At 54.5% G+C, this 229,474-nt stretch overlaps 72 protein-coding genes across 72 annotated transcripts; 40 read left to right on the forward strand and 32 right to left on the reverse strand.

Moving 5' to 3' along the window:
• Nucleotides 1–2,762: 2,762 nt before the first annotated feature.
• MAM_07693 (uncharacterized protein) lies at nucleotides 2,763–3,254 on the reverse strand (the record flags this gene model as incomplete). The annotated part of the gene is made up of 1 exon (XM_040826491.1): nucleotides 2,763–3,254. The coding sequence occupies one exon, from the start codon at nucleotides 3,252–3,254 to the stop codon at nucleotides 2,763–2,765; it is 492 nt and encodes a 163-aa protein (XP_040675443.1).
• A 4,787-nt stretch (nucleotides 3,255–8,041) lies between these two features.
• Nucleotides 8,042–9,536, forward strand: MAM_07694 (dimethylallyl tryptophan synthase GliD1; the record flags this gene model as incomplete). The annotated part of the gene is made up of 3 exons (XM_040826492.1): nucleotides 8,042–8,227; nucleotides 8,296–8,834; nucleotides 8,900–9,536. 3 exons carry the CDS (start codon nucleotides 8,042–8,044, stop codon nucleotides 9,534–9,536), a joined length of 1,362 nt encoding a protein of 453 aa, XP_040675444.1.
• Nucleotides 9,537–9,840: 304 nt separating this feature from the next.
• On the reverse strand, nucleotides 9,841–14,308 carry MAM_07695 (Beta-ketoacyl synthase; the record flags this gene model as incomplete). The annotated part of the gene is made up of 2 exons (XM_040826493.1): nucleotides 9,841–14,123; nucleotides 14,194–14,308. 2 exons carry the CDS (start codon nucleotides 14,306–14,308, stop codon nucleotides 9,841–9,843), a joined length of 4,398 nt encoding a protein of 1,465 aa, XP_040675445.1.
• Nucleotides 14,309–15,695: 1,387 nt separating this feature from the next.
• On the forward strand, nucleotides 15,696–16,872 carry MAM_07696 (polyketide synthase; the record flags this gene model as incomplete). Its single annotated transcript, XM_040826494.1, has 2 exons — nucleotides 15,696–16,733; nucleotides 16,783–16,872. 2 exons carry the CDS (start codon nucleotides 15,696–15,698, stop codon nucleotides 16,870–16,872), a joined length of 1,128 nt encoding a protein of 375 aa, XP_040675446.1.
• Nucleotides 16,873–18,218: 1,346 nt separating this feature from the next.
• MAM_07697 (uncharacterized protein) lies at nucleotides 18,219–19,563 on the forward strand (the record flags this gene model as incomplete). Its single annotated transcript, XM_040826495.1, has 2 exons — nucleotides 18,219–18,556; nucleotides 18,639–19,563. The coding sequence occupies 2 exons, from the start codon at nucleotides 18,219–18,221 to the stop codon at nucleotides 19,561–19,563; spliced, it is 1,263 nt and encodes a 420-aa protein (XP_040675447.1).
• Nucleotides 19,564–20,138: 575 nt separating this feature from the next.
• Nucleotides 20,139–21,631, forward strand: MAM_07698 (Aromatic-ring hydroxylase-like protein; the record flags this gene model as incomplete). Its single annotated transcript, XM_040826496.1, has 5 exons — nucleotides 20,139–20,225; nucleotides 20,288–20,934; nucleotides 20,994–21,125; nucleotides 21,208–21,307; nucleotides 21,371–21,631. The coding sequence occupies 5 exons, from the start codon at nucleotides 20,139–20,141 to the stop codon at nucleotides 21,629–21,631; spliced, it is 1,227 nt and encodes a 408-aa protein (XP_040675448.1).
• A 1,092-nt stretch (nucleotides 21,632–22,723) lies between these two features.
• Nucleotides 22,724–28,238, forward strand: MAM_07699 (Beta-ketoacyl synthase; the record flags this gene model as incomplete). The annotated part of the gene is made up of 6 exons (XM_040826497.1): nucleotides 22,724–23,025; nucleotides 23,094–23,379; nucleotides 23,450–24,067; nucleotides 24,134–25,081; nucleotides 25,138–25,347; nucleotides 25,410–28,238. The coding sequence occupies 6 exons, from the start codon at nucleotides 22,724–22,726 to the stop codon at nucleotides 28,236–28,238; spliced, it is 5,193 nt and encodes a 1,730-aa protein (XP_040675449.1).
• A 1,402-nt stretch (nucleotides 28,239–29,640) lies between these two features.
• MAM_07700 (uncharacterized protein) lies at nucleotides 29,641–31,149 on the reverse strand (the record flags this gene model as incomplete). Its single annotated transcript, XM_040826498.1, has 3 exons — nucleotides 29,641–30,613; nucleotides 30,685–30,918; nucleotides 30,968–31,149. The coding sequence occupies 3 exons, from the start codon at nucleotides 31,147–31,149 to the stop codon at nucleotides 29,641–29,643; spliced, it is 1,389 nt and encodes a 462-aa protein (XP_040675450.1).
• Nucleotides 31,150–31,779: 630 nt separating this feature from the next.
• MAM_07701 (uncharacterized protein) lies at nucleotides 31,780–33,419 on the reverse strand (the record flags this gene model as incomplete). Its single annotated transcript, XM_040826499.1, has 3 exons — nucleotides 31,780–32,676; nucleotides 32,758–33,003; nucleotides 33,084–33,419. The coding sequence occupies 3 exons, from the start codon at nucleotides 33,417–33,419 to the stop codon at nucleotides 31,780–31,782; spliced, it is 1,479 nt and encodes a 492-aa protein (XP_040675451.1).
• A 1,322-nt stretch (nucleotides 33,420–34,741) lies between these two features.
• Nucleotides 34,742–37,111, reverse strand: MAM_07702 (heme oxygenase-like, multi-helical; the record flags this gene model as incomplete). The annotated part of the gene is made up of 1 exon (XM_040826500.1): nucleotides 34,742–37,111. One exon carries the CDS (start codon nucleotides 37,109–37,111, stop codon nucleotides 34,742–34,744), a length of 2,370 nt encoding a protein of 789 aa, XP_040675452.1.
• An 874-nt stretch (nucleotides 37,112–37,985) lies between these two features.
• MAM_07703 (oxidoreductase, 2OG-Fe(II) oxygenase family) lies at nucleotides 37,986–38,992 on the forward strand (the record flags this gene model as incomplete). The annotated part of the gene is made up of 3 exons (XM_040826501.1): nucleotides 37,986–38,242; nucleotides 38,324–38,357; nucleotides 38,480–38,992. The coding sequence occupies 3 exons, from the start codon at nucleotides 37,986–37,988 to the stop codon at nucleotides 38,990–38,992; spliced, it is 804 nt and encodes a 267-aa protein (XP_040675453.1).
• A 647-nt stretch (nucleotides 38,993–39,639) lies between these two features.
• MAM_07704 (aspartate-tRNA ligase) lies at nucleotides 39,640–41,598 on the reverse strand (the record flags this gene model as incomplete). The annotated part of the gene is made up of 4 exons (XM_040826502.1): nucleotides 39,640–40,066; nucleotides 40,193–40,467; nucleotides 40,535–41,179; nucleotides 41,236–41,598. The coding sequence occupies 4 exons, from the start codon at nucleotides 41,596–41,598 to the stop codon at nucleotides 39,640–39,642; spliced, it is 1,710 nt and encodes a 569-aa protein (XP_040675454.1).
• A 1,442-nt stretch (nucleotides 41,599–43,040) lies between these two features.
• On the reverse strand, nucleotides 43,041–46,816 carry MAM_07705 (serine/threonine-protein kinase SRPK2; the record flags this gene model as incomplete). The annotated part of the gene is made up of 5 exons (XM_040826503.1): nucleotides 43,041–43,481; nucleotides 43,593–43,845; nucleotides 43,899–43,968; nucleotides 44,044–44,828; nucleotides 46,629–46,816. 5 exons carry the CDS (start codon nucleotides 46,814–46,816, stop codon nucleotides 43,041–43,043), a joined length of 1,737 nt encoding a protein of 578 aa, XP_040675455.1.
• Nucleotides 46,817–48,144: 1,328 nt separating this feature from the next.
• Nucleotides 48,145–49,562, reverse strand: MAM_07706 (transcription factor IWS1; the record flags this gene model as incomplete). Its single annotated transcript, XM_040826504.1, has 3 exons — nucleotides 48,145–48,415; nucleotides 48,493–48,971; nucleotides 49,032–49,562. 3 exons carry the CDS (start codon nucleotides 49,560–49,562, stop codon nucleotides 48,145–48,147), a joined length of 1,281 nt encoding a protein of 426 aa, XP_040675456.1.
• Nucleotides 49,563–49,996: 434 nt separating this feature from the next.
• Nucleotides 49,997–51,550, forward strand: MAM_07707 (Nucleus export protein Brr6; the record flags this gene model as incomplete). Its single annotated transcript, XM_040826505.1, has 3 exons — nucleotides 49,997–50,105; nucleotides 50,196–51,160; nucleotides 51,212–51,550. The coding sequence occupies 3 exons, from the start codon at nucleotides 49,997–49,999 to the stop codon at nucleotides 51,548–51,550; spliced, it is 1,413 nt and encodes a 470-aa protein (XP_040675457.1).
• A 1,501-nt stretch (nucleotides 51,551–53,051) lies between these two features.
• Nucleotides 53,052–55,744, forward strand: MAM_07708 (uncharacterized protein; the record flags this gene model as incomplete). The annotated part of the gene is made up of 5 exons (XM_040826506.1): nucleotides 53,052–53,291; nucleotides 53,385–54,496; nucleotides 54,555–54,673; nucleotides 54,738–54,972; nucleotides 55,033–55,744. The coding sequence occupies 5 exons, from the start codon at nucleotides 53,052–53,054 to the stop codon at nucleotides 55,742–55,744; spliced, it is 2,418 nt and encodes an 805-aa protein (XP_040675458.1).
• A 563-nt stretch (nucleotides 55,745–56,307) lies between these two features.
• MAM_07709 (Peroxisome membrane protein, Pex16) lies at nucleotides 56,308–57,593 on the forward strand (the record flags this gene model as incomplete). The annotated part of the gene is made up of 2 exons (XM_040826507.1): nucleotides 56,308–56,476; nucleotides 56,563–57,593. 2 exons carry the CDS (start codon nucleotides 56,308–56,310, stop codon nucleotides 57,591–57,593), a joined length of 1,200 nt encoding a protein of 399 aa, XP_040675459.1.
• Nucleotides 57,594–67,210: 9,617 nt separating this feature from the next.
• On the forward strand, nucleotides 67,211–69,175 carry MAM_07710 (Zinc finger, C2H2-like protein; the record flags this gene model as incomplete). The annotated part of the gene is made up of 1 exon (XM_040826508.1): nucleotides 67,211–69,175. The coding sequence occupies one exon, from the start codon at nucleotides 67,211–67,213 to the stop codon at nucleotides 69,173–69,175; it is 1,965 nt and encodes a 654-aa protein (XP_040675460.1).
• Nucleotides 69,176–70,991: 1,816 nt separating this feature from the next.
• MAM_07711 (uncharacterized protein) lies at nucleotides 70,992–71,549 on the reverse strand (the record flags this gene model as incomplete). Its single annotated transcript, XM_040826509.1, has 1 exon — nucleotides 70,992–71,549. One exon carries the CDS (start codon nucleotides 71,547–71,549, stop codon nucleotides 70,992–70,994), a length of 558 nt encoding a protein of 185 aa, XP_040675461.1.
• Nucleotides 71,550–72,817: 1,268 nt separating this feature from the next.
• MAM_07712 (uncharacterized protein) lies at nucleotides 72,818–73,369 on the reverse strand (the record flags this gene model as incomplete). The annotated part of the gene is made up of 1 exon (XM_040826510.1): nucleotides 72,818–73,369. The coding sequence occupies one exon, from the start codon at nucleotides 73,367–73,369 to the stop codon at nucleotides 72,818–72,820; it is 552 nt and encodes a 183-aa protein (XP_040675462.1).
• Nucleotides 73,370–74,591: 1,222 nt separating this feature from the next.
• Nucleotides 74,592–76,832, forward strand: MAM_07713 (transcription factor SPT8; the record flags this gene model as incomplete). Its single annotated transcript, XM_040826511.1, has 2 exons — nucleotides 74,592–76,516; nucleotides 76,604–76,832. 2 exons carry the CDS (start codon nucleotides 74,592–74,594, stop codon nucleotides 76,830–76,832), a joined length of 2,154 nt encoding a protein of 717 aa, XP_040675463.1.
• A 3,902-nt stretch (nucleotides 76,833–80,734) lies between these two features.
• On the forward strand, nucleotides 80,735–81,349 carry MAM_07714 (uncharacterized protein; the record flags this gene model as incomplete). The annotated part of the gene is made up of 2 exons (XM_040826512.1): nucleotides 80,735–80,858; nucleotides 81,186–81,349. 2 exons carry the CDS (start codon nucleotides 80,735–80,737, stop codon nucleotides 81,347–81,349), a joined length of 288 nt encoding a protein of 95 aa, XP_040675464.1.
• A 2,131-nt stretch (nucleotides 81,350–83,480) lies between these two features.
• On the reverse strand, nucleotides 83,481–86,613 carry MAM_07715 (uncharacterized protein; the record flags this gene model as incomplete). The annotated part of the gene is made up of 3 exons (XM_040826513.1): nucleotides 83,481–85,809; nucleotides 85,860–86,221; nucleotides 86,287–86,613. The coding sequence occupies 3 exons, from the start codon at nucleotides 86,611–86,613 to the stop codon at nucleotides 83,481–83,483; spliced, it is 3,018 nt and encodes a 1,005-aa protein (XP_040675465.1).
• A 1,682-nt stretch (nucleotides 86,614–88,295) lies between these two features.
• MAM_07716 (C6 zinc finger domain protein) lies at nucleotides 88,296–90,752 on the reverse strand (the record flags this gene model as incomplete). Its single annotated transcript, XM_040826514.1, has 2 exons — nucleotides 88,296–90,255; nucleotides 90,697–90,752. 2 exons carry the CDS (start codon nucleotides 90,750–90,752, stop codon nucleotides 88,296–88,298), a joined length of 2,016 nt encoding a protein of 671 aa, XP_040675466.1.
• Nucleotides 90,753–92,858: 2,106 nt separating this feature from the next.
• Nucleotides 92,859–94,081, forward strand: MAM_07717 (transcription factor TFIID complex subunit Taf111; the record flags this gene model as incomplete). The annotated part of the gene is made up of 3 exons (XM_040826515.1): nucleotides 92,859–93,700; nucleotides 93,779–93,969; nucleotides 94,038–94,081. The coding sequence occupies 3 exons, from the start codon at nucleotides 92,859–92,861 to the stop codon at nucleotides 94,079–94,081; spliced, it is 1,077 nt and encodes a 358-aa protein (XP_040675467.1).
• Nucleotides 94,082–96,450: 2,369 nt separating this feature from the next.
• Nucleotides 96,451–98,662, forward strand: MAM_07718 (Glycoside hydrolase, superfamily; the record flags this gene model as incomplete). The annotated part of the gene is made up of 2 exons (XM_040826516.1): nucleotides 96,451–97,399; nucleotides 97,467–98,662. 2 exons carry the CDS (start codon nucleotides 96,451–96,453, stop codon nucleotides 98,660–98,662), a joined length of 2,145 nt encoding a protein of 714 aa, XP_040675468.1.
• A 698-nt stretch (nucleotides 98,663–99,360) lies between these two features.
• Nucleotides 99,361–100,372, reverse strand: MAM_07719 (uncharacterized protein; the record flags this gene model as incomplete). The annotated part of the gene is made up of 3 exons (XM_040826517.1): nucleotides 99,361–99,577; nucleotides 99,669–99,906; nucleotides 100,033–100,372. The coding sequence occupies 3 exons, from the start codon at nucleotides 100,370–100,372 to the stop codon at nucleotides 99,361–99,363; spliced, it is 795 nt and encodes a 264-aa protein (XP_040675469.1).
• Nucleotides 100,373–101,887: 1,515 nt separating this feature from the next.
• MAM_07720 (uncharacterized protein) lies at nucleotides 101,888–102,723 on the forward strand (the record flags this gene model as incomplete). Its single annotated transcript, XM_040826518.1, has 3 exons — nucleotides 101,888–102,023; nucleotides 102,110–102,438; nucleotides 102,499–102,723. 3 exons carry the CDS (start codon nucleotides 101,888–101,890, stop codon nucleotides 102,721–102,723), a joined length of 690 nt encoding a protein of 229 aa, XP_040675470.1.
• Nucleotides 102,724–103,066: 343 nt separating this feature from the next.
• MAM_07721 (phospholipase A-2-activating protein) lies at nucleotides 103,067–105,543 on the reverse strand (the record flags this gene model as incomplete). The annotated part of the gene is made up of 3 exons (XM_040826519.1): nucleotides 103,067–103,842; nucleotides 103,914–105,399; nucleotides 105,493–105,543. The coding sequence occupies 3 exons, from the start codon at nucleotides 105,541–105,543 to the stop codon at nucleotides 103,067–103,069; spliced, it is 2,313 nt and encodes a 770-aa protein (XP_040675471.1).
• Nucleotides 105,544–106,857: 1,314 nt separating this feature from the next.
• MAM_07722 (WD domain containing protein) lies at nucleotides 106,858–108,082 on the forward strand (the record flags this gene model as incomplete). The annotated part of the gene is made up of 4 exons (XM_040826520.1): nucleotides 106,858–106,984; nucleotides 107,043–107,082; nucleotides 107,144–107,239; nucleotides 107,299–108,082. 4 exons carry the CDS (start codon nucleotides 106,858–106,860, stop codon nucleotides 108,080–108,082), a joined length of 1,047 nt encoding a protein of 348 aa, XP_040675472.1.
• Nucleotides 108,083–109,599: 1,517 nt separating this feature from the next.
• MAM_07723 (secreted aspartic proteinase precursor) lies at nucleotides 109,600–110,930 on the forward strand (the record flags this gene model as incomplete). Its single annotated transcript, XM_040826521.1, has 2 exons — nucleotides 109,600–110,308; nucleotides 110,437–110,930. The coding sequence occupies 2 exons, from the start codon at nucleotides 109,600–109,602 to the stop codon at nucleotides 110,928–110,930; spliced, it is 1,203 nt and encodes a 400-aa protein (XP_040675473.1).
• An 899-nt stretch (nucleotides 110,931–111,829) lies between these two features.
• Nucleotides 111,830–112,234, reverse strand: MAM_07724 (uncharacterized protein; the record flags this gene model as incomplete). Its single annotated transcript, XM_040826522.1, has 1 exon — nucleotides 111,830–112,234. The coding sequence occupies one exon, from the start codon at nucleotides 112,232–112,234 to the stop codon at nucleotides 111,830–111,832; it is 405 nt and encodes a 134-aa protein (XP_040675474.1).
• A 91-nt stretch (nucleotides 112,235–112,325) lies between these two features.
• On the reverse strand, nucleotides 112,326–114,429 carry MAM_07725 (uncharacterized protein; the record flags this gene model as incomplete). The annotated part of the gene is made up of 2 exons (XM_040826523.1): nucleotides 112,326–114,170; nucleotides 114,232–114,429. The coding sequence occupies 2 exons, from the start codon at nucleotides 114,427–114,429 to the stop codon at nucleotides 112,326–112,328; spliced, it is 2,043 nt and encodes a 680-aa protein (XP_040675475.1).
• Nucleotides 114,430–115,126: 697 nt separating this feature from the next.
• On the forward strand, nucleotides 115,127–115,984 carry MAM_07726 (uncharacterized protein; the record flags this gene model as incomplete). The annotated part of the gene is made up of 1 exon (XM_040826524.1): nucleotides 115,127–115,984. The coding sequence occupies one exon, from the start codon at nucleotides 115,127–115,129 to the stop codon at nucleotides 115,982–115,984; it is 858 nt and encodes a 285-aa protein (XP_040675476.1).
• Nucleotides 115,985–117,852: 1,868 nt separating this feature from the next.
• Nucleotides 117,853–118,677, reverse strand: MAM_07727 (Protein kinase-like domain protein; the record flags this gene model as incomplete). Its single annotated transcript, XM_040826525.1, has 2 exons — nucleotides 117,853–117,933; nucleotides 118,111–118,677. 2 exons carry the CDS (start codon nucleotides 118,675–118,677, stop codon nucleotides 117,853–117,855), a joined length of 648 nt encoding a protein of 215 aa, XP_040675477.1.
• A 2,060-nt stretch (nucleotides 118,678–120,737) lies between these two features.
• Nucleotides 120,738–121,206, reverse strand: MAM_07728 (protein kinase-like protein; the record flags this gene model as incomplete). Its single annotated transcript, XM_040826526.1, has 2 exons — nucleotides 120,738–120,976; nucleotides 121,017–121,206. 2 exons carry the CDS (start codon nucleotides 121,204–121,206, stop codon nucleotides 120,738–120,740), a joined length of 429 nt encoding a protein of 142 aa, XP_040675478.1.
• Nucleotides 121,207–123,951: 2,745 nt separating this feature from the next.
• Nucleotides 123,952–127,573, forward strand: MAM_07729 (protein-tyrosine phosphatase; the record flags this gene model as incomplete). Its single annotated transcript, XM_040826527.1, has 9 exons — nucleotides 123,952–124,735; nucleotides 124,795–125,340; nucleotides 125,403–125,846; nucleotides 125,910–125,999; nucleotides 126,081–126,374; nucleotides 126,490–126,611; nucleotides 126,662–126,690; nucleotides 126,746–127,241; nucleotides 127,298–127,573. The coding sequence occupies 9 exons, from the start codon at nucleotides 123,952–123,954 to the stop codon at nucleotides 127,571–127,573; spliced, it is 3,081 nt and encodes a 1,026-aa protein (XP_040675479.1).
• Nucleotides 127,574–128,748: 1,175 nt separating this feature from the next.
• On the reverse strand, nucleotides 128,749–130,958 carry MAM_07730 (uncharacterized protein; the record flags this gene model as incomplete). Its single annotated transcript, XM_040826528.1, has 4 exons — nucleotides 128,749–128,897; nucleotides 128,965–129,420; nucleotides 129,481–130,017; nucleotides 130,085–130,958. The coding sequence occupies 4 exons, from the start codon at nucleotides 130,956–130,958 to the stop codon at nucleotides 128,749–128,751; spliced, it is 2,016 nt and encodes a 671-aa protein (XP_040675480.1).
• A 4,630-nt stretch (nucleotides 130,959–135,588) lies between these two features.
• Nucleotides 135,589–137,166, forward strand: MAM_07731 (uncharacterized protein; the record flags this gene model as incomplete). The annotated part of the gene is made up of 7 exons (XM_040826529.1): nucleotides 135,589–135,741; nucleotides 135,817–135,844; nucleotides 135,903–136,074; nucleotides 136,139–136,275; nucleotides 136,340–136,403; nucleotides 136,498–136,765; nucleotides 136,840–137,166. 7 exons carry the CDS (start codon nucleotides 135,589–135,591, stop codon nucleotides 137,164–137,166), a joined length of 1,149 nt encoding a protein of 382 aa, XP_040675481.1.
• Nucleotides 137,167–137,411: 245 nt separating this feature from the next.
• MAM_07732 (amidase) lies at nucleotides 137,412–137,852 on the reverse strand (the record flags this gene model as incomplete). The annotated part of the gene is made up of 1 exon (XM_040826530.1): nucleotides 137,412–137,852. The coding sequence occupies one exon, from the start codon at nucleotides 137,850–137,852 to the stop codon at nucleotides 137,412–137,414; it is 441 nt and encodes a 146-aa protein (XP_040675482.1).
• A 902-nt stretch (nucleotides 137,853–138,754) lies between these two features.
• On the forward strand, nucleotides 138,755–140,284 carry MAM_07733 (uncharacterized protein; the record flags this gene model as incomplete). Its single annotated transcript, XM_040826531.1, has 3 exons — nucleotides 138,755–139,096; nucleotides 139,154–140,033; nucleotides 140,133–140,284. 3 exons carry the CDS (start codon nucleotides 138,755–138,757, stop codon nucleotides 140,282–140,284), a joined length of 1,374 nt encoding a protein of 457 aa, XP_040675483.1.
• A 719-nt stretch (nucleotides 140,285–141,003) lies between these two features.
• Nucleotides 141,004–142,389, reverse strand: MAM_07734 (epoxide hydrolase 1; the record flags this gene model as incomplete). The annotated part of the gene is made up of 3 exons (XM_040826532.1): nucleotides 141,004–141,692; nucleotides 141,775–141,924; nucleotides 142,065–142,389. 3 exons carry the CDS (start codon nucleotides 142,387–142,389, stop codon nucleotides 141,004–141,006), a joined length of 1,164 nt encoding a protein of 387 aa, XP_040675484.1.
• A 1,113-nt stretch (nucleotides 142,390–143,502) lies between these two features.
• On the forward strand, nucleotides 143,503–145,252 carry MAM_07735 (C6 zinc finger domain protein; the record flags this gene model as incomplete). Its single annotated transcript, XM_040826533.1, has 4 exons — nucleotides 143,503–143,556; nucleotides 143,658–144,215; nucleotides 144,271–144,402; nucleotides 144,527–145,252. The coding sequence occupies 4 exons, from the start codon at nucleotides 143,503–143,505 to the stop codon at nucleotides 145,250–145,252; spliced, it is 1,470 nt and encodes a 489-aa protein (XP_040675485.1).
• A 582-nt stretch (nucleotides 145,253–145,834) lies between these two features.
• On the reverse strand, nucleotides 145,835–146,074 carry MAM_07736 (uncharacterized protein; the record flags this gene model as incomplete). Its single annotated transcript, XM_040826534.1, has 1 exon — nucleotides 145,835–146,074. One exon carries the CDS (start codon nucleotides 146,072–146,074, stop codon nucleotides 145,835–145,837), a length of 240 nt encoding a protein of 79 aa, XP_040675486.1.
• Nucleotides 146,075–146,247: 173 nt separating this feature from the next.
• On the reverse strand, nucleotides 146,248–146,892 carry MAM_07737 (NAD(P)-binding domain protein; the record flags this gene model as incomplete). Its single annotated transcript, XM_040826535.1, has 1 exon — nucleotides 146,248–146,892. One exon carries the CDS (start codon nucleotides 146,890–146,892, stop codon nucleotides 146,248–146,250), a length of 645 nt encoding a protein of 214 aa, XP_040675487.1.
• Nucleotides 146,893–147,553: 661 nt separating this feature from the next.
• Nucleotides 147,554–148,395, forward strand: MAM_07738 (Chloroperoxidase; the record flags this gene model as incomplete). Its single annotated transcript, XM_040826536.1, has 2 exons — nucleotides 147,554–147,702; nucleotides 147,786–148,395. 2 exons carry the CDS (start codon nucleotides 147,554–147,556, stop codon nucleotides 148,393–148,395), a joined length of 759 nt encoding a protein of 252 aa, XP_040675488.1.
• Nucleotides 148,396–149,655: 1,260 nt separating this feature from the next.
• Nucleotides 149,656–151,453, forward strand: MAM_07739 (MFS phospholipid transporter Git1; the record flags this gene model as incomplete). The annotated part of the gene is made up of 5 exons (XM_040826537.1): nucleotides 149,656–149,811; nucleotides 149,899–150,187; nucleotides 150,249–150,383; nucleotides 150,474–150,700; nucleotides 150,773–151,453. 5 exons carry the CDS (start codon nucleotides 149,656–149,658, stop codon nucleotides 151,451–151,453), a joined length of 1,488 nt encoding a protein of 495 aa, XP_040675489.1.
• Nucleotides 151,454–151,828: 375 nt separating this feature from the next.
• On the reverse strand, nucleotides 151,829–153,835 carry MAM_07740 (flavin-containing monooxygenase; the record flags this gene model as incomplete). The annotated part of the gene is made up of 2 exons (XM_040826538.1): nucleotides 151,829–153,105; nucleotides 153,166–153,835. The coding sequence occupies 2 exons, from the start codon at nucleotides 153,833–153,835 to the stop codon at nucleotides 151,829–151,831; spliced, it is 1,947 nt and encodes a 648-aa protein (XP_040675490.1).
• A 2,133-nt stretch (nucleotides 153,836–155,968) lies between these two features.
• MAM_07741 (sterol 24-C-methyltransferase) lies at nucleotides 155,969–157,278 on the reverse strand (the record flags this gene model as incomplete). The annotated part of the gene is made up of 4 exons (XM_040826539.1): nucleotides 155,969–156,544; nucleotides 156,609–156,930; nucleotides 157,010–157,023; nucleotides 157,081–157,278. The coding sequence occupies 4 exons, from the start codon at nucleotides 157,276–157,278 to the stop codon at nucleotides 155,969–155,971; spliced, it is 1,110 nt and encodes a 369-aa protein (XP_040675491.1).
• A 583-nt stretch (nucleotides 157,279–157,861) lies between these two features.
• Nucleotides 157,862–159,055, forward strand: MAM_07742 (pre-mRNA splicing factor slt11; the record flags this gene model as incomplete). Its single annotated transcript, XM_040826540.1, has 2 exons — nucleotides 157,862–157,999; nucleotides 158,063–159,055. The coding sequence occupies 2 exons, from the start codon at nucleotides 157,862–157,864 to the stop codon at nucleotides 159,053–159,055; spliced, it is 1,131 nt and encodes a 376-aa protein (XP_040675492.1).
• A 183-nt stretch (nucleotides 159,056–159,238) lies between these two features.
• MAM_07743 (mitochondrial complex I protein Fmp36) lies at nucleotides 159,239–159,908 on the reverse strand (the record flags this gene model as incomplete). Its single annotated transcript, XM_040826541.1, has 3 exons — nucleotides 159,239–159,384; nucleotides 159,442–159,624; nucleotides 159,677–159,908. 3 exons carry the CDS (start codon nucleotides 159,906–159,908, stop codon nucleotides 159,239–159,241), a joined length of 561 nt encoding a protein of 186 aa, XP_040675493.1.
• A 74-nt stretch (nucleotides 159,909–159,982) lies between these two features.
• Nucleotides 159,983–161,385, forward strand: MAM_07744 (Heat shock protein DnaJ; the record flags this gene model as incomplete). Its single annotated transcript, XM_040826542.1, has 2 exons — nucleotides 159,983–160,279; nucleotides 160,342–161,385. The coding sequence occupies 2 exons, from the start codon at nucleotides 159,983–159,985 to the stop codon at nucleotides 161,383–161,385; spliced, it is 1,341 nt and encodes a 446-aa protein (XP_040675494.1).
• Nucleotides 161,386–163,764: 2,379 nt separating this feature from the next.
• On the forward strand, nucleotides 163,765–167,568 carry MAM_07745 (ATPase-like, ATP-binding domain protein; the record flags this gene model as incomplete). Its single annotated transcript, XM_040826543.1, has 3 exons — nucleotides 163,765–163,814; nucleotides 163,885–166,776; nucleotides 166,851–167,568. The coding sequence occupies 3 exons, from the start codon at nucleotides 163,765–163,767 to the stop codon at nucleotides 167,566–167,568; spliced, it is 3,660 nt and encodes a 1,219-aa protein (XP_040675495.1).
• A 1,601-nt stretch (nucleotides 167,569–169,169) lies between these two features.
• On the forward strand, nucleotides 169,170–170,346 carry MAM_07746 (glycosyltransferase family 8 protein; the record flags this gene model as incomplete). Its single annotated transcript, XM_040826544.1, has 2 exons — nucleotides 169,170–169,569; nucleotides 169,697–170,346. 2 exons carry the CDS (start codon nucleotides 169,170–169,172, stop codon nucleotides 170,344–170,346), a joined length of 1,050 nt encoding a protein of 349 aa, XP_040675496.1.
• Nucleotides 170,347–171,131: 785 nt separating this feature from the next.
• MAM_07747 (multidrug resistance protein 1) lies at nucleotides 171,132–173,403 on the reverse strand (the record flags this gene model as incomplete). The annotated part of the gene is made up of 6 exons (XM_040826545.1): nucleotides 171,132–171,446; nucleotides 171,529–171,665; nucleotides 171,720–172,505; nucleotides 172,707–172,876; nucleotides 173,043–173,275; nucleotides 173,374–173,403. 6 exons carry the CDS (start codon nucleotides 173,401–173,403, stop codon nucleotides 171,132–171,134), a joined length of 1,671 nt encoding a protein of 556 aa, XP_040675497.1.
• A 1,978-nt stretch (nucleotides 173,404–175,381) lies between these two features.
• MAM_07748 (fungal specific transcription factor domain protein) lies at nucleotides 175,382–177,697 on the forward strand (the record flags this gene model as incomplete). The annotated part of the gene is made up of 5 exons (XM_040826546.1): nucleotides 175,382–175,946; nucleotides 176,078–176,376; nucleotides 176,438–177,135; nucleotides 177,192–177,614; nucleotides 177,652–177,697. 5 exons carry the CDS (start codon nucleotides 175,382–175,384, stop codon nucleotides 177,695–177,697), a joined length of 2,031 nt encoding a protein of 676 aa, XP_040675498.1.
• Nucleotides 177,698–178,043: 346 nt separating this feature from the next.
• Nucleotides 178,044–178,577, reverse strand: MAM_07749 (C2H2 type zinc finger containing protein; the record flags this gene model as incomplete). The annotated part of the gene is made up of 2 exons (XM_040826547.1): nucleotides 178,044–178,514; nucleotides 178,569–178,577. The coding sequence occupies 2 exons, from the start codon at nucleotides 178,575–178,577 to the stop codon at nucleotides 178,044–178,046; spliced, it is 480 nt and encodes a 159-aa protein (XP_040675499.1).
• Nucleotides 178,578–178,982: 405 nt separating this feature from the next.
• On the forward strand, nucleotides 178,983–180,103 carry MAM_07750 (N2,N2-dimethylguanosine tRNA methyltransferase; the record flags this gene model as incomplete). The annotated part of the gene is made up of 2 exons (XM_040826548.1): nucleotides 178,983–179,232; nucleotides 179,295–180,103. The coding sequence occupies 2 exons, from the start codon at nucleotides 178,983–178,985 to the stop codon at nucleotides 180,101–180,103; spliced, it is 1,059 nt and encodes a 352-aa protein (XP_040675500.1).
• Nucleotides 180,104–182,320: 2,217 nt separating this feature from the next.
• On the forward strand, nucleotides 182,321–184,147 carry MAM_07751 (F-box domain containing protein; the record flags this gene model as incomplete). Its single annotated transcript, XM_040826549.1, has 1 exon — nucleotides 182,321–184,147. One exon carries the CDS (start codon nucleotides 182,321–182,323, stop codon nucleotides 184,145–184,147), a length of 1,827 nt encoding a protein of 608 aa, XP_040675501.1.
• Nucleotides 184,148–185,818: 1,671 nt separating this feature from the next.
• On the reverse strand, nucleotides 185,819–186,025 carry MAM_07752 (uncharacterized protein; the record flags this gene model as incomplete). Its single annotated transcript, XM_040826550.1, has 1 exon — nucleotides 185,819–186,025. The coding sequence occupies one exon, from the start codon at nucleotides 186,023–186,025 to the stop codon at nucleotides 185,819–185,821; it is 207 nt and encodes a 68-aa protein (XP_040675502.1).
• Nucleotides 186,026–191,705: 5,680 nt separating this feature from the next.
• MAM_07753 (SWIRM domain-containing protein) lies at nucleotides 191,706–192,800 on the forward strand (the record flags this gene model as incomplete). The annotated part of the gene is made up of 1 exon (XM_040826551.1): nucleotides 191,706–192,800. The coding sequence occupies one exon, from the start codon at nucleotides 191,706–191,708 to the stop codon at nucleotides 192,798–192,800; it is 1,095 nt and encodes a 364-aa protein (XP_040675503.1).
• Nucleotides 192,801–194,604: 1,804 nt separating this feature from the next.
• Nucleotides 194,605–199,000, reverse strand: MAM_07754 (grip; the record flags this gene model as incomplete). The annotated part of the gene is made up of 5 exons (XM_040826552.1): nucleotides 194,605–194,950; nucleotides 195,394–195,441; nucleotides 195,526–198,349; nucleotides 198,409–198,895; nucleotides 198,992–199,000. The coding sequence occupies 5 exons, from the start codon at nucleotides 198,998–199,000 to the stop codon at nucleotides 194,605–194,607; spliced, it is 3,714 nt and encodes a 1,237-aa protein (XP_040675504.1).
• Nucleotides 199,001–199,318: 318 nt separating this feature from the next.
• MAM_07755 (uncharacterized protein) lies at nucleotides 199,319–200,881 on the forward strand (the record flags this gene model as incomplete). The annotated part of the gene is made up of 6 exons (XM_040826553.1): nucleotides 199,319–199,381; nucleotides 199,454–199,563; nucleotides 199,622–199,673; nucleotides 199,800–200,035; nucleotides 200,098–200,644; nucleotides 200,705–200,881. The coding sequence occupies 6 exons, from the start codon at nucleotides 199,319–199,321 to the stop codon at nucleotides 200,879–200,881; spliced, it is 1,185 nt and encodes a 394-aa protein (XP_040675505.1).
• A 1,768-nt stretch (nucleotides 200,882–202,649) lies between these two features.
• On the forward strand, nucleotides 202,650–204,122 carry MAM_07756 (uncharacterized protein; the record flags this gene model as incomplete). Its single annotated transcript, XM_040826554.1, has 1 exon — nucleotides 202,650–204,122. The coding sequence occupies one exon, from the start codon at nucleotides 202,650–202,652 to the stop codon at nucleotides 204,120–204,122; it is 1,473 nt and encodes a 490-aa protein (XP_040675506.1).
• Nucleotides 204,123–204,696: 574 nt separating this feature from the next.
• Nucleotides 204,697–205,184, forward strand: MAM_07757 (glyoxalase family protein; the record flags this gene model as incomplete). Its single annotated transcript, XM_040826555.1, has 2 exons — nucleotides 204,697–204,937; nucleotides 205,021–205,184. 2 exons carry the CDS (start codon nucleotides 204,697–204,699, stop codon nucleotides 205,182–205,184), a joined length of 405 nt encoding a protein of 134 aa, XP_040675507.1.
• A 549-nt stretch (nucleotides 205,185–205,733) lies between these two features.
• Nucleotides 205,734–206,729, reverse strand: MAM_07758 (Epoxide hydrolase-like protein; the record flags this gene model as incomplete). The annotated part of the gene is made up of 1 exon (XM_040826556.1): nucleotides 205,734–206,729. One exon carries the CDS (start codon nucleotides 206,727–206,729, stop codon nucleotides 205,734–205,736), a length of 996 nt encoding a protein of 331 aa, XP_040675508.1.
• Nucleotides 206,730–207,204: 475 nt separating this feature from the next.
• Nucleotides 207,205–207,560, forward strand: MAM_07759 (protein transport protein SEC61 gamma subunit-like protein; the record flags this gene model as incomplete). The annotated part of the gene is made up of 3 exons (XM_040826557.1): nucleotides 207,205–207,313; nucleotides 207,358–207,444; nucleotides 207,520–207,560. The coding sequence occupies 3 exons, from the start codon at nucleotides 207,205–207,207 to the stop codon at nucleotides 207,558–207,560; spliced, it is 237 nt and encodes a 78-aa protein (XP_040675509.1).
• A 766-nt stretch (nucleotides 207,561–208,326) lies between these two features.
• MAM_07760 (Amidase, hydantoinase/carbamoylase) lies at nucleotides 208,327–209,952 on the forward strand (the record flags this gene model as incomplete). Its single annotated transcript, XM_040826558.1, has 4 exons — nucleotides 208,327–208,502; nucleotides 208,572–208,889; nucleotides 208,977–209,804; nucleotides 209,880–209,952. 4 exons carry the CDS (start codon nucleotides 208,327–208,329, stop codon nucleotides 209,950–209,952), a joined length of 1,395 nt encoding a protein of 464 aa, XP_040675510.1.
• Nucleotides 209,953–210,557: 605 nt separating this feature from the next.
• On the reverse strand, nucleotides 210,558–211,476 carry MAM_07761 (uncharacterized protein; the record flags this gene model as incomplete). The annotated part of the gene is made up of 3 exons (XM_040826559.1): nucleotides 210,558–210,917; nucleotides 210,974–211,340; nucleotides 211,421–211,476. The coding sequence occupies 3 exons, from the start codon at nucleotides 211,474–211,476 to the stop codon at nucleotides 210,558–210,560; spliced, it is 783 nt and encodes a 260-aa protein (XP_040675511.1).
• A 700-nt stretch (nucleotides 211,477–212,176) lies between these two features.
• Nucleotides 212,177–213,906, forward strand: MAM_07762 (FAD binding domain protein; the record flags this gene model as incomplete). Its single annotated transcript, XM_040826560.1, has 2 exons — nucleotides 212,177–212,661; nucleotides 212,721–213,906. 2 exons carry the CDS (start codon nucleotides 212,177–212,179, stop codon nucleotides 213,904–213,906), a joined length of 1,671 nt encoding a protein of 556 aa, XP_040675512.1.
• Nucleotides 213,907–214,386: 480 nt separating this feature from the next.
• Nucleotides 214,387–216,294, forward strand: MAM_07763 (IQ calmodulin-binding motif protein; the record flags this gene model as incomplete). Its single annotated transcript, XM_040826561.1, has 1 exon — nucleotides 214,387–216,294. One exon carries the CDS (start codon nucleotides 214,387–214,389, stop codon nucleotides 216,292–216,294), a length of 1,908 nt encoding a protein of 635 aa, XP_040675513.1.
• Nucleotides 216,295–219,166: 2,872 nt separating this feature from the next.
• Nucleotides 219,167–220,951, forward strand: MAM_07764 (zinc carboxypeptidase A 1 precursor; the record flags this gene model as incomplete). Its single annotated transcript, XM_040826562.1, has 1 exon — nucleotides 219,167–220,951. One exon carries the CDS (start codon nucleotides 219,167–219,169, stop codon nucleotides 220,949–220,951), a length of 1,785 nt encoding a protein of 594 aa, XP_040675514.1.
• Nucleotides 220,952–229,474: the final 8,523 nt, after the last annotated feature.

Raw genomic sequence — 229,474 nt, forward strand, 5'->3', positions numbered from 1 at the left:
AAAGCAAATATATTAGCTATAGAGAGTTGCCTCTCTATAAAGCGCATTAACTAGAGTATAAGTTAGCTTCTACTAGTTAGCGTATTTATAGTGCAACTCTGCCTGCTCTGCCTACTGCTTGCGTAGTATTTGCTTAACATTCTAAGCTATAGTAGCTTAGCTCTAGAAAAAACTTACTAGTATCTGCTAGTTTAGAGGCAGTATATACCTGCAGCAGGTAGGCATTAATGCGCTAGTAAGCGCTAGTGCCTACAAATTAGTGCTAGTAGCTGCACTACTAGAAGATAAATTAAGCAGTATATATAAGAAATAAATAGAACTAGAAGTAATATAGGCTTGCTCTAATAATATATTGAATTTTTTAGTAGCAGAATTAAACTATATAGAAAATTTAGTATATATACTAAAGCTCTTACTTAACTTTTTGTATATAGTAGATATAATATACTTGCTAGCATTTGCAATTTACTACACCTTCTTCTATTAGCAGTATAGCTTAAAGTTTAAAGTATAAAGGTGCGCCTTCTAGACGCACCTCTTATAGGTTTTACAGCACTACTTACAGGCTGTAGTAGAGCTAGAGATGCAACTAGTAGAGCTAGTATTAATAAGCTTACGCTAATATAGTGTATATATTTCTAGAACTTTCTCTCTATTAAAGAGGTTATTATTATTAGAGTTGCCTTTTATAGCATACTTGCCTATATAGTAGGCGTTATAGTATAGCAGCAGGGGCAGTAAGGGCAGGGGAGGGGGCGCGCTAGCAGCAGACTCTTTAAAACTAAATTAAGTGCGTAGTATATACTATATTATGCTTAGAATAGCAGGAGCAATATAGAAGTAATATAGAAAAAGAAGGCAGGTATAGCAGCAGTAATCTTTAGAAATAAGAATTTTTAGTAGCACAAAAAGAGTATTAGTAATGCTTATTAAGAGGAAAATAATAAGAATAAGCAGTATAAAGTTGCTAAACTATTTGCAAAGCAGAAGTGCATTAAGTATATACTACACGCAAAAAACATAGAGTAGAGACGTACAGTTGCTAGGGGGATTTACACTATACATCTGTCCCTACTATATAGCAGCAATACAGACAAACCTACTAGAAGGAGAGTATATAATAGAATAGACTTAAGCTGTAGGGGCTTAAGTAGGTATAAGGCACTATATTAGTGCCTTATTAAGTATGCTTTAGATGCATATTAGACCTATATATATATAATAGGAGGAAAAGAGGGGATAGAGAGCTTCTCCTTTCCCTCTTTTCTCTCCTTAAGTTTATAGTTAATACTAGTAACGCTTACACGCAGTAGCCTGTAAGGCTAGTCCTTAATAGTATATACTATTAACAGCAAAAAACTACAGTAAGAGTAATATAAAAATTAAGAGAATAACTATTATATATAAAAGTAGTAGTATAATTTTCTATTAAGATAGTAGTAAGCTAGAAATAATAAGTAGATAAGAAAGTAGTAATTTTTTAAGAAAAATAAATTTTCTATAATAATAAAAATAGTATTAGTTATTAAATAGCATCTAGTAAGTAAGCTATTTATAAAGTAGAGGTATATTAAATATATACTATAAATAAAAATAAGAGGCTAAAGTATATAGTTACTAAGGTAAATAAACTCTATATACTTACCTCTATAATCTAGTCCTACTATACGTTAAGTTCTTACTACTTATAACTATATATATATAAGAGCCTTTAGATATAAAAGTATATAATAGTCTTAAAGCTTATAGCTTAAGTATATATAAAACACTATATAAGTGCTTTATTAAATACTTTTTAGATCTATATTCAAAACCTATATTTTTTATATAATAGCATAATAAAGAGAGATAGAGAACTTCTCCTTTTCTTCCTTCTCTCTTTCTAAGTTTATAGTAAATATTAGTAACGCTTATGTGTAGTTGCCTGTAAGGCTAGTCTTTAGCTAGTCTTTAACAACTACACAGCTATACTGTAATATTATAATTTAGTATAACTTGTATAGTATAGTTAAGTCTATATACTAGTTATTAGTAGTTCTAAACTCGTCTAAAATGGATTGTTTAAACCATGGCACGTATACTTCCTTCGCATACACTGTGATTCGTCTCAACCCTGCTGCAGCCTTGCAAATGTCGAGGTTATTCTCTGTAGTCCCAAAACGATAATCCTCCCAACTAATAGTCTTTAATTGTTCGCGCGTTGATAGAGTAAATGCCCACGAATGGCCTTGGACAACAATACCTATAAGGAAGGGAAGTTTAGAAAGATTTTTATCGGCTCGCTCTTCTAACGTGACTAAATCCTCGTCAGGGTTACCACGTTGCAGCGCCGCAAGGACCGCCCATCGCAAGAACGCCCATTGCGCAGCATGCCAAGTGCCCATCTGCAGTTTTGCGTCTGGCCTGCCCCCCCTCTTCTTCACTTCGATACCCACTACTATTATCTGAAGCTGTAGTGCCGCAAAATCCGTGTGGTTAACGGTCAGTGTTGGTGCACGTCTGGAAAGCTCTCGCAGTGCCTGTGCGTAGCTGGTATCCTCGCTGGTATTATAGTAGATGCATTTGTCGATCATGTTAGCTCTCCCAGATTTCGGGAGCCATCTTTGATGTGGTCGAGCAGTTTGGCTAGTTCTTTGTTGGTAAGCATGCGCAGGGTTGTGAGGAAAGTCAACATACCACGAGGTGAAATCGAATTGCTGTCCTTTGTCCGTGTATGAGTTCCGGAATACAGCTTCTAACAGTCGGTGGTGGACTTCCTCACCCTAAGCCGCCTCCTCGTGTTCAGATTCATGGCATTTCTTAGCCCACTCACGCACCAAAATAATAGCCTCCGGAGAAGGAATACAGCAAGGCAAGTCACATAAAGAATCTGCTCTAAAAGAGAATCGCCACGCGTGAGCAGTCGGCCCGCTGATCGATAGGCCGTTCGTAATGGAGATACGCAGATCTTCTGGAAGGATCTCGATACCATTACCGATGTCGCGAAGGTCAGAAAACAGATCAATGACCGCAGGAATAGGTGGCTCATCAATCTGAAGCTGCCTGAACTCAAGGCCACATTCATCGAGGCGCAGCGCCATGAGTTGTCTCTTGAGGGGCGAAGGCGAACGCGATTGGAGTGAGGCTTGGCTACTGGAGGAAGTAGAGCAAGCTCTCGCAGTGCGCCGCGGAGGAGGCTGAGTGAGTTCAACATCTTCGCTCTGTCTAAGCTGGCGAGGTCGCTTTCTCGGGGTTGTTACGTCGGCGTCGTCCATATTATATGGTGTTGTGGGAGGCGTCAGTTGCTTGTCTGCTTTCCGTTTCCTTGCTCCAGTCGACCATGCTGCGGGAGCGGGGTTTGGTGGCTCTGGTGGATGTTCAAATAACTCTGGCAGATCCAGAAGCCATGAACAGATGTTTCCTACCGAGAACTCGGCCATACTGTAGTTGTCCTCAGGGCTACTCTTGTATGTTGGAAGGGAAGATAGCTAGCGTTAAGCGAACAAGGTTTACAAATTTAATATTTGTCCTCTAACGTGCAAAATAGACATCTTGTTTCCGTGGCAACGCAACACTATCCTAGCAAGGCGGACACGCTTAGCGGAGACAACGTCTTAATACATCTAAATGCCTAGAATTCTATTAATAGTACATAAAAAAATACAAATAATATATTACGGTATAACTAGAAGTTTGCTTCTTCTTCTCTAGATAGCACTAATAATACCCTCTTACTAATAAGTGTGCAAATCGCACTATTAGGACACAACTTTCTCTACTTTTTAGTTGCCGCACCAACCTAAGCATGCTCCTTAGATGTTGTCTAGGTATTTATCTATTCTGTGTCGGGAAGAGAATCGGATACTATTAGAGTTATTCTGCGGTTAATTTTCTTTGCGTTAGTTAAAGCGCAATGTTGCTAGTTATGTCTAAATAAGTACAGCTTAGCACGAGTAGCGGCGTCCTGCTCTTCTAGCCTTTCCCCTTCGTCAGTGACAAAGCCTTGCATTGCTTAAATTTTTAGGCTCTTGTAGGACTCCTCCGGCACAGCGCTGCTAATAACAAGCTCGCACTAAGTGTCTAGGGCTAGTATTACTACTCGAAAGAGTGCAACTAGTCCTTGCCAGTACTATAGGTGTTAATTATTAAGCGTAACTATGAAAGTAATTGCCAGGCCTTTTAATCTCTACGCTGCATGAAAGAGGGCAACCACGCAGAGCGATGCATAAAGTGTAATTTATGCTTTGTTTAGGCAGTGTTTTTCATCTTTCGTTAATCCTAGCCGCATAATTTAAGTTGGCTGCAGTATTGCTATACGTAAATATATTAATGCGTCGATTAGGCGCTAGTATCAGTAAGTATTCTCGGATAATCTAGGCGTTTGTACTGTAAAATATAAAGCTATTAGCGGGATCTAAAAAGAAACGTAGGACTAGGAGGCTGAGAATACTATTCACTGAAGTCTACAAGTTGCTGCTGAGTATTTAGACGCGCATTGCGGAATATTTTCTTGAACAGAGAGTGGTGGACGTCACAGGTCTAATCGTCTTCGTCGTGATTCTTCTCGAGGCAGCGACGCGCGCGTTCTGCAATTTCCAACACCTCCTCAGGGGTAAGTTTACTGCCATGAATCTCCGACATAGCGAAGATATTCATGTCAAGGTCGTGGCTACGTCTAAATATCTCAAACTTAGCCGGATCTAACGCTGGCGACAGGATTCCTTGCAGCGACTGATCTGTCGGATCCTTAGCAATGCCGTCTCAATTGCTGAGGGGAGATTTCGAGTCTCAAGACCGCTAAGTTGTCGCGGGAGAATTACTTCTTCGTAGACCTGTAGGGAGGAAAACTTGCGGCGGGCTCATAATGCTTGTGAGCTAGATCGGATACTCGTGGATGATTTCATAGGTGACGCAGAATCTGTTCTTGAAGGTCCGGGTCGCATTGAAATCGTCGCTATTGGTGTCCGGTCTGCATCATCCTGTCTTCTCCTCTTCGTTGGAGTCGATAACTCATCCATGGAACTGGGATCTGGTGAGAGAGGGTGACTTCGCTTGTAAAGTTGCGACTAAGCTGATGGAATGTCAAGGAGACATTTAACTTCAGCTTGAGAGGAAACAACTGCAGCAATCCACCTATAGATGTCCACTATAATAATTCGGCAATGCGCTTAGTAGATATCTTGTGGTCCTGAACGAAAAAAAGCGTCGAGCGCGCTGCAATTGTGCAGCGTCTTAATGCAGACAGTACGTTGCCCAGGAGACCGCAGAGGCATGCCGGAAGATATTAGGGCCCACTTCACGTGCAGACCTCAACGCCAACTTCATGAAGCTACTCACAAGAGTTATGTATTAGGCAGCCACGCTCGCAGAGCTCTAAAAAGCCCCTTAGAGCCCCGTCTAATAATGCCCTGAATCGCCGCTAGGCAGCCCGTCAATTATGTCAGGGCTGCGATATGTGTAATATAGCTCTTCGTAGCTTAGACTTCACAGGACTTCTATTACAGTAGAAATTAAGTGTGAAATTAAGTATCTTTTATTTTCTCTATACACTACTAGAGTCTTCGCACAAAAGAAGAGACAGACCTTACCCCGCAGGTCTTATTATTAGAGTAGGAGACAAACTTTCTATCTATCTTTCGTCTAGCTTAATTAATTAGTCACTACATACTTGTGAGCGTATTCCGTTATTTTATCTTATCCTCTTGCTCTGTCACAATACCTTACACTTACTACTTAGACGCCAATACTACCTGACTCTTTTAGTCTGGGAGAATTCTAGTCCTAGGGAATTAACTTAACGATAATCTTTTTAACAGACTGTATAATTCTCTTTGTTATACTAGAGTGCTATTGTATTTCGAGAGTTATCTGCAATAAGCAGAATTAGCTAGAGTTTACGGCAACTAGGCAGGGAGGCAGCGCTTTGAGCGTCTAGTTGCTCTAGGACATAAAATTAAAGTAAAAAAAAATTTCTTAAGCTACTTCGCTAGCAAACTCAACACTTTCTTGAAAGCTATTTAAAGAGCGTGGTATTAGAAATGTTATTATTTTAATAAGCTGTCCTTACAGACCTCTCGCTGCATAAATTAAACTTCCCTTCTTCTATCTGCCGCTCAGCTCCTACCTGCTCAAAGTCGATTGCTGGAGGCTGCGAATAACTGTTTGATTTCTTAACAGAAATAGTCGCTAAGACGCAGGTATAAGAAATCGCTGCATGCATACTAGTAAAGGCAATAGACTTGTTGTTTAGTAGCCTTTTTCTAGCACTAGTTCCCCTTACAGGCAGCGCTGCTATATGCGCAGGTAATATATTTTCCTTATTTCTTGCGTGAACTATAACAACAGCCCTAGAATGTTTTATTAGTATCTTTTACTCTTGCATTTTAGAAACTAGTTAATTACTATAAGACCTTCTTATAAAGAATAAGTCATTGTCTAATTGCAAATACAATTACGCTGTAGGGAAATGCAAAGTGTAAAGACACCTTGCAGAGGATATATATTAGGAATGAAATAAGACTACTCTACAGGCAGTCTCTGCTTCGCAATATTCCACGTTCTTGTGATGGACTGACTTTAAGAGCTATTGCGGGTGCTAGCCACAGTTATCCCGGTAGTGTTCCGGACCTCCCTAGCTGCCGGTAGCGCTGACCGTTGAGCCAAAAGAGTACTCAACGTAATGAACGAGCTGCCCTAGGCTCGCTCATCTAGCACGATGTAGGTGGTCAACGAAGAGGTAGGGTATGTTATCTACTGTATTGCATCTATTAAGGTTGAGCGCAGCTCTAGACTTAAACACTTTCTTTTTGCTTTCTTTGTCCTCGAAATTCTTCTCTTGTAATAATACACAAGTAAGTTAAGTTAATACTTAAAGCACATGTATAACTAATACATTATGTTAGGAGAAATAGATATTGTAATGTAATGTTACACGGACATAAGTAGCACAAGAGCTATAGTCACTAGACTTAGGGCAGTGCTGTGGCCGCAAAGACGTTTTAGGAAACTCAAGTTGTTGTATACTCAAATAAGCCGCGTAATGTTCAAAGCCCTTATCCGACACTGCTGTAATAAAAGCCCTTATTACACGTACCTTTCTAGTCTGCAGAAATTAAGATAGGCTGCAAGTATAAAGGCTTCGAAATGCCGACTTAAATAGCGCAAAAGTATCATATAGTGTCTTGCAGGCTAAGCATCGACGATTTCCACGCCGTAATTCTATCATCACAAATAGACCTTGCTTCTAGAACGGCTACCGCCGAATTGGAGTCCAACTTAGTAGGTCAAGGATTAATTATCTATATATCTTTTATCTTAAGGAGCTAATAGGGATAGAGAGCTATTCAACTTAGCTCTACAAAACATTAATGCTATAGTTACAGTTTTTAACGAGATCCCCGTGCTCCCAAATTTCTATAGATGCAGAAACCTTCTGCTACAAGTCCCTTGTTTATCGCCCTTGCGTAGCTATGTGAACAGCCGTAGTGCAACTATTAGATGAACATAGTTAGAGAACAGATTTCTTATAGCGAAATAGAGCCCTTTCGGCATTAAGCTATATAAGGTATAGCTATTATCGACTACGATATATAACTGCTAGTAAACGCAATGTACTAAATGAGAAAAGCAGGGACAGATTGAAAAATTACGCTTGGATACATATCGTAGGATACACAAAAGAGTCAACTTGAGCTAATATCAGCCACAAAACCTAGAAGGATCACTACCGCATGAATATAAACGTGCGTTCTAGCTCATGTTTGCCTCTAGGAATGCAGTATTTTGGGTTGGACCGCAGGTAGACTGGACCTGGAAGGTTTAAAGTTCAGCTTTGCCTAACGCTCGAGAGTTAGTGGGGATAAAGTCAAGGCCAGTGCGCCGCGCTAAAGGTCGCAGCAATGTATTGACTAGGCCATAGCGCGATTCGTATCATGTATATATGGCGTTAAACGTCAACTACTTCCTGGCTAGGTTGTTTGTCCTTGACAAGTTACATTCTAGTGACTCTGATTCTAGATTCGTTAAGCTATTTCTTGACATTTTGACCAGCTATCCTTTAGCGATGGCTCAAAACCTATTGCAAGATTCCAAGGCTTGGGGATCTTTATCAAAGCTGCTGCCACCTCGCAACTCCGATGAAGACTTCTGGTGGAAAAAGACGGGGCCGCATCTAGCGGCAATGCTAGAAGCCGCTCAATATTCTCCGGAAAGGCAGTACGATGCGCTGTTATTTCATTATCATTGGATTGTCAGTTGCTAGTGCTGCAATGAAGGAAGCGTTCCAGGTCGATAAATGTAATACTAACAGAATTCCAGGTACCATACTTAGGCAAAGCCCTTGATACATTCAGCGAAAGGCAGTGGTCCTCTGTGTTGGGGGTTGAAGGCTTGCCAATAGAGTATTCCTGGAAATGGAACAGCGCTACGAAGAAGCCAGAAGTTCGATACGGTGTTGAGCCTATTGGCCGCTTCAGTGGCACCGAGCTAGACCCGTTAAACCACGATGCAACGCGTGAGCTTCTACATCGGCTTAAGGTTGCGATACCGTCACTCGATACTAGTATGGTGGATCACTTTGTATCGACCTTTTACGATGCCAATAGGTTCGAATATGCCCAGCAAACTAAAGCAGGTGTACCTACCTCGACAACATTAATGATAGCTGTCGAATTCAAGGGCGTACAACCAATGTTGAAAACATACATTCTTCCGCGCAAGTTGGGTCAGACCCTCGGACGCATTCCTATGTCTTTGTTTAAAGACAGTTTAAGTATATTGGACTTCAAAAGTGCAGCTCAGCAATCTGTGTACGATTTTCTGGAGTCGAATACAGAAGGAAGATTGCTAAATGTATTGTAAGTGTGCAGATCCTTAGAGATTGACTAACTTGCTCGTTCCCCTATTAACTTAGATGTAACAGCCTAGTAGCCGTAGACAATGTCGCTCCAGTCGAGTCACGGCTCAAGCTCTATTGTCACACGCCACGTACCAATTTCAAGTCTGTACGGGAAATAATGACTCTTGGCGGACGTATTGACGTCCCGGAAGCCAAGTTCCAAGATTTAAAAACTCTAATTGCTTCGGCGACGGGGTTGACTCCGGACTTCGCCGAAGATGCAGAAATACCACTCCGGGCCCAGCACAAGAATGTCGAGGTTGCATTTGCTGATATGCCGATATTGCTGCATGGTATGATGTATTATTTTGATATTGGCGCTAGGGGTACACTTCCAGACGTCAAACTCTATCTTCTGGTAAGGAATTACGGACCTGGCGATAACAGCTTAGCCGATGGTATTACGGCTTGGATGAAGCAGCATGGCAGAGGCCAATACTGTGAAGGCTATGTCTCTATGGTCCACGAACTTTGCGAGAAGAAACAGCTCGACGGGAGCAGATCGATACAAACTTATATCAGCTGCATGTTTAAGAAGGACGGCGAGCTCGAGATAACTTCATATCTAGCCCCCGAAATTCTGGCGGAGACGGAAGGCACTTTGCAACAGAAAGACATCGCTATTAGAACAAGATCAACACTGCGCCGAGGTAGTAATTAACCGAAACGCCGTTCGATGAGAATCTGGCAAATCAAAAAAAGCTATGGAACCCCGTTTTGATAACAATGCATGTATATACATTTGGGTACGCTATATAGGACAGAATGGCAGAATACCCGAGACAAATTATAGTTTCCAGACACACATTAATGTCAACATGAATGCAGCTAGACGAAGCCTGGAGGAGAAAAGCTCTTTCTATTGAATATAAATTAATGTCCAAACGCGTCGAAAGCGGATGCACAGAGTATAGCGAATTTCCCGCCCAAGATGGAGTAGAATCTCCCGAAGAATTAAGCCAAACTCAACTAGTCAACTTGACCAAAGTAGATATAGACGCAATCTTCTCGCACAAAGCTGTGACGGGCTCATTGGACAGAAGATCGAACACTGTCAGCTTCGCGTCGAGCGTCTTGATCGTCCACTTGACAGTTTCCACAGCCACCAAAGAATCAACCCCGTAAGAGTGGAGTGGCTTGGATGGATCGATGTCCAGAAGGGCGATCTGAAGGGTTCGTGCCACGCGCTCGAGGAGCGCAGCCTGAATGGCGGCGACTGCTTCAGCTACCGACTGAGCTTGAGAGAGCTGCGTTCGGACAGAGACCTCGCCGGCACTGCCATCGCCAGCGTCCGATGTGGACGACGACGCAACGTCCGAGTCGCGTGGCTGCGCAAGGATCGAGAACCGGGGGTCATCGAAGTAGAACGGTGTGCTTATGCCCGCTGCCTGGGCGGACCGGCATGTGGCCAGGCGGCCAACATGATTATTCAGTGTCGCGGCACGAGCGAGGTTTGGGACATCCCCTTGCTCGGCGAGACGGCCAACATATGTCTGCAGCTGCTCCCCGGCTAGCAAATCGGCTGCCGGTTTCCGTTCGACGCGGAAGCCGATGGGTCGAGTCTCTGACGACGCCGCTGCTGCCGGGGTTATGCGACCGCCGGAAACGTCAGCCCAACGGAGCCCCTTGATCTGCACAACTACCCTACTACTCTCGTCATCCAGCATGTCAATGTCGGAGACGAGCTCCCGGGGGTCATGGAGGGAGGACTGCGGGACTCCGTGAAGCAGAGCGCCTAGACTGTTTGGTATTTCTGCTGCAATGACTACCTCGTCAATTTTACTTGGGACCATGGGCCCCAGAAGCAAAGAGTCTTCGAGCGCAGCAAACGCAAGTTGGAACACAGCATCCAGCGTTCCTGGATGAATTAAACGAGGGTGGCTCTCATGTGCCGGTGGTACCAGGCGGACAGTGCCAATACACTGGCCCTCGCCTGTCTTTCGAATCTCTGTCATGTTTGCAAAGGTTGTCCCATAGTCAGGACCGAGAGGTGCAAGACGTGAGTAGAGTTTGCCCAATTCGACTGATTGCCGGCACGATGAGTCTGTTTTCTTGTACCCATCACGAACCATGTCCGACTCCAAGGTACGTCCGCTGTCCACAAACGGGTCTGCGTCAATTTCATACTCGATCATGATCAGGCCAGCGCAATTCTGACGCAAGACACCTCCTTCAATAGATGAGCTGACGGTGAACTCCATCCAGGGCGATTGGCTGCTAGCCGCTGGGAGGGGTAACGTCCTGAGTCGCAAAATTGCCTCGGTTGTGCTGTCCTCGGTCACCATCAACGCATCGTCGAAGTGTACACCTGTCACTCGGAGGGCGCTCATTTTCCGATTTTCGTTTGCTTTATTTGACGCAGCTTCAATGGCCATAGTCAAAAATACGGTGCTGGGATACAGAATAGACCCCTGAATCTGATGGTCCCGGATCCAGGGCGAGTCCTGCAGCGTCACCACGCCACGCCAACATCTCTCGCTGCCGCATGTAGTGAGACGCGAATTTCTAAGCAGTGGCAGGTGGGCGTGCCTGCGCAGCCGGTAGTCTTTGGAGAGACGGTTCTTGGCCCTGGATCTGGCAGAGCAGTTCCAGAGGCATGGGGGCAGATCCATGAGCAGACTCGGTGGCAGATCGGTGTCGAGGTTTACGTGACCTATTTCAACGGGGACATTCGAGAGGACAAGCTCGCCAGCCAACGTCAAAGCCGACTTGACGCCTCCTCCGCGTCCGCGAGATATGACACACATGTACTTGACCGCGGACACACCCTGAGCATGTAGTATCTCCTGGACGGGTCCCTTGAGCGCAGGGTGTGGTCCGATCTCGACGAGCACATCCACTGCTGGCCTGTCCTCGTGGGAAATGAGGCTCGAGACGGCTTCGGAGAAGCGTACCAGGGAGACCAGGTTGCGCACCCAGTAGGCAGCACCGAGTTCCGCAGCTTCGATTACGCCGCCCAAGACGCTCGAGTGCATGGCACGTCCCTTGCGCGCTTGGAGCGGCTCAAGTTGCTTTAGAAGCTCAGCGTATGCAGTAGAAAGCGACTCCATGTGGTGACAATGATATGCCACATTCACCTGCAGCTTGCGACCAAACACGCCGGCCCGCTGCACCATTGAAAGAAGTTCGTCATTGCCCTCTTCGTCACCAGATGCCGTGACACTCGTCGGCGAGTTAATGCAGGCGACGACGACCTTTCCCCGGGTCAGCTGCGCCAGCCATTCCTCTACCCTCCCACGGGAAGCCCCTATGGCCAACATGGCTCCTCGCTGATCCTGCTGTGATTGCCGCATCTCTGAGGACAGGATTCCGCGGTAGTAGGCAACCCTGAGGCCGTCGTGCTTGGTCAGGGCCCCCAAGCAGTAAGCAGCAGCGATTTCGCCGCTCGAGTGCCCGACTACACGCGTGGGAGATATATTCCAATCCTCCAGCAAGTCGACGACGGCAATCTGAAGCACAGTACAGAGGGTCTGGCTGTAGGCTGCCTCGGCGAGACGGGACGCGGTCTGCGGCTTTGCCAGCTCGTCAACGGCAGACCAGCTACAGCCGAGGGCCTCGCGCAGGAAACGATCAGATTCCTCGACGCTTTGGCGGAACACTGGGTAAACCATGAGATCAAGTCCCATGCGAGCCCAGTGCGCACCTTGTCCGGTAAATACGAAGCCGAGTCGAAGGGATGTCGCCGCACCGCGGACCTCGGGAGTCGCCCATGCCCTTTCGCCGTGCTTGAGCACATTGAGCAGCTCCTCTAGAGTGGAGGCCACAGCGTATGTCCGCCAATTGATATGAGAACGTCGGCTCGCGAGAGCAAAGGCTATCTTTTGGAGATGTACAGCACTGTCCCTCGAGTCCTCTGGCCATGACTTTAGGCGCTGGCTGAGATGCTGCGCCAACGACGCGCGCAGTCGCCCCAGGCCCTCACGATTGCTTGCCTGGAACAGAAATAACCGCGGCGGGTTTACTTTCGGTTCTTCTCTGTAGGCTGCCGAGGTTGAAAGCCTCTGGGGTTGAGGCCGTATGCGGGTGTAGTGGTGGCCTCTCAGGTTCCGTGCCTCGAGATAGTGGGCTGCGTCGTCCAGGATCAGATGTGCATTTGTACCGCCATATCCGAAGCCATGGGTACTGATCCGACGCAGACCTTCGGCTGGCCAAGGTGCTTTTGTTGTTGGGACTTTGAGATGCCATTCTTCGCAGCGGACCTTGGGTTTGACATCGCAGGCACATTGCGTCGGTGGTATCACCCCCGTTTCCAAGATGTAGACACTCTTGATGAGCGAGGCCAGCCCAGCGCAAGTTGCAAGATGTCCCACGCTAGACTTAATCGATCCAACCAGAAGCTTGTCTGATGCCACCCGGCGCGGGCTGAATGCACGCGCGATGCCTTCCATCTCAGGCGCGTCGCCCAACGAGATGGGAGCCCCGTGAGCCTCGACATAGCGCGTCTCGGCAAGGGAAAGACCTGCACTGTGGTACGTTTCCACAATGAGGGAGGTTTGTGCCTCCACATCGGGGGTGGTAAATTCCTTTGTATGGCCATCTCGATTGCATCCGCTGCCGCGGATCACGGCGCGGATTGGATCAGCGTCGCGGACGGCGTCAGCAACGCGTTTCAAGATGACAACGCCAACACCATCACCTCTGGAGTAGCCGCCCCTTGACTCGTCCAAGCTTTTGCGCTTGTCCTTGGGGGCTAGGGCCTGTCGGTTGTGGCAGCATAGAAACATGTCAGGGTTCAGCAGCAGGTTAGTGCCGCCCACAATAGCAATCTCCGACTCGCCGCTCCAGAGGCTTTGGCAAGCGAGATGACAGGCTACTAGACTAGACGAGTAGGTCGCATTGGTAGTAACGCTGGGCCCGCGGAGGTCGAAAAACCACGAGATGTGGTCAGAGGTTGGCGTGTTGCTAGCGCCTGTGAGGTTGTAGAGAGGTACCGTCTCGGCATGGTGGTGCGGCATTTGGCGGTAATCACTCGTGACACTCCCAATAAAAACGCCGGTTCGGGAGCCAGCGAGCTGGCCGACCTCAAGGCCTGCGCTTTCTATGGACTCGTACGTCGCTTCCATGATGATCCGTTGCTGGAGATCCATGGACTCGGCCTCGGCGTTGGAGAGGTTGCAAAAGCTAGCATCGAGTGAGGCAACATGTCGTTTTGTAGTGTGTCCTCCGGGGATCAAGTCGATGTTGATCTCCTTGTCATAACTGTGGACAGCATGCGTCGCCGACCCATCGATGTCCTCGGAGTATAAAGCTGTGTCTTCTTAGTGTTGCTCTGACGTGGGCAGTGATGAAGTCTCTTCCAAAGGACAGTGGGTACATACTGCGCCCATTGCAGATGAAGTCCCAAAATTGGTCTGCTGTATCTGCTCCGCACGGGAAGTGGCACGATATCCCGATGACGGCGACGTCGTGCCTTTTTGGTGCTGGAGCTCGCATGGTGCAGGCCGTGTATCAAGGCTCAATGGTGTGAGGACTGCAGCAGTTTCGTCTCAATGCGAACATACACCAATAAGGGGCTCAAGCTCGAGCTAGAGCTACATGAGGCCCAAGGTAGGAAAGATTTCATCAATAATGATAGTCTAAAGGACAACGAAACCTGTTGCGTCTCACCGACGGGCAAAGAAAAACAGGAGACAAGCGTGACGTAGGCAATCACGGCTGCCCTGGACTAAGCATCAAAATAGTCCAGTCCATTTGCGGTACTTGCGTCGCTTGGATTAAGCACGGTCGGGCCTCGACGGTGGCGTTTGATGGTTGATGGCACAGGCCGGATTGACGGCGAAGGCGCTCCCGGAGGCGCGACTTCAGTTCACCCGGTGGCACCGGTTCCTCCGCAGTCACGGTCCGAATTTAGAACAGCATAGTACCGGCCACGTGGATTGCTCAGGGCGCAGCAACTTTTTGCTAGGTGCGCAGGATCCCCACTACGCTCTGATTTTAGGCTGTTGGGCCTGCTGCTAAGCTCTATAGTATATTCTAGGTATAAACATATAGCAGCTTTACTTAATACTAAAAAGCTTTAATAAAAATTAATAGATTTTTTAATAAGGCTATAAGCTGTATAAATCTTTTAGTAGGTAGTAGTATTTTTCCTTCTTTGATATTATATATTATGATAGCTAATAAAAGCTTCTAAAATTCCTTAAATTTACCTCTAAATTTACCGCTCTTAGTCTAGAAGTATATATATTAAGTAAAAACACTAGAAATTATATATTTAAGTAATTTAAAGCCTACTTAAAGTAGTGCTACTAAGAAATTTATACAATTATATAACTACCTTTATATTTTATTAAGTGCATTTATTGCTTATATATTTATACCTAGAATATACTATGGGGCCTGGCAGCAGGACTGACCGCCTAAAAATCAGGTCGTGGTGGGGATCCTGCGCACCTAGCAAAAAGCGCCCCAGGCAATTTCACCCGGCCACGATGCCTCCAGCGCCGGTGCGTCAAACGCAGCTGAAACCTGATACAGTAATATTGTCGTCGGCTCAAGCTGAGAGTTCAGGTCGCCCAGCAGCAGGTGTGCGCGCATAAAACTTGGGCCGACCGCTCAGGGCACCGTCGCCGTCCTGAAACCGGGCTGAAATCCATCATCGGGCGAAAACTGGGTGCCGGAGTTTGTCTCATCACGCTCAGAACATGGAGGCTGGAGCTTGTGGCAGAAGATGTGCTGGTCGGCTTTTGGGAAAGCAAATGCATTCATTTTACCACGGACATAAATAATGTCAGCAACATGTGCTCGACCCGACTTTGACAGCGCACATATTCTATTACCGTCCCATCACCCTCGAGATAATTCAACAATATTGTTCGTCATGAGTGTCACTCTGTGGCAAGATGCGCTTGAAATCATTGCGCAGGAGAGCGGACTGGAGCCCGCAGAGATCCTCGAGACGGACGACATGGAGTTTGCCAGGCTTGGTGTCGACAGTATTCTCGCCACGGCTATTTTGTCGCATCTCCGAGGGCCTCGAGGAGAGGCTCTTCCACAAGACATCTTCAACCAAAAGCCCACCGTTGGTGCTCTGCGTCGTTTCTACGAGACGTCAATTCACCTCACCATTGCTCCCACCCTTACGCCAGCACCAACAACTAAGCTGGATCGCAAGGCAACTCCTGTTCCCCTTTCCATACTTCTGCAAAATGACCCGGTCTCGAGCCGCCATACCGTATTTCTCTTGCCAGATGGCAGCGGCTCTGCCATGGCGTACGCAAACCTCACGTTAATCCACCCAGAAGTTTGCGTCGTCGGGATGAACAGCCCATACCTACGTGAGGCCGGCTCATACCGTTGCTCCGTTGAAGATCTAGCTGCCAAGTGGGTCCTCGAAATCTACCGCCGGCAACCACAGGGACCTTACAGCGTCGGTGGATGGTCCGCCGGGGGGTACTACTCGTACGAAGTCGCCAAACGTCTGCTACAGGATGGACACGCCGTGGACAGGTTGATTCTGATAGACTCACCGTCCCGAAACATCTTTGAGCCTCTGTCTATGGAAGTCGTCAATTACCTCTCGTCTCGAAATCTCATGGGCAACTGGGGCTCACGGGAGGTGCCACAATGGCTTGTCGAGCATTTCCGCTTCACGCTGGCTGCCGTGGGTAACTACAGCCCGCGACCAATCGACTCGGCCGGGGGGATGGAGACGTACATCATCTGGAGTCGCGACGGCGTGTTAGATCAAGACGAGTTGGCCAAGTGTGGTCTCGATCTGAGCGTCAAAGTATCCAGGTTTGTGCTGCAAGGCAAGGACAATCTGGGGCCGAATGGATGGGAAGAACTGGTGCCTAGCAAGAAGATTGCTATTGGAACTCAGTCTGGGACGCATTTAACAATGATGAATGATCCTCATGTAAGTATTGATGGATGTGCAAGCATACATTTTCACTAATCAAAGGCAGATGTCGCAGATGAGCCATCTTTTGCGTGATGCGGTCGTTGGCATCACCCCTGGCCGACAATCACATTGGCAGCGAGTCATCAAGGCATAAGACAGGCACTTGTGTCAGATGTATAACGTCGCGTCTTTTGCTCCAAGCCCTGACATCACGCACCGTCGTGATCCAGCCCTTGCTGTACATTTTTAATATGTGAATAGAAGAATAACTATAGAGGGCAATTAATTAGAGTTGTAGATATATCCACGGGAGCACGCATTGGGCTGATGATAAAGTATTAGAATATCAAATGAGACACACGACTTAACACGGCATTGGGTTATTCAGTAATCGCCAGCGGAGTGTATGTGGATACAATTGTACAGAATACATTTCTGTCCGATGCCTCGCTACTATATTATGACAATTTTCTTCCAGGCATTCCCTGCCGATGCTATAAAACTCTGCAAAGGACGTTGGAGAAAGTTGCAGTGATGCTCCTGGGTATGCTGTAATTGACAGCAGATAATTGCAACATCGGCTTTAGAGAGTTGCCCGTAATATATCTACAATGGCATGAGGGGAAGCGCAGAATTTCGCGAGTAAAAGCCTGATGCACAAAAAGAAAACTCGATGAAGCGTTTTTAGGAAAAATTTAGCTTTCAAAATAAGTTGGGAGTTGCTCTACATGGTTGTTTTGTTGTTATTCATGTAGCGGATAAATCCCCAAGTCGGTGAGAGCCGAGTAGTCGCGATGAAAGGTAGCGGATTCCGCAACAACTTAAGGCCCCCTAAGCTCTGGCGCCTTGAATTGCCGTTTATGTCTAAGCCTTAGCCCCGCCCGCAGAGGCCATCGTGATATCAGTATGGGTCGCACGCACAGGTTGTCCTGGTCCCTGGACTCCTGGCCCTCAGGTACGAATTGAACAACCTAGGATCGCCCCACCGTCCCAACTTTACTCCGTACATGGTAGTTACTCCGTATGAAGTACGTATACTATTCGTAGTCCAAGGGAGATGGAGTAGGGCCGCTGAACCCGGCCAAAGAGTCCGGTCGCCTGTCCGTGCACCAACCACACTCATCAATGCGTCCGTCCCGTCCGAGAGCCGCAGTCCAGTAGTACATCTAACATATAACGTGTCATCCAAGTCCCGTTAAAGTTTACACTACAATGCCCTGGTTTGGACTTTAAAGCACATGGAAAACCCAATTATTTAGTTACCTGTTTAGGTCGGCAGTTCAGGTATACCGTATACATATACCACCTGCCACTCAGACCGTACATGATAAAGAATATAGTAAAGTACAACCTTGGCAAGCAAGATCGCTATTTTTATTTCTCTGAAAAGCTCCATTGCTCGGTAGGGCATGGCTGACCACAACCTATAACGGCATCTCCTCGAGCTGTAAGGCAACAAAAAAAACACTATTGTCAAACTTAGCGGCATCACTACACATGATGAACGCCCAAGTCCTGCCCAGCGAGCTGGTCCTCGCTGGGAGGCAGATGGGCAAGCCGACGGCCCAGATGAAGAGACTACTAGGGGGATTTCCGACGCCCATGCCCGACGCTCCCGTCTCGGTCATGTTTCTCCTCTTGTTCTGCGTGGGCGGCTTCTTGCACATGAACATGTACAAGGCCAACAGCAAGCGGGGTCATAAATTCCTCATCTCGGGTCTGATGTTCGACTTTTGCATGGTCCGAGTCGTCACCTTCATTTTCCGCATCCTCTGGGCCTATATCGGCCTCCACACGTCTGGTGTTGTTCTAGTTGGCATCATGGTCCAAAACGGCGGGTAAGTCCCTCCACTGGTTCAATGACATGGTATGCGCTTGCATGTCATTCACTCGGCTCGCAGCTGACGCCAAACATTTCAGAGCCGTAGTCATCTCTGCCATCAACCTATTTTTTGTCCAGCGCCTCATTCGAGCTATGCATCCTTCTATCGGCTGGCACCCTGCATTCAGTCAGACATCGCTCTTGCTGATCTGGTCCTGCCCGGCTGTTACAATGATGAATCTTATTGCCGGGTGCATCAACGCCTTGGTACCAACGCAGGAGAAGGGGGCTGAGACGGTGCTGAAAATAGGCGGTTGCTGGAACATGATGCTTGCGGTCACGCCTCTGGTCTGGCTGTTCATGGCGAGCGCCAAGCCAGGTCCGACCCCTGAAAACTTTGGTGTTGGCGATTTTCGCGCCAAAGCAAGCTTGCTTGTCTTTGGTGCGTCGCTCATGACGGTTGGAGCAGCTGTGAGGCTCGCTGTGTTCTTCAACCAGGGCGGCCCCGATAGGTTGTTCAGCAAAGCCACGCTCTACATTACTCAGTTTGTGTTTGAGCTGCTGATTGTCTTTGTGTATGCTTTTTTCCGCATCGATCAAATCTACCACATTCCCAACGGGTCCAGTGGACCAGGAGACTACTCTGCAAATTCATGCCCCGTGCGTAGATGGACGCCGGAAGAGATCGAGAGAGAGGTTGGGAAGCTTGGTATCCGCTACGAGATCCTGACATCACGGAGAAGCAATAAGATGGCACCGGTGTTTGCGTTGTTGTATCCATCCTCTAACGGAGGACCTTTCCAAACAGTCGCGAATAGTGAGAAGGAATTACCAGGAGTGCCTCGGGAATACGAGAATAGAAGTCTCCCTCAAAGACCCCGAAGAGTGAGTCGGTTGGACATCTTTACTGGTAATGCTTACCCTGAGCAGCTTCTCCGATCAAAGAGAACCGCGAAGTACATGGAGATGACTCCAACTGTATCTTATTCACACCATGATTATGATCAGCGTCAATATGTGTAACTGAATCGTGAATAGAGAAACGGTACAGCGTCTCTGCTTTCAACACTAGATAAATGTTTTAATAGAACTTGACGTGGTCTTAGTCATTCACTCGAAATACTGGATTGAGAAACACATGGGCTCATTTAGGGACTCAATGTTTGCGGCATCGCGAACACGACGGCGAGACTGACAAAGGCAAGTTACACTATGCGCCCTGGCTCTGACATTTATTGCCGTCCACACGATATTCCAGGGACCCTTCAAGGCCAACCCAATGTGGCAATGCCCACATTTGCATATGGCCATGATGGGTCGCGCTGCTGTGTGTCTGAGCCTTCAAATGTATTGGCAAAGCTCATCTGTGAAGCGTCCTCTTTTTTTCGGAATAAAAAGAGTCCGAAAGGAACACCAACTCTCCGCCCGGACACAGAGGGAAACTTGGGAAGAAACAGCCACTGGCACATCAGAGTCAGGTGACGAGTACATTATAGGCTGCCAAAAAAAAAGAAAAGAAAGAAAGAAAGAAAGAAAGTAGAAAAACTCAGAAAACCCTAACCTATACACTGAGCCTTTGCATTATACCAGGCCATACCATGCCGCTGGACATTGCCATTATCGGCGCAGGGATTGCCGGCTTGACTGCCGCTGTCTCCCTCAGTCGCGTGGGACACCGGGTTCAGGTGCGTGACCATGTGGTTCCGGGCTTGAGATGATGGGAGCTGACTCGTTTCATCACGGGCAGATCTATGAGGCCTCGGCTTTCTCTGGGGAGATTGGTGCCGCCTTGACCCTGACGCCGAATGGAATCAAGGTGCTTCAGCATCTTGGCTTTGACTTCAAACGGGCTAGGACTGTCCAAATAGTCGACTGGGACATCGTGAGTGGCATCGACCTCACCAGGATTTCCCGTCAAGATCTCAGCGCTGCAGCCGATACGTTTGGCGCCCCGCTCTTGGCTGTTCACCGGGTAGACTTGCACAAGGAACTCATGAGGTTGGCCAGCGTCGCTGAAGTTAGGGGGCCAGAAACGGGGCAAGAAATTGAGGGCATCGTGATTCACCTCGCCTCGCCAGTGACGAGGGTCGACGGCCAACAAGGGCGAATCGAGTTTGCTGATGGAACGGTGAAGCATGCCCATCTCATCGTGGGCGCCGACGGGCTGCGTTCTGCTGTGCGCGATGCAGTGACCGGAGGCCCTGACGTTGCCGAGCCCATCAACCTGATCTCGACGGGCCATGGCGCCTTTCGCTTTCTGATCACAACCGAAGAGCTGCATGCAACTGCATACGGACGCAAGCTGTTGAAGTGGAAAACCGCCGGTGCGTGCTTGCTAGCTGACACCAAGCTCGTGGACAAGGAGCGGCACATCATGTGGTATTCCTGCAGAGAGTATGTCCTCGACGAGCTCGTCACTTGTTCGGCGCAGATGCTAATTGCGATGAGTTCAGCGGAACTGTTCAAAATTTTGTAGGGATCCATCCGTCTCTAGACACGTCGGAATTAGATGCCGCTGCAGATGTGCAAGCTCAGATGTTACAACAGTTTGGGCATTTTGATTCAGACATTGTCCAACTCCTCAGGTAACTTGCTCTTCTATCCAGCGACCCCCCCTCTCCCGCGCCATCAACACTCACTGAGAAATTTACCATGACTTGACTCTAGGGACGTCAAAGGTACCAAGTGCTGGCCACTCTTCTCGATGACACCACTATCGTCCTGGACGTTTGGGAAAGCCGTCTTGATAGGCGATGCTGCTCATCCAGTAAGGGACAGCTTTTGATTCACAGCTATATTCCACGTCTCTGACCGCGGACCCCCGTCTCAGATGCTTCCATTCGGCGGACAGGGCGCCAACCAAGCCATCGAGGACGGCGGAGTTCTGGGCAGTGTCCTTGCCGGAGTCGAATATGCCGCAGAGCTTCCTAAGCGCCTGGATCTCTTCAACAGCCTGCGGGTGCGACGCGCCTCGCGGGTTCAGATTCTGTCCAGCGTCCGCGCAAACAAAGAGTATCTTGTACAAGACCAGATCCGTCATTACATGGAGCCAGGAATGCCACGCAAGTATAACGCCATCCCCGTAACCTGAAGCAGCAGCCCCTAACATGAGGATACAATCTAGTGCCCAACTCATTCTCTGGCCGGCTTCTTCACGACTATCAGTTGGTCACTCATGTTCATGATGCGCGCTTTGGAATGCCACTAATCCGCCCAACTTTCCAGATACGATGCATTAACGCACTGCGAGGAAGAACTTTTCAAGTTGAAGAAGGCAGAAACCATTCGTTGACGCCATTTTGCCTAGGAGGGCATGTGCTCCTTGGTGGCCTTGTCTGGCCTGGGCAGTGGCAACGGCACGACCACAAAGTCTTTGCACATACGCCCAAGGCACGTCTTGGTAGAATAGAAGCACAATATCTTGTCAGCTTTCTGCGTCACGGGCAACTCATCGAGAACTGCAATGACCCTTTTCCCCTTTTCAGCCTGCAGGCAAGACAAAAACACCACCCACACCGTAGCCTCTTGAATCACCTGAGTCACGCTCGGACAGTATCCACAGGATTCCGCTCCTTCATGGAAGCTTGCACGTAAAAAAAAAAAAAAACCACAAAACCAAAAAACCAAAAAACCAAAAAACCCAGAAAAAAACGGGGACTGGCGTGATAAAGTTTCATGGCCTGTGGTACTCTACCACCGTGATTTACACGTGGTGTTCTGTGCCGACTATAGATAGGCCTCGGCATTGCACAAACGGCAGCGCAGCCCCCAAAAAACAAGATCCTCACGGAGAAAAAGGCACAGACCGGCCCAGACTAGACGTTGGCGTTGTTCCGCAGTGTCACCACAGACCCTTTCGCTTCCGGAACAGCGATGAAATTGGCTAGGAGCCGTCTTGGAGGGAGGATCAAGAGCTATTAGCAGCAGGCCTCGTGGAGTTGCCAGTTTGGTATCCGCCTGACCTTAATTGCACGGTAGCCAGGACATCTCGTCTAGATAGCTTTCCGTGCGTGGATGGGATATTAATAAACTACAGCTTAGGATTTTGGGTCTGATATGATACTCGCTTTTCTCTACCACTCCCTGTGTGCACATCCCCTCAGACGTCACCACTTTCCAGACACTGACTACGATATAGACGGTCTTGGCGGCAGTTCTCTCTTCACATCCCGTAGACTCAATCATGGAACTTGGTGTGACCAAGATACTCCTCTTTGGGGACCAAACGGTGGAGAAGCTTCCAGCCATCCGGCGACTGGTGAGCCATGCCTCGTCCTCACGGCTCGTGCAGCGGTTTCTGCGAGAGGCTTGCGATGCGGTACAGCTCGAAGTCGGCAAATTGCCTGCGCACTCGGAGGAACGTCGCAACATTGGGAACTTCGATAGCATTCTACGATTAGCCGAAGACAACTCCCGACTGAAGGAGCCTAGCGAGATCGTTGCGACCGTGTTGATGAATATCGTCCGTATAGGAGAGCTCCTACTGTACGGTTGCACAGCACCGCCATTCTCACGTGCGGCGACTTGACAGCGGCTGACGGTGCTCAAACTAGATACGCCGAGCAAGACGTTACGGTTCTCGCCTCGGAAAGTAGTCGCAACTGCATTCTAGGATTCAGCACTGGCGAGCTGGCTGCCGCCGTGGCTGCGGTCGCGCAGGACACCAACGAGCTCGTCGGGCTCGGAGTCGAGGCGACGCACATTGTTTTTCGCATGGCGCTGGAACTATTCCACCGGTCTGTAATGGTTGATCGCACCAATGGCCCCTGGGCAAGGACGGTGCTGGGTATTTCGGCTGATCGCGTGCGCAAAATCCTGGTAGAGTTTCACGAGAGCCATGTAAGTCATTGGAACCCCCCAAATTTCCGCGCAAGAAGCCTTGCTGATAAACGTTTGATGGCGCGTACAGTCAATTCCTCGCGTGCGACGGGCATGTGTTGGTTTCCTTTCAGATAGCTGGCTAACAGTCTTTGGCCCTCCGACGACGCTGCAACAACTTTTTGAATGGTCAGCCGAGCTGGAAGACGCTCCGCATATCGAAACCGACGCCTGCATGGGCGTACATATGGAGACGTTGCCGGAGCTTGATCTGGGTCGGATTCTTGGCTCATCAGCATGGCTAAACCGTGCCCCAGGGCGCACCACCACCATCGTCTCCCCCTATACGTGCCAGCCTCGGCGGCAGCAAACACTGCGAGGTCTCCTGGAGGAAATATTGATGGATGTTGGTCAGAGGACGTTGCACTTGGCGGCCGCCACCGATGCGATTCTGGACCTCGCTCGGACAGACAAGCTGCGTGTTGTTATGCCCGGCTACACGAGCCATGACGTCCATCTCCTGAAATCACTGCAAAGACGTGGCATAGAGTATTCGGTCATGTCGCACGGTGACCACTTGGCATCAAAGCCGGCCCGAGAGGGCTCAGGCCGTGTTGCCATTGTTGGCATGTCTGGCAGGTTCCCAGGGAGCAGCGATGTTGACACCTTTTGGGAGGGGCTTTTGCAGGGCAAAAGACATGTTCAAGAGGTTAGACCTTAAGCCTCAAACTGCCACCCCCTGTCTATGGTCATGTGTCTCACTCGTTCATGGCAGATTCCGAGTACTCGATTTGACCTGGAACAATGGTACGATGCCACGGGGAAGCAAAAGAACTCGACAATGGCACGGACAGGAGCTTTCCTCGACAGGCCAGGCATGTTCGACAACCGGCTGTTCCACATGTCACCCAGGGAAGCCATGCAGACAGATGTCCAGCACCGGCTGCTCATGACAACCAGCTACGAGGCCTTGGAGATGGCAGGATACTTCCCCGACGGCACGCCCTCGACAAACAGGGACCGCGTTGGCTCCTACTTTGGCCAGACGACGGACGATTGGCGAGAACTGGCCTTTCAACAAGGAGAAGACATCTACTTCACCACCGGAAGCAACCGCGCCTTTGGACCGGGCAGGTTACAACACCATTTTCAATGGGGAGGTCCGTCTTACAGCGTTGACTCGGCTTGCTCCTCGAGCGTCGCAGCCGTCGGCCTGGCGTGCTCGGCGCTTCTCGGCCGCGAATGCGACATGGCCCTGGCTGGTGGAGGATCCCTCCTTCTTTCGCCATCGTGGTTCTCGGGCTTGAGCCGTGGTGGTTTCTTGTCCACTCACGGTGGTTGTCAGACATTCCACGACGACGCCGACGGCTACGTCCGTGGAGAGGGTGTCGGAGTTGTTGTCCTCAAACGGTTGGAAGACGCGCTGGACGACCAAGACAACATCCTGGGCGTTATTCGCGGCTCTGGACGCAACTACAGCAGTGACGCTTCTTCCATAATGCACCCCTCTGTAAAAGCTCAGCAACAGCTGTATCGCGACGTTCTGGAGAGCAGCGGCGTGGATGCCAACAGCATCTCGTACGTGGAGATGCATGGAACAGGTACGCAGGCCGGCGACTTTACCGAGATGTCTTCCGTCTTGTCGGTATTTGCGGAAAAGCGAGGCCCGGACAATCCCCTCGTTGTCGGAGCCGTAAAGGCCAGTATTGGCCATGGGGAAGCAGTAAGTCACCGAAGGAGAGGTGTGTTCCGAATGACGTCTGTGCTAATACCGCCCAGGCGGCCGGTGTTTGCGCTCTTATCAAGACCTTGATGATGCTTCAGTCTCGTCGGATCCCCCCTCAGCCCGAGCTCCCCGGTCCTGTCAACCATCGCTTTCCCAACCTGGGAGCCCGCAATGTACATATTGCGGCACGCAACATGAGACTCGAGGCCAGTCCAGTGGCCGAGGGAACACTGCGCGTGTTCCTCAACAGCTTCGATGCCTCGGTAAGACTAGAGCGCCAGGTTGACGCAGACTGCGGCACATGGGCTGACGTGACAAATTGCAGGGAGGAAACTCGTGCTTACTGCTCGAGGAAGCACCGCCACGGGCCGTAAAGGATGCAGACCCTCGATGCCATCACGTCGTGACGCTCTCGGCCCGCTCCCAGAAGTCGCTCATTGGCATCAAGGAGAGGTACTTGGCCTATCTACGCCGGAATCCGGGCATCAAGCTTGCCGATTTGGTCTACACGACAAATGCTCGACGCACGCATGGACCGTTGCGGTATGCCGTCGCTGCATCCTCAGTGGACGAGGTCATGCAAGGTGTAGAGGCGGACCTCACCCGGGGGGGGACACCAGGACATGTTGGGGAAACACCAGCGGTGGTATTCATATTCACAGGCCAGGGCTCCCAGTATTCCGGCATGGGGTCGCACCTGTGGAAGACGTGGGCCGCATTCCGCAACAAGCTTCATGACTATCAAACCATGGCCAGCGCGCAAGGGCTCCCCCATTTCCTGGACCTCATCACGGAGAACAGCGCATCCTCGCAGCAGCCAGGTTCGGATGCCGTGAAAGTGCAGTTGGCCATCCTATGCCTGGAGCTGGCGTTGGCCGAGCTTTGGCGATCCTGGGGCGTCCGGCCCGCGACGGTCTTGGGCCACAGCCTAGGCGAATACGCGGCCCTGTGTGTTGCCGGAGTGCTGACGGTGAGCGATGCTATCTACGTCGTGGCCAAGAGAGCGCAGATCATGGCCGAGGCTCTGACGCCACACAAGTACGGCATGTTGGCCATGAACCTGAGCGTTGATGATGCGCGGGAAGTGCTCTCCTCTGGGAAGCACGTCTCGTGTGCGGTGGCTTGCATCAACGCCCCCAGGATGACGGTGGTGAGCGGCCCGCGGTTGGAGCTAGAAGAGCTTCAGAATCAGCTCAAGTCGGACGGAACGCGATGCACTTACCTGCCTGTTCCCTACGGCTTCCACTCCAGCCAGCTGGATCCAATCTTGGCTCAGTTCGAGGCTGCCTGTCAGGGCGTCAACTTTTCCACGCCGCATCTCCCCATCGTCTCTTCGCTTTTGGCCACGTCGGTCCGGGGAGACGGGACATTCTCCCCCGGCTATCTGGCGCGGCAGGCGCGCGAACCTGTCGACTTTGTCGGAGCACTGGCCGCGGTGCAGGAGCAGAGGTTTCCCTCCCCGGTGTTCCTTGAGATTGGGCCCGATCCCGTGTGCTCGGGCCTCGTGAATGCCTCGCTAGGTGCCGATGGCACCAAAGTGCGCTGTCTGGCTTCTATGCATCGAGAAAAGGACAATTGGGCCTCGATATCGTCGAGCTTGAGAGATGTCTACGTGGCAGGCGTCGCCATCGACTGGCCAGCCTATCACCGCGAGTTCAAATCCTCGGTATCCTTGCTTGACCTTCCAAAGTACTCGTTCGAGGAGAAGGAGTTCTGGGCGCCGTTCCCTGGCCGAAGCTCAAGGGCCATTGGAGAGGCCGAGGCCGACCAGGGCCAACCGCACGTCGTCAAACCGTCTGTACAGGGGTATTTCACGACGACTCTGCAACGAGTCGTCAAGGAGACAGTCCAGTCCGACGGATGCTCGGTCACGTTTACGTCGGATCTGACAGACCAGGACTTGCGCACCGCTGTGCGAGGTCATGTCGTGGCCGGCGCCGAGATTTGCTCCAGCAGCATTCTCCTGGACATGGCACTCTCTGCGGCCCAGTATGTCTATGCAAAGCAGACCTCCGGCCAGAGCCTGCCGTTTCCACTGACGGTGCGTAACTGCTGCTTCCACCGGGCCGTTGTCTTTGCCGAGAAAGCCGCGCAGACGGTGGAAGTTAGTGTCAATCTGGCCTCCTCGTCCAAGACTGCGGATGTCCAGTACCGCTGCCGCACGTCGGGCGAGTCTTACGAGGTCGGGACCTGCCAAGTCGTCCCGGGGCCGGCGGGCAAACCGGCCCAAGCCGGGTTCCTCGCCCGGTCCCGGATGGCGGCTCTCAAGGCGTCGGCAAGCCACCGGCTGGGCAGGCGCGCCGTCTACCGTCTATTCGACAACATTGTACGTTATTCTGAAGAGTACAAGGGGCTGGACAATGTCCACCTGTCCGAGGACATGCAAGACGCCATGGCGGAAATCAACATGGCACAGGCCTCGGCTGCAGGCGGCCATTACCTCCACCACCCATTTTTGCTCGACTCTATTGTCCATCTGTCCGGCTTCTTGCTGAACAACGGACTCCGCTACTCGGACGAATGGGCTTGCCTCTGCACTGGTTTCGAGGAGTGGCACTTGCTCAAGCCGCTGGATCCCGCCAACGTGTACACCGGGTATACCTTTATGGAAGAGTCCTCGTCGACGCGCAATCTGGTCACTGGCGATGTGTACGTCTATCATGGGGACGACTTGGTCTCGGTGCTGGCGGGCCTGCAATTCCAAAAGATGAAGAGGACGGCGCTCACCCATCTGCTGCGTCCGCCAACGGTCCGCAACGCGGCCAACGAGGCAAGCTCATATGTGCCTGCGGCGCCCCAAACCAAAGCAAAGGCGTGGCCAGCTCAACCCATCGCTACGATTCATCAGGTCAACAACGTAGCGGGCCCGGAGGTGCCTGCCCCTCCGACCCCGGCAAGCATGAACGGTGGCGGGCAACCCGGCCTGGTCGATGCGCTGTTTGCCATCGTTGCACGCGAGGTTGGCGTTGAGCGGAGCGACTTGAACGGCGACATGAGCCTGGAAGACTTGGGTGTCGACTCCCTGATGGCCGTCGCAATCATTTCGGCCGTGCAACAAGAAACTGGCGTGGAATTGCCGGCCGCCTTTTTCCTCGATAACCCTACAACGACGGCAGTGACGGAGGCAGCAGGACGGTTGAGCGCCTGTTGCTAGGTCTTGGGAGTCGTAAGGTCTTGGGAGTCGTGGTAAATGAAGGAGACGAGCAAGGAAACAGCGGCAAATAGAAAAGGGAACCATGTCAGCTTCAAAACTGCAACTTAACGTAAGAAGTATAGTGTTTTTTTTTTTTTTGAAAAAAAAAAGAACTTAACAAGTAAAGCGTTTTTTCTCCTGGGTTTATAGCAGCCCATTCATGTTTCCCACTAAGCGTGTTAGATATATAATGACAGAATTTCTTGGTAACATAAACCTATTTGCCTTCACAACACGCCGTCATTATCATCAAACACCACAGTTTAGAGATTATTTCGCTATCAGCAACCAGAGTCTCCAGCTGATCATCCCGTCTGATTACATCTCGTCTGATTAATCGGGTCATGATTCTGTTCTGGTTATTTGTATGCGTGTTTTGCCCCATCATAGAGCATAGATTGCTCCTTGTCTGTCTTCAAATTGTCTTTCAGCTGCCGCCTGGTAACTATGCCATCATCGCGGCCTTGCCTCACTCTTCACACGGGCTCAGGCTTGCTCCGGAATTGCGTGTTGCTCGTTCGCATTAATCAGAAGACGAATACGCCGTTGAAACGTTTTCTTCGGTTTGTACGGAATGAAGGCGTCGAATAAACAACTTGTCGTCAGGCATTTTCCCCTCGTAGGAGCCTTGAGGGCGTCAAGGTGAGACTGCGACACAGCACACGAGAAGAGATGCATATGTGAATTATCTTCTGGGTCGGAGAACAATACGCAGGACTACAGCCCAACACGTTAGGTCTAGAGGTTAAACGACGTCATGTTGGAAACACCCGCCAGCTGGTAACTATAATTTGTACGCAGTCTAGAAGTCCGTTTGAACAAAATAATTGTAGGCCGTTATCGGAGCAACGTCGCTTCCCACCGAAAGTTGATCCCGCTAAGGTCTCAGTCTAAAAGGCAACGGCCCAGTGGCCTTTTTAAGTTGTACTTGAGAACTTCTATGATGACGCTTTGGACGTACAAAATGGTTGGCTTGCACGATCCCGACCGTGCATTGCAATTGTGTCAAGACAGCCATGCCGCTTGCTATATGGTCCTTGTCACACGGGGAGGCCACCTCAACCACCGAGGTCGGCCAGCGACGGCATATGGTCGCGAGATCACGACTCACGATAGAAGTCCGAGCTCGCGAGCCCAGCTCAAGGACATCGTACATGTCTCGGGTATTCACGGTACACTTCTGTCTCATGACAAGAGCTTGTCTGAGGGCTTGGAGCAAGTGCAGCTTGATTCGCATGTAACACACTTTGGTATGAAAGGTCCTCGGTCCTCGGTTTTCTAAAGTGTCCTTCGAGCCACACGCTTCTATACATGCAATTTGTTTTGCGGCACGCAAGAGTAGAACTTGTGTGGGTGGTCTAGTCTAAGTATTGTAGCGATCTATAAACTTGATGACTTTTCTTCCGGTAGAACTTCGCTCGAAACCGTCTAGATTCTCGACAAGAACAAGTCGAAATCGGTGTTCGTTGGCGGAATACGCATGCACAAAGGTTCTAATTTGCTCCGCGAGGTCTTGCTCCGGCAGAAGCTTCGCGCTTGGTGGAGAGCGCAGCAGCCGAACCTCGAGGGACGACTCCAAAGATGGCTCCAGTTTGTCCAAGATGATCTGCCACTGGAGGACGCCACATTCCTCAGCATTGAGCAAAGCCGTCAGGCCTGCAAAATCAAGGTACTCGCCATCCCATTCGAAGCTGAAGCGGCGGTCTCGGCCTTGGAAGCGAAGGACGCGCAAGAACGGCCAGTATTCCTCGGGCAGCAAGGGTCGTGCCGTGACGGGAAGGGGATGAAGAGATCCGATGTCACCTGTATCATAGCGCACCAGGGGATGGCGCAGGCGCGACAGCGATGTTTGAACGACGGTGCCATTCTGCCCCTCGGGCACGGGAGCAGGGTCGGAGCCATCGTCTTGGGATGAAGCGGAAACGATCTCGACCAGCATGGCGCGGGTGTCAAAGATGAAGTTTGCTTCACCCGTGTGCGTCTCCTCTCCTGTAAGGTCCGGGTTGCTCAGCGCCCAGGGACCTGCTTCAGCGCTGCCCAAAATGGAGCATATCTTGACATTGTTGCCAAGAACAGCTTTAATGTGTGCTCTCTGGGCGGCAGTAAGCACCTCCGAGGTGTAGATTATCTTGTCCAGCCTCAACAGAGCGCGTGTTTCCTCTGGGAGGGCCGATACCTTGTGGATAATCTGGGCCACCTGGCTGCTGTCGCCAGTCAGGACGTTGATGTGGTACTTGATCAGCAGACGAATGATGTCTTCGGGCGACATGTGGTTTCCGGCGCTGAGGACAGAGGCCCCGGCGTTCTCCAGAATCTCCAGCACAAGATCTAGGGATCTAAATCGAGTGTCAGCAATCACACGACCGGCTTGGCTTGGCTTGACTGGTCGATGCAGGCACCGACGGACCTGTAGAGCTCACCGGCACAGTGAGTGGTGAGGATCCAGTCTCCATGCTTGACTACTCCGGTAGCTCGAAGAAGGCGGCCGAACTGGGCCCTGTGTCTGCGGTTCTCATGCACATCGGTGGCGAAGAACAAGGGCTTTGATCCAAACCCGCCTCCCGTGATGCTCGCATAGACACTGTGACGGTACGTGTTTTGGGGGCTCGGATCGTTGACGAGACGCTCAATAGTGACGTAGCTGACGAGTCAGGTCCGGACTAGTCCTGCAGTTCGATGGAGCTTCTTACAGGTCTTTCTTCCGGAGCAGAGGCTGCAATCTTGGGCTTGCAACTGCCGGCTGCTCCCTTGACTGCTGCAAGATTTTCTGGATGGTCTCGGAGTCCGGTGGATACTGAACGTCTCGGTCATAGAAGGGATGGAATTTGGACACGACCAGTACATCGTTCAGTGTGTAGTTGTCAGGAGCCATATTGTGACGATGGTGTCGAGCAAAGATTTATGCAAGAGGCCGTGCTCGTGCTGATGGATGTCGTGGTCCGGGCCAGGCCAGGCCAGAGCTCGGCGGGCAGGGAAGGTCTGTTATGTGCAGAAGCAGTTTGCCATTACGGAGTACGTGCTGCCCAGCTCGGTTTTGGCATCTTTCCCCAAGCTTCTTGTGGTGGAGAGTCTCGGCGGTTAACTCAAAGCAGCGTAAGCTGCAGACTGCAGCTGCACTTGCGGAGGATGAATGCAGCCACGGGATCACTGTAATGCAAGGTGCAAGGCCGGGTTCAAGTGAGGATGGGAGGCATGCCAGGTAAGTTTCTGCCGTGTCTTGGTTGGCAAGCTTTCCACGGCCATTCACTTGATGGGAGGGATGCTGGAGCTACCCTTGGACGGCCCAACCAGCCAAGACGACCGTCACTGGGTAGATGACATGGATACAGACACTCCGCAGAGACGTGGAAATCGAAACCATCAAACGACACCCTACTGAGGTTCCGAGAGACAGAGAGAGCTTGGAGACTGTAGACGTTGGGGGGCGGCGGCATGATTAATGAGATCGGTACGACCGCAACATTGTCCCCATCTCGGCAAGGTGACACGGGAATGGGCAATTTTAGTCTCGACGTACAACAGAACACAGCCACGAGCCGCCGCTACTTATGGCGCAGATGCGGTCAGCGCTGGTTCGCCATATCCCGAGGCCAACAAGCGTTCCGTGTACGACGTGAAATGTCCCGACGAGAGCGTACCGCACCCTTGCGCCGGAGCTGTCCAATACCATGTCGTACAACCGAGGTGTAATGCGCCGCTGTACGACATACGCAGCTTCAGTCGCTAGGCCAGGACTCTTCATGCGCTCCAAGGTATCAATCCACTTGTCCACGGAAATGCTATCCCCGAATAGAATGCCAACTCCCTTGCCACCACGGATGGGCTTCAGGATATACTGATGCCTTATTGCGGGAGAGCTCTGCGACTCTAGGAGAAGCTGTCGCAGCTCCGCCGAGCCGGCCAAGATTGTCTTCGCAATTCCCCTGTCGAGCACGTCTGCTTGGGCCTGGGAAAGCACGTTTCGCGCCACCAGCGGCCCAAGTTCCTCCCTCACGATGCCCAGCATGCGCTTGTCGTGGACCAACAAAAGCGTCCTCATGTCGTTGAAGCAAAGCAGACAGACTTGACGAAGCATGTCGGGCTCCAGCGCCAGCAGCTCACGCTGGTGTAGCTCCAGGCCCAGCTGCAAGATCTCCTCGACCAGCTCGCCCTGGTGCGTTTTCAGGGCGCAAGATGAATTGCGGACGTCGGGTCTGACGACGCAGTAGAGCTTCTGCCGACCCTTGTTGTCTGGGTCAGGCAGCAGCCTGAGGTCCGCGGGCGTCGTCAGCCGCGGTCGTACCCCGAATCGGCGCTGGAAGTCATGAATCATCATGTGAATATCCATTCCCTTTTCGTCGCCCTTGAGAAGGTGGAGGGGGACGTCGATTCGAAAGAGCTTGAACAGGCCCTCGAAAACCTGTGGCACGTCAGATCGGAAGCTCGAGCATGGCCGGAGACGAAGGAGGCAACGAGACTTTTTGCCGTCGCGGACACGTACTCTCGCTGGGCTCGTCGCAGCAACAAGCCCGTGGGCCTTGACGCCCATGTCGTCGAGGGCCTGCTGCCCGTACGCCTGGTGCATAAAGCCGTTGAAGCTGAAGCGGGCGTTGATCTCGGTGATGCGAAAGTTTTCAACCGGCGCGCCATGCTCACAGCCATTCTCGACCATGAAGTCTGGCCTCCACGCGCCGCGGCATTTCGAGTACTGCTGCAGGTTTCCTTGCAGGGCCTGGTCTTGGAGCCACTGCTCAACAGCAACATGACACGGTTAGCCGTCGACGCTTGCTGCGCTCCTCCGTGACTTGACGGACGTCTCTTGCTCACCCGTAAAAGGTCTTCCTCGTTGCGGCTCAGGGGCATGCGGTCGGGAAATCGCCTCTCGCCGTCGGTCCACCACCGCTCGACAATGTCGGTAATGGCCGTGGTCAGAGCCTCGTGCAGCTCCGCCAGTTGCGTCTGGTGGTGTTTGGTGATGAGGATTGGCCGGGGACAGGAGGCCTTGTGAGAAGACTTTGGCCACAAGTGAGCAGGACAGCTATTGACGAGACTGGCCTGTAGGGCGTCATGTTCCCGCGTATAGATGTCCTTGTCGGCGTGGTGGTGAGCGACCGGCACGTAGCCTTCGCACCCCAGCCCAACATGGATTTGCTGCATTTGCATTGTACGCAACGGCACTCGGGACGACCGCTTTGGATGTAAGCGAGACTGTGTTTGGAATGGGACAGAGCGCAGTCCAGTCCGAAGGCAATGGTCAGCTAAATGCGCACTCACCTACAGAGAGAGAGAGTACACGCCTTGCACATGCGAGCGAACAATGTCCGGCCAAGGCCCGGTGCTGCTTCCGTCGTTGAGTCGCATGGAAATATCGAGTACTCTGGACTCGGTCCTCCGTGGCCAACCCCCCTTCCCCCCCTGGCCCCCGTCTTCTGCATGTCATTCTCGATTCTGATGCGCGGATGGCAAAATGGAGTCGTGCCCGTTGACCGCTATTCCTGCGGCTGAAGAATTTCGAGACATTATTGGCGACAAGTTCAGCTGTTTCCTCGCACGGGAGCTGGAACTGTGGTTGACGGGTCGTGTTTTGCATTCCAACCTGGCCAGTATTCTTCTTTTGTACTCGGCATGCATGCGGGAGGTTCATAAGAACTCCGCCTTGTTGGTTGTCCTGGGTAGTACGCGTACGGAGCACCGGCGTGTCACCGTTGATGGGTTTCATTGCCAAAGTCTAGACACGCCCGCCTGAGCTTGCAGCAAGCATGACTCAGGTGCGTCTGGCTGTGCCATGCATACTCCCGTAGACGTGGGTGGCGGCGTGACACTCTGCCAAAACATGAAACATGGGAACCAAATCTAACCAACAGGCGCAATATCCGGCGTTTATTTGAGGCACCCGCATGTATATCCAAGCCAGGCAAGGTCGAGTGGCCAATAATTTACTCCCCTTGCCGTATGAGATGTTACTTGATCGTACATCGCTCCACATGGCCCCAGAAGACACGGGAAACCTCGTCCTTGTACAGCAAATTGCTTTGAGCATCTCTGGCGAGGGCAGATATGCAGTGTCAGGTACAGTCATCCAGGCAGCCTACCTATCGGAAGCCTCTCGTCCCTGTTTGTACAGGGCCGCGAGACCCTCTTCCATCTGTGTATGCATGGACTATAGTAATATGGTCGTGCCCCGTACATGGCTCCGAAGGTGCTCCGGCAGCCAGATTTGTCCAAAAGCACATCTGTGCCGCCAAGTCAGGGAGCTGAGCCGAAAAAAGGGGGTGTTGCCGCGCATGTCTCTGAAGCTGTACCGAGTGTGTCCGTACAGAGTAATCCACGACTTGCTGGCATCTTCACACGCGATGGTGTCGTGTTCATCACGTCGCACGGACGGCAAAGAATGCACGTACTGTACTTGAACTACATGTCCTGTCCACGGGGGACATGATTTGCGTGACGGCGAGCTCGCGGCGCATCGTGAGACAAGGGAATGCTCATGGTCCATCAGCCGTGACGACACTTCCCTTGGACGAACTCGTCGTCGTCTCCTCGTTTAGATAGACACATTCTTGTATGGCACCCATGCCGAGCCGAAATCCCCTCTCCAAGTTTCGGTACTGTGCGCCGTCCGTGGCCCGTAGCTCCTCGGCACACACCTCCAGACTCATCTTCTCCCTGGCCAAGATGGCGTCCAACGCGAGACGGGTCTCGGGGCCCAGCAGCCCAGGGGTCCTCCCGACGGCGCTCTTGAACTTGACAAAGGCCAGGGCCAGGCCCAACAAGAGGCCTAGGTTCTCAATGGGCCGGACGCTGCATCTCAGCATGTCGCTCGCCAATCTGGCGCTCGCCTCACCCTGGCCCTGGCTGGCGGCTAGGCGGAGGACGTCTTGGAGAGACGCAGGTTCGGCATGGGCGCACCGGTCCATGTGACTGATCAGTTCCAGGCCGACGTCAACCAGGCTGGTGCGCGTGTGCCGCTTCAGTTCGTCCATGCCCGCCACAATGTCGGTTTCCCTCTCGAAGCCAGCCTGGGCCCGGAGGAGACGCAGGATGCTGGCGTGGAGCGGGCACGCCGTCCGCGAGGGCACGTTGATGGTGTTTTCCAACAGGCCAATGTGCGCGAACCAGAGGGCGACCGTGTCTGGCAGCCGATCCTTCGACGGCGGCTTCAAGGGCTCCTGCGTTTTCCACGGCTCGGCGCCAAGGGCAGCAGGGTCCCGAGACGCTGCGTTGGCGGTGCTGGCCGCGTCGCCGCGTGTGGAAGACGGTAACATGACGGGATGATGACAAGCGGGGTCTCGGAGCTCCCCCACGGCGTCCGGCGAGGCGACTGGCCGTCGTTGAGAGAAGCTCCAATACAGCGACGGCGACGGCGACGCCTTCTCGTCGGGCCCCAGGGCGTCGATCCACGAGCAGAGCGTCGCCACCTCGTTGTTGGTAAAGGCGCCAAACATGCGCCCTCCCCACGACAGCTCCCGCACGAGGAGGCTTTTGCTGCTTGCCCCGGCAACCACCCACGGCCTGGCTCGGCCGAGGGCATCCAGGAGTTCGCGTTGGCGGTGCTGATGGCGACTGGCCGGCTTCCACTCGTCTGGGTCCAGCCACTCGGATAGGCTGCGAGTCCCGATGCGAACCTTGCTTTGGCAGTGAAATTGCTGCGACACCAAGGCCTTTGCCCTGAAGATTTCCATCACCCGCGTGCTCAGGGCGGCGGCGTCGGGCAGGACCCTCGGCACTGAGGGCTTCGCCGAGGCGGCACGGCCTTGCTGGCCCCCGCAGGGATGGCTTCCTTGTGTCTGAGACAAAATGTATCCTATCTGGACGCGCCTCCATGCCTGCTCGGCGGCCGCCTGGCCCTCGGTAGCGAGCACCATGTCCACGTACCGCGTGGCGGCGTGCGTGGCCATGGCCGTGTGTCCCGAGTCGGCATTGTCTATGGCAATGTGGATGAGAAAGTAGTACGGGTCGATGCCCAGGCCCTTGAGCTCGTGAGCCGCCTGCATCGTGTTCACCGTGACCATCTCAAAGTGCATGTTGTAGCCGAGAATCTCGGGCAGAAACTCCTTGGGGAACAGCGATATGAGGAGCTGGGCCACGGCCGCCTCCCACGCCCCGTGGTTTTCCATTCCGTCCCATTCGGCGAGGTTGATAAAGTCGGCGCTGTGGCCCTCCGGGAGCGGGCGGCCGACGTCCTCGAGGAGTTTGCGGTAGAGGTGCACGTGGTGCTTGGACAGGTCGCCGTCGCCGAGCTCCTCTGACAGAACCTGCCAGGCATCCTTTGTGACGCCGCGGAGGGCAAAGGGGGTCGTGATCTTGTGTATGTGGCCGAGCCAGGCGCCGTCGACAAACTTGACGGGCGCGTGCTGGACGAGCCATGCTCTGGCGGCCTCGACGCTTCCAAACAGCTCGGGGCCGTGTCCCTGCCTCCGTCGCTCCAGGTAGCCGGCCCATTGCGCCAGGATGTCGATGCGTACGTCCTCGAGGAAGCTCCAGATGCGCCCGGCATCGTACCGGTCGATGCCGAGGATGCCGTCGTGTGGCGTTTTCAGGGCCGCGGATAGTCCCTGGGAAAACATGGCCAGGAGCTCGTCTCGCGCTGCTTCGAGAATGTCCGGGTGGTCCTCGAGATGCTGCAGCCGAAAGAACATGTCGCGGTACCATTGTGTCGGTTTGCCGCGGCGGGTGCCCGGCCCGAACCTCTTCGCATCCTCGGAACGGACAGGTTGCGTGTTGATGGCCGACGCGAGAATGGCCCTTTTCCGGGTCCGTCTCAAGCAGTATATCGCGGCCGGAAGCAGGACAGCCAGGGGAAGGACGAAATGGCAGTGCAATATGACAAAGGCGTCTGGCAAGTTCATGTTCATACTGACGGACGGTTGTGGCGGAGAAGCCTTGGGGAGAGAGCCCGGATTGGGACTCCCAATCTGGACTTTGGTATCACGGGGATTATTGTAGTACCTCGAGAAAGAAGGCCTGCGGCTTGGAACTTGGAAGCATGTTGTTTGTTGCGTCGCCCGTCGCAGCTTGAAAAGCAATTACTACTCCGCACGGTAAACCTTGGTTTGCGTCGTGTCATACAAGGTCCCTCTCGACAGCTCCATGGTGTGTATGCCATTGCACGACAAGGGAAGACCGCCAATGTGGCTAGGCTGTACTCCGTAACCAGTGCTTCTTCGTTGTCTCGTCTCGGCTTCGTCTCCCAATGGCAGTTGATCCATCTTCATTCGCAGCGAACCGCGCCGTTGGGGAGCGGCGATTTTGTCTCGAAACGGCGGCAGCCCTTTGGGCCAGCTGCATAATGCCGTCTGTGCCGTCCCATCGGTCAAACTGGTCTGCTTACTTTCGGTCTTCTCCCCACCCGGGCTGTCTCCAAGGTAGTTCCAGCGTAGCGTCGACGGGTATGTCACCCAGAGCAGCATGAAGATGCGAGGAGGGAATACGTCTGCAGCAAGCATTGCCGGACAAGCCCATCCACCGAGGTGAAGGCGAAGGCGGGGTGAGGTTATGAGCATGTCCCTGGCCGTGCTTGTAAACCAAGACGATTATTCCCTTCTGCCTTGCCTCTCTCTCTCTCTCTCGCTCTCTCGCTCTCTCGCTCTCTCGCTCTCTCGGTGTTGGCTCCCTTTTTTGTTGTTGTCTTTGATAAAAAAATTTTCCTACTTTCCAGTGTTTCGGCTCCTCTGTGTAATTCCAATCTCGTTTTGCCGTCATCCGGGTATTGTTGCCCAAATCGCCATCATGTCTTCCAACAACAAGATGGCCTCCCTGGCCGTGGTTGACTACGAAGCCCTCGCAAACAAAGACGCCGGTGAGATCCAGCGGCTCGTGACGGCCTGCCAAACGGTGGGCATGTTCTACCTGAACCTCGGGAGTTCCAACATGAGCACCGTCCTCGAGGACGTACCAGCCATCTTCCATACCGGGCATGCCTTCTTCAATCTTCCGCGAAATGGCGAGGAAAAGACGCAAAGCGCCCGCGAGGGCATGGAGCGAGGGTATGCAACAAAGCAGAGAAGGGTTTCCACGCGCAGGCCCAGTCACTAACCGTTTGTTTTGTGCTTTTGGAAAAAACGCAGTTACCACGCCGGCAAGGGGTTCGAATATTACGAGGTGAGTGTGCCCTGCCCCTGGTACAGACAAAGGCACAGACACAGAGCTGCCCCGCGACTGCTGCCGTCTTTAATCCTTTTTTATTTTATTTTATTTTTTCGGTTCTGCTAATCCCGTGGCAGATTCCACGGGACGAGTACCAAGGCGGCAAATGGCTCTTGCCGGCCACGTTCGAGCCGGAAAAGGAGCGCATCACGCGCACCATGGATTGCTTCCACCGGGCCATCCAGACGGTCATTGCCGAGCTGTCTGCCGCCGTGGGCATCAGCATCCCCGAGATAAGCGACGACGCCGCCATGCCCAGCGACACGGCTCTCAAGCTGCTGTACAAGCCCCCGATGCATGAGGCAGGCCATGTTATTCACCCCTGGCACACCGATTTCGGCCTCGCTACCCTGCTGTGGTACGACGAGGTGACGACGCAGATTCCAGTCTACGACAAGGAGGGGAAGCAGACGGATGACTGGGAGACGGTTCCGGTCGTCGATGGAGCTGTGCTTGTCAACATCGCGGATGAGCTCGCGGCCAGGTCGGGCGGACGCCTGCACTCGACGGTGCACCGCGTCGTAGCGCCCCCGGGACCCAAGAGGGTGAGGAACGGCATGATCTATCTTCTCCGGCCGTACAAGGCTTGAGCAGCCTTGCCGGTACATGTACGCGCTGCGGGCCTGGGAAGCGCAGAGTAGATGGATGTGAGTGTCAGCCTGCGAGGTACTACACGTAAATGCACTGCAACTGCACTAGACTGAACATGCGGCCTCTTGCTCCCACGCCCGGGTCGTCCGGACGCTGTGCTCTGTACTCTGCCAGTTGGGGTCGAGCAATTAAGCTTTTGGTCGAGGATATACGCGGATGGAGTCGTAGGCCGATCCGGATCGTGGAGGAAGGGTGTGCCCTTTAGATTTCCGTGCCTGTCTCACCATGCGCACTTTGTCTACGGCTCAACCGCCAAGGAAACGTGTCGTGTCGGCTATTCAGGGATCCATCATTCCTCGCCACGTACTGGTAGTAGTAATGACATGTGCCGGACGGCTTTTTGGGCCGGGGGGGCCCTGCGCTGTCTGACTGTCCATCTATAACAGGGAGCACTCGGTTGGCGTGGGCCTTGCCAACCAAAGACTGACGCACGTCACCACGGTCTGTAGACGCCAAGCAAGTGCTTGCAGTGGCAGATGAAGCCGGCAATCGAACCAAAAACGAGAGTGTATAAGACTTGTCCAACGGCGTGCTAGAGTACGTAACGTGCCTCGACGGGCTTTCCTCCCGTTTTCCCACGGGCACCCTACGGCGTCAACGTATTCACGTCCCTCGGGAACAGCGTCACTTCGCGGACGTCATCCAACCCCAGGAATCCCTGCAGCAGCCTGTTGACGCCCAGTCCGCAGCCGCCGTGTCGCGGCATGCCCGTCTTGAAGGCAGCAAGGTACGGCTGCCACTTGTCGGCGTCGGGGTCCATGGGCGGGCCACATATGCCGGCACGCATGGCCTCGCGCAACTCGTCGTATGAGTTGATGCGCTGGCTGCCGGAGCAGACCTCTCGCCCGCCGACAATCGTGTCCCACGTGTTGGAGAGCCCCGGCGCATCCGGGCTGGCCTGCGAGTTGAACTGGCGCATGGACGCGGGATACCGCTCAATGGTGAAGACGTCTGTGTTTCCAAGACGGCTGGACTCGAGAAAGTGCCGGCCAAGGGCGGCTTCCTCTTGATCGCTGTGTTTTTGAGACGAGGCATCCCATCAGCAAGCAAACTGCGACTGGGGTTGTTTCCCGGGGGGAGGATGGGGGGATGGCACCGGGTGCGTGCATATCACGACGACAGCGCGATGCGATACTCACGTGAAATTCTTGCCGTCGTCCGATTCGAGACCAAGCTCCTCCCTCAGAATGCGCTTGGCCTCGAGAAAGGTGACGCGCGGGACTTTGCCGTGCTCATCCAGACCGATCCGGAAGGGCCTGGCACCGGGATAGACGTCTTTGACAACTTGGACGAGCTGCCCGTACGGTCTGCGCTCCTGCAGAGCCCCAAATACAAATAGCAGCATGGACTCGACCAAGTCGACCACCTCGTGGTAGTCGTCCTCGAAAGTCATGGCAATGTCCAAGACGGTGAACTAGAGCATGTGCCGTGTCAACCAATGCAGACGGGTTGGGGTTTGGGGTTGGGGTTTATGTACCTACCTCAGTCATGTGCCTCATAGACTTGCTAGACTTGACCTCGGCGCGGAACACGGGGCCAATCTCAAAGACACGCTGCATGTCCATGGACAGAGCCATCTGCTTGTGATGCTGCGAGCTCTGGGCCAGCCAGGCATCCTTACCAAAGTAGGGCAGGTGAAAGTACTCGTTGTCGCCGGGGATGGTGGCGGTTATGATACGCGGTGTATGGATCCAATGGAAGCCGTTGGAGCAGAGGAACTCGACAATGAGCTGGCACATGGCGGAATGAAGCTTAAACATGGCCCCGGAAGCGGCACGCCGCACGTCGAGGATGCGGTGACTGAGCCGTGCCTCGAGCCCAAGGCTGTGGGAGCGGCATGGAGGAAGGTTTGGAGACGCGTAGGCGATGACATCCAGGTTCGTAACACAGACACGGCCCGATTGAACATGGCCCGTCACTCTGATGATGGATTCGGGCGTCAAGTCGCGCGCCCTGTTCCACACCGCCTCTGGAATGGCCGTAGCGTCAACAAAAGCTTGCAATGCCCTCTCTCCAAGTCGAAGCTCCAAGAGCCGCTGCTCGGGGCTGTTGGCTTCTAGGACCGAGTTGACCCTGGCATCAAAGGTCACCGTGGAACCTTTGCAGCCGTCGAGCGTGAATCCGTCCTAGTCGGCGAGTTGAGGAACTCTCTCTCCGTGGGAGGATGGGAGCAACGACTTACCATGCTCTTTGCCGTCATGGCGGCACCGTTTTCAGACGAGGGCATAGCGCGTGTGGGAATTGGGGGGTCAGAGTCGGTTGCGATTGACTGTCCAGGCAGGGCCTTTGTGCGTGCGGGAGCGGTGTCGACGACGACGATGGCGACACTGGCGTAGGCAAGACTCGAAGAGGTTGTCGAGCGTGATGCGAGGGCGGTCGGCGGACTGGCCGGTGTTTTTCTCTTCTTGGACAGACAGACACCTCCAGCCGGCGCCAAGGGGAGCGGCTCGCTCGGGATAGTTTTTGGAGGCTCATGATCCTTGGAGCGAGATCCGGATTCCGGACCGGCGGTCCTTTGGACTGTGCCATGTGGACTGTGGAACATCGGCCAAGAGGGTGAGGGAGGAGTGAGTGAATCAAGTCCCAAGTCCCAAGCCGGCACGCACATGCACATGCACATGCACATGCGCTGAGACCTCAGACATGTGTGCCGATGGATGGACTGAGTCGTTGGGTATCCTCGCATCCAAGCCCAAGCCCAAGCTCTAGCCCAAGCAACGTGTTCCGTAAATGGAAGCTGCAGCCAGCCACGCACTTGTCAACCTTTTGGCTCATGCACCCCCGCCAATAACTTGACTACTGGTTGCTTGCAAACCTGCACGGTGCGTCTGCACAAACTACAAAAGTACAAGATGGCCTACTCCGTACCAAGTACGTACGTACTCCGTAGATTAGATCAATAACCCATCTGCAAGTCTACACTAGCAAATCTGGGGTCGCAGCTGTTGCGTGTCATTTGACGTGACCCAAATTACACACATAGTTTTGCGCATTCACACTTGAGCAAAGGATGGATACGTTCACCATATACAGACCTTTGCAATGACCAATAGAGCAGCAATGCGCCAAGTGGATGAAATACACGCCCAGCTTTGTAGACGCATAAATCAACACGGCACAAGAGCTTTTGGTTGAACAAGAAAGGTTCCAACGAGCTCTCTAGCTCGACCGGCAGATGGGAACAATCAGTTGTCTCGGGCATCCCGCTTTGCAACGCTAATCGTCTCGCTCTGCAATGCCACTGCAGAATCCTGCTGCGGATCCCGACTCCACAGACACAGTTGCCATCAAAAAGGCTGTGTGAGCCTGCATCTGGAAACCGCCAGGTTTGGTAGAGTGGCCGAGCTGGACAAGCCAAGCCATGTCTACAAAGCAATTCGGGGCATTCGGATGGGGGGACACGAGTCCAATATTCTCCCTGGCATGGTTCGAACTTCGTGTAGATGACACATACCCTACACAGAGAGTTGAGACACGCTCTTGAGTGCTTCGTGACCAGCAATCATCAGTCCACAATCACTCCGGGAAACACGCACGCGCAAAATCTTCCAGAAACGTCATGCATGGTCTATCTATTCCAGCTCAGTTACGCAAACCCATGTATTCATAACATCCTTTCCCCCCCCCTCTCTCTTTACTCCCCTTCTGCTGCTCCCATCATCATCATCATCATCATCATCATCATGTACCACATCGACATGTCTTGACATTTCTCTTCTTGCAGCACTCATTTCTCTCCAGGATTTCTGCTCATTGCCCCTGCTCCACTCTGCCGACAATTGCCTACACCGTGGCCATCACCATAAGAACAACAAGAAATCTGATCCAATAAATGCGCACGTCCGTCACCCTCTATACCAACCAACCCAGGCACGGCATGCTGCTGCTACTGGATGGAGAGAATGCTACTGCCAGGGCAGCAAAAATGGCGGCCGTGGTTCGTGTTTGGCTGCCAACGCCGCCCCAATTCGTCATCTTGTCAGCCCCTCATCGCTTCCTCACTTCCGTGGCCCATCCCTCGATGCCTTCCCCCCGCCCACCTACTTCCAGCCCGTCAATCTTCAAGCCCTTCATGCCGGGGGTGTCTTCCAGCCAGTTGTGGCCGGCCATGCCTCCCGCGTTGGCTCTCTTCTCCGGGATCAACTCTAGCATGGGCAACAGGAATCCCGAGATCCTCTTCGCCTCTTCCTCCTTAAAGTGGTACTTCTCTCGAAGCACGTCTGGCAAGGCCCAGTGTCGTAGTCGATGGATGTTCCGGAGCTCGCCTTTGCGGTTGAAGATTTCTTGACTCCACTTGCCGCTGAGGCAGAGTGACCGAGGGAATGGTCCCAGCAACTCAATGATTTGCGCAATGTGGTCGTCGTCCTTGCCGTACTTGGTGCCGGATTGCGGATCAAACAGATAATCGCCCGTGATGAGCTCAAACACCTGCGGCCGCCTGGTTAGCACCTTTTGTTGAGGCAGCAGCAGCAACACGTACCACCGCCGCCGCGGTCCAAGTAAGCCTAGGAGTCGGGGAGTCAGTGAGCGGGTGCTTACCATGGCAGCCATGCTCCAAACATCAGTGCTGGCCCCCCACTTCGCGCCAAGTATGACCTCTGGCGATCGATATTGCCTGGTCTGAATGTCGTTGGTGAAGTGGTGGTTCACCCAGCATGCGTTACCCAAGTCGGCAATTTTAACACTGATGACATCGTGGGCGTCCTCGGCCTTGCGCTTCTCGCCTGCTGAGGCTGAAGGCCCACTCGCCTTATCGAGGGAGATTCCCGACACCTCTCGGGTGAGAATATCTCTGCAGAAGGAGTCAGCAATGCCGTCACACCCCGGGGGCTCGCTGTCACGTACGCCGTCTTTTCTCTCTGCTTTTGCGATTCGTCCGTTGACTTGGGGGATTGCTCGTTATCTTTGCTCGCAGCTACACGAGCCGGCATTGTTAGCTCACTTTTGTCGCAAAACCATTGACCTCGACATGTTGAGGTGTTAAAGTTACCTTGGTCCAGAACGCTCCCGACACTCGGTGCTGATGCCCCAGGAAACAGATTTGAGTGGTTAAAGGTGGAGTTCAGGGGTGAGGGTAGTGGCTGGCTGCCTGTGATGAGCGTCCTACGTCTCCTCCTCCCGTTGCGGTTATTCTCCTTGTCTGCGGGCTCGTTCTTGACCACCTTCTTGACAATCTGCTCGACGTCGCCAATTTCGATGAGAACGTTTTCGGGCTTCAGGTCGGTGTGGATAATGCCGCATTCCCGGTGCAGGTAGTCAAGACCCATCAAGACCTGCTTGGTGATTTGCTTGACCAGAGGCATGGGGATGCCCCTGTGGCACCACCTCTTGATCAGACCCAGCAAGTTCTCGCCGAGCACCTCGAAGACCATGCACACATGAGTGCCATTGGGGCCCTTGTGTTCGAAAGAATCGAGAAGACTGACCACGTGCTTGCGGCCGGGGTGGTCGGGATTGGCTTGGACAATTCGGTTGAGAAGCTTGATTTCGTCGATGGCGGTTTCGGTGTAGTGGGCGGCCGAGCGAACAACCTTTAGGGCAACGTGCTTGCCATTGGTGTTGTCGCGCGACAGCCAAACGGTTGAGAAGTGGCCCCAGCCGAGCTTGCGAACGACGGTGTACTTTCCGTCCTTGAACTTTTCGCCCACCTGGACGGGATGGTAGCCGCCCTTGCAGTAGTCCTCGGAGTCTTCCTCATCGGCGGTGTTTTCGGCAGGGTCGTCGACCGACGATGACGATGGCGAGGCGGGTGCGCCGGCGGACAATTGATGTGATCTGTACCAGGAATGATCAATGCAGGATTAGCACAAGGTCGCAAGTGGGCGTGGTTGCCGCAGTGGCCACGAACACGGCGGACTCGGCGTGGGCAACAAGACGAAGGAGGCGGTGCCGTCATGGACGATGGGGATGGCGGGATGGCGGGTTGGCCGGGGAAGGGAGAGGGTTAGGGAGGGGGAGACAGACGGGGGCGGGTTGGTTGTGGTCTTGTAGAGGGGCCAAGTCGCATGTGCGAGAAGAAGCATGGACGAAGCCTTGCCAAAGAAACAGACGGGCAAGAATAAGGCATGATGCGCATGGGAAACTGGTCCAGAGCCGTGGCAGGGGAAGAAGGGGCGGTCAGCAAGAGGCGGCAGAGGGGCAGCAGAACCTTGACTTGAGGAAGCTCATCTCGAGACCATTGTGTACAGTCGCGCGAAGACAGCGACCGCAGCAGAAGTGGTGTGCGGCGGGGAGAGTTTGGAGGCAGACGGTTGTGCAGGACGGAAATGGCTACACAGCAGGACCTCGCCGTCCAGCTTGACGAAAGGAGCCGGTGGCAAAGTGCGACGTCGGGCAAGCTCCTTGGGGGAAGAGGATGCGAGATGGCGACGCAGCCCGAGTTCGAGACGAGGGGAGAGAGAGAGATGGAGAGGGAAAGAGAGAGAGATGGAGAGGGAAAGGGAGAGGGAGAGAGCGGGAGGGAGAGCACTCGAGGGCACGACGTCTTGGGTGAAGTCGAGTGTGATGGGTGATGGGTGATGGATGATGGGTGACGCGTGATGGGGTCAGTCAACTGGTCTGGCTGGCTGGCTGGCTGGTCGACTGCGACCTGCGACCTGCGACCTGGCGACCGCGACTGGCGGCTGGCGGCTGGTTCCAGAGGGGCTGCCCCGGGGCGGGCATCGAACGCTTTTTCCCTCTTTCCTGTCGAGCGAGGCACTTGTTGGGGGGCCCAGGGGGCTGCTGGGGCGGGCCGGGGCACCACCAAGCACAGGCAGGCACCCAGTCTCTCTGCCCTCTATTCCGTACTCCGTACCAGAATGCAACTTTGTCGAGAGACTTGCTGCTGGTCTGCTGGCTGCATTCGGCCCAGGCGCGAGGCTGCACGCACACAGTCACAGTGCTGCGGCTCACGAGCAAATGTCAGATGCTCAAACGTCCCAGACTCCCGAGTCCCAGCAGCGTGCCATCCCTCAACCCAGCCACTGTCGAGTCCCATGTTGCGAGCTGCTGCTCCGTCTGCTAGGGCCCATGCGCTCAAGTGCCGCCGCCCTGCACGCTGCGCCCAACGTCCCAGCCTCTGCCTGCTTTGCCCGTCGAGCACGTCCCGCGAACCACGTCGAGCGGCATGCAGCTTTGGGAGCTCGACGGAAGAATAAACTTCTTGCTGCCCATGCCGAGTGCATGCATGCTCTCACTTGAGCCGTCAATGTTCGCCGCAGGAACGTAGCGCGGTTCCGGCTGCGGCGGGAACTGCATGACGCCAGCAGCGCGTAGTTGGTCGTCCAGTCGTCCAGGCTGTGCAACATGTCTGTCCTGGTCATCAAGCCAAGAGAAGAGGGACGAGGCGGTTTTTTTTTTCAATGGTCTTCTTGTCTTCTCTTTGCTCTAATTTCTCCTTTTTTCTTCTTTTTTCTTCTTGTTGATTTTTTACTTAGGTGCAACAAAAGATTGTAAATGGCTCGCAGATTGCTCAATTTTAAAAAAGGACTAGTCCACACCTGTGGAAAAGGGAAAAAAAAAAGAAACCAAATCAAGCAAAAGGGGGCAGGATAGCTTCAGACAAAAAGAAATAGCAACGGCATCTATACGCACCCAATCGTAGCGTCTTTTGGGCTCGGCTGCGCTTGCCCAGCTGGCGGCGATTTGCTCTCGGTAGTGATGATGGGCTTGAGAATGTCCTTCTTGCGCTTTCTGGCCAGCGTGTCAGCTCCGTTGGAGCCCGTGTTGTCGGGCTCTCCAAGGGGAGGCTTCTCGGACTCGGGCGGCTGATGACCGTTCATCTTTGTCGCCTCTGCCTTTTGGCCACGTCTATGATGTCGTCGTCGGTGCTACGTCGCAGTCGGGTGATGTGTCGCCAGGTCGAGGCCGGAAGGCCTGATGGCTCCGCGGCTGGGATTGGTCGCGCACAAGGCCACAGGCGCAAAGCTGCCAAGTCTGCGATTCGGTGCTGAGATGAGAAATGTAGGCCGAATCAATCGTATGCTGGTCATGGACAGTCTGCCGTAGACAGACGTGGCGACCACGGCGGCGGCGGCGGCGGCGGCGGCGGCGACGGGTTGTGTTGAAGACGGCGAGGGCGGATTCAAGTGACGCGCTCAACCGCGGGGGGAAAGAGGCTCAAACGAGAAAATAGTCAGTTATCGGCGGATGGTGTCGGCGTCGCAAGCCCTTTCTGTCTCTTGGTTCGCTTTGCGCCAAAGTGTTTGTCTGCCAGGCGGGACGCGGAGACTGGAATCTGGAATCTGCCTTGGTTGATCGGGGGCCCAACTCGACTGCCATCACAGAACAGAAAACAACATTGAACCGACCGGTTGGCCCGGCTCATCGATATGGTGGGACTGAGACTGGGACAGTTGTTGGGCTAGAAAATGCTCCCGAGCTAGCAGTAACTAACTAGTTACTCCGTAGTTAATATCCTACTTAAGAATGTCTGCGAGTCCGACGGATGCCCCCGGGCCAATGGGGCCTGGCACCTGGCACCTGGCTCAGCTACTTGGTGGTCCGTACTAGTCCAACGTTCAAATGTTTTGCATTCAACGCTGCGTCGCGGCCTGGACGTCTAAGTACCTACTAACGTTACAACCTCCCGCAGCACCTTGACGCACCTGCCTTTGAGGAGGCCCCTTTGACTCGTGCACTCACTTTGTCGAGAAGTAGCCCCACACCAAACCGCATCTGGTGCCTCCGGTGCTTGACGTCACCTGCCAGCCATCGGCCAGTCAAGAGCCAACATTCATGCACATTGCTGCCTCAAGCATCAAAAACCGCCGCTTCCTCCAGCACACCAAGAGATCCCCTCTGTTCCTACTTGGGTGTACCTAAGGTTTCCTTGTTTTTCTTTTTATCTTTTTTTTTTTTTTTAGTTGGCCGTATTTTATCGTATAAAAAAAAAAACTGCCAAGTTCGTCCAAGTCAATTGCATCTACAACCACCAGCTCCAGTCTTGAATTGCCTTGCCTTATTTTGCTTACATACGGAGTACCTAAACCCTAAACTCCTAGTGAATCCAGTCCAACCCCAATCATCTGCAAATCAGCAAGAAGAGAGCAAACATGGCAACCTCGCCGCTCAAGCTCCCGCTCCACCAAACCGCAACATTGGCCTAGCTTCAGCCCCTCTTCTTGGTCTTTTGCGTCATCTTTCTGAACGCTTCCATGCCGCCCGCGCCAAGCGGCCTGTGTTCTGAGCCCCTGGTGCCGTCAAACGTGCTTTTTGGCGCAATGGTGTAGCTCTGCGGAAGACTCGTCATGCGCGCTCGGTTGCTAGACCCAACTGGTGCCAGCATACGCTCGCGCTGGGCATCACGCGCCGACATGGCTGGCCGTTGCGTGAGACTGAATTGCGATCCAATCTTTTGCCGTTGTGCCAGTTTGGCGGCCCTAAAATCGTCATGTCAGCCTGTCATTCACCCCCCCAGCCACCACAACGTAGCAAACAAGTACAGCCTCTCACGTACTGGTAGTCGTAGTCGCGACTTTCAATCTGTCGCTTCTTGTAATCATCAGTTCGTTTCAGAATAGGTCGACTCCATTCTCCCAGCAGCCTCTCGGCCATTCGCTTGATGCTGGGTTCTGGCTTCTTGCTACGCGTGTAAAATAGTACCACTTTTCCGATTCCGCTACTGAGAAGCGCTTCCTTTTCAATGTTCAGCTTGGTCATGGCTGTAAAGAGGTCTCGCTGAATGTTGTATGCCGGCAGAGATCCATCATTGAGCGGCTCAAGAAAGAACTTGACATGTTGCAAAAAATTGGTATCCGGGTCTAGGACGGCATGTTGCACGTTGTTTCGGTTCAGAATAGCGTTGACCTCGGGAAGGAGTTTCAGCTTGTGAATGGCAGGTTCATTGGACTCCCGCGCCTCGTTGTCGGCTCGGCATGCTCGCTCCATCTTGAGCTTCAGGTCGGCAAGCTGATCATCAATCTCATCTTCCAAGTCCTGCGGCAGTCCGTTAGTCTCAAGGTACGCACACAACTACTTCCTCACCGCCTGGCTTACAATCTCGTCTTTGCGCCGACGTTTTGTTGTTCCGCTCTTCTTGATAGCTGCATCCAAAGCTCGGTCGATGGCTCTCTTCCTTCGCTCTTCCGGACTCAACTCCTCCTCATTCTCAGGCTCAGGAGTACCAGGCTTTGCTCGCCGTCTCTCCCCTTCGCCAGTGCGTCTTGCTCGTCGTGATGCCTTTCCATCGACCTCTGATCCATCTTCCATCGCAACATCATCATCGCGGTCTCGTCTCTTCTTCTCACGACGGCCCTCTCGAGATTTCTTGGGAGCATCTCCAGCTACACGCTTTCGCTTGGTAGCCTTGAGAGTGCGCGCAATATCTTCGTCGATATCCACTGGCCGGTCCTCGATGTTGGCCGTCTCTGGATCGTAGTCTTCGAACTCGTTTTCGTCGATTTCCGAGAGCGCGTCCGAGTCTCTGTCTGAATCAGCTGCCGCAACCTCATCTTGGAACTCCGCCTCCTTTCCATCATCAACTGCATCGTTTGCCGCCAAATCAGCGGGCGACTCGCGGTCAGACATGCCGAGGTGTAGATGTTGCCCAGGAAAGAGAATGCCTCAAGTCGAAATGAAAAGCCCAGGTAAGGCGTGCGGCAGGCTCAAAACCCGAGCTGGAAAGCGTGCACTATCGGCGTGACAACAAAGAACACGATGATTTCGATAGACGCGGCTAGCAGAGGCACCCTACTTCGCGAAAGTCGGTTTCTCCTCGTTGCCCCCGACGAATACTTTGAATGCTCTAGGAAGATCAAGCTCAGGGTTTCAATAAGGGCCCTGGCCTGCTGACATAATGGCCCCATTTTTAACATTCTAACTAGCCACCGCATGAGACCCACTCAATGTGTTGTTTACTTCCGCTCACGAGACGTCGACGTCCACGGTTTGACTTGGTGATGCTCGCATCGTGGTCCTTCACGGCACCTAATAGCCCCTTCGTCTACTCATATTCCACGAGCATGGACGCCAGATCGTTTGAGGGCCCTATGGACTGGGAATATCAGGACAACGGCCCTCTAGACCCAACCAGCCCTTTTGCGCAAGCTGCCAAGAATATACAACGGAGCGGTAGGTTTCCATACCTCTATTGCCCTTGCTTGCGAAAAAACTGTTGATGGCCGCAATTCCTTGCACTATCCATCTAACACAGCAGCCCAGCTGTCGGATCACCGTTCAAAACAGCCCGACCCCCGAATCCCTTCGCGCACCCTCAGTCACCATCAAAATCGCAGTTCAGCCTTCCTCAAACATCTCAGTTTACGCCCCAGCTGTCGTCGAGAAATACAGCGCCCCCATTCCGAAACCCCGCGTTTACAACTCCTAGAAAGCCCGTCGATGAAGTCGTCTTTTCCGAGGCATCTGGTGCGGAGGACAGCCCGGCAGCCGCAGAGGTTTCGGACTATCCAAACGACACCCCAGAGGTAGACCGTAAAGCCGACGTCTCCATGGGCGCAACTATCACGCCCCTCAAAATTGACAAGTCTTCTCGCTATGGAAAGTCCAGTTCCAAGAAGCACCTTTCAGGGAAGGGAGAAATTCGAGCGCATCGCGACCTCAATGTGTCGATGCGAAAACGGAAACGGCACAACTTGGACAAGGATGTCGGCAGCATTGCTCGGCACAGTGGCTATGAAGACGACTCCTGCGACTCGGGTTCGGACTCGGACGCTGTTGGCGGCGCTCGGAGGTCCAGAAGTCGCTCAAAGGGCAAGGGAGATTCCCGCGGGGGAAGGGGATATTTCGAGTCCCTCTTCTACGCACTCAACAAGTACCCCAATACTCCAGATCACATGCAAAGATGGATGCAACTTGGCGCCAACGTCTTTCTGGTTTCTGTGTTGACGTATGTCAGCTGGTCCGTCGTGAGCACCATTCGGACGGATATCTCCAACGCCAACATGGCGGCGCACCAAAAGATAGTCAGCTCAATGGACGCTTGCCGCCACGACTACACAATCAACGACTGTGCAAACAACAACAAACCGGCTTTGAGCAAGCCATGCAGCGAGTGGTATGAGTGCATGATGCAAGATCCCGACGCCATCATGAGGGTCAAGGTTACCGCAAAACAAGTAGCCGAAATAATCAACGAGTTTACCGAAACGATGCATCTCAAAGCATGGGTATGCTGGCTATCTGGACCGTGATCGAAGGCGAAGACTAACATGGATTAGGGCGTCATTGTGGCCATCATAGCGATATGCTCGACGGTCAACTTCAGGGCATTCAGTCGGTCACACGGACACAGGGGAATGCACCCTACGCCATCTCAACCAGCAGGAGACGTGCAGGACAATGTCAGGTCTCCCGGGATTACACCCGGCTACATGCTCGTCCCGGTACAGACGCCGAGGATGCAGCGGCAGGCATTGTTGGATGAGGGAACCGACACAGACAATTCCCCCATCAACATGAAACCCTATCACACGCCGGCAGGGCGGCGAAGCCCTAGCAAAGTGAACAGTCAATCAAGTCCCATCAAGTATGGACTAGGTCCAAGCAAGGGATATTAACGACGCGAAAGCCTAGCGCTTGAAGTATGCTGTAGGCCGTTGGAGATTGTAAGATGGATTCAGGCCTCGGTATTAGGTATTTAATTGGCTACGCTGGGCTAGCACACAGAGTGACGGCACGGCATGGCTTGGAATCGAAATTGAACAGTGTCTGACACCAAGAAACCAGTAATTCCAAGTGACTGTATTCATGCCAGGTTGGGTTCTCTCCGCCGAATTATCATTTATATGCCAAGCTGCGGCTGACGCAGAAATAGTAGTGCGGCACCTGGCAGCCGTGTGGCAAGTGGGCCACCAGCCACCTGCCCCGACCCCCAGTTGCACTTTCCGTTCTCGCTAGCTGGGCGCCTACACTTGAGGCGGAGAGTCGAGACGACGGCCGAGTGGCGTTGCGGAAATCTCGTTGGCCCAACCTCACACAAAGCGTCGAGTCTTGAAGATTTTGGGGCCCTCGTGGGCAGCCGTATGGCCAGGCCTACATTGGTCGTTGTTCATTTCGTTGTTGCTAAGCCGATTCAAGAGTCGTCTAGAGTTGCCACGTTGGCACCCATCCGAGGCACTCTCTTTTCTCCCACGGCGGTTTCTTCAAGTTTGCTCGGTAGCAATGCGACCATGGACCATTGAATTTGCGACAGCGCCTTGTTGGGCCCTTGGCCACCCGGCCTGTCCACGGTCCACGGTCCATGTTTGCCAATCAACGGCGCAAAAACACAGAAGGCCGGGCGCCAGGGGCTTCAAAGTCGACCAGGGTGCAACGGAGCGGGAATTATCGATAGAGGCTCGATTCCCATGATTCATTCCCGTGGAGCCCGCCGTTGCGGCAAATAGCCAATGTTGCCACAGCGTTGAATGTCCATTCCCGACAAGGCGGTCCCCACGCTGACTTTCTCTGGTTCTTGGCTGGCGCCCGCAGCTTGCCAGCTCAAACCACCGATAACAATCGACAGAGCTGAAATCGCCGAGCGACCCCTGCACCGCTCAAATCGCCGCTCAGCTCAAAGCCTTCGTCCGCTCCTCCCCATCCGAACAGTCATAGCCGTGGGACATACGAAATCGATCCCGATGCCGTTTCCAGTGCCTCGTTGCTGACCATTGTCTGGCGAGGCCTGCGCAAATCCACGCTTGCTGCTTCACTCCCAGTCGCCCATCGTTGCTGTTTCTTCCCCGCGCGCCATGTCCTTGAATGTATTACCTATGCGAGGCGCCTCAACACCAAAATATATATCTGGTTATTTCGGATTGTCCACGTGGGATAAAGCCTTACTCTACGGTAGAGCCCAGGACAGGTTGATTTACTTCTCATTCCCTCATTGCACTGCATCCGGCGCCCCGCGACATCGGGGTGTCGCCTCGCTTGCAAACCAGAGAGAGCCTGGATCCAGCCCGGCATCACTGCTTGGGCTGTTTGTCGTGGCTTCTTGCAGAACCGCCTCGGCGCTGAATACGGGAACCCAGCCCTCGACAACCCACCTCGTGCGGTTTATATTCCAGGCCAAGAATCATGGACGGGGACAGCAGTAGCCATACCCCGTCGGGTCCGAGCCAGCCCAGTTCGGGCAGCACGCCTCAGGGAACCACTGGCACGCAGTCCACCCAGTCGCAGAACCTTCCTACGCCCGCCGCGTCGTCCTCGTCGTCCGTAAAGCCACAGTCTAGCAGCACGCAGAATTCGAAGCGGAGGAGAGGTCTTGGCGTGGTCACCCCGAATGCCTGCACGGAATGCCGAAAGAAGAGAGCAAAGGTGTGTACACGTCGCTCGTCTCTCACCTTGAAGCTTTGGTCTATGCAAGCTGTTTCGTAAGCCATACTGACACGTCCGTTCCCATTTTCATAGTGCGACGGCCTGAGGCCGTGTGGGCGTTGCAAGGCTCAAAAAGATGTCGAATGCGTATACGAAATTCCCGTCCGCCAATCCAAAGAAAATCTTCGGACCGAGATTGAGGGTCTCCGCCTTCGCCAGCGGTCCAGCGATCAGGTTTTTGCTGCTCTCGTCAGACCAGATGCATGGGAGGAGGTACTGCGGCGGCTTCGCGGCGGCCAGTCCGTTGAGAACATATCCGACTGGCTAGGCACAGTATTGGCTTCCGATCTCAGCGGCGATAATGTCATGGGCTCAGCTTCGGGCTCGGGGTTCGGGGCCGGCCCTTCCCACAGCATAGGCCAGCTGTCCCTGGGAGTCGATACAGAGGTAGCTAAGCAACCCAGTGTGCGAGGCGACGTGCAGCAGAACAGCCCGTGGACAATAAGCCAAGCAGACTCGACGAGAAGCAGCTCGTACCCGGACGCCATGAACTGGACCTCGGACAATGCCTCAGGACCTCCACAGACAAGAGTGGGCTCGTGGGCGGAAAGCATGCCACTGGACCACATGTCTGGTTCTGCCATGCCCAGATATAGAGGTCTTGAACAAATTCTGTCCTTCATGGATGAGTCAGAAATGAAGGCACCAGCTCAGTCTTGGACGAGCATCACTGGCGACATAAATCTAGTCCAACACCTCCTCGCCTTGTACTTTTGCTGGGAATACCCCACATTCGCATCGCTAAGTAAAGAACACTTCCTACAGGACTTTCAAGACGGACGCCACAGATACTGCTCCCCCATTCTCGTCAATGCTCTCCTGGCTCTGGGGTGTCGATTCTCGACACACCCCATGACGCGGGCGAATCCCAACGATCCGTACACTTCAGGTGACCATTTCTTCAAAGAGTCCCAAAGACTGTCCAATCAAGAAACGGACCACCATACCTTGACTACAATTCAGGCTCTCGGCATAATGTCCATTCGAGAGGCGAGCTGTGGCCGGGATTCAGAAAGCTGGTACTACGCTGGACAGAGCATACGCCTGGCTGTGGAGGTCGGGCTGCACCGAATTCAGGACGGTTTGGATGAGGATGAGTTGGCCGTTCAGGCGGCCACATTCTGGGGGGCTTTTGCTCTCGACCAGTAAGTGAAGACTCGTGTTTTGAGCCCAGATTTTACGCCGGTACTGATGTCCTGGTAGTGCCTGGTCCCTGGCGACGGGATCACTACCTCAATTCTCTTGCTTCCCACACCTGCCACCCAAGCCCGGTATCATCGGCAACATCGAGGCTTCGTTGTGGGTTCCGTACACAGATGACGGTGCGTTGGCCCCCGGTGATGCAGGTTGAAGTTCCTAAAAGAAATTGCTAACTCAACTGCACAGGAGCACCGCTCCAACGGTCCTGCGAACAGCCCTCAAACGTGCGGTCCGTATACAAGTGCTTTTGCGAGCTCAGCGAGTTGGTGCACCAGTCACTGTACATCCTGCACTCTCCAGGGAAGCCATTGACAGCCAGGGAACTGTTGAAGATTTACACGCAATATCTCAATTGGTACGATAGAATTCCAGAGGTGTTGCGGCTGGGTCACAACTTTACCCCGGCCGTCTTGTTTGCCCAGTGAGTCATGCTTTTTGTATGTTTGGTGGCTTTGGGATCTTGGGTGCTAACGTGTCCCAGCATGTATTATCATTTCGCGATTCTTCTTATATTTCGTCCCTTGATCAAACTTCGCATCATTGGGTCGAAGATTCTTCCAAAGGACGTCTGTTCCCAGGCAGCCGACGCCATTCAGGGCCTTCTCACGTCATACTCACAATTGTATACTCTTCGGCGCACACCTTCCTTTGTGCCATATTTCGTGCTCACCGCCTCGATAATGCACCTCGCCATTGGTGCGTCGGGCGCGCTCGACGTCAACCCGGGCAAGGTCACGCCTGAAGATATTAAGAAGGCAGTCAAGGTTGACTCTCGTGTCTCAGAAGCACTCAAGAAGGGCATCGCCGATCTGACGGAGATGGCGCCCTGTCACCACTTCGCAGAACAGGCACTCAACATCCTCCGGTATCTTGCAAAGAAGTGGAACATTGAGGTGGATTTCGATAACAACAACCTGACGCCGGAGGATTACGACCGGTTGGTGCGGCCATACACAAGCAGTCTGAACTTTTTCGCCCCCAATGTCGGCGTAGAGGACTTTATCTGCGATTGGGGCTCAGGCAACCGGCTGGTGGCAAATGAGCAGGGTCGACTGGTGGAAAAGGCGGCCGAGAGCCTGGAGAACCCGTTGTTTTGGCCGTTCCCAATGCAAGGCCGGCCAATGTTGCCGACTGGGAAGGAGTTGGAGCAGGTGGGATTTGCCATGTTGAACCAGGGTACGGACTATAGGTAGGTCGAGCCAGGTGGGAGCTTGTAGGTACCTTCATTGTAAACGGATAGTGGGATTTTTGCACTGTATATCATGATTCTCCACGATGAATGAGCAGAGGATGGCGCTGGATGCTGGGCATCATGGCAGTAAGTGTGGTGAACGCTTGGAGTTGGGAGGGCAGACTGTCTGCGTGGCTGATAGAAAGTCATTTGATGGCCGAACCGGTCATGGTCACGCTTCGACGTTGCAACATGTCGCCAGACCTGGCGGTACATTTTGAATTCAGTCACACATGTCAAGTAGTAATATCTTCCTCCATCTAACCCCCACGGCCAACGCCGCCGTTCATCCCGACGTTGGCAACTCAGGTGCAGGGTAGGCGAGTGGCCGACGCACTCCTGACGTACCTCGGCTCGGGTTCCCATCAACGTCAGCGTCCTCGGGCACAGACATACACCCGCACACACACACACACAAACACACACGCACGCACGCACGCACGCACATAGGCAGACGTCGCGTACCGTCGTCCCTCCATCGAGCCAGACGACGGCGGCATCATCCCAAGAAGAAAAATAAGCAGCATGCCTGCCGCCGCAGCGCCAGCGGCACAGAGACCGCGGCCCAGCGTCGGCCAGATCCTCTCGATGCCGCCGCAGTGGCTAGCCATGTACGACGACTTCATCACCAAGAATGCCGGCCAGGTATCGCAGATTGAGAGCGCCCTGCGAAGCCTGACGTACATTATCCCTGGTGCGTACCGCCGCTTGCTGTTCAATACCGGCGCGCGCGCGCGCACACACACCCCAAGTCAACGTTACTAAAACCCTAGGCCCCAGGCCGCTTCCGCGACGCCGAAATCGCCTCGGAATCCATACACTCGTTTGTGCAGCTCCTCTCGCTATACCACGACAATTTGCTCTCGCGGCCCGTGTCGCAGCTCCCCGTGCCGCCGCCACTGCGGAACGCGCACGCCCGCTACACGCGCTTCTGGTCGCACAAGAGCAAGCTGTACCGCCGCATCGCCATGGTGCTCCAGATGGTGGTCTACACGGAGCTGCTGTGCGAAATGACGGCCAAGAGGAGGGGCGGGGAGCGCGCGCGGTGGAAAGTCGTGGTGCTGATAGAGGGCATCAAGGCCGCCTGCAGGCTGCTCCTGCTGCGGGTGACGCGGTCGCGGCCGCTGGTGACGCCCGTGCTGCCCGAGAGAGAGGCCATGCCCGAGGATGAGGGCGAGCAGCAGCAGCAGCAGCAGAAGCAGGAGGAGGAGGACGAAGAGGACGAAGAGGACGGAGGGGACGAAACGCGGCACGAGAGCAAGGCCCGGCTGCCGCCGCACGGCCTCTCCGCAGCAATGGACGTGAAGCGCCCCCACGAGCGGGAGTGGAAGATGCCCCGGACGGGCATGAGTCTGCCGTCGCTGCCGGACCCCGGCGACATCAGCTCGTACCTGCTGGGCCGCGTGCTCTCCGCCGACGACATCAAGCCGGCGGCGAAGCTGCTCAACCGGCTGCAGGGGGCGTCGCGCGCCGCCGAGGTGCTGCATGTCCTGGCGCCGCTGGTGTACGCCGTCGCCCTCGCGCGCAGCGGCAGCAAGACGTCGTGGGCGCCGTGGGCCGTCGGGCTGGCCGTCGAGTGCGCCGCGCGCCAGCTCCGCGACACGAGCCTGCGCACGACGGCGCTCGAGAGGGACGAGTGGCAGAGGCGCGGATGGGCCATGGCCTGGTGGGCTATGAGGGGCGCCTTTTACCACAATGTCACGGCCGGCGTCGTCGGTGCCGTCACCAGGCGCATGCCCGGCTTCGTGGCCGGCATCTTGGACGACTACGAGTACTTGTGGGAGAATTACTACTTCAGCACCAGTGCCTAGGGGGGTCTGCCGACTGCCCTGTTGGACGTGGTGTTGTCTTGTTCCGCGGGATGAAGTGGATTGCTACGAGCAAGACGTGTATTATTTCCGCATGTCTGTCTATTACGACTAACATGTGAGGGGCGTATGAGTATGACCGCGGTGTACTTGGCTCTGTGTGTTTTCGCGGGATGCATTGTCGTCCCCGTTTCGGTTTCCGAGGCGGTTAGAGGCAGCTGCTGGAGAAGTGGGAAAGAGGGACCATATGAATCATGAGGTTAGAAGGAGCGTTTCAAGATGGTGGCATCATCGGATGGGACTCTTGTGCTGGGCTGTACTTGTACGCACAGCAGTCCCAAGGAATGCATGACGGCCCGGATGCGCATGTGAGGCCTGTTGTGTCCATGTACGCAGTTTAGCTGGACAGTCCCCCGATATGAACAGGACAGAGGTTCTACTTGGAACTTCCATGCCCGCCATGTTTGGGCGCATACGTCCATGGAATGCCATGTCAAACCCAAGAGCAAGGCTTTTTGTAAACATGTTCTGTTCCACCACAGGATCACGCTTCCCGTGTCTCGTCGCCGAGGAAGCTTGACTGGAGAGCTCAACACTGAGGGTGTGATACGCGACTGAGCCCGCGACTGCCGTCAAACTCGTCGCCTTGGGAGACTCGCATTCTCTCTCCTCGAGGACAGGGAGGGCCGAAGAGTAAATGTCCGATGCTGTCGGGGCCCCCAGTCCAGCTCAGCCTCAACTCTCTTCCGCCGCCGTCTTCATGCACAGGAGGATATGCGCAAGCCTGACATGGATGCCAATATCTCACTCTCGGTGCCACCATAGAACCCGCATGGTGCAAAAGTGCCTCTCTGATCCACAGACGTACATACGAGTCGTTTCATCCCAATCGCCCTCCCGCGGGTACGCGGTACGATGTGCATGTCAAGGGCATTGTCGGAATCAATTGCATCCAGCCCAATTCGACACGGGCACAGCCACCACGATTCATGCTGCGTACAAGGTTCAGATCCGGAGGGAGGAAGACTGTAGAGATAAAAAAAAACCACTGCTATTCCGCTGACAGGACTCAAAGATAGTAAGTAGCACGATAGTAGACGGGGAGCAGAGGAGCCGAGGCATCAAGATATCCAGGTGGCGGTGCTGTGCCGAAACAGGCTTGTTATCTAGGGTTTTCATTTCGGAAACAAGTGGCTTGCAGGCGTGTTTTGGGTGATTCGATGCGATTTGCCGCCGGGGCTCGTCATCTTTCTCGACAGACAGACAGCAGGAGCAACGAACGGGGGCAACGCGTCCGGGTTCCTGGATGGCTGTCGTGTTGACTTTCCGTCCTCGGCAAGCAACTAACTAGACTGGTCATGCTCTGACACCCTGGGTGGTACTATGTATGACGATAAAAAACTACTCCATGCACTCGCTGCATGATCAACAAGAGTTTGTGCAGTACTCCGTACGGTGGCAGCCAAGCCAGTTGCTCGCAGGCTGGACCTGGACCTGGACCTGGACCCGCGTTTCACTTCCAGATTTAGTCCTAAATATGGATGAACTAAAGATGGATCGCCGCCCAGGGGGGGCAGGCCAAGGATTTTGGCAGCATGGCAGGCCCAAGGCTGCGAGAGGGGGAAAAAAAAAGTCAAACCAAGAAAACGTGAGAGTCATGTGAGGAACATTCCTTGCATATCGGCGCTCGACGCGACGGCGACATCTCTCAAGGCGTACGTACGTAGCTCAAGCGACTTGATAACAGGCCCCGGAGACGTTGAGTGAATCAAGTTCCACGATTCCAGCGCACTCTCGGCTAACGGGCCGAGGCGTGCGGTAAGGAAACCGAATAGACCATAGAAGTCGGCAATAATCACATGGAGGGGAGGAAAAAAGAAAGAAACGTTTCGAAGCTCCGCAGCGGGAATTGTGGTGTGCTTGTGTCGTGCCTAAAAAAAGCCGAGAGACATGATGCTACTAGTTGTAGTTGGACTCGGGAAGTCGGTATGCAAAAAACGTGAACCACGCGAGCTGAAAGGCGGCCAAGCCAACGGTTGCGTCGTGACTCGCCCTCACTGATGACTTGTTACGTTCCCAGAAAGGGACCAGCGTCCCAGTTTTGACAGGTCATTTGACAACCTGAAATAACAGCCCGGGTGTGTCTCTCGCGAGCTGCGGTGCCATAATGCAACACGAGCATGGCAATACTACTCCGTACTCCGTACTCCGTACTGGTATGATACAGCCATCAACCGTTATATTTGGACACAGTTGCCGCAGTCAAGGTCAGACAAATCGCCCAGCACAAGATGAGGCCTAAGATGATTGTCAGTGGTCACAACCGGCCCAGGACGAACCATTGAGGCCAACGGGGCACCAGTCCATACAAGCCAACAAGGAGCCACATGTCAAAGGGAAGCGCGAAAGAGCAGAGATGAGCCAAAGATCAATACTTGTTCATGGCTTCTTGCAGAGCCCATAACATGGACGGAAACCGGCCCGAGCAGGGAGTGGACCTTGCAGGGGCCGCAGCGAACCGGTCTGTCTCGCAAGTAACCTATTCGTTTGTTGTTTGTTATGCTCGCCATTGGTGGCCGAATCATCTTCCCATCGGCTTCGATATAATACATAGCGGCCTGGCAAAACTGCAAATCAGGCGACATTCTATGGCTGTTCCTTAATAGGCGACAGAGTGTTGGCGTCGAGGCTTTCTCCAACGTAGGTATGAAGGGCATTGTAGAAGCCAAACCGCGCCTCGCAGCAGAAGGGCGTGGGCGGTGCACTGCAGACACAGTCAACCATGGGAGTGGCATTGATCAAGAGAGGTCCTTGGTGAGTCCGACTTGAGCCTCGACAGATTGCCTCTTCGCCCGCTCCGTCGCATGTGCTCGTGCGATTGCGGTTCGAAAAGTCAAGAGAAGCACAGTCGCTGATGATGTTGTCATCATTCGTTGATGTTTTGATAGCTGTGCAATGTCGCCAATCAACAAACTCTTTTTCAATGACACCAGACAATGTCGGGCGGCCGAAATTTCCCATGGACGAAAAAAGAAAACAGGATATGGATGAGATCTGGCCATGGGATCAGACTCCAGTAGCTGTTTCGTGAGGCGAGAAGAACAGGAAATCGCAAGGTAATAACAAGGAACATCCATGTGAGCTCGGTTGGTAGCACGGCCCAGGAGGCTGATGTTTAGGCCCTTGCCCTTTGCAGGTTACAGCCCCAGTGGCGAGCAGTGGTCCAGCAGTACAAGTCGGGAAAAATATAACCTCATTGCATGGAGTGGATCGTGGTGCCCAAGACAGAGGCTCTGTCAACCGGTAGGTGCTCTCGAGTCTCCAGCCACTAACGAAAAGGGTCCAAATTCCAGACAAGGGACCCAGCCATGGCGGCAGCGGCGTGTCAGCCAGCTTCATGAAATTGACGCGAAACGTTGCATGGTGACGTGACGGTCAAATTTAAACATTGGCAAAAACAAGATCCGTCGAGGGGAGTGGGCTTGGTAGTCAGTGCTTTGGCAGCCGGGCCAGCAACATCCGAAGAATTTGCACATTCGCTACGCCTCGTGCCTCGCAAATAGTCAGCATTTTAAGCTTTGGTCTAGTTGCTCTAGTACAGCGCCTTACTTACAGTACTATTGCCATTGGATGAACCTGCCGGATATGAGAGAAGTTCTCCAGTCTCCAAATGCAATTTTACACGGTCGTGATGTGTTCGGGCGCAAAGCTCAAAACACGAACCAAAGTCTGTCGTGCTGATGCTGTTCGAAGCTTTTTCGCTGCGAGTGCCAAGGGTTTTTGGACTTCCAAGGCATTGGTCAACTTGGGAGAGCAAGCGAATCGCTGGGCCCAAGCTGAAAGGTGTGCCCTATCACTAGCCCGTTCATGTTTGTAAACCGAAGCTGTCTTGGCAACCACAAAGAGCTGACCTAGGTAGGATTATTTAGCTAACCTGCTCATGTGCAGTCCTCCAAATTGGCGAAAAAGGTTATGTGGCCTCCTTTTCTCAACTAGGAAAACTTAGCAGCCAACTCATTGACATGGCAAGTTTAAAATCACGCGAGTTTTGCTTTCGGAACCCGGTGGTTACTAGTGGCCCGAGCTGTCCAGTTTTTGCTAGACGTGTTGCGATAACCACTGGGGCTGAACTGAAGCAGTGGATGGCGATGGTGGGTGACGAAGGGCGTGTATGTACATGACGTCGGTGCATGATTGTGAACGCAAATGAGGCCCTAGTATTTTCCGTTAGGGGAACCGTTTGACGTACCGAGACGTATGACTTTTGCCTTTGACGGTTTGACGGCACGGTTGGATCGTGGCATCGGAAGCCGCCTGCCGGGACAGTTTACCGCTCCCGTCCAGATGGTTTCAGGTACAAGTGCATCTTGCATCTTCTGCAGACGGGGTCGTCTCGCAAAACTCGGTACAAACGGGTTACCAAACGGTGGGCTGGGTGAGTTGGTTGGGCCCATGCAACAACGGCCGCACGACAGACTTGCACCCAAAACATGGCACTTCGAGATATGCTCGTGCTGGCTATTGGCAGGGGCTGCAGAAGCCGTTGGCCCCAGAAAGTCGCCCGGGCCTGATGCCATTGCGCCTTGACCTAGTCCGCACGTACTTTCAAGCATGTACACCTTACACATGCATCCCTCTCAGAGTGCCAAGTTTCCGATGCCTGGCGATAGTGGCTAACGAAACGCAATGGATCCAAGGATGCAGGTACACACCCGTCCACGCACTTACCAATAAATGTATTGCTGATCGTTCTTGGTGCCTTACTCCGTAATTAGTAGCGATTTTTCGGGGGCGAGACAAAGGCGGAAATACCTGGATCAGATCATAAGCTCCGCCCTCGCATGGAGGAAAGAGAGAGCTGTGTGGGGAGGCGAGCCAAGCACTCGGTAGTCCGCCATAACGTACGAATATGGGTGCCTGTTACTCCGGATTTTGCTCCCCGACATTCATTGCAGACGTCTCTGCAGAAACCACATCTTTGGCGTGGCGATTACGATCGGAGCTATCGAAGACGCCGTCTCTCGGCTTTTGGGGACCGGGCGGCTGTTCAGTCAAGAGGGTGAGGTTCGATTCCTTGGCCCATTGGCATTAGCGGCGGATCGAGGTCATGGCAACAGGCTGGAAGAGGTTTAGAGATATGGACATCGGGCAGCCATTCACCAATGCACCAGCGGCCGCCGCCAGAGGAGAGGAGTTGGGTTCAAAATCGCTGTAACAACAACCCGTTATGCGTCTAGCCGCCCGCCCGGACCCTGATCATGACACAAACACCTAGGGAGGTTTATCTGCACCTATTCGGAGTACCGACACGTCAGCCGCCAGTGTGTCCAACCTGTTGTTGACATGACGCTTTCCAGCTAGCCATATTCAACTGTTGTGACAGAAAGCCCCGAGTCACGGACCTGAATTGCTTTCGAGCCATGGTTATGACGGCAACTGCAACTGCACAAAAACAAGATTGGCTTCTGTGTCCAAAGATGCCCTTCATTCCCTTCATCCTGCAGGGAATCGCTGCGCTCCATCTTGAACACATTGCCGACGGTAATGAAGCACGGACCAAAGTTTTGCAGCGCTGCTGTTGCAAATCGAACGAGCTGTTCGCCCGGCGTGCTCCGTACTCCAGGCATGACGAACTGATGGACAAACCAGCATGGTAATATGAGAGCCATTCTTAAAAGCCGTCAGTGGTGCCGAAAAGGCACTTTAGACTTGGCGGGTCGAGCGATCGTCGGGTGTTGCTGTTTTGGCCCGACTTCGGTGTGTTGCTGCTGGTGGAGGCAAAAAGCGAGTTTCGACGCCGATGTGAAGTAGAGAGCGCCATGACCAGTCGAATCTAGCGATGCAAATGCAATTGTGTCACCGTCCACATCTAGATGATGAAGGCGCAATTTTTTCTTCTTCTCCATCGTTCAGCTGAAGTGCCGAGGTCAATTAGCAAAAGGCAATCGCGAGCGCGGCCGTCTCTGCAGTTGCCCAGGACATTCATTCATCCAGTGTCCCGACTCCCGACCCCCAACCAGGAAAGAGCGCCTCGACCGAACGTGACTGGGAAAGTAGTTAAGTGCAACCCTGGGCAGGCAACGGCGAGGCAAGTCTTGACTCCATCTTGAATCTCGCACCATACATTATCCGCTTGAATCATCCCTCACACGCGCAACGCATGGCCGACACTGACATTGGATCCCGTGCTCTGCGTGCTCTGCACTCCCCGTATTGTTCAGTAAGGCAACCGGCCTCTTTAGTGCCACCACATTTTCCCCCCTCTCGTCCCTGTCCCATGTGTGCCAGGGTCATAGCGACGAATACGCGACGTCATGTTTGGGGAGTTTGACTTCATGCCGAACTGCGGGCAACATTGCATGGGCAGAGGGGTCTGGGGCTACGCTACGTGGATCACCAACATCAGCACTCCGTCCTGCTACCAACTACGCCTTGAACTCCGTATTGGTCCGAAACTTTTGGTCGTCAAGGACGTCGTCTACATAGCACTAACCGCCAACTGCACTCAAGCGTATCCAGTTGTCGCAGCACCGCAATCTTACTCCCGGATGCAAACTACATCCATGCGTCAAAAGCTTATCTTGTAAAGCCTCTCAGCGTCTGATCATCTCTCCACTGTCTACCAGGCCCAACTAATCTTTTGTGTGGAAGAGTCGCCATCAAGTATCTACAATACTTCACTTCCCAGTTACACCACACATGTTTCTAATTATGGTCCGTAGCAGGTGGCGGAGAGGCACAATTTGGCGACGGCCGTGCCTGCGCCGCTTATGCCACGCTTCTCCGCTTCGTCAACACTCAATCAAATTCTATCACGAGCTCAGACAATCCCGTTCGCAAGCCGCTTACGCCAACACACGTGATGCACGATAAACCTCGCATCACCGGTACCTACAGTACTCGGCAAATGAGGAGGTGATAAATATTCGGCCCCATTCAAGCCTTGGGACGTCGGCGGAGCACACCACAGCAGGGCTGGCTCAGCCCGGACAGCGAGTCAAAGAGTCGCACTCACTCACTACCGCATGCTCAGCTTTCTAATGCAATGCAATTCAATACAATATGTGTTCCATCTTCTGGCAGTTGTAACCCTCCACACCAGCGGGAGGTTCCTGGGGTGTTTGGATGCGGAATCGGCCGTCGTTGGCCAGTCCGCAGGAGGATAGGATCTCCGTCCCCCAATTCGTGTGGGCAGCTTACCATTGCGAGTTGGGAGATCTGATGGGCCAAGGGGGATCAATTGATGTGCCAGGCCTTGACAGGGTTGGCCCCAATGCGCCCCTTCCGGCATCCACTGGTTCTCGCTGTCCACTGCCCCTGGTGGCTGGACTCTCGCGGCGATGCTTCCCGAGGCACCATCTCGAAGAAACATGCAAGCCAACTGGGGGTGGCGGTCCGCGCTGTTCCAATCTGGGACTACTCCGTCCACGCTGCTGGCGCTGATGCTGCTCATGCTCATGCTGCTCATTCCTGCGATTGAGTTGCTGATGCTGGCTGGCTTTAAGCAGGACATGACATGCAACCATCCAGCCATCCATCCGTCCATCCAACCATCCAACCAACCAACCAGTCGATCCCCACACATGCTCGTCAGGCACCGGAACGAGAGTTGGGAGCCAAGGGGGATGGGCCATTCAAGCTGGGGGATCCATGACGCCTTTCATGACCAAACCAAGGCTTCGCATGGACCCGACCTCATCAGAGAAGGTCTCATGCGGCGCCTACAACAGCAAAATTGCCCGTCTTTCCCACCGAGTACTAGTAGTAGTTATATACTACCGAGTACTCCGTACAGCGTATGTGCAGCATGCATGGAGTACTCAGTAATCTGCTTCCATTTCCATCCATATCATATTGCACAATACTACAATATTGTGCAGACGGTATTGCTGGAGGACCGGGGATCCATGACCCCTGCTCGCCATGCCCGTGTCGGCCATGCATACGTAGAGGATGGGCCACGACCGAAACAACGGAGCCATGACAAACGCTCCACCGACGCAGGCACAGGTTCGCTCTCACTGCTCAGCACGGCCAAACGCTCCTCAATTGAGTCTGCGCAAGGCCTTTTCTCTCTACATGAAACTTCTCACCCGTGTTCTCCGACCAGCAACTGCCATTCTGCGCCTTGGGACTCCCTTCTCACCATCCTCTTTGTCGACTTGCTGGCCCCCACACACCCCTGGGACCTGTTGTTTCCATGGCCTGCCTGCTGTCCCACACCAGCCCCCGTTTGTTGCTGATGGTGGTGACCTGGAGGTGGTTGTTGGGTGTGGTGGCCTTCTCTCGGTCCTGCGGCACAACAGTGCACACCAAACGCTGGGACCCTTTCCTCCGTCCTTGCGCAATTTCCCCCATGTGCAACAAGTCTGTTGGTCCAAGGACACAACCACCGGGGGGGAAAGTCGCCTGAAGCCAAGATGGCGATGTTGCTGCTGCTGCTACTGTCCGACTGGCGACGATGGGACAGAATACGCATCGCGTCTGGTACGGAACACTCCGAATATTGGCGCAAGGAAACCTGAAGTCCCGGATTCCCCTTTCACATAATACCACCAGGTGAGCCAGCTCTTCACAGGGCCGTATTCTGTGCCACAGCTGCCCACAATTTTATCAGCACAAAATACAGTAAACCATGTCTATAACGATCCTGTATCTTAGCGATATCATCTAAGGTTTTTCCCTAGTCCTAGTAAATCGTTAATAGTCGCGTTACTGACGATATCGTTGACTTTTTGCTTAGTCACTATGCATTTTATCGTTATAAGGCCCTACTTTTTAGGCTGAATTTTCTTATAGTGGGGTTAGGTGGGGCTGGGTTTCCTAATAATGGGGCAAATTTCGCTAATAATCCCTTAATATATACTTTTACTAGTAATTTCTAAGGGGAGGTACAACCCCACAATAGTCGCATCTTAGCGATAGTCGCTATATTACGATGAAAAAAGGCTCACGAAGGTTATCGTTATAGAGGTGGTTTACTGTACCGTACATTACACGACCGATGGAGTTTCTGCACAGTACGGAGTGTCCAGTAACCGACTCATCTGTATCGGTGTCTCCTTTGCCTGTTCGTCTTGTTCTTCTAGTCCTTTCTGGCGACCTGGCCCAGGGAACTGCTCAGGGCAGGGTCTATCAATGCGCAGCAGCAAGTGGACAAGTCAACTACTAGTGCTACCCCCTTTTACACCCCCCGTACTAATAATAATAATACACATGTACGTACTAATACGCGCGGGGACTCCCCTTTAGGAACTTGTCAGAGTACGGAGTACATGATGACAGGGTATCTGGCACGCACGGAGTCTTGCTCGACAAGAACCTGGGTCTTTTTTTTTATACTAATAACCTAATACCAGTACTAGCACTCTGAACTCCGTACATCTCCGTACCCATACCACTTGGACAGGATCGTCCTGCTTGGGGTTTTAAAGTTATCCCCTCCTCCTCGCCGTCGAGGTCTGACTACCCTTTCACTCTGTCCAGACACCACTACGATCAACGACTAAATACGCCGTCTGGTTGCACTCGAGACTGTCCTTCAACGCTCGTCGTTGTCGTAGAGGTGCCTCGTCACCCTCACCCGTCATCGTCTATTACCCTCGATGTGAGCATACACCATGGACAAGAGTCAGAATCACCAGCTCCAGCAGCCGCTCTCGTTACAGTCGACGGCCTCGTCGCCGTCGGCCGACGCCTCTCCACAGGATGTGCTTGCCGAGGCTCGCAAGAACCTCCAGGTCTTGATCGATTCTGGCTTCTCCAAGGACATGCTCCATCAATGGGTTGACGATAGCCTGTCGCTACAGCATTCTGGTTTACCAACTTCAACACTCGCTTCAAGTCTGTCGCTACCAGCAACTCCAACGATAACATCTCCAACAACGTCACTCGCTCCCCAGCGTGATCCCCCACCGCCTCCTCCTCAATGCCCCCCGCCACCACCTCCATCTACCGTTCCTTCCAGCCGAACGCCAGCGCCCCCCATGATAGCCTCCTCGACGCCGTCCAGCATTGCCTCTGGCGAAATCAAGGCGGAATCCTTGGCCGACGACATGTCCCGAAACTGGTCTTCCGCGCCCACGCTTGCCTCCAACACGAGAACGATAATGACGAACCTGGACCAGTCGACCGGGTCTCACCTGGCCAACATTGAACCTCACATCTTCTTCGCTGCCCCCTCCCCAGCGTTTTCTCACCGGCCCAGGATTTCGATTTCTTCTGTCAGCTCCGGTTCCTCAGGACATGCATCAATCTGGTCAACCAACTCGGCCCACTCGGCATTGTCATGGCAATCTGGTGCATCTGGGCGATCCGCCTGCCCAATGCCATTGGCGCCTCCGCACGTCAACATGGGAATGATGCATGGCGGCCCAGTCTCGCCCCTCAACGGCGGGAGTGCAGGCAGCGGTAGCAGTGGCAGCGTCAACAAGCAAAACATTTACTGGTGTACGTCCTGTGAGACTAGCTTCAAGCGAAAGTATGACTGGAAGAGACACGAAGACGAGTTTCATGAACGGTGGAGAAAATACCCCTGTCCGGAACCGGGCTGCAACAGGAGCTTCTGGGGATCAAACTCTTTCAACCAACATCACAAGCAGTGCCACGGCTGCAAGACTTGCCCCCACGCCGAAAAGGTAGTCAAGTTTCTGCGCAAACGCAAGTACTGGGCGTGCGGCTTTTGTTCTGCCCTGCATCCCGCCAGGGAACGGCACGTCGAACATGTTGCCCGCCACTTCGAATCTGGACTGTCCAAGGGTGACTGGATGCACTCTCGGGTCATCTATGGCCTTCTTCACCAGCCGCTCATTCGCGAAGCCTGGGATACCGTTGTGGACGGGAAGCGATCCGACTATGATGGCAGGCGGCCTCAGTTTAGTTGGCATCCAAGCAAGACGGGTCGAGCTCAGGGCTTTCTAGAGAAGGAGAGCCCCGGCCAGCTTCAGGATCTCCTCGAGTTCTTTTCCGGGGACGAGAGCGAGGCGAATTGGGTCGTTGGCATCGCCTACGAACTGGCGGATATTGTCATGGGCGCACCTCCCGCTCCCACTCCTCCGCCGCCACCGTTTGCCAGCGGCACGGCTTCCATGGTACCTCCTCAGCAGCGCCCTCCGCCCTTCGTCGCTCTTGCCTCGGCGGCCCATCAACCGACACCAATGCTGCAACCGACGAGCCCCAGTAACCAGAATGCCTTTGCTCCGTCTTTTCAACAAGGCGCTGTGTTCCTTCCCTCGCAACCGTTTGCCCCGGCTAACCGACCTTCTCCCGACTCCTCCAACCAATCCCCTCTGGCTACATCGCAGTCCCCTCTGGGGCCCGGTAGCTCGCCAATGGAGGGGCACGCTCGTGATATGCGGCAGTCAACCTCAAACTCGAGCCAATCTATCAGGGACTCCATGATGGAGTACGAATATTCCACAGCGGGCGGTTCATACGATGGCTGGCCACCTAATTTCGCGAGCCCTGTGTCGAGCAGTCCGGCATCGCAACATCACGCTCCCCCTGCCCCCCCTGACTGGAATGTAATACAGTACTTCGGCAATGACACACAAGCGGCATCTGCAGGAAACAACAGCAACTGCTGACGAAGCGAGCAGTACGCGAGGCGGACCAACCTCGGTACTTGATACTATTCATGGGGCAGCAACTCTGCTCATGTCTTGACCACATGGTCTACAACAGTAATTCTTTTTGTTGAAGTCCTTAATCTTGTTATCCTTGCATTATCCGCAAAGCATGTCGACGCGGCTCTGCAAGAAATGCCGATATTTCATGCAAAAGTTAACAAACTGCCCATCTCATCTATACAGCTGCGCACACATTATACTCCGATTCGGGCGACTTAATGATAATACTTAGGGCGTGATGGCAGGCCACGTTTCCCACAATTAGCTGCGGCAAACCAACTACTTTCTTGCCCTTAATTGTGCAGACCATGCACGTGGGAAGAGCGACTTTCTCTTGTCTCCTTGTCTTTAGTCTGCTTCTTGTTCATTATTGGCAGAGCAGTACGCAACAGTTGCCGCCTTTTGCTCACCTCGTTATGGACATGTGCTGTCTTTTTTTTTTTCCCTCCTTTTAGTTTGATTCCTGTGTCAACGCAAAAAACATTGATTACATGTTGTACGGCGTTGGGGGACCCGGCAGGTTCCTTGGTTATTAATTTTGAACCCCTTCAGACGCTTTAGAAAGGGCTGGCTCGGACGAGGTGAAAGGCATTCGGGATGGACGCGCCTGTGCCAAAGTTTGGAAATGGGCGGCATTCTTGGTGGTAATTAAACTCTGTGTAGGATATGAATAGGGAATGCGAATGTTATAGAGGACAAGGTCTGACTGAAATTGAGCAGCGAGAAAAGCTTCAACTTAGCTCTTGTATATGACGACGTTTCAGGCATGCGATGCGACGTGTATGACGTGGTGGCTGTATGTACGACGTTTTCAAGGACATGAATGGATGAAAAGGTAACTCGCGGGAATGCTACTGGTTACATGTGGACAAGAACAATGTTCCGAGGAGGGTCATGTTCGAATGTCTCGTTTCTTGAAAGAAAACATGCATGTCATGCAGGGCTCGATGCCGGCGCCGCACGTGGTTGTTGACGTGCAGGCTGCATGTTGCACGTTTGTACGTAGTAGTCGTCGACAAGGCAAGATTGAATTGAGACACGGAACAACGGTACGGAACCTTTGAACCCCGGCACAAGGAAGAGACAAGAGACAAGTTTGAAACCAATCCGACCTCCATCTGCTTCCGTAGGTTTTCTCGAGACACTGGTGAATGGCGAAGCTCGCGGCTGCAAACTCTGGGACCACTTCGGGGCCGGACTGGCCCGTTTGCCTCCTCGGCAGCGCGCACGAAATAAGACGAACGTGACGTTTTGCTTCAAGCTACAGAGAGCGGCCTTGGACGCCGCTGTGAAGGGCGTACTTGAGACGGGTCTGGAGGTTGGTCTTGTCCGATAAACTTGCGTGGACTGTCGACTGTGTCATGCCTCGACTCTCGACTCTCGACATTCAGCTCGCTTTGATGAGTGACACGGCTGCTACAATGCCGCCGAGTGGCCCATACAAGTTGGCGTGAATACCTAGGCAACAAGAGGCAAGAGACAGTCACAGCCATGACGTAGTCACACGCCGATGGATATCCATCCCAGCCTGAAGACATGTAACTCGGACCAAGGCCGCCCGTACGGGTCTGGATTCACCTGCAGATGACGAGGAGCGGCGTGGTTGCAACCTGCAGAACCTGTAGTTTCTTGATTCATCGAGTAGAGATGTACGTACAACAAACAGACACGAACGGATACAACACTTGACATTGGCAAGATCCCCCCCCAAGTTCCACGCGCCCCGTGGTCCAAGATAGTGCATGCTCGGCCAGGCGCGGCAGACAGATTTTAACTAAGGCCTGCTGGCATGATGCTTCTCCTTCCGCTTCCCCTTCTTCTCGCCCGACACTTTCCTCTCACCAGACTTGCCAGCCTGCTTCTCCGGTTCTTTATTCTCTTCCTCGGGCAACAACCGCTCCGCCCACTCGGACACTTGAGCCTCTGCCAACTTGCCACTCTCCGCGACGCGGGTCCAGGGCGAAACGTGAATGTATTCGTAGACCTCGCCGGGGGCAAACGGCCCCTGAGCCAACACCCGCTGACGCGCCCGCTGGTCCTCGAGCTGGGCACGCTGTCTCGCCAGCTTGTCTCCTTGTATCCGCAGCTTGTCTTCTCGTTTTCGCAGCTCCTTGTTGTACGCCAGCCGTTCCGCGGGCGGCAACACCTTGAAACAGGCGCCGCTCCTGGCCTCGCCCAGCTGCTGTAGCTTCTCGTGTTGAGCGGCCAGGTCCTGCAAAGCACCATCATGGTGCCCGCCATCCTCGTCCCCTCGCCGCAGCTGGCCAGACGGCGACGGCGACGACGAGCGGTGCTCGCTAGACTTGGCCTTGTGCTTGTGTTTACCGGGCATCGTGAAAGTCAAGAGCGTCCAGAGCGTCGGGCAGATAGGATTTCGTCCGTCTTCCTCTGGCGGCCATCAGGCACGGTATTGGTTTTGGTTTTGGGTGTCGTGTCGTCGGCGGCCTCGCTTGCTCGCCTCGGGCACGACAGCACCTTTATATGTCCTCGACGCGCTTCCCTCTTCCCTCCGCCCCCTCTCCTCGCTGCTTGGTTTCGAGAGCGATCGCGAATCATTCGTATGGCTGTTTCATGCGGCTTTGCCAACACCACGGTGACGTGACTAACACGCCGAGCGAACCCGGCGGGCGAGCGTGGCCACGGCCAACCAAGTGATGGAGCTTCCCGGCCAGGCGGTGACACTGCCTTGGCATGACAGCCTTGTGAAGACATGTCCGACTTGTGCGTGCGTGCGTGCGTGCGTGTATCTGTGTGTGTTGTAAACACACGGTTCGGTCGTCCGTGGGACGAGGGGAAGAGAGCACGTACACTCGGGCTCACTCATATACCGCCTATTCGTCGTCTTTGCGCTTGTGCTTGTTCCGTGGTTACTTGCGTAGCTTGCTTTGCTGCTGCTCTCCTTGTATACTGTTTCTGGGACTGCTTCTCTCCCGGTCCCGGGCGTGGTTTGTCTGTCTGCCTGCCTGCCTGCCTGCCTGCCTGCTTTGCTGTCTCTGCTGCCCAACGGCAGAGGCAAGCAAGCAAGAGCCATGTGGACAGCTGTCCATGCCGTTGCTGCTCTTGTTGTCGTGCCGGTTTTTCGATTGGCCGCTCGCTTTTATCAGATCCCACGTGGCCCTGGTCCGTTCTCTGGTGGTCCCGAGGCCGGGCGACGAGGGCATCTGCTGGAAGGGGCGTGGGAAGCGGCTGTGCCGTCTGGGAAATTCACATGCAACCCTCTTTTCTTTTCTTTTCTTTTCTTTTCTTTTCCTTTCCTTTTTTTGGCGTCGTGGCATGTGGACCATGGGTGTTGTCTCTTCCGATGCGTCATGGATCTATTCAAAGCTAACGAGTGTGCTTCCGTGCCACGACCCTGCGGCTCCGTGGCGAGGCTATATATACCCTTGAAAAACATTGCGTGCTGTTTTCCGTCATGTGCAGCGCGGTTTCTTCCCGTTTCCCTTGGGGCCCTGCTCCCCCTCCCTTCGCCCCAAGCCTTGACATGATTCTGCTCGTCGACGTCATCTAGTCTCTCGTGTGTTTACAATTTTGCTGTTCTCCTGGCTCTCCCCGCCCCTCCCCGTCGCACGATGCACGTCTTTCTCTCCCCAGCCCCCCTCGCTAGTCCCTCTTGTCGTTCTCGTCAACTTCCTCTCCGTCCGTGCTCCCGTCGCTCTCGTCAACATGCTCTCCGTCCGTGCCGCCGTCGCTCTCGTCAACCTCTTCGCTCTTGTTCCCGTCCTCTGGTGGCGGAAGAAGACGTTTTGGTACAGAGTGGTGTTTGGCAGTTGAAATACCTTTTTTTTTCAAATTCGCCTTTAAAGTTCGGTAATCTTCCTTGGCCTTTTCGTATGCTTCACGTCGCTTCTTTTGCGTTCTTGCAGAGTTGAGCCTGAAAAGGGGCTCCTGCAACACCTTCTTCAAGCGACGGCGTTTGTTGCGCGCCTCTGAGAGCGCTTTTTCTTGATCGGTGGCGGCCGAGGCAATCATGTCCAGTATGGACGATGAAGGCTTGTGGCGGCTTGACTTGTCCGGCTTGCTCGACTTGTCCGGCTTGTCCGACTTGTCCGGCTTGCTCGACTTGCTCGACTTGCTCGACTTGTCCGGCTTGTCCGACTTTCCCGGCTTGCTCGACTTTTCCGGCTTGCTCGACTTGGATGTTTTTTGAGGCATTCTTGAAGGATCGAGGGACTGCTAGCACTTTGGGATCGGGGGCATCTTTTGCCTGATAGTCGGTTTGGTGACGGCGTCTGCCGTGGAGGGTGCCGTTGCCAGCTTTATATGCGCTGGAATGCATCATGCCGACTGACAGCAGTGTTTGTGAATTACTTTCGTCTGGTTGTTGCGTCAGGCTTGGCCAGGCGTTGTTCACGGGACAATGGCGAAAAAGACTACCTTGTAATTGACGCATTGCATTACCAGGTGCTAGTTCCAAGTCTGGGTGCTGTGCGACGCGTTGTCTGTTCGTCTCGGTCACGTTGATAGCAAGTCCAGGCGGGCGTCGAGTTGCGCGCGACGCCATCGAGCGGCATTTTTGTTGCTCCTTGACCAGAGGATCCGTACACGCGTCAATCGTGACATGTCTATTTGAAGGACCCGTGCAAAGAGGCACACGGATGACCAGTCAATATGCTGTTCATGGAGCCCGTCATTCCTCCACAAGTCTCGTTGAACGGCAGCGGGACTCGTGCCGTCCACCCAGGCATGATGGCACTGAAAGGACTCCTTTGCCGCACACGTCAACTACTCGACGGAAGTGTAGGAAGCCAATGCATGGTCCATGGGCTGAGGGGCAGCCACGGTAAGACTTGGTTGAGATGTGAAAGGGCATGCAGAGTGGTGACTTATCAACGAAGACAAGAACAATATTTGGACCAAGGATTGATTATTCAGCGACTGCACATTTTCTATTGGAGTCTGCCACTTTGTTGCCCATTGATTGGTCCTTGTCTCGGGGCCGGCATGTACCTCGGAGGGTGTCTAGACTCGGTTACTCACTATCACGGATCATGCTGTAAGTGGACCAATTTAGATTAAGTGTGTACTTGCGCAACTTGTTCATCGACGGATGCATGCAGTCTGCAGGCAACTACAAGATACTTCTCTCTGCAGAAAGAGCACGCCATGCAATGTTGTTCCTCCGACTCGATCGAAGCGATTGTACTTGCGCAGGGCACCGATCCACGCTTTCATGCAGGCGTGCCGCGGAGAGACTGAGAGAGGGTTTGGGTCGTCTTGCTGTCAAGAGCGGTACTCGCATCAAAGGACGCAATAATTGCCCAACAGGCCGAGGGACAAGCCGTGATTCTCGATTCCTACGAGCCAGGACGCTGTGTCTGCACGCGCCGTCGCCCCGACCGAGCAGCGCCCGAGCCAGTGTATTTGCGCTGCAGCCATGGATGAGGAGGACCGGTTCTCGGCGAGCTCTCCCGAGTCGGACCGGCCCAACGAGCCGGACGAGGTGATTGAGGATGCCGAGGACGGAGACAACGATGCCGAGCAGGACGATGACAACAACGACGACGACGACGAGAACAATGACGACGAAATCGAGAACAATGACGGAGGCGACGACGCCACTCAAAACGCGACTGCGAGTGCGAGTGCCGATGGCGACGACGACGGCGGCAATGGCAACACGGCCTCCAACGTCGATGCCAATGCCGATGGCCACGTCAATGCCAACGGGGAATCGGGTGTCAAATCCAGCAAATCCGCCACGCCGACACCTTCCGCTGCCCGGCTACGCCTCCGGCCCTCTCTGCGGCAAGAGGCAATCACAGCGCGACTCTACGACATCGTCCCAACAATGGCCGCGCCTCAGTCGACGAGCATCAATGCCATGGCCATCACGCCCGACCTGCGCTACTGGATAACGGGCGGTTCAGATGGCTACATCCGAAAATACGACGGACCCGGCACCATCAACGGCAAGCTGGCCTTGACCGTGGCCCAGAAGCACTCGTTTGTTGACAGTGTCACCAAAGCCGGCATCTTGATGTCGTACTGGGAAAACGAGGAGCCAGCCGCCCCAGGACGGGGGGACCACGACCACAACCTGTCACCCGTCTACTCGCTGGCCGTCCACTCGCGAGCTCTCTGGCTCCTCTCCGGCCTCGAATTCGGCGGCATCAACCTACAGAGTGTCCGGCACGACGAGGGCAAGAAGATTGCGTGTTTGCAGAGGCACACCAACGCCGTCAGCTCGCTGATGCTGGCGCCAGACGAGAAGAGCGTGCTGAGCGGCGGCTGGGACAAGAACATCTTTGACTGGGACTTGAACACGGGCCAGACCACCCGCAGCTTCGACGGCTCAGGCGGCCAGATCTCCTCCATCGAGCTGCGGCCCGCGAGCGGTGACCCCGTCCCCGTCGAAGCAGACGAGCCCATCCAATCAACCACCGTGTCGACGAACAATGGCGTCCCGCTCGTCAACGGCGTCTTCAAGGACGAGTCTGGAGCGCTCGATGCCGGGGGAGCCGACCAGTTTGCCGTCTCGGCCAGAGACGCCGCCGCCTCGCCCGTGAACGAGAGTCTTTTCGGGGGCAGTGACGCGGGCAGCTTGTTCGGGGAGACGGCGGGTGAGCAGCCGTTTGGCAATGACGACGATAGCTTTGGTGCCAACATGGACATGATGCCCAGCCACGAGGGAGGCATGGACCACTCGGCCGACTTTGCCATGACCGACTTGGGCACCGCCGCCAAGGAACCGGATACCAAGACGGAGGACGGACCGGCTTGGCAAACCCAGACCCAGGACTCGAGTCCGTCACACGGCGTCATGCACGTCGACAGGGACAAGCCATCGGCCGACGCCCCTGCCAAGACTGAGGAGCCGGCGGCCACACAACGCAGTCAGTCACAGCCTCTCAAGACGGAAGATGATGCAAAGGACGTGGCAACGTTGGCCCAGGACAAAGAATCACTCAAGAAGTCGCAATCACCCGCATGGACAGGCCCCCCGGCAGTCTACCACCACCAGCAGCAGCAGCAGCAGCAGCAATTCGATCAGTCACAGGTATCGGCAACCACCTTTCTCTCGTCCGCGATTGACGGCACAATTAGGATTTGGGATCGCCGCGCGCCCAGCGCTGTCGCCAGGATCGGCACGAGGCACGGTGTCCCGCCCTGGTGCATGAGTGCGTGCTGGAGTCCGGACGGCAACATGATTTACGCAGGCAGAAGGAACGGCACCGTGGAAGAGTTTGACGTGAGAAGGGCAAGGAGCTGCTGGGAGCCCGAGAGGGCATTGAAGTTCCCGGCCGGAAGCGGCGCCGTCAGTGCTGTGCGGCCCATGCCCAACGGACGCCATCTCGTGTGGTGAGTGTGTGTTTGGCGAGGCCATCATGGCGGCGACGTTTTTTTTTTTTTTTTTTTTCCCGTCGTTGGCTAACAGCTCGCCCGCAGCGCATCGCATGACATTCTACGACTGTACGATCTCCACGACACCCGGGCGTTCAAGCACTCGACCGTCCCGTTCCTTATCATCCCCGGCCCCCCTCGTGCCGGCGTCATTTCCAGCTTGTATATCGACCCGACCAGTAGGTTTATGCTGAGTGCCGCAGGAACACGAGGCTGGGACGGCACTAGCACAGAAGTTTTAATTGGGTATGAGATTAATGTCATTAATGATTAGGGCTTGTGGCCGGAGTTTTTCTGCGGCTCGGAGTTGGTGTGTGGCGTTGTTGGTGTGACCAAGTTGTACGAAGCAAAGATACCAACAGCGATGTTTTTTTCTTCTTCTTTTTTCTTTTTTTTTGGTTGAAAAGTGAGGCAAGCTTAAGCCCAGCGTCAGTTTACATGTTCAGTTATTAGTAAATCATCATCCATGAGGGACACCTGATGGACACGAACAAGTCATCGACGAGAGCAGGCCTTCTCCTCTCCCGTTGGCCTGGGTCCGTCCTCCTGCTCATGCGTGTGTTATTTCAGAGCAAATACAAGCCCGTGGCAGGAGTAGCTTTTCTCGAGCGATGCAGTTTGATGTTTACTGCCATCTCCCACAACCAAGCTGTCGATCTATTCAATGGAGTCTAGACAGTCACGCCCGCGGCCGGCTTTGCATGCGCTTCAGTATGTACACCGTGGGCAGCAAAGGTTCGGGGATGAAAATCTCGAGTCTTCACAAAGCACGAGGTCCCCGTCACAGAAGAACACGGGCCATGGTTCAAATGCTGCTGCGGCACTCGAGTCTCCTAGCAACCGGCAGGAACATGTTGTCTCTGTGCTCTGGCCCATATTGTCTGTCGCACGCGTAGAGCTGTGGTCATCCAGCGCGGTGCTACTGCAGAACGCTCGCGTGCCATGCGGTCCTTTCCCGGTGAATCGCCTTGCGGAGCGTGTGCCATTTTCTGCGTGCAAGCTCCTTGTCTGGCGGCATTGGCAGATCTTTGCGAGGATACGACTCGCCGGTGATGCCCAGAGAGGTAATTTTTTCGGCCCGGCATGACGGCACGGCGAGGGAGCTGCGCCAAGTTGCCGGCCGTTTGACCAAACGGAGACGCGGTAGCAGGCTGCGGGACGCTCTTACGTCTCGCGCAACAATCGTTTGGTAGGCTCTTACATGTATGTTTGTATGTATGTGTAGCTTTTATCTAGTAGTTGGAGGCCGCTCCAGCCCCCTGATATCCCCTAGCTCAAACGGCACTCTCATGGCGTCCAACAGTGCACTCGCTTTCTGTACTTTTTGGGCTGCCAAAGTCTGCCAGAAGGAATCTCGCAGATATGTTCCTTCCGAAAGGTCATTGTATCGCCATCTTTTAGGCCCACAGTATCGCCCATGACGCGGTAGGTTCCCTGTGTTATGCCCCAAAACGTGCCGTCTTTGATGCGTGTGATGCGAAAGTACAATCCTTCAGATGACCCCAACTCCGGATTGGTGATCCAAACGCGAACCATGCAACCAGGCATGAGGGATGAAACATAGGTGCTAGGTAAAGGTCGTCCGTCCCAGTCGCATAGCTGTGCGGCAGGCTGCCGCCGAACACGAGTAGACGGCATGTTGAACCGCTGAGTGAAGAGAGGAGACGAGTTGCTGTAATACTTGGCGGCCCTGGAGTTTGCGTCTTTATTGTTTCTACTTGTGTAGTGCTTGTAGGTGGAACAGTCAAACGTCGGCAAAGTTGCCGAGGGCCAAAGAGCGTTTTCTGGATGATGGAAGAGGAAGACGCTAGCGGATGCAAGACAGCAGGGGACATGTTCGACTATTAAAGCCGGCGTTGCAGACGTATGACTCACTCCTCGCAATGGATACACCAACCATCTTCCGGCCGGGATGCTTGTGCCCTACGTCACCCTTGCAACGTCGCCAGGATGGATGTCTTTATTTTCAACTATGGCACCTAACTTGTAACACTTGTTGGAAGCACTTGAGGCCGAGGAACGAAACGAAGCACGTGCCCTTCCACCTTCCAGTCCGCTCATCGCCTTGCGAAAACAAAAGAGGCCCACAGACTACTGTGCCCGCAGTTGTTGATGCTAAGCTCTCATCTTACGCGGCCTGGAGCCTAGAATACCCATTTACAAGGCGTGAAATCGGTAGGTGAGCTTGGAGGGTGGAACATGATGGCGCATATGCTTTGAAAAAACAACTTAGTCTTTTCTTCGCCTAGGGAACAAGTGCTGGGGGCTTCAGAGTGTCTTACCGAACAGTATGGCGATCGGGGTACTGCACAGCCAGCCGATGCGCTCCTGGGCTCGGTGTTCCTGTCCAAACGATAGTGCGCTGGAGGGGAAATTCCTCCAAGTCTTGGTCGTTTTGGCAGTTCCGTGGCAGCGTTATCGACACGCCCTTTCCAGGCTTTTTGTTATTCCCAAAGAATTTGGGAAACTTGTTTTTGTCTCCTACGAAGAAGCTATGTTAGGAATCTAGTGCTGCGACGTTGTTGCCAAGTGTGATAACAGTTCACATGCCTACTGTAGTTCCATTGTTGTGCAACTCAAGAACGTATTTCGCAGTGTTTATTACGTCGTTCGTCGTAAATCGCTGTTGACCTATCAGATGTATGTCAGTTGTCCACGTTTTTAGATCAGGCTGGCATGTTCATATTAAACCTACCACACGTCAAATCTGTCTTGGGTTTATTCTCAACTACTACTTGAGCCGTAGCGCAGGAGAGGATGGATAGAAGCACAGCTGGTTTCATTTTGCAGGAAAGCCCACGAAAGGGTAAGCAATGATGGTGGCGCGGAGAAGCGAGTAGGTGATGAAGGTGTCTAGCGATAAAGCGATGAATAGCCATCCAGGCCGCCGCCGTCCTGCTATTTATACCTCTTGGGCTCGTATAGCTCCAAGAAACTCCAAGTAGGACAGCATGGTAGTTTTTCCATGTCACAAGTTGCCGCAGATTGCTAATACAATACGGAGTAAGCCGTCAGCTACTCCATCCTGCGCGTCAAAGAATTGTTGCTGTCCAACATCCAACTCATAGGCGTGCCTCCTCTGGCCCCCGGCCTAGAGGTGCGTTGCGAGTCAGCCAGCAGCTCGTGCAGGTAGGAGTCAGGACAGAATGAACATGTTTCTTGACCGATACAAAGCGGCAACCATCTTGGCTGACAGATACAAAGTAGTCGCAATCTTGACTCGACATATGTTGTGCAATGTACCGCATGCGTGACTCGACGGAAGACGCTACAACCCTCATGTCATGTTGAACCCTACCTCGACACATGTGTGTATACATCATGTATTATGCGTGCGACGTGTCACGGAGTACAGACGTCCCAGTTGACTTGACGATGCGTGCATTTCGGCCTCGCTGGCACTGTTTGACGTGGTCTTGCGGTGTCTCGTGTAGTTGATGAATCCAGGCCAAGTTGGACTTTTCCGCATCGTCGTGGTATTGTTGCAAGGAAATAACGGTCAACAAGGGCATCAAGCCCAAGGTACCACGACATTTGACTATTGATGCATGTTGACAGAGTTCCAGCAATGCAACACGATATCCATCATAGTCACCCTCGGGAGCATACGGCATCAATGCTATCAAAGGGATAGGTTGAGTGTCTTTCTTTATACTAAGCGTGGATCGACCAGGTACGTCGACGGCACTGCTCACACGGCTGCAGAGAAAGAGATGTCCTCTTTGTACCCATGACGGAGCCAAAGTGAGCGACACATTGGCATGGAGCGAGTACAAAGAGGTCTCTGGGCAGCCACATGTCGACAATGCCGACAAAGATCCCACCAGGCGGCGGATCTGGCGGCGGTGGCCAGCCGAAGACGGATGCAGCTGCACACATCTTTGTCCACAGAGGCAGCTCGAAGCCATCGGGTAATGCGGGCCTGGAGCTCCTCAAAGGAAAACTAGACACGGCTCTCAAGGCGAGGAGGATGCTTGGGCTGTTTATAACGAGTGGCTACTGATGCAAATAATTAAAGGACGTGACGGCTGAAGACGAGGCGGATATCAAAACACTTGTCAGTTCTCTGACGGCCAGTGACTATGTTGCAAATGCGTCGGGAGCAGTCGGGTGAGTGGTCGACGGAAACGACTACAGCACGGAGGAGACCGACAAGAACAAAGCCATGGCGCAGACATGCTGGATAAAGACTGGGACGATGTTATCCGTACCAACGGCCTGCTCTGTGGCGGTCGCCTCGTCATCACGCAGAGTAAAGATGAGAACCCTGCAGTCCGTATCGAGCGTGCTCCCCGTGCCGGTGAGTCCGGATTCCAGCTGACGCTTGCCAAAGCAATCCAACGTCGTTCCCGTTGTCGATTGAATCTGCCGGTTGATGCCAAAGAAGCTGACTGGAAAGGGAGTACACGAGGTGTTTGAATTTATCAAACAGGGCAAGAAGTCCCCTGACTCCAGGCACGACGCGGCTGCAAGGAACCTAGAAGTCAAAGAGAGGCAGGGAAGAAGAGAGGGACAAAGAGAGGGTAGAGGAAGTGGATGACGGCGAAGACCAGATGCAGGGACGGCAGCTTGAGTAGTGACGGCAATTTATTCAGAGTGTACAGAGTGCCCATCTGACGGCCTTCAGCTTTGGTAGAAAACTTCGTCGCCCACAAAGACGTTGAGCCCGCCACAGACGATGAGCGCGAATCAGAGGCGTACTCGGCATGCGGCATCACAAACGTAACGTCGACCGCAAAATTCTCCCTCAGACTCAAGGAGAAGCCGCGAATCAAAGTACCTGTGCATTGACTGGAAGCGTTATTGGGGTGGACGTAAGCTCACTGCACCCAAACAAGCCTTTGATCATTGACCAATGCATATATTAGCCCCAGAGCCTGCGGGCTTCGTGAACGGGAGGCAGGAAGTAAGGGACGACATTAAAAGTTCAAAGAACGGTTCCCCAAGGACCACGAGGCGGCCGTCAAAGCGTATGCCGCGAGTCGCCCCAAGCAAGTCGTTTCACCATCCGATGAAGAATACCGGGGGGCGGCTTTTGATGAATATGTAGAAGTTCTCCCTGTCAGAATGGGTATCATTCCAAAGCCGCAGCAAAAAACGTGGACCGGGCCAAATCATGGCCCGACATGGAGATTCGTCCCCTTTGAAACACAAGTGACGAGCGCTCCGACAACCAGGAATCGGGCATGTCATACTTGTTCTTTTCCCCAGTCCTGACATGCCGCCCGAGGTATTATTTGCTCACTGAGGTAGTTGCGATATGGCGCCCAGATTGTCGGCACGTATGATCATCACATGTGTGGCAGCGCCCTCGTTCCGGGTTGGTATGACCGCACCTATCTTTGCTATGCTATTCCAAACTACGGCTTGTATGACTTCTAAAGTTTGTTTTCCACAGCGACGACAGGAACAAGAAAGTGGGATCTACAGTCAAGCCTGGAGATGAAGTCAGCCTCGGTATCCAGTTGCCTAATTTGACCGGGGCCAACGAAAATAGAATTAGGATAAAATACGTCGAACCGCTCCTTGAACACTCAGTCGGGGCGAGGCTGGAAGGAGTGAGTTCTACAAAGTTTACTGTGGGATATGTCTCGGAAAGCTAGTTGTCAGGGCCTCTACGCTTTTCTCCAATAATATATTGACTTTATTTCTCCGTGTTTCTTTTACTGCACGTCTAGTTGCTTCCAAGTAAGCAAGTTAACACCCTCTTTCATCAAGAATGGAAGTAGACGGATAGACTGCTTCTAATTAATACAGACGTACTACACCCGTTTGACCTGTCTTCTGTTGTCCCGTAGTAGACCGCGTCGTCATGCGCTTTTAAAAGGGCTCTAAATGAAGATTTCTATTTGGTCGGGAAGAGTTGGCGCGGCACCAGGGCACCAGGGCACCAGATTAGAGAGTCGTTGGAATTTCGGAGCCGAGATTGCTATCTGGTTCGGTGACAGAGACCACATCAGTCCGGTCATGTTGGTGGAATTACACGTCGACCATGGGGGAGCATTTGTGCCATGGAAAGTCCGATCCGCTCCTGTTGTTTGGATGGTGATTTACAGGAGCATAACTCGCATTGAACTGGGCCTGTTTGCCTCCAGGCTTAACAAGAGACATCTCTGTGATGACGGGAAAATCGTGTCTAGACCAGCACGGCAGCGCCAGGAGACCTGGACGACGAGAGGGGAGATATACCCAAGGTAGAGTGACAGCGGCATGGTCCCCGTACCATGCTCCGTCGTAAGCAGAAACTGACTGCCAAGTACACCCCTTGCATCAACTTTTCCATCCATTTTCTTGGGGCGTATGTGAAGCTCGGGTACAGCTCAAGGACAGCCCGGAGCAACTCAGGGAAGCTTGAAGTTAGCTCACTGAGGGGTGAGTGATTCATGCCCAAGATGGGACGGCTAAAAACGGCGGCGGAAAGCGTCGTGGTTCCGGTCTCATGACTCACAATAGTAGTGGCGATTGCAATATATGTCTTTGCTGGGTTACTTGCAAGCGACTCAGGTCCTCCGTCATCCGCCATGTTTTCATGGCTTTTTTTTGTTCCTTCCACCTACTACATGTGTGCTAAGCCACATTGTGCAAAGGCGGTTTAAGATGTGGCGCCCTCTAGAAGTATGTATGTAAAGTGTAGTAGGAGTGAGTAACTTGGGGTTACTTGATAGAGAGGTGTGCAGCATATTGTGCATGCGTCGCCGACAAAAAGAGACTCTTAAGCCAAGGTAAACGGGACGAGGTGACGAAGGAGCCATAACGTTTGCTTCAGACTCATTTTTACAAGAGTAGACGGCCGATTTCATTCATCTAAAAATTCAAGTCTTTGGACTATATATTTAGTCTCATGCCGGCAAGACGACCCTGAAACTCCATGTGGTAGCCTGCCGTGGGCTCTAGGTACAAAGTTTGTTGTGGCTCATGTGTCCTAGCAAGATTCGCCGTCTGAAAACTCAATGAGTTGCTCCTCTTCCACTGACTCGGAAGTCGGTTGCAACGGCGCCAGGTCCCACGACACCCGCTGCGAGATGGGGATTGTCGCCGAATCTTCGAGCGACACCAGCTCTAAATCGGAAGCTAGTGACTCTATCGTCTCTATCCGTCTCCGCAACGGCAGGCTTGGGAGGTTGGCGGTCCAGGATCCCATCTTGCCTTGACGATTTGGAGCATCTCTGCTCGCGGTATCAGGTGCTTCCGTCTTTGTGCTAGACGTCTTGGCCTGCGTCTCCGCTTCTGTATCTGAGCTGCCGGCGGCGCTCGCTCTCTTTCTTCCTTCTCTCGACGGTTGACGCCTCGCCATTCGCAGGAGCTGCTTCAGCTTATCTGGATGGTCGACTTGAACCACCTCGTCTACGCCCGGGTCAGGGCGTAGTGGCAGTGTCGCGCCCTGGTTTTCCCCTATCTGTCGTATGACCTTGGCCCAAGTCCGTCGAGGGTGCTTGAGAAGGACATCCTGATGCCCGAAGATGTACATGCCGAATCTTGCACGGCTCAGTCCTACAATGGCGCGGTTCTCCTGTGTCAGAAAACCAGCTTTTCCATTGGGTCCTCGCACCAGGGAGAGTATGATGATGTCATTTTCCTCGCCTTGGAAACCGTCCACGGTTCTCACGGACCAATCTGTCTCCAGCGATGCAAGTCGTTGATTGGCAGCTAGTTGCTTGTTGAGGAGGTCAACCTGGCCTCGGTAGTAGGTGAGCATGGTAATGCGCTCCGGCGGGAACTTTTGCAGATCAACCAGATACTGAACAAACGCTACAACCATCTGAGCCTCTGTAAAGTTCTGCACAGAGCTGCCATTAAAGAAACCAGCCTCTTCCAGCCAGTCGTGTCGGAACCACCACAGTGGCCTGGCGACACCGGGGACACGCGGCGGCAGTTGGGAAATGGTTGGCGTGTGGTCGACCAATCGAGGGTAAAAGAGTTGCACGATTTCGCGGAGGCATGGTATCATTCGGCGCTGTTGGAGAAGCGTCTTGTGCGAGATTCCAAGCTTGATCAGCCGTTCAAACATGGAGATGTTGAGGCGGCAGGGGTCTCTCGCGAGCTCTCTCATGTTGACGTGTGGCTGGAGTTGTTGATGATCGCCCAGGAGGATGAGATGCTCTATAGAAGGCAGAAGACCTGCAATTGTGCCACCTTCGCGGATCTCTCCCGCTTCTTCCATGAGTAAAATCTGAGGTCTAAGGCTGGAGATGAGGTGTCGGTATTTCATCAACCCTGTGACAGTACACCCAATCACTTCGATTTCGGCCGCCTGTATGTAGGCGAGATCATTGACGACCTGCGTACTTTGAATCGACGCTCGGGCCCTGTTATAGGACATGACGAGACCTTCTATTGAGGGATTCTTGATTGCATGAAGCCTTTCTCTTAAATAATCATAGACAGCTCGCCGGTCCTCGGGTCTAATGTGGTACAAGTTGCGCGTGTTGGCCAGCAGATCAATGACGAAATCCCGGGAGCAAGAGCTAGCCAGCCCATCTGATGACTTTGGCAAAGGTATAAAATTGACTCTTGCTCCTTGCCAACGAGGCTTCAGCTTGGCCTCGTCATCTGGCCCTGCGCGGCTGTTCTCAGAGTTCGGTTGAGGCTTGCCAAGCCAGTTTGCCAAGTCACACCCATTTCCTTCACTCGACTCCCAATCGTCGTTGACGATTGAATAATATTGATCCTCGGAAAGAATCTTGTGATGAAAGAGTTCTTTGGCGCTTTTTATATCTTCACTTGGTTTAAGAGCGTCGCGGAGTGCCATGAAAGCCCTCATGGCAGCCGCTACCAGATTTCCAGCTGGCTCTGCTCGATAGCTGGAAGGAACATGTACCCTTTTTAACCTGGAGATGGTGAGCTTTGCAATGGCCTCATTACTACTACGCCCACCAAGACGGACGACTTTGTTTGACTCTGTAGTCTCTGTGTATTTCTGAAGTAGCTGATCTAACGCGTGGTTCGTCTGAGCAGACACGATGACCGGTATTGTAGGTCCAGGACTAGAGCGCGCCTCGCGGCACTGTCGCTGGGTTTGGACCAGGCTCTGCAGGATAACGTTGGAAGTAAAGGTTTTGCCTGTTCCTGGCGGTCCTTGGATAATAGACAGCTCTTTTGTTGTTGCTTCTGTAAAGGCATTGTGCTGCGACTTGTCGAGGGCCTTGACGGTCTGTGGGATTACCGGGCTTCCTTTTGGGGTCTCTTTGAGATATGGAATAGTTGGCACAGAATGAGGGCCTGCAGCGAAGAGGTATTGGTCTAGGAGACAACTGGTAATAGGTCAGTTAAGACGATAAGGGGCAGAAACTTTACTGACTACCTGGTCGCAAACATGTGCTGCAATCCCACCATAGTGTGTCTTAGAGGCTCGAAATACGCATCGGTTGGCTCCAGCATGACTAGCTCAAGCATGGTATCCATGAACATTTGATCTTCCTTTGCCCAACGAACATCAATGCTCGCTGGTTCATCACGCAATCCTTCGTTTTCCACAACGATGGCGACGTAGCATGTGGTCTTGAAGAAGTCACTCGACAGGACGACCAAGGTTCCCGGGGTGAATAGCTCCATTTCGTCAGGAGAGGAGTCGTCATCGTCATCTTGGTCTCGAGACGGGGCAGTCGGTACGATGAGCCGTTGGCCGGCTGCGTTTGGTCCAAGGGCAAATCCAGCCACGCTCACCTAGTCGAAATGGTAGTAAGTTTGATGCGTACGTAGAGAGAGGGAGGGGGTATATTCTGAGTCACCCTGGAGTACACGTTGACTTGTTCCAACCTTTTGTCTCCACTGCCGTTCTGCTCGTCGGGGAAGTTTTGGTACGTGGCCGCCGCTCGTATGGTTTGTACAGCCCGTCTCAAGGTCTCAGTGGCTTCATATCGATGAAGACGATACTGCGTCTCAAAAAGCTGGTCTCGTAACTGGGGCCGAGGCTCAAAGTCGTTGAGTGGTAGTCGAGGAGGCTCGCTGCTCATGAACTCATCAGCGTCAGGGAGCTCGGGCATTTCCCTCCAGTCCCGTTGGGGGCGCATGGCTGTATTTGTGCCGGTAAAGAAGTCGGAGAGAAAAGATGCCATGGTTGTAGAGAGGAAGAGTAGCAACGACTACAATGAAATAGAAGGCATCAAGTTCAGATGGAGAGGGAAGCGCCAGAGTTTAAAAATGGAAAACTTGCCCTGGCTTGCCAGCTGTCGCTTTTACCGCAGAGTTGTTAGCAGCTGGCAGAGGGCCGCTGACGAATGGCAAACAACAAACGGGAGGTTAAGACAAACAAGACAGTCTGGGGAGGGAATAAGTCATCGTTCGGAAGGCTGCCTGGGAAGAATGTGCTCGAATATATCCGTGTGTCGCGCGACCAAGTACATGTCTATCGAGGCGGCATGGACTGGTGGTGACATGAGGCTTGGTGGTGCTCAATAGATGAACAAGGAGCACAGAATAAAGGGTTAGGGGTGTTTTGAGCCTACTCCATCACCATTAATACCTTTTCCCAGCTTGCCTCGTTCATTTTTCGGCTCCCTACTGGCGACTCTCGAATCACTGTTTTCCACATCGTATGCTCTTACGCTCCGGGGGCTGCCAGGCTTCGACCGCTTCAGGTAATTTCAACGGCAAACATGTTCAGGAACTCCGGGCTGGAAATGGCACTGGCATACAAGCCTTGTCTTCGTCATCTTCGGGACATGCTTGAGCATGGGCTGTTCCATTTGGCAGCACTATTGTGGCTACAGCAACAGCACTTTCCCAACTCATTGGTACCGAAAATACCACACTTTGCACCGCTGATAGCAGTGAACCATTTTATCGTGATGACACAAACAAGCCGAGACACTTGGCGACAAAAAACAGGGCGTGAATGAGAGAATGAGTGCAACAATTGTTGATTAATTGACCCAGCGGGTTTGGTTGCTCTGCTCATTTTTGCGCTACGGAGAAGCAAGAACGCGAAAAAAAAACGAATATCTGCGTAATCTGGGAATCGAACCCAGGGCTCCCCGACGTTGCTCGGATGGCAACGGAGAATTTTACCACTAAACCAATTACGCTTGTTGACAGGTGGATCTAAAAGCCATTATATACCTATGTTCATTTGCCAGCCCATTCTTCGGTCTGGAATTAGGTCACCCCGCGCGCTTCGAGCGCCCTGGCGAAACCCAGGAAATGCATGAGAGATGTTCGAATCGTGTTGCCTCTTGGTTAGGGAGTAGGTAGCTAGGTTCCCATGCATATCCATGCAAGCTAAAAATAGAAGTGCCTGACACGGGTGCAACACAACGCCAAGTGATGCGCATGCTTGTCACGTGTCGACCCAGGCTCCACAGAATGGCATTTTATAATCACGCTAACAGGCTGCATGGCATGGCACGGGCTGGCAAATCGATAGAATAAAAGAGTCACGATTCGTACGCAGCGGAATGTCACGTCATAATGTGAAATCAAAAACTCGTGAGCCCTGGCATGCAACGCAGAGGACCGCGCAGCCATCACTAGGGCATTCATTCACGTCGAAATTCCTGGCATCTCGTGGCTCCTTCGTGAAATACGACGCCCAAACCCAAAACCCAACTCGCCTCGTTCAATGCAAGCACCCAGTCTAAGAAGCCCTACTCCCTCTATAACTCCGAAGCTTGAAAGTGACTGGGGAGAAAAACGGAAACAAAGAAACAATCGCTCGCTTTTCCTGTCGTTACGTGGCGTCGCGTCTACTCGAACCGTGGTGTCGTCAATCTGGCACCCTTCGACATTGACATCATGAAAGCTAACACACGCCTGACATGATAGATGCCGAATCCGACACCGGCTGCCGAAGCCAGTCCAGCTTCCCGTCGGACGAAAGGGCACTGCACTGGGCGACCTCCTCGACGAGCTCCCAGTCCCCCGTGCTGCGGTTCTTCTGCGCAGATCGATATATAATTGTGGTGCCGAAATCCTCAAACACCAATTCTCGCCGTCTCAGCCCCAGCCACTGCTCGTGCTCCGTTCCCTCGAGCACGGTTTGCTCTTCGACTTCCTGGTTGCGCATCGCTATTGCTCGGAATACTCGGCTGTCGCGGAGGGCGTTCCGGATCGGGTATTGGCCCAGGATGCGGATGGCGTCTCGGCGGACGGCGCCGTCTCGGCAGCTGAATGACGAGATGAAGAGCGGCCATGTCCACCCGGAGTCCATTGCGAATCCGCAGTTCGGTCGGGCCATGAGCAGCGTTTCCGCGAGACGGTTGATTTCGCGGTACTGGGGCGTGAGGCCCTTGGCTGTGACGAGGCCGGAGAAGCGAGGCACCGTGGTGTATACGTACAGGATGAGATATTCGATGCGCAAGTTGACGGCCTGGAGGTATGTCTGGTGGTCGTTGACGGAGTTGCGCCAGATGGCTTGGCGCACTGGCTCGATGGCCTCGGCCCAGCGGGAGATCCAGTATCTCGTCTCGGCGATGAATCTGGTGATCCGGGGATTCTGCTTGACGCTGCGTAGCTTCATGTCCAGCTCCGCCTCGCTGACTGTCCTCGTCAGACCGAGTTGAGAAGTCACCATGGTCAGCATGGGAAGATGTGTGACCATGGCCTTCTGGACCAAGCTCCAATATCCCTGGGCCTCTTCAAGGTCCTTGAACACTTGTGGCATATTGTCCAGCGTGGTGATGTTCGATTGTCTCGGTCGAAAGTACGGCGAGTGCTTCGTGAACGGCGCGATGCTGGCAAGTCGCCGGGCACCTGGCGGGGGCGAGTGGCTGCGCGGTGCCGTCGCGCTGCCGCTCCGACTCTGCGGGCTGAGCAAGCCCGTCTGCGATGCCAGTGTGCTCGCCGGCGGCGGACTTTGCCACGAAGACCTCGGGTGACTTGGTGAAGGATGGGCACGCTGCATTATGTCGTAGTTGGCCGCGGGACCGTCTGGGCTTGCAGGGAGCTGCGCATGTCCAGTCGCGGCAGCTCTCGAAACCCCTGGTGACGATGCCGCTCTGGCCGGGGTCGGCGGGAAGAAGAATTTCTTGTATGACCCCATAAAGGATCTCGACTGGAGTTCGAGGGGTTTGTAGCAGTCAAGAATCTCCTGCACCAGGGCCGGCGGCGCCTGAGCGATACTAACAAGGCTCGGAGCGAGGTCCGTACAAGCAGCCAGCTCGTTCAACATGCTGAATCCATGTGTGACATGCTTCAGAGCGGCGGGCATGTTTCCTCGCTGGGCCTCGAAGCAGATGAATAACAGGGATGACAGGAGTGCTGTGCGCAATCCCTCCCTCGTAGGTACCGCCTTCGCCTGACGTCGCAGTGCCTCACAGTAATAGATGACGGCATTAAGATAATGCTTGTTCCCTGTCGTCAGTGCCATAGACGGACTCGCAAGCTCGTATGCCTTCCGCAACGCGCCCACAGCCATGGCACCGTATCGCAATGTCGTCTCCTCCGAGGATACCTGCGGCATCGTTGCTGACCACAAGCGTGTTTGGCCAAGCCCGCCGCTTAAAAAGGCCATGGACAGTTTGGACCATTCGTCGAAATAAGCTCGCTGCTCGCTATTGGCAAAGCGGATGGTATTGACGGCGGGCTCCGTGATCAAAAGAGGCGGTTTATGTGTACGAACCAATTTCGCGCCTTGGTTCGCCGTAGGGGTCTTCTTCAGAGGCCGAGGCTCGGCAGCATCAGCGTAAGAGTCGCAATAGCCGCGCCATTTGAGGCAGTTCAGACACGCAGGTCTGCTCTCGTCGCATTTTACGTGCCGTTTCCTAGAAGCAAGTAAGTCCGAGTTATTGGTAGTTTTTCTGGACTACCCATCATCAACTCAAATGGGTAATGAACCGCCAGTGTTCAAGGCGATTTGCTTGGATTTGTCCTCGACTCACTTGCCTATACATGGACAAGAATTAGTTAGCAATGGGCCTTGGACTCCGAATCAATGCCAGGAACCGTTCGTGAGGGAGCAGAGTTCTTTACTTACAAGTGTCACAGCCGGTCCGGGCTCGGGTTGAGCTTCGTCTTGTATGGCGTGTTCTGGATTCGAGCGCGAACCTATGAGTGCTGCCCCAGCCTGACGGAGGCGACGGGTTCGAGGCCAAGGACGATCCAGGAGAACTGTCACTTGGGGTTTATCAGTCTTTGCTAGTCTTGCTTACCAATCCCATTGTGCCGGTTGCAACAAGGCAGACATGTCGAACTTGCAAACTTACGCGGCAGATGTCTTCTTCTTGGCCGTATTGACGGGGACAGAGAATTGTATCTCCATGACGACTTGAGTGCTCGGAAGTCGGCTGTCTGGGCGGTCTTGGTTCTTGGTCGTCTGGCCAGTAAGTTGGTAAGTTGGTGTCGTGAGAGTAGAACGCTGGGCCGTGTAACGGGTGCGAGATGCGTCGGCTTTGTTTTGTAAAGGAGCGCCTTGACAGCGAGGGCCGTTTTAGATGCTTCTGCGTCTCTTGAGTGTACTCGGTAGTACGAGAATGAAGTAAGAGGCCGCACAAGCCTCCCTCTCTCCCTCTTCCCCGCCTTCTCTCTCCCGACGCACTTGACTATATGCCTTCAAATCTGCAAGTGAAGATATCGGACCCCCTTGGACGGCGGTCGACTTTCACCATCAAGAGACTTCAAGGAGGAAGTCTACCAACGGTCAGGCCTAACGGTAAACGATGCTCAACTCAAAGACACCACGCCACCACACAACTGCTGGATGTATGACGGGCATCTTACTATTGCCATGCTGACCCGGCAAGCAAAGTCGAGCGTCATGGCCAATCATGGGCGAGACGGCGGGGAGCGCGCATCTGGAGATGAACCAAGTCGGCCATGGGCATAATCGACTTTTTTTGCAAGTAATCGAGCCATATGACGGTGCTGATTGGGCAAGTGAAGGCATGACATGGCGCGGAAGGATGAACAATAAAGGCGTCCGACGGAGTTTCCGGAAGCTACAGGAATCCCTCATGAGACTTCGTTATTGGAGTCGACTGGTTTGTAATATCGTCTCGTCTCCCCCCCGGGGAAACATAAAGCAAACATTGAGCCTCCCATGATTTTTTTATTTTTTTTTTGACAATATAGCTTTGAATCTCCATTCCTGTCTGTTGACAGAGCCGGTACCGCATCAGGTCGTAAACCCGGCCGTGCGATCCACGACTCAGCCCGCGAAATTATCAACAAATAATTGACTGATGGCGCTTCGGCCAGGCACCCGGTGCAATGGTCAGTCGAACAAGGGGTCCTGCGGCTCTGCAGTCGTGTCCTTTGCCTCATGTCCCGGGTTGTCTGCAACCATGAGATCTGTCCGCCAAGGTACGGAAGCACTACGGCGTAAAGTCATGCTCAGCAAGTCATCTCGGATGGCGACCTCACAGGGCTTGTCCGTGTCCATACAATGGAGAGAGTAATAGCTAGCTGCAGGAGCTGAAAGGACTCAAAGGAGTGGCCGCTGACCACATCGCCCGTGGCCATGCGGTGCAATACGAATTTGGGGCTGAACGGATGGATGCAGCCCACGATGGCGCGTTGCAATATTGATTCTGCCCTACAATTTGTCCTTTATCAATACGGAGTACGTAGGAATGATAGATTACACGGCGCGGTGGGCTTACACGTCGCGGTTGCTAGCAGTCCGGCGTGGCTGCTCTTTTCCTGGCAGTCAAGAACGCCTTTCCCACACCATGCACGCAGATGCAGCCAACAACGTGGCAGTTGTCCTTGGGGGGGGGGGGTTCGCATTGTGGTTTTCTTGCGATTGTAATTTGTGACAAATACGGCCCCGACCCGAGCGCGCGGCAATCCGGGCGGACCGCGACACACATGACGCGGTCCACGATGCCAACACCTGCCGGGATATTTCCAGCGAGGTCACGCGTTCCATCCGTCTCAGCAAATGGCTCTGCAAGTCAGCCATACCTTGGCAGGTTCGGGAAATGCTTCTACGTAATACGGAGTATGGGGTGCGGAGTACATGCGGCGACTTTGATTTTGTGAAGGGCTTCGTCACAATGCAGGAAGGGGGGCGCAGCCGGCAGAAACCAGCATACTACTAGCAGGATTTGGGGGGCCGACAAGTACGGAGTACAGCACCGCAGTTTGCTGTCAGAATTTTACAAAGGCTATGTATGTACTCCGTACTACGCAGTACTAGCATATCCAGCGCGGGTCCCGGACTACGTACTAATCGTGCCCGCCCCACTTTATGTGGTTCGGCTAGCAAAAGCCCTCACCACCAAAGGTGGTGCTCGACAGCAAGGCGGGCCGGACACCAAGGCGGGCCAATTTTCAACCTAATAACGCTATTAACCTCTTCGCCTATAATGTACACCCTTCTCGTCCCAAATTTCTACAGTACGACAGGGAGAGTGGCGAAAAAGGCATGTGGCGCCTGAAGCCAAGCGAGATCTTGCCCGACGAAAATGCGATTCGCGCCATGATCAAGCCTGAGGAGGTCAGTCTTCTGGATGCCATGCAGCTGGGAATCAAGGAGCTCGAGGACGCCGGCTACGATCCCCGAAATGCCAACATTGACGATGACGTCATGGACATGGATGCTGAAGAAGACGACGAGGATGAGGGCGGAAGCAAGGCGCCCAAGGGCGCCAAGAAGCCTGGCGAAAAGCAGGAAGAGACACTTGCCGACAAGATGGCACCTTGGAAAACTACAAAGGCCTTCATCGACGCCTGTGCGCAAAAGGCCATGCTCCAGCTGCACGGCGAGGGTGACCCGACTGGACACGGCCTCGGCTTCAGTTTCATCCGAACGTCCATGAAGGGAGGGTACATTGAGGCTGTTCAGGGCCCGTTGGCCACGTCGGCCGACGCCATGGAGCGTGAGAAGCGCGCTAACGGCGGCCACGCCTATAACGTCAAGAAGCAACAAGCAATGTACGAGGAGGGCATCAAGGAGATTTGGGAGAAGCAAAAGGCAACGCTGTCCGACGCCCGGGAGCACGACGACAAGGACGTGGCAGTCACGGAAGACGAGGATGATCGATTCAACGTTCACGCCGCCGCGACGCCGGCGCAATTCGACGACGGCACCAGCCAAATTAGTGGCTTCACATCGGCTAGTCGCCATGTCAAGAAAGCCATCCGCATCACGAGAGAGGTCCGCCTGCAGGACGGGTCGACGCAGACGCGAACCGAGGTCGTCCACGATCCCGTCGTCATCTCGCAGTATATGAAGCGGCGAACCGAGGCAGACTTGGAACTTAAGGAGTATGTACTCAAGACGATGCGATGCAGGCCCCGCGGGGAGGCCCCCCGGGTCTGGAAGCGGCTGCCGTCACGTGTCAGGGCGCTTCACAAGTGGGCGTGCCTGGGTCACACGCATCTCGGCCCCAAGAGACGACAAGTGCCGTCTCCAGGCGCTGTTGCCGACTACGTTGGGTTGGAGTTACGAGCACCTGCTTACGTCTACCTCTCCACAGCATCTACAGCTCCCGGCCTACGGGCAATGCCGACCATGACCGCCTTGCGGGCATTAGGTATGTGGATTGACGACCTGCCCTCGGGTCGCGCCAGAGACGGTGTGCTTACACGCAGCTCGATGCAGAATCAAAAAAGTTCTGGAAGGAATACGGAGTACCGCAGGAATGAAATGACGGAGGGAAAAGGAGAAAAGGGGGGGAGGGGAGGGTGGGAAAAGGACAACGGGCACCATTTGTGGGCCAACCGGTGACGATCTTGAATCAGTGTTGGTGAGGGCAGTTTGGGATGTGATCAATTGCACGTCTCAAGTACTCCGTAGCTGTGACTAGTACGGAGTACCGGCTACTCCCTGCCACAGCCACAAAATCAGACCAATGTCCCGATGCAATAACTACAACTCGCTCACCTGTTGGCCTTCAAGACATGCCAGTCTAGTTCACCATCGTCACTCCTTCACCCTGGACGAAGCCCAAGCCATGGCTACGGCCTGTGTAAAGGTCACAAAAGCGCAAAAGTCGACGTGGAGCGTGCAACGTTGTTCAGTCAAGGAGGATGAATGCTTTGATGCCGAAGCACGAGTCACGCGGCGGAATCCAGTGAAAGAGGTCGTCGTCCGGGGTCCAGATCCTCGTAGGTATTTATTGAATTACTCGTTCATATGGAGAACACACTGACTTGGCTTGCATTGCCGTGGTGAAGAGCTTCGGAACTATCCAACTGAGAGGGTGATTGTTGGCCAAACCCGAAGCAAACGCACTGTACTCGGTACTGGATTAACAACAAGTACCTACCCAAGTACCTACCTAACTGAGTAGGTAACTTGTGGATGGGGTGTCGAGCTTGGTGGTTTGTTTGTTGGTGTACACAAGGTTTGACTTGGTTTCAAGACAGTTCCATGTCACTCCATACCCGTGACGCAATCTCCGCTTCAGGGTACAGCCAGCGCCCATACGCTCATATACCCAAGGAGCCCCTGGTTTCCTGTGGACTCGAGTTGTCGGTGCCCAGGGGATTGTGGAGGTGGGCTGCGACTTCAATGGACCAACAAAACGGCCCAAGTGGCTTGTGGAAGCTCGTGTTTGCGGATGTCGTCGCCCTCCAATCTCGATGCTGGGCTCGATGCTGGGCTCAATGCCATCTGTGGAGAACGGGCATCGGAACGTGTGTGGTTATCTCGGCGGCCTGAACTCTGTTGCGTTGCGAGGTTGGAGAAGGAGAAGCAGAAGCAGCGTTATTACTCCCTGTTAGCAAACTCAAACTTCTCATTGTCCCAGTGCCTGTCCCTCCTTCTTCTTACCTAAGTTGCCCAGCGAGGAATAGTACAGCTCAGGCACCCGAACGTTACGTTCCAAACACGGACGCCTCCACTTTGCATGCCAGAGGTTGCCTGGACCTGGCCCCGTGTCCCGACATGTTCCAAGTTCCACGTTGCACCTGGTACTCAGTACTCCGTAGTGTATACAGTATTGGCGCCGCAGGCACTCCGGAGAAGACGTGATCATGGCGAGTCGGTGCAGTCAAAGGAAGGAGGCTGGTGCTCATGTGCGGCATGAGAGGATCGGGTTGGCACAGGCTGGGCCTAGTACGTAGTTAACTTACTTCTAGGGACGGAATTGGCAGTACGTACGTGATCCATCCACTGGCATTCCAGGCGGCGGTGCCCCGTCGAGTCTCGTTGGTGGGTGGTCTCATTTTCGCATTGTCCGTCTCCATCCAGCTCGTGGTGAAGCACCTTTGGCCCGTCGTGGGGCGTCGTGGGCTTGTCTCGGCCTCGCTTGGGATTCAGCGCCGAGTTTTCATTCGCCTTCCCCGTTTTGCTTTGTCCCTGGCGCCTTCCTCGCTTTCCCCTCATTGCTCCGTCCGTATTCAGCAATCAGTCGTCAACGCGACCCAAATCTGGTCCCGTCTGCCCTCGAGGCATCGTCAATTCGTCGCCGAGTGTTATCATCGTGCTCGCTCTCCGTATTTATTCCTGCTTCTCGTTGCGGAAATCGACAAATCGCTCAGGTGCACCAGAAGAAGGGCCTGCAATCGCTGCCCTGGGACTAACGCGTTTGGGCTGGCCCTCCATTAGAGTTGTGACGGCGCTCGTCACTGCAGCGACCAACCTCCCGCCACTCGCACGATCCCCAAGTGGCCGTCCCGAGCTGGCTGACGACTTGACGAGGACTACGTTTCCGGCGACTGCCAACTCTTTTCCTGCAGAATTGCAGAATTGACTATAGACCAGACCATCACGACTCTGCGAATCGGCTTCCGTCTCGACTTTTGGAACCATAAACAAGTGCTGCAGAGCCTCACATGTTCTCCCTGCGGCACCTCTGAATTGGACCAGTACATCTGCGACCGACACGACTTGTGCACCTCAATCTTATTTATTCTGGAAAACCTGCTGCCTTGTCATCGTTTGCTGCCAATTTCAACCCGACTTGCTGTCGGGCATCTGATCCAGAAGCGCAGAAGCGCACTCCCGTGACGCCTTAATAGCTACCTACCTACCCAAGTAGCTGGTAAAGACATTTATTTCTCCGCCCGACATGCAGCGATACGGAAGGGACAACCATCAAGAGAGAGAGCCGCTGGGGGCGTCACACGACTACAGCACGTCCCCCGGACATGCCCCTGGAAATGCCTACAAATACGATTACGCCGGCACAGAGTCACCATATTACGACGACGCCAAACAAGACCCCCGCGGGATGCAGCAGCAGCGACATGAACCTTATCAGTCATATCAGCCTTATATAGAGCACGACGACGCCTCGTCTGCTAGCCGTGGCTACGGTTATGAAGCAGTTGCGCCCGTGCCTCCTCAACACAGCAATTTCGCTGCATACAATAGAAGCCCTAGCCGGGGTGGCCAGGGTCACCCTTATGCGCAACAGGCCATCCAGAGCAACACGGCACCAGGGGCAGACAACTTTAGCGAGCACGTGTCTGGGGGTATGTCTGGAGTTGCATATAGTGTTGCTGATCGCAATGCTCGTGAAGGCGGAATGGAGGCCGTGAGAGGCACTGGCCAACTACCCCCTCCACCATCCCGAAGTCAGTATCCTCATGCGCCCGGGGCTGGATATAATGGCTTTCAACCCAGCGGCCATGCTCCAGAAACCCTTCACAACCGTGTCCCAGAACAACATCCATTGCCCGCCCAAGGCTCCGGGTCAAGTCTCAACCTCTTCAGCACTCCCTCTGCCACCCACTCACCGGCAAGAAGCCTTCGAAGTTTTGGTGGCGAGTCTTTTGGGGATGATCCCTATCAAGCATTGCCATCCAACGGACGTAGATTTCACGATCCCAGTCTGGGTGTCGTCAATCCGAACGATATTATTGACGACGGCGACGACGGGTTGAGCTACGCACGACATAGCCAACGAAACTCGATGCTCAGTGTGCCGCATTCTGACCGAGGAAGGTCGGGGGCTGCCGTCGGTGCGGCCGGAATTGGAGCTGCGGCTGCCGCGGGAAGTGCCTTGGGTCGAGGCGGTAAGACGTCTTGTCTGAAATGACGGCTGCGCGAGTTTTGATGTTGATGACTAATTCTTCCATGCAGGTCACGGTCACAGTGACTCCGAATTCGCACGCGAAAAGTTGAACAACTGGTCGACACCGCCGGAGAAGGGTCGCAGCAAGAAATGGAGGTGGCTAGTGATTGCTCTGGTCTTGTTCGTGGTTGTCGGTGCCATCGTGGGTGGCGTTGTTGGAAGTATGATTGCTGGCAACAAGAAGTCCGGTGGTGCTGGGGGCAGCGACTCAGCAGCGGACGATACAAGCAAGAATGGTGACCTCAACATAAACAGCAAGGAGATCCAGGCGCTTCTCAACAACAAGGACCTCCACAAGGTGTTTCCTGGGATGGACTACACACCCCTGAACACACAGTATCCCGACTGCCTCCACAATCCCCCGTCCCAAAACAACATCACCCGCGACGTTGCTGTTCTCAGCCAATTGACCAACAAGATTCGCTTATACGGCACCGATTGCAATCAGACCCAGATGGTAATCCATGCTATCAACCAGCTAAAGATGCAAAAAGAGATCAAGGTCTGGATTGGCGTATGGCAAGACGGCAATGCCACAACCAACAGCCGGCAATTGAATCAGATGTGGGACATTCTCGAGCAATATGGCCAGGAACCCTTTGAAGGCGTCATCGTTGGCAATGAAATCCTCTTCCGCGAAGAGATGACAATCACCCAGCTCGGTAACATCCTGGACGGTGTTCGAAAAAACCTGACAAGCAAGAACATTAAGCTGCCAGTGGCGTCGTCAGACCTGGGCGACGATTGGCAACAGGGTTTAGCGGACAAGAGTGACTACATCATGGCCAATATTCATCCATTCTTCGCAGGAGTGGCGGCAGATCAGGCAGCGTCTTGGACTTATAGTTTCTGGACCAATAAAGATCAGCAATTCTGGAAGTCTGACAAGTCAAAAAATGTCATTTCGGAGACTGGCTGGCCGAGCAGGGGCGGCAAACACTGTGGTGCTTCCAACACATGCGGGCCATCGACGCCTGGCGCAGTTGCGAGCGCGGACGGCATGAATCGGTTCATGAACGACTGGGTATGCCAGGCGCTTGCCAATGGCACTAATTACTTTTGGTTCGAGGCATTCGACGAGCCCTGGAAAATCCGGTTCAATGAGGCGGGCAAGGAATGGGAAGACCAATGGGGTCTGATGGATGTCAACCGCAAGCTCAAGAGCGGCGTCAAGATCCCTGATTGCGGCGGCAAGACTGTGTAATTGAGGAGCACAAACAGGAGGAACCCCGACGACTCCTGAGGAAACTATTCAAACCGACCATCGGTACTGGAAATTAGGCAAGCCGCCGCATAATTACCGACATGCACATGGCATCAAAGACCACCAACGCTACATTCGCCAACTGGTATTTCTTCATAACTTTTTCTTCTTTGATTTGGTCGCCTGCTTGCGTCCGGCGTTATGAGGCTTAGAGAGATATTGAACGTGGCATCTTGTCCCTTGTGCATACATATACGCAACTTTTGGTTCCTTTTTTTTTTTCATCTTCATTTCGGGTTTTTATGTTTTCATTTTTTTTTCCTTGCCAGGAGTGACGAACGGCAAAGGTATCACCCGTTTGCCTCTGTGGGCATGGTATATCTTGTAGTTCTACGGCGAACGGCATTCGCAGCTTGGCTACTGTATGAGCGGAATACTGCATTTGTAGTTACTAGAAGACACGGATAAATACAAGATTCAGCCTTTACAGTTTCATCTCACCACGGAGCGCCACTTTATGACTTTTGGGCCCCGCCGCAGAATTGAAGCCACCTGCGAAGCCAACTCGGAGGCAAAATAAAATCACTGTCGCGTTATCATGCAAATGGTTGCTTCGGATGCCAGCCATTGGAGCCGAACGCCATGCCTTGCCCTGCCCTGCCCTGCAAATCAGCAGCCCGTCGTGTGATGCGAGACCCTCAAACACCATCAATCACGACGCCTTCATGCTCCCCCAACTTGTCCGGCCCATCTCCGTGCTCTTCCCCTCCGCCGTGGTCGCCCACCGCCCGCCTCCCAGGCCGAGGCCGCCAGTAGACAGCCGTGCTGGAAAAGGTAGTCCCGTCCTGGGGAAACCCGAACGTCTGATAGGTCTCGTGCATCAGCCTCACGGCCTGCACGCCGCCGGGCGAGACCCTATTCCACACCCACGCCCATGCCCAAGCTACTCGTCAGTGGCTGGAAACTCGAATCAAATGTATACAATGCCAAACACGCAACGACTCACCCGTCCCACGTGTCCCAGTCTGTGCCGACAAAAATGGCCGGCAGCGCCCGGTCCAGCGCCTCCTCGTACACCTCGCGGTACAGGTGAATCCCAAACAGGAGGGAGTCGGACGTCACGGCGCGGCAGGCAGCGGGGTGCTCGACGACGCGGTGCCCCAAGCCAGTCAGGAAGCTTGTCTCTTGGTCAGTAAACAGCGGCTCCTGGAAGATGCATTGTATCCGGGTGCGCGTCATGCTTTCTACCAAGCCTCATCGCCTCGCGCAGTTAGTTGGGCCGTTGAATGTCTGTGGGCCGGCTGCCTCGGGGGGTAGGAGGGGGGGAAGGAAAGAAGAGCGACAAGAAGGAGAAAAGACACAAGACGCACCCAGTTCCTCGACCATGGTTTGAAAGGCAATGAGCTGGTGGTGGGTGCGGCGTCTGGACTCCGACGAGCTCGAGGGCGGGTCAAAGGTGCCGAGGCCGAGGCAGATGGCCTGCTTGACGGCGGGGAGGGCCGCGGCGCGCGAGGCCATGAGGCTGCGGAGGGAGGTGCAGCAGGGTGAGGACGACCAGGCTTTGCGGATGCTGAGGTGTTCTGCCTTGATGGCGGACGCGGACATTGGGGTTGTGGTGCGCGTGGGGGCTGGCGGGGGAGCCGGCCGTCTGCGCGTCTTTCTTGGATTGGGGAACGTCCATTCTTGGGCGCTGGCGCCGGGGCCGGGCATGCTTTGTTCGCCTTTGCCTTTGCCTTATGCTCTGGCTGGGAGGATGGAATGTTATCGTGATGGTGGTTGTTTGGCTGTTTGGTGGAGGTTGTCGAGGTCAAAAGGTTTGCTTCGTATAGGGTAGCTGGCTGGCTGGTTTGGACATGAGCCAGCCTGGGGAACGGGCTGGGCGTTGCCATTGGAATGACATGGAGGGACATCTATGTACCTAGGCTTTTTTTTTGAACCTACTCCGTACTTCATGTGTAGTCAAAAAGAGAATTTTTTTACTTGTCGCAATATTTACATTTTTCATCGTCGCCATGTTGCAATCGCAGCAGCGCCGGCTTCAATGTCTGTCGTGTTGGTCGCACCAGACTTTCCTCCCTCCCGACTCCGCCCACACTTCCGCTGTCACCCATAATGGTCCGATGCAGCTCGGCTGCGCATGCTACAACGCCGGTCCCGATTCTCAACATTGATCAACTGAATCCAGGGACGGAAAGGAAACAAAGACTTGGCCAAGGTCGACATGGAAAAGACGTGCTGATTGGCTGTCTCGGGCGGCGCCCCACTCCCCACGTCAGGACGGGCGCTTAAACCCGTCGCCTTGTTCAGCCACGGACCAATCACGTCTCGCAATCCGGCCGGCGCACAAAGATTTGCTGTCGCATCGTCACAAATTCACCATGGCCCTGGTATCGCAGCATGGCGGCACATCCTGGGCTGCTGCGCATTGTTTCTCTTTGCAGCCGCCGACGCTCGCAGCCGACGGCCAATGATACAATTCAGTGTGCATGCTGCTCCTCGTCGTCAGGGGTGGCCAGCCCGGCATCCCCCGTTCGCACCCCCAGCCCTGCTGGTCTCCTCGTGCCGAGCCGCCAAATCACGTCCATCATGACCCAGGTTCCCCCCCAGTGGTTTCTTCTTACCAAGTACCTACCTAGGTCGTAGGTACGTAGTTGCTACGTAGTCTCTACTACTATTTCGTACTTACACAGAGCATCATCATCACTGCCGCTACTTGAAAAGCATGTCTGGTTTCTCCTCCGCCGGGCCTTTCTGCGGGCTTCCAGACTTCCCCCCTCAGTCTTCCCAATTCGTCACCCTCATGCGTCCTGCGTTTGGATAACCCGGCATCCCGTGCTTGCTTGCAAATTACATGCATGCGGCTTCTGCGCCCATCGACGTCTTGTCTGCTCTGCTGCGGTCTCACAGAGGCTCCTTTTAATATTGGCTCCAACCCCTCCCTTCTCGCTCCTTGAGCTTCTTCCGCCAGCCCGTCGTCCTCTTGATCTTGCCTCTCACCAGACCGTCTCTCAGCTGGGCTGGTTCGGGCCTCTACCACGTTCGAGACACGCCCTTGACCAAGGCCAGATCCAAGTTGCGACAGACCTTCAGGCCGAAGACAGACACGCAGATACACACATCACGCACAGCCTTGGCTCCCACGGCGGCCGCCGTCGCGCCGCTATACACCTCGGTCGACCTCATCTTCATCTCTCGCCCGCCCGCTAGACCAGCCAGCCGTCCATGATGCTCCCGCCACTCGTCACGCTGGCCTTTGCCGCCATCACGTCCGCCCATAGCGTCATATCCTATCCCGGCTGGAGAGGCAACAGTCTCATCACCAACGCCACCTTCCCCTACGGCATGCAGTGGATGTATCCTTGTGAGTCTTGACTCTTCTCCCGCCTACGTGCTCGTCCCGACCGCCTCACAAGACAGACGACTTGCTCACCAAAACGTCACCCACAGGCGGCGGCATAGGAACCACGGAAAACCGCACTTACTGGCCCACGACGGGCGGCGCGCTCGCCTTCCAGCCCGGCTGGTTCAGAGGCCACTCCCAGGCCGTCATCTACGTCAACCTCGGCTTTGGCACCGACGGGCCCGACCACGGCCCCGACAACATGTCCAACCCCATGGTCCACCCCTTCACCATCCAGGGCCCTACCAACAATCCGTACCCTGGCACCGTCTGCCTCCCTCAGGTCCCCTTGCCCGTCAACGCCTCCGTCAAGCCCGGCGACCTGGCCACCATCCAGCTCGTCGAGCTTGCCCAGCACGGAGCCGCTTTGTACTCGGTGTGTTCCCCAACTCCCCAGCCCTCCTTGAGACGCGTATTCTTCTAACGCCATGTCAAGTGCGTCGACATCGTCTTCGCCGAGCCCGGCGACCCCAAGATAGCCGAGGTCAACGAGACAAACTGCTTCAACTCGACCGACATTGGCTTTGCTGACATGTACACCACTGTCACCAAGATATCTGGCAGCGACACCTACATCAAGTCCGGCGCCGGGTCCCTACGACACCTCAGCTGGATGGGCTACGTGCCGCTGGCCGTTGCCGCCTTGTTGGTCGGCCTGTGAATTCTCAAATACAGACACCGAGTGCCGCCGAGGCCACCTTTGATTTTATCTAGTAATGCTATGCAACACCGAGTCACTTCTCCACGAAAAAGTATCGTGGCTACTTTGTTCATGGTCGCATATTATTTGTTGATTTTTTCTTCTCCCAACAGCGCAATGCAGCATTCGCAATGGAGTTTGGGCGCTGCAAGGACGAGTAGTTACTAAATAAAAACACTCAAATTGCGAGTCTGGCAGAGTGGCGTCGTTAGACCCCCAATTGCGAGGCCGGGTCTCATTGGCGATCACTACTATTAGTCAACGTTTAGCTCTCGGGCATGATCATGCGCAACCGTCAACTCCGTCATGGCACCAAAGCTAGGCACTCATTCGCAGCCGACTTCACCCTATCCTCCGAACCTCGATCCTTTGCTCCACGAACCCATCCACCTATGTCAAGGCCACTGGCTTCCTCCTTGCATGTTGCCAACAATGTGCCCAGGGCCACCAACGCGCGGTACAATACTTCCGAATCGGACTGGCTCTTGAGCACTGTCCCAAGTACAACGAACAGACGACGTCTCTGCTCTGGACTGAGCAACTTTTCCTTGTTTACGAGGACCGATAGATTGATGAGTGCCGTGGTAACCGCAATCAACACATTGCGATTGAACTGGCCAATAGCCTCCCCTCCCTTGACACCAGCAATTCGTTCGAGGTAGGCAATTGGCTTGTCGGTGTGCGAGCTTATCAGACTGCGTCCATCTGCGGTGCTAAATAGATTGCAAATCGTGCGGGCGCCCATCATGACGGCGTTTTCATTAGGCTGGAGCTCAGCCGGCATTGAGCATGCCGTGGCCAGGTCCAAGACAGAACCATGTTGGGCATCTGACCACTGCGCAGCTGACGGGAATCTGGCAATACAACGGAGCAAGTCGAGCGCTGCGAGGCGATCCGAGTACGGCCATTGCGTCACAACTTTTACCACCAGTTCCATAGACTTGATAGGAATTGGCCGACCTGCCTCCAGGGCCTCGCGAAGCGACAGCAATACCGCCTCTTCGCCGGGGTTCAAGGCGGTATCCTTTCGGCCAGAAGAGACCAGGTTATTGTTCACACTTGATATTTTGGCAAACATGCCTGTAGGTGCCATTAGCGTGGGGGGGATAACGAATGCTGGGTGGCGGGATGATTAGCTCTTTTGAACCTACCCTCATATTTTGCTGCCAAGATGCTTAGATAGTCTTTTTGAGGGATCGCCTTGGGCTGTGATGCCGCCTCTCCTGGCCGATAACGTTGCTCTGTTCCATATGGATCCGGGCCGAGGCTTTGATTTCGTCCTAGAGTTGCACCCTTGGTATTTTCGGTGATGAACTTGGCTACGTTGTCAAGGTAGCTGAGGGGGAGCTCATTGTCACTGAGAAACTTGGTTGCTCGCTCATAGGGGTTCTCTGAGAGGTTGTAGGGAAGTTTCAATGGCGGCTTACCGTCCTCAATATCAACATCAAACACATAGTCATATGATTTTCCTTGATAGTCAACCTTGCGACCAGTGCTGCCTTCAGCGTCGACCACAGTCCCAACATTGATCCAGTGCTGTTGACTGACTGACCACTGGTGAGCTGTCACATTGCCGTTCTCTTCCCTGATCATTTGTACTTGGCCCTCCTTTGTGCCGGACTTGGTCGTCAAGAACTCGGGGCCGGGAAGCTTTTCCTTGTTGATGCCGCCGAGCTGCTGTTGAGGAATTGCCGACGACTTTACAGAAGTCTCGAACTCTGATAGTGTCTCCTCGTCGGCTATCTGATCCGGTCTTCGAGTAAAAATACGAGCGATGCCATCACTGGCACCTGTAACAATATCGCCAGTATCCTGGTTAGCAGACACCGTCCACACTGAAATGGCTGGGTGCGTAATGGTCTGAATACACTCAGTGCCTCTCCAGACACGGACGGTCCGATCTTCGCCAGAGCTAACCAGCTCACCAGTCGGCAAGCTAGCCAGACTATAAACAAAACTTTCATGGCCGTGTAATTCCCCGACTTGCTGCCCGTTCAGCTTCCATATTCTGATGGTCCCGTCGTTGCTGGCGCTGGCGATGTCCCCGCCACTGGGATGGCTTTTGGGAACCTTGCAGAGGGTTCGCACCACATCGGGTGTATGTATCGTAGATTTGGGTTGAGCCTCGCCGCCAGAAGTCTTGGTGAGGTCAAATATGCGAATTCGTTTGTCAGCGCAGCCTGTGACGGCACTTTGGTCGTCCAGGGCGACAACGCTCCAAACCGCCATGCTCTCATGTCCACCGAGCATCAGCACCGTTTCCCACGTTTGCAGGTTCCAGACACGGGCCTGGCCATCCCATCCGCCAGAAAGCAGGTATGACCCGCTGGGAGCGACGTCGAGTGTGCAGACATTGTTTGCGTGACCTATCAGGAGTCGCTCGGCGTGATCCGTTGAGGCAGCGGCCGGTGATTTGACTTCAATGACAGTATCCTTCCCTCCAGATATAATCAAGCCATTGGGGTGATCGGCAGAGGGTGGGAAGAATGTCACCGAGTTGACATATTCGGAACCACGACTGACGAGCGTCCCTTCGAAGGTGGGTGGAGTTTGGGATCTTCGAGACCACTTTCGGACGGTGCAATCTCTGGAAACCGACAAGACGACTTCGGGTGATGCGAAAGCAACAGACTTCACCTAAAAAGGAAATATTAGCTGAGGCCGACACCCCATGAGCGTCGTGTCTCTGTGACATCTTGCTCGAGTCGCTCGGCTATTTGTAAAACCTACATCTGCTTCATGGCCGATAAGCTGCGCAGACAGCTTGAACGTTTGGGTCATCTTCGCAGTAGTGTGGTGGAAATGGCTAGGTGACGTCTCTAGCGCTTTTTACAGCTGTTTAGACACGGAGGATGAAGGAACATTTATGTAGTCGTTGATGATTCAGGGACGTCGACGTGGTCAGTAGCGGAGTTGGGAGCTTTGGTGGAGCTATCATTGACGGAGCGAGCAGGAGATTGCAAATACCCCGCGCCCGACAGTACGGAGCAAAAGAGCGAAATGAAAATGGGGAACTAAGACAGAAGAGAGTATAAGCTCTCGATACGGATGAAACCAGGGTAAATAGCAATAATAGGACGGGGGGCACATGCAAATGCGGCGAGTTGAGAGATGGACGTTGATGGAGGCTTGGAGAGTTCAATGTGTCTGGATACATAGGTACCTTGATACCTGTTCCTTACTTAGAGGATTGCGAGTGTTAAGGGAAGGAGGGACCTGCCCCGTCTCGTGTGGCTCAGCAATCGCACACTGACCCTTCTTCCTGCTCTCCAGGTTCCATCCACGGGGTCCTGCCCCTCAGCCATGGTCGGCCCTATCGATACATGAAGCATTCATCGTATGGGGTGCTTGGTAGGAATCAATTTGGACAAACAAATAGAATAGAAAACATGAGCGCGGGACGCCCTTGTGCCAGTTTCTGGGTTATTGGGAAAGCAAAATACCTTGTTGGGAAAGGTCATGGTGCTCGAGCTCATGTCCGCTTGCACATGCACTTTTCATCTGGCGCCACAGTCCCTCGCTCCTTCCTAATCACCCCCACATGGGCTTCTGTTTCGCCCACCGCTAAGCAGCCAAATGTTGTCACACCAAAAGTCTCGGTTCGACATACTAGTCTCACGGCCGCTTGGCCATTCGTTCACTTTCCTTTCACATCAACTGGTCCCCGCCACTCCCACAACACCAGTCCGTCCTGGACTCCTGGCCTTGGACAGACTCTTCAGTCGCTGTCACGTCCTTTTCTGCGGCTGGTGGACGAATCAGGTGCGGACTATTTATTCCGTCTCTCCTCGCCTAACTTGAGGGATTGTGTGTGCTCCAGCCTCGACGCCTCTCCTTGTCTCTGCATTCTTCGCTACGGCCCTGATGATTACGATCTGAACGACACCGTATTTTGCGATACCCTACCGGAACAGCTAGACCACAAGCCAATCCTTGCGATTGCTTCGATTGTTTTTCATTCATTCATTTCTTTCTTTCTTTCTTTTTTTTTTTTTTGCATCAGCAAGGTCTCAGCGAGCACCGACCTGCCCTTGGAGTTTGAACCCACCTCCGGCATCAATAGACCCCGCCGTGCTATAATCTATGTCACGCACCATGACTTCTCAAGCTCCTCGGCAGTATGTGCCGCTGACTTGTCACGGCCATTCTCGTCCTGTCCCCCACATGAGCTTCTCTCACCTGGAGAAGGAGGAAACCTACTACATGATCTCAGCCTGCAAAGGTCGGTCTAAGCTACTTTATCTTGGTTACAGACGACTGACGACTGGCGGTTGGAATAGATGGAAACCCGATGCTTCGAGATGGTGTTACAGGCGATTGGTACGACCCGGCTAAGGGATTCAAGCATCCATGTTGAAACGCATTTTGACAAAGAAGACAGGATTGGCACATTTATTGGACACAAGGGCGCGGTCTGGCAAGCCAGGTTGAGCCCCGACGCTTCCAACGCAGCCACTGCATCGGCTGATTTCACAGCGTACGTCTCAACTTGCTCGTACTTGACAACTCTCAGACTAATGCTGGTTCGTCATTTAGCAAAATCTGGGACACCCACACCGGCGAGGTGTTATATAGCCTCCAGCACGATCATATTGTCCGAGCTGTTGCCTACCCTCCCGATAATTCGGATCTTGTGGCGACGGGCGGCATGGAGAAGAAGCTTCGCGTTTTCGACCTTGCCGAACTTGCCAAGACGTATCCTGGAAAAGCTGCCGCCATTCCAGCCTCCGCCGGCTTCGAAATCGGAGAAGGCGTTCACACCAGTCCAATCAAGTTTATTTGCTGGACAAAAGACCCGAACATTGTTGTTACGGCTTCCGACAAGACCATTCGCTGGCTCGACCTGCCCAGCAGATCGTGCATCAAGCATGAAATTCTTGACGGGGAAATCAAGTCATGTGAAGTGGTATCTGTCGCACCGGAGTTAGCATCACCGACTGATATTGGTGGCGGAAAGCCTGTTTTGGCGGTCTCTGCCGGCAAGACTGTGTATTTTTGGGGAGGCGATCAGGCCATGGATGAGCTCAAGCGTATTGTCTTGCCATATTCCATCGCTAGTGTCGGGCTTGATGTCAAGGGACGCAAGCTGGTGGTCGGCGAAGAGCCTGGAACATGGGCCAAGGTGATTCGATATGATGACAAGGTTGAAATCAATACCCACAAGGGACATCACGGGCCCATCTGGTCCATCGCCTTTTCGCCTGATGGCAAGCTATATGCTACTGCATCCGAGGATGGAACGATCAAGATGTGGAAAAACTGTGATGGGTTTTATGGCCTGTGGCGTGGTGGCGCTACTACCGAACGGTCCGCAGAGTAGAGCGAATCCGACCGAGGTACGAATGCCGGCGCAATAGCAAGCCGAGATGGCTATCGCGGAAGCCATAACTTGAGGCATTCCGGCGGAAGCAGCAGAGAATCGGAGGAAAGCACCGATTACACCAGTGGATTGAGCGACAATACTTCGCACACGATGAAAAGCTCGAGCCGGGCCACGAGCGCCAGAACGAGCGAGGAATACAGTGCAAAAGAAGTCTGCGGGGCTCACAAGCTTTGACACGGACGTTATCTCCTGTGCTTGTTTACGTGAGATAATGCCAGAAGGCGCCATTGGGGCCACGTTGGCTCGACGGAAGACATGTATCTTGTTTCATGGGAGGGAGGCATAGGGCGGTCATGGTTTTGAAAGCAGCCCGCTAAAGTCTCGTAGAGAGCAAAGCAGTTAAGAGATTCTCTGTACGCACAGCATGTAAACTAGAAGCGTCGGGGGAAGGGAGGGGGGGAAAAGCGCAGTAGACAGATGATATTACAACCTGTCAGGAGTCATGAGCACGCCTAAGGGAATACATGCAGAACTAGATGGCCGGGACTCCCTCTTGGTGAAGACGAGCACCGGTTTCCAGTATAGGATGGATGAGGCATGATGGACATGGGCTGCCTGGTCCAGTTCCGGGTCTGCGGCTGCATCTGGCAGTTGACGAGGGGTCAGGAGCTGTGATCCGGGGTGGGCGAGTTGCGAGTTGGTGGGAGAGTTTCTCAGACGACATTGAAGGCTGTCGAGCTTCGAGGCTCCTGCCAAGACGGCAGTGAGGCGCTCCCACGCGTATCACGGCATGGCAAGGTGTGGAGGAGCTGTTTGTGGTTTGGGATTTTCTACCAACCGCCATTTACGGATCTACGTTTGAGAAGGGCAAGTCGGTCAAGCCATCCAGTGCGCTAGGCAATCCCTCGTCTCGCGTGGACACGCCAGATGGTGGCGATGTTTCCAAGTCCGAGGTACAACCTGCCTACCTGGGAGGTGGAGCCGCGGTCACGGATTCACAAGGCCCTTTGCACGTCGTACAGGTAGACCAAATAAACCGTGCTTTATTGCAAATGTCTTGACGCCATCGCGGATATACGGCAACTAAGGATTTTCAGCTCGCAACAAGAATGTCTGTGTTGGAGTGGTGATTCGTACCTGCCGAAGTAGGAAGTCTGCTTCCAAGTCCGGTCGTCTCCAATTCGCTCATGTCGTCGACTCGTTTTCAATAGTCGACGGAGGACGATCCGTGGTGCGAATCCTACCGGCGGTCCTGATACGAAGACAGAGGACAATGCTCGGCTTGGAGGGAAACCAAAGCACCAACTTCCTTCGCTGTCGTGTCATGTGTCCCACGGCGCCGGCGTCGAAAACGAGCACAGTCACAGCCATCGGTTCAACCTGGCATCGCGGCATCACCGTAGTGGCATAAATAGGAGTTGATACTCGGACACAAAAAGGAATGGAGCGAAATGTCGCCACGCACAAAGCAAGATATCCGGGGGAGCTCATTGTTCCCTTGATCAAGAACCACGATGCAGACCTTTGGCGCTCTTCTCGTCTCCCTCGCGGCAGCTGGCCTTGCCACGGCCCTGCCCACCAGCAACGACGGCCAGGTGTCGGTACGAGTCGCCCGCAACCGTAGCTTCAGGGCCCATGGACCGCTTGCCCTAGCCAAGGCCTATCGCAAGTTCAACAAGCCCATCCCCGACGACGTTGCTGCGGCCGTGTCCGCCTCTCAACTTACAAAGCGGGCCACCGGCTCCGTGACAAACGTCCCGCAGCAGTACGACAGCGAGTATCTTGCCGCCGTTCAGATAGGCACTCCGGCGCAGACATTGGACCTCGCCTTCGACACTGGATCCAGCGAACTCTGGGTGTTGTCAGCGGAAACCCCGTCCGGCGAGGTCCAGGGCCAGACGCTGTACCACCCGGCATCCAGCTCGACGGCGCGGCTCCTCGGCGGACTGAGATGGAACATCACCTACGAAGACGGTAGCAGCTCCAGCGGCGATGTGTACAGCGATGTCGTCGCCGTCGGAGGCTTACAGGTCAAGGGCCAGGCCGTCGAGTCTGCCCAGCAGGTTTCCGCCGAGTTCACCGGCGATGCGGCCTCCGGGCTGCTCGGCCTGGCCTTTGGCTCCCTAAACACCGTGTATCCTACCAAGCAAAAGACCTTTTTTGACAATGCTCAAGCCAGTCTGGCCGCGCCGCTATTTACCGCCAACCTAAACCACGATGCGGGTGAGTACTTGCCGAGTCCTCCAAGCGCCTGTACACATCCACATATACATATAGTTACGTAGAGAGGGAGAGGGAGAGGGAGAGGGAGAGCAGGCCCGTGATGGAGCGCAGCTGACAAGGTTCAACAGACGGCAAGTACAACTTTGGGTACATCGACGCTTCCGAGCACACCGGAAGCATCACGTACACGGCCGTCGACAACAGCCAAGGCCTTTGGGGCTTCACGGCGACGGGCTACGCTGTCGGCGACGACGAACCCAACTACCGGCCCATCCCGGGCATCGCCGACACGGGAACCAGCCTCCTCCTGCTTGACGACGACACCGTCCGCGCCTACTACGCCCAGGTCAGCGGCTCTCAGTACGACAGCTCCCAGGGCGGATACACCTTCGGCTGCGGCGCCTCGCTGCCCGACTTCACGTTTGGCGTCGAGGACTCGTCCATTACCATCCCGGGCGCGTACATGAACTATTGCCCCACCGACGATTCTGGATCGACGTGCTTTGGGGGCATTCAGAGCAGCGCTGGCATCGGGCTCAACATATTTGGTGACGTCGCGCTCAAGGCGGCTTTGGTGGTGTTTGATGCCGGAAACACGCGTCTGGGATGGGCCCCCAAGTAGCCTGTATACTGACGACGCAAGTTTGACCGTATACAGTTGAAAGGTACTTGTATTGCCGGAGTGGAAGGGTGCCCCGTGTGATACGTTGAAGAGTTTTCAGCCATGGATTGCGTGACGTGGGACTCCATCATAGGACCCATGGATAAAAAGAGCCGTTCCGACCGGACAACGAGTCACCCGTCTCTGCGGCGGAGACGACGATTAAAAGGGCTACAAGAAGCAACTGAATGGGTCTAAGCAGCCGTTGCGTTGGCATTAGAGGCAGAGGAAAAATAGGCAGCCGGCAGAGGAAATCAAGCGTAAGGATGAGTTTCAGTTGCGTCTTTAGAGTGTGCGCTCAAAGAGGCTACATAAGAAGCTGGACTGAAAGTCTGACAAAACATACAATTTCAACAATAGTAGCCTCTCACGCTTGTTGCCGAGACACATGGTCACACACGCACACACAGCTATGGGCACACACAAATATGTCCCATATAAGCTTTTCGAAAAGCTTACTCCAGGATCCCTATTGCTGTCACAGAAATCTGATATCGACCGGCCTGTAGCGCATCTAAGCAACAAGGGAGCAAAAGAAAAGTACTTGGAGGAGAAGACAAGGGCTAAGTGGGCTTGCAACAGTGTAATTCAAGTTGAGACTAAAATCAGCCCGAGGGCTATGAAGGTTCCTGGTTCACCCAGGGCACCTGCGCCCCGAGGCCCCTATACATAGTGCCGTGATATCGTGAGGCGCCTACGATGCCCCCTTCGTCGTGTACCTGCGAGCTTCGGGCTTCTATCGTGGCCTCGAGATCACGCTGTGTAATCGCTGCCGGCCCGAAATTCCCCTGTTGGCGGCTCAGCCGTGCGGAAATGTCGACGCCGTGCCGTTTCCAGGGCGCGCGGGCTGCCTCCTGTGTCTAGTTTGCTGCAGCCTTGCGAAAATGGGACGACTCGGCTATGCTCTTGAATATACCCAAGGCGGAGTTGATCTTTCCGGTATATCCAGAAATGTCAGCTTCAAGAACGGCTTTGCTCAGCCCGAGAAGGAGTGCAGTAAGATGACCCTCATTCCCATTATCCGGGATAGGAAACACCGGTTGTGTGACGGTGCCGCTCTCGGTGCCCTCAGAGCCCTTGGCCCTGGCTTCGTCATAGAGCTTGCCCAGTTTCATGGCCACGAGATGTTGAAATCGCAGGCGGGCTCGACCGTCTCCAGCTGGGAACGTCTGAGGCATCTCGGATTCCTTGATCTTGCCTCGGAGCACCCGCAAGACGCCAACGACGTGCTCAAAGGTCAATGTGGAAATCTCTTGGTCCGACATACTGGCGGCATGCTGCTTGATGAAACTTTTCGGAGACAACACCAAGGGGTCGACTTTTACTGCCTTGGACTGTCCCAGGACAAATGCGACTTCAAACGAGCTCGGAATCGGCGGGTTTGTCTTTTTCCAAGTCTTCTCCAACGCTGGCCATTTTCTTCTTGAGAGACTCGATCCGCGCTTCTTGGCTTGGACGACGCCCCTGGTCTGGTACGTGTTTTTCCACCTCCAGCCCGGTGTACTTGACGAGCGTCTCGTGAGAAATGAGGTCTTTGGCAAGCTTGTCGTTCAGCTCCTTGGCGGTGGCCTTCATCGAGGCGGCCGACTTGTCAACAATCATGGCTGGCAAATCCAGCAACGCCTCTTGCCTCCTGCGCCTGATCTCATCCGAAATGGCCCGCCGAATCCCCTCCGTGGCGTTTTGGGAGCCAGCTTGGGCTTGTTTGTTGTCTTCGTCAGGGCCAGCCGCCTGGCTGGTCGCCTGCAGGACTCCTATCTCCTGAGCACCCTCCGAGATGACCATGATGTCCTCGGCCGCAAAGGCATACTCCAGCTTGCTCGCGAAGTTGCCCTCTTTTCGGAGGCTCTCATGCGAGTACACATACGTGAACAGACCCTTCTTCAGGTAATCCTGCCACTGCTCGTCTCGCGACTTTTTCATCTCCTCTAGGGATGGCGGCTCCGGAGGAGGGCCATAAAGATGCAGCGCGGCTCTAAGCAAGTGAACGAGAACGCCGACAGGGGCCAGGGCACCGCTCAAGAGGAAGGCATCTCCGAGGAAGCAAAAGCCCGCGTCGACTCCAAGGGCGGCGGCACTCTCTTTGCTCTCTACACCGGCTGCCACCGCAGTGGCGCAGCCTGCCAACGGGACACCTTGGGCCACGGCGTTGACTCTACGCAAGGCAGTGACGTTGTGTACGAAGGCGTCGACGACATCGGCGACCCATGCGCCGCCTGCAAGCACTGCGAGAGACCCCTTGGCAAGAGCGCCGAGGGCAGGACGTAGCTTTGGAGACTTCTCGCTCAGCGGCTGGTATTCAGCAAATAGTTTCCGCGCGTCCGAACCGGTCTTGGACACCTTGGCCACGACGCCGTCCAACTTGTGCTGCTTGACGAGGCGGTCAAACTCTTTTTGTGATATTTCCTCGGCATGCTTGACGATCGAGCCTGTCTGGGGGCCCGGCTGATGAGCCGCGACCGGGGACTTTGCGTCTTCTGCAGGCAAAAGCTGCTTCATCACTTGCTTGGAGACACATTGTACCCGCCGCGGGTAGAGCATGTGAACCTCCTGAGACTCCTCCAGATACGCTCTGGGCTCTAGTTCGGGCCCCCTCGACCTGAAGCAGGACACGATGCCGCTGCACAGCGTAGAGGCCAAGTGTCTGGCGCGTGGGCAAGCCCACTCCAGGCACGAGCGGCCGTGCGAGGCGTAAGGGCTCCTGTCTTGGTACTCGTAGTTTGGATTGGCGAGCCATTGCTGCACTCGGTACTGCTCGTCCGGTAGGGCGCGAAACGTGTAGACGCCGACAATCGTCTCCGGGCCCAGACTGCCGTTGACGACGAGCGTGGACACCTCGTGGACGGGAGCAGTCGTGTTGGGATAGTAGTATGCAGTCGAGTTTGCCAGGCCCTCTGGCGAGACAACGTACAGGTAGCTATCGGCGCCCTGCTCTGCCGCCCTTGCCCCGTCGCCGTCGGCGTAGTGAACAGCCGAGGTGGCACTCCGTCTGAGCGATACCAGATTTGTGCCGGGGGACTGGAGGCCGTCGTGGAACACAACCTCGGGACGTTGCGAGTCGCCACGGAACAGAAACCCCCGCGGGCTGTCGTCCCACGCGGACAGCTGAGCAACGAACCGAGGTGACGTTGACTCGTGTGGCAGTCCACGATGAGCCGCGCCGACTGCGCCGGCCAGAATCGCCAGAGCAAAAAGGCCCATCTGTTGGGGGGAAAGTCAGACGTGTTCTGCAAGACAACTGAGGAGCCAGTTCGAGACTAACCGTTGAATATTTCTCGTTGTTGACGCGTATTGTATGAGACAGGATTCGTGAGCAGTGTGATGATGTACGAGTGAGAGAGAAAAACAAAAACGCTATAGCTGCATACTTATACGCAGCCCGCGGCGAGTCGGAGAGGACTGATGCACAAATGTAGACCAGGTTGAGATTCAGCAGTGCGGTCATGCCATTGTCGGGCATGTCTTCGACCGCCACTGCTTCGGGATGCTTAAAGAAATATACAGCTACTGGGTCGGTTTCACGTTGATGCGAGACTTGGATCGTATTTCGCCACGGTTCTCGGTTGCTCCGTCCAAGGACTCGACTACGGGAGGCAATCTACACGAGGCGATACTAGCATGAATAACTTGACTCGAATATCTGAGAAACTCACGGATCAAGACACGCCGGGTCCCTATGCCTTTATGCCTCTATGCCTTTATGCCTCTACGCCTGGGCCTTTATATTTGCGCCGTCTTGCGACTCGTGAGCGTCTCGTCACTCGTGGAACCGGTACCGCACAGCCCCGAACCAAGTCTTGCCTCATACCACGGCGGGTTGCACGTCATCCTTGGGCACGCAGGAAGGTATCGCAACTCGCATTAAACGCGCCCCTGATTCTCAACTTCACACGTTGGACCTGATTCCGATAAACACGGCCCTGCCCCTTTATCATGGGACGCGACACAGTCCTACTCGGGCGTTGGAATATCTCGTATTCTTACCTGCAAGGTCCAAGTACGACTGTTCCCCGGATGCGGCGGGCTTCACGGCGCCAGGGGTAAATCATTCACATATAAGAGCCTGTCTCTTTCGCCTGAGCATATGCTGCTTTACCCTCGTCTTCACCAAACGACGTCCATCTATCTATCCCGCTGTCCCGCTATCCGCTACCAGCATGGCACCATCTCCGTTGGCAAAATTGCTTCTCTCTTTGGCCCTCGTCCTACTCTTGCACACAAGCACTTGCATTGCCTCGGACGATGACACCGCACCTCTTCTAGGCGACGAGGCGAATAGTCGAGCCAAGGTTGCAGCACCACAGGGTGGGACTCCCAACGTAAAACTCCCAATTGATTCTCAGGAATGGGATCGATTAAACGATGATCAACGATTCGAGCTCGTCAAGAAAAATCCCAAAGCTGAAAATTGGAAACACCTATCAGATGATCAAAGACTGCATCTGTTTGAAGCATGGCAAGAGAGAAGGAAAGGCATAAAAGAAAAGGAGTTGTCGCTCGGGGGAGTTGCTAAACAGTTGGGTCTGGCGACTGAAGAAGAAAAGAAGCTTCTTGACGACGCCAAAACGCCTGCGGAGACGCGTGCCCAGACGGAAGAAAGGTTGCGTCAGAAGGTCGTTAAGAATGCCAAAGGCTCCAAGTTGTGGGAGAAAGCGAAAAAGACGATGATAGCGCACGAGCACTTGGATTCGCTTACCTGGAGCATGTTGCCGAAAGAGCGGCGACAGGAAATGTGGCAAAGTGATCCCAAGCTGATCCAAAATTTAAGCCCGGGTTCCAAGGATGCCCTGCTCGAGAGATTGAGTAAATCGACGTCGTTTAAGGGCAAGTCCTGGGAGGAGATACGAGAAGCTGTCAAGGCCATAGACAGCTTGCCGCCTGGAGGGCGTGCGACGAAACTTGCCGAGAATGTGAAGAAGCTTGAGGAAGCTGCTGGGAACCTGGCGGGCAATGCTGAGAAGAACCAAGTGATCTACGGGATGGAAGCCGGCATTATACAGCCCTGCGATGAGTAGGCACAAGGGCTATCTATAGTCACGAGACCTAGGGCAGAAGGCTGCTGCATAACCCTTGTCGCAGGGCTCATGTCGATATGTTTGTCGCGTTGATAGTTATAGACTCGTCTTCAACCAAGCTGCTGGATCAGGCTGTGATTCTTGGTGCGTGCTAAAAGGAAAAAGGCAAAGGCCACGTCCACATGCGGCCGGCCTCGGTGGAAGCGCCGAGTCCAAGCCTCGACCGAGACAGCGGTCGAGTGTATCCCCAGAGGACGGGAGGATAAAACGTCATGATGGACTCGTGCCGACTGTGGCCTCTGGTTCACAGCCCCCGGGCAAAGACTCGGTTGCCGTCCAAATTCCGGCCAAACGCCCAATCCTGCTCCGTTCAGGCTGCCATGCCGGCACGGCCAACAAGACACTCTGCGCCGACAACTTTACCATGAGTGATTGTCATGGACGAAGCGAGCCGGTTCCAATTCCTCGTCTTCCCACGCCGTCGTCGAATTGGTGCTCGGCACAGTCGTGTCCTCTCACGCTTAGAGTAGGACGAGACAGGGGTAGTCTCTGCGCGTTGGCTTCTGGGGAACGGCCCGTGTGCAGTGAAATCCATCAGTCCTCTCTCCGTGTCCAATTCCTCTCCAGTTCGAGCCATAAGTTGTCGACTCGGTGTGCTGAGTGCTGACCCAGGCAGGCAGGCAACCATGTCAAAGCATTCGCATCGGTCCGACGGGGAGCTGAGGGTCTGTTTCCGACAAGACGGACAAACAGAAGGTTGCTTCCGGTTCGGGCGGGACGTACGCCTTCTCTCGCCCCCCTTTTTTAGTTTCCGTTGGTGATATGTCGTCTTGATGCCGTGCAGGGCAGTGTATCGTCACTTGGATCTGCTATTCGTAGGCTGGCGGCCGTGCCCCTAGAGCACGTACATGCATGTCTCCTCGGAGTCCGGCCATGGAGACGGCTCTTTCGGCGTCGGAGGGCTGTACAGACCGACATGTATTCCACTTCGACTTGACCTTGGCCGCTGGTGCTCCTTGGCAAATAGTTACCTACTGGCTTGCCGCTCTGTTGCTCGGACTTTGGAGCTCGTCCTTGGCCATGCATGCCGTCAGGGAGCTGGCTATGATCTGACGACGGTGGGAGCGCCCAGAAACGCGGTTGGCTCTGCTCGGCAGCCTCCATGAATTGCCCAGCGCAGAGACGCAGTTGTCATCATCCGTCCCTCTGCATCCTGGCTGTGGCACCTGGGAAGCTCTGCAGAAAAGGGCCTTGCGTATATTGCATTGCGTGCCGGTTTATGCAGTTGGCTCAACCTGTCACCTGCATGAGGCTCGTGAGTTGACTCATGCTCTTTCGGAAAGCTCATGCACTACTCCGTACTTCGTACACATCACACCACTCGGCGGCCACCAAGCCCTCGAGAGCTGGCGGCTTGTTGGTCCGCCCCCCTTCCCTTGCCCTGTTCACTCGGTGTCGGGTGCTTGGAGTGCTCGCTGGACCGTGACGCACAGAGAAACCTTTAGGTTGACTTGTTGGCTGCTCCACCCTGCATCGTTGGCTTCGTTGCAAATGCTTCGTCTCACAAGAATTCTCGCGGCTAATGGTCGTGAGGCAGGAACATGTTGGAAAGAAGACCCCGTTGCGATGCGAAGTGTATTCGCTCGCTGCCCTGCAAGGTCCGGCTGGATGTGAGGCAGCGTACTACGTGATGTAGAGTCTGAAAACGAAAGCATATACATACATTGCCTCGCCACGTCGTAAATGACTGCAGTAAACGCAAACATCATTACGCCGCGAGCTTTGAAACACCACGTTTTGCTACTGACCAGCTTTTGATACAATGGCTGAGCCAAGGCCCTGCATGCATTGCGGAAAAGGAGTCCCGTTTAGTCAAGTCGAAGAATGCATGATATGCCAACTTCATCTGTGGACTGTGTGCAAACATCCTGACTGCGGCAGACTGCCCCCTGTATATCATGCATCAGCATACAGGTAGGACGGTCACTAGCCCACCAAAGTTTGATCAGAGTTGACATTGATGGAGGACACAGGCAAGATGGTCGACGGAAGTGGGAGAGGTGAGAAATGCGAGCCGTGTCTGGTTGTAGAAAAAATGTAACCATGGCTCTCTGGGCCGGCCATACCCTGTTCTCCTTGCAGTCCCACATCCAGTGCGGCGGAATGAGAGGCAAAGTAGCGTCTGGGCTTCCCATGCGAGGTTGATGGGGGATTCTGTCGAGTTGCGGCAGGATATCCTGCCTCAGCTGGGCAGAAACCACCTCCAGAGCCTTGGGTAGATCGGCCTTACCGATGTCGTCGAGCCCGACGCCGTGCCCTATAAATTCTGTCTTCAGATGTACCAGTCCGTTTTGCTCCCACACCCTAAGCAGCTTGGGGACGGGGATTTTTGTCTGTGCCGCGACGAAGTCTAGGACTGCGGCCTCGTTTCGAAGGCGATCAGCAACATAAGAGACCACAACAGGGCTACCGTGGACGTCCAGGCCCATTTCGTCTTGATGGGGCTGCCGCTTGACAAAAACACGTTCCGTGACGTAATAGGAGATGTAATACATGTTGAGCTGTGCAATAATTGGCCCATCTTCCGGGGCTAGAGTTGGCGGAAACTTGTCCTCCATTGGGAACTGGGCTTGCGCCTTGACAAACGAAGTCCGCATATTTTGGAGGTGTCTAGGAAGCCCAGCGGTGTCCATACTGCTTGTGAGTCTGTGGCGATTGTATTGTGAGGCAATGCCGAGTGCGGTGAACGTCCTCGGGACGTAAAGCAGAGAGCAGTCTTGTTTGAGTAGTTGACAGGTTAAAGTCAGGAGGGAAGCTGGCAATCGAGTCATCGCCGGCAGAACATGTATGTCAGACACGTGATCCAGCAAGGCATGCCGGCTGTGCGTCTTTGTCTTGATTGCTGACTGTCGGTTGATAGTTTTTGGCAGTTGGTTGGCTGGGCCATGTACAACTCCCCTTTCATCACGTTTGAAAGCGATCAAAGCGGCATTTCTTTCCGCGTCTTGATCCGGGGAGAGACTGCATATACCCTGATCCATGGCAGCAGAATACCAAAGCTAAAGACGCTCGTAACACCAGACCGGTCATTATGAGGTATGACTGATTTCAAGCCTAGATCTCAGTCTTTCTGTCGAGGCTTGTTCAAATCATCTGTCAACTGACTGGTCCGGAGATCGCTCACTGCCGCTCATAGAATAAACAATAGTTGCCGTGCATGCCTGCGTCGATACAAACTTACTGCTGATTAAGCCCAGTCCAGAGAAGCATTAGTATGCTCCTTGTTGCGATATACAGAAGGGGCCTTGCTTCGCTCACGTCTTGTCTGGTTATTTTCAAGGACAGAAGTGGACCAGCCGATTAGACCGCATCATGCCGATGGAGGGAATGTAACAGCAGTTGAAACGGATCAGATTGTGCTTAGCAGAGGTTACTAAATCAAAGTCGAGGCTGTTTGTCCACGGTCCGACTTTGAAGGAAGACTAAAGAAGGATGGAATCCGAATTGTGAAACTGGTGTTTGACGTCGGCCCTGGTGATGACATGTTGCAGGTTTTGCTGGGGATCTAGATTTGTGCTGTGACAAGGGCTCGTCTGCAGCAGTGCAAGAGAGGGCTTGGAGCACTTTGGCTCGATTCGCACATAAAAGAGGTTGGCATTCAAGGTCCTGGGGGCTAAAGAGTGCAAATCTCTTAAGCAGACGTTGTCATTGACGACGTTTGACGCAATGTGATCTTGCAATTTTGTGCGGTGAGCTTGGTGAAAAGCGTCTTGTGGTGAATACCACTATCTGGGGCTTTTGGGTTTGCCCTTGTAGTGTAAATACCAATCGTTGGCGAGGCCAATGGTATTATCGAGTTTGTTGAGATTCGCCGAAATGCGACAATACCATTGAAATTGACGCACATGAAGGCGCGACTTGCTTATCGAAAAGTTTCCAGACCGCTGCTTCAAAGAGCGAATACATGGCAGCTTGGTTTAGGAGCAAGCCCTACAATTTATTCAAAGTACCAAGGCCAAGTGCCGTTACAGTAGACTCTTCGGGATCGGGATCTTCCAAGTGATCGAGTGAAGAGCTGGTGCCTCGCTTGGGCAGTCTCTTATCATGACACTATTCTTCTCAGCTCAGAGTGCGGGACATTCCATGGCTGCTTAGCTTTCTTGGCCGCTCTTGCCGCCGCCACATGATCCGGGCTTATTCGTCTTGCTACATTAAGGCGTCAGGGGGGAGGTGAAAATAGCCTTGCAGGCATGAAAGCCGATCGCTAGGGCGCCAAGCGATAAAACACTCCATAAAGCTGATGAAATTTTCCGTATCCACTCCTGTGATCTCACTAGAAAGAGATTCAAAATCCTTCTTTGGAGGTAAAGTGACTAGGCCGCTCCATGAACCTAGTACGAGGGAGCCTGCGTTAGCAAGCATGGACGGAAAATGCCATGTCTAGGGAGACGATTCGTCACGGACGAGCACCCACCGTCTACATGCCAGTATTTACGTGATTCTTCGCTGCTTTGCAGCACTTCCTCAGGGGGGGGGGAACCGATAAGTGCCGTAATAGCTGCAAGATACTGCGCGTGTTTAGCTCCCGGGATTCATGGTCGTACACCTTGAAAAGGCTTTCTCCTCTGAGGAGGTCCCATACCTAGACATAGAGACAAGCGGCCTATTAGATGAAGGAGTTGAAGCGGAGGAATGTTGGGCCATACCAGAAGTCCTACACTCCAGGCATCCACACGGCATATCCAGAATTACTTCAGGGGCTCGATAGGGTACGGGCATCGCGTTTCCATGATGCTCGCTGCCAATTTGGGCTTGACCCAAACAAATCGCACAGAATGAGCGGGCCTCTGCCATTCAACATGTATTGAGAGACCTGAATGACGGTATCGCCGATCACTTTACGGGGCGATGGTTTCTCCATCTCGTTTTCTTCCACTTCAGTAAAAACAGACTTGTCGCCGATACCGATGAGGAGATTGTCAGAGTGAAGGTCTAATGACTCAGCAGCAGTTAGTTGCGCAGATCCATTTACTGTACATGATGCTGTTGGAAGCAATGGGTTTGGACGCAATTTGGAATACATCGCCACACTCAACCGTATGGACCACCCCTGCTTCGTGGACAAAGTCCAACGCGAGGGAGATTTGGGGGAGAGCGCCAATAATGAGCTGTTCGCGGAAGTCCCCTTCCACCTGGATCTCCTGTAGGCTTCTCAGACTCATACCTAGGGGGGGGCCATGACAAAGACGTCATGTTCTCCATTCGGGCCCTTCAGCTTGAATGAGTCGTGAAATTCTCGGACATGTTTCCGGCCGGGGGTGATCTTCGGTATGTTTTGCCAAGTGCTGATGGACAGCCAGTTCGTGGTTTTACTTCAAGCTATTGACATGCACTTTCAAAACCCAATAGTCCCGATCTCTAGCTTTGCGGCAATACGAGTCAGAAGGCATGCTTCGGTATCAGCCGCAGAGGAGCAGGCAGATGTCACCTTAAATTACGCGAGAGCCACACGGTTGAGGTTGTACCGTAGCCCCAGCTTTGCAACTATTTGGTAGTGGCCATTGACCGCATCGCCGATCTTCATGGGATAGTATTCCTCTCTCCTGTAGAAAGGAAGCCGCTCTCCCTCAACCTTGTCACATGGATCGATCAGTTCGAATCCGGTGGATGGAAATTTGCGTGGTGTTGAGCTGGGGGGTTTGGAGAATGGCCGTGAGAAGGTTGACACCGACCGCGACAATGGCTTTGAGGAATCGACAGCTAATCGCGATGGATGAAGAAACCAAGGGCATTATGTGTTGCGATATCAATGCAAGCAGGACCGCAGCGCACATCGCCAACAACGATGGTATTGCATTGGATTAAACACTTTGTTCCAGCTCCCAGTATTCGAGTCATGATCACAGCAAGCATGATGTGCGCTGCGTACATCTGCCAGCGAGAATGACCAGCTCACGGCGTCATAAAGTCAGCTCTTGTGGTGATTCATCACAGCATAACACGGCAAGGCGGATCAGCCTTTATTTCTCGCAATCTGTGGTGAAAATTTGCAACAGTTTAGCGTTAAATCGACCAAGACAAACGAAAGAAAGTGAAGAATTACCTTGGAAATAATAGAATAGTAGGTAAACAAGTATAAAGAGTATGTAAGCAGGCTGTAAAGTTATTACGTAGAAAAGTTTGGACTACATGTAAGAAAAGACCAAGGGGCTTGCATAAGTACTCGTCATTTCCTAATCATGGCTACCCAGCATCTTAGTGTTTCAACCGAAAAGAGGCTTCTGTGTTATGTTGCACAATTATAACCTAGAATGACAACTCATTTCGGTGTAGTACTTGATTGTTTCGGCTCGGATGATGATTTCAAGTTCGGAAAATACTACTTATCGGCCCCCGTAAAGCTGTTGAGGCAGGGCTACGATTGTGACAAGGGTTCGTCTGAGGGGTTGCAGCACTTTGGCTGGATTCGCATAATATAGCACACTTGAGTATACAAGGTCCTTGGTTTTCCAAAAGATACTTGTGGCCAGAGTCTTCTATTTTGCAGAAGCCTTCTGCCCTGGGTCTCGTGATCACAGCACTTACCTCACCAACATGGTGAACATGGTGTGACAATAATGGCATATTGACTACGGAATAGGAGGAAACGGCATCGGGTTAGACGTCCTGTCACTGTATTCATCCCGGTTCCCTTTTACACCTCACGTGGCTCTCATGTCCCGTTCATGTCCAGCAACTATCTGCCAACTGGCTTAGAGGCCCAGATCTGTAAATCACATCTACATCCCCAAGCAGGCCGACTTGTCCCCACCTCTGACAGTCGGACTTGTGGTACGAGCTGAAATGAAACAGCCGTGCCGACGAGGCCATTGCCCGACGCAATGATCGGGAATAACTCGGCCATGTACGACACCATAAGCGAGCAGCCCGACGCTTCTCGGGCCTATCTAATCTACTCCGGCCAATTTCTCTAATATGCGGGGATGACAGTCTATCTTCCGGAATTTACAGGGTACTTGACTAGTGTAGTGTTGAATGACTCGAGGCATGCAATGGCTTGTTTATGCCTCAACCCTCTTGGCACTTTACGTGGGTGGGCATAGAGTCCACGTGAGTAGACAAAGCCGCTCGAGACAATTGAACGATTGCCTTGACTGGGGCTTCAGCCCAGGAAAATGATCCCTTCGCTTGGCATTGCTTTCGGTTTTTGGAAAGAATTCATGACACATTCAACTATTTTCCGTCTCCGCCAGTCGGCCCTTTACGGCAGAAGACAATGCATAATGTCGGAAATATTGGGCTGGTTATCAACCGTCTTTTATAGGTTTGGGACTACGTAAGATATTTGACGTCAGATTCTAGTACCGTAGCATAAGCGGGATGTGACGTGATTGCGAGAAGTAAATCGTGTTGCTTCTGTCCCGGACTGACCCGCCAGGTTGTAGTAGCCTGACTCTGTGCTGTTCCGTCCCAGGAGCAAGAAAGTCTACATATCTGGTGTTAAGCTTGACCAAGTCTTTGTTAGTCTACCTAGAAATAACATTACCCGGGGTTCCGGCGACTGTGAGCGCAAGTTGTTGCGCCGCCTAGGCCTTCGCTGTCACCCCCTGAATAGTAATTTCATGCTATAGAAATAGCATGACTCTTGCTCAACAATCGGCAATTGAAAAGCGTACGAGAAATTTCCGGCAGCTATTGCGACATATGTGACGTGGTGTATAGCGCCTGATATATAATATTTGAGCCAAGGTATATATGTCTTGACAGCCGCCCTTATTTCTGTTGCCAGACATGTGCTTGAGTCAATTATCTGATCCAAATCCTTCCTACGTCTTGTTTACAGACACGTCGTCTCTTTCGAGCAAACATCTGTAGTCAAGATGTTCCTGTCGCGGGCCTCGACGGCTATCTGGATAGTCGCTTGTTTGGTATGGCGTGCGGCCGCAGACCTCACGTCTAATGCCAATATGGCGCCTCATAGCACTGCATGGTTAGTCATTCCGCAGGGCGATGATGGAGTAGGGTCGCCGAGCGATCTCAGAGGCCAAGGCGGCATAAGCAACACTCGACTGCCTGCTCCTGGGGAGGAAGCGCTCGACGCAGAATGGCGACGCCTGCGGGACATTCGAGTTGAGCATTCTGAAGACAATATTGATTTTGAAGACCTTATCGAAATACTGCTATTTGACCTGTCAAATTATGGCGATGACAGGTTGCGAAGGCGGGCTTGGTCGTATATTGATCCGCGGATGCATCCAAGAGCGCCGGCGTCGCGAGTGTGGATATATGAAATAGCAACGGCACCGAATATGCTGCTTCATAACGGGCCTAGCTACCATGGTGTCGAATATTTCTCTTTTCACGGTATCGGGGGCATAGTCTGGTCTCAGGTGGTGCGGTTTGCCGAACTCAGCCTATCTCATACCGGAATCAGAGACCACGTCACCAGTTTAACCGATCAGGACCCATCATTCCCAAGTTGGATGAGTTCAGTCGAGTTCACATGGATGCAAAATCCCGACTATAACAGCCAATGGGAGCGATATGGCGCCATGCGGGGACTGCCTTCGGATATCTTTGACAACCCTCGAGGAACGACGCGTGTCCAGTTGGCGCGGGAGCTCATGAGAGTGGCCACGAGTAGCCAAATAGTCCCTGACCAACGGGACCGGGAAACCTTGCGACAGCTTCTCGATTGGGATGTAGAAAGAGAGCCCGATCGCAATTTCCCTCTTATTCGTCATGTACAACGTATGCCACCGTCCACCTCCGGCCGTGTTCCCAGAGCATCGCTAACCTACTTGACGCAGCTCCAAGACTTGACGCCTCAGCCTTGTCGCGACTGCTTCCGCAGATCGACTGGTCCACGGTGCAAATTCCGACGTCATTACAGATAGCACTGGCATCAGGGCTTGCAAATGCCGTGCAGTGCGACCTTGCGTTGCAGCCATTTAAAGACTGGTTCTTCAGCAGAGGTTCAAGAGGTAGGAAGAGACAGGCGCAAAAGCCTGCCTGTGATCAGCTGGGCGCTTTGATCAAGGATATGAAGGACGTTCCGAAGCCGTGCCAGAAAATCAAGAACATTGAGTTCGGTTTCACCCTAGCTGCCAATATTTTGGACATCGGAGAGGGAACCTGGGATGACGTCGGCGGTACTCTCGAAGGCCCGGCGGGCAAGGCGGAATTCAAAATTGCCGAAGAGCCTGCAGCAGGATTCTCAACATGGGTTCCCGTGCATATGCGAAGTGGTTCCTCTACGTTGGATACAGTCGACATTACCGGCATTACTCAATTGACTCTCAATGCAGAGGGCTTCTGGTTGAGGGAGGGACGCAATGACCAGTTCCTAGTCCAAGGTGAGAAGAGGGGATCGGAAGAGGGCTGTTTTCTTGGGACTAACGGGTTGGCCTTGATGCAGATATCAAAATCCGGGCCGAATGCGCCGACCCCCGATTTGTAGCTCAGGACAACAGATACGTCGGGATCAACCACTGGTACGGTCATCCGGACAATTGGAAGCTGACTAGAAAAGAAAAGAAGACGGTGGCGACTCTGCCCATCGCGCTCAAAGATTGGAAGTTTGCGCCTCCTTGCGCTGCGCTCAAGGACCTTGAATACAGCTTCAAGGTAGGCGGCGGACCGCTTCACCTTTTCGCCGGAACTGACGACAAGGTGTCCTTTACTCTTGGAAAAGGCAAACCGGTGCTTCTGGGAGAGGGCTTTTCATCGGGATTTGACAATACAGTCCGTATTAACCTCAGCGAGACGTTTGGAAAAGACACTGTCGACATCCGAGACCTTGACAAGCTTGAAATTTGGGACGAGAAAAGAACTTACTCAGTTGATGAGTGGTGGTTTCAAGGTATGCGTGTGCTAGTCCGTGAAGAAGCGAGGAACATACTCATCTAAACACTTTCCATGTTAGGCATTACCTTCAAGGGAACCTGCGCCGAGTCATCCATCAAGGTTGAAATGACAACATTCAGGGCCGTCGACCAAGAAGTTGGATATCAAGGTGAGAAACCAGTTTGGAGCGGCAAAATCGCGGTCAAGGACTGGACCCAAGTGGCGTAAAGGAAGCCTGAAGCGAACCCAGTTGGCACTCGGTCTGTTGGAGGTGGCAACATGAACACTTTCTTGGCACTAGCAAAAGTAGCTTTACCGATGAACGATGACTTTGCGCCAAAGGAGGCCAACTTGGTCGACAAGACTTGCAGACGTGATGGGAACGAAGCTCCCTGGAGAGCCGCACATCAGATGGGCAAGGGCCTTGACACGGCCACGTTGAAAGTGTTGATGTTGGGTGGCATCGCAAAAGTGACTCGTACCAGCTTCAGAGAAGAGCTGCCTGGCCCGGAGCATCTTGACGTCTGGTCGCCGGCAGCAGAAGGTAGGATCGGATGGATATGAAAAGAAACACTGGAGTTGGTTTGCTTTTGCTCTGAGCGAGACGAGTGCAATGCACGTGATTCGAGCATGTAACTTATTTGGGCAGCAAACGGCAGTCAACCGAAACGAACAGAAGCTGGAGGGGCACAACATTCTCATTCTCACACACTGGCAAGCCTCGAATGTCATCAAAGCGCGCAAGATGAATGCAATGGCATTGCTCCTGGCCTGCCTCGGCGTAAGAACCCGGGCTTCGAGTATCCTCCCTCCAAATCTAACGGCAAATAGGTAGTTTTGGCGCTCTTTGGCGTGGCACTGTTGGTCGAATTTTGCTTGGAAGCAACCACCATTCCTGCTAACAAACGATCCTAGATACGAGCACATCTATTCAACAACACTGTCCCTGCCAATCTCTCCGGCAGTCACCATCGTCACGGCTTTGCTCCCTCTCGCAGCTGCCACAAACATGTTTTTTCATCCACGACTCGCCAGATCTGATCGCCACCCGGCTCGTCTTCTCGGCCAAGCCTTGCAAGGCGGCCAGGCAATCCTGACTACGGTCCTGGCGACTATCCTCTTTTCCAACATTCTCCCGTCAGCGGCCCGCGACTGCCTACTATCAACCGTCTGGCAGCGCCTCTTTAGCGGCCATGACGCCGCGTCGATCCGCCGCATTCAAGATGCCCTGAACTGCTGCGGCTTTCATACCGTGAGAGACAGAGCTTGGCCATTTCCAAACCAGCACACCTCCCAACAATGTGCCGAAACGTACAAGCGAGACATGGCATGCATTCAGCCCTGGCGTGCGGCACTGCAGATGAACTCGGGCATCGGTTTTGGCGTTGTACTGTTCATTGGGATTATCCAGGTACGTGGGCCAGGCCATGTCATTCGGTGCTGTCAGCTTACACGCCTTCGTGGCAGATTGCGAGTTTGATTTCTAGGCCACCTGTCACTCCATCTAGGAGAATTCCACCGGGGAGGACGGTGCTCTACGCAGCAAACAATCAAGAAATAGAAGGGGTTTCGGAGAGGACTCGCCTCCTACCCGCAGCCGCAGGAGGCCCCGGGGATGACGACACCGCCGATGGTCACGTCACAGATAGCCCCGAGCCCAGGCCTGATCAAGCAACAAGTCCTGCTGAGAACGGGCGTGTGAGGCGACAGCTTCCGGATGGAAACCCTTGGGCTGCTGAATAGAAGGACAATCACGCAATCTCACCCTTCTTATGTCGATCCAGCCTGCGTGTCAGGTTGTAATGGCAAGAAGGCGGACGTGGATTTGCTGACAAGACTTGCCAATTTGACAGAGCGTTGGAAGGAGTCTGTAATGACTGTTTCGTCCTGAATCTGCCTTGGAGAGCACGAGGTTTCATGTTTGTTGACAGAAAATGAGAAAAAAGGTAGCTTAGAGAAGCCCTTGTTTTCCACGAGACCTTCATGCCCACAGACCGTTATTGTGCAGCAACCTTCTGCCCTTGGGTCTACACAGCAGCTGACCCAAGGCGAAAAAGAATAAGAGAACATCTGAAACACTTGGCCTACGTGCCATCAAACGTGGAAAGAGCAAAAGTATATGCGTCACCTACACTCTCCAATGTCCAAGGAAATTTCGAAAAATCGAGTACGAGAAGGGCACTCGAGCATCGTGGTCTCTGTGGTCGCAGGCACAGATCAACCATTCTCTTTGATGACGCAGGACAGAAGATGCTACGTCTACTAGTCGCCAGCTGGTCGGTTCGGGCAATGGTTCCAGCCTCAAGTCATTAAGCATGATCAGTGGCTTCATCCCGTCCCCGGAGGTGGAGGAAATTCCCCACGAGCACCCTGTTTCCGGAGAGCCCTTCAAGAAATCCATTGTGACGGCGAGCGCTAGGCAGTCCACAATAAAGGTGCCTTGCACTATCCATTCGAAAACAGTCAAAACAGCAATGCAGCTGGTTACAGAGGCCGAATACTGGGGCTTGGTCGCGTGGGATGCTCAAGTCAACCTCAAAGAAGGGAACGTGCCCCATCCCCAGTCGTATTTCTGCCGTGTTCAAACTTCAGATGCCAACTCTTCTGCGTCGCTCGATTCAACATGGCGAGAGGGCTGTATGAGATGCGGCTGGGATCAGATGGTTTTACTTTGGCTTCCGTCAAGGTTACTTGGCACAAAGTCAATCATTCAACTGAGCTATGCTACCACGCGACCCAGCTCTTCCAACCCTGTGCCGTATCGTGCCCGGAGTAGCTCATCCGAGCGTGTTGCGAGGCTCAGGCATGGCTGCTTAGGAACTTGTTCAGCCAGCAGGAGACCAGTCTACAGCGCCTGGAAGATTACCTCGCGTGGCTCCTGGTAGCCGTGGCCTGTTCAGCTTTGCTTCCGCCATTCCTCAAGCCACTTCAATCCAGTCCTCGGGGCTAACGTCGCCCGCCCAGACAGGTTTGTCGTCTTGGTTCTGAACGACGCTGTTGACCGACTCAAACTTTGTCAGTTTCAGTCTTCTTTGATTTTCGGCACAGGTTGCTGTGAGCGTAATGCCTAAAGACGGGAAGAATCCAGTCAGTAAATCTATCCAATGCTCGTCGTGGAGGCGCCGTCTGCCTACCTTGGAATGACCACGCATCGCCATCCAGAACATGACTGAGCACAGAGGTGCCAACGGTATCCCCGATGGCGATTTTGTCGAGGTCGCGAATGTCGACCGAGTCTGTGCCAAACACTCTTCTCAGGTTGACCACGCCGTTGCTGGAGAAGCCGGCTTCTACGCTTTTGCCAAGCGCGATTTGCCGCTCGCTGTGCCCGAGAGTAAAGTAGATGCTGTCCCAAGTTCCGCTCCCAAAACCGCTTGACACCCTGAAGTCATATCTGAGCTGTCTGACATGACAGGGCGTGGTAAAGGACCAGTCGCCAGGGCGGATCTCGAGCACTCCGACAGTCGATTTTTTGAAATCCCCCAAGAACGTCTTGTCACTGGTATGTTTGAGGTCCTTGTTGAGGCCGATGTATCTGTTGTTGAAGGCCGTGTAGGCGGGATCGGAGCATTGTGCGCGGATGGAAATATCTGTTCAAGCAGGATGTCAGCATGTAGACTGCAGCTTCTGCAAGCTGTTTCCTGTCTCACCTCGGATCGTGAAGGCGTCGTTTCTCAAGCTGCTTAATTTCCAAAATTCCCCCTGGGCGTTGAGAGTCATCTTGTCAATAGCGGTGATGTTGATTTCGTCTTGCCCAAAGTACTTTTGCATGTCCACGACCATCTTCCCGTGGGCGCCTGCGTCGGGGCTCTCAGCAAAGAAAAACTCGGCCGTACCAGCCGGGCCCTCGAGGGTTCCGCCGACCTTGTCCCACGTTCCCGCCATGAAGCCGTCAGACAGGGACATGGTGATCTCGATCTTGTTGATTCGGCGGCACGGTTCTGGGATTTTGATGGCCTCCTTGACCAGAACAGACAGCTGCTCGCACGCATCAGCATCCGCATCTCGCTGCGGCTCCTCTCTCTTGCCCTTGGGACCGCCGAGGAAGAAGTTCCTGAATGGCTGCAACGCAGCACGGCATTGGATGGCATTGGCAAGCCCCGATGCAAGTGCTAGCCGTACGTCTTCTGGAATCTGCACCAGAGACCAGTCAACCAGCGGCAGTGTCCAGGCGCCGAGCCCCAAAGCTGCGTCAAGTCGGTTAGCCATGGCAAAAGACAACGCTCACGGATGACGATGGTGATGAGGACCTACGCTGGGCATGGCGAAGAAGGGGAAAGGTGCGGTCGGGCTCCCTGTCAGCGTCCCAGTCGAGCAGCTCTCGTAGTGTCTGCCGCCTTTCCGGGTCAGGAATCATATGGCTGCTCGTGACCAGGTTCATGATCTCGCGCGCCCGCTCAACACGAGTCGTCCCCTCAGGGTGATCAAAGGTGTCGTGAGGTATCCCGACCGTCCCCCCGTACAGACCCCATCTGCCGTCATATTCAGCGTTCCGCATCCACGATAGCTGGACCGAGTTTATCCACGCCGGATAGCGGGGGTCGTTTCGAGTCAACGTCTGCAGCGGGCCTACGACTCCCGGATGCGAGAGGTCAAGCTGGCTGAACCGTATGACCTGCGACCACGGTATGCCGCCGACGTTTAGCACATCCAAGCGTTCAGCGCCGTCTTGCTGGCGGTAATGGAGCAGCATGGTTGGCGCCGCTGCGATTTCGTATATCCAGACGCGCCGCTCAACACGAATCTGCCGCGGGTCGATCCATCCCCATCCGATTGTGCGCGCCACCTCTTCGCTTTCTTGGAAGTTGAATATGACTGTGTCGAGGTGGTTTAGGAAGTCGGCAAGTTCTTCAGACGACTCGCCCATATGGACTCTGATGTTTCGAAGCCGTTGCCACTCTCGCGTTATTTCTTCCTCGCCGGGTGCAGGCAGACGACTGTTGCTAATTCCGCCATGGTTTCTGAAGTCCCTGGGCGATCCGAGGCCCCTGGGCCCTTCTGGGACAACCAGATAGATGGTGCGAGGAGGGGACATGGAGATGGTGTACGGCGGTAGTGTTGCCTCCACGGCCGCGTGCCATGGCAGACAAGCGGCCAACAACATGGCCCTCGAGGCCCAGGCGGGCATCATGGCAGCGACAGGTGGCTGTCGCCAACAGTGATTGCGATATATTGACAGATTGGATATGGCTCTGATCGAGTAGCTGAGCCCATGTCTTGCCGCAAGAAGCTGGGCGGCTCCAACAAGGTATTTGTACCTGGACCGTGATCGAGACGTTGTATTTCGACTACCGCACCTTGCGCAGCGACATGATGCCGAGCGACTCTTGCATGGCTGGAAGCAGCGCCACGCGCCGCGTTATAGCCATGCTACTTGTGTGGTGTGATATCAATAGTCATATGTGCTAGCCTGTTTTAGTCTTATATCCCTCTGCTATGCTTGGTTCCTTGCGTCAGGGACACAAAGGCCCCAGCAATATAGGCCCAAGCCATAAATGACGTAGCTTGACCTCTCTGCCACGCTGTTTTCTGATGCCGCGAAGGCCACATGCCGGCCACGACCCCATAACGCGATGGTCCAACGGTTGGGTTTTCTAAGCGATGGGCCAGTTGGCTATGATCTCGGCAGAATTACAGGAGTAGTTGGTCCGAGCTGATTCGGGCACTCCCGTGCCACTGTCGCGTTTGATAGACCATGGACTGTGGCCGTATTCCTGCAGCCAGCAGTTGCAATTGCAAGCTTAGGATTCGTGCAAGGATGGGCGATGGGCATCTCGGAGGCCAAAGATGAAAAGTATCCGGAGACAACTGGGGATGCCCGTGTACTACGTACCACAAGGGCTAGTCCCATCGTCAGCGGCCAGGACTGTCGCGAGATGCCCCCTCGTGCCTCGAACAACTGAGGCCAACTTCCATCGGACACCCGTACCAGTATTTGCAGCCCTGGCCCCCTCGGACCGTTGTTGCGCGTCTGCCAGCCCAATCGGCAGTTTACGTAGAGCCGATAGACAGGGTTCAAAGGCAAAGCCGAAGCCGGGTGCAGATATTCCTCCTGCGTACAATCTCGCACTCGGTTTTGAAATACAATCATGGGCAGTATAGCCTACAACGCCAAAAGAACCCGGCCCTTGAACCCTACATCTGCCGTTTAATCAGCCCATCAACGTACAAGCTCTGCGCGCTAGGATCTTCCTACTTGTATCAGCTGTTGGGATATGATATTCCCCATCGTGGGTCACTCTCGCGTCGGCCACCCGGTCGTTACAGATAAGAGAACGCTTCCCAGACAGCCCGACGCTCCGGATTCCAGACGTCTGCTGGTGCCTAGTCGGCAGGATCCAACCAACTACCAAGTTTCCCGGTCTTAACACTCTGTCATATGGCTCTCGGCATGCGCGGGAGCGGGAACACGTACCCCTACACCGAGTAGACCAAGAATTGAAAAGTTGCCCAGATCAGATATATTAATCCCGAAGCATATTAACCGGCTTTCTACGCAGCCGCAGAGTCGGGTGCATGGCTGGCCTTTTGGCAGAGACGTGTTGTTGTTTATTCGGAGGCTCCGGTCCGGGTGCTTAACGACCGAGTCACCACCCGGCCCCAGTTGCAGTGTTGCCTTCGCTTCTTGGACTCTCCCGCGTGTCGGCCAAGTGGTCCAGGTTATTGATTCGGGGATTCGCAAAACAGGCCCCGCGACCAGTTCGTGCTACCTGTCCTTGTCGGGCGTATACTAGCGACAGGATGCGAGCCAGCGATAACACGGGCCTCCACAATAGGATAGGTCTACATATTCACACCAAAAGTGCACGTCCACCGCAAATACGTCTCTAGTCATGGCGGTCGTGGTCTTATTTTCGGGGGAGACTCACCGTTTGCGAAAAGTCGGAGAGAGCAAGACTCAGATTCACTTATAATATTGTAGGGTCTCAACGTCCTTGGTGCGTCCATCTGCAGAACCCGGCTGACAAGGGCTACATGTCCAAGAAGATGCCAGTGTGTGTAACCCTGCTCTAGATGACTGAGGCTCTGACCGCAAGTTCCGTGGAACGACTACGGGCTCCCTTGAGCATCCTTCGAACGCGGCCTTGTTGAAAGCCGCGGGCCGCGGGCCGCCGAGGCGATGCACAAACCGCAATCGATGCTGCTCATCTTGACGCTTGAGGGACGCTAGCTTTGAACCTCTTCAAGCTTCAGGACAGCTTAGGCTACAAAGTTTGTTGCGAGTCCGGGAGTATAAGACGAGCAGAAGCAAGCAGCGCCAAGCTTTACGAGGGAGAAAGTGAGGTGCCAAGTAATCCAGATCCATCTTGGAAAAAGTTGTTCAGGATGGGCACACAAGTCGTGTTTGCACACCGTCCCAACGTCGTTTGGAAGCCCCTGCTGCACTACAAGCGAGGCACGGGGAAATCGCCAAGCAGCACATGCAGGTTGCCGCGGCTGATTGCCATCCTGATACAGGCAGCGTCGCCGACACGGGACGCTATTTTTGTTTGCCTGATCCCTGCAACACCACCGTCGCCCGATGTAGAGGAGGAGAAAGCGTGGCCTCTCACAGGTATCCCTGTCCACGAGTCAAGATGCGGCCAGTCTGTGACTCGGTTCAGCCAAGCAACCGTACGTGGTGCTTGCGTGTTCGTCAGTAAAGCAGAAACCCAGGATGAATCACTGAAAGGGTCACTTACCCCTTGACTTCCTTTTTCTCAGACCCCAACGCCAATGACATCAGTATAGGAAGTCACGCACAATGCATATCCAGCTATGATTGTCTGCGAGGCGGGATTTTTCGGTGCCAGACCACAACCACCCATGCCAGACCCCGTCATCATATCCAGGCGCGCAGCAGCAGTACTTGCAACCCCTGAGGAACACGGGTCCTACGCCGGCCGGATGCGCGGATGCTCAAAGCTAAAGCAAGACGCGCGTAGGAGCGCACAGCATGTGTAACTTTTCTCACGAGCCATTGACACTCGATGCTTGCAAGATCCCACCGCCTGATGCCTTGATGCCAACGTATGACGGGTGACGAGGCAAATTTCGCATCTTTGCTCGTGTAAAGTACTCGGTGCAGCTCATCTAAAAGAAACACTTGCTGTATGTACGCCGCGCCCAGTCTTTCCCGTCTTTACAATGGCACGCAAAGCTATCACACTAGCCGTCACGATTTCTGCTACTTCAGCAGCGGCCATCGCGGAGAGGCCGCCGAGGTTGGTGAAATCCCGTTCATGGTGACGTATCCAAGAGCAGGGTCGGAATGCCACGGCGCAGGACACCATTCAACGTACTCGAGTAGCGTCTGCACCGCATGATTCAATTTAGTCACACGCATCCACTTGACCAAACATCTTGGAGGCGGTCGAAAAAAGGCGGCCAGTTGGGACCGATATCCCGCCCGTCAACGAGGATATGGCAGAAGCAGATATTCAAAGACAGTTTCGCTGCTGTTCAGCCAAGTGGCGTGCTGAGAGTCGAAGCACAAGTCCTCATCCCTTACCATGGCGGCCCCGACGGTCCACGCTCGCACACACCACGTAGTTGAGGAAGCAGTGCAGTACATCCCGCAGCCAGTCTACGTCGCAAACTCAACCAAGTGGACTCCGGTTCGAGGGTCCGGGAATTGGGCAAAGTGCTGTAAGCGGTGGCTGCTCTTTGACGTCATACTCGGCGCCACTTGCCGTCTTTCTGTACTAGACACGGATACCTCCCCGATCCACGGGGTCAAGACTCCGGAGTGACAAGTGACGAGGGAGAATCTGTCTCCACGGGGCCGCACGCCGTCCGGTTTCGCAGGGCTACAGGAGCCGCATGTCCTCGATGAGCAACGAAAGCAACGGTCATTACTGTCAAGACTTGGGAAAACGGGCTTTGCAGCTGTGTTGACCAGCAGTTAGCTGAGGGCACAGCCGCTTACTCAGCAGTGTCCAACACGGGGTGGTCACGCCTCAGTAGGCAACGCCGCGACACAACAGATGGCGTGGCCCGATGCCACGTTTATGGGTTAAATAGAACGGGCCTCCGTCCGTCCCTCGTGACGAATACGCGTCGAAGCAGTCCAACATGCCATGCCGTCTCGTCAACCAAGTTATGGTGGCCCCGCCGTCCATTTGATCACCATGTCGTCCGATCCGACTCGGTGGCTTCCCCAATGGTCCGAGATTTGTCGGATCCGCTGGCGAGCCGTTGATGTCGCCATGTAATCATGTCAAGGCTTGCCGAAATATACAAGGTGAAGAAGGAAACAGTTTCAACACTGATAGTCAAAGATGAAGCTGTCCACGGGCATAAGCTAGCAAAGCAGAAGCTTACCAAAGCGGTCAACTGTCAACTGGTCCGTCTCTGCCACGATGACCTGTTCAGCGTTTCTTCGGACATGGGCAGTCGACCAATCAAGCCATGGTGGGGCACCCCTCCGCCAAGCGGCGACAAGTGGGGCGCGCCTCGGGGCACCCGCCCGAGCACCGCCTAGCTCGTGCCCGGTGCTCACGGCTTCATGGAGCACTCGAGATGCCAGCAAACTCAGATGCCATGGGCCGCGACCCAGAGCGTCCTAGACGCCGGGGCAACGCGCTGAGAAGAAAAACCTTGTCCACGACCCGTCGAAGCTTTAAAAAGGAGGGCCTGCCATGCTGCGCCGTCGCCCCGTCTGTCCAAGACGCTCGAATTCCCTCTCGCCCGGCGGCATTTGTCGATGTGAGCGGCACTCACAGCCCGTCGGGGTGTCGATGCCGTTGCGACATTGAAAGAGACAGTCACTCGGAAACATGGCCGCGACACCGTTCCGGGTCGAAGCCTGGATAGAATACGCCATCGGCATCGTCATTCTCCTCGGGCGGATTGCCCACAGGGTGCACGTCGTGGGCCGGAACTGGCACGGAGACGACTTCTTCGCCGTCGCCGCCGTCCTCCTCTTGACGGTGCGGCACTCTTGATCCCGGTCCCGTCCGGCCCGTGTTGCGCGAGTTCCGCTGACGCTTCGGCCGCAAAAACAGGGAGAAACCGCCATGCTTGAACTGATAGGTAAGCCAGCTGTCCGGTGTCGAGCGCTGCCGCGTCTGACGGGTCGGCTTGCAACCAGGACAATGGGGATCCATCGTGGGCTTGACCGACGACCTTGCCCTCTCCCTGACAGGGGCCCAGAAGCAACGCATCGTCATGGGCGCCAAGGCCGACATTGCCGGATGGTGCCTGTACATCACGCTCATATGGTGCCTGAAGGCGTGCATGCTCTTCTTCTACCGCCGCCTCACGTACGTCACACAACCAACCCTCCTCTCCGGCCGGACTGACGCGGCCCGCCGCTCGGCAATGCAGGCTCGAAACTCGGCAGAAGCGCCTCGTCACCGTGGCCGCCGTCGCGTGCGTGTGCTCTTACGTTGCCACGGTCGGCGTCGTCCTGCTCCGGTGCCTGCCGTTCCGCAGAAACTGGCAGGTCTACCCGATTCCAGGTGGTAAGACCAGCCCTTGTCCCGGGAAATGCTCCCATCCGCGCGTGGCGTCCGTGTTTCTCAACAGCCGGTCCAGACAACTGCGCCAGCCCGAATCAGATATTTCTCACCCTAGTCGTGACGAATGTGTTGTGAGTCAGACTCATGACGGCCAGACTGGCTGGCCCGCGTGTCTACGCAGCCGCATCCGCAGCCGCATCTGCATCTGACACGTCTCGCACACAGCACGGATCTGCTCCTCCTGTTCATCCCACTGCCGCTGCTGTGGATCGTGCGGCTTCCATGGTCCAAGTACGACTACGACGGCGCTGGCCTTTTGGCCGGTGAAGACACAACACAGGGGGCTGGGCTAATGACGACCAGGAAACTCGTATACGGGCTCTGGCTCACGACAGGCATCTTTGTCATTGTCGCGAGTCTGCTGCGATGCGTCCTGTCTTTACAGAATGCGAGCAAGGTCGATGTCTCCACGATATGGGCCATCCGCGAGACGGTAAGACGCCGCGCGCCCCCAGCCCAGCCAGCCACGATGATGACCGTCTGTTGCTGACCGCGACCGCCGCGCAGTTTGTGGGCATCATTTCGGTCAACGCGCCGATCCTGGGACCGTGGATCATCCGGAAGGGCACCGTCATTGTCCACAGCGTGTCGTCCCGGGACCGGTCCGGGAGCGACCTCGGCCCCAAGGCGCTCTCCGTCGTGACCATCGGCCGCGCTCATCGGCCGCACTGCCACGGCGGCAAGTACGGCCCTACGGACTGGACGGCCATGAGCGCCAGCGAGGAATACATGGTGGGCGACGAGGTGCGGCGCCACGGGGGCACCGCGGCCCCGTGGTCGTGGTCGGTCGCCGCGCCGGAGCAGGTCTGGAAGAGGGACCATGTCAGAGTTTAGATGAATTCGTGGTTTGACGGGGGCGTTGAACGGCATAACATTGCCTCTTTCTTTCTCTTGTTACAAATTGCCACCTGCAAGTTGCGGCTGTACATGAATTTCTCCCTGTGTTGCTGTCTTTTTAGACCAGGGTTTTTGGTGCTCTCAAGACTCGTCCCGCTCATCGTCCCGACCTGACATGCACAGCTCATCAGACACTTTGCGCGTCTCGCCTCGAAACGCACCCACCCTCGGTTCTTACCCTGTCATCCGGGACCGCGAGCCATGTCGTCATGCAGTGCGCTTGGGACCGTACTGCCTGAGCACTGCATCCTGCCACTCGGGGCACGGTCCGACCCGGCCAGGTAGCCAAACACCTTCTCCATGGCGAGTCCCAAGCCGAGCAGCCTCTCGTCGCTGCCGAGAGGGCCGCCTATTTCGATGCCGATGGGCAGGCCGCCGGCCGTATTTCCCACGGGGATGCTCAGGCCCGGCATGCCGGCATTGCTCCCCGGGTCCGTGTTTCTGGTGTAGGCGGCAAAGGCGTCCATGGGCGGGCCCCCGTTGATGGACACGTTCCCGGAGCCATGTACCGTGTCCATGGGTGTGGCTGGGACGCTGGTCGTGGGAAAGTGGATGGCATCGACGCGGCGCTCTCGGAAGTAGTCGGCGTAGAGCTTCTGGAGGGCCGGGCGCCGTACCGCCATGACTTGGTCGTAGACGTCTCCGAGGGTGTCGTCCGTTGCACTGAGCTTATCGGTACTCCGGATGGGAAGAGACCAGGCACGTTGGCGACGAGCATCTCGAGGGCTCAAGTACAAGAGTGCTGCAACAAGGAGGAAAGCCCGCGTACGTTGTAACGCAAGGCTCGCCAGCCGATGACGTAGCGAGGAGCCATGCTCAATCAGAGGTCAGAATCTCCGTGTGTCGCGACTTACGACTTACTCGTGCCCCGCCCCACCGTTGAAAAGGGCTCGCTAGGGCTCACCACAGATGTATGGTCTGTGGCACTCCGCTCCGTGACGGACCAATCCGGTCCACCGGTCCTGGCATGGGAGCCGTTGGGGTTGGCAGCCTGTCAGTGGAGACGGGAGGATTGATTAACAACCCCCTTGATTAATTGTTCGAACGTTGTCAGATGCACTCCGTAACTAACTTACGTACTGCCGAGAAGAGGCGAACGCACGGGGACCTACCTAAACACGCGTGCATGCTCCGTAGATGGCGCCGGTTCGAATCAGGAAAAGCACGCAGGGCTTGTTTTTCTTTTGCGGCAAAGATGCGAGTGTAGAGTTTTTTTCAGCCATTCGGCTGCTGCCTAGCGCCCAACAAAACGAGACCAGTGACCACCGCCCGTCCAATTTTGACCGCTCAGCATCAGAACGCCGCACAGCGCTGCACAGCACCCGCTGCGGGTTGAGACCCCCCGGGGGCGAGCGTGTGGCCCAAGCCATGTTGGGTTGGCGCGACCTGTCAGCTTCGTGGTCTGGTCTGGTCTGGCTGCGTCGTTTTCTGGCCTCCCGCCCCGTCAAGGCCCGTCCCGGCCTCTTCACCTTCGCGCGTCTCCATGTCTTGACTCTCGACGGCCACTGCTTGCAGCTGCGACTCGATGGCACCCGCGTTAGGGAAACGCCTCGCCGTTGCGGGCATCATTGCCTTCTCGGCCCTCATCGTCTACGTGTGGCAGAGCCAGCTGCTCCCCGACATCGACAAGTTGCTGCCCATCGTCCGTGCCAAACCGGGCGCAGGGCCGCCCGTTGCGGTGCCGCCCGTCGTTGCGCACAAGAAGATTCGCTGCCCCCGCGGCTTCGGGGAAGGCCAGTCGGCCTCGTTCGAGAACAAGTCGTCCGCTCGCCCGCGGCAGCATCAGCTCGTCACGGCGCCCAAGATAATCGCCCTCGTCTTCTTCGGCAGACGGGCTACCGTGTCCATTCTCGACTGCTACCTGAAGGTACGTGGAGAGCGGCAGTCTTCAACGGCAACCCTCCTGTCTTTGCGTGCGTGGCAGCGCAACCTAGCGACGAACGGCGGTCTGCTGGACCAGGTGGTCTGGCTGCAGCGAACGAGCAACGCCGAGGACCTCGCGCTCCTGGACCGCCTGCTGAACAGCGAGCCGCAGTACGCCAGGCAGGTCGTCGACGACGCCGACGCACACGACTTTGCCAGCTCCTACGACGCCGTCGTCGACGCCAACATGTACATCAAGATCGACGATGATGTCGTCAGTCGCAGCCAGCCCATCGCCCTTCCCCTCCCCTCCCCGCGCTTTGTCCCGCCGGCTCACGCTCAGCAGGTCTTTATCGAACAGGACGCCATCCGCTCCGTCGTCTGCACCAAGCTCGCGCGGCCAGACTACTACGTCGTCTCTGCCAACGTCGTCAACCAACCCATGATCAGCTGGATTCACTGGAACCTCGGCGCGGTGCGGCCCTACCTCCCCGGGGCCGGCGAGGAGTACCCCGCCCCCGAGCCCGGGCACCAGGTCGACTGGAGGGCATCGGCGTTGCCCTCGTGGAACGGGTCGGGCGGCGTCGACATCGACGCCAGCTCCTGGAACTCGCCGGACGGGAGGAAGCACCGCTGGCTGCCCGTGCGCGGCAGGCCCGACCACGTCCTGGAGAAGACGCCCATCGTGGAGACGCAGTATGACGCCTTCGGCACGGGGCTCCACAGGTGGCAGGTCGCCGCGCAGGAGCACTACAGCTTCTTCGAGAACCTCGAGTCGCGGGAGCTGTGGCGGTACAAGTTCAACACCTGGGACTTCCAGCGGCTCCGCATGGGCATCCAGTTCATCGCCATGATGGGCCACGACATCAACGCCGCCAAGCCCATCGGCAGGGACGACGAGGAGCACTTCTCCGTCACCATGCCCAAGAAGCTGGGCCGCAGTAAGTCCCTGCCCTGCCCTGCCCTGCCCAGCAGCGGCGCGCCGTGCCGTGCTTCGTGCTGCCGGGTCCGAGGCCGAGGCGCTAACCTTGCGCTCGCAGATGCCGTCGCCGACGGCCGCGGCGTAGTCTCCCACTACAGCTTCGGGCCGCAGTCGAGAGATGGCGGGTTGGACACGACCGACGTGTTGGATCGTTATCGTTCCTACGCCAAAGAGAAGGTCTGCATGGGTCCCATGCTATGGTCTCCGTGAGACGTGGAGGCTCCGTCCTTGGTCGCCGTCGTCGTGCCGGGACAGCGGCGCGGAGTTTTGGAGTTGGTCTTTGGGTCTTGCACAGTTGATGCATCTGCATTGTACAGTAGTCCAGGAGGGAGGGCGCGCGCTCCCTCTAGGCGTTTTGGAATATACATCTGTGATTTTTTTTTGTTTTTACTTCCTACTTTTATTTTTATTTTTTACTTTATCAAGCCGTGTGGAGTATGGTCCAAGTATAGACTAGGCTTCTCACGTCTGCTCGTTCTTGTCCCCGCAATAACTAGTCCTAGCTTTCTACGCTTCAACGCCCAAAATACTTACCATAGTTGGTAACGGCGTACCTGGGGATTGTGCCCTCGTTCAACTACACGTGGCTGCTGTAGCGTCCACACCCAACCAATACACGCTTGAGGCAAGTGTAATCATCACCAGGTCACGGAGCCTGACGGCACCTAGGACTGCTCCGGAGGGGAGTTTCGACGGGTGGAGTCGTCGGCTGGCGCCTGAGCCGACAGAACCCGTTTGTCGAGCTGCCTTCCAGCGACACGCAGTTTCTCGTCGCCGCTTTTGACCATTTTCCCGAGTCGCTGGAGCACGGCCTAGGCCTCCCTTGTGCCGAGGAGGAAACGAAACCGCAGGGCCATGGGGGACACGGCAGCCGTCGACGCCGGCTGCGTGCACAGAGCCCGTCGGGTACGGAGCGGACCGGGCGGCCCTCAACAGTCGAGAGCCAGGCGTGCCACGACGCCGTGAGCGCCGCCGCCGGGGCCAAACATGGCGCGCAGGTCGGCGGCGAAGAGCTCGGGCTCCTCAAAGGCGGCAAAGTGCCCGCCGTGCGTGTGCGTCGCCTCGTACACCACGGGGCCCAGGCACCTGGCCCACGGCCGGGGCACGGCAAACAGGTCCCTGGGGTAGTAGGATATGCCCAGCGGGACCGAGGGCACGTACCGCGTGCCCCTGAAGGACGCCGCGCGCGCGCGGTTCGCCTCGTAGTATATGCGCAGGCTGGCGGCGGGGCCGGGCGCGGAGAAGTGGTAGACGGACACCCAGGTCAGGACCTCGTCGTCGGTCCAGGCGTAGCCGTCGGTCCAGTCGTGCAGCTTCTCGTATATCCAGGCCAGCAGGGCGACGGGCGAGTCGGCGAGCGCGAAGCCCAGCGTCGAGGGCTTGGTGCTCTGCTGCACCATGTAGCCCGAGCCCTCGGCGAGGTACCAGAGCGTCCGCGCGAGGCCCTGCCTCTCCGTGCGCGAGTGCCGGCCCAGGAGCCATCGCAGGCCGAACCACAGCGACTTGAGGCCGGGCGGCCGCACGCACGGGAAGTTGACGTGCGACGCGAGGCAGTGCGCCGGGTAGCGCAGGCCGATGAGGCGGGTGATGAAGAAGCCCCAGTCTCCGCCTTGCGTCACTGCGGCGAGCGAGCGGTCAGCACCCTGGCGAGCAAGAAGTCGTCGTCGTCGTCGTCGATCCGGCGCGCCGCGTGTACTCACCGTAGCGGGCGTAGCCGAGCCGGACCATCACCTTGTGCATGCACTCTGCGTACTGGTCCAGGGCAAAGCCTGGCTGCCGGACCTGCTGCGAGAAGCCGAAGTTGGGCAGCGACGGCGCGACGACGTGGAACGACTGTCCGTGCTGCGGGTCTGCAAGCAGACTCAGCATCTTGGTGACTTCCAGGAAGCTCCCCGGCCCTGGCCCGAGTCGTCTTGGTTAGCAGGCTGGGATCCGGCCACCACCACCCCGGGGACTCGACGCGGACGTGGGAGGAGGAAGCGGCACTCACATCCGTGAACAAACAGCAGCGGAATGGCGTCTGGCCGGGCGCTCCTCTGGTGGACAAAGTGGATGTCGAGCTCGTGGAACCCGTCGACGGCAATCTTGGTCGTGTAGTGAGGGAGCCTGTTCAGCCTCTGCTCCTGCGCCCGCCAGTCAAACGTGTCCCGCCAGCGTCTGGCAAGTCGCCCGACGTCGTCGCGGGCCGCGCCATAGCTCCAGTCGTCGGAAAAGTCCACCTTGTCGGGAAGCGTAGCTGTGGCCAGTTTGGCCTGCAAGGCAGCCAGGGCCGAGTCTGGCACGGCGATTTCGAACGGCTTGATCTCGGGGGCCATTGTCAGTCAGCGCGACATGACTCGCGCGATGGGCCCTTGACGCTGATTTTGCTCCGGAACCTCTCCTTGGAGAAGACTATCCGTCTGAGCTTGGCTCCGACGTAAGCTTGGGAACGCAAGGGGAGGAGGAAAAGGGAGGGGGGGTGATCCTGGCCGTCGATTAGACCGACGTGGTGGAGTTTGACCTGATTCGCCGCGGTTGTAAACTTTGTAGGAGGAGATGCATCCAGGATGACTAAGAACGGTCAAGCCACTGGAGCAGAAGCGAAAAGCCCTGCTGCTCGGTCATATAAGAACTGCGTCGGCGGGGGGAAGTAAGAGCGGCGGAGTGCCGGTGCATCTATCAAGGCCGCCGATTGACGTGAGCGGCCAGGATGTCCAGACGACGCGGCTACAACTTGGCAGCCTAGGCGGAGGAATTCGCGTCCCATCTGATTCGGTTCAGCAAGGGCAAAGGACCACGACTTTGCTTGGATTCTCGAGGCACTCTCCAATAGCTCTCCGCACTACTCTACTCGAAACCTGCCGCCGCCATCCTGGGCAGTCGGGGCCGGGGGTCGGGAGACGGGCAGCATTCCCTCCCCCCCTACCCACGAGTCGATGCAGACAACAAGCAGGGTCGTGATGGCGGGTAATTGGTCTGAAGCGTACGGAGTAGCAGCGAGCAACTTTGATTTACATGGATGGGGGAGTCGTTTGAGTTGGTGGTTCGCGGCCAACACGCCAATAGAAAGGGCGACTTGAAGAGGGCAAGTGGAGAGCGAGGCCGCGTCCAGCACTTCCATTTGAAGAGACGACATGGTGGCAGGGAACCTGTATTCCGTACAACCTGCTCTTCTCTACCAGCATCTGCCAGCATCGTACCCTTGACAGCTGCCCTGATGGTTCGTGGCTGTTGCAACGCGCCAGGGTGGGCTCCATGGTCGGGTTCCCCGGCCCCCCGGCAACTGACAAGCACAACCGACCGAGCGAGGACGGCAATACCAGACGAGAGCTGGTATTTAAAAGCTCTCTGCCTTCCAGCCTAACCGCAAGCTCCTTGGCGGGTTTTCCAGCTAAAGAGGGACTAGAGCCGCGTGGTTGTTCTTCCCAGACCACGACGGGGCGCAGATCATGAAGATCAGACAGCGCACCATCTGTCACACATGTAGAGCACGCAAGCTTGGTGTACGACGCCCACGTCCCCCCTTGGACCCCTTGCGCAGACGAGCAAGCAAGCAAGCAAGCAAGCCGGAACTGGGCACTGGGAACTGACACGTCGGCTTTAGTGCGATGGACGGTCTCCATCCTGCTCGCAGTGTCTCAAGAGCAGCCTCGCGTGCGGCGGCTATCACTACGACCTGATATTCGCGGAGCCGCTGACCCCGGGCCCAAGGGCGGCGGGCGGGAGGAGACGAGCCGCGCTGCCCAAAGACGCCGCCGTCGCCGCCGCGAAGCCCGGGCTGCCGCCGCCGGGGATTCGCCAGCCGCTCTCGTGGCCGCTGAACGACATCCTGTCCGTGGTCGTGCAGAACTTCATCCCCATCCGCGACGAAGCGGGCGTGGACAGCAAGGCACTCACGGCGCCATCCCGAGTGTGCGGGTCGTGGATCGAGGTGGTGCCGGACCTCAAGACGTCGGGGCCAAACGGCCACGCGCTGACGTCGTCCATCAAGGCCTTCGCGTTTGCCATCACATGCTGCACCCGCCGCGTCGGGGCCAGCGTCGTGGACGCCCTGGCGGCGCACGGGACGGCCCTGAGCTCGCTGCACCACGCGCTGATCCGGGGCCGCAACGAAGGCCCCGACGAGCTCTCGGCCGCCATCATGTTTCTGTTCCTGTCCGAGGTGAGCCGCCGCGTGGCCGGTTCGACTGACCGTGCTGACCATTCCCCTCTCGCAGATCCTCATGTCGGCCAACACGAGTCCGGGCATCCACATCGGCGGGCTCTCGCGGCTGATGCTGTCGCGAGGTCCGGCCTACTACGCCCACGGGACACCACACAGAATCTTCATCGGGTGTCGCCCCTCACTGGTTCGTTGCTCCCCAACCCGTGCCGTCGTGCCGTCGTCTCGTCTTGTTCTTGTTCTTGTCTTGTCTTGTCTTGGTCGGCGAGCGCCCACGAGCTGACGTGAACCCGCTTGAACCCGCGACACAGGTCATCCACTGCATATGCGACCGCCGGGCGTGTTTTCTCGAGGCACCGGAGTGGTGCACGATCCCCTTCCACGCGTCGCCCGCGGAGCCGCTCCAGGAGCTCATCTCCATCGGGGCCTGCATACCGTCGCTGCTCCAGGCCATGGACATGGACGTGGACGCGCCCGCCTGCCTGGACAAGCTGCTCGACACCATGAGGCGCCTCGACGGCTGGCGCCGCTCGTACTCGGCAAAGCTGGGCGCCGCGTACGGCGCTGACGTCGCGGCGTCGGCGGCGACCACGGCCGACGACATCTGGTACCCAGACATCACCGTCGCCAACAGCCTGACGCACTACTGGGCGTTTTGGATCATATGCGCCACGTACGCCGTGCAGCTGCAGCCGCGGCCGGCGTCCCGGGAGGCCATCCGGTCCAAGGCGGTCCTCATCATGAAGAGCGTCGCCTACCTCACCCGGGAGGACATGAAGCTGTTTGGGGCGACGTCGCTGGGCCTCCCGCTCCGGGTCGCGTACGAGTATTTTGAGCAGCAGGTCGGCGATACCGAGTCCGCAGCCCTGTCCGACAGGGTCATGAGCAACATCCACGACAAGGGCTACTCGTACCTCCGCGTCTTCATCGAGTCCGACGCCAAGATCCTGCGTCCCCTGTCGGCCGCGAGACGCGAGCGCGCCAGCCAGCGAGGCACGGTCGTGGGCAGGCCGACGGCGCCGCGGCTCGCCGTCTAACGTGACAGGATGACGGCCGTCTTGTTTTCCTCCCGTGCGCGCCGCCAATGCTGAATGCGGGCCGTCTGCCTCGCAGGGAGACGCTGCGCGCACGAGTGGGCGGCGTCCTTGGGCGCACTTATTATGGATCTGGCACCGGTCACGCCGTCCGCGGCACGGCGATTAGTGGTGCGCATCTTGCATCTTGCATGTATGCAGACTGACAGATCGGGACACAGAACCGGGGGCTGGCTGGCGGTGACGCTTGGCGCATCTCGAGTCGCAAGTTGGCCGTCAAAGCTTGGCGGGAGACCAAGCTTACTTGCTCACCGGCTTGGAACCCGGGCGGTGTCGGGTGTGGGCGGCTATATCTGTGCTTTACCATGGGATTTGCAGTCGTGGACATGGGATTGCTGTCCTGGGAAACCTCTGTATCAATACTCTTGTGATCACATACAAAGGACAAGAAACCCTGTCTCGGTGATGATGTGCCAGCGCTTCCGGGTGTAGAAGAAGAAGAAGAAGAAAAAGAAGCCCCGCCTCTCGCAGCGGGCAAAGTCAAGACGTCCAAAACGGCAAACCACCATGGTCATGGTGCGGCAACTAGGCCGTTGGCCGGTTCTGGGCCGCACCCTGTCCGAGAAGCTTGACCTTGTTGCCCGTCAGCCCGAAGCGCCTGGCCATGAGATACAGCCTCAGGCGCAGCGGGACAAAGTAGTACATGAGCCAGGCAATGGCGACGGAACCCCCGCTCCAGAACCAAAGGGGCCTGCTCCTCCTCTGGACGACGCTCACCACCCTGCGAGCGTACTCCTCGGCATCCATCGCGCCCTGCTGAGACATGGTCACCCGCCGCAGCCAGTAGTCCTGCAGGGGAAGGTATCGCGAGTCTCTGGGGAGAGACGGCGCGTCCTCGCGAACTGGTCAGCGACAGGAGTTAGCTACCGACGCAGGCACATGGACAAGGGCGGCAGAGCACTCGCCTATGTTGCTTTTGACGGCGCCCGTGACAACGGTCACGACGTCGACCCTGCGCGACGAGGCCGGTCAGTGGTCAGCGGACTTGCGGACAAGAATTCGACATGGCGGGCCCAAGGAAAGCCAACACACCCAAAGGGCTTGAGCTCCATGCGGAGCGAGTCGCCGTAGGCATGAAGCGCCGCCTTGGTGGCGTTGTACGCCGAGGAGTAGGCCAGCGGCACAATGGGGGCGACGCTGCCAATGTTGACGATGCACCCGCCGCCCTTGGCATTGACGAGGAGGCGGGAGAAGGCCTTGACGACCCTCATGACGCCCAAGACGTTGACGTCGAACATGGAGGCCACGACGCCGTCGACGTCGAGGTCCAGCGCCGGCCTATGCGTGGCGGACCCGGCATTGTTGACGAGGACATGGAGCTCGTCGTTTGCCATGGCGGCGACGCTCCTCGCGGCCGCCGAGACCGACGCCGTCGACGAGACGTCGAGCTCGACGGCCACGATGCCCGGCTTCAGGAGCTCGCTGGCGGCCCCGAGCCGTCGCACGGCGCATATCACAAAGTAGCCCGCCGCGTGCAGCTCCGTGGCGAGCGCGCCGCCGATGCCCCCGGCTCCGGCTCCCGTGACGAGGGCGACCTTTTGGTCAGCTCTGGGGCCTGGGCCTTGGGTGATTTGGTCTGCCATTTTTGCCCCCCGGGTCGACTGACAATATTTCGCCTCGTGACTCGTCAAATGCCAAAGGGTCTCGGTCGGCCTCGGTGCTTGGTTATCTTTTGTCCGGGTGCACGAGCTGCACCGCACGGTACGTAGTTGTTGGGTTGGCCGATGACGGTTGACGACCGAGCTCAGGATTGAGGATTGAGCGGCAAGGTCGAGGTCGAGGTCATGGCCAAGGCCAAGGTACAAGCCTCGGTTGGTCGGCCTGGCGCACCTGCCGAGGCAAACTTTGGGGTCCGTCGTCGACGATGCGACCGAGTTGGTCGGTTGGTTGTTTGGACGAAGTCGAGTTTCAAGCGTCGAAAATAGAGCTCAGCACGGAGTGCTCAGATGGTGACACTGAGCCCTAGCGAGCCTTTTAAAAGCGGGGCGCTGCGCGAGTACTAAGTTCCCGCGAGCTGCGCTACATCAACCGCCCCGACACGCACGGCCCCGGTTTCAGGTTCATCCTATCGCACGGAGCACGCAGATGATGCATCGCCGCCGAGAAGGAGATGCGTCGCCGCCGAGAAGGTGATGCGTCGCCGCCGAGAAGGACATGCCGCCTGCCGGCGTCCTTATAAGTCGGCCTTGCGGCCCTCTCCTCTCCGGGCCGCAGCAAAGCCTCCCTCCAAAGCTGCTTCTCGCCATGATGCTCCCACGCATGCCTGTTCTCGCCGCCACGGCCGCCCTGGCCGTCGCCTCCGCGCAGACCACTCGACCATGGCAGGCCCCGGGCCCGGATGACTCTCGCGGTCCCTGTCCCATGCTCAACACGCTGGCTAACCACGGCTATCTGTACGTTCCCCGGGCCCGTCGTCGTCGTCGTCGCCGCACAGCGTTGCGGGGGGGAGGAGAGAAGGAAAAGGCTGACCAGCAAGACCACACAACGGCCGAAACATCACGGCAGGCCAGTGTGCCGACGCGGTCTCCCAAGGCCTCAACGTCGACCGCTTCTACGGCACGGTGCCGGCGAGCTTCTTTGCGTTGGGCTTTGGCAAAAGCACCTTTGACCTCGAGGACCTCAACAAGCCCGGCGTCATACAGCACATTGCGTCCCTGACACGCAACGACGTGACGCCCACGGACCAGAGCCTGACCGCGGATCCCACACGGATCGCGGCGCTCCTCAACGACAGCTCAACCGACTACCTGACCGTGGCGTCTCTGGCCGCGAGCCGCGACCGCGTGGAGAAGCTGTCGGCGCCGCAGAGGCTCTCGCCACAAGGGCAGCAGACGGCGTACTTCGAGGCCGGCATGCTGCTCATGATGATGAAGGAGGGCGAGGTGCCGTCGGCGCTTACGTTCCCCGACCCGCGGACGTGGCGGGCCCCCAAGGAGCGCGTGCGCGTGTGGTTGACGGAGGAGCGACTGCCGGAGGAGCTGGGGTGGAAGCGGAACGCGCGAACCGTGAGTGCTATGGATTGGCCGCCCGTCACGGCGGCCATTGAGGCCGAGAGGATGGGGTTGAGCGCAAGGAGACGGTCGTAGGTAGACTGGCTCGTGGTGTTGCCGCGGCCGCGTCCGGCGTCCGATGAGCCTGGCCGGAGCGGGGAGTGTAGAAGGCGCCGGGCGTCTTGTATGGCACCACGACTTCGCGGGTGAGAATCAAAAGGCACCGGCGTGGACTTGTGCATGGGTACGTGTGTGATTCGTGGGACTGAACGGAGCTCAGAATGCAATCGACGAGGACGGGGCCGAGGGCGAGGCCGAGGGCGAGACGAAATGCCTCCATGGCAACCCGATTGGCCTCGTGGCAATGAACAATATTCAATAATAGACTGTACTCCGTACTTTTTCCCTGTTCCGCACTCTCCACGTACGCAAGCGCACCAGCTCCGCGTCATGCCCGTCGCCAGCATAGCATGCCTTTGTGCTCGCCCCCCTTGCATGCCCGCGCGGAACCTTGGCCGCCACGAGACGCGCTTCCCATGTGCGTACTCGAGTGTGTATTCGGGAGGAAAACATGGCAAGGAAAATAGCGGTTCGTTGCCGGCCAAGGGATCCGCCAAGAGCCGCGGGCATGGTACCGCGAGACTAAAAGAAAAAAAACCTTCCATCAAAGGCGGAGCCGCCTCGTGGGTCGTCCACGCCATACGTCCGGTACGGCACGTACGTGCTGTCCGTACAGACATGGCTGGTATACCGTACGACGACGAGTCAGTGGCTGGGAGTTTTGCGAGCACAACTACATGTATCATATCCATGTCCAACCAACCGACCAACTGGGTGGTTTCAGCTTTCGACGTCCCCCGTCCGAGTCGACTCCAGCTCCAGCTCGACAACCTCGTAACCCAGCATTCCGCTCCGCCCGAACCCTGCCTCCCGGCACCATGGCCGACGCGTTATTGCATGGTCCCCTCCCGCGGCCTCCCGTTTATTCGTCAGTTCGACGGCCAAGGCCGTGCCGGGCAGGCAGGTCCCAATCCCAGGTCGACGGGGCGCAAGCCTCCGGTCGTGGTACGTAGTATTTTCTGCATACGTACATACTTGAACACGGAGTCAGTCTGTGGCCACCTCGTATATCTACAGCCTCCCCCGCGTCCCCACGTCCCATGTCCCGTCAAATTTCTCTCAGTCCTTGTTGATCGCGACAGCCCCCGAGGCAAACCAAAGCTGTCCGGCTGAGCAGGAAGCCAACGGCGACTCACAAGTGCTCGGGCTACGCGGGCCCCCCAGCGAAGAAGCTTCGTTCTGCTCTGCCCAGCTTGCTTGCTTGCTTGCTTGCCTGCTTGCTTTGCCGTCGTAAAGATGAGTCTAGGGATAGCCAGGGAGGCCGAGGCCCGGGACGAAAAGGCCCAGGAGCACGTGGAGTCGTCCCGAGCGCAGCACAAGACGTTCTGGCAAGCGGCCATGCCCGTGTTTGCGTGTGGTGCCGGCCTGTTCTCGGACGGGTATATCAACAACGTCAGTGCCAGGAGGACCGCCGCCGCCGCCGAAAGGCTTCCTCGCTCCCCTCCGCGCCCGCCGCTCGCGTACTGACTTGTCGGGCAGGTCATTGGGTCGGTCAACACGGTCTTGGGAATCCAGTATGGCCCGTTGTACAAGGACTCCCAGGCCGCCAAGTACGTCGCTGACATTGCCTTTGCCGGGACCGTCGTCGGCCAGCTGCTGTTTGGCTTCCTGTCGGACCGCTGGTCCCGGTCAAACTCGCTCGTCGTGTCCACCGTCATCCTCATCGTCTTCACGGCCCTCGCGGCGGCCTCGTACTACCGCGGCGAAACCGCCGGCATGTTCAGCATGCTGGCCGCCTGGCGCTTCTTTGTGGGCATCGGCATCGGAGGTGCGCAACAGAACAAGGCCGCACGGCTGGCCCAGGAATCCCGCTAACAACCCCGTGTCAGGCGAGTATCCCGCCGGCAGCGTCGGGTGTGCCGAGTCGACGAGCGACTTGAAAAGGGGCACCAGGCACCGGTGGTTCATCCTCTTCACCAACACCATGATCAACTGTGGCTTCGTCTTTGGCGCCTTCCTGCCCTGTAAGTCCGCGACTGGCGCTCTCCCCCTCCCTCCCCGCGGTCGAGGGGCCCGACTGCTGCTGACTCGGGACGTCTTCTCGTCGTGGGCAGATGTCATCGCGGCGGCGGCGCACAACACGCACTACAGTGCCGTCTGGCGAGCCAGCCTCGCCGTCGGCGTTGCCTTCCCGCTCGTCTTGCTCCTGCTTCGTCTGCGGCTGAAGGAACCGCCCGAGTTCACCAAGGAGGCCATGCGGAAGCAGACGCCGTACCTTCTCGTGCTCAGGTTCTACTGGTTCCGCCTCCTGTCCGTCAGCCTGATTTGGTTCCTGTACAACGTCAGTGTTCCCTGCGCCGCGCGGGCGCCATCTTGGTGGCCGTCCCCCCAGACCATGCTAAGCCGCCCTTAGTTCTCCGTGTACGCCTTCGGCATCTACTCGTCGTCGATCCTGAGCGGCCTGTACGGCGGCCGGGCGCCGCTGACAACCGTGTTCGGGTGGAACACCGTCATCAACATGTTTTACCTGCCAGGCTCCATCATCGGCTCCTTCGTCAGCGACAAGCTGGGGCCCAAGCACACCCTCGTGCTCGGCGTCAGCGCCCAGGCCGTCGTGGGGCTCGTCATGGCCGGCGTCTACGGCCAAATCTCGACGAGGGTCGCCGCGTTCGCCGTCGTCTACGGCGTCTTCCTGTCGCTCGGCGAGCTGGGCCCCGGCAACAACATTGGCCTGCTCGCCGCCAAGACGTGCGCCACGGGCGTGCGAGGCAGATACTACGGCATCGCGGCGGCCGTGGGCAAGATCGGCGCCTTCATCGGCACCTGGGTCTTCCCGTACATCCAGGCCGCCGGCGGCAACAGGGTCCAGTCTGCGCAGTACCCGTTCTGGGTCGCGTCGAGCCTTTGCATCCTGTCTGCTGCCATTGCCTTTTTCTGCGTCCCCGACATTGGGCAGGATACGATTGCCGACGAGGACGTTCGCTTCCGCGACTATCTCGAGGGTCAGGGCTGGGACACGCGGCAGCTTGGCTTCGGCGTCGATACCCAAGGGTCGGAGGAAGAGAGGCCGGAACGCGCGCAAAGGGCAGACTAGGCCGCTTGGGAACTGCGTGTCCTGCTAGGTTGCAGCTTTTCTTGCCGTGGATCCGCAGGCACAGGGCAGATGATGTGGAGGGGAGGGCGCATCCAGGCTACGTGACTTGTGGGACGGAAACAAGGCGGCCTTTTATCTTGGAACGTCTAGAATGGTTGGTGGCGGGACGGATGCTGGACCAGGATGCATGGACATGGACCTGATGGCCCCTTGGGTGTCCAGGGGGTGCAGAAAGCACACATCATCACGTAGCACGGTCAGTCGGACGGTAACGTTACCTGCCCAGCAGACGGGGTAGAGAACGGGATACGGAGTAGAGAGTCGAGACGCGATGATTACATGCCGCACAACTTGCAAGCCCCCCAAACCTCCAGACTAGTTCTCGTCGTAGTCGTAAAGGTGCTCCTCCATGGCCTTGATCTGCAGCGCCAGCAGCAGGGAGTAATAGCGGCAGAGGCCGAGATTGCCGCCGTGAAACCAGAAGCCCGGATAGCCGCTGCGCTGCCACATGGTCCGCCACTCGCCCTCCTCGTTGAGCCCCCAGACGTCGTGCACCTTGTCCGCGACGGCGTCGCCAAACATCTGCCTCGCGTGCGACCTCATGCTCCGGAAGCCCGTGGCCAGGACGATCTCGTCGGCCTTGAGCCGCGACTGGTCGCTGAGCCGGAGACCGTCGGGGAGTATCTCGGCAACCTCGACGCCCTGCTTGACCTTGATGCTGCCCTCGGCGATGAGCCGCGCCGCGCCGACGTCGATGTAGTAGCCCCCTCCCCTCTGGAAGTACTTGAAGAACAAGCCGGCGCCGTCGGGCCCGTCGTCGAGCTTGAACCCGGCCCCCGCCAGCCCCTGCAGCATGTCCCTGTCGTGCCGGCGCTGGGCCTCGGCGACCTTGACCTGGAGCGCCTTGAGCACGCTGTTGGGCATGCTCTGGACCAGCAGGTCGGCGTCCTCGACGGGCGGTCCGCCCTCCGAGTAGAGCCCCCCGAGGGCGATGTCGGTCACGGCACGCGACGAGACGACGAGCGTGCTGGACCGCTGCACGACCGTCACGTCGTAGCCCTTCTCGGCGAAGTCCTGCGCAATGTCGAGGGCCGAGTTGCAGCCGCCGACGACCACGGCCGTCCTGCCGCCGGCCCCGGGGGCGACGGGCCGCGCGCCCGGGAACTCGGACGAGTGGCAGATGCGGTCTCCCCGGAAGGCGTCCGTGCCCTTGATGGCCGGCTCGCTCTTCTCGCCCGAGTGGCCGGTTGCCTGGATGATGTGGCGCGGGTGCAGGGTCCGCCGCTCGACGGAGCCGTCTGCCGCCGACTCGCGCTCGACATGCACCGTCCAGCGCTTCTGGGCGTCGTCCCAAGACGCCCCCGCCAGCCGCGCCCTCGTCCACACGTTGAGCTCCATGGCGGCGGCGTAGGCCTCGAACCACTGGGCCAGCTTGTCCTTGGGCGTGAAGACGGGCCACTGCGGCGGGAAGCTCAGGTACGGCAGGTGGTCGTACCAGACGGGGTCGTGGAGGACGAGGTGGTGGTAGCGCCGGCGCCAGTTGTCGCCGATGCGGTCGTTGCGGTCGACGACGAGGGCGTCGACGCCGAGCGCCTTGAGTCTGGCCGCCGCCGTCAGCCCAGCTTGCCCGGCGCCTGGGCACGTCGCCGTGTCTGGTCAGCCAACAACAACAGCAGCAGCAGCAGCAGCAAGTGGTCCGGGGATCGACGCACCTATAATCAGCACGGCCGGCTCGCTTCCGTCGCCGTAGGCGGCCGCCGCGGCCCGGGCCTCGGCCCAGTTGCGCCGCCCGGGCTGGGCGCCGTGCAAGACGCCGAGCGGGCGGTGCGAAAAGGTGCCCTCAGTGTGGCCCTTGAGCGACCGCAGACTGGTGTACATGGTGAATATCTTCCACTGCCCGTCCTCGCGGGCGAGCCGCATCAGTCCCTCGGCGCCGCCGAGCACCGTCTCGACGGACAAGAACGCCGTGATGCCCGCGACCCGGCCCTCGCCGTCGAGCGGAGCCACGGCCGGTTGCCGGGCCGCGCTCCCGGCGTCGACGGCCACGTGCTTGATGCGCAAGCCGTCCCTCGACCGCGCGCATTCCGTCAGGAACTCGCCGATCTTGGCGCGTCCCTGCACCGTGCGGAAGCTCCACGACAGGGCTAGGTGGTCGCGCCAGAAGCCGTTTTTCGCAAACAGGCTCTGCGTGGCCTGAAAGGTTGCATCGCCGAAGCTGTCGTTGAGGAGGCCCGTCATCTTCTCGGCCTCGGCCAGGGGGTCCGCGTCTCCTCCGACCGCTTCCCCCTCCGGGGCTGGGAATTGGGCAGGGACAATATTTGCCGTGCCGGGCAGAGTATGCACCGTGGGCGCCGTGCCGACGGCGACGACTGGTGTTGCCATTGGGAACTTGCTTGTTCCTGTTGTGGGTTGCGCTTCGGTTCTTGCTCGCCCTCAAGACTCGCCTCGTCTCCTTTTTCTGGGCGCATATCAGAAGAGAGGGGTCCGTCGGGGCTACATGGCTATATAACGTGTCATGAGGTTGCTATCTGGCCATGATGGTGTCATGCCCCAACCCAAGCCTCCCTTGGGCACCTCTGCTGCTCCTTGCGGCAGGCAAGTCTCAAAATGTTCCGACTTGGGCTTCAGATGCGGGGCTGCCTGCTAGGCATTTCGGGCCTCGATTTCGACGTGGCTTGGCTCGAGTTGTCCAACTTTGCGTATCCGTAATCAATTGGCCGCCAACGTCGTATTCGGCGCATCATGGACCGATGTCGAGACCGCGCACAGTGTCGATAGTGATGTGCCGTGGAAGCAACTGCCTTTTGCGGGTTACGGTTCGCGACGATGTGATTTGAGGACATCGACTCCGACGCTGGACTCTCTCCTGACGACGGAACTCCTCTTGCGGATGCGTCGATTGCTTTGCGTAGCGGCAAGACAAGCTCACGCATCGGGGCCGGCCGTGCCACGCGCTCCTCCGCCCGGGCAATCCCGCCACCGCCCCAACTCCAAACTCCGAACTCCGAACCCCACACTCCGGAGTGAGTCGTCGACATATTTCTGGATAAGGAATCCCACGTGGCCGCCGCCCGGATCGGGGCTCGTCGCCCATGCCGTCAAGCCCGACTCGGATACAAACAGCGACAGCGCACCGCCCAGGCGACGTCCTGGTCTGGCGTGCACACCGTCGCCCTCCGTCCGGTGGGTGCCGTCCGGGTCGACAACCAGTCCCGGTCGCTGAGCTGATTTCTCATCAGTCGTTGCTAGAAATGACAAAGACGGTCAATGGCAGCATGGAACGCGGTTTGCGCATTCGCGGCGGCGAGTTACGTAACACTTATATGTTCAAAGCGAGCATGTTGAACCCAAAAGACCAGTCACGTCATCAAAGGCCTTTGCTTTCCAAGCTGGATGGCGTGTGGAGGGCATGGCGGGATGCATTTTTCGCACATCGCTCATGGCACGCGGCCAAGGCAATGGAGCTTACCGACGCCAAATGCGCCGGCACTTCCGGGGGCGTGCCAGTGTTTCCTCATAATTGGCGCACGTCATCTGTGACAGACTCGCCGCGGCGTGCGTCCACTCCGCATGCTGTCGGCAATGAAATGTATCTTGACTCGAGTAAGACCAACGAGACAGCTGCTCGCGTTGCTTCTGCTGAAGCCTGCTACTTCTACCTGTTGGCCGCTAACAAATCAGAGCAGCTTAACATGACCGATGGCATCATCCAGTTACTCCGTACCGTCGAGTCAGTCTCAGCCGCGGCGAGGAACCCTTTCAAGAGCATGTGTGCGGGCCAGCGTTCACAGCAAGTGACGGACCTGCGGTTTTGTATGCGTATACAGAAGCGACAGCAATAGCAGAGCTCTGCCCGACATACTGCATTGCTACCTTCTCACAGCTTATCGATCGCGTAGGCATCGTTCTCATCTTGCTCACTGACCATAGGCGAGTCGGGATGGCGTCGTAAACACACGCGGGCAATGACTAGACTAGGTCATCATCTTCAGCCACCGCCTTGAAGCAGATCCCGTACTGGCTGGCGAAAAAAAAGGTTTGCTCGTGGTCAATTTTCTTGATCCTTGATCCGTTCGGCGCTCGTCAAGAGCACAGGTTTGTTGATTCGCACAGTGCAGCGTACGGACATTCCTTGATGCCATTGCTGCTGGAAGACCAGCAGGGTAGTCATGGGAGATCATAAGACGATGCCTGGGGTTACAATGAATACTGAGCTGTTGAGAAAAAAAAAAAGGGCCAAGGGTAAGGAAGAAGAACGAAGGCTTTGCCAAACAGAAAATGGTAATGCCATTGCAAGCGTGCGCGTGATATATTACATATTTAGTATTAGGAAAGCCTCAACGGCGCCAGCCTGCTGTCCGACAGGTAATAGGATATGCGTTGCTTCATCTCGCCCACCAAAGCTGCTTCATCTTGTGTGCTTCCTCACGTCTTCACGTCCATGGTATGCCATGTTTTGGATCCGCCTCCCTCTCTCCTATTCAGGTCCGGTAATCGGGATTATATCTTGCCTGTTTACTCGGCAGGCTTACGTCCAACCATGAGGTACATGGGCGTGAACAGCTTCTCACGTCCACCAGCAACCAGACAGTCAGCAGCAAGAGCTAAGCTGTCTGCAGTCTTTTTCGTACCGGCGGGGGCCAGACGCAGGGTCTCCAGAAGACCTGCCAAGTTGTGGGCAATCGTGCGACCCCACGTGGTCATACGGACAATGGTGAAGAAGTCGCCGATGCTCTGGATATAGCGGAGCTCACCTGACAGGGGCCAGTACCAGGGAAGAGGATCAGGCCGGTCGGCAAGATCTTCAGCGCGCAGGAGCTCGAAGCCGGCGGCCCGCATGGCGTCTAGGGCCTCAGACACCTTGCACATGTTGGAGATGCCGTCACCCTGTTCGATGCCCAGGCGAATCTCGCGGTGGTGGAGGTTGTCGTTGTCATACTCATCCGTCATGAGCCACTCGTAAACGCCAAAGACACCGCCGGGCTTGAGGACACGGAAAATTTGCTTGTAAATGCCCTCGAGTGTCGGAGCATGGACCGTAGCCTCGATGGCGTAGACGGCATCAAAGGCATTATCCTCGAAGGACATTTGCTGCAGGCCTGTGAGCTGATGTTTGACGAGGCCAAAGCGCAGCTTTCGCAACTTCTAGACTCACCATAAAGTCGCCTTTGACGAAATCCAGCTGACTGGACAGACCCTCCTTCTGCGCATAGTGTGTAGCACGGTCGATCTGGTAGTCGTTGTTGTTCAGGCCAGTGATGTGAGCACCAGTAAACTTGGCAATCTCACGGGCAGGGCCGCCGACACCACAACCAACATCGAGGACCTTCATTCCCTCCTGGATACCTATGCTATGGGCGAGATAGTGCTCGTGGCGGGCAATGGCTTGGTGGAAGGGCTCGCCATGAGAGAAGCGACAGAAATGGAAAGACTGGCCCCAGCCGTATTCGTACAGATCGGTAGCGAGGTTGTAGTAGCTAGAACATAATGAGCATGCTGTGACTGTCGACGGTGTATCGAGGGAAAAGACCATACTGCCTAGTTAATGTGGCGTACTCAGCAGTCCGAGCCTATCCAGGAGTTAGCTCTTGATTTACCGCGTATCGGCGTTTCTTGGCAACACGTACGGCGCGTTCCTCAGCAGTCTCGTTTGCCGCAGGTTTGTTGTCCCAGTGTTTGAAGTACTCGTCAACAGCAGCCTTCTTGGCTTCGCCACCCTTGGAAAACATTGCTGCAATGCCACCACGAGCCTGGGCGGACTTGCCGTGCATGGCCTTGTTGAAGGCTGCGTCGCGGGAGTGATTCTCGCGTTCGAGATTTGCCATGTTGAAGGTTTCGTGACGAGTACTGTGCGGTAGACAATACGGGCAGGGCTGAGAGAATCCAAGAGCGTCCTGGAAAAATTACGGGCAAAGCGGGAGACGTTGAACGAGATTTTATAGTCTCGTCTGCTTTTGCCTCACATGCATTCTGCCCCTTTGGCGGCCCCTGACAAGATGGGCTTGCAATGGGGTCCCCTCATTGGACCATCTTGTTCGGCCGCATCTGCTGGCCATTGAAGGCGCATGGGGATCTGCCACTTGCTCCTATTGGTCTATCTTGGCTGGAAATAGAAGGCGGTCTAGTCAAGATTTACGAATACGAAAGCGAGCCGCGTTGCACCACACTTAGGAACTTCTCCACTTAAGTGGCTGAGGTCAAGAAACCAGATTTTCGTGCTTAGTCACACCTACCTAGGTAGCCTTGCCATCATGTTTGCGCTACGGCCGGTTAGGTCAGCAGAAACTTTGGCCATGGCGATTTGAGCAGTGGGCGGCAGATCCCATTGCATAATCGAACTTGAACATAGAAGAGCATCGTCAAACTTTCCTTGCGCATCATCTGTTGATTCCCACACGCTGAACCACGATGCCGCCCCAAATCAAGCAGGATCTGAATAGATCAGGGTGGGAGAGCACAGACTTCCCCTCGGTGTGCGAAAACTGTCTACCGGAGAATCCGTATGTCAAGATGCTGAAGGAAGATTACGGTGCTGAATGCAAACTGGTATGTATCAAATCCTTTACAAGCGCCTTTTTTTTTCGACAAACTTCATACTGATCAAGTCAGTGCACGAGACCGTTTACTGTCTTCAGCTGGAACGGAGCTGACCGGGCCCAAAACCGACGGAAGAAGACCAACATTTGCCTGACTTGCGCCCGACTCAAGAACTGCTGTCAGAGCTGTATGCTCGATCTGTCCTTCGGACTACCCATCGCTGTTCGAGATGCTGCGCTCAAGATGGTTGCCCCTGGTCCGCAATCCGACATCAACAGAGAATATTTCGCCCAGAACAACGAGAAGCTCATCGAAGAAGGCAAAGCAGGGACAGAAGAGTACGAAAAAACTGATGACAAGGCACGAGAGCTGCTGCGTCGTTTGGCAAACAGCAAGCCCTATTTCAGAAAGGGTCGAGCTGTCGAGGAATCAGAAATAGCAGGAAAAAGCTCCGGTGGCAATATAGCTACTGGGGCTGGACAAGGCGGGCCTGGTGCCGTGCGAACTCGAGATAGTAGGGCCGCAGCGGCGGCGGGAGCTAGACCACGAGGTGGGAAAGGACGGCAGGCATTTCCGAGCGCTGCGCAACTGCCCCCGAGCGAAAAGGACTGGCTCCCGCCGGACGATCCGAATATCATGTCCTTGTTTGTCACGGGTGTGGAGGACGATTTGCCCGAGTTCAAGCTTCGCGAATTCTTCAATGTACATGGGAAGATCAAGAGCTTAGTGTGTTCGCACATGTCGCATTGCGCCTTCGTCAATTACGAAACTCGCGCCGCCGCCGAAAAGGCCGCCGCCGCTTGCCAAGGTCGTGCTGTAATTGCAGGTTGTCCGTTGCGAGTTCGATGGGGTCAGCCCAAGGCAATTGGTACGATGAATAAGGAAGAGAGGGGACACATGCTCCGCGACGCCCGAGTTGGGATTTCCAGAAAGCCACAACAGCGCGGCGGTATCGAGGCCAGCTCACGGGGAGCTGCTCAAGCATTGCCGCCTACCGGTTCCGCCGTCGCTGCTCCCCCTGGCGCTGACGATTCCCCCATCTACGCAAGTCTCTCTGGGGATTGAAACCCTCCAGCAGCAGTAACCAAGCATATGTGGCGTTTGGCGTTGGAAACGTATGGACAATTTGGAGAGCATAAGCGGTTATCATCGGGTTTCACGGTTGAAATTGGCGTGGTGTCATAGTATTATGCTTTGCGGATGTATCATGGAGGCGTATCGTCGTAACCAGGCAGTAATTATACACTATCATACACGCTTGTGCTTCCTCTTGTTCTTGCCAAGTCTGCCTATTTTCCTCGACTCCCCGCAGCACCCACCACCAACCACGCCACTTCCAGCAGTCTTTATACTATCGTTGTCGCCTCTTTCCGTGTGTTCATGGATTCGAAGCCCTAAATAGCGGTTAGCTGATGAAAATTTTCATCTTATTGCATTTTCAGCGAACTTACGATACATGTTGTCGCCTCCCTCCATGCGCTTTCCCTGTACAACGTTCGCTTTCAAAAAGTCAGCGATTTCCTGCGCACGCTGAATATCTTCTCGAGTAGAAGGATCGGATGAGTCGAGAGACGATCTTTGTCGGAACACGTCGCGAATTTGTTGTTGAGCGGCAGCCAGGATCGGGGCGTCACCTTCAGGCTTATCTGTCAGCATGAATTGGGAAAAGCCATGCAGTCAGCATACCTTCAAAGGCGATGCGCGCGGCGCGCATTAAATTTCTGTACGCCACCAGAGCCATGGCTAGATGCTGTGAAGGTATAGCACCCTGCGTTGTAAATTTGTCGAGCTCTGTTGCAAAATTAGCACTTGAAGGCAAATCGGGCGATGCAGAGGCTACGGAGCCAGGTTCGGCCGTCTTCCGTTGAACGGATTTTCGCGGAGGCCCGCCGATCTGCAGCGAGAATGGCCCCACCATGTGTCGCGAGAAAAAAATGTGCGTCCACGCTTTAAATCTCATCCATTTTCTGGCTACCGAAGCGCAACACCACAATGGCTTCCGTTATGCAGGTCAATGACCTCCCTCTTCCCATTCTTCCTGAGGGATGGAGTGCCGAGAAGGACTTCAAGGCCGTTGGGAAACTGTCTGGTGCCGTGCAACGCAGCATCGAGCCCGTCGGCCCTCATTTCCTGGCTCACGCCCGCCGAGCTCGTCACAAGCGCACTTTCTCCGAGGACGATCGTATCCAGGCCCAGGAGAGTGCCAAGAAAGTCGAAGATGGGGATGAAAGCGAGGAGAGCGAGCCCGAGGATCCCATGATGCTGCAGCGAGAGGCCAAGGACTGGAAGGTATGGCTGTCTTATGCAGCAAGTACACTACGAACTGGGAGGTTAACCTGTCGCTACCACAGACCCAAGACCACTACAAGATAATGGGCCTTTCCAAGTACCGCTGGAAGGCTACTGAGGACCAGATCAAAAAGGCCCATCGCAAGAAGGTCCTCAAGCACCACCCGGACAAGAAGGCCGCCCAGGGTCGTACCGAAGACGACCAATTCTTCAAGTGTATCCAAAAAGCCACCGAGGTTCTCCTTGATCCTGTCAAGCGCCGCCAATACGACTCCGTTGACGAGGAAGCCGATGTTGAACCCCCCACCAAGAAGCAGCTCCAAAAGGGCGATTTTTACAAGCTCTGGGGCAAGGTCTTCAAGTCTGAGGGTAGATTCTCCAAGACTCACCCGGTGCCTACGTTCGGTAACGCCGACTCCACCAAAGAGCATGTTGAAGACTTCTACAACTTTTGGTACAACTTTGATTCGTGGCGCAGCTTCGAGTATCTTGATGAGGATGTCCCCGATGACAACGAAAATCGTGACCAGAAGCGTCACGTTGAGCGGAAGAATGCCAATGCTCGCAAGAAGAAGAAGGCCGAAGATAACGCGCGTCTTCGAAAGCTACTGGACGAAGCATCTGCCGGTGACGAGCGTATCAAGCGCTTCAGACAGGAAGCCAATGCCACCAAGAACAAGAAGCGTCTGGAAAAAGAGGCGGCTGAGAAGAAGGCCGTCGAGGAAGCCAAGGCCAAGAAAGAGGCCGAGGAAAAGGCCAAGGCTGAGGCTGACGCTGCCGCCAAGGCCGGCCGCGATTCTGCAAAGAAGGCCAAGGAGGCAGCTAAGAACGCCGTAAAGAAGAACAAGCGCGTGCTCAAGGGTTCCGTCAAGGATGCCAACTACTTTGCCACGGGCGGAGATCCTTCAGCTGCCCAAATCGACGCTGTTTTGGGAGATGTCGAGCTTGTGCAGGGGAAGATTGACCCCGACGAGATTGCCGCCCTGGCTGAGAAGCTCAATGGTCTCAGCATGGCTGACAAGATCAAGGCCGTTTGGAGCGGTGAGGTCAAAAGACTTGTTGATGCGGGCAAGCTAAAGGATGGCGAAGCTAAGACCCTGGTGTGAGTATATGGGGCTAGGTGCATGTCCCTTGAGGCGACCCGAAAGACGTATGACCGTGAAGCTCGGTTGGGTTAGACGTGTCATTTATGCACATCTAGACAAGTGGGGGACAAAAATTACATTTCGCTCTGCTCTTTACATTACACTAGAATACTTTTCTTTTCTGTCCTTTTATTGAATCCATGCCTCTGGAGGTCCTGGTTGGAAACAACAACTCGCCCCCCCCCCTCCCCCCTCAAAGGATGACGGTTGATAGTGGCAGGACGGTGTGGCATATTTAGTGGGCCTTGCCGAGTTCGGCGACACGCGCCTCGACATGAGGCTGCGTGCGGCTCGTCTTCATCCGACCCACCACTAACAAGAACCTCCCTCGTACCTGGGGAACGTAACTAGTAGGTACCGCCTAGGAGCCCACGAAATAGGTACCTAGGCAGACACGGGTACTTCATACTCCAAGTGGACCCTCGTTGACGAGCTTCACTTCTCCACTTTGACAAACCATGGGCCTTTCAATCCTTTCCCATCCACTTCCCATTATCAGAATTCCACATTTGCCATCAAAGTTCGGTGCCTGACCTATTGTCCGTGCCGAGGCCTTCATTCCTCTCCCTTGTCAACTTGTTTTCGTCAAAGGACATATCGCTTCTACCCTTTCGCCCCGTATTCTGTGGCGAGTGCTGACCCTACCGACTACCCCTCTTCGCCCTGCCCGACGCTCCCTTCATTAACAGCCTCCCCATGCCGTCTCGTTGCCAATATCAATTTGAGGTGCCTTACCTTGCAATACTCGACCGATAAACAGACATCGCATATTCTTTTTTCCGCCACCGAGACGCCGGGCCGTACATGTCTGTTGTCGCCTCCAACGCTGCCAGCGAGCAGGCATTGTGCCATCATGGAAGTCCTCTTCGAGGCTGTGATGCCCCGCTTAATTTGTCATCCAAGTCGGCTGGCGTGAAGTTTTCTTTGAATGACCTGAGGCTGGGCGAGAGTTTTGACACAGTAAGCTGTCGCCCATTTCTCCTCGTCGAGGGCCGTCACGCCTCTGTTGCGCAAATGCTAACCGTGTCGAATTAGATCAAACTCGACGTCGGACTCCTCGCGTGGCACATTGGGCATTTCCCGAAGGAAAATGGGGCGACTGGCGAGAGAGTCAGCGAAGATGACCTTTACGCGATTCTCGAATTGTCTCAAAACATAGGCAATAACGTTGACAAAATTTTTGCCCTCCGAAACCAGAATCAGATCCCAACAGAGAGCGACAGCATGCAAGACGGCCCTACTAGCGCGGGAGAGAACGACCAGCCCAACGAGTCCGACCTTGCGAAGAACTTGTGCCCCAGAAGAAGGAGGGGGGAAGATTCGCGCCCAGTTCCCCGAATTCCCGCGAAGCGACGACGAAGTGTTACGTGCCGGATATGCTTGACAGACCACACTCCGAAGTGGCGAAATGGCCCAGCTGGTCCTGGGACCCTATGTAATGTGTGTGGCTTAGTATACGCAAAACGACGAGGACGAATTCGCGCCGCAAAAGATGTGCCCAAGCAGCCTTCGTCTTGCTAGTTGGGGTTTTAAGATGCTGAGATGGAGACTGGAGATACAAAGCTACAGGGTTTCGCTTCAACCTATTTGATTAGGCTGATTTGTTTCTTTCCTCGGAGCTCTTGCATCGAGACTTGTTATCGAGTGTATTGCGTTTCTTCGTCCCTTTTGAACAATACCCATCTCCGCATTTAGATAGTGCTTGACCATTGTATTTCAGGGCTAGGATAGGCTGTGAATTCGAATGCATGCTCGGGACCAACAATTACGTCTGTACTGGGGAAAGGGGTAAAACAGTGTCATAGTGGACTCGGATGTTCATCCAGACGATGTGTTTTACGAACATGGGAACTGGTTGATGGACCTCGCTGCAGTGCCTTGTATTGAGATGGCTCGTGCATCGATCAACATCCGGACCTATCCGTGGCGTTTATTTTTGAATCGTCAGGCTTCGCGTTCGCGGCACATGATGCCACCGAAAAACCGTGGCCCAGGTGTCACAGCGAGGGAAGATGGACCCTGACTCCACTTGATTCAACGGCTCGCGTCTTCAGATGACAATGTTACGACCCTGGGTGCCGACCAGCTGGGCGTAAAATTTGGTGGGGCGACGACGACGGTGAGAAACAATACTCAATCCCAACCGCCTGTTTCACCCGTTTCAACTGTCTAGCATTCTCGCCCATTAGCCGTAGCGGGCTCCTCCCTCACGCTCGACTGGAAAACTCCTCGCCCCTTTCGCTGCAAGGACCGAGCCTCGCTGTGCCGCAGGCAACTCTGTCATGGTATTTCGTCTCTCCTCATCGTGACGGCTTGGGTGTCGGGTCGTTTGATGAGGCCATGGCTGCCAACGCCGTAGCTGAGGAAGCTCGTGAGCGCGAGACCTTTCGGTACTCTCTTCCCTGAGGCAACCTCGGCATGGCTACTGAATCTCACCTGCTAACAACCTTTTGAGTGTAGATATGACTCGTCTTTGATCAACCAAGTGTTTCCCAACCCGGACGATGCGCCAATCTTCCCTTCAGAGCTGACTCCCGACCCCTCCCTGACTGCCTTTGCAGAGTTGGGGGTCCACCGTCTCAACGCCTGCCGTGCTTTCGTTTCACTCTTCGACAGGCAACATCAGTATATTGTCGCCGAGGCCACGCCTACCACTCCGCTCTCGCCCGGAAGCCGCGCTGCTCAGCAACCCGGCGGACGGGATGGACTTGAGGCACAACTCTTGCTGTGGGGTACCTCCCTACCTCGGTCGAGCAGTATTTGCGACCATGTTCTTACGTCCCTGGCCCCGGGGGTTGCCCCTGAACGGCTGCAGTGCGGCCAGGAGTCTTATCCGGAACTGCCCGTGACCGTCATAGGTGACCTAGAAAACCACCCATTCATGGAGGGGAGAGCCGCATTCTCAACTTGGCCCGCTTACAGGTTCTACGCTGGTGTTCCGCTAAGAACTTCCAAGGGAATAGATATTGGTGTCTTTAGCGTGTTGGACCTGGATCGCCGGGAGAAAGAGGACCCCAACATTTCACTCATCATGCAGGACATTTCACGAACGATTATGGGATACCTGGAGACACGAAGGTTTAGGGATGGCCAAAGGAGGGCCGATAGGATGGTGAAGGGTGTCGGGAGCTTTGTACAGGGCAAGTCGACGACGTCGGGGTGGGAGGCTGCGCCTTGTGCAGATGAGGTGGAAGAACGGGCTGAGGTAAATCCTCGTGATCATGAGGAAAGTCAGTGCCCACTAGAACCTTTTGATGCGTTGTATGCTACTGACTACATGTGCGAGGATGCAGACTCAACGGCTCGAACACCAAGTAGCAAGGACAAGAAGAACCACGTCAACGATGCTTCCCCGAAATCTGCAAAGAACATCTTTTCCAAGGCGGCAAAGATTATACGTGAGTCCATCGAAGTCGACGGCGTGCTATTCTTGGACGCTGGAATCTCATCCTTTGGCGGACGAGCTACCATCGGTGGCATCTCAGGAAGGCCCGACGGTGAGCGTCGTGCATCCGCCGCAAGCATGCATTACGCGGCGGGGAATCCGAACAACTGCTCATGCTGCAAGGTTCTCGGCTTCTCTACGTCGTACTCTTCCAGCATTGACGGGCATGATCAGGAGCAGTGTCATAAGCAGCTCCCCGAGCATGCCTTGGGAGAACTTCTGAAGATGTACTCCAGAGGCACCATCATCTCCTTGAACGAGCTCAACACACCAAACGACGCGACAACTGTCTCTGATGAGGCAACACAGCCTGTCCCAGACGTTCCCCGACATAGCTTGGGACCTCATCTGGACCTTCAAAAGACGAAGACACCGGAATCGACGCAACCCGAATACGACATGGAGGATTTTGTGAGGGACCTACTACCTGGAGCCCGGAACGTTGCTTTTTTCCCACTCTGGGATCATCAAAAACGCCGGTGGTATGCTGGCGGTTTCGCATACACAAAGAAAGCATCGCGCGTCTTGTCCGTAGACGGGGAATTAAGCTATCTTTTGGCTTTCGGCACCGTCATCATGGCAGAGGTGTTCCGAATAGACTCCAAGGTGGTGGAACAGTCTAAAATGGACGTGCTGAGCTCCATTTCTCACGAACTGCGCTCGCCTCTCCACGGAATCATCCTGGGAGCGGAATTGCTGCATGACACTGCTTTGGATGCCTTTCAGGGAGACCTGCTGCACTCGATGGAAACTTGCAGCCGCACTCTACTTGACACTGTTGACCATCTATTAGACTGGAGCGGAGTCAATAACTTTCTCTCGCCGGCGCCCGTACCGCAACACAATGGCGACGTGGAGGAACGGGGACTGCGGTCGGGGAAAACGGCAACTATTGAGTCTGGCATGATGAGCATCGTGTCACGCGTCAGTGTGGACTTGATCGTGGAGGAGGTTGTGGAGAGTGTCTATGCCGGACGCATTTTTCAGCTCCGGACACTGGGGTCGAATTTAACCAGCTCGGAAGCAAGCCAGGCAAATGAGTTGATTGACTGCCTGGCAGCACAAAAGGAGGCGGACATTTCTACGATATGCGTTGACATTGAACCCAACGCCTCGTGGGAGTTCTACACACAGCCGGGTGCGTTGCGTCGCGTCGTCATGAACCTGGTTGGAAACTCCCTCAAGTTCACGACAAAGGGATTTGTCAAGGTCTCCCTAGACCAGCCCCACGTTGTGCCTTCTGTCGGGGAGCAGCAGGGCACGTATGTGCGACTCACAGTAACGGACTCTGGGTGTGGAATTGGCAAATCATATCTCGAGAACGACGTCTTCACGCCCTTCATTCAGGAGGACGGTCTCAAGCCGGGAATGGGCCTGGGCCTCAGCTTCGTGGAGAGGATTGTGACGGCACTCAAGGGGTCCATCTCAATACAGAGTGTGGTCGACAAAGGTACCAGCGTGTCGGTCACGCTGCCGCTTCCTGCCGTGGTGCCAGAAAGCGCCATCCCGAGGTTGCGGAATCCCGGCCACGAGTTTGAAGCCCAAAGAAACGACCTGCGGGGATTGCGAGTGCTTCTTTTGGGCTTCCGCGACACGCCATCCGTCGACAGTGACGACGGCGTGTTTGGAACGAACGTGGTTGAAAGCGAGGGAATTGCGAATATATGCCGAGATTGGCTGCAAATGCAGGTGGTTGAGCCATCCGAAAGCAACACCCTCGTGCCGGATCTTTTGCTCTGCGACGAGACGTATCTGCACTTGAACTCTCATATTCACACGCAGCGAAACGCCTCGTCACCCCCGGCGGTGGTCATTTGCAGGAATGCGGTATCCGCTCGGGATCTGGCCGAGAACAGGCTGTTCAAGCGCAGACCCAACGACCAGTTGTGGGAGTTTAGCGCCCAACCGTAAGTCTCGTCAACGAGCTGCCCCGATGGCATGGAGGGACGGACCTCCCGGTGTTGACGTGATATTATTTCAGTGTAGGCCCTCGAAAGCTCGCCAAGGTCCTGGCACTGACCTTCAAGCGATGGACAACTTACCAAGCGACCCTCAACCCCATTGCTCTGTCGGCAGCTCAGACCCCCGAAGAGGAAGACGGCCCCCGTCGCCCAACCGACAGGGCCAAGTTGGCCACGGCCACGGCCACGGCCCCAGAAGCCGGTCCACGCGGCGACGAAACACCCGAGCTCATGGCCGCAAACATATTTCGCGAAATCTCCCTCCCCGAGCGAGTCCGTCGCTCGACTCCGCTCACCGCAACGTACCCCGACTCGGCTACATCCGACGTCGACTCGAACCAACCAGGCACGAGCTTCCTCCTTGTCGATGACAACCCCATCAACCTCAAAATCCTCACCACGTACATGAAGAAGCTCCGGCTGCCCTACCGCACCGCCACAAACGGCCAACAAGCAGTCGACCTGTTCCGCGAAGCAAACGGTCTCTACAAGTGCGTCTTCATGGACATTTCGATGCCCGTGATGGATGGCTTCGAAGCAACGCGGCATATACGCAGTACGGAGACGGAAAAGAGTTTGCATCGGTGTACGATCTTTGCGCTGACGGGGCTGGCAAGTGCGGACGCGCAGCAAGAGGCATTCACCAGCGGGATCGATTTGTTTCTAACCAAGCCAGTCAAGTTGGCCGAGTTGAGTCAGATTCTGTTGGCGAGATTCGGCGCAATAGCGGAGGATTGAGCATGGGCCGGCCCGTGTGGCATCTGGGCGGGCGTTGCACTGCGCTGTGTTGCCTTTTCGGGGGGGAAGACGGCATGTGCGGCCTTGGACGACAGATTCCAATCATGTCGAGACGATTCCACTCGGAGGTTCCGCGCTTCTCTTCGTCCCATGTCCCTGTGGGTGGGCTATGTGTGCGTGGATCTAGACGACTAGATCGGCCTCAACAAAGGCAGCTTGAACGACAGGGACCTTTGGGCATTTGTCTGCAGCTCCGTACGCGTCACTTGTCTCTGAGACACGGTCGGTGCAATCATGTCGGTTAGCCTCGTCAACGCTTCATGAGTTCCTGGCCGGAGCTCTATCATGCCCGACGGTAGAACGAGGCCAAGAGCTGACACGAAACGACTACTCTATCAGAGAGATTCAGTAAGAGCAGGGGAGTACTGGATTTCAAGTCAAACCTCTTGGGATAATTTAGCAACAATACACGAGTTACCATTTCTCCCTTGTCGCTGTCACGCGGGAGTTGGTGACACAGGGGCCATGGTCACGAGACCCAGGGCGTAAGGCTGCTGTATAAATAAAAGCCTCTAGCCGCCGAGACGTTTTGGAAAACCAAGGACCTTGAGATCACGTTGCGTGCGAACCGAGCCAAAGTGCTCCAAGCCCTCAAACGCCCTTGTAAGTTGTCACACAGAGCATGTCGCCGACTCTTCCCCCGCGCTAGGCTTGCTGGACTCAAGTTTCCAAAGGAGTGTTTCCATGAACCAAATCGATTCATCATCCCCTTTCATGTACATCATTTAGATGACTTGAGCCAAAGGCCTCAGTCGCGACTGTGGACCTAGTTCACACTTGAGCTGATGCGATATGAAGTGAAGTTCTCATAGCACGCTCCTCGGCTTCAAATGACCAGATGGCTACCTGGGTAGATTTCCAAGAGTTGCTTGATTCTCTCCCATTCGGAAGTTTGTCAGCTCCCAAGCACGCACGGCTCTGGCCAGGACCCCGTGCGCCTCACAATGTGACCAGAGCAGTGTTGACTGGGCTTGGGATGGCTTCATTCCAGCCAAGCTGGTGACCAGGATGGGGGCATTGTAGAATCTGGACTCGTCCCGAGGCAACCGTGCCCCAAGGCCTCTATATACATCAGTGTACCCTGACGCCATATAGTTACCCTGAAGCCTCCACGACGGCTCGCCCGAAGCCCCCTTGTCGTGCTCTGTAAGCTTTGTTGGCCGTTGTTACACAGAACTTGCGGTCAAGCCTCGACCAGATGACTTGCCGCAATGGCTCTTACTGGCCACATGGGAGCACGGGCATCGAGGTTCCAAGGCCAAAAGGCCCGGCAAGCCGCCGGCTGAGCCTCGATGACGCCCAGGTAGAGTTGAGAGGTCGCGAAGCTGGACGCCTTTTTGATCAAGCGTTCCCTTGTGTGGCTCTGCAACCAGGGCAGTACTCTCTTCCGATCGCATTGAAGGATTGCGAGGGCGCCGCGCAAATCATACACCCGACCAGAAAGAAATCGACTGGGACAACACGTACGTAACCGCATCGCCGTGACGGCCGGCCTGCCGTCCATTGCCCGACCTGCTTACTCCCAAGCCCGACTCGAGACGATGGGCGTGACTACACGAAAGATTTGTCGACTTGTCCCGCTCGTGCCCATCATCGCCCTGCTCTACTTCTTGGTGGCAGCAGTGCGAGATGGAGGCGTTTTCCCACCTCCACCAGGCGAGCTTTCTGCTTCGCTGTCCCCAGGGGTCACCGACTGGTCCAAGTTTGCATACTTCCAATACGTGACGACCAGCGATTGTCTGTGCAACGCCGTCATGATCATGGAGACACTCGATCGCCTTGGGACTCGAGCCGAAAAGGTCGTGGTGTACCCATCTACAATGATCGCGGGCGACCTGGAGACGGACGACTCGCACAACGCTCGTCTGCTCAGGAGGGCTCGCAACGAGTACCACGTGCACCTCCGGCCGACCCAAGTCCAACACAGAGCGGTCCTGGACAGTAAGTCGAATCAAGGCAGAAGCCGTTCCCGCGCAGGCCACGCACCAGAGGCGTCGCCTCACGTCACGTCACGTCCACGTCCACGTCCACGGGCTCGCTGACAAGCAGGCCCTCGCGCGGACGGCAGCATACTACGAGGACTCCTTCACCAAGCTCCTCGTCTTCAACCAGACGCAGTACGAGCGAGTCCTCCACCTGGACTCGGACGCGACCGTCCTCCGGCTCATGGACGAGCTCTTCCTGCTGCCGCCCTGCCCCGTGGCCATGCCCCGTGCCTACTGGCTCTACCCCGACGACCCGAAGCTCGCGTCGCCCCTGATGCTCGTGCAGCCGAGCGCCGCCGAGTTTGAGCGCAACATGGCCGAGACCGAGCAGGCCGGGCGCAGCGAGTACGACATGGAGGTCGTCAACGCGCTGTACGGGGACCGGGCCCTGGTCCTGCCTCACCGGCCGTATCTGATGCTCACCTCTGAGCTTGCGCGAGACCCCGACGACCACGAGGCATATCTCGGCACGGACAGGGAGGCGTGGGACCCCGTCGCCGCCCTCGGCGAGCTCAAGTATCTGCACTTTTCGGAGGCGCCCCTGCCCAAGCCCTGGGGCAACATATCCGACGAGATGCGCGAGAAGTTCCAGCCCAGGTGCCACGTGCGTGACGGCGCCGAGTCCTGCTCCGAGAGGGATATCTGGAACGGAATCTACACCGACTTCAGGCACAGGAGAGAGGTTCGGAACACGCCGCTCGCCCCTCCGTGCCGCTCGTTTCCATTGTGCTGACCGAGACCGGGGCAGCGTGTTTGCGGAAGTCCATAGCACTCGCGGGCGCAACACCCGCGGCCGGGGCGTGGAGCAAGACGTCGGATTCACATGTAGGTCACGGACGTGAGGTCCCTGAGTTCCTGTGGCTGCAGGGCTGACGCAGGCACGCAAAGAAGGGAAATTCAACGTCATGTTGGGAGGGACCAGCAAGACTGCTGCTGTAATATCATAAAGGAGCGACAAGTGCTCTTGACAAGCACGACAGAGTCGTTGGGATGTCTTTTCTACTTTGCATGTTTCTTTGTATAGTTTTTTATGTCTTCACGTATTTTGCGCCTCGTGTAGAGCTGGATTTATCCCGTCGAGTCTGGGGGGTACGCGAGGTTCTTGATGCGTCACGCAATTTGGTCCGCTGATGGACTCGGAAACTACTTGCTTGTTGTCTCGATAGATTTTGTGACGTCTTTTGTGTGGTTTCTTTCAGATGAGGAAGCCGAAATGACAACTAGGAACTGTCGAGAAGATGTCCCCAACAGCAAGGTCAATAGTGTCGTGGACCAGACCAGGGCAACCAGGCAGTAGGCGGTGTCGCAAGCAAGGATGTTTACGCCAAAGCATAGACGTTGCAGCCGACAGAGGCTTCTACGTGATGCGTGATGCTTGTAGTTGTTGTCGGCAAGCTAACGTTGGCGGCTGGCACAAAAGCCACCATCAACCCCAGCCGGCAGCGACGTAGTCGGTGGTCTATGAAGAGGAGGTTGGCAGGGGAAGGAAATGCAGATACTGCACAAGTCGTCTCCGCCCTAGATCCGCCTGTGACCTTGCACCTGGCCCATCACGCATGGCTCAGAGTGCAAGTATGCCGAAAAATTATGGAGTGGTGATTTTGCAGACCCGTGTCGAGCTTCGCGGTCCAACGACTGCCCCAGGGCCATCTCAAAGCACAAACCCTTCTTCCTGCCCACCAGTTCGTCATGTGTCCCCGACTCGACAATGTTCCCCTCGGCAAGCACAGCAATCACGTCTGCGTCGCGAATCGTGCTCAGTCGATGCGCAACGGCAATGGTGGTTCTGCCCCTGTTCCGTTCCGTTTTTGGCTTCATCGAAGAATGCCATGTCTTGACGGAGAGTGTTGTTCAAGGTTTCTCCGCGATCATGCTTCATGGTAGTCTGCGCAACAATATTCGACATCCAGCCTACGACGGCGTACGGCACGAGGTTCCCCGAGGCCACCGCAAAGAACATTAAAGCAAAAAAGTTGCCCCTGTCGGCGTCAATGGTTTCAAAGGCGCTCATTGTCCTGGAGAACAAGATGGCAAGGGCCGGATAGGTACCGCCTGCAAAGAATCATCAGCGTCAAGCGACGAGAGCACATGGCTGGGATGGCTTACCTCCGGCAAAACAGGCCAGAAGAATGGCAAAACTTGGCCACCACAGAGTCCTTTGCTCTTTCAGGAACAGAATCAGTCCGCGCAGTAGGCCGCAACGCTTCCCTCCGCTGCTCGCCTCCTCATGCGGCGCGCCCGTCGTTGAGACCTGTGTGAGCACTTGCTTCATGTCCACCAAGGCCCCGTCCTTGTCGTCCTCGGACTCGTCCACGATAGACTCGGACGTCTTACCCAGATCCTGAGCTCGAACAAGCCTGGCGTACACTCCCCCCTGTTCGATCAATTCAGCGTGCGTTCCGTTCTCGACCGTCTCACCTTTTGACATGACGACAATGTTATCCGCATCACAAATCGTCGACAGTCGATGGGCAATAATAACCGTGGTCTGGCCCTTGGCAACGTTATTCAGTGCAACTTGTACGACTTTCTCGGCATTCGGGTCTAGCGCGCTGGTGTCTTCGTCTAGCAAGAGCACCTTGGGGTTGGATATGATGCTGCGAGCAATGACAACACGCTGCTTCTGGCCACCAGAAAGCGACGCCCCTCGCTCGCCAATCCAGGTGTCGTACCCATCTGGCAGGTCTTTGACAAAGCCGCGCGCAAAGGCAGCTTTGCAGGCGTCGATTACAAGACGTCTCTGCATCTCGTCGGGCAAATGCTCTTTATCCGTGCCCGTAAGACCGTCGACAACGTTCTGGTAGATGGTTCCACTGAAGAGAGCAGGCTCCTGCTGAACAAGTCGGATATTAGTCCTCGGCCAACGCAGGTTGAGGTCCTCCAACTCAACACCTTCAATTGTAATCGTTCCGGCAGAGCAGGCATGCCAACGCTCTAGCAGCCCAAATATTGTACTCTTTCTTTCCGGAACCACTGGCACCTACTATAGCGCAGTGGTCTTGTATGACGGAATATCCAAGTCCGATCCGTGTAATATTGGAACGCCAGGACGGGAGGGATACGAGAATCGCACTTTCCGCAGTTGAATATCACCTCTTAAGCCTTCTATAGTCTCGCCGCTTTGGGAAAGGGGGTCGATAGCGGACTGTCGGTCGATGATGGACAAGAGATCTTGAGCAGCAGCCATGGCCTTGGAAATGGCAACAGTCTGTGGTGCGATCTGTGTGAGGGCTTGAGCTGCCACCAGTAGGGCAAAGATGACGCTTCCGCGTGTCAGCCGTGGATACATCAGTCAGTGTCCGGCCTTACGGCGCGGCAATGGCAATGGGTGAAGCTAACCGTCCAGAGGTAGGTCGAGCAAAATCCACCGGCGAAGAGATATACAAAGTCCAGCCTGTTCAAAGGCCCGCGTCAGCACAAGCGACATACAGACAGCATCGATTGACAAACGTCAACTCGCCAACTTGATCCATGTACTCGTCAGCTGGCAGCTTCCCATTGACGAAGTTGTGGATTGTATCAACAAAACGCCCAAAGACAACATCCATCAGAGGAAGGGCTACGCCTGCACCCATCATATCAAGGAAGGCGATAATATTTAAGAAGCATCCCATCGAATCGCTGTACGAGAAGACACGCTGCATTCCCGTTGGTTTCTGCACCTGAATCGGGGCAGGACATTCTCAACAGTGGCTTACGATGAAGGATTTTCCGCTTGGACTTGGGTTGGATTCTTCATCAAACCGTACTTCAGACTTACCACCTTGGGAAGATATGGTGTCAGACTCATGATGATTCCCCAAAGGCGGGGAGGCAAAGTTGGTCGCCTCTTTGTGTCCAGCGGCCATGTGTAGATGCGTAGTCGAGGAGTAACGGAGCACAGTTTATCGTCATCTTATACCAGTATAGATACGAGAAACGTGTTGAGGGCGCTTGGACAGACTGAACTTGATGATGTGAAAACTAAATGCCGGATCAATACCAAAGGAGGGTTTGTTACTTGTCCCAGGACTCGGGATTCGAGAGGCGGCGTCGGCCACCCACCCGCCGGGCATAGCGGAGAGTAGGGGCCCGCGTACTCCGTTAGGGATATGCGTTGGTGGTCCGGCCGTTGACGATCGCATTGGTCATGTCAAGCAATGTTGGTTCGATCACATCCCTCGGAGAATAGGCTGCGTCGAGACTGAAAACAAGTCGCGGCGACGAAGCGGGTGGCGTCTGTTCTGTCGAACCTCTCAGCGTCTAGGCTTGTCCGTATTTGGCAAGTGGCGCAGCATGGCTGGCCCAAGCCTCTGCGGATGGCGCGGCGTCCGCGGATGCCGACATAGCAGAGTTGTCAACGACGTTGTCCTCCGCCCAGCGAGTTTGGCCCCAAATCCAATCGTCAACTCTGTCTCGTGGACACGACCATTCACTTTTCCATCGCCAGCGGCAGCGCTTGCGCTTGCGTTTGCCATCTACGACTAGCCGCTTGCTTGCCATTGGCCATCAGCCATCAGCCATCCGCTGCCGAGGCCTGTCGCAAAAGACAAAAGGAAGAGGCTGATCGGTTGGGGTCTGAGTACGAAATCCCAACCATCTTTTCAATAGAAGCACTCTGTCGGCCTCGCATGTTCCGTGGCACCCGTCCCCGCCAATCCTTGGACCATGTGGAATGGAATCCGACACCGATATCCGTTGAAACCGCCTTCATTCGTTGACAGTGGTAGGGCCGGGACTGGAACTAGCGCAAGGCACCAGGCACAGACACGAGGCTCCCAATCGCTTCCCGTCCCAGGACAAGAAAACTGCAAAAGGAAGGGTCATGCAGAATTCGGCCCAGGCTTTGGCTCTGGCTCACGGGGGGGTGGCTGCCGCTGCCGCCGACGACGATCCCACCGGCCGACGAGCAGTAAGTTGTGATCCAGCCGCAACCCAAAGTCGTGTCTGCACTCGAGCGAACGCCCGAGGACGCAAGACGCCCTTGACGAGTGAAAACGGTCGCGTCATCCATCTGCTGCCGTCTTTAGACCCGGTGTACCGCGGCCGTCACCGGCTCTCCGTCGCCGTCGTGACGTGGCGTGCTGTGGGCTTGGGGTCCCGTCCCTTGCCATGCTCGCGTATCTTTGCTGCATAATTCCGTCCGACTTCGATATTCATTGTTGGCAATGGGTCGAAAGAGCATATGTGCTAACTCCTAGGCCTATCCGCGCTGCAGTGCGATCAATGTCGATTGAGAAAGGTACGTCATAGTACCACCTCACATCCCCGGGGTGGCCGGCAATGGGGGATCGAGTGCAATCAAGCATTCATTCCCATCCACCTCTGGTTTTGTATGGAATGACCTGCGTTTGTCTTGACATTTCATCATGGCTGCCGTTTCCTGCTGTCATGCATCTCGGCCCTGCAGCTTGGCCGCCCCTGGCCCCCTCCTCTTCATCACCCACGAGGCTGACATTCAGCTTCATCGTCCGTCATGTGCAGATTCGCTGTGACAAAGACTGGCCATGCTCAAATTGCCGCACGGCCAAAAGATCTTGCACCTCCACAGGTGCTGGGCAGCGGCCGAAAGAACCTCGACAACGCGTTCTCATTTCATCTCAATAGTCAGTCTGTCATCTTTTTCATCTTCCCTCTGCTTACCTCGATATCCCCTAAACCTTGTCATTGTGCCTCACTCACGAGCACCCCCTCACATTTGCCTTGCAACATGACTGTTCATTCTCCTCTCCTGCTGCTGCTCCTCCTCTATTGGCGTAATGACTGTGTCATGGTCTCACGACGCTGCCATGCACCTTTCATTCACCCGACTCTCCCTGACGTATCCCATTGTCCCCACCTGGCAGAAACAAAATGCTGACCCAGAAACCCATCCTAACCTCACCGACAGTGAGAAGAAGATTGATCAGATTGAAAGCCGCCTAGGCAATATCGAGGTGCTCCTCAAGAATATTGCCAATCCAGCCGCACCCTTTCAGTTCTCCTACGACCCAGCGGCAGTAGGCAACACACCGCAAACTGTTAGCAGCAGTATTCCAACTGCTGCCTCAAGCGGCGACTTTGACAGCAGTGACGATGAATCCGCTTACGGTGGGGATACGGGCTTGGTTGCCCATACAACCTTTGCCAGCGAGTTCCTTGAGAGCGCCGTGAGAAGGACGTCGCTTCGTGAAGTGAACCCTAAGATGGCTGCCGGTCTGAATAATCTGAGCCAGTTGGTTGAGATGCAAAAGCGTCGGTCAATAAGTCATGGTCCCCGGTTTCCTCTTCAGAAGCCAGTGCCACCAGGCGGTATTTCAAAGCTACCCATGCCGCCAATGCAGGCAGTAGTGAACCTTTTAAAGCATGCCAAAGGTACGGTCGGTCTCTCTCTCTATTTCTCTCTCTGTCTCTTTTGTGTGTGTGTGTGTGTGTGTGTGTGTGTGTGTTGTGTTTCTTCCTTTTCACTTTTCCTATCGTTACAACACCAGTTAACATTCCACAAGGTGCTCCGCCAACCTTGTTCACCATCATGTGTTCCCTCGTCGGGCTCCCAGATTTTACTGCCCTGTGTCGCAGGGTGTATTTTGCGACGGAGGAGTTTTCAGATGCCACATTCCTCATTGTGAATGCTATGCTCTACAATCTTTTCATGGAGCAAAATTCACTTGCCACCGACCCCGCGGCACGGGATGAATACCACGCATACATGCGTCAGAGTCAGGCCAATCTTGAGACTGCTCTTGCGAATACATCCTTATTCCTGGCAACAAGAGTCGAAAACGTTCAAGCGTTGCTACTTGGCGTTTGTTATCCCCCACCCGACCATCACCGATGATGGGGTGCCTTGCTAACGTTCAATCAAGGCTCTCTATGCTGTAGACGTATCCCGCCCTTCAGTTGCATGGCATTTGTCCTGCATGGCAGCTCAGCTCTGCCAGACCGGAGGGTTTCATCGCTCGGAATCCCTCAAGTTCGATCCGCCAGCAACAGCCAAATTGAAGCGGATACTGTTTTGGCATGTTTACACTGTTGACAAAGGTCTAGGTCTCAGGCTTGGCCGCTCCCCAGTAATACATGAGTGCGACATTGACATACCGCGCGTGTTCGAGTTTGATGGTTTAGGGCAAGAGGATTCGTCGACGATCCCAACCCTTTGGATCAAGATGAGCTACCTGCAAAGTCGAATATACGAGCAATTATATAGCCCGAGCGCCCTGAAGAGCCCCCCGGCAGAACTGGTGGAACGGGTGGAACGAGCAAGAGCCTTGGCTAGCGAGTGTCGAAAATTCGAAGTGGAGGCCGACGAGGCTCGTAACCAAACGTACGACTATCTCAAGGCGGTCAATTCCTCTGACCTGGTCGACTTGTTCTTGCGAGGCGACGAGGTCCAGTTCCAAGTCACATTGACACTGGTATATCGGGTCATTCCTGCCCCTGAGGGCTCAGTGAGTCGCTTTTGCGACGAGTGCTTGGCAACAGCTCGAAAAGCCATGAAGGTACACCAAGAGTGCACCAGGAGGTCTACGATTGGCGGCTACTTCAGATCGATTTACATCCACTGGTAGGTTTTGTTTACCCATCCTTTATGACTGAAATGATGCACAATGCTCAATGTAGGTTTCTCTTTAGGAATCTTCTGCTGACCCCGTTCGCGCCCTTCTTTGTTCTCTTTTGCTATGTCATTGAAACCGGCTCCCTGGATGACCTCCGATTACTCCAAGAATTCGTCGACTCTCTCGACGAGGCAAGAGATGCCTCGGAGACGATTGAGAAACTCTACCGTCTATGCCAGGTCATGTGCGACGTGGCCAGCCTCTACGTGGAAGCCAAATCCCAACAGCAACAGGACCAGACCATGGTCCCCATCGGCGATGAGTTCGAAATGTACCTCAGCCAGCTGGGCTTTATGCCCACAGAGGACCAGGCCATGGGAAGCACAGGTACAGGCAGCGGTCCGCCGCCACTTAGTAATCAGGCCGCGCAATTGGCCGACTGGTTCTCTGGCAACCGCAATATGATGGGCCTCTTGGAGGAAGATTTGTCACATATTGATTCATATCGCTGGATGCAACACCAGCAGCAGCCGCAACACCAGCAGCAACACCAGCAGCAACAGCAGGTAGCGTCTCCGCAGGTACCTTTGGCGCAACAGCAAACCTCTCCCATGCAATGAATTCTTACGTAGCGTTGATTTAGCATGAATGATTTATCTTTGTTCTTGTGTCTGGGTTGAGATGGGTTTCAAAGCGTAGTTGTGAGTCATGGCGTGTGAACCTATACCGGGTCGAGTTCGACTTGGCGCGAGTTCGGACTGTGTGATGAAGCTGGCTGGCGAATAGGGCCAAGGGACCGGTTGCGCTGCGTGTAATAGATTCCCTGCTGAGAAACGACATGGGTGTTGCGCGCCAGAAAACCGAGTGTACCCTTACCGTCGTGTCATGCTCGCGGCATTGAGAAGAAGAGAGCGAGTTAATCAGTCGGATAGCGCGGGTCGTACACCTCGTAGCCTTCATCCTCAGTATCGCTCTCCACCAAAGAGTCCTTCATGACCGGCTTAAGGGTCGGGCTGGGGGCACTCTGCACGGCCTTCTGAACGCCGTCAGCGGGGGCAAAGGCGCTTTTAAACCCCGTCTTCTTGAAGCCGCCTTTCTTAAAACCGGCCGAGCCGGCACTGCTGGAAGCGGCCTCCTGGCTGGGCAGCTTTATGCTTACGAGGCCGTCGGCTTTAGCTTCGGCCTTCCTGGCCCTCGCGCCGGCATTGGGATCCCGCACCATGGCCTTCATGTCCTTCAGACGCTGCTTGTGGGAGTGGTCGTAGCTGGAGAGGTGGGCCTCGTAGTCGTTCATGCGAGAGTAGCCCTTTGAGCAGAGGTTGCAGTAGAAGGACTTTTGGGCCTCGCGCGCCGACGACGTTTGCGCCGGGGGCAGAGTCTGGTGGCGCTGCGGACGTTAGCTTGAGGAAACTTGCGAGCGACGGCGACGAGCGAGACGTACGGGGGGCATGTTGTCGGTGAGGGCCGTCTGGATTCGACTGTCCTTGAAGACGAGAGAGCTGGTCTTCAGATTGAAGACTGGCGCCAACGACGCAATGCTGGGGTTCGAGTCGGATGGGATGAAGCAGGAACCACCAGTTCGAGGCAGGTAGCAGTCAAGTGGGCACCAGGTCAGCTGGGCGGGTGGCTCCGCTCCACGTGGCCACAGCCAATGACAGGCGCCCTGATTGGCCTGACCACACCAGGTGCCGACGCCAACCAACTACGTAACTTAACTGATTGATTGATGCCTATTCAAAGGTTGGTGCACGAATTGACTACTACTCCGTACACTCCCGCCTGATTCCCAAACAACATCTCATCTAGGAGTCACCGGGCGCCTTCAGTCCGCCTGCCTCGCCATCCAGAAGCGCCCATGGACACCCCAAGCTTGGGGCAAACCCTCAACCGCAAGGACTCGCAGGCGACGCTCATCTCCCTCCTCCAGCTCGACCCTTACCCCATTGACTCGCCATCACCCTCCACCGCCGCCGAGGAAACCAGCTTCTCCGACGTCGATGAAAATACCGCAGCACACGACAACCATGGCAGCAGCGAGCCTGCCGCAGCCGGCACAGCGACAAGCCATCTGGGCCTAAGCAGCGGCCGCAGCTCGATATACTACCGTGAGTCCACCGCGTCTCCCACGTCCCCGATTCTCTTGTTCTTGGTACGCACAGCTGACCAGGAGCAAAAGTCACCCGTATCCAGAAGTACTCGTCCTACGCAACGGGCATCTTCACGGCCTTGCACCTCGTCAACGTGTCCCTGATCCCGGCGGTGACGCAGTCCGTCGCCGGCTCAGAAACCTACCTCCTCATGACGCGCGAGCTGTACCAGACGTCCGTCGCTGAGCCGGTCCTCGTCGCACTCCCCGTTGCCCTACACGTCGCCTCTGGCCTGGCCCTGCGCCTCCTCCGGCGCTGGCACAACATGAAGCGCTACGGGGGCGGCACGCCCGGCATGCACGCGCTGCACGCGATGCGCGAGGCCCTGTCCGGCAAGTCCGGCGAGTCTGGCGGCAGGCCGGTGCGACTGTGGCCGCCACTGTCGTACATCTCCATCTCCGGGTATGCGCTGACGCTGTTCTATGGCGCGCACGTCTTCGTCAACAGGGTCCTGCCGCTCGCCGTGGAAGGGAACAGTTCGAACATTGGGCTGGCGTATGTTGCGCACGGGTTTGCCAGACACCCGGTCATGTCGGGGCTTGCATACGTGGGCCTGCTGGCCACAGCGGGCGGACACATGGTTTGGGGAGCGGCACGGTGGTTTGGCATGGCGCCGTCGACGCAGGGCTGGAGAGGCAAGGCGAGCGTTGGCGTGGACAAGACGACGAGGACACGGCGGATGAGGAAGTGGTTGGCCCTTCACGGGCTCGCGGTTGGGTTTGCGGCTCTGTGGGCGATTGGGGGGTTGGGAGTGCTTGCGAGGGGAGGACCGGCGGATGGCTGGGTTGCGAGCGTCTACGACGGACTATTTGAACGTGTGGGGATGTGATGTGATGTGATGGCATGGCATGGCATGTCATAGCATGGCATGTCATAGCATGACCTGAATCTGGCAATCATTCCCAGGAGGATACCGAGTACTACCCCATTCCATGCTCTGCTCTATCTATCACGATCCATCAAGGTATAGTCAGGGGCCACTCGGGTGCTTGAGCAGTCGGCGAGATTTCAAAGGGAGTACTCCGCACGCCGTCCCGAGATCTGCACGTAGCGGACGATGCGAGTGTGCCCAACGGTGCAGCTGACGCAACAACACATCCCACGTCGGGGGCGTTCCCGGACCAAATCGTCGAGTGGCCGTTGCGGGCTGAAGGGAAATGGCTCTCTCCGACGCAGGGTGGAAGCTTATTCTTGTTGCGCGAGTGGAAAAGGGCGGAGACGGCGGCGACTTGCACCATGTCATGATGTCGCTCCCGACTCGGTCGACTGAGTCATGGAAGCCGGCGGTGTCTGATTTCACGGTCAGCATCTTCACGTAGATGCGCTGCACTACCGTACATGTTCATACATATCTCTGGGTTATGGAACCCTCGTCGTTTTGACATCCAGCACTGGTACCCGCGCATAGTGCATGCTGTAAGAGTCCATCACGACGGCAATTCATTGTCGGACAAGCAAGCGAGATAGCATCAGAGGTGTGTTTGTGGCAGTCATACAGCGGAATGTGCTCGATGATGACTGTACGATAGGGCAGCAGCATGGCAAAGCGCCAGTGATGGAAGTTGCTCTTCGGGGCATCTTGGCGAAAATGTTCATTTTTTTTTTTACAATACAATACAATACAATACAATACAATCAAACATCGGCGCAATCGTGAGAGAGCTACTCCGTCGGTACGGATTCAACGCCAAGGTGATATACTCCGTACGTTACTCCGTACTGGCAGCCGGGAAAAAAACAGGGGTCCTGACCTTGAGAAAGCGAAGCAACCCTAGTCCTGCGCCTATGATTGGCCAGCAGTCGACTTCAAAAAGCAAAATCAATCACGTCGCCCTCCCTTGCTTTCCGGTCTTGACCTCGAATAGTCATAGTCTGTGCTCGGCGTTTTGCTGGGTCCGTGTGTGTCTCTGTTCTTGGTACGGAGCAACCTAGAAGCACACAATACTACTAAGGTGTGGTTGAACTCGAGGCATTTGGTGCTGGTTCGCGGCTCAATTGGCTGAATTAGTAAGCCGTGCCTGTGCCCTTGCTTTTCCTGCGGGCTTCTTTCTGTCTGTGCTCTGTGCTTTGGAGGGTTGAGCTGAGAGCCCAAGGGAGGCCGCGATCTATCATATTCGCAAGAATTGAGGCCTAGTTTGGCACCATCAGCTACGATTGATTTGACGGAAAGACTTGTGGGGCGGGCTGTAGGGTGGCCAAGACATGTCGCTACCTTGGCTTGGGCGGTTCCTTGGATATGGTGATGGGCACAGAAAGCGTCGAGTTGTCCGTGTCGAGCGTCGAGCTGAGACATGGCCCAACGTGACTTATGAACACCCTTGAGCCTTGGTCCACGGGCAACGCAATGCTACGCTGCATGCGCTTTTACCGAGGAAACTTGAAGAGCATCATGCTCCGTACGGAGTAGTGCATCGTGAGATAGTTGGCAGACCTGAGGAGGGCACAGACGGGAAAGTGTCCGAGAGGACGTGGAACTTGGCACTTGGCAACGGCAGCGAAGCGAGGCACTTCAGGATGTGCCCATGTTTCTTTACGGTTCCACGTCGCCGGCGTGCGATGCTCCTTCCCGCCCGTGGTGTCTCACCGGCACCTGCCCTGTCCTGTGGCTGAGCTCACTGTCTGGCTCCTTCCGGATGGCGTCCACTCACGGGTAGGAAGGTACGAACCCCCACTAAACCTAAACCACCACCGACGACGAGTCCGCGACGACTGTTTGGTCGACCGCAACTTTGATATTCCTTTCCCTTCGTGCCGCACCCGACGGGAAATGCTATATACGACTGCCTTGAAGCTCCTCTTCTTAGGCGCCCTGTCTCGACGTGTCTTGTGTCGACCGACCGCCGTCAGCCTCTTCGGCTAGTCTCTCTTCGTCCCCGGCCGCCTTCTTTTCCTGTGACTGATAGCTCTGCCGCTTGGGCCTAGCCATACCGTTCCCTCACCAAACCTCACGTCCGCTTTTCCTCTGCCACGCATGTCCTCCCACTGCTTACCCGCGGAATAGAGACGTGGTGGCGTCTGTCGAGCTGCTGTTGCTTCGCCTACGACAATGACCATGCCGACCAAGCGCAGACTCGTCCATGATGACGAGGCCCCAGACCGTGACGACGGCTGCCCCGGTACCCGTCCTGACGCGAACCCGAACCATCCGTCGTCACGGCCCGTGTCCAAGCGCCTTCGGACCATGACGCCGCGTCGTACTCGTGATATTATATCTACACTGTCCGACGAGCTGCTCATCCGAATTCTCTCCTTCGTGGACGAAAAGACACTGCTTGGCGTATCTCCCGTGTCTAGACGTTTCAGCCGCATCACCTCCGATTCACAGCTATGGCGGCCACACTACTATCGTCGATTCATCTTGCCCCGTGCCCACATGATCCCAGGCTTTCGCACCGGATTCACCCGAAGCTCCAGCAAGCTACGATACTCGACCGGCAAGACCATCTGGGCAGATGGGGGATGGGGTCGCAGGGGCGGCTTTGTCAGCGGTCCAAGAGAGACGGCCGCAAGCGATACTCGGGAACTGATAGACTGGAAGAAGCAGTACAAGTTGCGACACAATTGGGCTCGCGGTGCTTGCGCCGTCGACGAAGTTCAGGTCCGCCGTGTCGAACGAGACACTCCTGCGGCAGAGTGGCAAACCATGGTCAAGGTGGTTGATGGTCTTGCTGTGACCGTCGATGGCACCGCCGGCATCAGGGCGTGGGACCTCAAGACAAGGCGGCTCATCGCACAAGCAGACCTTGGAAACGACAAGGAGACAAATCAGCCCAGTTGCTTGGCAGTCGATGACTTGCTGCTCAACACTGGGAGACTGGACGTGGCTGTGGGGTTCGAAGACGGCACCTTTTCTCTCTGGGAATTGAATGTCAAGAGTGGAAAGATTGGTATACTGTACCAGCACGCAAAGAACTACTTTGGTGAACTTGTCGCCATTGCGTATGGACATCCATACATATTTACGGCCTCGAGGCTTGGCTTTGTTTCATTGTTCTCCTTCGACCACCCACAAGTCGAAACAGCTCCAATACGGGAGCATTCAAATACAGGACCCGAGGGCCGTCTGCCCATGCCATCGTCAGTGCCTGAGCCTGAAGAAACCGCTCCTCCCCCGAGGGCGCCACTCACCCAGCCGCGTCTTCTCACCTCACTCAAGTCTCACACCACAGGGCCACCGCTAGCCCTATCAGTTCGCCGCATGACAACTTCAGTCGTTGCATCCATCGCATACACTTTTGACGCCGTCGGAGGATGGTCCATTGGCATACAGGACCTGGACATTAGGCCGTCTGGATTCGCTACGCCAGACATTGTTACCTCACGAGTTGCCTACACCCTGCCGACGCAGACCCGCTTGTCAGCAACATCATCTCCGCCGTCTTCACCTTCCAACTCGCGGGCCCGCTCTCCAGCACCGCTGGAGCCTGGGGAAGACGGGCCTATACGACTCTGCTACAGTCACCCCTATCTGCTGGCCACTTTGCCCGACAATACCCTAGTCCTTCACCTGTGCACCTCGACCGCCTCGTCGCTCTCTATCTCGCCAGGCATCCGCCTATGGGGCCACACCTCAGGCATCTCCGACGCAGAAATCACACCCCGAGGAAAAGCGGTTAGTATCAGCACGCGCGGCGACGAGATTCGGGTTTGGGAGCTTGAAGGCCGCGTGGGCGGAAGCAGCGTCGAATTGCGGCCGAGGCAGTCGGGTGATGACGCGGAACAACATGTAAAGAGAAAGCACTCTGCCACCACAAGGGCCGTCGCCAGCTTGGATGACACAAAGAGCTGGGTGGGTTTCGACGAGGAGATGGTGGTGGTGCTGAAGGAGGCCCGGGACGGACGAGAGAGCTTGATGGTCTACGACTTTACGTGAATCCTCCCGGAGCAACGTGCATTTGGACGACGAATTCTCGCTCGGGCGCACGGGTGTTGTGCTTGGCATTCATGGGAGACGCGCACACCAACCCAACTCACGTGTACTTGTAATGCATGGCGGGACAAATAACGGGGACCTTGTACATTTGAAGACGTCTTGCAGAGCAACGGTCTGTGCAAGCCTAGAGTGGCGACGTTGTTCAAGCTGCTGCCTGGGAGAGTGCCAAACGCGTCAGCTTTTCGCCTCTTGCGAGACACGACACGATGAGTGCAGCAAATGAAGGGCAACAACTTTGGGGACGCAGCATCACCACTGGGCGTGGGTCAATTGACTCTGGATTCAAAAGTAGGAAGTGATCATTGCCCTCACGAAGCTTTCAGCATGCATCTTGAGGAAATCCCAGATCCTGCATTCCCACAACGGATATACGGATTGGTGGCATGCCCGTAAAGATGGATGAGTATGGATTGGGTTATACACGGGCTGATGAGCACAAGCGCACAAAGGGGGAACATTAACATTCGTCCGGTGGTAGCTTGAAGATAGACGCCCTGCGTACAGCCCTGTACGAGGCGAATACAGTCGTGGCAGTTACGGCTGGAACAAGCGACTGGTGGTGCGGGCTCTGTCGTGGATGCTGCACGTCGCCCGTGCCTTGTATCCTTGTGATGAACAACCTGGCAGTCTCGAATAGTGTCATGTTGGCGTGAAGGAACGCGAATAGAGTCATAGCTGTAATTATCTGGGGACTCGGACTGTGGACCAGCGGACCAGGCGACTCAGCGGGATAGTCTTCTTTGAGTAGGTTAGCCTGCATATTAGTATTGTTGAGGCACGTCACGCCACGCCACGCCTTGATTTCCTAACCCACAGCTCTCTACTGTTGATTCCGTTGGAATTGGGACGAGTCTCGGACAAAGTGCGCAGGGACATTGTCCAACTCCCAACTATGCAGTGCTGGGGTCGTTCTATTGCTGGACAGTGGCGATGACTCCCATTCGCGCGCAGTCGACTTTGCGTTGAGCAGTCCCCTCATCGAGTGGCCCGCCACCCGACTACGCCCTGGTTCGGCATCGATATCTGTGTCACCGGGTCTCTCGAGCGTGATGGAAGATCGGGGCTTTCCGGGGGTTGCAACACACACTGTCAAGTGACTATCTGGTGGGCAAGCCATCATCAGCCGGCCTACATCACGTCGTCGCATCACAGACCCTCGTGTTGGGTTGCTGAATCAATCTGTCAAGCTCGTGGTGGGTGGCGTGCGGTGGAGAGCCAAGGGCCAAGCGACCAGCTCAAGCGGGCCGGTCTTTTTTTTTTTTTTTTTACCCCATTCGAATTCTGGGTGTCTTGTGGCAGGCATGTGGGATTCTCAACTCCCGCAGGACACAACCTAAATCTGCGTTGCACGACATGACAAACATGCCCGGCGTTAAGCTTCAGCAAGGGCATTATCCCCTAGCATACGGAGCAGAGCAGAGGCCACCGGCTTCTCATTCGCCTTGTCTGGCAGGTTCCGAGGGAGCCGTACCGTGGATTCGTCGACGTATCCAGGCGGCAGCGTTACGTGTTTGCCTGTCATGCGGAGCTGTCGGGACGATTCGATTTGTAAAACTCGGGCTGGCGGCTGGCATGGCGAAGTTGCAATCCATGGTGCGGGATGCCATGAAATCAACGTCCAGGCCGGCCACGACCGACAGCCCACAGCAGCGAGTGCCAGGCTTGGGCGTTTCTCGTCCGTCGTCTGTCGTCCGTCGCCCCTCCGTCGGCGCCCATCCGGGCTCCAACGCCCCCAGCCCAGCCCAGCCCAGTCCAGCCCTCCGCAATGCCACGGGCTTGCTTCGAACCACAACAGTAACCAGCATAGCTTCGGGCCATGATTGGTCTTGGTTGATGCACATGCCGTGCGCCGCGGCGCGCCGCCGCCACTCCCTGTCCCAATCCCTTCCCCCTTCCACGCTGCAGCCCGCTTTAAGCGCTGCAAGAGGGTGTGCTGCTTTGAGATGACGTTTGCTCTCGCTCTCGTCGTCGGAGCGGGTTGCTTTTCTGGCCGCAATGCCTGTGATTCCAGGTCGAATTGTTCTGCCTGTCGCGGCAATGGGTGCGCAGGGTCGAGGCGCAGCCATCGCCCAATTTGCCCATCTTGATTCGCCTTGATGCGGTGCCATTGAGGTTTTGCGACTGAGCCCAGATGCAGAACAAACGTATGACATGACATTACGCTACCGAGTACGGAGTACGGAGTACCGAGTCCCTGCCCGCGCTCCACGCTGACGCTTCACGGCATTTTGGCTTATCAATTTATCGATAGGCGGCGTGCGGCTGTCACATATCCACCGTCGGGTCGGGACTCGGGACCCGTTCATGGCTTTTCTGCCTTGGCTTGGCTTTGGAGAAGTTGGAACGACACCCCCCCTTCCGTCGGCGTCGGTCCTGTCGTTGTTTTCTGCCTGGCCTTGCTGTGTCCTGACTTGTAACAAATAACAAATAGTAACGATGTCGCGCATCGTCTTATCCTGTGTGCCGCCCGTTTGGTCGCTCACCTGCGCCACCCTGGCTAGGACACTAGGCCTGAAGCGGCATCGTCACGCTCATTGTTTCGGTTCCCAACTGGTGGTTCTCATGCTCCATATCTTGTGACTCACCTCTTATTAGACTCCAACGGACGCTCTTGAGTCTTGACCTTCTTCCACGGACTCCATACAGTGTACGGAGTTGCTGTTCCGACCCATCGCCGATAAGCCGTCTTGATGAGACGCTTCTTGTGCCTCTTCCCGCCTTCTCGCTTTCTCGCTCTTGTTGATCCGGTCAAAAACTTGCGCCTCTGAGTAGGGATAGGTGGCAACTTCTTAGCATCAGCTCAGAACTCATGCCACCCAATCGAGAGGGTGAGGCAGCCGCTTGGCGTGATCCTGCCTGGCGCTCTCTCATCGTGGGCTCTGCTGCGCACAGTGATATGCCATCAGACAGCTGCTGTCACGCGGCCCGCTCTCGTTGGATGCGCGAGAAACAGCATTGGCCAGTGGATTCCTCATAGAGGCGCCGAGCCGTCAATTGACTCTCTGGGAGGCTTCCGTCCATTGGCAATTTCACGCCCGCCTGGTGCAGGTCCCTGTACACCACATGGGAGCGAGAATTTGACAGTCGGCCTCATCCAGACCAGCCACTCCGTTGTGGTAGTTAGTTCGTGTCCACCTACTCGTCTTGTCTACCGAGAGCGTCTGGGTGCCCCTCTGGAGCTGTCTGTCCACTGCCGTGTTCCAACCGTTTCAAAGGCAAGCGAGAATGGCCGGCCGTTCGACACAAACCCCCAAAGCTGCCTGTATAGTATTTTTGATGAATGATGTATCCGTCTTGGGCAGAAGAAGAGCCACTATATGCCGTGTCTGGTGAATGACAGCGTTCCAGGCCACCACCGATGGGGTGTGGTCCACTGTTGGGATGTGAGTTGGGCAGCCAGAGGCCCATTCGGCTCCGCAGTTTCTATTTCCAATCCTGAGTATTGTACTCCGTATGGTGTAATTGGTACTTATAACCTATGTGCCCCAGTATCAAGCTCCCCTTGCGTTTCGTGCAGTCGGTCATCTCTCGGGGCCATTGTCTGGTTCGATCCTGTTTTGTGTGAGAGTTTGCCCAGCCTCTGGAAAAGGCGACAAGGGAGGAGGTCGGCGCGCCGCGTCAAGCGGTAGCACGTAAAAGAAGGATTGGATCGCCGTCATGGCCATGCCAACATGACAGCCTTCTCCTGGACGTCGGCCCCCCCTTGGACTGGCTGGATGCTACGCAGCCGCGACCCCGGATCACGGCCACTTGCGGACCTTGGAGGCGGGCCATGGGTGGAAAGAGTGGAAAGGGTGTCGAGGCAAAGCGCTGGCCGGACGGTCAGTGGGCAAAAGGACGGCTTATGCCAGGTACCATTTCGTGAATCTTGCGTGTTGCTACCTTGGCTCGTCGAGATTGAGACTCGAGAGCAGACGGGCGTCGGTGGTACTTTGGCGAGACATCACATGAGCGCTGGCCGTGGAAACATGTGCAGATACTCCGTAGATGGTGGCTACATGAGTTGACGATAGATATCCATGTGTATTTTGTACGCAGGGCGCATCTGGCAGGCATCCGATTCTGCACGGCCTCGAGCTTGCGGAGCAATAAGCAATGCTGCCGTGCCCGTCGTTGCCGCAGGGGAAAAAAAAGGGCCAAAAAATGGACTTGGTTACACGCGGCCGTCTGGCAGCCTCGTTTCTGATCGCTCGAGGTTCTCCCCCGGTGCCAACTAGTACTTACCTACTTACCTGGTAGGTAGTTACATGCTTAAGTACCACATGCAACTGACAATTGCAAAAGGCAGGAGGAGACGATGGCAGCTTCCCACCCTCGATATTCCCAAAGCGTTCCCAACTTGCCAGTAACAAGTACCCAAGAGGCACCTTCCAACGCGTCCGATTGACTGCTGGGCGCACGTCCGCCCAAGATAAACTACATTTCAGTGCTAATAGGGAGTCGGACTATACGACGAAACCTTTGTTCTGGCCCCTGGGTCTGGGTGACGGCCGGTTTCAACTCTGTGCCGTCACGTCTAAACTGGCGGTCATGAGCCAAACATACTGACTATGGCGGACACACGCACGGCATTACCTCGTGGCGCCGTTCATGGAGATAAACTACAGGGCAATCTGACATTGGTCGCTTCGTCTTGCCATGCATCTCACTGACTGAGCGACTTCATCTCGATTCAATTGGCCGTATCGATAACAGGCCATTGCCCCCGTGGTCGCAGCGAATCACACCCCCGCTTCACTGGTGTGCCTGATGACCTTAAGCTAGCGACAGCACCTGACTGGCTCATGGGGGCGGCGGATAAGGGTGGGGAGTGTGGATAGCGGGGCAAGTTCAAGGGACCACAAGGACGAGGAGGGAAAGAGGCCATGGACATCTCAAGCCGCGCATCAATGCAAACTGTCCGCATCCTGGAATGTCGATTTCTGGCATCAATGCTCAACTGATGCTTGAGAGTAGCAAGAGTAGGCAATTGGCAAAGAACAAAGAGCTGGACGAGGTGAAGAGTTTGGGACATACCATGCATTGGCGCGGATTGTTCCGTACAAGGACTTTGCAGACATACGTCAGGTTACTTAAGCAAGTACTAAGTAGGTAGCGGGTACTGGGCACCTCGGTAGGTACTTAAGTAGGCACCTAAAGTACTGTAGGCGAGCACGTATGTAAGTACTTAATGTACTTAGTATGTACCTAGGTAGTTACCAAGGACCGAGGACTTGCTAGTGCATAGACTATAGTGGTTATACTCCGCGGCATCGTCCCGCACCAGCACTGTGCATTCCCGCACCGTAAGGGTGGTCCTTCTATTTTAGAACGCACTTCTGCTTCGCTCAATGTCGCGACCTTGGACATTGCATTGCGCATTGCATCATGAAATCCGCCCGAGGCACCGGTGAAAGTGCTCCGTATCTTGCTCCTCCGCACGCGTGGCTCAGCCAGCTTTGGCGCGTCCTCGACGGAAATTCTGGCCGCTGCATGACAGTTCTCAGGGACCGCCCATTTGGACCAAGGATAATCTTGTCGCATTGCGCTCTGTCTGTCCTTGTTGCAAAGCCTTGTTTCTCGGCTCGCTCGAGCCGTTGGGCTTTGGCTTCTGGGCACCCCGTGCTCCGTACTTACCCGGTACGGAGTACGGAGCACTACAGGCTACGTTCTAAAATTATGCCCCTCCCCCTCCATGACTAGACGCACACCCGCCCGGCGCCCTCCTTCCTCTTCCTCGTCGTCGTCGCTTCTGCGGCCCTACTTCTTCGCGCCATCACTCGCTCCGCACTAAAACCTGGCACTCCTCTTGCTTGGACTCGCAAACGCAATGCTCACAACCTTTTGTCTTTACCTTATGCTTCGTAGCAAAAATTCTAATTCTCTGGCAAACACATGCATGGTCTCCCATTCCCTCGATTTGCTCCGTTACCTCGCGCCCCGTCTTGCCAGTGTCTCACGGCTGTTTCTACTCCAAGAGTCTCTTGATCGCTGCATTGAGACTCCATCATCCCCCATGACTTGGACTGATCAGCGACAGATTTTCGGCCTCTGATTCGACCGACATCTCTTCCTGCAACTACTTGAAGCTTTGTTCTTGCCTCCTTTTATTCTTTTGGCATTACAATCGTCTGCCGCTGTTCTAGGGGAATCCCGCACCCGTTCATCAGTCGTCCTTCGCAGTCCTGGTCCATCGACGTCGCTCATTGGATCTCAACCAGGGCCCCCATTGTCGGCAGCAGCATACATAGGCCACTCTACTATTACTCCGTACGCCGTATTTGTATGCTCGATACAAGGCCGTTAACAGCTCCATCTTACAAGTTGCTACCTCTGTCAACCCGACGCCTTTCACTTCTCTCAAATCTGCCGCTGCCTCCAGGTCTATCCGCCTCTTTCATTATTGGGTTCGCTTTCAGCTTCTTCAGCCAGTCGAGCTGCGACCCCCGTTCACACCAATCCCTTTGTCTTCGAGGGGGTGTGCGTTTCATCGTGTGCCTGCGTCTGTTTCCCTTTGCTGGCCGTCACAGCGCAATTGCCTTCACATCGTCCGCGTTGGGTACCAACGAACGCCTGCCTTGTGTCAGAGTCATCGCATTGGCATCGCTCCCCCTCAGTCATTTGCCAGGCTACCGACCATATTGCCTCCATATTACCATCCGCAAAAGACGAGGCGAAGCCCAGACAGAAGCCCCTCTCAAGCCCCATTGCCGCTTGTTTGTTGGCCAGGCATCCTTGGTCGCACCTGTTCCCTATTACAGTCGCCCGTCCCAATTGCATCGACGACTTCAAGTGGCACGATAGCCCTAGGAATCAATTGCCTCTTTCCTCGTCATATAGGCAAGCGACCGCTGCCGATATTGAACAATTGACCCGGCTGATTGGATCATCTGCTCAGGCTCAAGCCACTGTGCGAGTTGCACATCAAACGCACACGACCAACCAATCAATCCACCAATCAATCCAATCACTCAGCTCACCCCCCTCCCCTCTCTTCTCCTCCCGGCCGGTCAAGGCCATCCATCTCCCCTTGAGCTTACGATACCGCCACCCACCGCAGAATCAGAGCAAAGCACAAAACGATAAAGACGACGGGCTCTCCCCCCTCTCTTTGTCAGATTTGGCTTTCACTGTACAAGCTTAGTTTATTACACCGTTTTCCAAAGCTTGCAAGCCGCCGACGAATAGTAATTCTCGGACTCGGGAACTGTATCTCCGACCGTGGCTGCTGCCTGTTCACACGGCCCCAGCGGTCTTCGCCACTCGTCCACGTCACACAGTATTTGACAACCTAATGGCTGACAAACCGATGCCCAGTCAGGCGCGGACTTCCACCACCTTCGACAAGAACAAGCAACCGCCCGTGACTGCAACAGGACAATCACCTGCTTTTCCCTCGTGTCATCTCTCTTCTTCTTCCTCCTTCTTCTCTGCTTCAACTGTTCCCTCTTTCCCACGACGATTCTCCAATTCTCCCATGGCATTAAATTGCCCATCTGCGGACAAGGCGCACTCGTCAATGGCTCCGCCTCCACCGCCAATGGACTGCAAGAAATTCGACATTATCAGCCTAATGTCACCGCCAGACGCCGTGCTCGACAGTTTTCATCATGGCAGTTCCGCGTTGAACAAGTCGGGCGGTGCCAATGGCAAACAATCATCATCGCAGCAGCCGCTGCCCATGTCGCCGCCAATATCGCCTTACAGCAAGCCCATCTCGACGACGAGTGCGGCGCCGGCAACTCCACACAGCCAGGCCATCAAGGACCCTGTCTTGTACCCTGTCGACGAGCACTCACCGACCAGTCCTCCGCAGCCGCCTCTGTTTGCTCCCGCCGAGCTTGAACACCAACGCATTGTCGACGAGCACGTTCGCGCCAGGTCGCAGAGCATTTTCAGCGGCGTCGCGCCACCCAAGAGAGAGGATTACGAGCTGGTCCTCACCTTTCGATCCCAGGTCATGAAGCACTTCACCACGAACCGCAGAGGATGGCTCCGGAAAGAACGGGCCCTTCTCGAGGCTGACAGACGGGCAGGCGCCCAGAGATATTATACGATTATGCCAGCCAAGCCCATTGCTGCCAAACCTCCCCGATCCCAGCGGACTGATCGGGTCTCCAAGCCTCACGCTGCTCCGAGGCCGATCCGCACCAACACCACAATGGTTGGAACTACCCCAGCAAGACCTGCGGGCCGCACTAGCGCAACTCCTGAACCCTCTCGTCGCGTCGTGGCTCCCAATCGTGAGGACAAGGACTTCCACTCACTGCCTGACTATTGCCCTCCGTTGAACTCGCTTCCCAATCGCTCCAATTGTCTCAAGGTGGATTGGAAGGGCCAGCCAATTGATCTCAGCAGCGATGCACACGCCGCCCTGCTTCACCCCGACGAGCTTTTGCTGGCGGGAAACCTGCGCTTGGATTGTGCCACGTATCTCACAAGCAAGCGGCGCATCTTTGAGCGTCGCCTCCAGTGCCTCCGCACGGGCAAAGAGTTCCGCAAGACGGACGCGCAGCAGGCTTGCAAGATTGATGTCAACAAGGCATCAAAATTGTGGACGGCTTTCGAGAAGGTGGGCTGGCTGGATCAAAGCTGGGTCCGTCCATTTGTCTAGACTGCCTGGCAACCACAAACAATTGATTTCATGACGACAAGATTGTGTGCAGACACATAAAACACTCATGACACGCAAGGATTCACATTGGTCACAAACAGCGCTTATGGCCTGGCTTTTTCGATACGTTGATTTAATCAACCGGTGGGCATTGGGCGACGTGGATTCGGCTGTGCCGGATCAGCCGACGACCCTCCCGCCTACAGCATTTGATTCATTCTATCCGCGGACATATTCCTATCATTATTGCTTTTCCGTTTTGTTTTCTTGAGGGTTTTTGGAACGCATTCGGTACATTGCATCACACGGCACGGCACGGCACAAATGAACAACTCGATATACAGAGCACTAGGGAACATCACGATACCCCGGAGTGGAATTCAAGTTTGCCCCCATTGCGATCTCGTCACTCCACTCCTCGTTTTTGATTTGATTTGGATCGATTTTCTTACGTCAGTTTTATTCCTGGCCTTTTTTTTACCCCTTTTTGAAGGGCGTCGTTTCTCTTTTTCCTTTTCCTTTTTTCCCCTTCTGTTCCCCTTTGAGATTGGTTTCCCAACGACCGGGTTGGACATTGTTTTCATGGGTTAGTTTGTATGTTCCAGGATATTGCATGTATGGCGTTTTTTCTTCCTGATGAGGCCCATGGGGGAAGGGGTGATGACAGAGTGGTGCACTGCCTTGTCATGAAGAGAGGCGGGCAGCATCCCATTGCGCTGGTCAAGGATATGTTTTTGGTATGGGAGATTCCCCGAGGGTCGCCAGTGGCACAACCCACTTGGCATATATACTCTCGTTGTGCGAACTTGAATAGGTATATAGCGAGGTCGATGGTGGTTCCACCGTTGCAACCATAACTGAGCTAATTTCTCGTTCAAGGTCGGGGTGCGACGGGCAAATGTGATGTGAGCGAGAGGGGAAGTGAAGAGTCGACGGCCGACAGCCCGACAGTCTGGCCATGGAACCAAGTCAGCAACGTGGCAGCGGGCTGGGATCTCGTGTTGCAGCGTCGGTTGATGAGGACCCTGCGTCGGAGAATGCATGTCGTTTAACCAGACCAGGATTTTTAGTTTCCAGATCTCGCTTCACGGGAAAGGGGGGGGGGGGGGGTACTATTTTTTTTTCAGCCCTACGAACGGGGGGGCGTGGGAGCGCTGCCACGAGGGAGCATGACCGGGGGGGTGCTTATCGATACAGGACATGGAGATACATGGACGGGACGGGTCCGGGAAAGGGAAAGGGAAAGGTGGGGGTGCAGCCATTGAATGACGCGAAGGACGTGGTTGAACGAAGAGGAGAAACCTGCGCCGAGTTTACACGTGTCGCGTGAGAGGAGACGAGAGGAGACGATGTGCGTGATGCGCGGAAATGACAGTTCCTGGGGGCGGCGCGATGGGGATACGGTAGCCATGTCCAGGGTAGGCAGGACCGGCGCAGGGAGGTGTTTACGTGCGTCACGGGTTACCGAGGGCATGCAACATACTCGGTGCGTTGTTGGGGCGGCGCGGGCGACTGGCATGTAGATCGTTTGGACAGAGACGGAACCTGGCACGACGGCGAGGCGAGACGGATATAGTAACTTGGTTGTAGTTTACATGCCAACGGGCGCGAGCAAGCCCTCCCCTGCCCCCCGCAGAATTCCACGTTGCTTCCGGTAGTTATCCTGTACTGACGAACGTCGGCCCCGGGCAGGAAGGATGCACTGCGCACACGACGAGATGTGACTGACCATGGTTTCCAACTGCACTCCCGCCAGCGTCAACGTCGACGGGCATCCGAGCCGTAGCCGTGGTGGCCTGGCCCTCTACGCACTCTTGGGACGAAAGACCTCGCACGTGCAAATGGCCCGACAAACGTCCGCCTGACAGGGCCTGCAGCGCTCCCTCCACGCGTAGGGCGGCGGCGCTCCACACTGCCACGAGCACACTTCCACGGGCATGGCAACCTGCGCGCACAGCTGTCCAGGCGCGCAGGGCGGCGTGTATTCCGGTTCCGAGTAGCAGGCGTAGGAGCCGACGCCTGCGCTTCCAGAGGCCAGCGGGACGGCGGCGGCGGCGGCGGCGGCGGCGACGACGACGAGGGCGGGCGTAAGCGACTTCATGCTCGGGGCCTGTTGAGATGCTGTGCTGTGCTTGAGTGTGACCGGAGGACTGGAGTTTTGTTTTGTTGTTGCTGCCTTGTCCCCCTCTCCTCGGCCGCGGGAGCCTGGCCCCCCTGGGTATTTATATGCGAGCAAGCGTGCTGCTGCTACTGATGCCCTGCGCTCAGCTGAGACATGTCGGGCTTGTTGAGGAATTGGACTTGGCACGACCCTCGAGGGCAGGGGGAATGACTGTCTCACTGGGATGCCCTCGCTGCCAGTGTAGGGTGTGGAACAGAGTCATCGAATAGTAGTTGTATATAAAATAGACCGAGACAGCATTCGGCAAGGCCGTCAAGTGGCGTCGCAACGTCTCGGCTTGCCGGCGCGGCAGACTGTGGTCGACACGAACCGCTCTTCCGACTCGTCTTCCTCGCCACGCCGCGCTTCTCCAGATATGCTGCCCGTGACGAGCACCGCATGCGCCCAACCGGCCCCTTTGCCTGTTTCTACTTGACCTCCATGTGCTGCACCGCATTCATCCACTTCTGCTCGTCGCTCCTGGACGGGGGCAAGGGCAAAAAGGTCAGCCTCGTCCCTTCCGCGAGACCTCACGCACACGTACAAGCACCACCAGACACTTACCTGTCAAACTTGAGCAACTTGCCAAGCACGGGCACCAACTGCGCCCTCAACCGCCCGTCCTTCTGCTCCAGAAACTGCAGCAATATCGTCTTCAGGTACGCGGTGTCGCCGTTGCCGTTGCCGCTGCTCCGCATCGAATCCATGGAGCTGCGACTCGAGCCCGCCACCACCAGCTTCGACTGCGCCGTCTTGAGGTCCTTGGCGAGCTTATCATACCGCACCCGCGAGTCGTCCAGCATCTTGCGCAGGTCGCCGCGCTGCTTCTCGCCATCCCGCAGCTGCGTCTCCGACATGTCCAGCGCAGACCGCAGCTGCGACACCGTCGTGCGCATTTCCTCCGTCTCTGCCGACGCCTTGGACTCGATGGCCTCGAGCTCGTCGCGCCGCCGCTTCCATTCCCTCTGCCGCTCTTCGAGCTCATCCCGCTCGTTGCTCAGCGACTTGACCTCGCGCTCCAGTTCGCGAATCTTGTTCCTCAGCTCCTCCGACTCGCGCGTCTTGCGCCTCGCCAGCGTGCTCGACTCGTCTTCCATGCGCTCGCGTTCTTCAATCGCCGCCTCCATCCGCCCGCGCATCTCGCGTATCTTGGTGTCTGCGCGCTCGTCCACGTCGGCCAGCAGACGCCGCATCGTCTCTCCCTCGCGCGTTCGCTCCTGCAGCAGCCGCTGCACCTCCACCAGTTCCTCTTCCAGCGACTCTGCCTGCGATTTGGATTCCTTGAGCTGCACCGACAGCTCTGCCGCTTGTTCGCGCATGCTGGCAAGCAGGCCCTGTGCGTTGCTGTACTGCTGCGACTTGAATTCCGCTTCCTCTTGCGCCGCAGCCTTTTCCCTGCGCAGCTTGTGCGTCTGCTCCTCCAGCTCCTTGACACGCCGCCGCAGCGTGTTGAGCTCGACTCGGGCCTGTTGTAGCTCGCGCTCCATCTTTTCCGTCTTGGCGACGACCTCGATCTTGTCGGCCTCGGCCCGCCGCAGATCCCTCTCGGCTGTGCGCTTGCCGTCTTCCGCCCTTTGTTTGTTGCTCCCCTCAGACTTGAGCTTCTCCCGTAGACTCCTCAACTCCTTTTCGCCATCAGTTGCCAATTGCTGGGCTTCGCTGACATCACGCTTCAAGTCCTGCTCCCGCTTCTCCGCCGCCTGCAGCTCCTTGACCTTGGCGGCAAGCTCCTCCTTGGTTGTCTTTAACTCGCTTGACTCTTGTCTCAAACTCTTCAGCTCCGGTTGTGCCTTTTGCAGGACTTCCTTGAGGGCCGTCAGCTCCTTGAATCGCGCCTGAGCTAGTCGTTGAGCAGCTTCCAAATCAGACTGCAACGCGGTCGACTTGTTCTTGAGATCGTCATACTCCTTGCGTAGAGCGTCAAGGTCACCTTGAATCTTTGCATGACCAGTTCCATTCGACTGTGACGATCCAACTTGAGCCTCGTGCTCGGCAATACATTTCTCTAGTTGAAACTTTGCCTTCTCGAGACCCTTGATCTTCTCTTTGGCTTCGACGTGATCTTGTCCAATGTTGACCAGGTTCTCTTGCAGGTTCTCAATCTCTTCTCGCAAATCCTCCTCTGTCTTGCGCTTCTTGGAGAGTTTCTCGATTTGCTCGTCCCTTTCCTCGACTTCAACCTTGAGCTTGGCAATCTCAGCCTTGAGGGAAGTAGGGGCTGCGTTGTCCGCCTTGTCACCGGCTTCCTTGGTCTCCTCCGCTTCAGCTAGGGATACAGCAGCCGTTGCGCCACCGCCGCCGCCACCCTTGCCCTTCTTCTTTTTGTTGTTCTTCTTTTTGGAGACACCAGCCGCAGGGGTTGCTGCAGCAGTTGCCTCAGCGGCTGCAGGTTGGGACGTGGCAGCAGGCAAATCCATTTTCTTGGTCAACGACTCGATCTTGGCCAAACTCTGCGACTTTTCCTGTTCCAGACACTTGATCTGGGTGTTGAGGTCGTCAATCAGCTTCTTGGATATCGACTTTGCATTGCCAGCCTTGATGAGCTCGGCATCAAGTTCAGCTGCCTTCTTCTCCGATTTGGCAAGACAAGACTCAACATTCCTGACCGTCGACGCGTGCTCCTTTTTGTCCTTGTCCGCCTGGTCCTCCAGCTTCTTCAGCGCCGACTGTGTCGCGCCAAGCCTTTCAGTTAGCGTCCTGATTTCCGCGTTCCGCTCTTCGAGCTGCGTGTGTAGCGACGCCTGCGATTCGTAAGACGCCCGAGACTCGCTCAATGCCCTGCTCGTCTGCTCTAAACTTTCAGCCAAGCCAGTACTACTTTCCTTGGCGACGGAGAGTTCCTTTTCAAGGTTCTCCACCTTGCGCTTGAGGTGCTCAATCTCTTCAGCCTTGGACGCCACTTCAGCCTGCAATTGGGGGATTTCTTCGTCGTAAGAGAAGAAGTCCTCGGTCTCTGATTTGCCCTGGTGGGTGTCCTGTGCCTTCTGTTTGGGTGAGAACATGCTAATGACGGACGCAACTGGGGATTTGGCTTTCTCAGCAGCAATATCAAGGCTGGTGCCGGCAGGTGGTTCGATAGGCTTGCGTTCGCTTGGATCGGCAGCAGCCTTGGTAGATATACCGCTTTTGCAAGCTTCCAATTCTTCCCGTGTATTTTTGAGCCTTTCTTCGGTCTCGGCATGCTTCTTCTTGAGTTCCTCCTTGTCAGCTGAGACCTTCTTTAGCTCATCCATGACCATGTCACCCCTCAAGTTCAATTGGTTGAGATATTCGACCAGAGAACTTGGGTCGTTGATGGAGGTAAGCGGCGTGTTCTCACGCAGCGCCTTTTCAAAGGGTTCAATGGCGGTTGCGCGTTTATGCGCAACCCTATATGACCGTAGGAGCTCTGCAGCACACTCACATCAGCACATCACTCAATGAACACAAGCCATACATCTCTCATACCCGGATACGTGGACTCCAACTTTTCTAGCTTCCTAAGCCGCTGCTTAATCTCTGGGCTCAGCCCCGTGGGCGCAGCAGCATGTCCATCCTCTTTCGCATTGCCATCCGCGTGTTCCTGATCCGCATTCGTGCCATTGGTCTGAGAGGTGTCTGCCTGCCCAATCTTTGACGCGTGCATCCCATCCCCGTCGACATGATCCTTTTCAGGAGGCGGCGGGGGCAGCGGCGGTGCAGGTGTCCCCGAGCGACTGGGCTCGTCACTGTCGTCGATGACAAAGGCGGCCTCAAAGACGGCCGGATCGGGGTTTGGGACCGTTGAATCGGTTATATCGGCGGACGGCTTCTTTGCCCGGGCCCTGCGTCCAGTAGGATCGGCATCGCTTCTGCGAGACGAAGTCGATCCGGACCTTGAAGGGGTTGCACTCTCAAGGGATTTCTGGCGGGCTTGCTCCTCGGCAATGGTGCGGTCGATGGCGCCTCTGATTCTCTGCCGGGAGGAGAAGGGCGGTTAGTAACTGTACGGACAATGTGACTAGGCTCTTTTCAGGACGTCTAGATGGTAAGCAGGGCCAGAGAGACCAACTTGGAACATTGTGCTCGTGGGCGCTAGCCAGGCCACGGGCGATCAGTTGACAGACAAGTGGTGTCTAGTGTCTAGGAATCGGAATGCGCAGGCATAAGGAACGCAGAGCAGGAATACAAGGGAAGTGGTTGAACGAACGGGATAGAGGAGTACAAAACGAGATGCGCGGGTGACTATGCTATACAATCATGGCTCCTGCTGTCGAAAAACGGACGTTGACGTTGCGCAGAGTGACGATCCTGTGAGGTTGACACTTTCCGGAAGTCGGTCCTTCCCCTGGTCATAGCGAGGACTTGCAGCCGTGGCTGATGCTATTGCTGAGCCACAATGATCCGGCTGGCCCACACAGGCTGTCATCCGCCCAAAGACTATGGTGCACTACTGAACCCTGTACTTTGAAATGGTGATCTGACATATTTTGTTCATCAAGCTGGCCTATATCCATTCTAGTTGTCAAGATAGGCCTCGAACCAAGCAGCCCGCGGAATACTTCGTGGTTACTTCTGCCCGAGACGAAGTGTGGCTGATGATGCTCTCCGCCCCATGTCCGTCCTTCTTGCCAAGCTACCTAGGTAAGTAGTTAGTCTTATTTAGGTCCGTCCGGGTTACCTGGCACTTTCAAGCTGCCAGCTCAGCTCAGCTCAGCTCGAGCCTCACATCACCACCTCTCACCATCACCCTCGTCAGTCTCCGCGTCCACCTGCCAGAGCCCTAGACCCGAGATGGTCTCCCTCTGGCCCTGGAAGGCAAGAATTTTCCCTTTCCCCCGCTCAATATTGCAACTAACTCCAAAACCCAAACCATCCAGGGCGCCGACTCCTCGCCTGCGTCCTTCGAAAAGACGCTGTCGTCGCTCTCTTCCAAGATCACCACCTCCCAGTCCCAGCTGGACCGACTCCACACCAGCGCGCGCCGCGTCAAAGTCCTATGGACGCTTTACTTCGGCTTCGCATACGTCGTCTACGCCATCGTTCTGCTCCTCGTAGTAGGCCACAAGAACCTCGGCGCCTATGAATGGACCGGCATGGCAGGCGGTCCGATTCTGTGGGCTTCCGCCCCTTGCCACGCTCCCGGAGCACCGCACAGCTAACCAAGAGAACCAACAGAGTGTACGTAGTACGAGCCCTCATCAACGCCTACTTCAACTTCAGAATCGAATCGGAAACCACCCGTTTAAAGGGCTACCACGACGATCGCGCCAAGACAATCCAGAAGCTCAAGGATGCCACCAGGTACGACTCCACACTGCAGCTCATCGAAAAGTACGGCGGGGAGAAGAAGGGGGAGGATGAGGAGAAGTCTGAGGAAAACGGCACAAAACAGGGCCGGGAGCACGACAAGGCGAAAAAGAAACCCCACGTTAGCAGCACCGGACGAACGAACCTGCCCCCTCCGCCGACAGCAAACATTGCCCGCCCTGATGCGCAGCCGCAGCCTCACGACGTCGATGCGGAATTCGCCCCCAACGCATACGCCCCGCCCGCTCCGTCCCGCACGCAGTACATGGTCCCCGAAACGCACTGGTACGACCGCATCTTCGACGTGCTCCTTGGCGAAGACGAGACGGCGGCCAAGAACCGCTTCGCACTCATCTGCCACAGCTGCAGGTTGGTAAATGGACAGGCGCCGCCGGGCACCAAGAGCCTCGTAGAGGTAGGCACGTGGCGCTGCATGGGGTGCGGCAGCTCCAACGGGGAAGCTGATGAAGGAAAGCGCATTGTCGATGAGGTCTTGGGGGCCAAGGGAGTGCAAGCCAGCGGGGAAGACGTGGCTCGGGCCGGCACCCAAGTTGGCAGCCATGCAGACCTGAGTGCGAACGATGACGAGAATTTCAATGAGATTGATCATGACCATGAGGGCGGGCCCCATGTCAAGGCGACGGCCAAGTAGCTTGGTAAATAGGGCCTGGAGTATGGAGTAAGCATGTACACCTCATGGTGGCTGTATTCATTTATCGCTGCCTTTGGCATTTGGCGCCGTAGTAGACGAGGGAAAGTCACAGGCTTTCAGCACGTCAAAATACAGCAATAATCTTCCCAAACTTGGATTCCACTTTGTAAAGGTAGATGGATGGCTTGCGCACATGCTCCGATGCCATTCGAAGGTCCTTAGAAGCCTATGACCGTTTGCCAAATACGCTATATGGTACAAACACCAATGTGAGTATATACTCGAGATGATAGTGGCAGTGAGGCTCCGAACGGCGAGTAGCTGTTATCAGTAATGAGCTGCGATGAGCTCTCTTGTTCCCACATCGGGCCTTGTTACTCGAATGAACCACAGTTCTTATTTAGTAGCGTTAGATGGTGATTTGACACGCAGTCTCTCAGCGGGTAACAGCCCGCTAGCTGTCACATGATAGATCACACCGTCTCTGCGGTCCTATACAACATTATTTCATTGATTTTTTAGGCTCTTGGGCATTGGTGGCTGGCATTCAGATGAGGTGATGCAATCTTTCCAGATATGGGCCCAGCATGTCCCATCGTCAGGATCTCTGTCCTTTGTAAATCCAATTGGAGTTTTCAGGGGTCGGCAAGGTGGCAGCGAGACGGATTCGGTAATCTATCTCCATCATGATACACCCATTTTAGGGAGTCACCAAAGATAAATATGGTTTCACGCGACTTGAAATGGCAACGGATTCCCGGATTCAGGGATCCTAAAGTGAGTAAAGGCGACTTCGACTCAGGTCTCTCATGTCAAACCTTTAGCAAAAACATGTCGTCACTTATACGCGTAGTTTCCGGTTTGCGCAAACGCAGGGGCGCCTCGGCAAGGCATGTGGGTTTGAAGGTATAAAAGAGTCACTCAAAGGCATTGACAGTTGGTTTGTTGGCAGGCTGATTTTCAGCATGCCATTGACTCGTTCATGAAGAGAAGCTGTACGAGGATCAAATGTCGTTACATAAGCCCTGTACTAATATCCCGTGCATGATATTTGTGCGAGGCGCATGCACAACGCGACTGGTTGGCCATGCCAGCGAATAACAAGGGGCTCCGCTTCGGAATTGCTTTTGATGTGTGCGAAATGAACCTCTGGCGCAACTGGAGAGATGAAGTTGAGTTGATGGTGATTTGAGGTGATGAATTTTGACAGGAAAAAATAATGCCACACACTTGGTTGCTTGGTTGCTTGGTTCAAGTATTGCTTGCCGGAGGGAAGTCGCGACGCACCCCTGGCCGGCACTTGCAGTATATGACCCCAGTCACCGCGACGGACTCGCAAAAAAAAAAAAAAAAAAAAAAAAAAAAAAAAAAAAAAAAAAAGAACCACAACTGCATCTCACCGGCCACCACGAACCCCAACTGTAGCCGAAATTGCAGGGCACCGTCCGATAAACGCGTCCCTCAAGACTCACCCTGGTCACGTCCGACAGCTTCTCCATTGGCTCGCTACCGCAAACTGTTCCCTCGTGAATTAACTGTGCAGCGGCCGAAATGAATGGCAGCCTCGTCTAGTCAGGAAAGGCTGCAAAGGCTCACCGTCGCCATGATGAGAGCAGGAGATCCAGGGGCCTGAACCCTTTGAGTCTGACTAATAAGGAGAGACGGAAACAACATTGAAGGCTTGCTGGCAACTTCTCAAAGTTTCACCATATGACCTGCGGTAACATTGGATCCCATCGCTCGTCTCAACACGTTGACCATTATCGCCATGGTTCGCACCGAGAGTCTCTGGCAAGCACTTTTACTTTTACTCTTGAGCGCAGTAGACGCCGCAAGGTGGACCATCACCGACATATATCTCGAAACTGTCTTGCAGCGCACATACACCGACAGGTATGCTGACAGAACCGAGACCATTACCACATCATACACGCGTTACACGCCCGTCACCCTCAAACCCTCCGTCACCGTTACTGTCACGCCAGTCACGGTCTACACAACAACAGACAGCAGTTCCTATTACGACGGCAGTAGCTACGTGTATGGCGGTGGCTCCGACGACTCTGTTTACATCCAGCGCTATTACCCACTAGGAGCCATTCCCACCTCAGACCTGACAAGTTCCGTGACTCCCTACAACCGGAGGGACTTCACGAGTACCTACTTCTTCCAGACAATTGAACTCACTGCCCCTGCCAGTTGCCCGACACCATTTACAGTCACGACAACCACCCAGGTTTCAGTGCCTCGGCAAGTAGCTGATCAGGTCTCCATCACGTCGGCAACTACTAGCATCGCTACCACCGAATACGATGACGACAACGCCTATACCTACACCTTCATCTCGGCATACTTGGCAAGCACTCATCATCCCACTGGTGCTGCCGCAACTCGCCATCCCATCTACAGCGTCTACATGACAAAATGCAGAATTCCAAATCCCACCCGAACATCGTCCTCGGGACCAACCAGTGACAGCAGTGGCGACAGCAGTAATCAGTTTCTTGATATGAGGGGCAGCTGTGCGTGGCGCGACTGTGGCAAGACTCCATACTGGGGGGTAGTCATCGTCACCGTCCTGCCTACAATTTGTCTCATTGGATTTTTTGAATCCTACCATTGGTTCACCTGCCTCATGTCTGGCGAGGACGCTCTTCGAGGCAGCACAGTGCTGTGGATTCTGCTGTGTCTCCCGTCCATCTTTCTGACAAGATATATCCCAGCCCGCGATGCACGAGACCAAGAACGACTACGGGCCCTGTGGGCGGAGAAGACACTTGGCCAGAAGTTGTCACTATGGAGGCAATGGGGCTTCCGCCATAGATATCCTATGGAGTTGTTGGGCGTTCACCCGGGTTATATATACGGAGATCCCGCTCAAGAGGGAAAATCCATTCGAGACTTGTACGGCGGGAATGGCAACTGGCCCCAAGTCCCCCCAACAAACACGAGCCATGCAGCAGGGCAGATGCCTGCGGCACTGCCCCAGAGTCAGCCTCTGACTCCTGAACTACCGACAACACCACGACTGGCGGGCCCGAACAGCAGATCTGTCAGCTCAGAGTCAATGCTGCCGTCTGTTCCAGAGGAGTCAGGGTCATCAACCGCCCAAGCCGAGGGAAAGGAGGCGGAAGCTGATGCGAGGGCTACGGACGTTGAAGCCGGTTCGGCGCCAAAGGCCGAAGATGACGGGGGAGGGGGAAATCTCGACGGATACGAGAAGACGCAAGAGAGGCACTAAACGCATGGACAACGACCCCTAAGGTTGACGAGTCTAAAGCAGCGGCTGGGTGGCACATGAATAGCGATGGGCACTTGTTTCGACTTGCATATTATTGTTCATAATTTGACACTTTGCATGGGAACAGGGCTTCGGAATGACGAATGTGCGTGACCTGACTGAGTGCCGAAAACTGCACGGGGTAACTACGCTTCCCACTTAACCGGCAGCCTTGCTTTTTCACGGAGTCGCGGCGAGCTCAAGTTGTCACCCCCGCCACCCATAAAACACGAGACCATGTGCAGCTTATTTCGTCGGCCGCGACACAGTTCACGGGGAAGCGCAACCAACGGAGCCGTGTTGCGCCACGAAACGTGACGACGGCGACGCCCACTTGGACCGCGAGGGGGCTCCTCACGCGTCGCCCCTGATACTAAGCTTTCCAGCGTGAGTGGGATATTGCGAGCCGCCAGCCGCTGTGTCGACTTGTACATCTTGGCCGGGCCACCCGATATTTTGTCGTCCGGCTTGGAAGTGTCAGAACCCTCCTGCATCCCGTGTTCGCAGACCCGATAAGCACTGCTGTACATCCAACATGGCCATTGACCACACAAGCCTCCGCGTCCCAGAGGACAAATTCCAAAAATGCCTCGCGGTGTACCTGGCGGCCCTCCAACCACTCGGCTACGAGGTCGTCTATCAATTCGGCCCTCACCTCGTCGGGCTGGGGTCCAAGCACGAGGCGACCAAGGATTACAAGCCGACTGATTTCTGGGTCATGGGCACAAAGGACACCGCAGCGGCGGCAGGGCTGCACATTGCCTTCAGAGCACAGGGTAAGTTCTTCCGCCAGGCTTTGTCCGAGGGGGCCCGTGACGCTGATGAGATTCGTGCGTGCGTGCGTGCGTGCGTGCGGTAGACCGCGCCGCGGTCGATGCGTTCCACGCGGCCGCGGTCGAGGCTGGTGCAGCGGACAACGGCGCGCCGGGCTTGAGGCCCGACTATCACGCCGATTACTACGGGGCGTTTGTCTTGGACCCTGCCGGGAACAACATTGAGGCGGTGTGCCATTTGCCGGCCTAGAATCAATGTTTGCGGTGCGTTGGTCGCTGGGAGTTGCTGCCAAGGGAGGGCTCATGGCGAGTTTGTCTGGCTTGGAGCCATCGTCTCTCGAATCGACAGTGCTACGGTGTTGACGGTATACGCGTTTATTAATACACCGCTGGAAGCCTCGGCGCCGGTATCATGGCAACAGACGTCTCGAGTGATTACATGTAATTGCGCGACGAGGCACACATCACGCCTGGCAATCCAACGCAGCACGTAAAGTCGAGGGGCAAGGCAGTCCGCCAATGCGGCAAGTCGATGCCGCAAGCAAAGGTAAAGGCAGGGAAAGAAAGCATAGCAGTCCACGCAGCGAGTCAACACCGTTGCACGGACTATAGTCAGTCACTGCTACGGGCGGAAACAGCAGCACTGAGCCCGATAGCATACCCAGCACGGCGACGGAGCGTAAGAGGAACGTAGTATGACTGCGGCTGCAGCGTAATGCGAACAAGCAAGCGGTCTATGCTGCTTCCCCCGTGTCTACATCACCTTGGGCGCCCAAAGCAGCGCTTGGCCGGCGTCCCATCACGCACCGCTGCCCAGAGTGTCCAAGAACTCTTGTACGGCGGCATTAGTCTCGGCAGCCTTTTCTAGATGAAGCCAATGTCCCGAGTCGACATGGCGAACCGTCAAGCGCGGCGCCCACGCAGCCAGCATTTGTTCCTGTTGTCCGGCCCCCGTCGGCGCGACGAGCAGAGCCGGCTGCGACAGGAGCAGCTCCTCAAAGCCCTCCTCGTCGGGCGCAAACAGGTTGTCCCGCCACATGCGATACCACCGCGTAGAGCCGGTGTGCCCGCCCTCTCTGCCGAATGCTTCCAAATGCCGCCGTTGCAAGTCGCTCGTGTACCACTCACCGAGGGGCACGCGTCTGTCCTCCGTCACGAACTGCTGCATCTTGTTCAGGGGGCGGAGCCACTCGTCCCAGGCTCGGGGGTCACGCGCAAACAGCAAGCTCATGGCGGACGCGGCGTTCCTTTCTAGCACCGGCTGCGCCTGCTGCCCTTGGTCGTCGCCGTCGCTCAGCCAGTTGATGTACCCGAGTAGCTCGAACCCCATGGCCCGCCTGGTCGCGGCGTTGACCGAGTCGAGGTCGAAGCGGGTGCCTAGCTTGGGCGGGCCGACGGCGAGAAAGACGAGGCCCATGAACCTGTCTGGGTGGTAGGCTGCGAACCGGGAGAGAAGCGTCGAGCCAATATCGTGCCCGATGCCTACGACCCTTTGCACGCCAGCTGCGTCTAGTAGCCGGTGGAGTTGGTCGGCCATTGGCTTGAGACGGTAGCTGGATGCATCTGCGGGTTTGCTGCTCTGCCCGAAGCCGAGTAGGTCGCAGGCTATGATTCCGTAGCCAAGCCGGGCGAAGTGGTCAATTTGCCGCGTCCAGTCGGGTACGTGTGATGGGAAGCCGTGGAGGAGGAGGAGAGTCGGGTGAGTTGCGGTGCCCGCCGGGCGAATGTGCACGTACGAGTATGTGCGGCCTTTTGACGCCTCGAAGAAGGTACGCGAGGGGAGCTGGATGGTCATTGTGCTACGTCGACATCGAGGGTCGACGTCCCGACAACCGTGTTTCGCTTGCTGACGATGGCTTTTCACAAGAGGGAGGCGCTGGTGGCGGCGAGTTTTCGGACCATCTTGTTCCAAGACGTCAGCACGTCTGACGTCACGCTGTACTTGCGCGGGCAAGAAGCTGACAGACAGGACTTTGGCATATCCCGCAGAGCATGGTGCGCCCCCTTTGATGACGGACTTTGAACCGCGTCAACTTGGTCTGCTTGGACCTAGACTGCGTTTGCGGTGAGGGTTGCGAGGGTTAGGGTTATGCGAGCGCCGGCGGGTCCCTGCCTTGACAGCCCGTCCCGGAGATGGTTTATCCGACCCGACCCAGAGAAATTGAGGACAGCTTGACAAACGGTTCGTCGGTTGTCGTGTTCGTCCGCCAAGTGTGAATCCATCCCTCAAGACATTTGCCAGTCTCCCACGCATCCTTCAGCCCGCCAACATGTCCGATCAGATCCAGGAGCTCGTCGAGACCCCCAGCCAGTTCGTGAGGGAAGGCGTCCAATTCATGAACAAGTGCCAGAAGCGTACTGCCCCCGACCTTTGCGCCGGTCCCGCCCGTACAAAGTTGCTGACGTTTTTTTCCCCGACACAGCCGACAAGAAAGAGTTTGCCAAGATTTGCCAGGCCGTCGGTACTGGCTTCGTCATCATGGGTGTTGTCGGATACGTCGTCAAGCTGAGTACGCGACCCCTTTTTGGCGTGTCGCGGTCTCTCCCCTGGCCTCCCACCCCTCCGCTGACCTCTGTTTTTGCAGTCCACATCCCTATCAACCAGATCCTTGTGGGTGCTGCATAAGGATGCAAAGTCCCGACGTACACGGCATTTTCATCTCATCACGAGCGACATGTTTCGGCGAGGTAGCGATGGAGAAAGCCCCGACGTGGTAGTAGGGCGACGGAAGACGAAAAAGGCGCGACGGCGCCCCGAAAAACATCTGAGCATGCTCATAATATCATTTGCGGTGATGGGAGGGCACATCAATGCTCTCACTTCAGAGCGTCACCATACCGGCTCTCCTTGTGGGTAATGCTGCCCGTGCGCTGATAGTTCTTGTTCTGGGGGAAGAGAAGAAGATGCGTATTTGCCAAGCTGAAGCTTGGACCACTTTAGATTTTCGTTTGCCTGCCATCCTCAGCGTGCATTTGATGCCTGTGATCCGGGAAGACGAGTAGCATAAAGTGTCGGCGTGTGTTGAAGTTGTTTGCGTGTCGGCAGCGATTTGCACGTCGCGCCCTGCCAGTCCGACATCGGCTGGCACCAGACCTTGTCATTATTCCTGTCTTGGTTCCAACTTCGCCGCTTCTGCGCTGGACATGTCCTGGCAGCTGCGCGGGTGTGAGGTGCCGGCATCGTGTCGGAAGACTGTGTTCCAGGAGGGCGAAGCCCACGCTGTAGACGGAGGGCGTGCACTCGTGTACCAGGCATCACTTTGGTGCTTCCACACTCACACCCGCGTGCGGGGCATCCATCAATTTAAATATCCGCGCGTCCTCAGCGCAGAGTTGCGCAAGTCCATCGTCCTCTCCCCGTCTCCGCCTCGAACTGGATCGCCGCAATCATCATGAACGCTTCACGGCGCCTCTGCCGTGCTTCGCCTGCGGCATTCTCGATGACGAGCCCAGTGCGGCTGTTCTCCACCTCCTGGTCTGGTGACTCCGGTCTGAGGATCAATGCGGGCAGACTCCACGAGACACTTCACCATACGTGCCAATGGGGCGCGGCCCATCGATACGGCGAGTGAGTCGACTTTGGCCCGCGGCCTGTGAGAAGGAGCCTCGAGTTCACGACATGTTTTGACACACACAGGGGCCCAAACGACACCGGCATGTCGCGGCTCGCCCTGTCCGACGACGACGCGCGCGTCCGGCAATGGTTCGCCCAAGAGACGGCCAAGCTAGACTGCCAGTTGACGGTTGACAAGATGGGCAACCAGTTTGCCAGGCGGGCGGGATCGTCCAGATCCGGCGCACCGATGATCGCAATGGGAAGCCACCTCGACACACAGCCGCGCGGTGGTCGCTACGACGGCATCTTGGGCGTCCTCGCGGCCGTCGAGGTGCTCAGGACCTTGAAAGACGCGGGGCACACGACACACCACGACGTTGGCGCCATCAACTGGACCAAGTAACTATCTCCTCCTCCTCACCACGCGCCAGCTGCTCCGTGCTGGACGGACCGAGACCGGGCACGCTTCGGCTAACTGTTGACCAGCGAGGAGGGCGCCCGGTTTCCCAGTTCCATGGTGTCGTCGGGCGTGTGGGCTGGCAACGTCCCCATCGAGAAAGCATGGGGCCTCGCCGACATCTTTGACCCGTCCGTCACTCTTCACTCGGAACTCGTGCGCCACGGCTACCTCGGGAGCGTCGAGTGCTCGAGTGACGCCGCGGCGGGATATCCGCTGACGGCGCACTTTGAGCTGCACATCGAACAGGGGCCTGTGCTCGAACGAACAGGCAGACGGATTGGCGTCGTGCAGGGGGCGCAGGCCTACAAGTGGTTGACCGTGTCGGTGACGGGCCGGGACGCCCACACGGGAACGACGCCGCTGGACATGCGCAGCGATGCGCTGTTGGCCGCGGCCAAGATGATTGCCTCGTCAAATGCCATTGCCAGGAGACACGGCGCGCTCGCGTCCACGGGCGTGGTCAAGATGCCGCCAAACTCGTCCACCAACACGATTGCCTCGGCGGCGACCTTCTCCCTGGACATCCGCCACCCCGAGGACCACGTGGTCGCGCAAGTGCTGAGCGAGTGTCTCGCCTCGTTTGACTGCATCCGCAACGAGGACGGCAGGGGCGTCGAGTACGACTGGTCGCTGGACACTGACTCGGAGGCCACCAAGTTTGACGGAGACTGCATCAGGGCGGTTGAAATGGCGGCCGACGACCTCGTTGGACCGCACGGATGGACCGCGTTGACGAGCGGAGCCGGCCACGACAGCGTGTGTACGAGCAAAAAGGTCCCCACGACCATGATATTCGTCCCCTGCAAGGACGGCGTGAGCCACCACCCCGAGGAGTGTTGCAGCCCTGAGGATTGGTACGTGTGTCCTTCTTTGCTCCTGCTGCGCGGGCACAGGTGCCCGGTTGCTGACCGCAGACTGACTGGGCGCAGCGCCATCGGGGCCCAGGTGTTGTTGCAGGCAGTCATAAATTACGACAAGATGCTGGTGGCAGGCAAGGATTGATCCTGTACGCGCGCCCGATACGTTTGCTGGGGCTAATCGTGCCCGCCCCACTTTATGTGGTTCGGCTAGCAAAAGCCCTCACCACCAAAGGTGGTGCTCGACAGCAAGGCGGGCCGGACACCAAGGCGGGCCAATTTTCAACCTAATAACGCTATTAACCTCTTCGCCTATAATGTACACCCTTCTCGTCCCAAATTTCTAGTAGATCTAGTACAGAATCCAGACGCCATTTACGTGCCTTTTTAGCTGCTTCAAAAAACGTCCTCTTGGCGTGGTTGTGGCGCCTTTTGTCGGCATGCTCTTTATGCTTGCTGTTCGCCTGATGAACTCGAGAAAGGTCTTTGCAAAGGCGTGATTGGAAGGAGAAACGGCGAATGGTTGACGCGACAGGTATGCATTTGTTGGCGGTGACGGGAGGGGAGCCATATGAAGAGGTGCATTATCTGTTGACTGTTTTTCTAGACCGGGAAATAAAAATAGGACATGTATAGAAAACCAGATATTACAGCCCTTTTTAAAAAAAAAATCAAAAAAATCAAAGGTCGTCACTCATTCATTGGAAGCTTCAACGAAAAAAAAAACCCCGGATGTAATTACGCAGCTCATTAAAGATCCACCTGATCAATCGCCGGCCACCATTGAGACCAGGCCCCCTGCTCGTCGAGGTTATTGCTGACTTCCGCGAAAAGCTGGTTCAACAAGGTATTAGTGTCGAGCTCGTGCTCGTGCTCGTGCTCGTGCTCGTGCCCTTGAACCGGCCAAGTCGCCTGCGCCGAGGGCCGCTCCGCGCCCCGAATCTCCCGAGTATGCGCGTCGGATCTATCCACGACACGGAACTCGTGGACAGACTGGTGTAGAGTATCAAAGTCTGCTCGTGTGCGCCCCTGGTATCGTGTCCGGTCCTCGGTTGCTCGCTCGTAGAGCACGGATGCATGGTGTATCGTTTTGATCTTGCGCGTGCCGCCCTCTCAATGTTAGCGCAACGGTGGCCACGGTCGTGTCATGCTTGCGGGCGGCTTACCCATCCGTCGGCGATTTTCCAGACAAGTCGAAACTTTTCCAGGTAGTCGAGACACATTTTGAGACAGTCGCTTGCTCGCGGGCTGCGGCCCAGGTTCATTCGGGGGTATTTCGCCACGTAGAGGTTGAGGTAGCCGGCTGAGAATGCGCAGAACCCGGCAAAGGGCGTCATGAGATGCACGCCACACTCGGAGGCCTCGTGTAGAATGGCGGCGATGTGCTCTGCCGCGCCGAAGAGGAGTCGGGAGCTGTCGTCCCACCAGCCCTCGGGGGCGGGCGCCCCCAGCATGGGCTGGTCGACTGGACCCCGTGGCTCCGACTCCGGGGTCGGCAGGAAGGGGAAGTACTCGCGGTGAAGCATGAGGGTGCTGACAAGGCGTAAGCAGGGGCGGCGGCGGCAAGTTGGGAGCCCCGTCGACCGCTACCGCTGTGGGAAGGGGATTCTTACCTCACGTAGTACAGGAGATTGAGGTAGACGAACGTCTCGCCGAAGCCGAGCGTCATGTGGACGGCCACCGAGTTGCTGGTTCTTGAATACAACACTTGCTGTGCGTCGACGCGCGGATGTTTCGTGGTCGCGACCAAAACCGCGCCTGTTCATTGCATGCATTCAGACGACCAAGGCACCGAGTACACGACTTGAAATTGCTCGCCGGATCGCAGCATTGCTGCTGCGTCAGTTCCCGTGCTGTCGGACAAGGAGGTTTGGCCTCTGCTGTCCAAACGAGTCGGTGGACATGTGTCGGCCGCATGAAGCTGTAATTAGAAAAGGTTCTTTTAGCTGACTGACTGGGCAGTTTCTATAAGTTTGCTATTCGTAAAAAAACACTTCCACACGGCACGGGCAGAACGACCGAGAAGGCACAGAACACAGGGCTTGTTCTCTCACTCTCGGCCAGTCTCTGTCTTCTCCTCCGTAGTTGAGGCCCTACACGTCGGAGAAAGTTGAACCGAGAAACCCTGATGGCTACAAGACCATCAAGGTAGGCCAGGAACGGTGCGGCACAGCACGCAAGCCCCAGAATGACGGCAAATCGTCAAACTCAAGCCCACAAGGGTTCTCATCGGCAGAGACGCTTAAAAGAGGCCCCCCAGCCGATATAAATGTCCACACCACGGAACCGGCTCCCCGTGTCCTCATCCCGCCCCTCGAACTGTTCTCTGCTTGACGCTATTGACAGCCTATTTTATCACCTCCCCCCCAATGGCCGACACAGAGGTTTACGACGTCATCATCGTGGGCGCCGGGCCATGCGGACTCGCGACGGCCGCCCGCCTCCGCGAGCACACGCCAGCGGCGCTCTTCACCGACGAGGAGCACCGCCGGTTTCACTGGATCGGCAAGTACGGGGACAAGGTCAGCCTGAAGCACGTCCGCAGCGGCAAGACGTCCTCGCCGCGCCGCGGGGCGTGCCGCCCCGAGTACAAGATGATGGTGCTCGACGGCACCGACGACAAGTGGCTCGGCCGCTGGAACGAGCTCTTTGGCCTGTACGATATTTCGCACCTGAGGAGCCCGGTGCTGTGGCACGTCGATCCGCTTGACCGCGACTCGCTGCTGGCCCACGCGTACTCTGAGGGGCGGGAGGACGAGCTGGTCGAGATCCGCAACTGCGTTGGCAAGGAGATCAGCAAGCATGCCAGGAAGAAGAAGAAGCAGAAAGCTGGAGGTCGGCATTGCGGCAAAAAGTGGGTGCCCTCTTGAGCCGTTCGAGGAGAGACGTGATCCGGGCTGACATGTGAAAAAGGCAGGAAGCGAGAGTGGCCATCAACTTGCGCGACAAGAACGACTACTACACGCCGTCGCAGTCGCTGTTTTGCGACCACTGCCGGTGCGTCGCGACGAGATATGGCCTGGATCGGGGCCTCATCAGAAAGGAGGTGCTGGTAGACGTCGACTACGGCGTCGTGCGAGGCGTGTCGGTCCAGGAACAGAGCCTGTTCACGGTGACAACTCGCACCGGGAGGCGGTTCCACTGCAAGACGCTGGTCCTCGCGGTCGGCGCCGCCAACGAGCCAGACGTTCCCCGGATGCCATCCGTGCCCGAGGGCGCGGGGGAGCTCGGCCAAGCGTGCCACAGCATGCAAATCAAGACGTTTCCCGACGCCGTTGTGCGGCAACGCATGGCTGCCGGCCGGCGAACCCACGTCCTGGTGGTGGGAGGAGGACTGACGTCTGCGCAGCTATCCGACCTCGCGATCCGCAGGGGCGTGACCAAGGTGTGGCACATGATGCGCGGGCCGTGCCGGGTGAAGCACTTCGACGTCCATCTCGAGTGGATGGGCAAGTACAAGAACACGGAGCAGGCGCGGTTTTGGCTTGCCGACTCGGACGAGGAGAGGCTGGCCATGATCAAGGCGGCCCGGGGCGGCGGCAGCATCACGCCTCTCTTCAACAAGCGCCTGCGGAGACATGTCGCGGCCGGGAGACTGGTGCTCCTGGAGCGGACTCGCTTGCTCGATGCGACGCTGGTGCAGGCCGAAGACGGCGCGGGCGGCGCGTGGACCGTCGTCACGGATCCGCCCGTGGCAGACATGCCGTCCTTTGACTACATTTACTTTGCGACCGGCATCCAGACCGACGTGTCCAGGCTGCCTTATCTGAAGACGATGCGGGACAAGCACCCCATCCAAACCCACGGGGGCCTCCCCTGCATCAATGACGACTTGATGTGGAACGACGGGGTTCCGCTGTTCCTCTTGGGGAGGCTGTCGGCGTTGAGGCTGGGGCCGGCCGCTCCCAACGTCGGCGGCGCGAAGCTGGGGGCGGAACGAGTCGCCTGGGCCATTGAAGCGTCGGTGAAGCCGTCGGGGGGGGAGGAGGAGGAGGAGGAGCAGGAGCAGGACGACGGTGACGGCGGCGTGGCGAGCTATCTTTCCGGCCATGGCAACATGTACAGCGTTCTCGCGGGGGACGCCAGCTCGGCAGCTTGACAAGGGTCGTGACGAGCCGCGACCCGCGAGCCGCGAGCCGCGACCCGCGTGTGGAGGAGGAGGAGGAGTCGTCGTGGTCCGCGGACCCCGCCGACGTGCTGGGGCAACGGGGACAAGATGCCGCCGGCGTCTGTGACTGGCTGCAAAGTCCCCTCTGCGGTAGCATCCAAGGTGGAGTGGGAATTGGGAACGCCAAACGGGTGTGGCAACGTCTCAGCCCAGCTTGCACAGCCACACTCTCCGTCGTAACTTGTGCCGTGCATCTCGCAACGACAACAACCCACACGTCATGACGTTATTCGGTTGCCGCTTAGCCGGCCGAGACCAAACAGGTAGGTTGGTATAAACGTGGTGGAGGTGAATTGGTTGACAGAGTGCGCGGCGAGATGCTCGAGACGGACAAGCATCAGACGTTGTCGTGTCCTAGACAGACAACAACCAGATAGCATCGGCTCGTCCTTGATCTCATCCATCGACGACATGGTCTCGGACCGGGTCCGCAAACTCGTCCACGACACCAAGACCGTCACCTCCGTCTGGGCACAGGACCCCTCGAGACCCCCGAGCGACATCATCAAGCAGCTCTACGGCGCGCTCAGACGGGACCGGAACTGCGATGGAAGCGAGTATCGCCAGCCTGCCTCTGCAGAGGCACAACAAGCAGCGCTGAACTGCGGCAACTGGGGGCCGACCAAACCAAGCCCTCTCTTCTTGCAGGCCTTTGCCGACGCTCTCAACTGCCTCGACGCAGATGCGCTCTCGGGGGTCGTGTCGCCGCCCTTGATGGGATCGCACGGCACCATACCGCTGACCGTCATCGCGCCCGTGGCCGACGTCGTCCGCCACTGCTCGAATCTCATTGCCCGCGCCGAGAGGGAGGTCTTCTTCATCACCTGCGCCTGGTCGCCTTCGGTCGCACAAGGGCTGATCCGAGCCTCCCTGCTGGAGCTGTCGCGAAGGTCGGCCGCGCGAGGGCGCCGCGTCACCGTCAACTTGATGTACGACAGCGCAGGGCCGTCCAACCTGGCCGACTCGCACCACCGAGTGAGGCCGGGGACCTACGCGTCCAAATCCGTGCAGCTTCCCGGCCCGGACGAGATTCCCAACGTCGACCTCGAGGTGACGAGCCTGCACACCCTGCCGCTGGGGACGCTCCACGCAAAGTTTTGCGTCGTGGACCGCAAGATGGCGGCGGTCATGAGCAACAACATGCAGGACAATGACAATCTCGAAATGATGATCCACCTCGAGGGCCCCATTGTCGACAGCATCCACGACACCGCCGTCATCACCTGGTACAAGAGTCTCGCGTCGTCGCTGCCGCCCGAGGACCAGCTCCCGGCCTCCGCTGGCGGCCTTCCCACCGAGGACCACGCGGAGCGCCATCTCCATCCGCGCGGCCCGACGGCGAGCCAAGTCGCGCTCGTCGGGGAGGCGGAGGCGCGGGCGCAGTCGCAGGCGCCGCTCGCAAAGCACACGCCAGAAGACGCCCACTTCGACCACGACCTCGCCGGCGAAGTCGTCCGCGTCCAGGGCAGCTACTCGGCCAAGCCCAACGAGACGCGCCTGCAGGCCGTCAACCGACAGCTCAACACGTCGGTCAAGACGCCCGTCGCGCCCACGGGCCCCGAGGTCGCCGACGGCGAGGAGATGACGCCGTACATGGCCACGGCCACGCCGGGCCCGGTTCCCATGGCCATGGTGTCGCGCCCCCCCTACGGGTGCTTCGGCTCGAGCAACGGCTACGTCCCGCAAAACGAGGCGTGGCTGTCGCTCATACGCAACGCCCAGCGGAGCATCTTCATACAGACGCCGGACCTCAACGCGGCGCCGCTGATTCCCGCCCTGAGGGCCGCCCTGAGGCGCGGCGTCCAGGTCACGTACTACGTGTGCTTCGGCTACAACGACCTGGGCGAGATGATCCCCGGCCAGGGCGGCACCAACGACCAAGTGTCCCGGTCGCTGGTCGGCTCCCTGCCGCCCGACGGGCCGGAGCGAGCCCTGCTGCAGGTGTACAACTACGTCGGGAGGGACCAGGACCGCCCCATCCACCACCGGTTCAGGGCGCGCTCGTGCCACATCAAGCTGCTCATAGCGGACGGCAGCGTCGGCATCCAAGGCAGCGGCAACCAGGACACGCAGTCGTGGTTCCACAGCCAAGAGGTCAACGTCATGGTCGACAGCGAGGAGATTTGTCGTGCGTGGCGGGCGGGGATCGACAGGAACCAGAACACAAGCGCCTTTGGCAGGGTCGCCGCCGACGGACTCTGGAGGGACGAGAATGGGCAACCCGGCGAGGGGTACATGGGCGATCCCGGAAAGGTCCAGGGGCTCGTCAGGGGCGTCGTCGGCATGGTGAGCAAGATGGAAGGCCTGGGCGGGTTTTAGCCTTGACGCGCATTTGATCAAGTCAAAGAGCTGTCGTGGCCTGCAACTAGGTCAAGTCGGTATTGACTGGAAAGAGGGCTGGGCTGGTGCTCGGACACGGTCGCGTGAGGAAGACGACGGGTGCCACGATGGGTCAAGGGGTCAATATCACCACGCGGGAACTTCTCACGCCATTCTTTAGCCCGTGAACGCTCGGTGATGTAGTCGTCAGCAGCGCGCGTCTTGAAACCAGGGCACTAGCAGGTCCCAGGAACGACGAGCACCCTCTTGGTACAAATATATTGCGCTTGCGCTTCCGTTTGATGAAAGCACAGCCCCGCGGCCCTGAGCGAGAACTACGCGCCAGGCCGGATTCATGGCCCTTGGACGCAACAAGGACATGATGGGCTTCAACGGGGGAGAAGCTGGCAGTGACCTCTTGTTGTCCAATACATTGACGGTGCGAAGCATTTGACAAGAACCAATGGCCAACAGCAAGCCCGGCACCAAGTATGCAGCCGGTGCTGTTTTCCCGAGTACGCGTAAACCGGATACGGATACGAGCGACGCAGTCGCCCCTTGGGGTCGCAGAGGGAAAAGGGAGCACAAGAAATATATTACGACCTTCCAATATACCTGTTACTGGTCTGCCTTCCAATGTCTACTGCTGTTTGAATTCCCTGGCCCGAGGACGCGGTGGGAGCTAGAACAAACCTCAGACCCCGTGTTCCTCCAAGGGCGGAAAGATGTCTCGACGGAAAATATTCTTGGTCGTACACGAGTGAGTGGGTAACAAACGACATGACCTGTTGCCATCAAATGAGCCGCGTAATACGGCACCCGGAGCCGGTCCTTTGCCAGGAATTTGAACCTACGTCTGCGGCAGCTTCTATAAACTATTAATCTACTAGTACCAGCACTTTATTAAGCTAGCAGAAAGCTAAGTCTACTATTCTGTCGTCCTTTCGGCTGTGCCTAACGAACGTCCTCTGACAGTGGCTCCCTCGCAGAAAGGCCGGACCGCCGGTGGTATCCCACTGGTTTTTCACAACAGGAAACGCACCGTCGCGGGACAGATCCAAACAAGGATTCGTGACGTGCTGGAAAGGGGTGCCCTGGCTAGACCCGTCCCGGAAGGGGTTTTGGTTTTCCAAACAATGCCGACGACACACGTGCGGATGGCGACGTGTACACCTGTACTCTGCCGGGGGAAATCGGGACAATGGACTACGACTCCATGCTCGACGGCAAGCTCCAGGACCTCGTACCGAGTCACTTTCCCTCTGTTCCTTGAGCGTGAGGGTTGCGTTCTAGTCGGACAGCGGCGAATGGCCAAGTAGAATTCAAACGGGCGCAGTTGCAACGACGGATGGAAAGCTTCCACTCTCCAACGTGCGCGGCGGTCGACTCTGATGCCTCCGGTTGGCTCTGACGTGACGGCGCAGGCCCTTTCAATGCGCGTATTTCGACGAACAGTTGCTCGTCGCGGGACTCGCGGCGACGAATGGGGTGTGACGTCATTCCGAGGAGGCCGCCGCGGCAATCGAGGGCTGCCAGCTGCCCTAGACCTTGATGTCACGTGGCGGCACGGAGTACAGAGTACGGGGTTCAGGTCCTGCCGTTCCGCCCCCACCGGGGAGAGACGAGGGAGCGGCTCCGGTGGGAGCTCGACGACCGGACCGGCGGAGCGGGAACCAGAAAATATGCCCAGACAGCTCGCCGAACGTCACGAGTACGGGCATCTTTGTCCGTGGAGGTTTTCTCCTCTGCGTGAGTCGTCTGTCGCAGCAAGTTTTTGAGACTCCACCGTTCCCCACTTTGCAAACTAGAATCAGAAATCGGCCTGGAGCCGACGATTCAAGGGAAATAAACCGGGAAAAGTGTCGAGTCAGACGCGTGGATAGCCGGCTGGACTGCGCCGGTGGTGTGGTACACGTGATTCACAATATCGCTCGTGCGAGGGCATGAAATTAAGGATATTTACGCAATGCCAGTTGCGGCGGTGTATGAATCGAGCGTCAATGCAGCAGGCAGGCAGGCAGGCAGGCAGGCAGGCAGGCAGGGCTGGACTGGACGGGATGGTAAAAAGTAAAATTGAGAGGTGGGCGCTTGGCATGCCGCTGAGCTGGGCCGGCGTGTCGCCCAGGGTGGCAAGAGATTCACGCCATCACGATGATGTGACTATGTTGATGTTGTTGTCATGTTTTTTGTGTTGTCGTTATGTAGTGTGTTGTTATATAGTTATTATTATATAGTTGTCTTGTCATCTTATTGTGTTATACACTTGTGTTATTATTATAGTTGTCCCTGCTGTGTACGTCTAAACGCTAAGCGCTGCATTTTGCATTTTGCCTTTTGCCTTTTGCCTTTTGCACTTTACTTCAAACGGCAGATTATGACACGACAGCTGGGCAAAACATCAGAGGTGCGACGAAATAACTGCCGGCCGCGCATGACCATGGAAGTGGACACAACCTAGTTTCAAATTAAGAGAGACGAGAGAGAAGAATTAAAAAAAAAAAAGTGGTCATCTTGGCGACGCGCGTATTCTGCTTAACCTCCACTGACTGGCAAACTACTGAATCCCCTAGTCCTAGCCGCGGCATGAATGTCGCATCTACAGTCTCGTCTGTAATCGTGTCTCTTTTCGTGGTGGTTTTTCAGCTGCGCGCGTGGGGCTAGTAATTTCCTAGGTTCTGGACTCTGGACTCTGGATTTCTTTATATCACCCCGTAGGAAGCACCTAGATTAGATGGAAGGGGTCAAGTTGGACCACGCGTCTACTACAGAGGCACAACCAAAGAATCGCTGTAACAACAACAGCAAACACATCACGTCTCTCCTTTCGTCCCTCTCTTGATAGTCGACCCACTCGCCTCCGGAGCAAGACGCCATGAAGCTCCAAACCGCTCTCTGGTTCGCGGCCTTGGGCCACGTCGCCAACGGCTGTCTCCTCCCCGAGGAGATGGGCGACGGCGACAGCAAGCCGGTCGGTCTCGAACGGCGCCAGAGGGGCGGAGATTACGTGCCCATCGGCAAAGGAGACCGTTTCGAGCACAAGGTGCCCTGGGGCCTTGGCTCCGACCCTCAAGCCTTCAAAGACGCTTCTCAGCTGTCCATCCTGAGCCTCGCTGAAATCGAGTCGGCGCTCAAGCGCCTCGAAAAGGCGTACCCGGGCAAGATGACGCTCACCGAGGCAGAAAAAAAGACGTTCGAGAACCGCCCCATCTACTACGCAGTCGTCGGCTCCCAGTCGCCCGCGGTCTTCCTCACCAGCGGCATCCACCCCCGCGAGCGCGGAGGACCAGACGCCATGGTGTACCTGATTGCGGACCTCCTCTGGGCCGACAAGAAGAACGCGGGCCTGAGGTACGGCAGCAGGGAGTACAGCGTCCAGCAGGTCCGCCGGGTGCTAAGCGCGGGCATCGCCGTCATCCCGGCCGTAAACCCGGACGGAATCCACCACGACCAGACGACCAACTCGTGCTGGCGCAAGAACCGCCGGTCCTTTGGCAAGCACGGCGTCGGCGTCGACATCAACCGCAACTTTAACGTCCTCTGGGATTACGAGCGCATATTTAGTCCGAGTGCTGGCGTGCGCTCCCGGATGAGCAAAACCCCTTGGGCACCTTCGTACATCGGGCCGAGTCCCTTCTCGGAGCCCGAGACGCAGAGCGTCAACATCGTCTTTGAGAGGGTAAGGTCGCTGCGGTGGTATCTCGACCTTCACTCCTACTTGGGACAGGTCCTCTACGGGTGGGGAGACGACTACACGCAGACGACGGACCCGGGCATGAGCTTCCGCAACAGGAAATACGACGGCCAGCGCGGGCTCAAGGGAGACATGTACAAGGAGTACATGGAGCCCGAGGACTTTGATGCCCAAAAGGCCGCCTCGAAGCGCATGGTCAGGGCCATGAACCGCGAGGCCAACGAGGACCGGTACATGGCGGCCGAGATCATGGACCTGTACCCGGCGCTGGGCAGCACCGACGAGGCCCTGGCCAAGTACTACAGCCATTCATGCGGCAGCAACAGAATCAATGCCTTGACCTTTGAGTTCGGCAAGAACAAGACGTACACCGGCAATTGCCAGGAGTATTTCTACCCCAAACGAACGGAGTACAAGGACGACCTCACTTACATCATGGTGGGACTGATGGAGTTTCTGCTCAACGCCGCAGAAGAGCAAGCAAAGGTCAAGACGTGGAGCCAGGGCTGCGACGCATCGTCACAGCAGCCGACGCCCAAGCCGGAGCAGCAGGGCTCCGGCAAGGATACGCCCGAGCTGCAAAAGTGCAGCGATCAGTACCGGGCCGCGGTTAAACGGTGTCGAGACGAAGACGAACCCTGCATAGCCAGGATCCGTCACGAGGCCTACCAATGCATACAGCGGGCGAACCAATACTGTCTACAAAAGTATTCGCCCACGTGGAGAAAGTGCCAAAATTTTGCATGCCGACATGATGTCAGGAAGAACTTTCAAGATTGCGAGAGACAACAAGGGACAAAAAGGGAACGCGAGCAAGACCTCGTGCCGGGGATTAAAGGGCATGCCCTGTGTGTCAAGAGACGCCGCAAAGTCTATGATGACTGCACTGCGGGTGGGGGAGGATCTAAGTGTAACGAGAAAGCTGTGGATGGATATGTGCTGTGTGAGCTCCAGATACCTGTGTAGCAAGCTGCGAAGAACTTGACCAGAGTAGCCTCGCCATGCTCTAGTGCTAGCTGAAGGGGGGGGATACTAGGCCGGCGACGTGTATTCGCGACAAACGAAGTCCTCCCGCGTATACACACGTACATGACATGTCCCGTGGTGCGTAACCTGACCCAGTGACTGAGGCGCCTTGGTCATCGTGGCCCTGGGCCCCGTTGCCCGGCGTTGCTCGTTGTAGCCGGTCCCGGATAGATGGAACAACAGAAAAGGGGACGACTCACGAGCCTGTGTCGTGCGGCAAAATACTGCAGGCTGAGCATGACTATAGGGGTGGATACGACTGGTTTGAAGTCAAAGAGACGAGAGAGAAGTTGCCCCAAAAAGAGAGTTTATCTCTGCGACATGTGAATTCTACTTCCCCTTGACCTTGCTACCTGCGCATTAAGAAGTTCCCTGCTCCTAGCTGACGCATAAATATCGCATCTATAGTAGTGCTAACTATAGTTTTACTTTACTTTGTAGTAGCTTCTTAGCCATCTTCTCTATATACATAGAGCCTAGAATTTCCCTCTAGACTCTAAGCTCTAGAGTCTTATAAATAGCCCTAAAGGAGGAAAATATATCTAAGAGGTTAGACATACTTCTGCTACAAAATATATCTAGAGGAAACGCTCTCCTTTTTCAGCCTATATCATTTACCTACTGTTCCCTTCCAACTCCTCGCGCCATCACTATATTGTTTGCCTAGCCCTGCTGCTCGGCGCCGCGGGTGTGACAAGGGCTGGTTATAGAGATTATGGCTTAGAGCGAATAACTTGCATTCACACATGGAGTATCGTCTAGTCTCAAACGTCCCTCGTTCCTCAACCAGACGGACCCGACCAACAAGGGCTTTATATACAAGATGGACCCTATGTGTGTAACCTGACTGGGCAGCTAAGGGGTGACGGCCCTTTGCGTCTCGTTGCCTTGGTGCCCGAGCCTAATAGTGGCCTATGAGGGCGTCGTGATAGCTGCAACCTTTGTGCATCGCAGCTAGTCATGTAGTTAGGGCTTAGTTAAACTAATACTTAAATTATGATAAAATAGTTTAAAAAGGTTTTCTTACTAGAAATAACACTTAAAAACCTCTCCTTATAGTATTTTTTTATTTTAAATAGCACTAAGCTATATATTTTAATTAAATTAATATATACTACTTATATTAATTATATATAGCTTCTTTTTCTTTTAGCTAATATATTATATATTATATAGCTACTAAATATAAGTATTTTTAGGCTTTTAAAGACGTACTATTATTAATAGTAAGCTAGCTTTATTTATTTTCCTATATTATTACTATAGTAAAAATAGTAATTTATTTAAGTCTATAAGAAAGCCTTTAAGAAAGTCTTTATAATAATAAATATTTAAGCTAGATTTTAAGCTACTAGTTTTTGTTTTATTAATAGCCTCTATAGCGTAGTAGTTAAGCGCTATAGAGCTCTGTCCCGCTCTATAGAGAGCTAGTTTAAACCCAGCTAAAAGCACTTAAATTTTTAGCCTAGTTACCTAGAAATTTAGTTAACTTATAAACTTTTTTTTATAATTAAGAGGTAGAATTAAGCTAAGCCTACCTTAAAAATTAGCTAGTAGAGCCTAGAGCTTTAGAGCTAGGGAAAATTAAGCTAGTATATAATATAGCTGCTATATATTATACTAAGGTAATAAAGTTAAAGATAAATAGAGAGAAATATATAGTTTAGTATTAATTATATAATAAAAATGCTTTATATTATAATATAATATAAAGCCTAAATATAAGACAGTAGTAAGCAGAGTTTTTCTTTCTATTAGAGAGTTTTCTAGGCTTAAAATAAAAAGCAGATATACTAGTTATATAGCTATAACAGCTATCTAGAGTAATAAATATATTTTATTAATATTAAGAGAGTACTTTAATTTATTATTTAAAATAATAGTAATAATAAGTTTATAATATTAAACTAGTAGAAAATTAATAAGTAGTAGCTTTAGTAAATAATTTATAATAGTAAGTATAATAGACTTCAGCTGTAGGCTTAAGTAGGTATAAAGCACTATATTAGTGCTTTATTAAATACTCTTTAAATATAATATATATTAAATCTATATATATATATATATAATAAGTAGAAAAGAGAGAATAGAGAGCTTTCTCTTTCTCTCTTTTCTCTTCTTAAGTTTATAGTTAATACTAGTAATACTTATATATAGTTACTTATAAAGCTAGTTCTTAATATACTATAAACTTTATTTTATTATAATAAATAAATCGCTGGGCGCCATACAGACGGAGAACAATTGTGTCCCACGATTACAGGTAACGTCAGGGAAAAGTGCGCCCTATGCGACAGAGCACACTCAGCCTAGGACTGAGCCTGCCCCGTCCTAAAGAAGCACTAAGATAAGGCTAAAGAGAGATACCTAGAACGCCTAATAAAGTTCGCAGACTACTAACACTTAGACTACTACTACTAGTAGATTATAATTAACTCTAACTTAAAGTTAGGCAGAGAATAGCCTACCTAGAAGAGAGGCTGTTTACTAGAGAGTAGAAATAAAACTAAGAATATAATACTTCTAGCTTAATAACTAGCTAGTATTTTACTATATATAAGCTGCTTTTTATTGCTAAGAAATACTATAATACTAAGAATTAATATTATTCTACTCTCTTAAAATACTTAAGATACTATATTAAAATATTAATAAAAAAATAACTTTATTTATATAGTGCTTTGCTACTAGCTTAATATTAACTTAATAGTAATATAAAAATAGAAATAAATAAAATAAAGCTAGCCTTTTAGCCTAGAGCTTAATAACTATAAGCTAGTATATTACTAAGGCAGAAATATAGTATATATTTATACTTAATATAAGCCTAGCTTATAGTTAGTTAAGAATAATAGTAAAGACTAAGCTAATATAAAAATTAAGGGAATTAAAGTTATATTACTATACTTAGAACTTTATAAAAGTAAGAAGTAAAATATATCTTTATATAATATAAAGGCAAGAGAAGCTTAAGATAAGTATATATTAGTTAGAGACTTTAACCTTAAGTACTTACTTTAAAATAAGCTAAAGAGAACTAGCTAGAGCTATAAAGAACTACTAGTAATAATAGCTTAATAGTAGCTTAGCTTAGTAATACTAAAAGAAGAACTTATAAGGCAAAAATATAAAGATAAAAATAGTACTATTAACTTAACTTAAGTATATAGACTAAATAGTATAATAACTTTAGAAGATAGTAAATAAAGCTATACTAAAAAAAGCACTAAAGCTTTCTTACTAGAAATAGTAGTAAAGTTAATATATAATAAAGATAATATTAAATATAAAAAAAGTAAGATAAATATAGTACTATAAATAAATAATAGCTAACTAGAAATACTACCTAGAGGCTAACTTAATATAAAGCTAAATTACTACTAAGAAATATAAAAGTACTTAGTATAAAACTCTTTACTATATAAATATAAGAAATAATAAAATATAGCAGCTAGAAAGATAAGCCTACTTATATAGCTATATACTACTTAAACTTATATAGCTTTTAGCTCTACTTTATAATAAAGAACTTAATATAGCTAACTTAGCTATATATTTCTAGCTATATACTTAGAGAAAAAGGTAGATATTCTTACTATATAATTCTTTCTAAAGCTAACTACTAATATTAATAATATAATAAACTTAGCTTTTAGCTTTCTACTAGCTTAATAGTATATTTATACTAGTAAACTAATAGTTTATAAATACTAATATATATAAAGCCTTTATAAAGATAGTAAGCTAGAAAGCCTCTAGAGATAATAAAATACTAGCTAGCTTTCTAAAAGCTTATAAAGCTCTCTTTATAAATATTTTTACCTACTTACTAGCTAAAGTAGCTAAATATACTTATTTTCTAGCTTAGTTTCAAACTACTAAAGTAGTTATTCTTTATAAGCCTAGGAAAATACTTATAGACTTAAAGTAAGCTAAAAAGTAGTACTTTATATTACTACTTAATATTATAAGTAAAGTATTAAAGACTATAATAGCAGCTTAAATTATAGCTATTACTAAAGTAGAGAGTATACTACTAAATATATAAATAAGTAATAAAGCTAATAAGTTAATAGAGGTTATACTAAGAGTAGTTACTAAAGTAGTAAAAATAGCTTAAAGCTAGTATAGTATTACCTTACTACTATAGCTAGATATTAGTAAAGTATTTAATATAGTTAGCTACTTAAAGCTACTTACTATATTACTTAAAGTAAAAGTACTAAAATAACTTATAGCTTATATTTAAGCTATTATTAACTTAAAAATAAGCTAGCTTTACTTTAATAAATAAATATTAAAAGTATACTAAATTCTAGCTAAAGTACTATAAAGCTGAGCTTGCCTTTATTACTTATTCTCTTTCTTTTATATATTATACTACTATATATCTAGCTTTAAGCAGCTAATATAACTATAGTAGTAGGCTTTACTAATAATATAAATATTTTAGTATTTAGAAGAAATATAAAGTAGACTTAGAGGCAGCTTAAGAGCGCTTAAAATATATATATAGCTTAGGCAAGAGAAATAAAAGTTAAATTTAACTTAGTAAAAAGTAAGCTGCTATACTTTAGCTAAGCTAAAAAGCTATACTAAACTTAAATATAGCTAGGCGCTAATAAAATTATACTTAAAAAGAGCTATAAGTTTCTAAGTATTTAAATTAATAAAAAGCTAAAGTAGAACTATTATAAAGCTTAAATAAAAAAGAAATTAGCTATATAGTAGCTTACTCTTACTATACTTTTAGCCTTAGCTTAAAGTAGTATATACTTTAGTAGAAAAGCTCTTTATATAGTAGTAAGTATTATTACTTATAGTATAGATATATTTTATATACCTACTTAAGTCTAAGGTAAGCTTAGAGAAGTTACTAAATAACTTATAGTAAAGTAATTATAATGCCTTTAAGCTATTACTAAAGTATATAAAGCTATACTAATTTTATACCTAAAGGTAGAGGCAGTAGTCTCTCTATTAAACCTTTATTTTAACTACTTAAAGTATAAATTTAAAGATTAATTAAAGAAGATAAATATAGTAAGTTAAATTTAAACTACTTATAGTATAGTAGTAAGAGTTCTTAAAAAAAAGAAGAAGCTTTAATAGAAACTAAATAAAAAAAACTAGTAGTAAATATAAGCCTAAAGCTTAGCTAAAGCTACTAAAGCTATAATATAGTAAGAATAGTAATAGTAATAAAATAAATAGTACTAAAATATAAAGCTAGTTTACTAATAATATAGCTAGAAGGTAATAAAGAATATACTTCTACTAAATATACTAAAATAAATAACTTAGCTATATAAAGGCTTATATAAGTATAAAACTACTATATTAATCTAGCTATAAATAAGTAAGATAGAGCTAAATAAGTTTCTCTACTATAAGTAAGTACTTAGTATAAAGTTGCCTCTATATTAGTATAGAACTAAGAAGAAAGATATATACTATATTATTTTATTATACTTATTTTATATAAATATAAAACTACTAAATTAGCTGTAGAATAATAAAGAAGTTAAATAAGCTCTAGCTTAGCTTAAGCTAGTAGTAAGATTAACTTAGTAGTTTATTAATATAGACTAAATAACTTACTACTAACTAGCAGTAAAACTAGCTAAAGAGTAGAAAGTAAGACTACTTAACTAAATACTAAAAGTAGAATTATAATAATACTAGCTAAATACTAGCTTACTAATATAGTAATAGTAAGGTTAAAGAATTATTAAATTTATTAAAGTAAAAAGTATATTAAACTTATAGTATAAGTAATAAATAATACTACTAAGTATAGCTCTAAGCTAGCCTGCCTCTACTTACCTCTCTCTCTTTCCCCTTTAAGCTTAATAATAAACCTTAAGTTAACTAGCAACTCTCTCTCTCTTAAGCTCTTTTTTATATGCTAGAGTTGCTGCTATACCTACTTATAGCTGCTCTAAAGCTGTCTATATACTACTTCTTATTAAGTTCTACTATAAAACTATACTTATTAAGAGCTATAAGTAAAGCCTCTATCTTAGCTATATAGCTAGTATACTTATTTAGAATTTAGACTAACTCTACTATAAATATAGCTATAGTAGTAATTAATACTATAATTTTCTTTAACTAACTTAGAATTTTCTTAAAGTAGTTTATACTATTATTTAATTCTCTAGCTAGCGCTAAGCTAAATTAAGCTTACTTCTTTCTCTTTTAATTATTAGCTTTTTTTAAAGCCTTAAGATTCTTAAAAAATTAAGAAGTAAACTAAAACAGCTAGTTAGTAATATTAAGCTAGAGATAAAGTAGACTACTTACTAAAATATAAAAAAGCAGCTTTTTAGCTATAGTCTCTAACTTCTTCTAGAGGTATAAAAAAATAAAATATATTTTTAATATTATATTATACTATAGCTTAATTAGAGCTAGAGAAGAAGTAGAGATAAAATAACTTATAGAAATATAATAATTATTATAAATATAATAGTTAAAGTATAATATAGTTTTTAACTTAATAATCTCTTAGTATAAATAAGTCTAAAGCCTATTTAGCTTTAAGCTAGTAGTAGTAGTAGTAGTAGAGATTTAAGTAATATAAAAAATATATATAACTTTATAAATAAAACTAAGCTAAATATAAAGTTAACGCTAAAATAAAAGTAGAGGAATAAAAGTAGAGAAGAAGATATATATTAACTTACTAGTAACTTTTTAAAACTAAGACTTAATTATTATTTTGCCTTTAAAGATACTAAAAGTCTTTATAGTAGTTAGCTATTAAGTAGAGAATAAGCTAGTACTAGCTTAAACTTACTATAACTTTCTTTATATTAATAAATTAAAAAGTAGATATAATAATAGCTACTAATAATAATTAGTAATTCCCTAGAGTTAAGCTTAATATAAAGTAGATATAAAGTATATATATATAGATAGTAAGTTTTAACTTAGTTTAAAAGTAGTAAAGATAGCAGTAAATATAATAAAAATAGTTCTAGCAAGAAGTTAGCTAGAATTTATATAGAGACTAGCTTAAGCTTAGCTAAATAGTAAGTAAAGCTAATATATTAGTAAGATTTAGTATATATTAAAGTTAAGAAGTTAAAAGAGAAAGAAAAAAGAGAAGGAAGTTAGAGAGAGTCTAGCTAGCTTTATATTTAATAAAAGCCTAAATTTAGTATAGTAGCTATACTAGCTATAGCTAGCTATAAAGCTAAGAGGTAATTTATATATAAAAAGTAAAGTAAATCTAAATATATAAGTTATTATAGCTAAATACTAAATACTTATACTAGTAGTTATATAATAGCATAAAGCTAGCTTAATCTACCTTTAAGAAAGCAATAAATAGCATACTATACTAAGATAAACTATATCTCTAAAGAGAAGAGATAATTAGAAAGTTAGAAAATAAAGTAAGTAAGTAGATAAAAGCAAGATAGCCTTAGCATAAAGCTAGAGGCAAGCTTAATTTGTAAGAGCTGTTTATCTCTCTAGAATACAGCTAGTAAAGCTAGTAATACTTATGTATATATAGAAGCTAGTAGATTCTAGCTAGCATAAAGCTAGAGCTAGCCTAGAAAGCGTAAACAGAAGTAGGTAGAGTTTTTCTTTCTATTAAAGAGTTTTCTAAGTTTAATATAAAAAGAAGATATACTAGTTATATAGCTTTATAGCTATCTAAAGTATTTAATATATAATAAATAAATACTTTTTAAACTTTATAAAGAGTAACTTACTATTAGCTAGTAAAGTAATACTATTAAGTACTTAAGCTAAAGTAGCTACTCTCTAGAAAACTATTAATAACTAGGTATAATTAATTTATAAATTAATATAATAATATATTATATTTTCTAGCTTAATACTTAATATACTAAATAATTCTTTATACTTTCTTTATTTAAGTATATAATTGATACTACTATATAAGCTAAAATAAAAGCTAATTAAAATAAAGCCTCTCTTTAAGAGAGATAAGTTTATATTTACTATATAGTAAAGCTTTATATTATATAAATTAAAAGCTAATAAAGTATTTATTAGTAGTACTTATAATTAGTAGAATTTAGTTTTTTAGAACTTCTTTATAAAAGTCTAGAAATAAGTTACTTTTTACTATAAAGTTAAAGTATTTATAAACTATAACTTAACTATATTTCTTAACTACTTAGCTACTATATACTTTAACTTTTATTAATAAAAAATAGCTTTTATTAAACTAAACTAAATATAGTAATATTTAAATAAAATATTTATAAACTTCTTTATTTAGTTTAAAAATAAAATAGTATTAATAGAAAGTATAAACTAAATTAATATAGTTAAGCTAGTAAAGCTTTATTAAGCTTTAAGTAAAAATATATATAAAGTAATTTTTAGCTAAAATATCTTCTATACTTTATATTAACTAGTAATTATAAAGCTATAATACTTTACTATAGACTTTAAGTTATACTACTTAGAGAAGAAGCT

The sequence above is a fragment of the Metarhizium album genome (genome assembly GCF_000804445.1).
Source record: "Metarhizium album ARSEF 1941 chromosome Unknown scaffold_35, whole genome shotgun sequence".
NCBI classification, from domain to species: Eukaryota; Fungi; Ascomycota; class Sordariomycetes; order Hypocreales; family Clavicipitaceae; genus Metarhizium; species Metarhizium album.